At 37.6% G+C, this 217,710-nt stretch overlaps 21 protein-coding genes, 1 long non-coding RNA gene and 2 pseudogenes across 26 annotated transcripts; 14 read left to right on the forward strand and 10 right to left on the reverse strand.

The window, feature by feature from the left end:
- Positions 1 to 2,100: 2,100 nt before the first annotated feature.
- On the reverse strand, positions 2,101 to 8,035 carry LOC127973040 (olfactory receptor 52K1-like). Its single transcript, XM_052577073.1, has 4 exons — positions 7,677 to 8,035; positions 3,323 to 3,772; positions 2,996 to 3,270; positions 2,101 to 2,108 (listed from the first exon to the last, which is right to left on the reverse strand). Exons 1-4 carry the CDS (start codon positions 8,033 to 8,035, stop codon positions 2,101 to 2,103), a joined length of 1,092 nt encoding a protein of 363 aa, XP_052433033.1.
- Positions 8,036 to 9,945: 1,910 nt separating this feature from the next.
- On the reverse strand, positions 9,946 to 25,301 carry LOC127973041 (olfactory receptor 52E4-like). Its single transcript, XM_052577074.1, has 3 exons — positions 25,106 to 25,301; positions 12,558 to 12,622; positions 9,946 to 10,902 (listed from the first exon to the last, which is right to left on the reverse strand). The coding sequence occupies exons 1-3, from the start codon at positions 25,299 to 25,301 to the stop codon at positions 9,946 to 9,948; spliced, it is 1,218 nt and encodes a 405-aa protein (XP_052433034.1).
- A 1,399-nt stretch (positions 25,302 to 26,700) lies between these two features.
- Positions 26,701 to 27,678, forward strand: LOC127972785 (olfactory receptor 52E4-like). Its single transcript, XM_052576561.1, has one exon. It carries the CDS (start codon positions 26,701 to 26,703, stop codon positions 27,676 to 27,678), a length of 978 nt encoding a protein of 325 aa, XP_052432521.1.
- A 20,469-nt stretch (positions 27,679 to 48,147) lies between these two features.
- On the forward strand, positions 48,148 to 49,155 carry LOC127972879 (olfactory receptor 52E8-like). Its single transcript, XM_052576790.1, has one exon. The coding sequence runs from the start codon at positions 48,178 to 48,180 to the stop codon at positions 49,153 to 49,155; it is 978 nt and encodes a 325-aa protein (XP_052432750.1). The 5' UTR covers positions 48,148 to 48,177.
- A 4,951-nt stretch (positions 49,156 to 54,106) lies between these two features.
- LOC127972864 (olfactory receptor 1500-like) lies at positions 54,107 to 55,140 on the forward strand. The gene has a single exon (XM_052576694.1). It carries the CDS (start codon positions 54,107 to 54,109, stop codon positions 55,082 to 55,084), a length of 978 nt encoding a protein of 325 aa, XP_052432654.1. The 3' UTR covers positions 55,085 to 55,140.
- A 1,416-nt stretch (positions 55,141 to 56,556) lies between these two features.
- LOC127972865 (olfactory receptor 1M1-like) lies at positions 56,557 to 57,564 on the forward strand. The gene has a single exon (XM_052576695.1). It carries the CDS (start codon positions 56,584 to 56,586, stop codon positions 57,562 to 57,564), a length of 981 nt encoding a protein of 326 aa, XP_052432655.1. The 5' UTR covers positions 56,557 to 56,583.
- An 8,041-nt stretch (positions 57,565 to 65,605) lies between these two features.
- On the forward strand, positions 65,606 to 66,592 carry LOC127972855 (olfactory receptor 1M1-like). Its single transcript, XM_052576683.1, has one exon. It carries the CDS (start codon positions 65,612 to 65,614, stop codon positions 66,590 to 66,592), a length of 981 nt encoding a protein of 326 aa, XP_052432643.1. The 5' UTR covers positions 65,606 to 65,611.
- A 9,569-nt stretch (positions 66,593 to 76,161) lies between these two features.
- LOC127972862 (olfactory receptor 1N1-like) lies at positions 76,162 to 77,294 on the forward strand. The gene is made up of 2 exons (XM_052576692.1): positions 76,162 to 76,179; positions 76,282 to 77,294. Exons 1-2 carry the CDS (start codon positions 76,162 to 76,164, stop codon positions 77,290 to 77,292), a joined length of 1,029 nt encoding a protein of 342 aa, XP_052432652.1. The 3' UTR covers positions 77,293 to 77,294.
- Positions 77,295 to 84,791: 7,497 nt separating this feature from the next.
- On the reverse strand, positions 84,792 to 85,436 carry LOC127973046 (olfactory receptor-like protein COR9; annotated as a pseudogene).
- A 4,242-nt stretch (positions 85,437 to 89,678) lies between these two features.
- On the forward strand, positions 89,679 to 90,261 carry LOC127973047 (olfactory receptor 4K15-like; annotated as a pseudogene).
- A 2,535-nt stretch (positions 90,262 to 92,796) lies between these two features.
- On the forward strand, positions 92,797 to 93,880 carry LOC127973048 (olfactory receptor 52J3-like). Its single transcript, XM_052577082.1, has 2 exons — positions 92,797 to 93,695; positions 93,805 to 93,880. The coding sequence occupies exons 1-2, from the start codon at positions 92,797 to 92,799 to the stop codon at positions 93,878 to 93,880; spliced, it is 975 nt and encodes a 324-aa protein (XP_052433042.1).
- Positions 93,881 to 97,838: 3,958 nt separating this feature from the next.
- Positions 97,839 to 98,780, forward strand: LOC127973049 (olfactory receptor 52J3-like). The gene has a single exon (XM_052577083.1). It carries the CDS (start codon positions 97,839 to 97,841, stop codon positions 98,778 to 98,780), a length of 942 nt encoding a protein of 313 aa, XP_052433043.1.
- A 5,053-nt stretch (positions 98,781 to 103,833) lies between these two features.
- On the reverse strand, positions 103,834 to 104,814 carry LOC127972197 (olfactory receptor 146-like). Its single transcript, XM_052575543.1, has one exon. It carries the CDS (start codon positions 104,812 to 104,814, stop codon positions 103,834 to 103,836), a length of 981 nt encoding a protein of 326 aa, XP_052431503.1.
- A 1,320-nt stretch (positions 104,815 to 106,134) lies between these two features.
- LOC127972102 (uncharacterized) lies at positions 106,135 to 113,637 on the forward strand. Its single transcript, XR_008156996.1, has 3 exons — positions 106,135 to 106,201; positions 110,077 to 110,166; positions 112,931 to 113,637. It is a non-coding gene; the product is annotated as an uncharacterized LOC127972102 (long non-coding RNA).
- An 882-nt stretch (positions 113,638 to 114,519) lies between these two features.
- LOC127972184 (putative gustatory receptor clone PTE01) lies at positions 114,520 to 115,500 on the reverse strand. The gene has a single exon (XM_052575526.1). It carries the CDS (start codon positions 115,498 to 115,500, stop codon positions 114,520 to 114,522), a length of 981 nt encoding a protein of 326 aa, XP_052431486.1.
- Positions 115,501 to 117,777: 2,277 nt separating this feature from the next.
- Positions 117,778 to 123,266, reverse strand: LOC127972213 (olfactory receptor 52B2-like). Its single transcript, XM_052575558.1, has 2 exons — positions 123,229 to 123,266; positions 117,778 to 118,678 (listed from the first exon to the last, which is right to left on the reverse strand). Exons 1-2 carry the CDS (start codon positions 123,264 to 123,266, stop codon positions 117,778 to 117,780), a joined length of 939 nt encoding a protein of 312 aa, XP_052431518.1.
- Positions 123,267 to 129,615: 6,349 nt separating this feature from the next.
- On the reverse strand, positions 129,616 to 130,551 carry LOC127973050 (olfactory receptor 52J3-like). The gene has a single exon (XM_052577084.1). The coding sequence runs from the start codon at positions 130,549 to 130,551 to the stop codon at positions 129,616 to 129,618; it is 936 nt and encodes a 311-aa protein (XP_052433044.1).
- Positions 130,552 to 136,830: 6,279 nt separating this feature from the next.
- Positions 136,831 to 137,766, reverse strand: LOC127973051 (olfactory receptor 52J3-like). Its single transcript, XM_052577085.1, has one exon. The coding sequence runs from the start codon at positions 137,764 to 137,766 to the stop codon at positions 136,831 to 136,833; it is 936 nt and encodes a 311-aa protein (XP_052433045.1).
- Positions 137,767 to 143,961: 6,195 nt separating this feature from the next.
- Positions 143,962 to 145,693, forward strand: LOC127972219 (ras-related protein Rab-1B-like). Its single transcript, XM_052575563.1, has 5 exons — positions 143,962 to 143,975; positions 144,202 to 144,274; positions 144,452 to 144,547; positions 145,013 to 145,144; positions 145,236 to 145,693. The coding sequence occupies exons 1-5, from the start codon at positions 143,962 to 143,964 to the stop codon at positions 145,455 to 145,457; spliced, it is 537 nt and encodes a 178-aa protein (XP_052431523.1). The 3' UTR covers positions 145,458 to 145,693.
- Positions 145,694 to 147,354: 1,661 nt separating this feature from the next.
- Positions 147,355 to 148,715, reverse strand: LOC127972217 (gap junction delta-2 protein-like). Its single transcript, XM_052575562.1, has one exon. It carries the CDS (start codon positions 148,432 to 148,434, stop codon positions 147,355 to 147,357), a length of 1,080 nt encoding a protein of 359 aa, XP_052431522.1. The 5' UTR covers positions 148,435 to 148,715.
- A 2,340-nt stretch (positions 148,716 to 151,055) lies between these two features.
- On the forward strand, positions 151,056 to 163,922 carry LOC127972792 (vascular endothelial zinc finger 1). 2 transcript variants are annotated; one of them, XM_052576574.1, is made up of 5 exons: positions 151,056 to 151,219; positions 157,796 to 158,541; positions 158,995 to 159,064; positions 159,143 to 159,308; positions 160,971 to 163,922. In XM_052576574.1, exons 1-5 carry the CDS (start codon positions 151,187 to 151,189, stop codon positions 161,333 to 161,335), a joined length of 1,380 nt encoding a protein of 459 aa, XP_052432534.1. In that variant the 5' UTR covers positions 151,056 to 151,186; the 3' UTR covers positions 161,336 to 163,922. The 2 variants fall into 2 exon arrangements, with proteins under 2 accessions (XP_052432534.1, XP_052432536.1); XM_052576576.1 differs by having other exon boundaries at positions 151,069 to 151,219; positions 157,799 to 158,541.
- A 1,098-nt stretch (positions 163,923 to 165,020) lies between these two features.
- On the forward strand, positions 165,021 to 184,559 carry LOC127972702 (CUE domain-containing protein 1). 4 transcript variants are annotated; one of them, XM_052576426.1, is made up of 11 exons: positions 165,021 to 165,295; positions 172,184 to 172,265; positions 175,693 to 176,300; positions 177,560 to 177,687; positions 178,104 to 178,230; positions 179,727 to 179,940; positions 180,244 to 180,312; positions 180,820 to 180,909; positions 180,998 to 181,091; positions 181,372 to 181,430; positions 181,977 to 182,050. In XM_052576426.1, the coding sequence occupies exons 3-11, from the start codon at positions 176,013 to 176,015 to the stop codon at positions 182,048 to 182,050; spliced, it is 1,143 nt and encodes a 380-aa protein (XP_052432386.1). In that variant the 5' UTR covers positions 165,021 to 165,295; positions 172,184 to 172,265; positions 175,693 to 176,012. The 4 variants fall into 4 exon arrangements, with proteins under 4 accessions (XP_052432386.1, XP_052432385.1, XP_052432384.1 ...); XM_052576427.1 differs by lacking the exon at positions 172,184 to 172,265 and adding an exon at positions 182,244 to 184,559 and having other exon boundaries at positions 165,022 to 165,295; positions 181,977 to 182,046; XM_052576425.1 differs by lacking the exon at positions 172,184 to 172,265 and having other exon boundaries at positions 165,021 to 165,378.
- A 1,803-nt stretch (positions 184,560 to 186,362) lies between these two features.
- LOC127972285 (WD repeat and SOCS box-containing protein 1) lies at positions 186,363 to 212,189 on the forward strand. The gene is made up of 9 exons (XM_052575688.1): positions 186,363 to 186,751; positions 187,504 to 187,672; positions 189,131 to 189,402; positions 191,605 to 191,736; positions 203,744 to 203,844; positions 208,906 to 209,078; positions 209,176 to 209,289; positions 209,934 to 210,041; positions 210,422 to 212,189. Exons 1-9 carry the CDS (start codon positions 186,712 to 186,714, stop codon positions 210,582 to 210,584), a joined length of 1,272 nt encoding a protein of 423 aa, XP_052431648.1. The 5' UTR covers positions 186,363 to 186,711; the 3' UTR covers positions 210,585 to 212,189.
- On the reverse strand, positions 195,580 to 200,518 carry LOC127972284 (uncharacterized). The gene is made up of 2 exons (XM_052575687.1): positions 199,710 to 200,518; positions 195,580 to 199,402 (listed from the first exon to the last, which is right to left on the reverse strand). The coding sequence occupies exon 2, from the start codon at positions 199,114 to 199,116 to the stop codon at positions 197,455 to 197,457; it is 1,662 nt and encodes a 553-aa protein (XP_052431647.1). The 5' UTR covers positions 199,117 to 199,402; positions 199,710 to 200,518; the 3' UTR covers positions 195,580 to 197,454.
- Positions 212,190 to 217,710: the final 5,521 nt, after the last annotated feature.

Below are 217,710 nucleotides of genomic sequence, written 5' to 3' on the forward strand. Positions count from 1 at the left end.
TAATAATAATTAATAATAATAATAATTCCTTACATTTATATAGCGCTTTTCTAGACACTCAAAGCGCTTACATGGTCAGGGGGTATCTCCTCATCCACCACCAGTGTGCAGCATCCACCTGGATGATGCGACGGCAGCCATAGTGCGCCAGAACGCCCACCACACACCAGCTTTCTGGTGGAGAGGAGACAGAGTGATGAAGCCAATTAGCAGATATGGGAACTGTTAGGAGGCCATGATGGTCAGAGGCCAATGGGTGAATCTGGCCAGGATGCCGAGGTCACACCTCTACTCTTTCCGAAAGACATCCTGGGATTTTTAATGACCACAGAGAGTCAGGACCTCGGTTTAACGTCTCATCCGAAGGACGGTGCTCGTTGACAGTATAGTGTCCCCATCACTACACTGGGGCGCTAGGACCCACACAGACCACAGGGTGAGCACCCCTGCTGGCCTCACTAGCACCTCTTCCAGCAGCAACCTAGTTTTTCTCAGGAGGTCTCCCATCCAGGTACTGACCAGGCTCAGCCCTGCTTAGCTTCAGTGGGCCACCGGTCTTGGGCTCCAGGGTGGTAGAAGGATCGGAAGAAAATTGGTAAATGTGTAATTCCATATACTTCACAGACAGCAGGCCACATGACAGTGATACACTTATAACAAAATAATCTCTCCACTGGGATTATTTGTTAACACTTATCTAAATAATCTCTCCACTGGGATTATTTGGAAGTCTCTAGGCCAATTATACCACAAATTGATTTATATGTTAATAATTTAGCATCTCTTTAGGGCATATGAATTAATAGCCTATTATAATTAATTTCTGCTTAGGTGACAGTAAGCAGAGAAGGATTTTCTTGCATGGTTGCATCAGGTGGTCATAGGTCATGGATTACCTGTCAAAGCAGGCCATTAATGACATCTTGCTTTAACAGCATTACAGGCCTCAGTCTTTGTATCAGTTTTTTTTTTCCTCTTCTCTTTGTTGATTATTATTGAGATGTATATGGTGTCTCTCTAGACCTTTACTGTTTAACTTCAAGGTGACATTCAATGAAATTAATTGTTAACATCATAAAAGCAATTATTTTGTTGCTGATGAACAGTAAATAACATAGAAACAGTTGCCATAAAAAGCGTATTTTCCCCAGAGTCCTAATTTGCTTGTTCTTGGTCCCTGAAGAGGAAGGCCTCTTTCATGATCGCTGAGTGACATTTTGTTTATCAAACATTATTTTGTTTCTACATGTCTCTGTGTCTCTAAGTGGCTCATTATCAGGTAAGGTGTGACAAACAAAGAAGTTACCCTGGAGCAAAAATGCTTTCAGTCAAAGATGATGCAACTCTTGCTCAGAAGTTTGAAAACGCTCACCCAAAATTTTCTACATTGATCAAAACTAAATTATTAGTCATTAATAGAAAAGTAACTGACATGTGTTTGATTTTCATTCACTCATGCTAAACAGATAAATCGTTATTGTTGTCGCAAAATTTGCACCATAAATTTAATTCTCAGCCTTTCAGACTTAAAATAATGCATTTTTAAATTACATTTCTCAAGATATCAATTATTATAAAGTGCTACTAAAACCATGCAACATGCTGATGAATTATAATCAGACTGTTACACAGCTGTCTGGAATAACTGATTCTGATTGGCTACTGTGGCATTTAGTGGTCATATCCTGTCAACAGTAGACATGAGTGAAAGATCAGTGCCTTTCATTATGTTCAGGAAAACTTTAGTGTAATTAGATATTATACTTAATGTGGTGGTAAAGCGTGAAGTATTGTATTTTACTCGTGCAGAAATAAGTATGTGTATTGCTTAAACTGCTTATCGCTTATTTAAATTAATTAAATTGGGTCATCTCTTACATAAGTAGTGAACCAACAATAAAACGTTTATTTTAAAAGTACCGAAAATCAAGATTTATACATAAAGCTCTATAAAACTTCTTACAACACGTGGTAGGCCTCAGTGTAGCCAAATGTTCTACACATTCTCTATCTCTATCGTCATGCCTACTTGTGTCATGTAAGAAGTGTTCAAGTGCAAAAACCATGCGTATATCAGGCCCATATGGACACTTTGTTCTATTATATTCCTGCAGTAGAACAGGAACATGACAAATCAGTTAAACACACACATACACACAAACAGGCCATATTAACAACAATAATTAGAAATGCCCTTTCACTGTTGGCACTTGATCCTGGTTCTTGCAAGGCAAATTAATCGTGCATGCCTTTTCAAAATGTCAATAAGCTATACAACAGTTTATGAGATTAATATTGTTTCATAATACTGTTACTGTTTCAAAATGTTACACCAGGTATTTGTAATAACTTCCTTTTGCAACCTAATGGGGATTTTAGCCATATAAATTGTATTGTATTGTATTGTATTTTATTGTATTTCATTATGTGTCCCTTGTAAACTTGTTTAGCATTTTTAATGTAAACATCGTTTTATTCTTTTCTTTTTTTAAATAACCCCAGAGTCACTGTAGTCTACTCATATTGATTAGCTTTATGTTTTATTTGTGTAGATTTATTTATGGTAAACAGTAAGACATTATGACAGTAACATATTTTTACAATAGTGAATTACACTTACACTTACTTAAATTTAGCGTACTCCAAAGTAATCAAAATTCACATGACCACATCAAAGTCACTATAGTCTTTGACCATATACAGTTAACATGTTGTATTGTATTAATATGACATAACTATGCTGCCTCATTGTTACTTCAATTCAATAACTTCTCAGAAATGGGACAAGTCATCATTTATCACTCTAACAAGATGCTGAATTAACACAGGCTTGGACACACCTAAACATCTGATGTTTGTAAAGAAAAATTATTGTGAACAAAGCACACATAAAAAAGGTCACTATATCAAAGAACATTTTATAGATTGCCGCAGTGTATTGAATTTGAATTAAAAGGCTTGAAAACATATAATTCTTGAGTCTGTTTTTTGGTACTTTTAATTTGTGATGATATCCGTATGTCATATGGACTGCAGGTAGAGAAAGACTTCAGCCTTCCTTGAGTGCTCGATATATGCAAAACTACCACAATGATGACACAGTAAGAGAAAACTATGAAGGCCAGGGGACCGAGTAAAACAATCATAGCAAATGCAAAGGTTGGAACTTTGTACAGTGCCCTGTTAGTGCATGCAAGTGATTTGATAGAAATGTGATCACAGTAACAGTGTATAATTATGTTTCCTGAACAGTAAGGCAGAAGGTAAGCCCTTATTGCCATCATTAAATGGCACATGTGTGTAAGCACCCATGCTGCAAGACAAAGACAGAGAAATGTTCAACTTTATTACTATATTAGGATATCTTAGGGGATTACATATGGCTACGTACCTGTCAAAGGCCATTATTGCCAGGATAACAGAATTGACTGAACCAAAATAGTGCACAAAATACATCTGCATGAAGCAACCAGTGAATGAAATACTACCATCTTGGAACCAGTATCTAGCAAAAATCTTTGGTAAGGTAGTGGTGCTGAATAATAAGTCACTTACAACCAGGTTTAAGATGATATAATACATAGGTTTATGAAGGCATTTTTCTCGAGTAAAAAGTGCTATAAATATTCCGTTCCCCACTAAGATACACACATAGGCAAAAAGCAGCAGAGCAGCCACTGCACCATAGTATCCTGGCTGAAGCCCAGGAAAACCAACGATAAAAAAGTCCTTAACAAAGCTGATGTTTCCTGATGACATGATGATCTGATGGCTAAATGAAAAAGATGAAAAATTAGAACAGTGTACAACATTTTACAATATTACATTAATATTACAACATTTGGATCACAGAATCATAACAGGATTTTATCTTTTTCTCTTGCATTTCTTATAGGCTACTAACTAGTGACCAAAGGGATGAACTAACTCAACCCATTTTGTACTGCTTTTAATACACTGAAACTGAATGTTATTTTAATGACCAAAATATTAATTGTGAAGTATAACATTTCTACACAATTTATGTATAACTAAAAAGTATATATATTGTTTGTTTTTGTTTATGAGTTTGGCAACACGTTTGATTTTAACCTGTTAACTGTTACTAACGTTGTTGAAGATAGACTTGAATGTGCATGATACAAACCTACATTTTTATAATTCATGACTGAAAACATTTTGTAACATGATTTTGATGTGCCATTTACATGGTAATGCAATATCTGATTTTAAAATGGGTTTTAAAGGATGAATTTTGAGATTTTATGTTTTCAAGTGATATATAACTTCTGATGATTTCTGATTTCTTTAAACAAAGGTCAAAACTCCTTTTGGAATGTAGATTTCTGAGGGTGCACTCTGGTCATGAATTAATCTATTACTTTTCCTACATAATTTTTAACATAAAATATTGGTCAAATATATATTTGGGAGTCTTAGACCTTTCCAACGATATATAGTTTGTCAAGATTAGATTAGATTTGATTGTAATATAGTATAGTCAACGTAGGCGTCCCGTATACGGGACGGGGTGACATTTAGCAGGTTACTTCTACAAATGTATATGTTTTCTATACACCAATCACTCGAAAAGTACAGATTGTCTTGAAGTAAATGTACAGGTTTACTTGACCACATATTCTACATAAAGTATGAACAAGATTAATTAGTTTCTTTCATTATCCTGTTTTCAGATGATGATGATGATGACAAACCAGCCTCATGTTGCTCAGATACAAATTGGAATTATATTTGGTTGGTGAAATAGAGCAAAAACAGTAAATTTAGTGTCTAAAACAGTTAAATTCTTGTTTATTTAACTGCTGTGTAAAATGAATATTAAATTTGTAATCAAGCAGTTTTTTGTTGGAAAAAACTTCAGTCTTCGCGTGAGACTGATTAACTATATGAAATGATATAAATATACACATTTCTACTATTGGCTCTCATGAGTCATGGATGTTAGCAAGACAAATTAACTATAATTGCCTTTTGTCTTTTGGTTAATTAGTGGAAAGTTTGAGGCACAGGCAGGGCTGTATTAAGACAGTGTGCACTATACCTCACTATACCCCCCCCCCCCCCCATAATTAAGGTGATTTCTCAAATTTAATTTATTAACTTGTCCAACTACCGTATTTTTCGGACTATAAGTCGCAACTAAGTATAAGTCGTATCAGTCCAAAAATACGTCATGACAAGGAAAAAAACATATATAAGTCGCACTGGATTATAAATTGCATTTATTTAGAACCAAGAACCAAGAGAAAACATTACCGTCAGCCGCAGTGTAGACTACAGGACCACCGAGCAGCATAGAGCGCCCTCTCGCGGCTGTAGAGGGTAATGTTTTAACTTTAACTTAAACAGGGAGAGTGCAGTCAATCGCTTCTGTGTCATTGTCGTCCTGAGCTCATTTTTCACTCGTTTTAAAAAAACTTTAGATCCCTGGAACATTTAGAATTGTAGCTAAACGTTTAGCGTCCTTGTCTTTCTTTAACTTTCTTTTTGCAAAACCACTCAATTGATGTCTGTCCATTCTGATTCAGTTTCTGTAGCCATTAAAAAAATGACACATTTGCGTGTACTTGTTGTGGACCAAATCAACTCTGACAGATTGGGGACGGAAGGCGGGACTGATAGTGGTCATGTAATCTTTATTTATTTATAATTTATTATTATTGTTGTTGTTAAGTTAGTGTTCATAAACGAGTTATGTATATGGTCTTTCAAGAATTTCAAGTTAATAATAAAACAATTTACGGAAAATAATTTTAAAGCTTGTGTCATGTGGTGCCCTCTAAGTTGTTGTGAATGGTTGGTGCCCCTGGGCACTGGCCCAAGTGCCCTTATGGATAATCTGGCTCTGGGCACAGGTAGCTTAGTCTGTTGTTCTTCACCACTCCACACCAAGACAAACACAACTGGAAAGGGAGGGAGGGCTTCACTTCTGCGGCTCTATGCCTGTCTGTGATGTGCATGTGCCGATCAATGTGTGCTGCACTGCTGTACTGTGCTGTGCTTTGTTCAGAAGGGAGAAACGCATCGGAACTAGACAGTCTCAACAATTCCAGACTTGACCTGATGTTTTGATTTTTAGTTTAGTTTAGCCGCGTTTCCACCGAAATTACCCGGAACATTTGTACCAGGAACTTTTTTTCTCAGGAACTTTTTTCCCCCCAGACCTGTTGCTTTCTGCGTTTCCACCATGGTGTAAAGTACCGGGAAGATTAGGCAAATAGACTGGTGACGTAGGTCTACGCGCGTTTCTCAATACAAAGTACCGCTGATTTAAAAAAATAATAATAATAATAACGCTGATTTTGGACGTGCATCATCGGTAGTTAGTTCAGACTTTGTGCATTCGACTGGGGAGTGTGATGTCAGCGACGACGCGGATCCTGTATATTTCCTTTCTGTATATTTACAATAAAAAGAAATAGGATATCAGATATCACTGCCTTCTTTGTTTTTCATTTAAGCATAATAACAGCTGCAGACATGTACTTAGTTCAGGGATATGTGTATATGCAGCCATTACAATGAAACTAAATATTATATAGACTTGCCTTTTTTATTTTCATTTTAACATATAGATAAATTGAATGCAGACCAAAGAAAACCTGTTAGATTTACCCTGCAGCTGAATTATATTTTATGTTTAACCACTAAAGAGACATCAGAGCCAGCGGCACATATCAGAAGGTCTAGCCGATTTGAGGCTGCTTCTCGGCGGATAGATGATCACTGAGCTCCCGCTGATCATGTGGAGCTCACGTCTCCGAGATCGGTGTAAAACATTTTTAAATAGGCGCTGTCTTTGTAAATAAACCACAGATTTGAGTTTTAAACAACTACATTCTCGCCTGAAATACTTTTAAAATTATATTTCATGACACAATAACAGTAATATTTTGAAAATGTTGATCCGAATAAATGGTGGTTGAACTCAACCAATGCTGCGTGAACTCAACCAATCAGCATGTTTAGCGCCAAAGTCCCGCCCCCGAAAGTTCCTGAACTTTGAAAAAGTACCACCTCGCCAGCAGGGACTTTCTGAGGGGCATTTTTTTACCCGGAACTTTATTTAGTTCCTGGTTCCTGCGGTGGAAACACACCAAGTACCAGGCCAAAGTCCCTAGTTCCTGGGTAAAGTTCCTGCGGTGGAAACGCGGCATTTGACAACAAAATCTGTGTGCAAACAGAAACACACACACGCACATATATACAGGAAAATTCGTCCCTTTGCGCCACCTGGCGGTAGTTAAGCAAATTATTTGCCGCGGCGGTATGCGCAGCGGTAAAGCCCATTTAGCTTGTCCTCCTACTGTACATACGTATAATCATTTATAAACAAAATAAAAAATAAACAAAAGGCACTTTCTCTCGTGGAAGAAAAAAGGGCAGGTACTCAAGCCTCCTTTGATGTCTATGCCTGACAAAGACTATGATCAGAATTGAACATAGACTGGATCCTTTCTTTGTGTTGGTTTTCAGTAATGCTTCTGCATTGTTGTCCCTGTCGACTTTCAGTACACATACTGACAGTCAACATTTATAAGCTACTACTAAATATAGAAGAAACATAATTTTCTGTAAAGTTGCTTTGTAACGATTTGTATTGTAAAAAGCACTATACAAATAAACTTGAATTGAATGAATGAATACTGGGGGACTGTTCATGGGGACTTGGTGCAAAAAGGAGCCAAGCGGGCCCCAGGCTGCAGCCATGAAGGCGACCCATGGTGGAGCTGACGGAAGTAGGAGCAGTGGTGGAGGAAGGACTGACAACTCGAGGGGGGGGGCATCCGGTGGCAGCGGAGCAGGTAGTGGTGGAGCCCAAGGTGGAGACAGAGAGCCGTCGAGCCAAGGAGGAGCAGATGGCTCTGGTGACCGAGGTGGAGATGGGGATCTGGAAGGCCGCTGTGGAGCAGGAGAGATGAGGGAGCCCAGTGGAGCTGGTGGACTGAAGGGCCACGGTGGAGATAAGGGAGCTGGAAGTCATGGTGGTGTCGCTGGGTCGACGGACCTCCATTGTCATAACAGGACAGACTGGTAATTCAAGACAGGCTGACAGTTCAGGACAGACAGGGAGTTCAATAATTGTTTTTTATGGCCGTAACAGGACAGGCAGATGATGACGGAAGACAGAATAAAAGTCTACCAAGTCCTTTTCCAAGTCCAGCCTCAGCTCACCCTCATTGATACGACAGTGCTTCCCTCCACGCATTCAGGCTCCACTGTGATACTTTCAGCAGCAGACTTCGTTGCCAGCTCATGCACCTGATCATACGTCACGTGATCCACAGCTCTGTCACTCCTTTCAGCGATGGCTCGTCAGTCACAGCAGTGGCTGGCTGTCCGTCTGTGGTGGGTTCTGGCTGTACAGTAGCTCCACACATTGGGGTGTGGTTTAGAAGTTGGGCTGGTGTTGTCATCCGTGATGTCCACTGTCAGCGGCAATTCACAGCACAACAGCACCCACTCAATAAAGGCATAGAAGGTATAGAGGAAAAGTGTATAATCACATACAGACAGGAAACTAGGTCATAGAACACGTGGGAACAAAAACACATCTACAAGTCCATGACTTTTACAACAGCGTACCTCCCTCTAAACCTACATATTTAAAACATTATTATTAAACATTTGTTAGACAATTGATTTCCACTTTTACAATGTAATATCATATGTGATGAGAAAGGTAAGAAGAGCAAGTTCAGCCAAAAGTGGACTCGAACCCTCGTTGATCACATCATACGAGCATTACTCTCTGACCTAAGCCACTGCTGATTCTAACTACCATTTTCCAATGAGATAAATTAAGCATGACACAAGTGTGTTTATTCTCAGCATTTTGGTTTGACTTCTTTTTCTTGGAACATAATGACTTTATTCTAAACAATTTATTTAGAATTCTTTTTGCAAAATGTAATCTTTTTTTCTTGAAACAGATATTGAAGAGTTTATGAAGTGTAGTAATAGATCACACTTATATTAGGTTACTTTTAGCATTACCCTGGAGTTAGTTCACTCTCCATCCATGCAGCTATACTGTATGTGCGTAGTTTTGCTATGCCTGAATATAGTAATGCTACAGTTTCCTTTGACTTTTCCATCTTTGACTTTTCCAGCTTCTAAGCTGGCATTCTGCTATAGTGATGCCACGTGCATGTACAGTATTGATTGGATGATTGGATTATTAGTTTTCTAATCAGTAGGGGTTGAGACCAGAGACCAAGTGCAAAAGTGCATAGGGCCCAGAGGCCTAAAGGGGGCCTGATACTTTGCAGTGCTAATTTTAGAGAGGTTGCCCCTAAATAAATGAGATAATAACAAAAATTAAGAAATTAAGATTTTATATGTGTATATGTATTTATATTATGTATTTTTTATCAATAATCAGGAAATTGGTATCTTAATTCATGTTTATCTTTTATTCTTTATTGTACAGTAAATACAGAAATAACAAAAAGTTATAGCAACAGAGAGACAATAAAAAAAAAAACTTTTCAGCAGATCTCAGACATACTTGTGAAAATGGATCCTTGGTTTTAATTATATGAATGATATGAACATGATATGAACAAACATGACAGCTAACAGCATTTGGGTGGATGAAACCTTAGGGTTATATTAAATATTTCAGTGTAATACAGTCCGCTCAGAAAAAAAAAATTCAAATAGCTTGTACAATTTACAGTGCATTTTGTTGTTTTGTCTTGGGGTCCGTAATTAAGAACACAGTACAAACTGCATATTGCAGCTGATCACCAACACACATCACGTCTCAAACGCCCACATGTTCGGGTGTAGCAGAGTGAATTTAACTATTTCTACACATTTAATTTCCACATAATGATTAAAAAAACATTTATGAAAAAATATATATAATTTTTCAAATAGGTATTTTAATTCCGAACGATGGAAGAACACAAACATTTATTACCGTCGTTTTGAAAAGTAATTTCTTATTGGCGAAATTCTGTTTTTAAGCAGTTTTTGAATTAAGACTCTGATTTCAGCTGTGTTTAAAACATAAATTATGGGATTTAACATTGGTGGAAGAGACAATGAAAGAGATCCACTGATGACTCTGGCATTGGGGGTGGGAGTAGTAATTAATGAAGCAAAAAAAATGCATATGACAGGAAGAAAGAAAGAGACGACCAGCAAAAGGTGAGACACGCAGGTCTTTAGTGCTTTTAAACGTGCTTCCCAAGTTGTAATTTTACTTAAGGCAAAAACAATGCCCATATATGACAGGACTATAATGAACAATGGTGATACAAGGAACAAAAATACGATGAGGTTTGTTAAGAACATATTAATGCTGTTGTCATTGCATGCCATCACCAACAATGCTCCATTATCACAATAATAACTCTCTACCACATTAGATTTACAGAATGAAAGTCGTGTCATCAAAGACGCTGCCAGGGCCACCAGAGAAGTATTAAATGCCCATATTATTACAAACACTAAAGACATGAAAGTATTATTCACTATGGCATGATACCTTAATGGCAAACAAATTGCAATGTAGCGATCAAATGCCAGAACAACAAGAGTGGCACTTTGCAGAGTAACAAAGAGGTTCACAAAAAACATGTTAACCAAGCAAGCATTGTAGGTCATGTACTGTGAGTCAGAAAAAAAAATCTTCATTGTGTTAGGAATCCAAGCATTAGTTTCACCAAGGTCAGCCAAGGCCAAGTTAAACACACTAATGTATTTTGGACTGTGCAAACTTCGTTCCAGAGCAATAATGAGAAGGACTGCAGAGTTCCCAATTACAGCAATAAAATAATTGACACACAAAAATATATAGTAATAACTCCTGTATGGTATACCTTCAAGTCCAGTGATGAAAAAGTATTCTGGATGAACAATAGACATATTCTGGACAAAACTTGCATTTAAAAAACTCATGGCAGCTTTGTGCTTGATGATTTGAACAAGCTAAAAAAAAGGAATTACCATCAAGACAAACAACATTTAGGGAATTCACAAAATTGTCATCTTACTTTTCTATCAACTATTTTCAAATGCTGCAAGTATACATTTGTATGAAGTTTCTGCATAATATTTCAATCACAAACCTGTATACAAGTTTTAGAGCGAGAGCACACAATGACTATGAAAGTCTAAACACCTGTGAGCTGCTTTGAATATTACTCATCTGTAATTGCTCGTCCTTGTTTTCTTGTTACAAAGATCATTGGACATTTGCGTCATTGAATCCAAATATATCTTCTGAATCATCTCTTGAGAGATTTCAGACAACACAATGATGTAATACTATGCTGACGTTAATGATCTGGCCACTGCTTTAGTTTTGATATAATTTTTTTTTCACTAGTCTGCAAACAGGCCTCAGAGTTGCCCTTTGTGTTCTCAGATATAGTTATTGTTAAGTCTGTAATGTGACACCAGCAGCATTACAGCTTACTAGCTTTTAAGTGACTTATTTAAGTTTAAGTTTAGCTTGTCCATGCATTGGGCTTTACAGCAAGGTGGAAATGGCTGAGATCCACTGAGGGGACAATTCAAATATGCATACACCTATGTAACAACCAGTGTTGGGCTCATTGGTCAAAAATATTATTTAATATTCACTACTCTTTTAAAAATTATAATTACTTTAAAAAAAATTACTACTATAAGGGAGTGATCAGTACACTATTACTTTTCCATTACACCCCACACAACTGGTAGGCCTTATTGTGTCTTTCTCCCCAAAATTTTGACTTGTACGCCTCTTTGTGAATGTCAAGGTATGTTTATATGTATCATATTTAGAAGTATTTATTTTCCACTAAATTATGTCATCTGATGGCCATTAGTGGTTTTCAGAGCTCCCTCTGTGATCTCCCTTTGATTTCACATTCAAGATTGCTGTTATGAAGATGGTTGGCTGCATATACTTCACTCATATCACATTATCATTATTCCCTCCCTATCTAGAGGTTGAATATCATATGACATTCTGCGTTATGTCTGAGTAACACAATACTTGTGTCCCAATTCAGTATTTGCATCCTTTGATCCTTCCAAGGCTAAATGCATCACAGGAGTACAACCACTTCTCCAATTTCAACGTGGTAAAAGGGGAATTTAGCCCCCGGCTGATCCTTCGTCGAATATGCCAGTGTTCTGACAAAAAATGGTACCTATCAAAACTGTATCTATCCTACTGTAAGGGTAAGTACAGGGCCGGGGTAGGTGTACATGCTAATAAAGCCTCACACCTTATGTGTCGAGGAAGTCGTGGCCTAACGGTTAAGAGTGTTGGACTTGCAATCCAAGGGTTGTGATTTTGAGTCTCGGGCTGGCAGGATTTGTAGGTGGGGGGAGTGAATGTACAGTGCTCTCTCCACCTTCAATACCATGACTGAGGTGTCCTTGACCAAGGCATCGAATCCCCGACTGCTCCCTGGGGGCTGCAGCATTAATGGCTGCACACTGCTCTGAGTGTGTGTTCATGGTGTGCGTGTGTGTGTGCACTTTGGATGGGTTAAACGCAGAGCAAGAATTACGAGTATCGGTCACCATACTTGGCTGTATGTCACATCACATTCACTATTAATATCAAGCTGGAAGAAAAATCTGATCGGTAGCCCTTTTCACATTTGAATTATGCTACCATCTGTTTTAAGGGGAGGTAGCAAAATCTGACGGTAACAAATTATCAGAATACCGTCCATTCCTCACTCAAGCCTGCTGGGTGTGATTATGTGTTTTTCGTTGTGAAAGCGAAACTACTTTGTTTGGCCTTCCAAAAGAGGACACAACCATAAATCAGTGGTTAAGTTGTTTTTGCAACACTGTTCCAGAACAGTTCAACCCAAATATTCAAGGGTTAGTTCATCCAAAAATGAAAACAATGTAATTAATGACTCACCCTCATGTCTTAAGAAATGTCCAAACCTGTAAGACCTCTGTTCATCTTCAGAACACAGTTTAAGATATTTTAGATTTAGTTCGAGAGCTTTCTGTCCCTCCATTGAACATCTATGAACGGTATGCTGTCCATCTACAGAAAGGTAATAAAAACATCATCAAAGTAGTCAATGTGACATCAGAGGGTCAGTTAGAATTTGTTGAAGCTTCGAAAGTACATTTTGGTCCAAAAATAACAAAAACTACAACTTTATTTAGCATTGTCTTCTCTTCCGGGTCTGTTGTTAGCGCATTCACAAGACTGCAGTGTAGTGATAACCGGTTCACGAATTAATCACTCGAAGTAACCGGATCTTCTTGCACCAGTTCTACTGAATCGTTTGAAATGGTTTGCGTCTCCAATAAGTATTAATCCACAAATTACTTAAGCTGTTAACATTTTTAATGTGGCTGACACTCCCTCTGAGATAAAAACAAATATCCCAGAGTAATTAATATACTCAAACAGTACACTGATTGAACTGCTGTGAAGTGAGAACTGAAGATGAACACCGAGCCAAGCCAGATAATGAACAAAACATTGACTCATTTGGAACGACATGAGTCATTAATGACATCATTTTCACTTTTGGGTGAACTAACCCTTCCAGATGGGTACAGCGTATTTTATGGAGGACAGTTTTCTGAACCTGCAGAGTAGCCTACAATGTGTCTTCACACAAAGGCTATTTCTATAAAGTGGGGCAGTTCCAACTTTGCAAGAACAGGCGCTTCTGACTCACAGCCTGCAATTATGTTTTTTATATTTAAAAAATTTGCCACTGATGATTCAAAGGTGATTTTAAGAGCAGTGTAGAATAGTGCTTGTTGTTTGTCGTTTCTCTGATCATCAATGCAGACATGGTTTTATGTGTACACAGCGCGATATGCAACTCAACTTTAAAAAAAAAATATAAGTCATTATAATTAGCAATTATGTCCCCACTGAATGCAACAAATGGCTCGTTTTTAATGGGTTTTATTGTTTTTGTTTTTGCCGGGAGACAGCATGACAATTTGGTAAGGGCTGTATAACATGCTGGAGGTTATTCGGCCAATCACAACGCATTGGATAGCTGGTCAATCAGCATACACCTTGCTTTTCAGAATGATGAGCTTTGTAAAAATCATTGTTTTTCAGAAAGGTGAGGCATAGAAGAGCAGTAATAATGCACATTATGTGTAAATCCCCATAAACACATTGCATTAAACCAAATACAAAACATATTGTTATTTTTATCAACGTCATATTACCCTTTTAAGTATGGCTACTGTTGTCTCTGGAAAACTTTTACCCTGCAAGCTCCAATCCAGAAGCCAGAAACACGGAAGTGTGGAAAAAAACGCTAATTACTTGTTCAAAATAAGTCCTTTTTAAAAAGAGTATATGTGAGTTTATGTGATTTTGGATTTGGTACACAAAGAAAATTCGGAAGTTTAAAGAGGTTCGTCTTCGGAAATGGGAATTATGAGCATGCATACTGATTGATAGATCTGCAGCAAATCAGCTGTCTGTGAGTGATCAGCTCCAGAGAAAGAAATTCGAAGGACCTGTCCAAATACCCACACTTGTGGCCTTTGCATATGACCACTACTCAGATGATGAATTTCCTATATTTGGCCCATGTGTTCCAGTGGATGTGATGTCTGGAAGTGTGTGTAGAACCTTTGATTGCCTAATGGGACACATTTACAATGTTATTAAAGAGCTTTTTTTTAATTTCAGTTATTAAAAATAAAAGTTTTAAGTTCAGTTATTTTAAAATAAACTTCTAAATGTCTGTTCTCTAGTCACTATAACAGATGATACAACTTAGTAATTGTGGTGCTTCTAATTAAGTAACAAAAAGCAGTTGCAAATGTTGTACAAAATACACATACTAATCTTTGCACCAAAAAATGTGCATGTTGGGACATGACCAGATCAAAAGGCAGGAGATGCTGCTCGCAGTCAACATAAAATATTTATTGACTGCAAAATATGGCTTACATTTTATGAGCAAAAATCTACAAGACATAAAGAACATAAACAGGGGACACTCTGACCCTCCTCTCTCTTCCTGTTGTGTTCACCCTCTCTCAAGTAGCCAAGACCGCAAGTGTGGGTATTTTGAGAAGACTAAACAATGGTTGAAACCACACCATTCACTCCATACATAAAAATTGTATCTAAAGAAAGAAAAAATTATTGTGAGTTATATTTATTATTAGTAAAGTAGATTACAAAAGTGACATTTTGATGATCTCTAAAAAAATTTCAGGGTAAACTCCCATGTTTGTACGCATTAGTGTTGAGTTCCTCTAGTTTTATTATGCAATACATTATAGCAAAAGACATAAGCAGAAAATATTATGTTTCGAAAAGGTATTTTTGTAAGGTGACAAAGCCATTGCCCTTCTAAACAACTTTTTAATGATGTTTTGATCTACAGTACTCAAGGTGACTGGAGACTGGATTCTCCCAAGTGTCAGAGCGGTTTTTACATGGTCCCCTGTGCATCAACACGTAATTTGTCATCTATTATGAGTGCTGCTAATTAACAACTGAAGTTTGACGAACAGAAATTCTGAGATGTAGATTGTATTGCAACTTTTTCTGAATGTTTCACTGAAATGTCTTACTGTTGTAGAATATATCAGTCATTAATGACTGAATCATATTTAAAACTGTCACCCTGTCCCGTATACGGGACACCTACATTTACTTCATTATATTACAAATAAATCTAATCTAATCTTGACAAAATATATATCATGGTAAAGGTCCAAGACTCCAAAATATATATTTTACCAACCAACCCTTAAAATCTACATTATAACAGGAGTTTTGACGTTTGTTTAAAAAAAGACTTCTTCGTTGCCTTTTTCTCTATCACATTTTAGAAATCATCAGAAAATATATATGAACTAAAAACTTAAAATCTCAAAATTCATCCTTTAAAACCCATTTTAAAATCAGACATTGCATTACCATGTAAATGGTACATCAATATCATGTTACAAAATGTTTTCATTCATGAATTATAATAATTTAAGTTTGAAAAGTGCACTATAAAGTCTATGTTCAAAAATGTGAGTGACAGTTAAGGGGTTATTAGTCAGCATCATTATACAGTAATTTCCGTTAATCCTCAATTAGAGTTGATATAAATATGCATTCATGTATATTTTTTCCTAAAAAAGTTTTTACCTTTCCTGGCTCAATGAATTAAATACAATGAATGTTTTATTGTATTACATATCTTATGATTCTATTATTACAATATAGAGGGAATAATTAAGAACTCTTATGGTATGCTGTGTTATAGCAGAAACGATTAGATGATCACATTTATTGTTAATATTCTAAAATTAAGAAATTAACTCTGAAGTGTTTAATGACTACAGCAGAGAGAGTCCAGATTTGAAACTAAATCTGTGTGATCATTGTATTAAACAGTACTATACTGTCAGGCATAATTAGTCTTATATTGAATTGCTCAGTAAAGTTGTCAAAGATTTTACATTTCTGATCTAGCTGTAAGAGTAAACGGCTCCTTCAAATGAGGTCTTGAAATGCTGCCTTTGTTTACCAGGCCACAAAGAATACAATAAATGTGTCCTTTCCGGCCCCTACCATCATAAGATTCATTGTGCACTGATGACAACAGCATTTTTATTTATTTATTTGTTTGTTTAAAGGTGCCATATGCAGAAATTGAGGTAAAAATATCCATAACATGACCTACATGCATCAAAAGAATGAGAAGAAATAAAGGCGATGATGTCATTAAAAAAATGTCAAGTTATAGTGCTGCAGAGATATCAACCTTAATTAGCATTAGCATTACTAGCCCCGGCCCGGCAGGTGTTGTAATACCAGTTTCGGCCGTGAGAGGCGGTATGCGGGCAACATAACCACCAGCCAACCTGCAACGAATACACGAATAACTCGCAGGGCGTACCTGGACCTGATGTCAATCGTGTGGAAAGTACAGCCCACTACTTTCAGTTCAGAGAAGAGAGCGGAAGGATAGTTGAAACCCTTGGCAAAAGACCAACACCCGCTACAGGGAAACAACCGCGCTCGGAATCACAAATCAAATCCGATAAGAATAACTTACCAGAGTAAACATCGGCACTGCTTTTAATCGCTGGAGACAACTGATGGACCTGAAAGAAATGAGGTTTGACTCCGAACTTGCAAGTTAGATGCTGTTAGTATTTCGCTAGAAGTTTGTTTTATATGTTTGTGTATTTGTTTTCGGGAAGTTATAACATAGAAATGTATCGAAGGCTGTTCGATAAACGTGCTAATGTTAACGATGGCTAACCGTAGCTGCGTTTGATAATTAGCTAGCTATAACTTAACGTTACCCATTTTATTATATAGGGCTGTGCATGTCTTTACTCATGTACATCTCATCTGTTACGAATAGATTCGCATGTTGCCAGGGTAATCCGCAGCGTGTGTGTAGGTTATCTTCCTGTCTGTGTCTCCCTGTCTCTCTCTCTCTCTCTCTCCCGCTGTCTCTTTAATTGATTGTAGGTGTCGCTGATTGGGACTGAGCTGGTTGGTGACTGGAAGGATCGCGGCAGTATTTAAGCCACCCGGCGGAAGGAAACGTTGGCTCCCCGCTCTCCTGGCGTTTTTATAGTTGATCTTGCGGTGTGATCCGTGTTAGCGATAGATCGCTGTTGTAGACATTTGTTGTCAACCATTCACTCAAATAGTGGCTTGATTGTTATATTGCTTTATGTCCGGTGTTTCGCTCCCCCTCCATGTTTAAGTGGCGCTTGGTAGGGAGGTGGCTGCCTGTTTGTTATGTTCGTTTTCTCCTGTTTATGTTGGCAGGGAGGTAAGCATTTGTGTTTTATTTGTTATTTGATTTTCAGGTTAGTTTGAATATAAAATTAGTTTTGTTTATTGTAATTTACTTTGGCATATTGCCCCTCCCGAAGTTATGATGTTTCTTTTGTTTATTTAATTGAATAAATTTATTATCTACCCTTTAATTCCTGTGTGGTGGTTGAGATTAACGGGGATGAGAGCGGGGACCCCAGGGATCTTTCCTAGAGGGATCCCTGTTAATTGTTACGGGTTACTTTTATTAGGTCTTTGAGTAGACCTTTTAGTTAGTCATTCGTAACACATCAGTAAAGACGGTCCTGTAATTAGGAGTATATCTCCAGTACGTGTGTTCAGATCAGGATTGCCAGGTTTTCACAACAAATCCTGCCCAGTTGCTTCTCAAAACTAGCCCAATCTCGCTTCCAGAAGGTTCCCCGATAAAACATTGCTTCCCGGGGTTAAAATATAGTTTTTTTTAGCAGGGTTGCCTTGGTATAATTCGCATTTTAGGGGCTAAATATCATGTTATTTGTATTGGGGTCGCTGTGACCAGCGGACATGAAAAACAACCACCACAGACTTGGCAACACTGGTTGGCATTTACTACACGGAGCCGTAATTCACTGACAATCTACACAACATCGATGTTAAAATCGCAGGCGATTCTTTGTCGATTTTGAAAGCGATTTTGTGTTAGTTGTCGGTAGACTAAGGCTCTGTGCAGTTACTGCCGCTCCACCTGAAGCAGTGTTGCCAAGTCTGCGGTTGTTTTTCATGTCCGCGGTTTGAAGCAATCCCAATACCAATAACGTGATGTTTAGCCCCTAAAATGCTAATTTTACCAGGGAAACCCTTCCCAAAAATCTATATTTTAACCCCGAGAAGCAATTTTTATCGGGAAACCTCCCGGAAACGCGATTGGGCTAGTTTTGGACTAGTTTTAAGAAGCAACTGGGCAGTATTTGTTGTGAAAACCTGGCAACCCTGATCTGAATGCACATGCTGGAGATATACTTCTAATTACAGGAGCGTCTTTACTGATGAGAGGTGCATGAAAATCGCATTCGATTTTTCACACAGCCTTATGTATCATAACTAACCTGCTCTGTCTAGTCTGTTGGTCTCCGTGTCCTCTTTGCTTTGTGGTTTTTCTGTGCGTGAAAAAATTGATGTGTGGCGTGAAAGCGTGTGAAAAGAGTCAATTGCAACTCACGGTGAATGCTTGAGAGTTGGCACATTAGTTCTCATGCAGAATAAAGGACAGGTTGATTATTGCTGTTTAGGGTTTGTATTAATCTATGATGTGTCCCTGTTTGCCTACAGGGACATAAAAAAATAAATTAAAAGTGATACGTGGACCAAGGTGTCTGAGATTGTTCATTTTAAGTAAAGGATCATAATATTTCGTCCACAACAATATTTAATGAGGTTATAACTCCTTGTGGTTAGTCACGAGATCAACAAGCTTGTTTGCTTTGCGGGCGCTTTAAATACAAAAATAAGCATTCGATCTTCGTTCGAATCTTCGATCATCTGAGCGCTCACAAATCTTTCTGCAGCGTCGTGAGCAGAGCGGCAAGAGCGATTTTTGACGCTCTAGACGCCGGTGGTGTGAACGCACAGTTAGGCTTCAGCTATGGCTGTAGTGTTTTTGTGAAAATAGGGGCGGAGCATAGAGACTATGCCGTTTCTCGTTTGTTACTCTAGAGTAGACCAATTCAATTTATTGAGGCATACTGCCCCCATCTGTTATGGAATGTGGAGTATGACTTGATTTTTTTTGCCAAACATTACAGATGGCACCTTTAAGCAGATTTACACTTTTGTAGTGTAAATTTATTTTGTAATGTAACATGTAAATCTTTGTAAAAACAATATAAATTGTTTTCAGGTTATATTTTATAAATTCTCATAATTCATTCCAAATTTCTGGAACTAAAAAATTCCACCACTAATTTGGTTATTTGAAAGGCCTCTTAGTATTATCGACAAAGAGAATATGCGGAAAAAAAAACTTAGAAAAAATTACTATCTACAGCCTGTTTCCTAGCCTGACTACGTCAGACTTCCTACTTCCGCTCAATTTCATTTCGCTTCTGTACTCAGTCTGATACAGCGTCAGAGCTTTCTGTTTGCCACCGGTCTGGAAACAGCCGGGCCAATCAACAAACAGAGGGCGGGCTGAGAGCCGTGACGTAGATGCTAAACGCCGAGTTTTACATTGTAGGTTAGAGAAATCGAAAACCGAAACGACCGCGGAAATGGGAAACGAGACACGGGATGCAATTCGCTCTGTTATGGAGAACATTCAACTCTTTTTCAAACTGCAAAAGTCGTGTACAGCCATGTTCACTCCGGTATTTCGCTCGCATCATCATGTGTTTACAACAGGTTTACAGTGGAAGTTCAATCATAGATTTGAGTTCGATGCATGATGTCTGTGCTTCGATGCGGCTGTACAGACGCATAACATACGTCATAACTAAACGTATCTGATTGGCTTACGGGTAACCAATGATTTTAAACTTCAGACATGCGCCCCCTAGCGAGAGAGAAAACACTTCTCTATTATGCCATTCCAGACTCTGTCTACGAAGCAAAGTGAAGTAGCAGAGTCTGGTATTACTAGGCTACCTGTTTCCATCCGTCTGGCCTTTTACTGATAAAATGTTCTACGTGATGACGTCATCCCTAAAAATCAAATTGTCACATAATTTTGGTAAATTTCCTTTGAGCTGTTTCAATACATAATTTCACCTATTGCGTAAACTAGTCCTATTTAGTCCTATAGTCCTATAAACTAGTCCGTTGCTGTGCCGCTTGAGTCCGATGTAGACATGGTATAAGTTGTTTCCACTTTATATAAAAAAAAAAAAACAAATAAAATAAGTGATCATGCCAGCTCCTCTCTCGCGCAGTTATGAATTACCAGTCCCTCCAGAAAAACGCGATTATGCGATCGCTTGATTTAATGCATAATCCGCCAAAGGCCGCATAAATTACCGATTTCAGAAAGCAAAATATGCGGGGCTAGCATGATTTCATAATCCCTGTATTTTCATTGCAAAAAACTCACATTTATATTAGCAGAAAGTTGAAAAATGTTGCGTTTACTTCACACAAGTAAAGCGAAATTTTCCCCTAGTGCCATAGGAACCTTATGAAGTGACGTAATTACGTGACGTGAATATCATATGCAAACCCCGCGGTGAAACCAGGGTGAAACTTGAAGCGCGCAAATCATTCTTATTTGCCGAAAAAAATAAGCGCAAAAGAACGCGAGAAGCAGTTTCCCGATTTGTTGACAGTGACAGTGGAGCCAAATTATATTGCGAGAACTTGCGAAAACTGCGGTTTGATGAAATAGAGAAAAAAGGTGATTCCCCCAACACCCCCTTCTCACTACGCTACTAACACTGTTGTAGTTTCATTCAGAAGTTGATGCAACTTTACAGTTGTAAGATTGCACTTTTTTGTTACAGAACAGTACCAAAAACTTACAGTTGTAATTATATTCGTAGTATGTAAAATAATTTACGTTGCAGTAAGAGATTGCAACTTAAATATTCTGTGATTTAGTATGCTCGCTTATCATGGGAAGTAACAAGAAATTACTCTTTACATTAAGGTATTAGCCTAGTGAGAAAAAGGTGTTGGGGGAATCACCTTTTTTTTCTCTTTTTCATCAAACCGCAGTTTTTTTCAAGTTCACGCAATTTCATCGCATAAAATGGCAAAAATATCCTGCATATTCCATCACATTTTTTAAGAAAAGGATTTTTGCCTGCAACAATCACAAAAAAAATCTGTGTTTTTCTGGAGGGACTGAATTACTAACTCGACAATGCAGTCTATTCATTGTCATAATAAAGTACAATCAGCCAAACATTGAAAATCATACAATTTTAGTCCCCCTCACTCCATAACAAATACATTAAATGTAATAGTAGGACAGAACTCAGAACAAAGCAGGAACAAAAAAAAAATTAAATAGAGGAAGCTACTAACAAGCTAAAACAAATTAATTAAATTATTGTATTTCATGTTCCAATATCCACGTAAAACAAAATGTGCTTGGCAGTTGGCATAGTAATATCACGGGGGTAGGTCACGCTGAACATTTCGATCAGCTATGTCGGTAAAAATTTTGAAGCGCTAAATATTTTTTCTTAAAAGAAATCTTTGGATGTAAACCTAGCTACAGATCATCTGTTACTGTGTTGTACAGTACATACCAAATATAACCAGAAGAGGGTGACACAGACATCATTTCTTGGAAACTCTTATGAATGACCATCTCTAATCCCTATATGGGTAAACCATGAAGAAATAATTTACAGTACTAGTAAAAATTTGGATACACTTAATTTATTCTTATTACTATTTTCCAATATTCAAATTTTGTATGCCAAATTAGTTTAATAACCTTCTATAACCTTCTTACTTTTCACAATGGCTGACAAATAATAAGGAAGGGAAAATGATATCAGGTGATACATGAGATGAGTCTTTAATTCTACTAAATATTGACTTTATTTATTTTATTTTTTTTTGTGTCAAACCTGTGAAAAGTGCAACTGACACTTTTTTAAATCACTTAACTATGTGTATTTGGTTGTGTTTGTGTGAATAGCAGCACTAATTCATCCAATTAATTCCCTCTGGATTGTAACAGTGTCCTAAGAAATATTACAACAGTATTGTAATGAATATTAATTGTTTTTAAGTGCCTCCTAAAAGGCTGAGAATTCAATCTGTGATTCATGCAATTATTGCATCCAGCTGCCACTGATCACAGAGTGAGTATAATAAGGTACAATGTATATCAGGTTTTCGCTGAGGAGCCGAGCCAGTGACCCAGAAGGCTCAGCGGTGGTACAGCAACCGTGGCGACGGGACGTGTTGTCTCTGTTCCCTCTTTCAGGGAACGAGGGTTACCATACGTAACAAAGATGTTCCCTTTCAGTCGGTCACTCTAGACATCACCTGGATGACCGATGAAATTGGGTCCCTACCAAAGCCATTGGTGCTGCCCCTTCAAGTGCCCTGTGCGTGCCACATGCGCCCCTATAAGGAGTTGGCCGGAGCTCGGAACAAGTAGTTCCACTCACCATTGTCAAAGAACTACCTCACTAGGTGAGATTGGAGAACACTGGGAAAACATACCCGTTCCGCTTGGAACCGGGACACTGCGAAAGCCCCATCCTTCCCCAAGGAGTTTTCGGGAGCAAATACACATATAGCATCCATTTAATTTGAGGTGATTAAAACCCTCTTAGAAAGGCAGAAGTCTGCCAGGGAAACACAGGCTCTAAGGCTATATGGGACGTTCAGCTGCATCCAGCTGCCAAGGGTGATGGAGGATCTCAACAGGGTCTACAGTACGGACACTCTGGAGCAGTTTAAGCAAGCCGACACTAACCAGTGCCTCTCAGTGCCACTACCAGTTTGAGGTGAGAACACAGGAGGATACCGGCTCTACACGAAGATATAACCCACCGAACTTGTTAGGGGTCACCCAGCTCGCAGCTCTACAAATATCTGTCAGCTAGGCACCACGAGCCAGCGCCCAGGAGGATATAACACTTCTAGTTGAGTGAGCTCGCAACCTGAATGGCCAGGCTCACCCTGTACTTGATAAGCCAGAGTTATGGCATCTACAAAAAAGTGGGCCATCCTCTGCTAAGAGAAGGCATTCCGCTTCTGCCGGCCTCCGTAACAGACAAAGATCTGGTCTGAGGTCCTGAAGCTTTGTGTCCAGTCTATGTATCATCTCAATGTTCGGATGGGACAGAGCAAAGCCAGGGCTGGGTCTGCCTCCTCCAGTGGCAGCGCTTGTAGATTCAACACTTGGTCTTTGAAGGGTGTAATGGGAACCTTGGACACGTAACCAGGCTGGGGCCTCAGGAATACCTGGGAGTCAGCTGGCCCAAACTCTAGGCATGAATCGTCAACCGCAAATGCATGCAGGTCCCCCTACCCTCTTGATGGAGGCCAGTGCAAGCAGGAGCAGATTTTTCAATGATAGAAACTTTAGCTCAACTGAATGCAAAGGCTCAAATGGGTAGGCCCAACAGGACCCGAGCCCGACAGGTTTCGACCCAAACCCGACAAGTACATTTTGATTGACAGTTTGTTGATAGCCCAAACCCGTTTACAGCCCGACATTATTCAAATGTGCACACACACACAGCTCTTTTGCCTTTTGACAAGAATGAGTCATTAATACATGTTTTACCATAACTTATTAATAACTAACTTAGACTAGACCACTTGGAAGTTGGAATAAAGAAATAAAATAAGTCCTTTGTGACATCTTAAACTCTCAGCACTCTAAACATAGGCATAGGCTTATTTAGCCTATAAATAGACCAACGCACCAATAAAAACGAGTCTTTATTAATATATTAAATTAAGATAAATTTTACATTAAGATTATATTTGGGAATAACAAAATGAAGATAAAGGCTCCGTCGGATTTGCTTCGCCACTAACAGCTGACATTTAATAAAAGAATAATGCCAACATTAGCGTAAATACTCTGTCCACATTGTGCATTTAAGACTCAATGAATATTTAGATATCATTTGAAAAACCTTTACTCACAGAGATTAGGCTAAGCCTACATGTTTTTGTGGAGGAAAATTATTGAATCCACTGTAGATGGCTTCAGTGCGTTCCTGCGCTCACTGATGGTGCGTCATGATTCACTCATTATTCTCATTATAAATATGGTCAAAACTTTTCCACACCTCAGACTTTGCTTCGGTTGCTGGTGTAACCAAAACGTAATCACCAGAGGCAAGCCTCCATTATACCTACTCAGCATCCATTTTCACATCTTTCTCACACTAATCGAAACAAATCACATGACCGCTCGTTTACCCCACAAACCGGAGCGCAAGTCCGAGCCTGGCCCGAGCCTGCGTAAGATGATATAAATTAAGCCCGAACCCATTGGGTCCCATCGGGTCCGGTCGGGTTCGGGCAAAGATCTTACGCTCTACATAGAGGGGGGCTGGGAAGGATTTAACCTCCTGGCCCCTCTAAGGAACCTGATGATGAGGTCATGCTTACCTATAGACTTCCCATTCACAGGGTCATGGTACGCAGCAATAGCGGCAACCTGGACTTTGAGGGTGGAGGGAGACAGCCTTCGCTCCAGCTCTTGCTGTATAAAGGAAAGCACGACTGCAATCGGGCATCTTCAGGGGTCCTCTCAATGAGAAGAACACCACTTGACAAACAGGTTCCACTTCAAGGTATAAGCGTGTCTCGTAGACGGTGCTCTTGCTGAAGTGATGGCATCCACTACCTCTTGGGGTAGCTCACCTAGAACCTCTGCATCCTGCAACCCACTGGATACCGCTTGTACGCTATTTGAAGAGGGCCCAGCACGTTCCGTGGGTTGCTCCACAGGATTGGAGGTGCAAGAGGAGTGATGGTCCCCAGAGGGTTGGTTGCCTGCGAGGTTTGCTACCACTGTAATCCTCAAACCACCCGCGCTACTGCCGAAAGTGGTTTTCATCTGTCGGCTGCCAGAACGAGCCCCAGATCATGGTAGCAGCAATGGGACTCCGCCCCCCTGAAGATAGCAGAGCCTGGTTCTCAGCTCTGAGATGGTCATCTTCCCGCAGTGACACCAAAACACGTGAGGCAGCAATCGTGGCCATCACCTGTTGCCAGGTAATGACCGCACCCAGAAACAGACGAGTGAAACAGCATCCTTATAAGGACGATCCGTCGTCTTTACAAAGACGCACCCGTGAAGCTCTTTTAGCGAAATTTGCTCTTTTAGTGCCAATGCGCACAGGGGAATTTGCCGCTTGCAACACGACAGGGGGTAGTGCAGCCTGAAGTGTGCAACCAACTTGACACAGGAACGGCCATGGCTGAAGCGCCATCTCGCCAACACACAAAGCTTCCAAGAGAATGCTGAACTAATAGTTCACAGCAGACCCAGTTGAGCATAATGATACTAACGCTCTGCTCCGAAGCGAAAAGCTGGTATGCATTGCACCTGCTGCCTCATTATACTTTTATATTATACTGCCAATGTGAATTGACTCATTTAGTTAAACTCAAAGTAGATTGGTCTATCGAAGCATCAACGTGACGTTAAGAGTGACCGACTGAAAGGGGACCTGGACTAGTGGGCCTTCTATGTTCAAACCATCTAAACCTGGTGTTGCTGATGTGCTTAATATTATTCAGTCATATTAAATAATAATTTGGAATTTGAATGACTCACTTGGAAAAATGAATAAAATAACTAAGTTTAATCAACATTTCTTAAAATATCCATGATGCGGTCATATCAAATAATATTTTGGACTTGAGCAAGACTTTAGATTGTACCACACAAATCAAAAATGAATTTGACCTGACAAAACATGTTTTATGGTGGTCACTGAATGTTTTTTATTTAATGTTTCTTGTTGCTAAAGTTGATTTTAACATTTTTAACAATCAAATTTAGTAAAAAAAATATGTTGGATGTCCAAATGAAAGACACAGTTTCAACTGGCCCTCCAAACAAATTTGTTTTCCAGAAAATGTATTACAGCTTGCAAGTGTTACATCAGTGTCAGTGTTACAACTGTCAGTCAGAATAATCTCAGGAGATTTTTGAAAAAAAAAATATATATATTTGAATTCAATGACAAGGATATCCAGTGTATAGAGTAAATGTGCAGTAGGAAAGCATAATAGGTCTTTGTATTTACAGTTTAATTCAAAGTAGGTCACAGACAATGAAGTCACAGTAATTTTTTACTCTGACTTTGTAGGTTTATTTGATGTTATGAATTTATGCAATAGGTAATAGACAATGTTGTGTATTCCTTGCATTTATACAAATGTGTTGCTTATGTTTTTGTCGTCATTTCTATATTCAGCTTGGACAAAACACCAAATGCAAAGCTGCCATGAGTTCTGTAAGTCAAAGTTTTTCTGAGAATAAGTCCATTGTTTATCCTGAATACTTTTTCATCATTGGACTTTCAGGTATACCATACAGCACTTATTACTATATTTTCTTATTTATCATTTATATCTTTGCTGTAATTGAGAACTCTGTAGTCCTTTTTATTATAGCTGTTGACCGGAACCTGCACAGTCCAAAGTACATTGGTGTGTTTTACTTGGCCTTGGCTGACTTTGGTGAAACTAACGCACTGATTCCTAACATGATGAAGATTTTTGTTTTTGACTCACAGTACATCTCCTACAATGCTTGTTTGGCAAACATGTTTTTTGTTCACTTCTTTAGTACTATGCAGAGCCTCACTCTTGTTGTTCTGGCATATGATCGCTTCATTGCAATTTGTTTGCCATTAAGATATCACGCCATAGTGAATAATACTGTCATGACTGTAGTGTTTGTGGGATTATGGGGATTTAATGGTGGTGTTGTTGCCTTTGTTGTGTCTTCGATCACAAGACTTTCCTTCTGTAAATCCAACGTTGTACCTAGTTATTATTGTGATCATGGACCAATGTATAGGTTGGCATGTAACGATGTTAGCATTAATAGTTTCATGGCTAAACTCTGCACAGCTTTATATGTTGTAGCACCATTGCTCTTAATAGTGCTTTCATATGTGGGAATTTTTCTTGCATTAAGTAAAATAACAACTTGGGAAGGACGTTTAAAAGCACTGAAAACCTGTGTTTCTCACTTATTGTTAGTGGGATCATTTTTTCTTCCCATAACCTGCATATACATAACTGCAGTCATGGTTTCTCTTACTCCCAATGCAAGGGTCATTAGCACATCTCTGGCATATGCTGTTCCACCAATGCTAAATCCCATTATTTATGTTTTAAATACATCTGAAATCAAAGACTTAATTAAAAAATACCTTAAAAAGAGATCAACACGAATTGAGAGGGTTTCAAACTAACTATTTTCTTACTAATTACATTTTTGGTGTAAAATAAATTTGCATTAAAATACATTTAAAAAAATAGCAATCTATGGATTAAGAAGAAATCTGGGCACATTTTAACTATATATACTGGGTTATATACAATAAGGCTGTTCCACCGTGTAAAACTGTATAAACGCTCTTATTTATTATTGTATTTTTGTATCTATTACACCTTATTTAATGTGCCTGTATTGTACTGTATGCATTACTTTTTACTGACCCAAAGACAAAACGAACAAAAACAAGCAAAATGCACAAGCAACTTCAATCACTTTGTGTGTGCAGTCATTGCTATGCTGAAATATGTGCATATATTTCAGGTTACCCTTTTTAAGTTTCATCCACCCAAATGCTGTTAATTATTATGTTTGTTTACATAATTCAAATAATATTGTTTTAGAATGTACTCCTGTTTGAATATGCAGTCCAGTGGTAGATTTTCACATGAGCATGGTGATCTGAGATATATGCTGTTAAGGCTATTTTACTGTCTCTCTGTTGCAGTGTCTCATATGGCATTTTTGTTTTGCTATCTCTGCCTTCACTTTACACTAATGAATAAAAACTGAATGAAATATCAATTCATTTATGAAAACTTGAGGAATTTCACACAGAAGAATGTGAAAGTACTCAGTTGAATATTTCAGTGGTAATGTTGTTATCATCCATAAAATCGATTACAACAACCTAGTTTTGTTTGTCTCAACCAGTAATTATTGGGAGTAGGTACCACAATCCAATCCTAGCGTCTTCTGTGATGCAGCATCAAAATCACATCAACCAGAGCGTAATTGGGGACGCAATGTCGAAGTCACACCGATCTGAGTGCCCTTGGGGACACAGTGTCGAAGGCCCACCAAACTCCCTTAATGAAACTATAGAGTGCAGAGAGGAGCTGGAGTCAAGTCTTGGGGGGTCCAAACAGAAAAGAGATGCCAGGGCCGGAAGCAGAACCAGTCAAGTCTGACAGGATGAGAGGGAACAGTTCCAGACAAAAACAAAAATCAAAAAACACTTGGAGCCTAAGACAACATAACATGGCAGGACTAAGCAACCAAGACATGACGGTCACCAGCGAAGCATTAAACAACTTACAATGGTCTGACAAAAGACAGAGCACAATAGGAACCTAAATAGAGGAGAGCTAATGAGGAAAGAGTGGCTAGAGGTGTGACAGAAACAGAGTATTAAGGATACACGTTGGGAGGGGGAAAAAACACTGACAGCAGAACACATGAGCTGCCAAAACAAAACCCATGTGTTCAGAGACTAGGCACACAGACAACAAGACAAAAACACAGCAACTAAGACTTAAGGCATGACAGTACCCTTGGTGATGCGACATGGCCCAATAAACCTTGGTGCCAGCTTACAAGAAGGCACCCAGAGAGGCAGGTCCTTGGTGGAAAGCCATACCTTCTGACCACAAATGTACTGGGGAGCCAGAGTCCGGTGAAGGTCAACCGGCATTTTGATCCATCTGGAAGCTCGGACCAAGGCCTCCTCAGCCCTCCTCTAGGTGCGCTGACACCTACGGACAAAGACGGGACTGCAGCTTTGGGTTCCTGTGCAGGGAAAAGAGGTGGTTCATAACCGATGAAACATTGAAAAGGAGACATACCCGTAGACACCACTGGGAGGCAATTGTGGGTATAATTCAACCCATGACAACTGCTGACTCCAGAAGCTCGTACTCTGTGATACTAGACAGCGGAGAGCACGCTTGAGATCCTGGTTGGCTTGCACGGCCTGCCCATTGGTCTGGGGGTGGAAACCTGAAGACAGACTCGTAGAGGGCCCGATCTGTCTACAGAACTCTTTCCAAAACCGGGAGATGAATTGTGGTCCTCTGTCGGAGACCACATCAAACGGAAGACGTGGTCCACAATCACCTGAACGGCCTCCTTGGTGGAGGGGAGTTTGGGTAAGAGGATAAAATTGGAGAAGCGGTCCACCACCATCAGAATAACGGTGTTACCTCTTGACGGGGGAAGGCCAGTGACGAAATCAAGGGCCAGATGTGACCATGGATGAGAGGGAATGGGTAGAGGCTGTAACAGACCAACAGGAGACTGGTTAGAAGTCTTATTCTGAGTTCAAACGGAGTAAGCCAACACAAACTGCCTGATATCTTGGACCATGGATGGCCACCAAAATCGCTGATGGTTGGCAGCCAGCGATCTCCAAACCCCTGGATGACAGGCTACTCTGGACTCATGACCCCACCGAAGGACCTAAAAAACGCAGTGCAGCCGGTACAAACAACCGACCCCCCGGACACCCGCTTGGGACCTCCCCCTCCCACACATCCTCCCTCACCCATCCCTTGACATCCCAAGAAAGGGACCCCACCACGACCTCTCTGGAGAGAATGGTCCTGGGCCTCACCTCCTCCCCGGGATCCTCAAACAAACAAGAAAGGGCATCAGGTTTGACATTCTCAGAACCTGGCGATACGAGAGAGAAGTTAAACCGCCCCCAAAAAAAGCCCAGCCGGCCTTGCGAGCATTCAACCTCTTGGCAGAACAGATATAATCTAAATTCTTGCTCCCTCCAACCAGTGGCACCACTCCCCCAAGGCCAGCCTGACTGCCAGCAGCTCCCTGTTACCGATGTCATATTTGCTCGGCCGGGCTCTGACATTGAGAAAAGGCACAAGGATACACATTCCCATCCTTGGAGGACCGCTGTGACAGGACCATGCCTACCCAGACATCAGAGACATCCACCTCAACAATGAATTGCCATTCCAGATCTGGGAGACAAAGAACAGGAGCAGAGATGAAACAGGACTTGAGAACATCAAAGGCTCGTGAGCTTGTACATTCCATATGAATGGTACCTTAGGTGAGGTGAGTGCAGTTAAGGGTGCAGCAACCAGGCTAAAGTTCCTGATTAATCGCCTATAGAAACTGGCAGACCCCAAGAACCGCTGAAACACCTTCCGTGAGTTAGGGTTTGGCCATGGCCCTTATCTTAGCGGGATCGTCCTTGATCCCCTCCGTTGACATATGCCCCAAGAACGAAACAGACTTGGCATGGAACATGCACTTCTCCACCTTGACGTACAGCTGGTTCTCCTGCAGCCGTTGTAGTACCTGACGGACATGTTGAGTGTGGACCTGCAATGAGGGAGAGAAGATAAGAATATCATCAAGGTACACAAAGACAAATCTGTTCACCATGTTTCTCAACACATCGTTCACCAGGGCCTGGAAGACAGCTGGGGCATTAGTAAACCCAAAGGGTAGGACCTGGTATATGGATCAAGTGGTAGGCATTACGGAGGTCTAGCTTGGTAAAGACCTTGGCTCCCTGTAGCAACTCAAAGGCTGATGACATCAAAGGCAGAGGATACCTGTTTCTTATAGTGATGTCATTGAGGCCACGGTAGTCAATGCAGGGTCACAGGGAGTCATCCTTCTTAACAAAGAAGAATCCAGCCCCAGCAGGTGAGGAAGAGGGCCGGATGAGGCCGGCATTTAAGGATTCCTGAACATACTTGTCCATGACCTCTTTCTCAGGACCGGATAGGGAATACAAACTACCCTTGGGCGGAGAAGTGCCTTGGAAAACATCGATGGCACAGTCATATGGCCAATGAGGAGGCAGGGATGTGGCCCGGGACTTACTGAACAACTGCCAAAGATCACTGTAACCCTCCGGGACCCTGGCAAGATCACCTTCCTCAACCTGAAAAACAGAAGACACAGAGCCAGGAGACAAAGCAGAACCAAGACAAGACGCAAGACATGACTGATTTCAAGAGAACACAGTTTTGCGGACCAATCCACGTGAGGGTTGTGCTGCACCAGCCACAGGTGCCCAAGGATAATGGGAGCACCCGGGGAATCTAGGAGGTACAGCTCAATTACCTTACGGTGATTGCCAGATACAGTTAAACTTACAGAAGTAGTGGAATGGGTGATGGAAGAGATGAGGAGACCATTTAGGGAGTGGACAGAAATAGGAGAAGGAAGTGGAATGGTTGGAATACCCCACCGTACTGCAACAGAGGCATCCAGGAAGATGCCTTCGGCACCAGAGTTAACCAGTGCAGAACAGGAATGAAAGGAGTCCTTATGCGGAATATAGACCCTTAAGAGGGTACGTGAGATGGGAGAGTCGATATGAGGAGTAGGAACCAACCAGGATCCCCCAGACTACTGATGGGCTCTGGCTTTTAACCCTCTGGAGTCTAAGGGTATTTTTGGGCCCTGGAGAAGTTTTGTCATGCCCTGATATTTGTGCTTTTTTCAGTTTCTTATAAATATCTAAATGGGTAAAGTCTAATATCACTGTAATCAGCACAAACTGGGCTATAATAATATGTGAAATGCATGCATGTACATGATTGTATTTTTGAGAAAAAAAATGTTATGCATGGTTAGTGAAAAACTAAAAATGTTAAGTCACTTGAATAAGGCAATAAAACACATACATAACATTGGTTCCCGGAAAAGTTGAGAACTGGAGCTTGTAGCCTAGAATTTTTCTTTCTAAATTATGTGAAAATCATCTTGTTTACTCATTCACAGAAAACAATATATTGATTTAAATTTTCTAGGACACTTTTTGTTGGTAAAAGTCATATGCGAGTAGGCGTCAACTATCATGAATATCATTGTGATTTACACCTGAGAAGACAAAGGACCGCATAATGAGCTGCATAATGAGCCTCTCATTCAACTGTGCCACTCTGAGGGAGGACTTACAAGAAAGAATGTGAGAACAAAATAAATTTATATAATTTTATGTTTGTAGTTTATTAAGAATATGTTTAATTATCCCACAACATAATTTAATATCCACTTGGGGGAGCAGTTAAACAGTTTATTAGGGACAATCAAAGCTTACTTTCAAACACATTTTTGGCATCCTTACTCCAGTCACACAATCCTTCAGAAATCCTTTTAACAATCTTATTTTCTACCAAATAAACCCCATTTATTATTATCATCATTATTATTATTATTATTAATGTTGAAAAGAGCTGAGAATATTTTTCAGGTTTTTTTAGGGGGAATAAATCGAAAGAACTGCATTGTTTTTACATTTGTTAGAGTTATCTCTATTTGTTACATTTATATTATTTACATCAAGCTTTTGAATGGTATAGTATTGTATACTGTTATTGAAACTTCATAATGTTTCACTTGATTATACATTTAGTCAGGAATTATAGTTTGGAAAAAGTATTTGGAAAAAGTCTGACTAGTAAAATGTTTACACTTTATGTGAAAACTAGTACAAATAAATAAAAAGAGACTTACTCATGTTTATGATCCCTGTTGAATAAAGTGCTTCATTCTTTTTTCTGAGGAAATCCATTTCTCAAATCCTCAACCACATCACATCTTTTTGGGGTGAATTATGTCTTATTCCTCTCATCACGAAGCAAACAGTAAAATACAATAAAAACTTGAAGAACAGTCTCGCTGCTTTTTCTTCTGTGTGGGCGTATTCAAGCCGCGCGCTTCAGTTTGAATCTGAATAGCGCGTTCAGCGCGGGGGCGTGGTCACATTAGATATAATGAGCGGAGATATGAAAAATAGACATCGCGTTGTTTTCATATGGATTACTTTATCTCAGAATATTTGTTTTCGGCAGCACTTGTTTAGTTTAAAAGTAGACATTTCAGGCTTTCTATAGATATCTCTCTCATGTCTCTTCGTTGAGTATTCACGGAGTTACAGTTCATTTTAATGACGTGTTTGTACATGACGATCAGCGGAGACAAAGACTGCAGACAGCGCACTTTGTTTGTTATCTTTAATTTATAAGTGCACAAAAGTTCTTTGTTATTATGTCTGTATCCAGATTCGATTGATGTATTGCTCTTATCTGTACGATTAAAACTGAGAGTGTAATTTAAGTTCTTATCGGGGTTATCAGGAGAAAATGACTCAAAACGCATATATGCGTTAATCGACTCGAAAGGGTTAAAGGACACTGGATAGCCCAATGGCCTTGCTTCCCGCAATACAGACACAGGCCCGAATCAAATGATCCTGCTTCTCCTTAGGGGTAAGGCGAAGACACCCAACTTGCATTGGCTCAGGGTCTGTTGACAGTGACAAGGAGGTGGAAGCACTACTGGGGGCGCCCTCCTTCTGCATCGAGGAGCACTGAGCAGCCAACCACTGACGTTGACGCTGAAGGTGCCCCTCCACACAGAGGGCCAGATCCACAAGGGTGTCAAAACTCTGAGGCAGCTCGTGAGTAACGATCTCATCCTGGATGTCGTCATCCAAACCCTCCCGAAACCTTGCACACAAAGCTGCCTCATTCCAGTCACAGGCGGGTGCTAGAGTTCTGAACTGGATGGAGTAATCAGTAACTGAACGTCTGCCCTGGCTCAATCGAGCCAACTGGGGATGGCTAAAGGTAGTAGCTGATCTGCTGGCCAAGGTTTCAAGCTGGAGTTTCTGAATCTGGACATTGAGGTCCGCTACTTGGGCTGTGAGGCACTCAACCTCCCTTGAGGTGGTAGTCAACTGACTGGAATGCTGTCCCAGAAGAATGCCTTGTTGGCTGACTGCGACTCTGACTTGGTCTGCACCTGCTGAATCCATCTTGGTCAGATGGTTCTGTCAGGAATACACAGGATTCAATTGCAGGGTAAAATTAATGGAATCCATAGTCAATATAAAAAACTGTATGACGAGTAATTTCTTACTGCTAAATTTTGAAAAAACAGAGGTGTTAATTATAAGACCTAAAACTCTGCATGTAATAACCTAGAACACTGTCTATGACTTGATGCCTGCTTTGTCAATTCTTTGTCATCAGTTAGCAACCTAGGTGTGCTATTTGATCGAAATCTTTCCTTAGAAAGCCACACTTCTAGCATTTGTAAAACTGCATTTTTCCATATCAAAAATATATTTAAATTACGGCCTATGCTCTCAATGTCAAATGCAGAAATGTTAATCCATGCATTTATGACCTCAAGGTTAGATTATTGTAATGCTTTATTGGGTGGTTGTTCTGCACGCTTAGTAATCATACTACAGCTGGTCCAAAATGCAGCAGCAAGAGTTCTTAATAGAACCAGGAAGTTTGACCATATAAGCCCGGCCCTGTCAACACTGCACTGGCTCTCTATCAAACATTGTATAGATTTTAAATATTACTTATTACTTATAAAGCCCTGAATGATTTAGCACCTCAGTATTTGAGTGAGCTCCTTTTACATTATAATCCTCTACATCCGCTATGTTCTTAAAACTCAGGCAATTTGATAATACCTAGAATATCAAAATCAACTGCGGGCGGCAGATCCTTTTCCTATTTGGCGCCTAAACTCTGGAATAACCTACCTAACATTGTTTGGGAGGCAGACACACTCTTGCAGTTTAAATCTAGATTAAAGACCCATCTCTTTAACCTGGCTTACACATAACATACTAATATGCTTTTAATGTACAAATCCGTTAAAGGATTTTTAGGCTGCATTAATTAGGTAAACCAGAACCGAGAACACTTCCCATTACACCCAATATAATTGCTACATCAATAGAAGAATGGCATCTATGCTAATCTTAGTCTGTTTCTCTCTTTTTCCGAGGTCACCGTAGCCACCAGATCCAGTCTGTATCTAGATCAGAGGGTCACTGCAGTCACCCAGATCCAGTACGTATCCAGACCAGATGGTGGATCGGCACCTAGAAAGGACCTCTACAGCCCTGAAAGACAGCGGAGACCAGGACAACTAGACCCCCAGATACAGATCCCCTTTAAAGACCTTGTCTCAGATGACCACCAGGACAAGACCACAGGAAACAGATGATTCTTCTGCACAATCTGACTTTGCTGCAGCCTGGAATTGAACTGCTGGTTTTATCTGGTCAGAGGAGAACTGTCCCCCCAACTGAGCCTGGTTTCTCCCAAGGTTTTTTCTCCATTTCTCCGATGGAGTTTTGTTTCCTTGCCGCTGTCGCCTCTGGCTTGCTTAATTGGGGTCACTTCATCTATGGCGATGTTGTTGACTTGATTGCAAATAAATGCACAGACACTATTTAAACTGAACAGAGATGACATCACTAAATTCAATGATGAACTGCCCTTAACTACCATTTTGCATTATTGACACACTGTTTTCCTAATGAATGTTGTTCAGTTACTTTGACGCAATGTATTTTGTTTTAAGCGCTATATAAATAAAGGTGACTTTACTTGAGGTGACTTCATTCTAGTTACCATGGAATCTGATGAGGAGATCGTTGGAGCATCCAGACCAAAACGCCAAACACATTCAATAGTAAGACTCCAAGACTTTGAAGTGCAGTATGTAGATGACAGAGCTGTAACTGAACATACTATCTCAACCCCCTGGGAAGTACAGGCCCATTTGATACTACAAGCCATTCACAGAAAGAATGCATAGCTGCTGCAGACACATCAAGCTTTTCATGATGACATGATAGAGTTGAAAGCAGTTAGTACTGAGTTCAAAGAACTTGTTCAAGTTGCTGAAGCTCTGAGAGCAGAGTTCAGTATAAGTAAAAGCTATAATTGCCACCCAGTCCTTCCTGCCACGTAGACCAGACAGAGCAGGCCACACTAGCTGAAATAAAGAGTGGCCTGAGCTTCCACCCTGGTCTGAGCCCGAGTTAGAACTGAGAAGGGGTATGGAGACTTTAAAAGTTTTCAAAACCCGGCACAGCTACCTACCAACCTCCATGTCTCAATGTTCCCAAGCATATCTGCCTCCTCGTAATTATTCTCAAAGTCCAGATGTGCTACCTCCCCCATCAACTCATGAAGACCTCAGAGAGTGGTTATCCTCAACTGCACAGTCCTTATATCTGAAACCTTCCCAGCCCCAAATCCCTGTTTCCTCTCCTCAACATGGAGCCATGCGAGCTCAGTCTAGTCATCTAACACCTGTAGTTAAAGTAGAATCCAATATACCACATTTTATCCACACCTCAGGGTCAGAGTATGTCTATAGAGGGCCTACACCTACTATCCCCAAGTTCAGCCAACCAGATTCAAGTGAGTTTGCAAGACTTCGAATTGCTTTAGAGAATTTGCTTCCTCCAGATGGGACTGAACTATTTAAATATGAAATACTGGTGGACCATTTAAAGTTGGATGAAGCTAAGCTGATTGCAGATGACTTTCTGAACTTGCCTACCCCGTTTACTGACACCATGGTCGCCCCTCCATGAGAAGCTTGGTCAGCCCCACCAACTAGAATTGAGAAAAACTGCCAGAATTCTGGAAACCCCTGATGTAAGGCATGGGGATACTGTTGCATACCAGAAGTTTGCTCTTCAGGTACAGTCGTTGGTGGGTTTGTTGAAGTCTTTAGGACCTGAAGGTGACATTGAACTGAATTGTGGGTCACATGTAGCTCGCCTTGTGAGTAAACTTCCTTCTGAGCAATGAGCTGAGTTCAACGATCACTTGTTCCGGCAACCTGAAACTGTACCTACTCTGCATGACCTCTCAAACTGGCTCCCATCAGAAGGGTACTTCTCAAAAGACCAAGTCAAGTGAAATGAAACGGTTCTGCCCTTTCTGTGATAGCAAAGAGCATTATTTGAGTCAATGCAAAGCATTTGCTAAACTTACCACTGATCAGACCAAAGACTGGATTCGAGATAATAATCATTGTTGGCGCTGTGCCAGGACTCACTCATCATACTGCTCAGTGTGACCAGCACAAGCCCTGCCACCTGTGACAAGGCAAACACCTTCGACCTCTACACAATGTAAATGTCAGATCTTCCCAAGAGGATATAGTTAGTATTGAGAAGACCTGCCTTACCAATTCCTCTCCAGACAGATTTTACCTGAACAAACCAGTTGTTGGGAACCATGTCATGCTTAAGGTAGTACCTACCTATACATGTTCATTATGAAGACCGTACTTTAGATTCTTTTGGATGACGGGTCTGAGAGGACCATCGTGCTCCCAACTGCTGCCAAAGCCCTTGGTATACAGGGTACACCTGAAGATCTCTTCTTGCACACTGTTCAACAAGACATTGAAGTTAATTTATGAACTTCATGAGATCCTCTCAAGTATCCTCAACCCACAAGCCTCAAATCCTTTACAAAATGTAATATGTCTTCACTACAGATCGCCTCATTTTGTCATGACAGTCTTATCTTGTGTATCAGCAGCGGAAAAAGTATCACCACTTTTGTGTTCTTCCCATCCTGCAGATGAAAGATGTTCAGCCTCTACTTCTTATCGGATCAGATCAGCCCCATCTCATTACCCCGACTGAACCTATCAGAGTAGGTTCTCCAGGTGGACCTGCTGTTGTCCTCAGACTCCTGGGATGGACCCTTCAGGGCCCTGCATCATTCATGGGGTGGCTTTTATCCTCCCAACAATGCCTGCTGACATCGGTCCTTCCACCTCAAGATAAGCTCTTCAAAAAAGTCCAAAGACTCTAGCAGATAGAAGCTGTTCCACACAGGGATGAGAAAGAGGTGACTTGAAACGAAGACCATCCGCACAGAAGTGAATGGGATTCTTCGACTGGCAACAGCCTTGTTACGGCAGAAAGATATGCCTTAGTTGCATGCTCCTAAGGAGTCAGTCATGAGTAACCTGCGCAGTTTTGAGAAGCATTTGTTGAAGGATACGGTGAAAGCAGAGACCTAGAGAGCCGAGATGGAGAAGCTCAATCAAACAGGGTGCCCAGGAAGTAAATAAAGAGACAACAGACTCTGACAAATGTTGGTACATAACCTCACCACGTTGTCAGTCATAATGGGAAATCTTGTGTTGTTTTCAACTATTCCCACCAATATCATGGGCAAAGTCTCAACCAGTATCTGCTGCCTGGCCCTACACTTAGTGCATCATTGTTAGGTGTGCTCAATAGATTTAGGGAGCATCAAGTCGCAGGAAGTGGTGACATCAAGGCGATGTTCCATCAGGTCCACCTCCTTCCTGAAGATTGTCCCCTACTGCATTTCCTCTGATGTGATCTGAAAGTGGAGGAACCCCCTAAAGTTTTCAAAGGGCTGTTGTTACCATTTGGCACTGCATGCAGTCTGTGCTGTGCCACTTATGCTCTGCAGTGCCATGTGATCGAGCACAGCATGGCTGATTAGTCCATCAGGTTCTCAGTAGAGAAATGTTTTTATGTAGACAACTGCCTTCAGAGTCTGAGCACCCCTGAAGCAGCAAGGAACTTGGTTGACAGATTGAGATAGATGCTTTCTACAGCTGGATTTGAGATAAGACAGTGGGCCAGCAATGTTCACAGGGTTCTGAGTCACTTACCCACAGAAGCTCAAGCTGAGAGCTTAGAACTTTGGTTAGCTCAAGACAAGACTGCCATATCAGAGTCATCCTTAGGTCTACACTGGAACTGGCAGACTGATAGACTGTCATTCAAGAGCCAACCTGTAGTGTATGAGACTCCCACCCTCAGGAACATCTACAAGGTCCAAGGCACTTAATATGACCCTCTCAGACTTATTTTGCCCTACACCACTTGAGCCAAGGTCATCGTTAGGCAGCTGTGGAATAAGCAGTGGGGTTGGGATGATCCAAACTTACCACCTGAACTCTTGCAGTCATGGCACGTCTGGGAGAATGAACGTCAGCACCAACCAAGCATCACCCTCCCTAGGACATATGTCCCTCCTGAGGTGGAGAAGGATGGTGCCATACATGAAGTCCACATATTTTCATATGCTTCAAAACAGGCATATGGAGCTGTGGAATACATGAGGACCACTGACAAAAGAGGCCAAGTGTACCTGTCTTTCATGGTAGCTCGAACCCGAGTAGCCCCCAAACATTCTCATTCCATTCCTCCACTGGGACTTTGTGGAGCTCTTGTGGCTGCCCAGTTAGCCAGATTGCTTCAGAGGGAACTGACCTTGCAGATTGAGACCACAGTGTTATGGACAGACTCCTCCACTGTCCTTACCTTGCTGCACTCTGAATCCTGCCATTACAAAGTTTTTGTTGTCAATAGAATCACTGAAATCCAGGAACTAACAGAAAATTCTTATTGGCACTATGTGGATTCTGCCAAAAATCCTGCAGACGACCTCACATGAGGCAGACCACTGAATGTCCTTACAGGAATGAATAGATGGTCTCAATGGCCTCTCTTCTTACTCAAAGACCAAGACACCTGGCCAGTAATGCCAGGAACAGACCTGAGAGATGACCCCACAGAGCTACAGAAGTCTGCCTTCTGCGGCACCACTGCAGTACCACCCCCATCCAGTATACCTGATGCTTGGAACTATCACACCTGGCAAAAACTTCTGGATGCCACTGCCAAGAAAATACCTGTTAACTCTGCCTCTAATTACTTTGCAGATGCAGATCATTATCATCAGACTAAAATCCTCATTCTCAAGCGAGTGCAGCAGAAGTCTTTTCCCAGTGACTATCAACATTTGGAGAAAGGAAAGCCAGTGTCAGCTGACAGTAACCTTCTTACCTTAGCTCCTGAACTGGACAGATTTAGTGTTTAAATCCAAGTGGGAGGTCGATTGAGGAGAGCTGAGTCTATTAGAAGAATGTACCTTACACCCCACTGTACTGGACGCATATCATCCAGTCATCCATAGATCAATTAAGGATTATGATTGCAAGCTAAATCATCCAGGAGCTGAGCATGTGTATGCCGGAATCTGGTGCCATTATTGGATTATCTGTGGCCGTGAAGCCATTCATCGTCACCAGCATGGGTGTCCAGAGTGTCAGTGTTGGAAGGCACAGCCAACTATTCCTGAGATGGCAGACTTGCCTTCTGTCCATCTCCATCTCCACAAACCTGCCTTTTACTCATGTGGTGTAGACTTTTGGGCCAATGCTGATAAAAAATGGGAAATGCACAGAAAAACACTGGGGGGTATTCTTTAAGTGTCTAACTACCAGAGCAGTGCACTTGGACCTCCTCAGTACCATGAATACTGATTCCTTCCTGAAGGCCTTTAGGTGCTTTGCTGCATGAAGGGGAACAACAATGGAGCTGTGGACAGACAGAGGAACATACTTCAAAGGGGGTGAAAAAGAGTTGAAAGAAGCCTTCGCTGAAATGGCTCCTGACTTACAGAAACAGCTTGCTGGTCAGAGGATACAATTTCATTTCAATCCTCCAGCAATCCCACATTTCGGAGGAGTGTGGGAGATAGAGGTACGATCTGTAAAGTCAGCCCTTTATACTACTGTGGGAGCTCAGTCAGTTTCTGAAAAAGTCCTACTGACAGTCCTCCTATAGGTGGAAGCTATTCTTAACTCAAAGCCTTTAGGGTACTTGTCTTCGGATGTTGCAGACATTGACCCAGTGATACCAAACAGTTTGCTCATTGGGAAGCCACATGGTTCCTTGCCACAGGTAGTCTACCCGGAGTCTGAATTGTTGAGTCTCAGCTGCTGGAGGCATTCGCAAATCCCGGTGGATAACTTCTGGTCCAGGTTTATCCGGAACTACCTCCCAGGCCTCCAGACATGGCAAAAGTGGCAGTCTTCGCCCCCAGATGTAACAGAGAAAATGGTTGCTATGATTGTAGATCCACAGATGCCTAGGGCCCTCTGACCTTTTGGACATGTCATCAGGATGCACCAAAGTTCGGATGGACATGTCAGGTCCGCTGATGTGGATGTAAAGGGCCAAGTCTACACCCGACCAGTAGCACGGTTGGTGTTCCTTCCAGCTCTGGCAGATAACGGAAACCGTCCTGCCTACTCAACCTAAGTCGCTTTTTAGTAGGAGCAAAGTTGCGCAAAGGGGAGGCTGTATGAAAGGCTCCTGTAAAAATTAGGTCTTTTATTGAGGGACTCCTATTGTGATAGTTTGTAGAGCGAAGACTTTGTCGACATCCATTGTAAGCAACTCTAATTTAATGAAGCATCTCACAACGACACACGCATCTACAAAGCTAGTGGCCAAAAACACCTTTCTTACAAAGATTATACTTGAAGTGCAGGATAAAACTCTTGTTGTCTTTTGATGTGCAATAAATATCGAAAGTTATATACGAACACCTGTCTGTTCTACTCATTTCAACTGACTTGTAAAAACTGCTAAAAAATAAATAAAAACTTTGACATATAGCAATTTTTTTAAAACAGTAACACAAATAATACTTTCCCTGGTTCCCTGAGTAATTCAGTTACTAACTCAGTTACTTTTTGGAACAAGTAGTGAGTAACCATAACTAATTACTTTTATAAAGTAACGTTCCCAACAGTGATTTTGGGTGATTTATGTCCCCAGTAATCGACAGTGGTGGTTAACCTGCAACATGGGCTTTAATATTGTAGTTTACACTGGCATGTACGGACATGTAACGATTCACGTGTGACTGTTCGATAGATAAACAAGATATGATGTGTAATATCTGCTAAATACAGAGTTAGATGTTACAGTTCATGTTGTGATACTGTGGAAGTATTAACCAGTATTGCTGCCTTTTTGATGATGTTATTTGGGAATTGATGCACGGTTTGTTTATGCACCTGGATTTATTAATATATTAATACTGAAACCATTTTGTGGGACCAGACCAATATATAATATTATCTCTAATTGCATACTTTGCATATTGAAACTACAGCCGTTATTTAGATTATAATGAAAATTCTGATTTCTTGATTAAGAAGTGTCTTATTTATTTGTGAACCTGTTTTACTTTTACGGTTATGTTCTGTTATTTTTAGACAAATTTTCAATACACTTTGGAAAGAAGCTCCAGTCTCCTCATTCTTTGTGTCCTTACTGACATTGCTGCTGATAGTTAGAACCCAAGCCTAGCAGTCTCTTTCCTCTACAACAACGAGCCATTTAAACTGAGCAGAGCACAGTAAAAAATAACATAAACGTAGGCTACTAAAGAAACATCAAATTAAGATAAGTATGTCTGAGAGGTAACATCTTTTTCTTATCAAATATAAAATAATTTTTAGATTTAATAATATGAATATGATTTAATGTATTTTGAACTACAGGGAAAGGTTGATTTAACTTGAACAAATACATTAAAGTTTAAGCAACAGAATTTAAATTGATATCAGCTGATATGATGAATCTTTAATTCTGGTACATATTGACTGTCATAATTTCCTTTCTTTGTGTCAAACCTGTGAAATGTTTTTAAATCACTTAACTATGTGTGTGGTTGTGTGTTAATAGCAGCACTAATTCATCCAATTAATACCATCTGGATTGTAACAGCGTCCTGAGAAATATTACAACAGTATTGTAATGAATATTAATGTTATTAAGTGCCTCCTAAAAGGCTGAGAATTCAATTTGTGATTCAAATATCATAATTTAACGACAAAGTAGTTCTTGATCTATGCTCATTCCTTTTCTAATCTAAACATGACAAAATAAACATTTAATTGTAGAAATCAATATTATTGTTATGGAGCTTGTATTTTAGCTGAAAGCAAGGGATTAAAGTAAAAAATGTCTTGATGGATTTATTACATCAACTATTTTTCACTAAGAATGTGTTAGGCTAAATCACAATTATGCTAATGAATTTGCATTTACAAACTTATCATTCTTTACCTTGAGGATATATTATGTTAGTAATGTTTCATCTTATTAAGTATATGTCACGTTGTCTAGTCTCTGTTTCCCTGGGTGTCCACTAGTGGGCTCACTTCCCCTTAGGCACTTCACCATAGGCACTAGAATTCCTCTAGTCTGGTCCTGTCTTCACAGTAATTGCACTCCAGCTAATTGCACCAGGTGCAAGTAATCTATTGTCATTAGCCTCCTTATAAATACCAGTCTTTCCCTGTTGTTTGTATGGAGTCCTTACCATTCGTATACCAGCCTTCTCATATTCCGAGTTCCTTCCTCATCTTCTCGTCCTCCTTGTTCCCGTTCCTTCCCTTTCCTGTTCCCTTCCTTGTTTGTTTATTTTGTTTGTTTTGGACTGCTGTATTTTTTTTTGACCCTGGCTTATGTTTGACCACGATTTGGATTACCCTATACAATAAACATCTGGATCTCTCGCTCTCCTTGTGTTTTCACTGGTCGCGAATCATCACAGAAGGACTCCATCTACAGAGATCCAGCGGTATGTCTACTCCAATTTCCTCCCCAGCCACCAAGCGGGAGAGGAATGGCTTTGAGGGTACTCGCCTGGTTGTGTTCCGTGGGCAGGGCCGGCGCTAGCCATTTGTGATGCCCTAAGCACAAATGCTTGGCGGTGCCCAACCCCCCCCCCCCCCCCCCTAGTTTTTCTAAAGTTCAGACTGAGGCAGATAGACATTGTATTGAAGCGAAGAAATTACAATAGGGAACGTTCTGCACTAATAGTTATATGCACACGTGACACATCTGTAACGTACGGGGAAAATTAGCTTTATTTTTCATTCAAATATGACGATGAGGACCCCAACGATTGGCCTTCCTTTCCTTCTCAAACAAACTGCATCTTTAACAGCTCAAGTTTCACAATTTTCACAGACCCCGTTAAAATAAAAGACTCAAAATGCAGGGCTAAAAGCCCCGGACTGGGAGGTGGGGAAGGGGGGGCACCAGAGGGAGACTGGCACAGAGATTCACCCTTTTCTCGACTAATTTGTTCTAGGCCTATATTACTTTTGTATTGCTTTTGTATAATAACATGCTTTTAGAAATATTTTATTTGTTATTTATACTAGTAGCCTATTGTGATGATTTTTACACGACCCAGATTTTTTGATGCCCCCCAAGCACTTGGTGCCCTACGCGCAGTGCGTGATGTGGGTGTGCGGCCCTGTCCGTGGAACCAGGGAAGGTTGCTCAGGAGTGAGTGGTCGAGAGGAAGTCCGACATCACTATCCCATATGGCCCACCGGAGACCCTGAGTTCGGTTGGGAACCACCGTCTCACCAATGTGGACAGAGAGGGGAAAGGAGGCACAAGTCTGCCAAGCCAGCGCCACTGCACAAGATGGAGGCCAGTCCAGTGCCGCTGCACAAGATGACCGCTACCCCACAGCACAAAGTGGTCACCAGCCCAGCGCCACGGTGCAAGATGGCTGCCAGCTCAGCGCCAATGCCCAAGATGGCCGCTGAGACGATTTTGGATTATTTCTCCATGCTGTCAAAGATCCTAGAGATTCCCAAAACTGTTCACGTCACATCTAGTGAGCCAGCACCACAGTACAAGATGATCACCAACCCAGCGACACTGCACAAGATGGACGCCAGCCCGGAGCCACTGCAGAGGATGGCAGCTACAGTGGGCTTTCCTGAGTTGAGTCAGGTTCCCGTTGACCCTCCAGAGTTGAGTCAGGTTCCGATTGACCTGCCAGAGTCGAGTCAGGTGCCCGTTGACTTTCCAGAGTTTAGTCAGGTTCCGGTTGACCATCCAGAGTCGACTCATGTTCCAGTTGATCCACCTGAATCAAGTCAGATTCCTGTTGACCTTCCAGAGTCAGGGTTAGTCACCATTGACCTTCCAGAGTCAGGGCTAGTTCCTGTTGACCTTGCAGAGTCGAGTCAGGTGCCCGTTGAATTTTCAGAGTTGAGTCAGGTCCCGGTTGACCCTCCAGAGTCGAGTCAGGTGCTCATGGACCCTCCAGAGTCAGGGTTAGTCACCGTTGACCCTCCAGAGTCAGGGTTAGTCACTGTCAACCTTCCAGAGTCAGGGCTAGTCACCGTTGACCTTCCAGAGTCAGGGCTAGTTACCATGGACTTTCCAGAGTCAAGGCTGGTCACTGTTGACCTTCCTGAGTCAAATAAAGTCACTGGGGATCTTCATGAACAAAGGCAAGTCACCACTGATCTTTATGAACAAAGGCAAGTCCCCATTGATCTTCATGAACAAATACAAGTCACCAATGATCTTCATGAACAAATGCAAGTGAACTACCAGAGTCTCTCCTCGTCTCTGTGGAACTTCCAGATTCTCTTTGAGCACCCGACTGTTCCTGTTGTGGCCACGGATGCTACCCCTAACATGTTCATGTCTTATGTTGCAGACTTGCCCAACCAGACTTGTCCTCCCGTTCCGCCTTGACCACATGGTTGTGGTGGTCTTCTGCTCCACCCTGGGGGACTCTGGCCTCGACCACATGGTTGTGGTGGTCTTCTGCTCCACCCTGGGGGACTCCGGCCTCGACCATAAGGATGTGGTGGTCTTCTGTTCTGCCCTGGGGGGCATCCGTCCCGACCACACGGAGGTGGAGGTCTTCTGCTCTGCCCTGGGGGGCTTCCGCCCTGACCACATGGTTGTGGTGGTCTTCTGCTCCACCCTGGGGGGTTCCCGCCTTGACCACATGGTTGTGGTGGTCTTCTGCTCCACCCTGGGGGACTCCGGCCTCGACCACAAGGATGTGGTGGTCTTCTGTTCTGCCCTGGGGGGCATCAGTCCTGACCAAACGGAGGTGGTGGTCTTCTGCTCCGCCCTGGTGGCCATCACGTGATGTCCTTCATGTACTTACGTTTTTTTTTTTTTTTTTTTTTTTTTTTTTTTTTCGTTTCCCTCTAGGACCTGGCCCTCCATCCCTCCCCCTGATCCTCTGCCGGTCCACCACCTCCTGGACTCCTTGTTTTGTGTTGCACTTCTCTTGTCTCGGTTTCCCCATTTTACCTGGTTGTCTTGTCTCTGTTTCCCCATTTTACCTGGTTGTCTTGTCTCTGTTTCCCCATTCTACCTGGTTGTCTTGTCTCTGTTTCCCCATTCTACCTGGTCCTCTTGTCCATGTTTCCCCCATTTTACCTGGCCCTCCATCCCTCCCCCTAGTCCTTGCCACTCCACCTCCCTCCTGGTCTCTTTGTTTGTTTGGTTTTCCCTTGGGTTCGGGTGGAGCATCTGGCAGCTGCTCCGTGGAGGAGGGGGTAATGTCACACTGTCTAGTCTCTGTTTCCCTGGGTGTCCACTAGTGGGCTCACTTCCCCTTAGGCACTTCACCATAGGCACAAGAATTCCTCTAGTCTGGTCCTGTCTTCACAGTAATTGCACTCCAGCTAATTGCACCAGGTGCAGGCAATCTATTGTCATTAGCCTCCTTATAAATACCAGTCTTTCCCTGTTGTTTGTAAGGAGTCCTTACCATTCGTATACCAGCTTTCTCGTATTCCGAGTTCTTTCCTCATCTTCTCGTCCTCCGAGTTCCCATTCCTTCCCTTTCGTTTTCCCTTCCTTGTTTGTTTATTTTGTTTGTTTTGGATTGCTGTATTGGTTTTTACCCTGGCTTATGTTTGACCAAGATTTGGGTTACCCTATACAATAAACATCTGCGATTGGATCTCTCGCTCTCCTTGTGTTTTCACTGGTCGCAAATCGTCACAGTATATGCCATCCATGGTAATATTTTTGTATTTCATGACATTTTTATTGCCATTTGCAAAGTAAAGTCTGAAAAAAAAGTTCAGTGTAGAAAGTTTTTTGTATTTGTTTTGAAATGTTAAGCAATAGTTGCATCATCTTTGATCAAAAGTTAAATGTTTTATATTCTGCCAAACTTCACCTGTTAATTAGCAGCAATTAAAATAGATCACTAATTATGTGTTTGTACACAGGAGAAATGTACAAACAACTATGACACCTGAAAGACTGCATGCAAACTCAATTTGTAATATACACAACTTCTGATTTATTTATAAACGAGCAAGAAACAGTAAACTTGTTATAACTTGCACTGCTGTCTGTTTATCCAGAATACTGAATAATCCATTTGCACACTGAAATATTTTCTATGCACTTTACTGTCCATTGCACTAGTGTAAATGATGTTCATGTGTTCAAAGTGTTCTGCCTATAGTGCAAATACACTTTTACATAACCCATCTGTATATGAATGAAACAAATTTGACTAGTGGACCTAAGCCTGCTGTTGCTGATGTGCTCAATATTATTCGGTCATATCAAATAATATTTTGGACTTGAACAAGACTTTAGATTGTACCACTCAAATCAAAAATGTTTTTTCCCTTACAAAACATGTTTTATGGTGGTCCCCGAATGTTTTTTGTTTAATGTTTCTTGTTGCTAAAGTATATATATATATATATATATATATATATATATATATATATATATATATATATATATATATATATATATATATATACATATATTTATGTGTTGGATGTCCAAAGGAAGACATCGTTTTCACAGTTCAACTGACCCTACAAGCTACTGTATTGTCCAGAAAATGAATAACAGCTTGCAAGTGTTACATCAGTGTCAGTGTTACAACTGTCAGTCAGAATGATCTCAGGAGATTTTAGAAAATATATATATATTTGAATTCAATGTCAAGGATATCCAGTGTATAGAGTAAATGTGCAGTAGGACAGCATAATAGGTCTTCGTATTTACAGTTTAATTCAAAGTAGGTCACAGACAATGAAGTCACAGTCATTTTTTACTCTGACTTTGTGGGTTTATTTGATGTTATGAATTTATGCTATAGGTAATAGACAGTGTTGTGTATTCATTGTATTTATACAAATGTATTTCTTATGTTTTTGTGGTCATTTCTATTTGCAGCTTGGACAAAACACCAAACGCAAAGCTGCCATGAGTTCTGTAAGTCAAAGCTTTTCTGAAAATAACTCCATTGTTTATCCTGAATACTTTTTCATCATTGGACTTTCAGGTATACCATACAGCACTTATTACTATATTTTCTTATTTTTCATTTATATCTTTGCTGTAATTGAGAACTCTGTAGTCCTTTTTATTATAGCTGTTGACCGGAACCTGCACAGTCCAAAGTACATTGGTGTGTTTTACTTGGCCTTGGCTGACTTTGGTGAAACTAACGCACTGATTCCTAACATGATGAAGATTTTTGTTTTTGACTCACAGTACATCTCCTACAATGCTTGTTTGGCAAACATGTTTTTTGTTCACTTCTTTAGTACTATGCAGAGCCTCACTCTTGTTGTTCTGGCTTATGATCGCTTCATTGCAATTTGTTTGCCATTAAGATATCACGCCATAGTGAATAATACTGTCATGACTTTAGTGTTTGTAGGATTATGGGTAATTAATGGTGGTGTGATTGCCTTTGCGGTGTCTTCGATCACGAGACTTTCATTCTGTAAATCCAACGCTGTAGCTAGTTATTATTGTGATCATGGACCAGTGTATAGGTTGGCATGTAATGATGTTAGCATTAATAATTTCATGGCTAAACTCTGCACAGCTTTATATGTTGTAGCACCATTGCTCGTTATAGTGCTTTCATATCTGGGAATTTTTCTTGCATTAAGTAAAATAACAACTTGGGAAAGACGTTTAAAAGCACTGAAGACCTGTGTTTCTCACTTGTTGTTAGTGGGATCATTTTTTCTCCCCATAATCTGCATATACATAACTGCATTCATCGTTTCTCTTACTCCCAATGCAAGGGTCATTAGCACATCTCTGGCATATGCTGTTCCACCAATGCTAAATCCCATTATTTATGTTTTAAATACATCTGAAATCAAAGACTTAATTAAAAAATACCTTAAAAAGAGATCAGCACAAATTGAGAGTGTTTCAAACTAACTATTTTCTTTATTAATTAAATTTTGGTGTAAAATAAATTTTAAAATACATAAAAAATAGCAAATCTGGGTTGCATTTTAACTATATATACTGGGTTATATACAATAAGGCTGTTCCACCGTGTATAACCATATAAATGCTCTTATTTATTATTGTATTTTTCTATCTATTACATCTTATTTCATGTGCCTGTATTGTACTGTATGCATTCTTAATTACTAACCCAAAGACAAAACAAACAAGAACAAGCAAATTGCACGAGCAACTTGAATTACTTTGTGTGAGCAGTCATTACTACGATGAAATATGTGCATATTTCATGTTACCATTTCAAGTTTCATCCACCGAAATGCTGTTAATTGTTATGTTTGTTACATAATTCAAATAAGATTGTTTTAGAATGTACTCCTGTTTGAATATGCAGTCCAGTGGTACATTTTCACATGAGCATGGTGATCTGAGATATACGCTGGTAAGGCTCTTTTACTGTCTCTCTGTTGCAGTGTCGCACATGGCATTTTTGTTTTGCTATCTCTGTCTTCACTTTACAATATAGAATAAAAACTGAACATGATCCAAGATATCAATTCATTTATGAAAACTTGAGGAATTTCACACAGAAGAATGTGAAATTACTCTTTTTCTTTGCTTACAATCCACAAATACTCAAAAATAGTCTATAATGTACAAATAAATATTTAGCCTGTTTCCAGTAAAGCATAACTATAGAATAAGGTACAGTATAGTGAAGTCGTTATCAGTGTTGGGCAAACACGTCACAATAATAATATTAGCCTACCATCTCGAGTAGTGTAACCAACTACTAATAATATTTCAGTGGTAATGTCTTTATCATCCATAAAATAGATTATTACAACCGTTTTGTTGTTTTTGCAGCAAACTAGCTTAGAAGATGGAAGAGCTGATATTAAGTGGCTTGAAATACTTCCATTTCCATACTTCCAATACTTTTGGTTGTAGAAAAGATAAGAACATCATTGTCAAATGTAAATTGTTGCATGACCATATACTGGCATTACATGGCATGCTCACCCACACTGCTTTGATTTCAATGTAGATTTACAATTAACATTTGTGTAAATCAGTGGATCCCAGCCATTTCCACCACTCACTGTTAGAACAGATTAGATTAGATTCAACTTCATTGTCATTGCACATGTAAGGTGCAAGGCAACGAAATGCAGTTAGCATCTGACCAGAGCATCTGTGCAATAAGCAGTAAGGATATACAGTGTCTAAAATGCATGGACACACTAAAAATGCTGTACTGCAGTTGTAACTGTCACTTAACATAAGGCTTAACATTAAATATGCTCCTGAGTCACTGTATTATATTGATAACATAAAAAAATGAATTGTGTGGCCTGATTTTAGACTAATGAACAAGATGTCTATCAAAACACACAAAAACTAAAATGGTGGTCAGAACATTTACTTCAACATACAAGTATTACAACATTTTGTTTTCTGCAATCTCTCAAGAGACGAAAAGGATATATTTGTATTACAAAACACAGATGTCAATGATCTATATGACATTAAAGAATAAAGGTGAGCATTTGCAGTCAAGTAATTTCACTCAAAGCAGCTCACAAGTGTTTAGACAGTCACTGTTATTGTCTAAAACTGTATACAGGTCTGGGATTCAAATATTTGCTGAAAGTTTAAATAAAGGTATATTTTCAACTTTTGAAAATGGTTGTTAAATGTTGACAATTTCAGGAGATGTCATTGTTCATTGCACATTCTAAAGTATATTGGTGTATTATTTGGCATTATCCCAAATCTTCTCTCATTACCGGCACACCTGGTTTTAAAAAAGAACTGTTACACTGATTATTACTTGCAGTACTGTATTTACATCCAGGATACTGAAATGATCCATTTGCATTCTGTAATATTTTTTGTGCACTTTTTTTAAAATCTCCATTGCACTAGTGTTTTGTACAGCTTAATCTATCACTTATATACAGTATATTCTACATCATATACCTATATTTGTAAATGATGTTCATCATAAGTTCATAGTTTCGGCTTATAGTGTACATACACTTATTATATAATCCATCTGTATAGTATGTTCATAGAACATCTATCTGTATTTCATGCTGATAGTATTTAAAAATCTGTAAATTATATCCATAGCACTTAGATCCTAAATGGATTTCATTGCCTTGTACCTTAAATGTGCTATGACAATAAAGTTTAGTCTAATCTAATCTAATCATCTAGACATGCCAAGTATCCAAAAATATGCACAATAGATACATGTGCACAAATCGACATACAATCAAAATGCACTTTTTAACTTACAATCCACCATTACAAAGTAGCCTATACTATACAGTAAATAATAATATCATGTGTTCAGTGTTTTTAGTAGTATGGACCTTCAGTGCTTCCAACAAAACAGTTATTATTGTGTTCAATGGCCAGTGTACAAATTGGCATGCAATGGCAATCCAATGGCAATGGAAAATCTCAGCGTAGTCCCATACATTTTTGAACCATTGATCTTTAAAGTCCAGTCATATATTGACATTTTTCTCACTTTAATCAAAATTACAATTTAGGAAGCACATTTAAAACTGCTGAAGAAATGTTTCGTCTTTCTCTTTCACTGTCATTAAGTGTGTACATTCAAGTAAATGTATTTGATGAAACTCTGTCCTTGGTGTGAACCAGCCTTACATGAGGTTGTCACATTGAGTTCGTCATTACTGTAAGGTTAAGGTTTAGAGTATCTTGTTAATTATCTGGTCTAATTAAGTTCCTGTCTGTTTTGTATTAGTTCGTCAGGTATCGTCAATGTATATGCGTGTTTCATGCCCTCCTTGTGTGGATTATATTAAAGAATATTAAACTTTTACCTTTATCTTTGTGCATGTTCATCTACATCTGCAAAGTGTGATGATGTCTGCTTGATGGAGGGGCTCTGGTGTGTTTGAATGACAATATTTGCTTCGTTATGCCCTGAGGAGATCCATGCTGGACCCTGAAGGATTACAATGGATTTGCGCTGTGGGTCAGTGGATCCACACTCACAGTGGACAAAGTGGGTGTTGACTGCAATATTAATGTCCAGCCACACCTTGCAGACATCTCGCAGCCAGACCCAGAGCCCAGCCAAACATCACCCCTCTGTGCGGCGCATCAGCCAAAGCCAGAGCATGTGAGCGGAGCGGGAGCAGAGTGGTAATATTTCCTTAAGAGCAAAGAGTGCCTTTCTGAAGATTCTGCTCGCTCAATACACTCAGTGCCGCTCGCTCAACCCAGTTCATAATCCAAGCGTTCTTTAAGTGCATGAGTGTTTGATTGTACAACAACGGCAGGTATTTTCACGGAAATAAAGTGAACGAAAATCAAATACTGTACATTTTTCAGTTTTTTAATTTTTGGTATTTTTGCAGGGATTAGATTAATACATTTAATCATTTTAATTAATGCAAAATAATATAAGAAAAGTATGTAAGAATTGCTATTTATCAGTTTTCCAAGCATTTTCCAAAAATTTCGGTACAAACAGTAAACAATTAGGACTACTAGAAAAATTTATGTCGGAGCTGAAACTGAGCGGGAATTAGTTTACCACTCCGCTTCGCTCACATGCTCTGGCCAGAGCACACCGCAGATGGAGAGCCAAAGCCTGCCATGACTGAGGAGCCATCGCCAAATAGAGTAGTGACAGAGCTGAAGATCGCCCTGGAGCCGGAGCCTCACGTTATGTCTGACCAGGTGTAAGAGCCGGAAATGGAGCCTGCCGCTGAGGATGTCGCAGTGGAGTGTGGGTGCATGGAGGAAAGCACCTCCCCACTACACAACCACTGAAGGTGAGCAAAGGCTAAATTCAGAGGGAATTATGGATACATTTGTGGACATATCCGTTCTTCTCCCATCTCATTCTAAACTCTCTGCCTCTCCTGTTACAGGAGGTCATTTTTTTAACTGTCTGTCTGCAATGAATCATCCAGCTGTCATGTAATGACCATGGAGGTTGTTCCCCTGTCAGTGCCATGCTAGGGGATCACTTATCCTCGTATCCAGCCTCAAGCCTTTGAGTCCCAGACTCCGCCAAGTCCCTGTGACCAAGTGGATCCACCATGGCTCCTAACTCCCTCCTCTCTGTTGTGGCACGTTAGTCCACCTACTCCAGTGGGCTCCCTTGTCCTGTCTTTGACCTGTCCTCGCCTCTGGGACTACACTTCTTTGGCCTCTGGATTCAAACTTGGGGTGAGTGAAGCGCAACCGTGTTCATATTGGTGTGCAGTAGCCTATTACTTTTTAAACCAGCTCCACTTTGGATTGCTTTTGTAAAGATTTCAGATGATGTTAACACTTGAGAAAACCTCAGATAACAGCAACTTTGGATCATGTAAAAATAATATCCTTATATTAACATCATCATTATGCTCATTCTCAACTTATAAATGTTGCCACATTCATTATGTCTGCTTACCTGACGTTAACTAATTATATAATGTATTATATTACAGTACTGACATTACTGTGATATACTCTGTCTGTTTACGGAAAGCATTATGAATTAAACATAAACTAACAAAGTAGATATTTTACAGACATCCATACGAACTACTGGCCAAAACATGTACTGCAGAATTACATCACTGTTTTCTGACAGCTCTCAAGAGATGAATCAGAAGATATATTTGGATCAGTAATGCAGATACACAGTGATCTTTGCTGCATGAGAGAACAGAGACAGTTGTTGACTGCTGAGTAATTGAAGGTAGTTACTGAGTTACTAAAGCTTTATCTTTCTATATACAGGTGACTCAGATGTTATGCAACAAATGTATTTAGGTATATTTTGAGCATTTGAAAATACTTTTTAAAAGTGTGAAATGACAATTCTGTGATTTCCCTAAATTTATTATATCTTTGTGGAAATTTGTATTTTGTGCAAAACACCATGAGTTCTTTAAATGCAAGTTTTTCTCAGAATATTTCCATTGTTCATCCTGAATACTTTTTCATCCTTGGACTTTCAGGTATACCTTACAGCAATTATTATTATGTATTCTTATTTATGATTTATGTTATTACTGTAATTGGGAACTCTATAGTCCTTTTCATTATTGCTCTTGACCGGAATCTGCACAGTCCGAAGTACATTGGTGTGTTTAACTTGGCCTTGGCTGATATTGGTGAAACTAATGCACTGATTCCTAACATGATGAAGACTTTGCTGTTTGACTCACGGTACATCTCCTACAATGCTTGTTTGGCAAACATGTTTTTTGTGTTCCTCTTCAGTTCTATGCAAAGTCTCACTCTTGTTGTTCTGGCATATGATCGTTTAATTGCAATTTGTTTGCCATTAAGATACCATGTTATTGTGAACAATAGCAATATGTGTTTTGTTTTCTCAGCAATATGGGTGTTTAATTCTGTTATTGTCGCCTCAATGGTGTCTTTGATCACCCACATTTCTTTCTGTAAGTCCAATGTGATACTGAGTTATTTTTGTGATCATGGACCAGTGTATAGATTGGCATGTAGTGATAATTACATTAATAAGATTATGGGATATCTGTATACAACTTTATACCTTATAGCACCAATGCTCGTAATAGGCCTATCATATTTGGGCATTTTTTTTGTTGTGAGGAAAATAAGAACTTGGGAAGGACGCATAAAAGCTGTAAAAACCTGTGTTTCTCACCTGTTGTTGGTAGCAATATATTTCCTCCCAATATTCTTTACATACCTTACTTCATTATTGCTTTATAGCACACCCAATTCAAGGGTCATCAGTACATCTCTGGCTTATGCTGTCCCAGCTATGTTAAATCCTATAATTTATGTTTTAAACACAGCTGAAATCAAAGACATAATTCGAAAAGCCATTAGAAACAGATCTGTGCCAATGGATAGAACCTCAAAATAATGTATTTTTATTATTATTTTTCTTTAATCATTGGGAATTAAATTACCCATGTGAAGATTGAGCGTTTTCAGGTCTCACAGAGATCTATATGAATGTACAGAAATTATGTCAATGAACAAAATCTTTTCAGACAACCTTTTGAAAGTACATTCCCATAACTAATTTTCTTTGTATTTCCTTCAATTCTGATTGAAATATGGGCATAAAATATATGCAACTGTACAGCAGTGCTATGCGATTTTGTTTTTTTATTTATTAATTAAATTGGTTTCAAATGACTCTGTTGTAATGCTTGTATTCTCATTTGAGCAATCATTACTGTTGACATATTTCATGTTACTCCAAATTTGTACTGTCATGTTAAATGTTTTTTGCTTATCTTTACAAAACCGTTTGATAAAATTCTGGACTATATACAGAAAATAAGTTTTCCAAATATATTTCTTTTTTGAATGTGAAATTTAGGTGTCTTTTTGGATGTGGGAATTTTTGTCTCAGGTTTGCTTATATGGCTCATTTTATTATGTATGAAGCTGTTTTCCTGTTTCTATACATAAATCCACCAACCAACCAACAAATCAATCAATCAACATGGAGTAAAACAGATTCTTTGTTGTTTACTTTTCAGGCTCAGGCAATTTCAGTAAGGGCCTAGACTGGTCAAATTACATAGGCTAATTATAAATAAAGGCCTGCAGCTTGAAGTCAAACGTAATAATGATAATGTACCTTCATATTTGCATTGAAAACAATATTAGAAAACAATGACTATTTTATGTTAATTATATTTAATGACAAAAATGTCACAATGATGGGTTTTAACCTCATAATCTCAGCTGCATAAATGCTATTCACTCTAGTCTTTCACTTCCATCTAGTGGCTACATTTTAGTAAGGGTATCCTATTTTGTTTAATTTTGTGTAAAACTGAATATCATGGTAAGCTTTCTAGTATTGCCTTACAGTTATCAGCATCACATAATATACTAACATTAATCCCATTAATCATTGAATTGCTGTAATATGATGATCCACAAATGAGAAAAAATAAGCAGCTGTATTACAGATAGTTTACGTTCTGGTAAAATAAGTCTGTCCAAACTTCTATAGTGGCCCCAACATTTACTACAACATACAAGTATTACATCACTGTGTTTGTCTGAAGGCTCTCAAGAGACGAATCAGAAGATATATTGAAATTCATTGACACAGACAATCAGACAATGCTCAGCGAGAGAGAAGGACACACAGTTGAGTAATTCAATTCAAAGCAGCTCAGAAAAAAATCAGATTCATTGTTTTCTCTGACTCTAAACCTTTAAAAACTTTTAAAACATTCATTAATCTGTGACTATGTGAAAATTGTATAAAGGTATTTTTCCAGTATCTGAAAATATCTGTTAAAAGTGTGTAATGACAATGTCAGTTTCATATTTTGCCTATGTCTTTGTGGTAATTTCTATTTCCAGCTCGTTCAAAACATCAAAAACAAAGCTGCAATGAATTCTTTAAATGCAAGTTTTTCTCAGAATATCACCATTGTTCACCCCAATTACTTTTTCATCATTGGACTTTCAGGTGTACCATATAGTAGTTATTACTATATTTTCTTATTTATTACATATTTTATTACTATAATTGGGAACTCTATAGTGCTTCTCATTATTGCTCTTGAACGAAGTCTGCATAGTCCAAAGTACATTGGTGTGTTTAACTTGGCTTTGGCTGATATTGGTGAAACTAATGCACTGATTCCTAACATGATGAAGACTTTTCTCTTTGACTCACAATACATCTCCTACAATGCTTGTTTGGCTAACATGTTTTTTGTGTTCCTCTTCAGTACTATGCAAAGTTTCACTCTTGTGGTTCTGGCATATGATCGTTTCATTGCAATTTGTTTGCCATTAAGATACCATGCTCTTGTAAACAATACCAATATGACTTTAGTTCTCTCAGCAAAATGGGCATTTAATTCTTCTGTTGTGGCCTTGATGGTGTCTTTGATCACCCGACTTTCATTCTGTGAATCCACTGTGATACAGAGTTATTTTTGTGATCACGGACCAGTGTATAGGTTGGCATGTAATGACAATAGCGTTAATAGGTTTATGGGAACCTTCATCACAACATTATACCTTGTAATACCATTGACCATTATAATCCTGTCCTATCTAGGCATTTTTCTTGCTTTAAACAAAATTACAACTTGGGAAAGCCGTTTAAAAGCACTGAAGACCTGTGTTTCTCATCTGTTGGTAGTAGGGATATATTTCCTTCCCATATCCTGTGCATACATTGCTGCATTCATGCTTTCTCTTGCTCCCAATGCAAGGGTCATCAGTACGTCTCTGGCATATGCTGTTCCACCAATGTTAAATCCTATTATTTATGTCTTAAACACAGCTGAAATCAAAGATATAATGCGAAAAATGCTTAAAAACAGATCCACACCATCTGGAGACAACATTTCAAAATGATTGTAATTATTGTTTTTATTAACAGATAGCAGTTTAATTCAATTAGTAAAAGCAATTAACGATTAAGTAAAATCTTATTGTATTATTATTTGATAATATATATTTGAATTTGTAATCCAGGAGTCCATTTTAATGCATGTTGGTCTTACATCTGCTGATATGGCTCTTTGTGTTCTAATGCCTCTGCTGACGTTTGTTGTTTTATTCATCTGAACCGAGTTTCTGTATACAACTTCATAGGCCTATATTTGGGCTTTTTGTTTAATTGTAAGTTAAATAATAACTTCAGAAGGACACAATAAAAGCTGTAAAGACCTGTGTTTCTAACCTGTTGTTGGTAGCAATATATTTCCCTCCTATATTCTTTACATACCTTACCTTATTATTGCTTTATAGCATACCCAATTCAAGGGTCATCAGACATATTTCACAGGCTTGCTCAAGGGGAAAGCTAGGAGGGTGATCACTTTTTACTTCTGAATAACGTTGAAAGCACTTTGGGCACGTACTTGGTATAGCTCAAGTAGGATTCACTGACTGAGAGCATGTGTATCCCCAACACAAGCCAGCACAAGTAACATATCAAATGTTGAAAGTGAGACATTTTGAAATGTCATGGCAAATATTGGCTCATTTTGGATTTCATGAGGGCTACACATTCCAAAAATGTTGGGACAGGTAGCAATAAAAGGCCGGAAAAGTTAAATGTACATACAAGGAACAGCTGGAGGACCAATTTGCAACTTATTAGGACAATCACCTTTATTTATACAGTATAGTGCTTTAAACAAAATACATTGCGTCAAAGCAACTGAACAACATTCATTAGGAAAATAGTGTGTCAATAATTCAAAATGATAGTTAAAGGCAGGGCATCATTGAATTCAGTGATGTCATCTCTGTTCAGTTAAAGGTGCCATGTGTAAAAATTGAGGTAAAAATAATAAAAAAAATTACCTACACGCATCAAAAGAATGAGAAGAAATAAGGGCGATGATGTCATTAAAAAATGTCAAGTTATAGTGCTGCAGAGATATCAACCTTAATTAGCATTAGCATTACTAGCCACTGCCCGACAGGTGTCGTAATACCAGTTTTGGCCATGGGAGGCGGTATGTGGGCAACATAACCACCAGCCAACCTGCAATACACAAATAACTTGCACGGCTTGTGGGCGTACTTGAACCTGATGTCAATCGTGTGGAAAGTACAGCCCACTACTTAATTTCAGTTCAGGGAAGAGAGCGGAAGGATGGCTGAAGCCCTTGGCAAGAGTCCCCTACCACCACCACCCGCTACAGGGAAACAACTGCGCTCGGAATCCCAAATCAAATCCGATAAGAAAAGGAGCCGAACCAGAGTAAACATCTGCACTGCTTTCCATCACAGGAGACAACTGATGGACTTGAAAGAAATGAGGCTCAGCTCCGAACTTGCAACATTTCTTTTGGATTGGTAAGTAAGATGCTGTTAGTATTTCGCTATAAGTTTGTTTTATATGTTTGCGTATTTTTTTCAGGAAGTTATGACATAGAAATGTATCGAAGGCTGTTCGATAAATGTGCTAATGTTAGCGATGGCTAACTGTAGCTGTGTTTGATAATTAGCTAGCTATAATTTACCCATTTTTTATATCATAACTAACCTGCTCTGTCTAGTCTGTTGGTCTCTGTGTCCTCTTTGCTTCGTGGGTGAGAAAATTGATGTGTGGCGTGAAAGCGTGTGAAAAGAGTAAATTGCGTGTGTCTCATGGTGAATGCTTGAGAGTTGGCAGCTCTGGTTACGTTGGTTGGCGCTAGCTTGGTCAACATCAGCTGTCTGATGTTGACCAATGATGTTGACAGAATGCTGTCTGTCAAATTAATTTAATTCAAATAATGTGTATATACAACTCAAAATGTACTATGAACAAAATTAATATGAACATATTCACTGGTAAAGGTGAAGGCGAGTAGCTTGAAGATGTCATGTTTCAAAATTTGACTTTTTTCAATCAAGTCAACGATATCACTGTAGATGAAGTGACCCCAACTAAGCAAGCCAGAGGCGACAACGGCAAGGAATCGAAACTCCATCGGTGACAGAATGGAGAAAAAAACCTTGGGAGAAACCAGGCTCAGTTGGGGGGCCAGTTCTCCTCTGACCAGATGAAACCAGTAGTTCAATTCCATGCTGCAGCAAAGTCAGATTGTGAAGAAGAATCATCTGTTTCCTGTGGTCTTGTCCTGGTGGTCCTCTGAGACAAGGTCTTTACAGGGGATCTGTATCTGGGGCTCTAGTTGTCCTGGTCTCCGCTGTCTTTCAGGGCAGTAGAGGTCCTTTCTAGTCCTTTCTGGTCTTTAATCTAGATTTAAACTACAAGAGTTTGTCTGCCTCCCGAACAATGTTAGGTAGGTAATTCCAGAGTTTAGGCGACAAATAGGAAAAGGAACTGCCGCCCGCAGTTGATTTTGATATTCTAGGTATTAACAAATTGCCTGAGTTTTGAGAACGTAGCGGACGTAGAGGATTATAATGTAAAAAGAGCTCATTCAAATACTGAGGTGCTAAACCATTCAGGGCTTTATAAGTAATAAAAAGCAATATTTTAAAATCTATAAGATGTTTGATTGGGAGACAGTGCAGTGTTGACAGGACCGGGCTAATATGGTCATACTTCCTTGTTCTAGTAAGAACTCTTGCTGCTGCATTTTGGACTAGCTGTAGTTTGTTTACTAAGCGTACAGAACAACCACCCAATTAATCATTACAATAATCTAACCTTGAGGTCATAAATGCATGGATTAACATTTCTGCATTTGACATTGTTTATTTTTTAGATGGAAAAATGCAGTTTTACAAATGCTAGAAACGTGGCTTTCTAAGGAAAGATTGCGATCAAATAGCACACCTAGGTTCCTAACAGATGACGAAGAATTGACAGAGCAACCATCAAGTCTTAGACAGTGTTCTAGGTCATTACAAGCAGAGTTTTTAGGTCCTATAATTAACACCTTTGTTTTTTCAGAATTTAGCAGTAAGAACAATTAAGTACGATTTAAACCATTCTAATGCACTTCCATTAATGCCAACAAAGTGTTCAAGTCCATACTGGATGCCTGTGATCTTTGGGCCCTTAGATGGCACTGCATCACATACAGGAATGCTACTGTAATGGAAATCACAACATGGGCTCAGGAATACTTACAGAAAACATTGTCGGTGAACACAATCCATTGTGCCATCTGCCATTGCCGGCTAAAACTCTATTCACGAGTTCACATCTACGTATATTAATACCGTAAGTTTATGCGTATTTGGCGTGCTGTCCGGGTGGAGGGCTCCGAGCTCGGGATGTGGCCCGAACCCAGAGTACTCCCCCCGGTTGTGGTAAGAGTAGATGGATCTATAAGTGAGGAGAAATGGGGTGGAGGAGGGATGCTGAAAACTGTCAATGAACAGAGATAGGTTCTGCTGTTATTTATACCTTGTCATGAGTTGATTACTGATTGGTCTCCACTTGTGTTAATCAGGTTAATGAACTGCGACTGTTCCTCCCGAACTTTGTTATAAAACAGCATTAGGTAAAAAAAGAAGCCATATCTAAACATGATCCAGAAACGCAGGTGTTTTCTCTGGGCCAAGGCTCATTTAAAATGGACATGTGGCAAAGTGGAAAACGGTTTCTCAGGTCAGACTAATCAAAATTTGAAGTTCTTTTTGGAAAACTGGGACGCCATGTCATCCGGACTAAAGAGGACAAGGACAATCCAAGTTGTTATCAGCGCTCAGTTCAGAAACCTGCATCTCTGATGGTATGGGGTTGCATGAGTGCATGTGGCATGGGCAGCTTACACATCTTTCCAACATGACAATGCCAGACCACATACTGGCTGCATAGAAGAAGGATCCGGGCACTGATATGGCCAGCCTGCAGTCCAGATCATTCACCCATAGAAAACATTTGGCGCATCATAAACAGGAAGATGCAATAAAGACCTAAGACAGTTGAGCAAATAGAAGCCTGTATTAAACAAGAATGGGACAACATTCCTATTCCTAAACTTGAGCAACTTGAGTCTCCTCAGTCCCCAGATGTTTGCAGACTGTTATAAAAAGAAGAGGGGATGCCACTCAGTGGTAAACATGGCCTTGTCCCAACTTTGGGAAGTCATGGCCTAATGGTTAGATAGTCAGACTTGCAATCGAAAGGTTGTGAGTTCGAGTCTTGGGCTGGCAGGAATTGTAGGTTGGGGGAGTGAATGTACGGTTCTCTCTCCACCTTCAATACCACAACTTAGGTGCCCTTGAGCAAGGCACGGAATCCCCAACTGCTCCCCGGGTACCGCATCATAAATGGCTGCCCACTGCTCTGGGTTAATGTTCACAGTGTGTGTGTGCACTTTGGATGGGTTAAATCCAGAGCACAAATTCTGAATATGGGTTACCATACTTGGCTGAATGTCACGTCACTTTCACTTTTTTGACTTTTTTGAGATGTGTTAATGCCATGAAATTTAAAATCAACTTATTTTTCCCTTAAAATGATACATTTTCTCGGTTTAAACATTTGATATGTCATCTATGTTGTATTCTGAATACAAAATTGAAATTTCAAAAGTCCACATCATTGCATTAATATTTTATTCACAATTTGTACAGTGTCCCAATTTTTTTGGAATCTGGTTTGGAGATGGAGGGTTAAGCTGCTTCGTGCCATGGAGAAATTTAATCACTGATTTGGTTTTTGCTGACTGACTCCCTTTCAATACCATTTTGGAAGGCTGAAACTGCAGCTACTTTGCAGCTATAAGTGTGGAGTGAGTGCGGTCATAATCTTGTAAAAAGGGCAGAATGAATGAGATCAAGCAGGGTGCTAGATTGAACTGTTTGCCTAGGAGAGGAGATCCATCCTCAAAGGAATACGCCAGGGAGTGCTCAAAAACATTCCAGGAACCAGGCTGAGTAGGCCATTTCATCACAACCAGCAAAACTGGTTCTTCTGTCTGATTCTGCACAGTACCTGATGTAGGATGTTCATTGGAGAAAAAAGCATACTTGTGTACTCTCTGCCAAGAGTGGGCTGGGACAACAAGTGTTCTCCACTGATGCAAAAAGGTCCTCCGTTCATCCAAATACATTTCTAGATCATTTCCATGCTCCTCCGCTCATCCAAATACATTTCTAGATCATTTCCACAGTCTGGGGGTGGAGTCTCCACTCCCACTGAACCACTCTTTGCATTGATTACAGGTCTACCCTGCAGTTCAGGTGGCCAGTGACATGGACAGCGCTAAACGACAATAGATGTTAATCCACAAATAACAACAGGCTAGTTGAGAGTGAGAGAAGTGAGGAAGAGTGGATGCCTCACTGGTGATTTATATACGCTACCACTGACACATTGTATAAATCTTGGGCATAAAACTCTCTTGTGCCAGTTGAACTGCCTTGAGCTTTAGGCAGTGCATGTGCCATTTTTTTTCTTTGTTCAAAAATTCAAAAATGTCAAACTTTAGCGGAGTCGGAGCGTTAACGGTTTTTATTTACGTTACCAAACGTTTGTTATAACTGTAGTAAATATAAGTAAGTTTAACGTTTAAATGCCAGTACAAATTACTACCATATTGATATTGTAAATTATACAAGTACAAATGGCTAGCTGAACCGGACCTGTCATTTAACAATTGTTAGCTTGTTTGTGTCAGCGGTATTTATAAATAACTAGTTAAGTTGACCAAGGTAATTTAACGATACCATTCACAGCATTATTCAAATGGACCTTTTCACTGACGTAATGACGCAATTACGTACACTTGATAGCCTGTTCCATTTACGTTTTCTCCGAATGCTAAAGAGGAGCCTCGCCTAGCCTCTGAAGGAAGTGACTGGAAGGACCAGTCCTGCCAAGGAAGTATCCTTTACACTGAGAAACGCCTCATGTCTCTACTTGATTATTGATTAGTTCTCATGTGTGTCTCCTTAGCTCCCTCGTTTTGCCTGTCTTTATAAGCAATGTCCTTTTAGTTCAGTTTGGTCTAGTCTACCAGTTCCATACGTGTGTGTTACTTTAACTTTAAGTTTTTTAACTTTAATAATCCCTCAAATCATACACAGTGGATGCACAGAAATTGCCTCCTAAAGAAACACCAGCTTTGGTGTGAATTTTGTCTCTATTGTGATCATTTGCATTAGTATAAAGTTTAGATTTATTTTAATAAGACAATTTAACTGCCTTCAAATAGGATAAATGTTTTTTTAGAGATTAAACCCCACTTTTTTTTTTCTTTTTTTTTTTACAGCTACCATTTATCGCTAGTATTTAAAATTAGTTTAATATGGTTTGTTCAGTAAAAAAATTTGGGGCTTTTTAATTAATTGCAATCTAATACTTTATACTTAAGTAGTCCAAAATAATCCCACCTTTTCGTATCCATTGCTGTAACACTACAGACATAAAGTTGGGGAACACAACTTTTATTAAAATAATATAAAATATTTATTTTAGCAATTTAATTAAACTGTTAAATGATGCTGTACATGCACTGATGCTGAACTGTACATGGTAATCTGCTCTTAATTTTCATTTGTTGACTGCAGTGTTAACATTTCAATTATAGGCCTAAAACCAATTGTAGGTTATAATGGACTGGTTTTAAAAGACACTTCATTTAAAAAAATAAATAAGAATAAGCTATAGCCTAAACTTAAATTATCCTCACTGTGCATCATTTATGCAGTGATGTGTTATGACATTATTGTGGAGCTTACCTCAGTGTTCGGTTTTCTAATAAGTTTTCTTTTGGGTTAGTTATATGATGCTATAAAAATGGTGTGTGGTGTCATGATTGTGAGCTTGCGATTGGGTCTGTGGGAGTCTGGGAGGAACTTTGATATCGTGGCCCCACATCATAATCACTACTTCGTAGACTCAGGCTCCAAATTAATCACTACTAGCAGACATTGGCTCCAAATGATCTCATTTTCATAAGATGACAGCACCCATATTATGATGCTAGGCTTTACTTTCCGATAAAGGAAGAAAGTGGACACACATTGTTCATAATTTTTTTTTTCACAGTCTATAATTCTAATCAAAATGACTGCTTCATGACCAATTTAAAAGTTTAATGTGACCACCACTAGGAGTGAAACGTGGCAATCATCCTCAAATGTAGGAAATTTTAACTTGAGGCTAGGATGGATCTGGATCTGGAACAACATATTTTAATCTATCACAAATAATTACACACACAATAAGGTTTTTCCATATTTATTTCCATATTTTTTTCAACATAGAATCTTGAGGCCACAACATAAGGATGTTAATTAATTACATAAGGACAAAATTAATTCATGCCAATGATTATCATGTCAATATTTAACATGTTGTTGTCCCCACAAGTTAATGCTGTGGACACAACAAAAATAAATGACGCAATCATGTCCCATTCCCCAGTCACCGTAAGGTTCTTAAGCCTATAGAACCTTTTGCTCTGTAGTCTATATTTGCTACTAATGGCTTAATTTTTGTATGTGCATGTTGAATAGTTTTGTGTAAAGCATTAAGATCAAAAACTTGACAATGTTGCACTGTAGCTATCAGGGCACATAATTAACTAGCATAAAGTTTATCTTTGAAGACTGTAGCAGCAACTATACTATAACATACATACAAGGATTACATCATGTTTTCTGAAAGCCCTCAAGAGATGAATCAGAAGATATATTTGGATTGAGTGACAGCCAGACAATTATCTTTGTAGCATGAGAGAATAAGGATGAGCATTGGATTTTAAAAGCAGTAATTCAAAGCAGTGCACAAGTGTTTGGGCTGTCACAGTCAGTTTGCTTTATAGTGCTGAAGCTTTATGTATGTTTGTACAGGTCTGTATGTTTAATGTTATCTAGTAAGCAAATGCATACAACTGTAGATTTCTTGCATTTAAATATTGCTGTTAAAAGTGTGGAATAACTGTTTTGAATATTCTCTACATTTTTCTTGTGTCTTTTTTACATGGTAATTTCTATTTTCAGCTTGTGAAAAACAACTAATACAAAAGCTGCCATGAATTCTGTAAATGCAAGTTTATCCCAGAATATTTCCATTGTCCGTCCTCAATACTTTTTCATCATTGGACTTTCAGGTATACCAAACAGCAGTTATTTCTATATATTCTTATTTCTTATTTATTTTATTACTATGATTGCAAACTCTATAGTCATTCTCCTTATAACTCTTGAACGAAGTCTGCACAGTCCGAAGTACATTGGTGTGTTTAACTTGGCCTTGGCTGATATTGGTGAAACTAATGCACTGATTCCTAACATGATGAAGACTTTTCTCTTTGACTCACAGTACATCTCCTACAATGCTTGTTTGGCTAACATGTTTTTTGTGTTCTTCTTTAGTAGTTTGCAAAGTGTCACTCTTGTTGTTCTGGCATATGATCGCTTCATTGCAATCTGTTTGCCATTAAGATATCATGTCATAGTGAACAATACTACTATGTTTTTAGTTTTCCCTGCAATATGGGCATTTAATTCTTCTTTGGTGGCCTTGATGGTGTCTTTGATCACTCGAATTTCATTCTGTGAATCCACTGTGATACAGAGTTATTTTTGTGATCATGGACCAGTGTATAGATTGGCATGTAATGACTATAACATAAATAAGTCAGTGGGATTTGTCATCACATCTTCATTCCTTATTGCACCAATGATCATTATTTTCCTGTCATATCTGAGCATTTTTCTTGCTTTAAGCAAAATTACAACTTGGGAAAGACGTTTGAAAGCTCTGAAGACCTGTGTTTCTCACCTGTTATTAGTAGGAATATATTTCTTCCCCATATGCTTCACATACCTTGCCCAGCTCTTGCTTTCTCTCACACCCAATGCAAGAGTCATCAGTACATCTCTGGCATATGTTGTTCCACCAATGCTAAATCCTATTATTTATGTTTTAAACACAGCTGAAATCAAAAACTTATTAAGGAAAATGCTTAGCAACAAATCTGCATCAATTAGAGAAAACATTTCAAAATGACTGCAGTTATTGTATGTGCTTTTTCATTTGTAATATATATCATAGATGAAGTGTCATCATCACCACTGGGACTTAATGTTTGAATTGATGAACAGCAGTGATATGCTACTTATTTACAGTACTTTATTTATGAATGCATCTGATGTCGCAAGTAAATGTACAGCTTGTGTTCTTACTCACCTTAAGACAAAACAACCGAAAAGGCAGAATATTTTTAAAAGTAATTTGTGAAAAAATTATGACTACTATGTTCATTTGTTTCATTATATTACATTTTAATCTTTTACTGTTAGTAGTGGACAAATTCTGAAAAAACAGTTGACTTTCTAAATAAATTAACATTATTTTATTATTTTCAGATTTTAACTTAAACTCAAGTGGTGTTTTAGTTACCACTAAACTGATTGTCTATGTGTGAAAGCATATACATAGTAAATTTGCACAAAATTATGTCTTGTATTCTTTATTGTATTAAATACATTTATGCGAGTACAGTTATGATGACACAGATAGAACTTCAATTCCAAAGTCCTACAATGTTAATTTGAGCATAACAATGGAAATGTAGGTAAATATTCAGAATGAAAACAAAGTGAGAAAATAAAGATTATTCCAAAATCATTTAAATTATATTTAGTGAGGAAAAAGGTCACAATGGGTTTCATCTCACACTCTCAGTTGCATAGATGCTGTTCACTCCATCTTTCACCTTCCGAATTAGAATCCGGTCAGAATCAGAAAGCGCTGTATTACCAGGTATGCTTGTGCATAGAAGTTATTTGTTTTAGAGACATAAGCTTCCAGTACACAGAGACGACAACAACACAGAAAAAAAAAAATCAATTTTATAAAATATAAACATTGTAAACATAAATACACAAATATTGAAAAATAGATAGAAAAATAAATAAACTATATGAACAGTTGTGCTATAGATGATAAAATGGAACAGAATAGAGTGAGATGCAGGGATGTAATATGATGGAGGTAGTAAAAATAAATAATTGCACATTTTTATTGCATGAACTGGAGAACATTTAACTGTTCATGAGGTAGATTGCCTGAGGGAAGAAAATGTTTTTGTGCCTGGCTGTCCGCATACTTGCAGCTCTGAAGCGCCGGCCAGATGGCAAAAGTTCAAAAAGGGGATAACTTGGATGTGAGGGATCCAGAGTGATTTTCTGAGCCATTTTCCTTACTCTGGATGTATACAGTTATTGAAGGGTGGGCAAGAGAGCACCAATAATCCTTTCAGCAGTCCGAACCATTCTCTGTAGTCTTCTGATGTCTGATTTTGTAGCTGAACCAAACCAGATAGACAGAGGGGTCTTTAGAGGTCCAGTCATTGGTGTACACGAAGAAGAACAGTGGGTAGAGGAGCTCTGGTGTTGGTGGAGCAGCTGTTTGACATGAGTTTCCCCAGTCTCACTAGCTGTTGCCTATCTGTCAGAAACAGGGGGATTGGAGGAGGTATTATCAGTTGTGTAGAGAGATGGTCAAAATGGGTGTGGGGGTTTCAAATTTACAATAAAACTCATTCAGGTCTTTAGCAAGTTGTTGAATCACCTCAGTGGCGGGGGAATGCTGTCTTGTAGTTTGTGATGGTTTTCAGACCTTTCCACACTGAAGTGGATTTATTGGAAGTGAACTGATGTTCCAACTTTTTACTGTAGTTCCTTTTAGCTAGTTCAATCTCTTTATTCAGTCTGTTACTGGCCTGATTGACTCTCTCCCCATTACTGTGGGTATCCTCTTTGGCCTGACGAAGATGCCTGAGTTCTTCTGTAAACCATGGCTTATCGTTGTTACATGTAAATGTTAAATAAATCCTGGTAGGAATGCATATATCCTCACTGAAACTAATATAGGATGTTACAGTCTCTGTGAGTTTGTCCAGGTTAGTGGTAGCAGTTTCAAAAACACATCTTTTAAAGCCCAGTCTGTTTCGTGTGTCCATCTCTTTACAGTCTTTACTACAAGTTTAGAAGATTTACGTTTTTGCCTCTAGGTTGGTATAAGAATCTTTTATTGCTGTGTAACAGTGAACTAGTAGAGACTTTGTGGTGTGTTCTGCCAAATGTTCAGCAGTACATCCCTAGTGAAACTGATTGAGTATGAAAAACAAAAAACAGGAAAAACTAACAAAAACACTAAAGCAACAGGAGAGCAAAGAACCTTCGGCTACCATGTGCTGCGCCATCAGCACGATATACCAGATCAAATTTTATTAAAAGTATGTTGTTTAGAAAGGTGCAGTAGGCTATATAAATGTTACAATATATACTGCATACAGCTGGTTTGTCCACATTTGTAAAGTAAAAACAAAATCTAAGCATCAGCAGGTCCGAGGTTGAATGTTCTGGATGGAAGCGTACTAGCAATATTCAATTTGAAATGTAATATGCAATATGTACTATACTATATAATATGTAATAATGACAATGTATTTCTGTATTTAAATGTAAAATTTTCCCACACATATGTGCAATGTTAGGTGCAAAATGAAAACGTAAGCCTTTACTAGATCCTTCTATCCTGAATAATTTCCATCCCATTTCTGTTTTGTCATGTGTTTGACCTACTGCATTTCTTTCTATATGGACCGTGGTAATGGACCAACTACCGCCGGTGACGCGGTGTTGATATATATATATATATATATATATATATATATATATATATATATATATATATATATATGTGTGTGTGTGTGTGTGTGTGTGTGTGTGTGTGTGTGTGTGTGTGTGTAATTTATGTATTTTAAAAAAGTGTGTGTATCATATTTTAAACACGACTAATAATAAATGAGGCTCAATCATCTATTGACAAACGTGCATGTTTATTTTACCACTTCCGTCAGTGAATACACAGCCTGCAAAACACGAAAATAAATAACAAAGAAATAATAGAATCAAACAAGAAAGTACCCTAAATAAGAAACTTAACTACACCCTGTCTGCAGGACATGAGTGGCGTGGCGAAACTATGGGCGCGACACGACACAATACTATAGAATTCATTATAATAAATCAGTGATGCTACACTGGATGCAGCACTACACAAGGTACTGACACAGAGTTCAAATGTCTTGGGTAGACACTGCGATGCGGTGTCGTGTCCAGTGTAGATACGGTTCACTCAAAAAAGCCTTTTCCATTTGGGAAGGTGCATGCGCAGTCAGCAGAGGATCGTGAAGCAGAGACAGGCAAAAGTATAAATCTTGCGGGCGCATTATTTCTTTGAAATAAGAATCGTTGCCACTTTTATTGTTAACATCTTTCATTTATCACCATCTCAGTTGTATTTGGCCAGTTTGGAGAAACTAAGCCTCACCAAACCTGACAAACCAGGTGTTTGTGATCACGGGCAGGGCCAGATTAACACTTTGTTGTACCCTGGGCAACAATATTCAAGGGCCCCATCAATCACGACCCCAGGATCACCATAATATGGTCAAAAACAGAATATATTACTGTAATATACAGTAAATATACTCAGTACTTCAAATTCTAACTGTCATCAGGTGTATTTTGATTTACAAATTTTTAAATGCTTATAGAACTACAAATGCACTACTATGTCCCCTATCAAAGACATTCACTCAGATATGATGCTATGAAAACAAAACACATCAGCATCTGTATAATCTGGGAAAATTGACACTACATTGAGAGGGAGGTAAATATCCTCCATTTTCACAAAAATGAATAAATAAGCAACCACTTTCAAACCATTGTTTATTTAACAACATTTATTCCCAATAGAAACGTATTGAATTGATAGTGCTATAACAGAAGACCACAGACAACACATCAAGAAACATTTTGCTCCTCATTTTAAGCAGAAATCACTTTGACAGGGTGACCCTGTTTCCTCAGAATTCAACAAGGCAATCAAGTTATTAGTCCAACACAAACAATTTGAAATCTGCCAGTTATCCCTCCACAACAATTTACAGCTTTTTAATGAAGCTGGCACCTCAAGGAAAAAATAAATAAATATAATGCAGTATCGCTATTATCTGCTCATAAACATTATTATCCTAAGCTCATTTTAACTTGTTTTAAAATAGAACAACAACATATCACAGCACAAATAACCAGTTAAACATTTTTGTGCTACATAAACATTTAGAAATCTGTCAATTTCTCTGAAGAGGACAAGACAGAAATAAATGCTACATAATTTGGCAAAACACAATTTTTGTCCTAAATAATGACGAAGTGCATGTTTGAATTTGAAATGCCTTCATTTGGCAAACACATCTTTCAAACAATGGCTTTTTTTTGGACTTTGACTGTGCAAAACTGGTGTAAACGTTAGCTGGCGGTGTAGAAAAGTCCTGGCTAGCTGAGTTGTCCTCGTCGTTGACGGAAGCTGACTTAACAGAACTGTTGGCAACATTAACAGGAGTGAATAAATTACCTATTTAGTTATATACTTTAAACTTTCTGCGTTTCTGATGTCCTTTTCCTTTTTTAATTTCCACTTCGCGCTCCCACTTAGCTTCTCCATGTCAGATTTTTTTCTGTTGTAGCAACGCCTGACGTAACCCGCTCGGCGTAACATTTGACCCGCCTCATGCGGACTGACCAATGAGGAGAGGGTCTTAACTTGAGGCCCTCTCTTCATTGGTCAGTCCGCATGAGACTGACTCTCAACCGCTCACAACTCACGTTAAAAGTCATAGGCAGCACAGCGTCTCTCTGTGCAGCGCAAAAGCCCGTGTTGACAGTTTGTTTAATATAAAGCGGGAGATTACCAGATACAGTATTTTGCTCGTGTCCTTGCTGCCCTGGGCCCTTTAGAGGTCTTGGGCCCCTGGGCAATTGCCCAGTTGCCCGTATGGTTAATCCGGCCCCGATCACGGGAACTTGAAGACACTTGTACAAATGTGGATGGTGACATGAATGGAGATGGCACCAGATTGGCAATGTAGTTATTGGTTTCCCAACAAGGTCCATCACCCAACACAAAATGAATTTGCTCAATGCATAAACTATATTTTCCTGTGCATGGGTTCATGTTCTAAGGGCACCCCATAGAAAAGCAAGGTCCGACCAGGGGCTGAATAGGCGTGACACATCTGTGTAATGATGACACAATGTATATCACAGCGCCATGCCCATTTTGGGATTCAGGAATGAACCAGTGCTGAAGTGGTCTCATATGAAGCAATCCGAGTGGCGTGACTGTGGCTGCAGATGCCATATGCCCCAGGACTTCTGAAAATGTGGGATGTGCTGTCATACTCACCGCGTCTAACTCCATACCGAGATAAGAGGTTCTCTGCACAGCGGAGAGCTTACTCTTCTCTTAGTTGACCTGAAGCCCCAACTGACTGAGGTGCCGAAGCACAAAGTCCCTGTGATCGCACAACTCCTCTCGCAGCCGAGCCATAATGAGCCAGTCGTCGAGATAGTTGTGGATCCTGATGCACACTTCCCATTGTAGGGCAAAGTCACCCAACGCAACCTTCGTGAAGACATGGGGGGACAAAGACACCCCAAAGAGGAGGACCTTGTACTGCCATGCCCAACCCTCAAATGCGAACTGCAGGAACTATCTGCGATGAGGAATGATCGAGACATGAAAGTATGCGTCCTTCAGGTCAATCACTGCAAACAAATCCTGTGCTTGAACACACTTGATAATACGTTTCTGCATCAACATATTGAACGGGAGCTAGTGAAGTGCCCGATTCAAGACTTGCAGATCCAGGATAGGTCAAAGGCCACCATATTTCTTGGGTACAATGAAGTAAGGGCTGTAAAACCCCTTCCTTTGTTATGTGGAGGGGTAGGGAGGAACTCACTTGCAGACAGGAATGCACAAACACAGGTTTTATTCTAAACAAAAGGGGAAAACAAAACCCACGAGGGGGAAAACACTGACTAGAGTAGACACTAAATAACTTAACAAGACACGATAAACAAAGATTCGAAACACAAGAACACTAACTACAAAAAACAATAACAGGTCTCACAACGTCTTCTTCCAATGGCAACACCGAATAACAATATATCACAGGAACATGTAGTAACACATATCACAATGTGGAACAATCACAATGAGGAACAATGAACCGACAAAAGACAGAGCACACTAGGGGATCTAAATAGGAGAACTAATTAAGACACAACAGGTGGCACAGATAAGGCAATCTCGACAAGACTAGGATAACAAGGGGGCGGGGCAAGGGGACGAGACAACACAAAGACAAGGCCACGTGCTTGTACACAAAACACGGGTCTGTCATGATCCTACCTCAAGACTAGAGAAAAGTCCGGACATCAGAATCAGAATCAGAATCAGAATGAGCTTTATTGCCAGGTATGTTTACACATACGAGGAATTTGTTTTCATGACAGAAGCTCCGCAGTACAACAGAATGACAGTGACAGAACATAAAACACATAATAAAAGAATAAAAAATACAAATAAGTAGATAGTGAATGACAATATACAAATGACAATTGTAGGCAGGTATATTACAAAATGCAGTTATGTATGTACATATATATTATGTGCAAAATTTAAGTGTATACTAAGTATGTGTGTTAGATAAATAAAGTGTATGTTGTCACGGGAGGAGCACAAGACAGACACAGTGGGCGTGGCGTCAGGCCTCGGAGAGGCTTTTATTAACAGAAATCATAAAATAACACAGGGAATAAAAGTGGCCAAAGGGGGAAAGTGTCCAAAATAACAGGGAATCTGGTGTCCTCGTCGTGCTGCGGGGTTTGTGTAGGTCGGGCAGTGTTCATCGAGGAAGGGTCCAGGCAAGGGGCGGAGTCCGGCGGCCGCACGCGCTCCCCTCCTCGCGAGAAGCGCGAGGGGCGGCGGCTTCTCCTAGCGGCCGCGTCTCTCTTGTTGGCCGCGGCGCTGGTAGGGGATGGACGGCCCGGCATCCTGGCCCGTCGGCCGTGTATACGGGTGCGGTACCCATCCGGATCGCGGGTCCGGCAGCTGTGAATGGCCCACTTCAGGTCCTGAGAGATGGTGGTTCCCAGGAACCTGAATGACTCCACTGCAGTCACAGTGCTGTTCATGATGGTGAGTGGGGGGAGTGCAGGGGGGTTTTTCCTGAAGTCCACGATCATCTCCACTGTTTTGAGGGTGTTAAGCTCCAGGTTGTTGAGAGTGCACCAGACAGCCAGCACTTTTACCTCCTGTCTGTAAGCAGACTCGTCACCGTCCTGAATGAGGCCGATGAGTGTGGTGTCGTCTGCAAACTTCAGGAGCTCGACAGAGGGGTCCTTAGATGTGCAATCATTAGTGTACAGGGAGAAGAGCAGTGGGGAGAGAACGCAGCCCTGGGGAGCCCCGGTGCTGATTGTACGGGTGCTGGATGTGTATTTTCCCAGCCTCACTAGCAGCTGCCTGTCTGTCAGGAAGCTGTTGATCCACTGACAGATGGAGGTGGGCACGGAGAGCTGATTTAGTTTGGGCAGGAGGAAGTTTGGGATGATCGTGTTGAAGGCCGAGCTGAAGTCCATAACAGGATCCTCACATAAGTCCCCGGTCTGTCTAGGTGTTGCAGAACATAATGCAGTCCAATGTTTACTGCATCGTCCACAGACCTGTTTGCTCTGTAGGCAAACTGAAGAGGATCCAGCAAGGGCCCAGTGATGTCCTTCAGGTGGCCCAGCACCAGTTTTTCAAATGACTTCATGACTACAGACGTTGGAGCCACAGGCCTGTAGTCATTTAGTCCTGTAATTTTGGGTTTCTTAGGGATGGGGATGATGGTGGAACGTTTGAAGCATGAAGGGACTTCGCACAGCTCCAGCGATCTGTTGAAGATCTGTGTGAAGATGGGGGCCAGATGGTCAGCACAGGATTTCAGACAGGCTGGTGTAACACAATCTGGGCCTGGTGCTTTTTTCCTTTTCTGCTTCCGGAAGACCTGGCGCACCGCATCCTCGCTGATCTGAATTGCAGGTGCCCCACCTGAGAGGGGGGATGCAGGAGGTGTGAATGGTGAGAGTGCTTGATTGGAGAGGTGTTCAGGATGGGTTGCAGGAGCTGTTAATGGTGTGAACGGTTGTTTGGAGAGGCATTTGGGGCTGGTTGCAGGAGTTGTGAAGGGTGTGAATGGTTGTGTGGGGAGGCGTTCAGGGCAGGTGATGGGTGTTCTTTCAAACCTGCAGTAAAACTCGTTCAGATCGTCTGCCAGTCGTTGATTCTCTACAGTGCTGGGGGGTGGTGTCTTGTAATTGGACATGAAGGCAGAATCATGACAGAACCCCTCCCTTAAGGAGCGGCTTCCAGACGCGTCCATTTTCAATGGAGAAAGTTGCATTCTATCACAAAAACAGAGACCACTGTTATCAAAACCGACATGGTGTACCACGGCAGCACAACTGCGATGCGCGAGCACCTCAGAGGAAAACATCTTGGCGCTCTCCGGTGTCATGGTTTAACTGGTTAAACTGTGACACCGGAGAGCGCCAAGATGTTTTCCATGTCGGTTTTGCAAAGGGAACAAAAGGCCATTTTATTTGGCCTATGTTTAAAGTATTCCCATACTTTTGATAGCAGTGGTCTCTGTTTTTGTGATAGAATGCAACTTTCTCCATTCCCTGTGTGCCATTACGCGAGATGTAAACAAACAGTGTGACACGTCGACGCATTTCATACACGTCGAAGTATTTTTGTAGTCAACGTAATCGATGACGTCGACGAGTCGTTGCAGCACTAATATAAACTTTAAAACGTCTGTTCAGTTATCCCCATAACAGATTACACAATGTAGTAATTGTGGTGTATCTAATTAAGTGATAAAAAGTAGTTGCAAATTTTATACAAAATACACACACATCTTTGCGACAATAAAATTTGCAACACGTTATGTTTTACTACCAAATTAAATGTAATATGTAATTATTTATTAATATTTAGTTTACACTGGAAAGGTTTCCATGACATCTCACAAGATCGCTGAAAAAAGTTATGCGATTTATTTCCAGAATATGTTGCATGATAGGATATGCTTTGCCTTTGATAACACTTCAGAGTGTGGATTTAGTGTGTGTTTAGGGCAATGTGCTTTGGCATTTTTAAGACCTGGCAAGAGTGTGTATTTGAACAGACCCATTGTCTACTGTAGCTCTAGCCAAAGGATTCCAAAAATGAAAAAAAAAGTATGCTGAATTAATAATTTTTTATTTTTTTAATTACGTTAAACACAATAACAATTTCCGTGCTGTATTATATATAATAATATATAATTATTTATATTCACTTGGTGCTTGAAATGAAAGTACACAGACATTTTGTCACATAATAGACAAACAATAGACAAATAGACAAATAATTGTTCTGAAATACCATATCATGGTATGCACAAATGAGAACAAAAAGAGCAGTGGTTGTGAGGAATAAAAAAAATCGATCCAAACTAGTGATAAAAACACTTACTACAACATAAATAAGTATTTCATCACTGTGTTGTCTGAAGGTTCTCAAGAGATAAATCAGAAGATATATTTGGATGCAGTGACACAGATAGCCAGATCTCTGCAGCATGAGAGAATACTGTGGGTGAGGTTTGTGACTCAAATAAAATGCAAAGTTACATGAAGGTATATTTTCAGAATTTATAATTGTATTTACAGGTTTGAAATGACAAATTATGCACTTTTCCTAGATTTTGCTTATGTTTTTGTGGAAATTTCTGTTTACAGATTGCTCAAAACATCAAACACAAAACTACAATGAGTTCTTTAAATGTAAGTTTTTACCAGAATATCTCCGTTGTTCGTCCTGGATACTTTTTCATCACTGGACTTTCAGGCATACCAAGCAGCAATTATTACTATATATTCTTATTTATTACATATTTCATTACTATAATTGGGAACTCTATAGTGCTTCTCATTATTGCTCTTGAACGAAGTCTGCACAGTCCGAAGTACATTGGTGTGTTTAACTTGGCCTTGGCTGATATTGGGGAAACGAATGCACTGATTCCTAACATGATGAAGACTTTTCTCTTTGACTCACAGTACATCTCATACAATGCTTGTTTGGTGAACATGTTTTTTGTGTTTCTTTTCAGTTCTATTCAAAGTGTCACTCTTGTAGTTCTGGCATATGATCGCTTCATTGCAATCTGTTTGCCATTAAGATATCATGTTCTTGTAAACAATACAAGTATGGTTTTAGTTTTCTCAGCAGTTTGGGCATTTAATTCTTCTATTGTGGCCTTGATGGTGTCTTTGATCACCCGACTTTCATTCTGTGACTCTAATGTGATACAGAGTTATTTTTGTGATCATGGACCAGTGTATAGGTTGGCATGTAATGACAATAACATTAATAAGTTCATGGCATTTCTTATCACAGGTTTATACCTTGTAGCACCATTGGTCACAATAGTCCTGTCATATCTAGGCATTTTTTTCGCTTTAATCAAAATTACAACTTGGCAAGGACGTTTAAAAGCTCTAAAGACCTGTGTCTCTCATCTGTTGGTAGTAGGGATATATTTCCTTCCCTTATTCTGTACGTACTTTGCGCAGCTCTTGCTTTCTCTAGCCCCCAATGCAAGGGTCATCAGTACATCTCTGGCATATGCTATTCCGCCAATGCTAAATCCCATCATTTATGTTTTAAACACAGCTGAAATCAAATACATAGTTAAAAAATGTTTTAAAAACAGATCTGCACCAAGTAGAGAGAACCTTTCTAAATGACTGAAATGTCTTATTTAATGATTTCTAATTAAATTACCTATATGAAGACTACATTCACAGGCCTCACAGAGTTAATAATAATGTCAGTGAACAATGTCTTTTTTTTTAGAAATGCATACTTTATAAAATGATCTTTTGACAGAGTAACAAATCTTTGTATTTCTTTGATGCCTTTTAAAATTCTGAAAGAATTTTTTTTTTCATATACATCAAGTGAAAAAAAAGTGTTTCTGTTGGATTTGTAATACCGTTACATTTTTTAATGATCTGAGATCAGCTGATGTTGCTCTTTTTTCTCTACATTTGTTGGTTTCTTGTTTTTCCTTCTTTGCTATGTAATAATGAATTAAAAAATAAAATAAATAAAAAAATGACGAACCCATATACACATAAATGTGTATATTTCAGTTTATTGTGTCACTCTTTTTAAAGGTGATCAGTGAAAATGTAACATAATATTTAGTATTAAAGGTAAACTTTAATTCAAAATATTGAATTAAAGGTAAACTCTTTCCAAAGTCTTTTAAGGTTTTTTTTTATTTATTTTTTATTACATATAAAAATACATGAAATCAGTCACGGAGCAATCCAGAATGTAAACAATAACTGTCCCTGAAAAAATGAGACTTAAACAAAAGAAATTACCATCCATATTACAATGTTATTGTTACGTTGGACTAAAACTGCTCTATGGGATGTTGTTTAGTGGACCCATACCTTTCTAACTAAACCTGGATGTACAGCTGTGGATTTGTTTATTACTCATATTACGATGAATCTGGTATGTAACCATGTGCTGAATCGCATGACATAATGACCAGGAGGCTATAAAAGCACTTGGCGTGGAACCAACGTCAGCTTCTAGGAATGATGCAAGCACTAGAGAACAAAAGAGCCCGGAGTGGCTTGCATATCTAGGCCAATGAACCTGATTAATGTGAGGGCTGTGGACCAACCCACTGTGTTGCAGATGTCCTGCATAGACACACCTGCTAGAAAGGCCTTAGAGGTCGCCACACTCCTAGTTAAGTGAGCCTTGACCACACAACCCTCCCCCCCCCCCCTGAGGTGAGGAGATATTAGAGGACTCATAGGGATTGAAAATGGCATACACTATCCACCAACAGAGAGTCTGTTTTGAGGACCATAGCAAGCAAGCAGTTGGTCCACACTTCTCCACAGGGCAGCTCTATGGACATATGCGTCCTGTGCTTGTCACGGGGCGGCAAAGAATGAACAGGGTCTGGGTCCAAATGCATGGAAAATATATTTTAATGAAACAAAAGGCCAACACGGCAAAAACAAAACAGAAACAGATAACCAGTGAAAGGGCAGAAGCAGTAGAAATGTAAGATACGAGTAACAAGTAACAACTAATATTAATCCTCACACAGAGTGGTGTGAGAGAGGAGAATATATAGCCAAAGGCAATGGGCACCAGGTGTGTGTGTAAGTGGGTGAAACAGGTGTGTAGAGTGAAGGCAATGAGTCCGGGAGCAAGGGAGAAACACAGGTGGAGCAACTAAACAATAATGAGGTAACAAGGTCAGAAAAAGACAGGAGAGAGCACATGGCACCAAACAAACATGACACAAAGACAGAAGACTGTGACAGTGCTCACAATGGACACAAACAAATAATCTTCTGTTAGTCAGCCTCCCGGAAAGGAAGCGGAAAAAAGGCCTGGAGTATGATAGACCATGGTGCAGAGGAGGAAACTTTAGGAACATAACCCGCTTGAGGGTAGAGAAAAGCTTTGGCTAGATCTGGCGCTCTGGCGAAAAAATCTTGAGACTAGCATATCTCAGAGCCACACAAGCTGCGCATACATACTACGGCATTGTTCGGAATGGGTTCCGCCTATATAACTAGGAAGTGTCTGCCGACTAACTGTTCACCAATAGGGGTATGGTAGGCTGCATTGGCCACCACATAGACTTTTAGGGTGGATTGGGTCAACCCTGCAGAAAATCAGGCCTGCAGGATCTCCAGAACTGTACCAACCAGGCAGTTAGCTTTGTCAAGCTGGCGGTCTCTGCACCAAGAAGTGAAAAGCTTCCACTGCAAAGCATACAGTTTCCTCATAGAGGGAACTCTGAATTGGAGGATGGTCTCAACAACCTCAGTTGAGAGACCAGAAGGTACGAGTTGTGCCCCCTCACGGGCCACACCCATAACTTCCACAGGTCTGGGCGGGGGTGAAAGATCATGCCTTCTGCATGGACAGGGAAATCAGGTCCGAGAACTATACTCTAACCGGACAAAATGGGGCTACTAACAACAGACAGCCCCCGTCCCTGCACACTGTCTCCAGAACTCCCGGGAGCAGAGTGATCGGGGGAAAAGCGTATAGACGAAGCCTCTGCCAAGACTGCACCATAGCGTCTAGTCCGAGAGGAGCTGGATGAGTCAGAGAGAACACGAGGGGATAGTGCAATGTCATGTGAGTCACAAACATGTCCACCTGAGCCTGGTCAAAAAATCTCCGTATCTGATTCACCACATCGGGGTGAAGCCTCCACTCCCTGGGCCCCAGCCCCTGCCTCACCAGGATGTCTGCTCCTATATTGAGATGCCCAGGGACTTAAACCGCTCTTAGAGAAACAAGCTTCCCATAGGCCCATTCAAGGATCTGGTGCACCAGCTTATAAAAGAGGCTTGAATGCAGACCTCCTTTGTGGTTGATATAAGAGACCACTGCTGTGTTGTCGGTGTGCACCAACACATGATGATCTCTTAGGTCTGGGAGAAAGTGTTTCAGTGTTCGAAACATGGCCAGCATCTCCAGGCGGTTGATGTGCCAAGTGAGAAGGCGACCACTCCACAGACCGGGGGCAGGGTGGCCACTCTTGACTGCACCCCAACTGGTGAGGAACACATCCATCACTAGCATTACATGTTGACAAGGAGCTCCCAGCACTGGGCCCTGAGACAGGAACCAAGGTTTCTTCCACATGTCTAAGGCACGTAGACACCTCCCAAGTGACTGGCCTTCTCTCACTCTCTTGACTGCCATGAGGATCGACTCCATCTGAGCAAAGGACAGAACTGCCTGCATCATGGTTGAATCTCACACCATGCCCAGATAAGTAGTCCTCTGTGCTGAAGCTTTTCTTGCCGTTCAGACTTAACCCCAATTCTTCCATGTGTGCAAAAACAACATATTGATGTCGAACCACCATAAGCTCAGCATCACAAGGGAGCCAGAGCCTCATCCACACATTTCGTGAAAGTGTGGGGTGAGAGTGCACTGGCAGGGGTGATAAATTAGGGCTGGGCGATATAGAGACATATAAAGACATTACTAGGCCTCACAGAGGTCTGTATGACTAACAGTACAAAAATAATGCCAGTGAACAAAATCTTTTCAAAATGCAAGTTTAAAAAAATAAAAATAAACACTTTTAATAGAGTAATTTTTGTATGTTTAAAAATTTAAAAATTGCCTCTTATCTGACCTTTATTCAGACTTGCTTGTGCAGTTGTTACTATGTTGACCTTAAACACATTTTCATCTATAAATGTATTTTGATAGATTTTCTGCTATAACAACTAAGACACCTGACTAAATAACATAATATTTTATAATTTATTCCTGTGAGCAATTTGTATAGGGGTCTGTTTTGAAATGAGCATGTTGGTCTGTGGTCTGCAGATGTTGCTCTTGTTTCTGTACATTGTTATTTTCCTGTTTTTAGTAATGAAAAATGAAAATTAACATTAACCCATATGCACACAAATAAATGTTTCAGTATATTGTGTCACAATAGAAGCTTGTAGATTTAAAGATAACAATGACAATGTAACATTATTTATAATTAAATTGATGTAGAGACAAACTTTTTTTGAAGTCTAAGTAACCCTTCATAAGAAAATCAGTGCCGCACGTTTAAAATCTCAGCTTCATAGATGGTATTTTATTGCTATCTAGTGGTAAATTCAAGTAAATATATGTTGTTTAACTGTGTATGAAAACCTGAAGTTTGACTTTAGATTAAACTAAAGATTAGACTAAATTTTAGATTGTGTTTCAATGCATAGCTTTTATTGTGGGGTCAAAACTCAAATACAATGCAATGCAATGATGATTTAGTGATATAATTATGCCTGATGTATCATACTTGCCATATTACCATAATTGCTCTAAAAGTAAATGTATAGACAATTAAGTGGATTTAACAGCAAATAGAAACATGCTCCACAACCTGAAGTGGCATATTTTAGATCTATACAAAAAGGCCTTATAAATACAGTAGGCTCTGGGTTAAGATACTGAGAGGCAGAAAATAATTAACTAACTTGTCAATAATTAACCAGCAAAGTGTGCACAAACCTTTAATTGATAGTGTAGGAATAGACGGTGTCATAGAATAGATGATGTCATACATTTATTCCACAAAATGTTAATCTCTATGGCATGATGAAATACACCCAGTGGAACAAAAGATTAAATGAAAGTGGACCTGAGGTCTGGAGATTATTTTAACAAATTCTCCATAGAGATTATTTAGAGGTCTCCATGTCAAATCCCTAAGCATAATTAAAGCTAATAATTTAATACAATTAGGCACATGTACCATACTTGTTTTTAAGACTGCTTTGTTTTTTACCATGCTATGCTTCTAGACAGTATTAATGAGAATGTTAACTATCAAATATTTTGGAAGGTCAGTGCTTGCATGGGTTTTATATGGTAGTTTAATAATGTAACAAATTTTATTTATCAATAAAGTAAATAATGTATTCCCCTCTCTTTGTTCATTGTTATTGTGAACGTCACTATATCAGGCTGATGTACTGTAAATAGCAGGGAAGAGTGCATGGTACGATCTGCCAGTTAAGCTCCTATTTTACCAAAATACCACACACTTAATTTACATGTTTGTTTGTTTTTCTCTCGATGAGTTGACTCTGTCCAAGGACAGGGCACAACATTGAACTTTGAACTTTTTGACAGGGTTCTCACACAAGCACACATTCTCATTATTTTTTTTGTTCTACATATGAATAGTGATAACTGTTTTTAGAATGAACTCAAAGGGAGACAAGAATAAAATGTTTCATACGTGCTTAACTGACTTGTTAGTAATAATTGGTTTTTATGCTCCAATGTTCATACAAATAGTCTTGACCCGGATTGGTGTATTTAAAACATAAAATGCTTATTAACAATTATAAATGCCAATTTAATACATGAAAAATTTTATCAATTGAATGCCTCCTTGCTGAATAAAACTATTAATCTCTTTAAAAATACATAAATAAATAAAAACCTGACTGACCCCAAACTTTTGAATGATAGTAAATATTCACAGTTCTTGAATAAATCAAAGATTATAAAGTAAAAAGATCTTAAACATCAACACAAAAACCATTACCAGTGATGACAAAACAAAAACAACAAAAAGTCTGCAATTGATACTCTCATAAAAGTAGCCACATAATTTATTCCAACTGCAATGCATGCTGGGAGCTTTGCAGACTCTTAACAATTCAAAACATTCAGTAATATTAAAGTGCTTGATTAAACAACTCATTTTATGCTAGTTAGGACAACATTTGGGAAAATGTTGATATAACAGTTTTTTTTTCTTTCTTTTTTTTCTTCCTATTGTACATTTAATGTAATTCGGTGCTTGTGTAACTAGTTTTATAAGAAACTTCCTATCTTAATTCTTGACTTAAGATTTGAAACAGTATTGTATATTTCCTATGTAAAACTGCCATGGTTATATAACAAAAATAGAAATAGAATAAACAGAATAGAATAGAATAGAATAGAATAGCATTCTGAGTTAATATGCGTCTGTAATAAAGCCCAGAACTCTGTTTAGATCCCTTATTGTTGTTGAGTAGAGTATGCTTTTCTATGAGTAAATACAAAAAGGAGGAAACACTAGTCAAATGCTAATAAATTGTATTTGTAGTTATGTAAATAGTGCAAATAGTCAACTGCAGTGCATTGTTTCCTTTCTCTGCCATCTAGTGGACAAATGAGAGATTGAATCTTCATGAAATACCCAGTGACTTCCACAGGAAAATATTCTTGACTATGTACCATATTTTTAATTAAGATTAATTATTTTGACTTCTGGTGTTTTTAAGGATGAAACAGCTCCGAAGATACTTTCTCTTGTTCCCCTGTAAATGGCAACATGTGATAAGATATATTAGATATTAAATCTTATATTTTATATTAGAAAGAGATAAGATATATTACTATTTTTATAATGCATTATTCACTAAAGGTATATTTGATGACTGTATGAGATGTCTGTTTAGTGTGCTTTTGTTTTATTCTATCTTTTTGTTCGTTTTATAGTCATTCAGTCTCCAAAATGTACAGTTTTTTTATGGACACTTGCACTTATTTCATTATGAAACATATAATAAACAATAATTGTGCTTCTATGTAACAGTTTGTGAATGATTTGAAAAAACATCTAAAAATATGTTATTTACATAAACTACAGTACTAGAAATAAGTGAATAAAAATGCTGGACTAGAGTCATATTAGCAAATTACATTATGTCAACCAACTAATATTTCCATCATTTATTTTATTTTTTGCACTGAAAAATGAAACATGAATAAAATGCAATAATAATACATAATGCACTGGGTCAAAACTTTGGGTCGTTGAACAAACCATACATCGATGGAAAGCTTATTTATTCAGCTTTCAGATTATTTATAAATCTCAATTTTAAAAAATTGACACTTAAAGTTTTGTGGTCCAGTATCACGTATGTGCTTTAATGTTGGAAATCTATCAACTGCATTGTAGGAGTTTCTCTTGTCTTTCCCTGCCATCTAGTGGGAAAGTATTGCATCTTCACATTGCTTCAGTGAAATATGCAATAAATTGCTTTGCATTCTGAGGTATCTTATTTATTTTTAGTGTATCTTGTTTATTGTTGTTTTTTTGGTTAAAAAAAAAACAACAACATAAATTTTTCATATTTTAAAAATATATATTATAAAATAAAAATCATATTTGGTTACTGTATAGATGTACTTTTAATGTGCTTGTTATTAGTGTGTATCTTATTATAGCACAGCCTCATAACAATTTTTCTAAGGACAGTGGGTCTTACAGTGACCTGAGTTTTGTGAAATTATAAAACACTAATTATTTTGATACTTTTTCATCATTTGTGAATAAATTAATAAAAAAAAAACTTGATATGTGATATTTAAAAATGCAAGTGTGCTTGAATCAAGTGAATATGAAAAGATGCTTTATGCTTGAGAAACATTGCCATCCTCATCTGCTGGACTGCTGAACATGCATTAATTCTGAGTAACGTATGGCTTAATTACAAGTATCATACCATGAATACAAAGCAAGAAAAAAAGGGTCTTGCACTAGCTCAGAGCATTTAAAGATATATTTTTAATAATCATATAGGTTATAAGTGCATTCTGCTTAACATGGATTATAATGTAAAATATGAAAAAGTATATTTCCCCTACTATGGGAAAAACAAGACATTTGTTAACCACTGGCCTCATTTTTAATGATCTGTTGTGCCACTTTTGGCTTTCTCAGAAGCTTGACTATCTTGTCTCGGAGTTCATCGGTCTTTAAGCTGTAGATGATGGGGTTCAGCATTGGTGGGATGGTAACAGAAATAGTCAGAATTGATGTTAAAAGATCCACATTCTGAACTAGTCGGAGGTTTCCTAAAACATATGCCACCATGACAGGTATATAATAGAGAAGCACTAACAGCAGGTGAGTGAGACAGGTGTGGAAGGCCTTCCAGCGCTGTGATACAGATGCAATCTTTGTCACAGCAACCACTACAATCACATAGGTGAAGATAATAAAAAACAAAGGGCCTAGTAAAGCAGTCATAGTCTTAGCTGTAGCCAGTTGTCGGTTGAATGAAATGTCTGTACAAGCCAACCTATAGACTGGACTGTGTTCACAACAGCAGCTGTTTACATCTCTTGAGCCACAGTAGGGGAGTCTGGCTGCAAGACCGACTGGGAAAATCTCAAGCAAAACAACCAGAGACCAAGTCCCTACTATTATGAGCAGCATCCTTAGGTTGGTGTTTATGGTAGAGTAACGCAGAGGCCAGCAGATCGCAATCAGACGATCATACGCCAAAAGAGCAAGAGAGAAAGATTCCATGTCACCAAAAAAATGCATGAAGAACATTTGGGAAAAACATGCTCCAAATGAAACATAGTTCTTATTGAACACAAAAACAGGCACCATTTGAGGAATAATAACACTGTTCATTGAAATGTCAACGATGGCTAGATTACAAACAGCAAGATACTTGGGGTTCTGTAAGCTGGAGTTCATTAGCACGACAGTCAGAAGAACAAGGTTACCCAGCAAAGTGATGATGTAAATGATCGCCAAGGCCAAAATAAGGTAGTTTTTGTTTGCTAGACTGCGAAAGGCAGTTAGATAAAATCCTTCATTGAAAGAATTTGTTCCATTGCTGAAAGCAAGTGAAAAATTCATTTGAACTCCAAATCTGAAAAGAGGAAACAAAACAGTATGATTATTACACAAGTCAAATATTTGAAGCCATAAAAGTCTCTGATAAACTGATAGGAAAAACCACTTTGAAAAGCCAATGTCTTTCATTAACAAAGTATGAGGGGATTTATATTTGAAGTCTTACATTTTCCATTTCAGTGGTATAAAATCAGCCTCACATTCCACATATTTGTAATCATAAAAAGGTGCATCGTATTTGTACTGTACAGAAAATAATGACAAAACTAAAAATGTTCGTTGCAAATGGAAATTAAGTGAACAAACAAATAAAATACCTACTGATTTCTTTTAAAATCTTGCTTTGTGTTGAAATCGGGCAGTGTGAAAGGAAAACCGATTTTTAAAGGGCTTCTAAACTGATGACCAGGGTCTAATGGGTCTAATTAACCACTGTTGTACAAACAAAAATATAATTACCTTGATTGAAGTCTTGTTATTTAACAAAAAAGTTTCTCATGAGCATTTAATTAGTTTAATTATGTCCAAATAAAGCTTTTGTTGGTCTATACACTTTGACTCATAGAGGTATACAAATTCAAAACAAAAATATGTGCGTGTGTGTGTGTATAGTAAGAGAGATAATGAAACATCCATAGAAAGAAATGAGATTCATTCTTCTTAAACATTTTTGTTCTTTTCTTGTGAAGAATTAGCAAATCTAATTGCCAAATTAAATTAAATGTCATATACTGTTTGCCAAAGTTACTGTTATGTTATAATATGAGGTCTCATGTCAAATTAAAACTAGAAAACATCAAATTCATAAAAAACAGCTTTATACGTCAAAACTTCATCAGAGACCAATAGTTTATAAAAAGATCAGCTAAAATAAAAATTTCCATAGCCATATCAGATTTAATATCGATTAGTAATAAAAGTATTCTATTCTCATAGTGTAACTTGCCTGCTTTAATATTTTTTTCATTCTCTCACTGATACTGTCTTTTCTCAATACCATTTATGTAAATATTTAAAATACCTCAAATCTCATTTTGATGTCAACCTGATAAGTTCCATATGGTTCAAATGTCAACATATGTTGAATTTGCTGACATATGATTCATCTAATTAAAACCTGATTTGGTTAAAAAAAAAAATTTTGACTAGCATTTAAAGATTTAATATCTAATAGTAATAAAAGTATTCTATTCTCATAGTGTAACTTTGTTATGAAACTTTTGATTGGTCATGCATATCCCTAAGAGACTCATTATCCTGTTTTGACAAATCTACTGTGATTCCCTGTCGAGACACTAGAAACAAACATGACTAATTTAAACTAAGTACATTCATGTAACTAATGACTAATTACGGTTTCTACAGTATACAAAATGTTGACATGCAAGCCTAACAACTAATGGGTCTCCAGGTAATAAATGAGGTCATGATGACACAGTATTTTGGCAGCCAATGAGAGACGAGTCTGCTGTGCCATGACACTGTTTGATACAATATATTATGACACATTAGACAAGCTCACACCAGCATCTTAATACATTAAATGCCAATGTCCCTAACATCTATTTAACCCATGTGTACACTGTGAACTCCTTTATTAAAAGTCAAAATAACAATAATTAAATGAACAAAATTCATTTAAAAATTTTTTTTTTCATTGCATTAATATCCATAATGTCCATATATGCCTGTATTTGTACAGTGGGTAAGTATTATTGTCAATGTAATGACAATGCTTTGGTCCACTTACATCCAGAATCCTGTTTATGATAAAAACAGATGAAATGAAACTCAGTTCTTCATGTAACAAATGTCCATCATCTATATTACTTAAAATGCTAGTCAAAAACAATTTTTTAACCAAATCAGGTTTTAATTAGATGAATCATATATGTCAGCAAATTCAACATGTGTTGACATTTGAATCATATAATGGAACTGATCAGGTTGACATCAAAATGAGATTTGAGGTGTTTTAAATATTTACAGACATGGTATTGAGAAAAGACAGCGAGAGAATAAAAAACGTTAAAACAGGCATATAATATTACACTGTAAGAAATAAATATGTAAAATAACAGAAAAAGTAGGCCTACTAGCAGCTCATTGCCAGGACATTATCCATTCATTTTACAGACATTTTCTTCAACTCTAAAACATAACGCAATGTGAAATTCAAAATAAAGGTAAACACAAAATAATAAAAATGTTAATAATAATAATAATAATGATGATGATACAAATGGAAAATTCCTCAAACAGACTCAAACAAAACCAATTCAGATAACTAAAATATGACTAAAACTAAATGGCATTCTAGTCAAAAGACTATGACTAAGACTGAATCAAATCTGCTGTCAAAATAAGCACAAGATGGCAATAGTTTGGTTTGTTTGTTTATCTTCTTCTTAACACCATTCAACATATACAGCTATACCAGTTAATCCATACACAAGTCAATCTATACACGAGTCAGGGGGGACAAATTAGAATCTTCAATTCACTTAACCTGCATGTATTTGGGCTGTGGGAGGAAACCGGATCACCCAGCGTAAACCCACACTGACACAGGGAGAACATGCAAACTCCAAACAGAAAGGCCTCTTGTCCCTACCAGGGACCTTTTTGCTGTGAGACACTGTGCTGCCCCTGGATGGCAAGCGAGCACAAGATTTCTTGGATGGAGGTCTACCATTTCTGGATTTAGCCATTTCCTCATCTCTCCTGTGGCTCAGGGAAAGTCATGGCCTAGTGGTTAGAGAGTTTGCCATGACACTGGTTTTGTTTTAGGCTGAGGCTGAGCTGCCAAAGGTGTAGGCATTGATTGTCTAGCCATGATGTAGGCCCTACTAGGGCTGCTGTGGTCCTGCAGGGCTTAGAGTTGTGAGCAGCACTGGATTTCCAATGGATTTGGAAAAAAAATATGCATGAAATCTAATAATATATTATTGCATTCAAATAGCTATTAATTTGGAATAAATGTAATAATGCCTTAAAAATTTAACGTTAATTACATTGTAATTGTAAAAATACAAATTTATTTTCCTTGGTGGAAATGTTTATTTATTAAACCTGGAAATGTGAGGAACATTCATTTACATTTGAGTTTTTTAATTAAAAAAAATCAGCATGAACTTTACCTCATTTCAGCCTCATTTAATTACTACAAAATAAAAACATAGTATTTGTACACAATGTAATGCTGAGATTTTACAAAAAAAAAAAAAAAACACTGTATTTCTCCTGCAAAATTCATGCATTCAGCATTGCAAATTGTGCATATAAACAAGCCAAATCAAGAGAGTAAGAAATAAAAGCATGTATTTATGAATCTATATATATATATATATATATATATATATATATATATATATATATATATATATATGTGTGTGTGTGTGTGTGTGTGTGTGTGTGTGTGTGTTTCAAGGGTTGCATTTGAAATATTTAAAACATAATTTGGATAAATAACTGCACTTTCAGTGGACAGCAGAGGGCAGTATATTCAGTGAATTATGTCTCATGTCAAATATTGATTTGTAGAGCATGTCACTTGATTAGAAATTAATGTTCATATGCTAAATGGCATCATATATTCCTAAACAGAGCACAAGTATAAATCAGATGACTTTAGATGACAAAGTGCCAACAAAGTGCTTTCCAACAGCACTGAAAAGATGCCGCCTTTGAATGGCTTCTGATAGGTGAATGTTATGTAATCATTTTATCTGATTATGTTTTGAAGAACCAAATCTTCTGTAGTTAAAAGTACTGTGGTAAAAAGATTTTAAGGATGTATGGGATTAATATAAATAGGCAAAATGAAAAAATGACAGCTCTAATTTTGGACAGCATCATAGATTCAAATGGTTTGCTAAGATTAGAATTTCACCAACTTTCACCATGTGTATGAATAGATCTGTCCTATCACATGTCCTCACTTTGCACTCTTTGGAACTGATTGAGACAAGCATGTAACTTGCATTCATATTTGGATTAACACCATACATGTTCATCTTACTTTGCAATGTAGCAGTTGCTGTCACCATTTGCTTGAACATAAATCTTCATAAACCAATGTACGTGCTTTTGCTTAACATGACTATCAGTGACACAATGGGTGCTACAAGCCTTTTTCCTCAGGACAGTTTAATATCCTATCCTGCATGTTTACTGCAGGCATCTATGGTACACTTGTATGGTGGAGCATCGTTTGTTATTCTTACCGCTATGGCCTATGACAGGTATATCACTATGTGCTCCCCGTTGAGATATGAAGTACTATAATGAGACTAGTTTGTGAAGACACAAGAGTGAATAATATCTATGGACTGTTTACTCTGGTTTTTGTACCACATCCTTGTGTTTTCCATAACAGTTTTTGTATTTCCTCCTCTTGTCAATAAATTTGTGGATGGATTTAAAAACTAAAGAGATCAGACAAAAAATTCTCACCTGTTTCAAGAGTAAGATGAATAGTGTCTGAAAATGATTGTGTAAATTTTGCATAATAAAATAAGGTGCCCGGGAGATGACACTGTCGGTTCACTTTGTTTTGTCATGGCCACGATTTAATAACTTGTGGGAACATGATAATATGTCGTGGCCACAATATCATTTTGTCAAGGTAACAACATCCATTTCCCTTGGCCAAGACTTCTTATGTTGAGGTAACGACATATTTTTCTCGTGGCCATGAGTTTAATGCGTAAACAAACCTGCGTCACCATAGCAACCCAGGATTATCAGAGATTTATTCATAAATATTTTATTTTGAATTAAGAAATAATAAATTAATTGTTATAGAAAATATTTCATTATTAAATTTTTATTTTAACCATGTTCCTTGGCTACCGGACTATAAATACTATATTGTTTCGTTGACTAATTAATCATTCACGTAGTTTAATTTGTCATTTATCTGACAATTATCCCAATAAAGTTTCGACGTGATGTGATGATAAATGAGCGTGTTGTGCTTTCATTTACAAATGAAACTACGTGAATGATTAATTCCTCAATGAAACACTATAGTATTTATAAGTCTAGTTAGCCAAAATAACTGAAATATTTGTTTAATTTAAACTGTATTCCAGCAAAAATTCCAGTCCGCATAATAAAAAACCTTGATCTGCATGTTGAGCATTTACAGCAGGAGATTATTTACAAAGGTATTCAGAATTTCAATTTATTTCATTACAGTTCATTGAGAATCTAACCTATTGTTAATAAAAAATTGTAAAAAAATATTAAATAATTTTGCTGTATATGTCAGAATAAAATGATTATATAGGTCCATTTGGAAAAGAAACAAAACTTCTAATGAGATTTAAATAATTTATGTTAGAATAATGTGAATTAGGTGTTTTTATAAAAAAAAAATTTATGCAAGTTCTACTAGAAAGATTAAGTGCCATGTCACATATTACAATTACATCTAGCTAATCGTCACTCAACAATATAGAAGCCCTCTACTCACCCATTGTGTTTGCAGATACTGAAGCTGTTGTTTCCCTCCATCCTCCCCACGACCACCAGGTTGGCCCCATCCATGCAGAAGTATGCTCCACCCCTTCATCTTTTGCAGGAATAGCTGGAACCTACAGTACTTCAGATTCAAGCTATGGATTCTAGCTATGGCCTACAGCAACTAATTTTTTTTTTTTTTTTTTTTGGCTTCTTTATTAAATACTTTTGAGTCTTATTTTCCCCTCCTGAGTATTAATATATGTAATATATGTAATATAACAAAATTCTTAATAAAATTCTATAGATCTCTGGGGATGACTTAATTGATTTAAAATAATATGCATTTGGAAAAGAAGGTCAGTTCCAAAGGCTTAGCAATTTATTGCAGTTTGACGAAAACTAACAAACACAAAAAAAAATTTGTTCACAAACATAATAACAATAATTGAGATTAACATTAATTCTCATACTGATCTTCATTCACTAACAATTTCAAACTATTTGGGATTTATGTATGGAGAAATGTGAGCCCTGGCTAGACATTGTCATAAACACAGCCAAACTGTGTCCATACATGAGAGTTCTATCATGCCCTTACCTAAGAGCTAGAGCATGATCAATAGTTTGGAGCTTGAATTGCAGTTATTAGTAACTTATGGGAGTCTGTCTACACATGTACACACATTTTTCTTCATATGTGGATTTATGTGAGAGACATCTATTTGATGTGCATATTCATCTGGAAGATATATACTGTATACTTGAAGTTACCATGTTATCGAGTTTATTAAGTCTTTTTTTTTCAGGTGAACGACAGCAAGAAAAAAATTAAAATAAATAAATCCATTCAAATCGGAAAGTTGTTACTGCATATAAAGTTATTAAATTGGTATAAATATAAAAATGCTTAATCATTATAGGTGCAAATAATGCATCTAGTAAATGTAAAAGTAAGTTTAAAAAAGTGTTAAGTATTAAGTAAGTTTAAGTGTTAAGTAAAAAAAGTGCATTTATGAAAATAAAACTGATTTAATTATTTAAATTATGCATTGGAAAATATTGAATACATAATTTGGACATATAACTGTACTATATTTCAAGGGGCAAAATAGAGGGCAGTATATTTAGACTTCTGTCTCATGTGAAAAATTGCTCTGTAGAGAATGTCAGTTGATCAGAATCCAATGTGCGCATGCTATAAATAGCATAATCCATTCCTTTAGTAAACAGCACAAGTATAAATCAGATGACAACAGCAAAGTGCTTTCCAACACCACTAAAGTAAGATAAGTCATGATTTTATTGAATATGTTGTGGATAATCAGATGTACTGCTGAGTTTTCCAGGTTGTATGAGATGCAACAAGGCCAAATTAACAAATGACAGCTCAAGTTTGGACCGCAACATAGATTAAACAGTTTGGTGAGATTTCGATTTAATCTAAATTATTCATTTTTCTTTATTTATACTTAAATTGTAAATTATTCTATATTAAACTTTTATACACCTGTTTAATTTTCTTTAAACAGGCCATTAACAGTTAACATTAACCATGTATCCAAATGAATCTCTCTTCTCACTGGTCCTGACATTACACTCTCTGGAACTGCCTGAGACCAGCATTTATCCTGCATTCATATTTGGATTAACAATTTACTTGTTCATCTTACTCTGCAATGTAACAATTGTTGTCACCATTTGCTTGAACAGGAATCTTCACAAACCAATGTACATACTGTTGCTTAACATGCCTATCAATGATGCAATGGGTGCTACAAACCTTTTTTGTCAGCTTCTGTATAGTATATTGTCTCAGGACACATCCATATCCTACCCTGCATGTTTGCTTCAAGGCTTTATTGTACACCTGTATGGTAGTGCATCCTATGTTATTCTTACCGCTATGGCCTATGACAGGTATATCGCTATCTGCTCTCCACTGAGATATGAAGCCATTATGAATACCAGTAACTTGGTGAAAATCATATCTGGGATGTGGCTTTTTAATTTTGCTGTAATAATTGTTATTTTCTTTCTTTTTCTGAATTACAAGATTTGCCAGACACACATGACAGATCTTATCTGTTATAATCCATCTATAATGAAACTCATGTGTGAAGACACAAAAGTGAATAATATCTATGGATTGTTTACCCTGGTTTTGTACCACATCCTTGCATTTTCTGTTGTGGCATTTACATACATTCATATATTAATCACCTGTGTTACTAATAAGCAGTCTGATGCAAAGAAAAAGGCACTTCAGACATGTGGCACTCATTTAGTTGTCTTCCTGTTCTTGGAGTTCAACACTCTTTTTCCCCTTGTTGCACATCGGTCGGAAAGTGTTCCCGCTTACATACGCAGGATGTTTTCTATAACAGTTTTTGTGTTGCCTCCTCTTGTCAATCCACTTGTGTATGGTTTTAAAACTAAAGAGATCAGACAGAAATTTCTAGCCTGTTTCAAGGGTAAGATACATAGTATTTGAAGATGGTAATTTAAAGCAAAATTACAATAAACCATTTAATATTCATGATTATGATTATGATTATTATACTTTACAGTTTCTTCCTCACAGAAAGCTATTGGGGTTTTTTCACTATATTATGCACTTTTATCCAGAGTCTGTATAAATTAAACATTTTTAAAATGTCTTAAAATTTCAGTTGATAAAAGTTACTAGCATTAACTGTTAAAATATAATTATTCATTCATCATTAATCTGCTGATCAGCTATGTCTTATCTTAATTAAAAAAATATATATTTATAATAAAGTAAACAAACATTATTAGCTAGTCTATAGTGTTTTATGTATATGAAAACAGATTCAGTTCAAAACAGAAAGTCCAAACAGATCATGAAAACAACAATAATCCAAATGATAACAATTAATGTCCTGTGAAGTGTAAAACTGTATGTAAAAATAATCATCCATAAAGATTTTTTTTCTTTACTTCAAATTGTGTCTTTTTGCTAAAACAAGTCTTTAGTCCAAATAAAAAAAGAAAGTAGGCCTATATCCCGTTTTACTCTTCGATGGCATATCTGCAACTATTTTTGCATTTTTTTTTTTCTGTGCATATTTAGCGCAGTCTTCTGATTCAGACAAGATGACCTTTTCAGTGAGAAATCAGTATGTTTGAAATTTGAAATGAAAAGTTTCTTGATGTGTTTATTGACAGTGACAGTTGAGTTATAATAATCACGTGCTCCAACATGCAGAAGAGGTTTCTGAGTCTTTTCAATGAACCTTTTAAATCAAATTGCAAATCGCAACAAACGATTCGTTCCCGAGTCAACAACTCACTGATTCAAATGAACCATTGAGTCTCCCATAGACAGTAAAAGAAATGGACACAGCGACCCCATTGGAACTCAACTGAGACAAGTGAAGTCAATTTCTACCTATTTTTAGCACTTCCGTTTCTGACGCGCAGACTCAAACGAAGCTTGACGACGTCAGCAACCTGTCTGACAGATGTAAATCTTCTAGTAGCTGTGCGTGAAAACTGCCATCGTTAATCTTGCAGAGACGGCCAGCTTGAGCGGGGAGTTCTTTGGCGTGAGTGAGCAGGAGTAACTATTCTGATTAATTATTTTGTATAGTGTTTTAAAATGTAACGCCAGCATTCCATATTAAGTTAATTGCCTGCGAGCTTCTCCTCCTGTCTGTACGGTAATTTCTCTACTGTGCGACAGAGAGTCAAGAGGTTATAACGCAATCGTTAGCCTATTTTTACGTTTCTACGGGGCTGTAATGTAACATTGAAGGTAATGGAGCCCTTTATGCATTGCCGTGTATCTTTAGAAATAAATAATGGACAAATGGAGTCTTTAAACGCCTCAGATGTAAAGTTATTCGCTGTCAAAGTGATGCCAAAATGAATGGGAGGTCAATGGGATGCTAACGCAAGTGAAGTTCTACTACAAGATGGCGGCACGCGGCCGACTTCAACTTCCGGTCGACTTCCTTGCTGCCTGGGAGTCTCCAGGGAACTGAATTCACAAGTAAGAAGATCTTGTGAACGTGTGTCTGATGCAGTTAGAAGTAAGTTATTAATGTAGAAATTTAGGAGTAATTATTGTAACTGAAAATCATATTTAGGTCAGCTGTTTGTGAACTAAATCTGCTGTTAAGAGTGATCTATTTAAGCCCACTGAAATGCTTGAATGCAGATGATGCAGACACATCAATCTCACAAAAATCTCAACCTCTGGGTTTTAGATAAAAAAAAAAAACAAAAAAAAAACAGAAACATAAAATAACAGATTAAATAAAATAACTCAATCATGCTCAAATTCCCAGCTGCCGTAATGTTAACAGTTATATTAAAATGCTACGTATGCCCTATGTGATGTCTGTTTTTGTATTGTTTATCAACAGTATACATTTTTATATTGTTTGGATTAACTAGTCGAGTAGACAGATATAAATGTTTATTCATAACCATACTGGAAATCAGTTAATATTGTTAGCGGATGCTAACTGTCTAGCTAACAAGCTTGCTGGTACTAAGTCCAAATATTTTTATTCAACCACCTATACAGATAATATTTGGGGGAAAAAGAAAGAATGTGATGTTCAGAACATGGTAACTACAGTAATTATCAAAGTGGGAAGTGATGCCCTCTGGGGGCATTTGGCTAGGGGTGTATGAGAAGGAAAAAATCATTCTGAATATATACAGTAGTTATATTTTCCTTAAAATGTTCTTCCTAAATTCAGGCCTTATTCTCATGTCATATATAACTGTGATGTTCTGCAAAACAAGTAACTTTACATAAAATTGCAAAATGTATCTTTTTTACTTAAGTACATAAAAAATCGAGTACTTGTTACTTGAGTAAAATTTAAAATGGAGTATGTTTACTTTTACTGAAAATTTTGACCTATTTCAAAAACAAGAAGATAAGCAGTTTCTGATGTAATTAGATCTGTGTGTGAAATGATCATGGACTGATATCATATGTAACTTATTTTCTGCTAAGTGCGTGGGGATGCCATTTCACCATTTTAAAGCTTGGCCTGTTTATCATATTGTAATCTAGACTGAAGCAGTCTAAGCATTCCCTTTGCACATATAAATTTTCTGAAAAGGACGAATTATACAGGATTTCCACAAGACGTATGCGTCGCGTATATTAACGTTCCGCCTGGAAACAAAGATGCCGTGACGCCAAACCCCCTCACGAAAAAAGATAGCCATTGTCTTTACAACTATAACGACGAGTGCTTATCAGGATCAACTAAACGCTTGATTTTCAAAAGTATGTTGTGAGCATTTGCAGCACGCGTGTTGTCATAATGATTAATTTGTTTCTTAATAAAGAAAATATATCAGCATCATTAACTTTTTGGAAGAATCATGGGCACGATAGAGTAGATTCTGGTACGAAACATCATAAGAAAAGTAACAAATCATGAGATATAAATGAGAAAACTATAAATATAACATAATTTAGTCATGCTATAATATTAGATTTTTGCTGCATCATGAAATAAATCATCTGGTTTTGAGTGAAATCAGTATTAATAAATATACTTATTATACATTTCTAACATGTGAGTTAAAAATGGCTCATTGTTTGGCAGATATTGCACTAAAATCACCCTTTTTATTCATGCATTAATGACTGCTTATCAATGATTTATAATGCATTTGTAAATTAGTTTTAGTCCTTTATAACCCCTTATAAAGGGGAACCTTAATGTAAACGTTACCGAAAAACTTTCTAAATGTGGCTAATGATCACAAGAATGAAATGAGCCACTTGATTGCAGGGTTGATCTGGGCCACACACCTCCTTCCAGTAGTCGGCCTTATGTTGTTAGCTGTCACACATAGTGCATTTGCCATGTGTGGCCATCCTTGGGCTGACGAGGGGCATTTCAGAAACCATATTTACACTAAGATTGTCTTCAGTATGGAATACTTCTGTGTGGGAAGTAAAATATATTTATTAATGTAAATAAAATATTTTTATCAACCAAAAGGGTTAACTGACATTTTATTTGTCAAAAACCCAGGTACAATGTGATATTTTAGTATTCTTAGCAACTTTTGAAGGACAAAGCAGAAAGAAGCTTTTTAAATTAGATTGTGTAGGTTGTAGTTACAATATCTACCAGCAGGGCTGTGCACATGCTACAAAACAACACCTATTCCCATGACTAAGACAACACTATAACATTAACATGGCAACTCCATGAGTATAAATCTTTTGCCCACAGGTGGCATTCAACAGTGCTGAAGGATGATCACTTAAGGTGACATTATGCATGACCATTTTTGCAAATAGATTACTTTAAACATTATTTTAAAACTGACGAGATTAATAAGGAAAAAAATCTCATATTGTGGCAAATTTAGCATGCTGTTGTTTAATGTTTATTCCTTTTTCAGGTTGTAGTCTAAGTAAGATGATCCTGGATATAGCGAAATGAAAGGATGAAATGGATAAATGTTGGACACCAGTCATGATCTGGCATGATTTTTGCTGGCAGGATTATTGTTGATAATTACTCTTTATTTATATTGATAGCATTAACAGCAGGATTGTGAAGGCTGTTAATAGTAGGAACATTCATCATGTATCCAAATGAATCTCTCTTCTCACTGGTCCTGACTTTTCACTCTCTGGAACTGCCTGAGACAAGCATTTATCCTGCATTCATATTTGGATTAACAACATACTTGTTTATCTTACTCTGCAATCTCACGATTATTAATACAATTTGCATGAACAGAAATCTTCACAAACCAATGTACATACTGTTGCTTAACCTGCCCATCAATGATGCAATGAATGCTACAAGCCTTTTTCCTCAGCTGCTGTATAGTATATGGTCTCAGGACAGATCAATATCCTATCCTGCATGTTTTCTTCAAGGCTTTTTAGCACACCTGAATGGTGGAGCATCTTATCTTATTCTTACCGCTATGGCCTATGACAGGTATATCGCTATCTGCTGCCCGCTGAGATATGGAGCCATTATGACTACCAATAACTTGGTGAAAATCATAACTGGTATGTGGCTTTTAAATTTTTTTCTTATAACTGTAGTTTTCACTATTCTATTACCTTACAGGATTTGCCAGACACACATGACAGATCTAGTCTGCTATAAGACAGCATTAATGAAACTCTTATGTGATGGCACAGAGGTAAACAATATAGTTGGGTTGAGTTGCATCATTTTTTATCACGGCCTTTCACTTTCTGTTGTGGCATTTACATACATTCATATATTAATCACATGTGTTACTAATAAACAGTCTGATGCAAAGATTAAGGCACTTCAGACATGTGGTACACATTTGGTTGTCTTCCTGTTGTTAGAGCTTAACACTCTTTTTCCTCTTATTTCACATCGATTTGAGTTTGTTCCCGCTTTCCTACGCAGAGTGTTTTCCATTTCCAATTTTATTTTTCCACCTCTTGTGAATCCACTTGTATATGGTTTTAAAACTAAAGAGATCAGACAGAAAATTTTCACCTGTTTTAAAAACAAGAAGATAAGTAGTTTCTGATGTAATTAGATCTGTGTGTTAAATGATCATGAACTGATGATATATTTAACTTTTATTTGTTACACAAGTGCCTTGGATGCAAATTCATAATTTTGCTTGACCTGTTTATCATAAATCAGTCAGTTTGTTTGACAGACGACCTTATAAATTCCCTTTGCACATTTTCTGAAACTGTCAAAAAATAGGCAGATTATTGAAATTAAATGAATAGTATTCAGCTGGTCATTTGATCTCAACATGACAGCCACCATGAAGGGAAGACCCTCCTTATGGAATCAATTTTTCTAAGCCACTGATGATGACACAAGTCTTCATGTAAGTGTAGCCTACTTAATTGTAAACATATTTGTACTATTTATTTCTGTAGGTGTACATTTTTTTCCATCTTAATAATATAGAAGATGCAATTGTTTGATACTTAGCAAAATAGCTACAGGACATTATTGGTTTACAATGTTCAACACAACAGATTAAATAAAATAAACTGTATATAATCATAATAGTTATTTTATTGCAACGCAACAAATCTCCATGAATAGGAGAGTCAAGGGGAAAGAAACATGACATCCAAATTGTAAAACACTAACACAATAGCATACACACATGTACACTAAGTAACAAAATATGGAAATTATTTGTTAATTGGTGAAAGAATAAACCTCTTTTTAACAGTTTAGAAATGTATTGCAGTTCACTATCAATTACACATAATCAAACCTAGTAATTCTTAAAAATCTATTTAGAAAAACTTTCAAATGTGGCTCATGATCACAGGATTGATCATGGGCCACAGACCTGCCAAGAGCCAGTCTTATGATGTTTGTTGTAATGCCATCATTGCCATGCATGACCCTCCTTTGGCTGATGAGGTGCATTCCAGAAACAATATTCACACCAAGATCATCTGCTGTGTGGGAAGTCAAAGCATAGAATATATTTATTCATTTAAATAAAAGGTTTTCATCAACCAAAAGGATTACTTCACATTTTATTTGTCAACATTGGTACAATGTGATATTTTAGTATTTTCAGCAAGTTTTGAATGAAAAAGTCGAAAGATGCATTTTAAATCAGATAATGCAGTTACGCTTTCTACCAGCAGGCCTGTGCCTACTGTGCTTACAAGCTACTGTACAAAACACAACACCTGATCCCATGACTAATTCAACAGAAAAAAAAATTCCAACCAACTCCACAAATATAAATAATTAGCCTACAGGTGACATTCAACCTTGCTGAAGGATGATCACTTAAGGTCATAGGCGGAGGGTGAACCAACTCCAGGTTAAGGTTAAAAGCTGTCAAATGTATTAAATACAAACATCATGTCTTTTTAGGCATCAAGAACAAGACATTTGCATCACGTAGGCTAATAAAAGATGTAGATTTCTGACCCTCCATAGACAGCAATGCAACTGAAATGTTCCCAGGTCCAGAAATACATTTTGGTCCAAAAATAGCAAAAACTACGACTTTATTCATCATTGTCTTCTCTTCCGTGTCTGTTGTGAGAGAGAGTTCAAAACATAGCAGTTATCCGATATCTAGTTCGCGAACGAATTATTTGATGTAACCAGATCTTTTTTAACCAGTTCACCAAATCGAACTGAATCATTTTAAACGGTTCGCGTCTCCAATACGCATTAATCCACAAATGACTTAAGCTGTTAACTTTTTTTATGTGGCTGACACTCCCTCTGAGTTCAAACAAACCAATATCCTAGAGTAATTAATTTACTCAAACAGTACACTGACTGAACTGCTGTGAAGATAGAACTGAAGATGAACACCTAGCCGAGCCAGATAACGAACAATAGACAGACTCGTTCACGAGTCAAGAAATGGTTGCATCGGTTTTCGGATCAACAGTACTTCTTTCGGACAATTCGATTCAATAAACCGGTTGAAGAAAATGGTTCACCAGTTTTTTTGCGCTGGACGTGATGGCGTCATTGGCAATGATTGCCCTTGATTCAAGCCTTCGGTTTACCAGCGCTCATAACACTCGCACAGAATCAGTTCAGAGTTAATCACCAAAAGAATCAGTTTGGTTCAGACGCTCTGTGTGTCAGTCTGCTTCATGCTGAATCACACATGCGCAGTATCATCAGCTCCTCGGTTCTCGAATCGGACACGTCTGACAGAAACGGTTCTTGACTCGAGAACGAGTTTTGAACATTTCTAGGTGCTGATCGACCACTTGGTCTGGATACATACTGGATCCGGGTGACTGCAGTGACCCTCTGATCTGGAATAGAGACTGGATCTGGCGGCTAAGGTGACCTCGGAATAAGAGAGAAACAGACTAATATTAGCGTAGATGCCATTCTTCTAATGATGTAGCAAGTATATCGGGTGTTATGGGAAGTGTTCCCGGTTCCGGTTACCTAATTAATGCAGCCTAATAATCCTTTAACAGATTTGGATATTAAAAGCATATTAGTATGTTATGTGTAAGCCAGGTTAAAGAGATGAGTCTTTAATCTAGATTTAAACTGCAAAAGTGTGTCTGCCTCCCAAACAATGTTAGGTAGGGTATTCCAGAGTTTAGGTGCCAAATAGGAAAAGGATCTGCCGCCCGCAGTTGATTTTGATACTCTAGGTATTATCGAATTGCCTGAGTTTTGAGAACGTAGCGGACGTAGAGGATTTTAATGTAAAAGGAGCTCATTCAAATACTGAGGTGCTAAACCATTCACGGCTTTATAAGTAATAAGAAATATTTTAAAATCTAAACAACGTTTGATAGGGAGCCAGTGCAGTGTTGACAGGACCGGGCTAATATGGTCATACTTCCTCGTTCTAGTAAGAACTCTTGCTGCTGCATTTTGGACTAGCTGTAGTCTATTTACTAAGCATGCATAACAAACACCCAATAAAGCATTAAAATAATCTAACCTTGAGGTCATAAATGCATGGATTAACATTTCTGCATTTGACATTGAGATCATAGGCCGTAATTTAGATTTTTGAGATGGAAAAATGCAGTTTAACAAATGCTAGAAACATGGCTTTTTAAGGAAAGATTGTGATCAAATAGCACACCTATGTTCATAAATGATGACAAAGAATTGACAGAGCAGCCATCAAGTCTTAGACAGTGTTCTAGGTGTTCTAGGCGAAGAAATATAAAGCTAAGTATCATCAGCATAACAGTGAAAGCTAACACCATGTTTCCAGATGATATCTCCCAAGGGTAACATATAAAGCGTGAAGTGTAGCGGTCCTAGTACTGAGCCTTGAGGTACTCTATACTTCACTTGTGATCAATACGATACCTCTTCATTTACTGCTACAAATTGATGGCAGTCATATAAGTATGATTTAAACCATGCTAATGCACTTCCATTAATGCCAACAAAGTTTTCAAGTCTATGCAAAAGAATGTTGTGGTCAATTGTGTCAAAAGCAGCACCAAGATCCAATAGAACTAATAAAGAGATACAGCCACAATCAGATGATAAGAGCAGGTCATTTGTAACTCTAAGGAGAGCAGTCTCAGTACTATGATGCTGGAAATCCTCACATATACCATTTTTCTCTAAGAAGGAATATGAAAGGCTTAATAACAGCCAGTTTGAAGGTTTTGAGGACATATCTTACTGACAATGAGGAATTAATAATAGTCAGAAGAGGATCTATAACTTCTGGAAGCACCTCTTTTAGAAGCTTAGATGGTATAGGGTCTAACATATTTTATAGTTTCGATTTTAGAAGTAAAGTAATTCATAAAGTCATTACTGCTGTGATGTTGGGAAATGTCAACACTTGTTGAGGCTTTATTATTCATTAATTTAGCCACTGTATTGAATAAATGCCTGGGGTTATGTTTGTTTTCTTCTAAAAGAGAAGAAAAGTAATCAGATCTAGCAGCAGTTTTTAATGCTTTTCTGTAGGATAGGTTACTTTCCCGCCAAGCAATATGAAATACCTCTAGTTTTGTTTTCCTCCAGCTGCACTCCATTTAGGGTGCGAGTATGCTCATTATACCATGGTGTCAGACTGGTTTCCTTAACCTTCCTTAAGCGTAAAGGAACAACTGTATTTAAAATGCGGTAAAATGAGGTTTTGGATATGCTAAGGAATTCAGATACATCAGGAAGATAACTTAATAAGCAGTCTTTTGTGGTAGAAGTGATGGTTCTACCATACTTGCAACAAGAAGTAGAATTTACCATTTTGGCTATATGAAGTTTGCACAAAACTAAATAATGATCTGAGATATCATCACTTGGCTGCATAATTTCAACACTATCAGCATCAATTCCATGTGACAGTATTAAATCTAGAGTATGATTTCGACAATGAGTAGGTCCTGAAACATGTTGTCTAACCCCAATAGAGTTCAGAATGTCTATAAATACTTCTTTTTCATTATCAACATGGATATTAAAATCACCTACTATTAAAACTTTATCTGCAGCCAGAACTAACTCTAAACTAAACCCCTTTAATAAAGTCTGTATGCAACATCAAAAGTCTTTGTTGGGAAATAATATTTTTGTTCACAGTTGTTATAGGTTTAGGGTTAATATTCAATATTTGTTAGTGTCCTTTTGTTTATTTCATGAAATAAAAAAGGGTTTCTTTCATTCTCTCACCATGCCTATTAACTGTAATATAATATAAATGCAAATCTGATGACTGTTAGATGAGGCTATAGAATCAGAAGCACTTTGTTCATTCATTGAAAATATACAAATCCTCAGATCTGGTAAATATCCCACAATTATTAATTTCCTTTTATTTTTTGCTCGTTTATACAGACATGAAAAGCCTAGTACAAAGTAACAAGTCCATTATACACAGATAATACAGCATTTTAAAAATAATTTAATACCTTCACAAAAATTACAAAGGAATTACACCCAAATATCATGTAATAAAATCTTATTTTTAAATTCTCTTATGATACAGTTGTTTAGTAAATGTTAATTCACTTTTTTACATGATTACTATAGGTTTAACGAGAATGAAAAATACAGGTAAACCTGTGTCAATTTCCATCCAAAATACAACATCAAGAAACTTTTTTTTTTACATTCCATAATTTTTATTTTCTGTTTTTAACAACAAATGTATTTTTTCTTGGGCTAACTTTGTACTTTTTTAAAACCAAGAGTAATGCTATTCTAATATCTTTAGTTTTCATTCCATATATGACTGGATTGACAGTCGGAAGGACTGTGTAAATCATTAAACCACAAATCTTCTGTGCATTGGAAGAGATGCTGGGGATCCGATATGATAATGGAGCAACAGTTGATACTATTTCAAAGAGGGAAAAAGTAGCGATCTGGGCTATACATGTATTTAGAGCCTTAACTTTTGAATCAGCGTGTGTTTGTTTTATACATGTGATGAGAATCTGTGTATAAGAAAATAGCTGGATTAAGATACTGCTAATCTGTATAAATGCTGTTATAAATAAACCATAAATGTTGTTCACAGTCAAATCCCCTCCACATGAAAGCAAAAGCAAAGATGCATTGTCACAGTACACGTTGGTAATGAAAGACTTGCATTTTACCATTCTAGACTGAAGTGAAAACAACACTAGTATTAAGACGAAGTCAAGACCCCATGCCAGAGCTATGATTCCACATATTTTGCAAGGAGTCATGATAGAATTATATCTGAGCGGCTTGCATATTGCTATGTACCGGTCTACTGACATGGCTGCCAGTAGAAAAGGTATTGAACATGCATAAATATGTAGCAAAAAAGCCTGAAAAACACACGTAGGGTAATACACATCATTTGTTTCTGTTAAAATGTCCACAAGCACCCTGGGCAGACCGACTGTGATTCCAATTAAATCAGTTAGAGGAAGGCTGAACAGGATGTAGAACATCGGCTTGTGAAGGCTTCTCTGAGTGATTATCAGTCCAAGAATGATTCCATTACAGACCAGAGAGAACACGTAGATCAGAGCTCCAGCCATGAACACAGGATATATTGCTTTAGGATGGATATCAAATTTTGCTATTTTAAGATTAAATGTGAAAGTGGGATTTGAAAGGTTTCCAGCCATTAAAAACCTTGATGGAAAACAAAAACGAAAATATTTTCAACAAAGATAATTTTAGTGGTCATGTAACAAGGTTTGTAAATCTGACTGCCTACATTAAGTCACAATAAGTCTTACCTTAGTTCACTAACTGTTGTAAGTTGTATGACCTGAATACAATAGGCTATGGTACATCATCACCTTTTATGCAGAATAAAAAGTTGTGGGACTTGTAATCATGGTTTAGTTTGTGGTCCTTTGACACCAGATGATGTAATATTTGTGTCTAAAATAGACCTGAGATTTAAGACATGAGATTTTGACTTTTTAACACTATGTCTCCTGAATCTGTCATTTTAGAATATTGTAGCCTATATGAAAATACTCTTAAAAAATCCTTTAACAGTTATGAAACACATTTTTTTAGATCATTTATGAGAACAGATGTGTTTCACATTATTGAAAACAAACACAGAACCTGGCCCACAACCCACATTGCAAACAGACTTGGCCTACATGTGGGTGCAAGCTGACACTGCTGGCCTAATGTCGGCAATGGCATGTACCCTCCAGCCAGAGCTGGGCCATGTGTGGCAATGACGGCACGGCGGGGATCCGGCAAACAACATGAGGGCCGATTGTTGATGGGAGGATTGTAGCCCAGATCAGTCAGGTCAGGGCCTGACTGACCCAGGGCGTGCACAGACCTTTTGAGGGGCATGTGCTGAAACTGAAAAAGGGCACCCCCTCCTTTTTTTATATCAATTATATATATTCTCTTTTTTAGCTATTCAGTTTGGTTTTATAAGCTAATTTATTGGTATTATTTGGTTAACATGATTATGAATGACATTGAGAAGGTCTCTTATTCACTAAACTTTCCCTAAAATAAGCCAGCAATGAAAAAATAAATAAAAATAGTGTGAAAAAGTACAGTTGCAGTGAAAAGCATTTCTGGAGGATCACGTGACACTGAAGAGTACTGAACTGGAGTAATGATGCTGAAAATTCAGCTTTGATCACAAAAATAAATTACATTTTAAAATATATTCAAATAGAAAACAGTTATTTAAAATTCTAAAAATATTACACAATATTACTGCTTTTGTCATGATTCTGCCTTCATGTCCTGACTTTTCTCTAGTCTTGAGGCAGGATCATGACAGACCCATGTTTTGTGTACAAGCACATGGCCTTGTCCTTGGGCCATGTGCTTGTGTTGTCTCGTTCCCTTGCCCCGCCCCCCTTGTTATCCTAGTCTTGTCATGATTGCTGTATCTGTGCCACCTGTTGTGTCTTGATTTAGATCCCCTAGTGTGCTCTGTCTTTTGTCGGTTCATTGTTCCTACTTGTTATTGTGATTGTTCCACACTGAGATTGTTCCACACTGAGATTGAGATTGTTCCTACATGTGAGTGTTTACCATATCGTGAGTGCCTCTATATGTTTCTGAATCCCTGAAGAAGTCTTTGTATTACCGTGAGTGTGTACAGCCCTACCTGTGCACGTGCCTGATTTTAACAATACTACACTTCATTAAAATGTCTCTGATCATTTAACCATTATCATGCAATGTTGTATTTATCTTGTTTATCATGAGTCACATAATATGCTGCCAGATCTTAGCCTCATTTGTGCCACATATCACAGGCACGTGCACAGGTAGGGCTCAACCTGTGCAGAGCACATGCCCTTTTTGCCCTTACACTCCGAAGTGCCCTTTTTTTGGTGGTGTTTTTTTTTTTTTTCTTTTTTTTAAATCAATGCTATTGGTATATTTAGCAATATGAAAGTTCTTAAAACGAGCTTGTGTAAATTTTATTCGATCCTCAAGCTGTCAGTAAGCTAATACCTCCGCCCCCTCTATATTCACTGAATTAACTGAAGTTCCACAGCAGCCGCACAGTAGACAACAGCGGAGCTGAACAAAGTTTTGCGAAGGGTAAAAAAATTTCCGTGTTTGAATAAGTACTACTAAACACTATGTTTATAAAGGCTCATATTTTATTTATTTGATGTCTGACTGACTGAGACATGTGGGACGTCGCCTGAGAGAGAGGGCTAGCATTTGCCATCTAGTCATAGCCAATACATAGCCAACACTTAAATAGCCTGTGCATACAGTAGCATTAAATCTATAATAAAATGCGATTTTGGCCAAATGCATTTTACCACAGGAAAAACTGAGAGCTCCGTCTATATAGATACAAAAACTAGTTTGTAACCTGTAGATGAAAATGTAATGTGATGCCGGTGTAGCAGTCGATTCTGTTCCCCTCGGAATGTCTGTTTCCCCTCGGGTTGCCAGGTCCGTGTGATAAACCCAACCAAATAGTTAATCAAACATTTTCACAAAGTAGCCTAAATTCCACGGATGCAAATACACCAAACACACCTGGATGTAAGGAAAGCAAAAAGGGACAAATTTATTGCTACACTGCAGCATAGTAAAATGATTATCACACTCCCGTTTATGTTCTTTTTTTATTATTATTCATCTTGCAGTTGTTCCGTTATTTTTGTCTTATGTTCTTACATTTCAAGTTGAAAAAACTCTCGTCTTAAATTTATTTTCAAGTTTAAGATATAGGACTGTATTTTGAATTATTTGACTTGCCGTACATCCAGTCACGCTTCTTGCGCACGCTAGTTCTGATCGTACGTATAGTAACTCGGCAATTGTAGTATGTTTGCGTAAAGGGGAACAGACATTCCGAGGGGAACAGATTGACTAATACACCGGCAACAGCAGTCGCTGTCGCCGTTTTAATGACGGACAAAAAAATTTTCACATTCGCTGGTCAAAAACTATATATTGATAAGTAATACAACAACATATAATTTGTTTTTACCATCGGAAAATCATAACAGGTGCGCCCCCGCGCTGTTTCGTACTGGAACTTACACAAAGCGACGCGTGATCCTCGTCACCTAGATAACATATTTCTGAGAAATTTCTTCTTTGATTTATGATTGCTGATACACTTAATTTATTAACATTTAGGCTAATCATGTTATGGTATACTCTCCGCTCGTCCTCACATTTATAAAATGTAGTAAAACATTGTTTTACTACAGTAATGTAGTAGTAACTCAAAAAAATGACAGAAGATCACTGTGAAATCTTTATATTTTATCATGCAGAATGTAATTCGTGATTCATTCCAAGGCTTCATTTATTTGATCCAAAATACAGCAAAAGCAGTTATATTGTGTAATATTTTTAGAATTTTAAATAACTGTTTTCTATTTGAATATATTTTAAAATGTAATTTATTTTTGTGATCAAAGCTGAATTTTCAGCATCATTACTCCAGTTCAGTACTCTTCAGTGTCACGTGATCCTTCAGAAATGCTTTTCACTGCAACTGTACTTTTCACACTATTTTTATTTATTTTTTTCATTGCTGGCTTATTTTAGGGAAAGTGTAGTGAATAAGAGACCTTCTCAATGTCATTCATAATCATGTTAACCAAATAATACAAATTAGCTTATAAAACCAAACTGAATAGCTAAAAAAGAGAATATATATAATTGATATAAAAAAGGGAGGGGGTGCCCTTTTTCAGTTTCAGCACATGCCCCTCAAAAGGTCTGTGCACGGCCCTGGTTAAAATTAAGTCTTTGAAATTGCAAGTCAAAACAGAATAAAACATCTTTTCAAAATTAAGCAAATCAGTCAAGTGCATTAAACTGCACTTAATTATAATTTCATTTCATTTTATATTATTATTCTTTTTACAAATAATCTTAGAATCCTTACATGAAAAAAAACAGAGAGAGAGAGAGATCATTTAACCACTATCATGTAATATTTATTTGGTTTACCATTAATTAATTTGTATTAGTATGCTGTCATGCACAAGCATTAAATAAAATTATCATGAAAGTATTTTATTTTTATTTAAATCCTCTGTGTGATGTTTTGTGTGAGGAATAGATCCAAATTCAAACCGCATTCATCAGCGATATGTATCTCCTTCCTCTGTAGGTATAGTAACAATTTAAAAATGTGCCATTAAGAAGTTTTACGGCAGCGATTTCAAACGCTCATTGGCTCTTGCCAGTTTCGTCATAAATTGTGACATGCCGTATTTCCGGTGATACGTGTTTTGAATGCGAAATGCACACCTTGACGGAGCACACCTTTAAGCACACCTTTAAGTCTGATTTTCTATTCAGTTTAATGTACTTTATTGGTATAGTTTGAATGTACTTTCCCAGACAGCAAGCAGTGTCGTCCCAGATCTGGCCCACATGTGGCCCGCATGGATTTCAAGCAGGCCAGATATGGGACGGATTTGGGTCAACACTATGTTGCTGTCTGGTTTACCAAAATACATAAAATAATTAATTGCGATTATAGTAATATACAAGGCAATAATATGAAATATTACGATTCTGTATTCCCAGACAGCAGTATAGTATTGGCTCAGATACGGCCCACATCTGGCCTGTGTGAAATCGATATGGGCCAGATGTGGGCTGGATCTGGGCTGAAACTGCTTGCTGTCTGGGTTGGGTCTGGGCTATATAAAGCTCAGGTGTGGCACAGTTTGGGGGATTCTGGTTTACTTAAGGCTGAGAATTGATACCAATAATAAAAACCTCTTTTGGCCCAGTTCAGGGCCAGTTAAGGGTGAATAACTGGCTGAGATTCGGGCCGGATATGGCCCATGTGTGGCCCTAGTCTTTAATCCAGTTCTGGGCCACTTCAGGGCCATCATTCTTTGCGGTACTTGGGCCGAGAGAAAAGTCATTGTGTGGCCTGGATCTGGGCTAGAAGACATTTGCTATTTGGAAAGTTGCTGGGGTATATTTTTAGCAATAGCCAAAAATACATTGTATGGGTCAAAATAGATTTTTCTTTTATGCCGAAAATCATTAGGATTGTCATGATCCATTTCCTGCTCACCATCAGAGGTTACCATACCCCACTCAGACATTCACCCTGGACTCCATTTCCCAAGATCCCCTCTGATTACACACTTGTTGTTTCCAATAACCCGGACACTATAAAGGTTGCACTCACTCACATACAGGTGCTCAGTATTGTTTAGCCTTGTATTGTTTCCTTGTCTTTTTGTTCTGACCCTAGCCTGTTTATCTCGCCTCTTAACTTTTGCTGCTTGCCTTTATCAATTGCCTGTATTGGATTATTCTCTTGCTTTGACCTCTGGATACTGTTTGCTGGTGTATGACCTTTGCCTGTCTGACTATGCTCTTTGTTTGAATCAAATCTGAAATTGGATCTGACCTTGCCTACACGACCCTGACTGTAACAGAGTACTGAGCCATCAAGGGTTCGGCGGCTCTCCAGCTCAACAATGGACCCAGTCAACCAGCTTCTACATATTCGGAAAGGAGACTTACCAGTTGAGTACTATGTTCAGCAGTTTTGTGAGTTGTCTAGGCACGTTTCTTTTGATGAAGTCGCTTTAAAAGAAATTTTTCATTTTGGACTGAACAAGCCTGTAAAATCATGGTTTCCTGGAGGGGAGTTTAAATGCAGTTTAAGAAATTTCATGGACTATTCTTTGATTTTGTGTGGTTCTCCGTTCACTGTGGGAGAGGCAGAGGACAGCGTTGAAACTACAGATGTTCCCTTTTTCCCTTCCCGATACCGATTCCGATACCTGGGCTCAGGGTATCGGCAAATACCGAGTACTGATCCGATACCTGGGTGTGTATCTGTATATACAGCTGTGTATATACTACTAGCCCTGTGTAAATTGCTAGAATTATTTTATGGTGGGCTTCAGACTGATCCCGTAATAAAACATGAACAAATACATGATGAACTACTGTATTCATTACAGTATTTTTATTATCTGACATGAATTTGACAGTATTATTTATTTTCTTAAGCGAAAAAGAACTTCAAATGCAGCCAAAAATCTAACATCGCAAACTAAAAAAGATATTTTAGTTTTACAATATAACTGTATAAAAACTGCAACAAATAATTCTATTAATATAAAAAAGTATATATTAATCAGATAAACTCTTTACAACAAAAGTAGTAAAAAACAAGCAACCGTCTAGGCATAATTATTATTATTAATAGAGATGTTTTATTATTACTACATAGACATAGTTAAATCTACTGTAGGCTACAACAGTAGCTTAATATATTGTCAATTTACTCATGTTAAACCAAACATTTATTTTAATGGGCTGCCATGAAGATCTTTGAGTGTCTGTGTTTATGATATGACAGTTTTCTCAAATGAAATGGTAAATTCTCATGAAGTGACAGTTAATGCGTTCGAGTCCTCATATAGTGACACACAGCAGAGACTGCAAAACAGCCAGCTCCCGTGCATCTGCGCCCGTCACCCACAGAGATGTAGAATTTGCAGGAGTAATATTTAAATAGTATTTTGCAGTTTAATATTCACAGACACTAGTATATATTCGGCTACTGTCTGGAGCCCTGCTTTAACTAACACGTAAGCGACTGACTGAAATCAGATGCGGGTACCGAATATACTCGGGAGTCTGTAACTTACTACCAATACTACAGAGACATACTGCTAACCACTGATCTATAATATAGAAGTGGCTTCACTGTCTTTTGGCAGTTTAGAACGTGATGAGCGATCCAGTCATATATAGATCAGAGCTGCTAACGCGTTTTCATTTCTTCTTCGCTGCTCTAAACAGGGATTGCTTGTGGCAACACAGCACAACTTTCTGAGCAGTGAAAAAGAACCATGCAGCGGTTAGGCAAAGCTAGCGGTCATAACTAGTTTAAGAAATTGGTATCAGATCGGTGGGTTCATGTACTTGCCGATGCCAGAATTTGTTGTGGTATCGGAGATATTTCCGATACTAGTATCGGAATCGGAACAACTCTAGTTGAAACTCTGCTCTTTCTGAGGCGAGTCACCTGTCAAAACTCCATTGCAGCTGCTATCGCGCTGCCGCCATTTTGGACTGAACCAACGGCTTTACCGTTGGCAGAAGCCGCAGAACTACCGTATACACTGCAGCATTAACAATTATGTCTGTAAGGCAAGGCAAGGCAAGTTTATTTATATAGCACATTTCGTACACAATGGTAATTCAAAGTGCTTTACATAAAAAAATAAAATAAAATAAACAGTGAAAATATAGTGCAATCAATTCGGACATTGCACAGTGCTCATTCAATAAATGCACCGCTAAACAGATGAGTTTTGGGTCTAGATTTAAATGTGACTATAGTGTTTTAACACATCTGATCTCTTCTGGAAGCTGATTGCAACTGCGGGCAGCATAGTACAGGTGCTGTAACGTTAGCTATCCCATGACCGCAGTAACAGTTTGCTAACGTTATGTATTTGGTCAAAATTGGGTCAAGACTCGAAATGGTCTTTAAGTTTGGATAGTGATTTTCATGTTTATGCGAAAAAAGGGTGACAGTTAAAGGGTTAATTTAGTGATAACAATGAATTAATAAAGCGGTCATTTGTCAGGTCAGGTGTTCATATATCTCTGAAAATATGCGATTTAAATGGTTGTAATTCAAGAATGCTTTGGAATATAGACTTACTGTATGTCTTGTTTTAAAGAAGACATTTGCTAGGTTATTGTTGAAGTGAAATAAATTATGAAAGTGAAACAGAAAAAAAGTTATATAAGTTTAAGTTTATTAAAATGTACAAATAAAAAAATATAATTATTTATATTCTATATTCTATATATATATATATATATATATAAGTATATGTATTACAAAATATATTTTACTCTATAACTGCAAGAAAATGCAAGCAAAAAATCTGAACAAGTTGTTTCACATTTTAGAGACATGGGATGTCTGCTATAGAGATATTAAAAACAATAAACTACTATTTAATTCCCTCAACCGCTTTTGAAATGGGACCGGTATCATTCAATTCTATGACAGCTGTGTTGCGTTCAGTCCAAGATGGCGGAGCTGCAGCTCTGCGCATGGGTGCGTTTGTTGCTATGGAACGTTCTATTGAGTTTCGCCTCTTGTTACTTCTATACTCTTTGCTCCCGTCCTGTCACTGCTATGGGGGCCGTCTGTGAACTCTCGTCCTGTCATGGCTATGGAGGCCGTTTGGGAACTTTCTTCCCACCTTATCATGGCCACAAGGCTGCCATTTACCTGTTTGTTCTCTGTTTCAGTCCTACCTGATCAGGCTTGCTCTCCTGTGCCATTGATACCACTGCGGTGGTCCTCTGCTCTGCCCTGGTGGGCTTCTGTCCCATCTGCTCAGCTGTGGTGCTCCTCTGCTCCACCCTGGTGGGCTTCTGTCCTGTCTGCTCTGCTTTGTTGGTCCTCTGCTCCACCCTGGTGGGCTTCAGTCCTGTCTGCTAGGCTGTGGTGATCCACTGCTCTGCCCTCGTAGGTTTCTGTCCCATCTGTTTGCTGTTGTACGACCTTTTGCCTGTCTGACTATGCACTTTGTTTGAATAAAAGCAAAGTAGCAATCATGTTACATAAAGATATTTTGTAAGTTACCTACTGTAAATATAAAGTTTATTTTTTATTAATATGCATTTCTATGGACAAATGTAAAGGTGATTTTTCTCAAAGGGTTTATTTTTTTTTATTTTTTTTATTTATTTATTTATTGTACCCTTAGATTTCAGATATACAAATAGTTGTATCTCATCCAAATATTGTCCTTCTAACAAACCATACATCAATGGAAAGTGTATTTATTGTTTCAGATGATGTACAAATCTCAAATCAAAGATTTACCCTTATGACTGATTTTGTGGTCCAGGGTCATAAATGTTGATTTTGTAGGTCTGTTGTGTTTGCACACTGCAGAAAACAGCATGCCTTTCTCTTACACAAAAAAAAGCCCTGTAGCATTGAGTATACATGTTTAATAAAAGACATTATGCATATATGCCTTGAGATTACAGTTACATTAACATTTGACATTTGTGCTCACAGAATACAGATATCATACATAAGAGTGATCAATATTTATTGTACATTTAGGCACAAAGCATGAAACGGCACCCTTTCTTCCAACAATTAATAAGAATCCACAAAAAGGTTAAATAACAGCAATTTCTATATAATAAAACATATCTAAGCACAGTCACTTTTGGACTGTTTTAGACAAAGTCAAAATCTTTCCTTTGTTTTTTTATTCTCTTCAGTTGGTTTCTTCAGTTTAGTGGAAACAAAAGATGCTTGTACAGCAACATCAAAAGTCTTTGTTGGGAAATACTATTTTTGTTCACAGTTGTTAGGTTTAGGGTTAATTTTCACTATTTGTTAATGTCATTCTGTTTATTTTATGACACAAATATAACCGTAATATAACTGCAAATCTTTTGACTGTTAGATGAGGCTATATAATCAGAAGCACTTTGTTCATTCAGTGAAAATATACAAATCCTCAGATCTGGTAAATATCCCACAATTATTAATTTCCTTTATTTTTTGCTCATTTATACAGACATGAAAAGCCTAGTACAAAGTAACAAGTCCATTATACACCGATAATACAGCTGTTTTTTAAAATAATGTAATACCTTCACAACAATTACAAAGAAATTACACTCACATATCATGTAATAAAATCTTTTTTTTTTTTAACTCCGTAATGATACAGTTGTTTAGTAAATGTTCATTCACTTTTTTTTCATGATTGATATAGGTTTAACGAGAATGAAACATACAGGTAAACCTGTGTCAATTTCCATCCAGAATACAACATCAAGAAACTTTTTTTTTTTACATTCCATAATTATTACTTTCTGTTTTTAACAGCAAATCTTTTTTTTTCTGGGCTAACTTTGTACTTTTTTAAAACCAAGAGTAATGCTATTCTAATATCTTTAGTTTTCATTCCATATATGACTGGATTGACAGTTGGAAGGACTGTGTAAATCATTAAACCACAAATCCTCTGTGCATTGGAAGAGATGCTGGGGATCCGATATGATAATGTAGCAACAGTTGATACTATTTCAAAGAGGGAAAAAGTAGCGATCTGGGCTATACATGTATTTAGAGCCTTAACTTTTGAATCAGCGTGTGTTTGTTTTATACATGTGATGAGAATCTGTGTATAAGAGAATAGCTGGATTAAGATACTGCTAATCTGTATAAATGCTGTTATAAATAAGCCATAAACGTTGTTCACAGCCAAATCCCCTCCACATGAAAGCAAAAGCAAAGATGCATTGTCACAGTACACGTTGGTAATGAAAGACTTGCATTTTACCATTCTAGACTGAAGTGAAAACAACACTAGTATTAAGACGAAGTCAAGACCCCATGCCAGAGCTATGATTCCACATATTTTGCAAGGAGTCATGATAGAATTATATCTGAGCGGCTTGCATATTGCTATGTACCGGTCTACTGACATGGCTGCCAGTAGAAAAGGTATTGAACATGCATACATATGTAGTAAAAAAGCCTGAAGAACACACGTAGGGTAATACACATCATTTGTTTCTGTTAAAATGTCCACAAGCACCCTGGGCAGACCGACTGTGATTCCAATTAAATCAGTTAGAGGAAGGCTGAACAGGATGTAGAACATCGGCTTGTGAAGGCTTCTCTGAGTGATTATCAGTCCAAGAATGATTCCATTACAGACCAGAGAGAACACGTAGATCAGAGCTCCAGCCAAAAACACAGGATATATTGCTTTAGGATGGATATCAAGTTTTGCAATTTTAAGATTAAATGTGAAAGTGGGATTTGAAAGGTTTCCAGCCATTAAGAACCTTGATGGAAAACAAAACGAATATATTTTCACCATAAATAATTTTACATAGTGGTCATGTAACAAGGTTTGTAAATCTGACTGCCTACATTAAGTCACAATAAGTCTTACCTTAGTTTACTAACTGTTTCAAGTTGTATGACCTGAATACACTAGCTATGCACCACTATAGGCGATGGTATATCATCACCTTTTATGCAGAAAAAAAAAACAGTCGTGGGACTTGTAATCATGGTTTAGTTCGTGGTCCTTTGACACCAGATGATGTAATGTGTGTGTCTAAAATAGACCTGAGATTTAAGACATGAGAATCTGCCACTTTAGAATATTGGAGCCTATATGAAAATACTCCTTAAAAATCCTTTAACAGTCATGAAACACATTTTTTAGATCATTTTTGAGAACAGATGTGTTTCACATTATTGAAAACAATGACACATCACACATTATTTTAAACACTAAAGGCTGGAATACACTACATAATTTTTACCCAGATTTTTGGAGTCAATTCTAGTTGCTAAATTTCTGCAGATTTTGGGCAATATGGGTTGAAGAGTACTTCACATACTGCATAATGTAAGATGAGCATAGATTTTATTATTATAATTTTTTTTCAGACTTTTATTCAACCCAGTCATTGGAGATCAAACAAATTGGATATTTATAGCAAATTTTTGAGCACATTTTCATTTGTCAAACATCTAACAATGAGATGCATGTTTGTACATGTTTTTTCTCTCTGTGACTGGTTACAAAAGGTGTACAGTGTTTTTTAAATATGTTCGTTCATGTTGCACATCCCATATTTAAGGGGGAAAGTGGGTTTTTTTTTTAACTTTCTTTCTTTCTTTCTTTTTAGCCATTTCTTTTTTCCAGTTTAAAAAAAAAACTGAAACAGGCAACAATGAAAATAAAAAATTCAAAGATAAATAGAAAAAAAAGCTGCATTCTTCCTATAGGGTTATAGGGTTAGCAAAGTTAATATGTGACCCTGGACCTAAAAACCAGTCTTAAGTCGCTGGGGTATATTTTTAGCAATAGCCAAGAATACTTTGTCCGGGTCAAAATTATAGATTTTTCTTTTATGCCAAAAATCATTAGGATATTAAGTAAAGATCATGTTACATAAAGATATTCTGTAAATTACCTACTGTAAATATATCAAATCTTAATTTTTGATTAGTAATATGGATTGCCATGGAAAACTTTAAATGCGATTTTCTCAATATTTAGATTTTTTTTGTACCCTCAGATTTCAAATACTTGTATCTCAGCCAAATATTGTCCTTCTAACAAACCATACATCAATGAAAAGTTTATTTATTGTTTCGGTTGATGTAAAAATCTCAGTCTTAAAAGATTTATCCTTATGTCTGATTTTTTGGTCACAAATGTTATAAAAACTATTTGAGTGTGTAGTACGGTAGGTCTGTTGTATTTGCACACTGCAGAAAACAGCATGCCTTTCTCTTACAAAAAAAAAACCTGTAGCATTGGGTATACATATTTAATAAAAGACATTATGCATATATGCCTTGAGATTAATTGCAATTACATTAACATTTCACATTTGTGCTTACAGTATACAGATATCATACCTAAAAGTGATTAAGAATATATTTATAGTAGATTTAGGCCCAAAGCATGAAACGGCACCCTTTCTTCCAACAATTAACTAATGAGAATCCACTAAAAGGTTGAATAATAGCCATTTCTTTATAATAAAACATATCTAAACACAGTCTCTTTTGGACTTTTTAGACTAAGATTGTCCCAGAGAAACCAGTGATGCAGGCCTACATATAAAAATAACAATAACCATCATTCATATTGTTTTAACATTTTGACCTAATCAAAACCCACTGGATTTAAAGCTTTAATATTATGTTTTACCATGCATGTTAACATATGCACTTTTCAGAAATGTGAAAATGTTATAGTAACTGTGCACACAAAACACATGCAAATATATCAACAAATAAATACAGTGTACAGGAACATATCTTCAATGATATGTTTCATACCTTATGTCTCTGAGACTCTCCAAAAGAGTAATACATTGTTCATGGATATATCAGTGTGAAAATGAACTGTATGCTAAGCGATGTAAATTTATTTTAAGTGCAGTTTCTTGTTCTTAAAAATGCCTAAATGGCTATAGTCATTTTATCCTGCTACACTTTTATAATTAATCATAACACTACTATGTAAAGGGTTTTGTGGAAACGCTTGGCATAAACAGTAAAAAAAAAAACATATTTTACAAATATTTTACATTTTAGTGATTTTCCTGCGTATAATTTTTAGCAGATTATTTCGTAATTCATGACTGTTCAATCCATAAACTATTGGATTCAAAAGTGGAGGCACTACAAAAATGAGCATTCCTATAATCTTTTGCAGATTGGTGTTTACATTTGAGAACCTGTGTGACAGAATGGTGAAACTTCCAGCAACCTCATACATGATGAAAATTACCAGTTGAGCAATGCAGGTGTTGATGGCCTTACTCTTAGCATCAGACCTACTCGTGACCAAGCAGGTAATCAGAATCTTCACGTAGGAAAACACTTGAATGGAAACACTAATAATCTGCATAATGGCTGTTGTAAATAAGCCATAGATGTTGTTAACTATAGTATTACCACAGGTCAGCTTAACAAGAGAAGGGTTATCACAAAACACATTCAAAATGTTAGATCTGCATCTATAATTCCTTCCTTGCAAAGAAAAAAGCAAAACAATTAAAAAAAAGTCAAGGCCCCATACGAAAGCTACAATTCCCATCACAAATTTTGGTGTCATGAGAGCATTATATCGCAGAGGCATGCAAATGGCAATATAGCGATCAAAAGCCATGGCTGCCAGGATGAACAAAACACCACCTCCATACATGTGGAGCAGAAAACCCTGGAGAACACAGAGGGGATAGTATGTATTATTGGTTTCTGTCACAATGTCAGAGAGAACCTTGGGAAGCATGGAAGTAATTCCCACAAAATCATTCAGAGGGAGGCTGAACAAAATAACGTAAATTGGCTTGTGGAGACTTTGTGTCAGAATAATGAGGAGCAACAGGGTCAGATTACAAAAAGCACCAAACATGTAGATGAAGATGCCAAAGATAAATATGGGATATTTTGCTCCTGGAGGGATGGAAAATGGATCCAGGCAGGCCCGGCGCCACGAGGGGGCAAAAGGGGGCAATGCCCCCTCAGATCTGACTTGTGCCCCCTCTGTTTCATTTTTGTATTCGTGGTTAAAAATAAATGGTAAACCTTTTGAGTTAAATAATAATTTAACCTTATCCCCATGGGATTTAGAATGTTCAGTGTGACTCGTGACATTACTGCCAGATTCAAACGTCTTTCGCGTTGGTTGGCGCTGAGCCAGAGACGGACGAGCTCAGCGCTGTCATATCACAACTATGCAGTGTTTTCAACCTCATAATGTTTATTTTAGATTTCATACATTTAAATAGGCTACACGTAAGCACTGGTAAAACAATAGGCTACATTTGGAGTCTGTGAAAGCAGCAAAAACAATCTATTCAAATGTAATTTGCCGACGTGTGTTTTTAAAATCAGATAAACACAGTGGAAGTAGGCTATCTATAAAGTTTACTCTATTGTTATAAAGATTTTAAAACGACCAAACACACTCACTTACACATATTTGAGAATCGGCATATAGGATAGTTGATGACATGGTAAGTAAGTTTGCAGGGCTCTCAAGTTTTGAACTGAGTTCAGAGTGAGATTTTGCCCGCGGTCGCGATGGCGGCAGGGGTTTGATGGGGACGGGTGTCTGATCTCATAAATGACACATATTCTTACAAATAAAATAATATTTATTTAATTCAGCATTTATTTGTGTGTGTGTGTGTGTGTGTGTGTGTGTGTGTGTGTGTGTGTGTGTGTAGAGAGAGAGAGAGAGAGAAAATGGTCAGTGTTGTTTATTGTAGGTGTTGGTAGCTGGTTTTGAGGCCAGGGGTTGGTGGCTCCCATTTGAAGCACTGTGGTTCCAGGCCAGCCATTTTTCACAGTTCCATCAAGTGCTAAGCTGTTCCTGGTTTTGGTCTTGTTTAATCCCACCATGGAGAAAACCCTCTCAGCATAGGTATTTGAATGAGCGAGCACTAACACTAATGCAGCTATTTTAGAAAGCCTCCCTGCTTATGTCCCTCACACCTTGATGGACACAGGAGTTCTCTTGTCTGCAGACTAAGCACCAGTAAAAAGAGCTGGTGGTTCCCATTGTGATGAATGGCCATCGTGTTGACCACTCCTTCTTAAAGGAACACCTACAGGTGGCTGCTCTACATAACCCTCTCTTTTTCCCTGTTTCCAGTGGCTTCTCCACTGTTTCCTCTATGGTCCTCCACAGTCTCTTCCATGCACCCATCCTCTACTGGCACTCCCTCCCCTACTGTATTCTCCACAGCCTCCTCCTCTGACCTAGCCACCTTTTTAGGGAGCTGGGCCCGCATTCATAATGATTTTAAGAAAGTCCTCTCAGAAAACTCTTAATTTAGCTTAAAAACTTTTACATAGGAGTCTTAGCTTTAAAGCAATTCGGGACCGATCTGAGAGCAACTCTGACTAAGGAAAAGACAAAAACGTTCATCTTAGTGAGGAGGCGGGGTTGACCCCGTTGCTATGTATGACACAATCTTTTGAAGACTGTGATTGGTTGGTAGTCCAAGAAGGAAAAAAAGAGTGATTTTAAGTATAGGGTCTATTCTAATTCTCACTTTGAATTTACATGCGTAATTTTTCCTATTTGACCGTTCTCTCTCTCTCTCTCTCTCACACACACACACACACACACACACACACACACACACACACACACACATTATATGTGTGTATATGAATTCTATTTTTTTATTTATCATGCTTTTAATTTCCTATAAGATATTTGATTGGTTAGAATGATAAAAATTGCTCGACTCTTTCTAATTACAGTGATTGCTGTCCTATTTAAGTGGCGGTTTGAATGTTGGTTCTAATGTATCAAACATGGAATCAAAGCCAAGAAGGGCGAGAAAGCCAAACTGGACAGAGGAACAGTGTTTACTGTTACCCCAGTTAGTGGATGAACACCAGGACATTCTTAAAGGAAAATTCAGACACAGCAAGGGCAAGAAGCAGACATGGGAGCGTATAGCACAAACTATTAACGGTTCATTCCCTGCTTGTGCGCACCTATAAGCCTGCTATATTCATAAATGCAGTTTTTTGAGCCTGTAAGGTGGGAATGTCCAGTGGAAACGAAATGAACTGCGAACACAATAAGATGTTCTGAAAGTGCTGTAATTGTTTGTGTGATCACTCTGCTTACAGAAGGTTGTGACAGACTCAAATCATCACTATTGCATTGTTGCATGTTCCCAGTTGCCAAATATCGTAATGTAGTGATTACTTTAATTTATATATTAAATTATATTATATTAAATTATATATAATCTATACCGTCTTATTAACTCATTGTCATCCATTGTCTGCAACACATTTCTTCTGCCTCTTCATCTTTCTGCCATTTTCTCCTCTGCTAAAGAAACTCTTAAGCCTCTTAAAAGTCCTCGTCTGTGCTCATAACAAATTTTACCTTAAGACCTCTTTTAAGGGATAAGATGCTTTCTGAATTACTTTTTTCTTAACTAGGATTTTTTTCTTTAATTTTAAAAGTAAACGCCCATATTTCTAAGAATTTTCTTAGAATTTTGTCACTAGGAACTACTTTTTGCATTAAGATTCTTTATGAATATGGGCCCAGATCTTTTAGAACAAAGCATGAAAGATTGATCCTTTGCCTCTTCCCTGACATCTTTGAAATAGACGAATGCAATAATCAATATTATACATTGGATAAAATATAATGAAATAGCCTAGGCAAAACGTTTTCAAAATGGGGACCAGGATGAGGTGCAGTAAAAATAAAAGGAAAGAAAAAACAAAAAATAATTCAAACTATTATGGATACTGCCATACAAGTATTTTGAATAGGCCTATTATAGAAGTCTCTTATATAAAACTATCAGAGTAGCCCCGCATCCTCTTCAACGTGTTAATTTGGCAATAAAAAAATAATAGTGGGCTAATAATAGGCACAAAAGCTACGGCCGACCACGTATAATGGCCAAAATTGCGTGCGTGTCGGGGTCATAATAACCATCAGACCAAAACATATCTTAGACTGTTTTTAAAAAATGTTAAATTAATATATTGATAAAAAAAAACATATAGTGAAAATCTGTGTCATTGTCTTGACAAGTCTGTAACCGTAACGTTACCTACTTCAGCGAGCGTCTGGATCTGTGTTGCACACGAGCCTGTAAAAATCTTACCCGGATACAGCAATGCTATTTTCTGATTGGTTGATCGGTAGCTATATTTTTTTATTCGTTTAGCTGGTGCGTGTCAGGGCCTTCGGGGAACTCACTTGATTCCTCTACGTTACCTGTTTCACTGTTTACAAAAATAGCGCCGCAACTTGGTGGGCGTTATCCTCGTAATGTCTCTGTGCGTGAGAAATACAAGGTGTGGCGTGTGAGCGTGTGAACGGGTTGAAATGCGTGAGTCTCACGCCCAATGCGTGAGACTTGAGAGCCCTGAGTTTGTGAATATTTCGAATAAAAAAGGAAAAACGAAATGAAGGATAGCCTACATCTGTTATACAGTTATTGTGGCTGCTGTGTTTCACGTGACAAATATGACGCGTTGCCATGGAAACATTAAGGTGGAACGTTCTAAAATAACTGTAGCCTTGAAAAATCTTACTTTCGGGAGTCAGTTAGAATATTTTAAACTTTAGTGTGAAAGGGTTAATTATTCATAATAAATGACGCTGGCTTGGCTGTGTGATTTCCTGATGTGGGTATTAAAGGTGCTGTAGGGAACTTTTGTAAAACAATTTTTTACATATTTATTAAACCTGTCATTATGTCCTGACAGTAGAATATGAGACAGATAATCTGAAAAAAAATCAAGCTCCTCTGGATCCTCCCAGTGTCCTATTGCCATTTGCAGAAACTCCATCGCTCCCGGTAAAAAATAACCAATCAGAGCTGCGGTCCGTAACTTTGTGTTCAAAATGTAGAAAAATGTTTATAATAAGCGAGTACACCATGAATCCATTTTCCAAACCGTGTTTTTGGCTTATCCTGACTCACTAGGGTGCACCTATAATAAGTGTTTATATTCGGACTATTTTAGATTGCTTCGGGGATACCGCGGCGGAGTAACCCAGTACCTTTGTGATTCTTCATAGACATAAACAGAGAGAAGTAGTTCCGGCTACGATGTTCCTCCGCAAGACGCAAGCAGTTCTGTTTATTAACCGCTAGAGCGTCCAAAGTTCCCTACCGCAGCTTTAAATCACATGGAAAATACAGTTGTTTAAATTTAAAGCAAGGGGCATGGTTTTATCCAACCCCGCGCCATTCGGTGTCCATCGAGCAAATATCTGAACATGTGATATTATCAGCAATTCAGTTTCAGCTAAAATGTGAATTATCAATAATATCATTAAAAATGGACATAAGAAAGTATATGCAGCGTATTTCAGACCACAAAAAGAACACTGAAAGTGTGATTGAGAGTACAGCTGATGAACATGACAGCCATCAAAGCATTTTGATGGTGTAATAAAGTTAAGCCCCCTTAACAATTTCACATGCCCCCTCAGTCATTTCATCCTGCAGCCGGGCCTGGATCCAGGGTCAGCTCAAAACTGACTATGATGGAAAAGTTCTCCATTATGACTCTGGATTCTTTGGAATACAAGAAAAATAATATGTTTACATTCATATCAATAAAACACCAAATTTCCCCTTAATTAATCGAAGAATAAAACATTTGTCAGCATATTACTCACTTCATCCACACTTCAAACCTCTACCAGCACTTCAGTTAGAAAAGACTGCAGTATGCTGATGTTGTCTTCAACAAATTCAAGCTGAAAGTGTCTTATATAGACAGTCATCATACTGACATCATCCACATTATAACCCCTGAAGACGAATAATGCATAATACTTGTCACAAATAGGACACAGATTCTCAAACAGACTTGACATACTTACATACCACCTAGGGAGGCCATCTCCAACATATTTGCAGTATTGAGCAGTGTAGCCAATCACAGACATATCTGATGGTTTCTTGAACGCAATGACAAGAAATGTTTAAGTTAGAATCCACTGACCACTCAAAATGCTAAGTTTTTGTAAAGTGCTGAGTTCTCTAAGCTCGGGAATCCTCTCATTATAACAAATTGTAGATATGATGTAAATAAGAGATTCATTGTGCTGTGTAGAGAGCTTATTAATGGAATGTCGCAGGGGCGATTCTAAGATTTTCATTTTAGGGGGGCTCAGCCCCAATAAGGGTATGATTAAAAAATATTTTTTGACTATTAGTGTATTGTATACTACTAACCTTAATGCAATCCACTATTCCATTGTATTCTCTGTATTTCATGTATGGGAGTAGGAGTATTCACCGAGCCATATACAACACTGTAAAAAACAAACTGAAAATTTAGATGTGACCAGTCACTAGAAAATTGAGAATGTTTTTTTTTTTTTTTTTTACAATAAAGACTTCCTGATTCATTATTAGGACATTCATGTTTATCCTTTGATGATACCACTCATTTTTCTTATGAAATGTACGTGGAAATTGGCAGACAATTAAAACAAGCAATGACTGCAATGAATCTTGGGAACTAGTGGTATTGTGTGTGAGAGGCTGTCTACGTTCTATTCTCACCTGACTGTTGCTCATTTGCAGACCTACTCTGCTCAACAAGAAAAAAAAATGTATATTCATCTACAATGAAATATAATTTTCTTTTTGCCTTTATAATCAGCAATAAGGTTGGTTATACATCAAGTCACCCCCTGAAAATTTATTTCATTTCAAATCATTTAACTAACCAGCTAATATTCATTAAGAATTTAGACAAAACATGTATTAATGTTATAGTTAATTGTCTATTGGCAATATGTTTAATCTGTCATTTTTCTATTTATTAAAAATAACAACATTTATTATCAATTTGCCACTTCAGTAAATCAATTACTTTAAAAAAAATCACAGATTCCTTTACTCTTACTCTCATGATACACTAATGATTCATTATTACTTAATACAAAATTATATTTAACAATACAAAACAAAATAACTCCACATGATGTTTATCTCTCTGTGACATTTAGTGCTTTCAGACAATGATGTGCGTCTTTAATAATATCTGTGTATGGCTGCTTAATGGTTGTTATTTAAAGTATGTTTTAATGGGTGTTAGTCGCTTCATTTTTGTTAGAAGAAAAAAGAACTGTCGCACTGTGATAAGGGCTGAAGGTGAATGCAGCGAAGACATATTGGTATTGGATGCGCACAAACACACACACACACACACACACACCTTGTAATCTCCATAGACAGTAAAAGAAATGGACACAGTGACCCCATTGGATTCAATGGAGAAAAATGGAGTCAATTAGAAGCATGCAGTTCCTAGGGGTCGAGCATACTGCACAGACTCAAACTGAGCTTGATGACGTAGATTTCACGTGAGCAACCTGTCTGACAATTGTAAGTCTTCTAATCGCTGTGCCAAGAGAAATCTGAATAATCCACCGAATCTTGCAGAGAAGGCGAGCGTGAACAGGAGCAAATTTTGGTAAGTATTCTGATTAATTATATCCCTTGACTTAATGCCTCCACATCCCCACGATAGCCTCATAGACAGTACAAGATTGCCTGCGAGCTTCTCCTCTTGTTCATACGGTAATTTCTCTAACTTGCAACAGAGAGTCGCAGGTTATGATGCAATGTTTAGCCTATTTTTTCAAAAACTGCTTCTACGGGACCATCACGTAAGATACAAGGTCTTTAATACATTTCCGTGTTTCTTTAGAAATTATGAAAGGACAAATGGTGTCTTTAAACGCCTCAGATGTAAAGTTATTCGCTGTCAAAGTGATGCCAAAATGAATGGGAGTCAATGGAACGCTAACAGCAGGTGGGGGTCCGCTAGCCAATGGCGGCTCCCAGGGCTGCTTCAATAAATTATGAAACCCTGACACCTTTATTGTGTTAGGGCCCAAAACCTGGAATTTGCTTAGGCCCCCCAAATCGCTAAGTCCGCCCCTTTTTTTTTTTTCTTGAAATTAAAAGAGTGGGATCTGTCCTTGTAATGAAATGAAAAGAGTGGGATCTTTAGTATACTGCATTTATTATAAAATGGACAAGCTGGCAGCTATGAAAGCAAGGCTGTAGGGCAATATAGGCCCTCCAGTAAAAGAAATATGGGTTTGTATGCCATTACTGACATGCAGTGAAAAAAAAAACCTAAAACCTAAAAATGGTAACTAAGGGTAAATTACACTACAGCAATGTAATCAAAACAGAAAAGTTTTGGCATTTTTAAAAAGTTTCACATACAGACAACAATGTTGTCAAAAAATAATCCTCATTCACACGGATCTGTTAAAATGATTAAAAACGCTGTCACTTTGTCACTTTCTAAAGAAACACTATGCACCTGTGCACATACCTATTCTTAAAGTATTCATCATGCCTATAGACTGAACGTGTGATACACATAGCATGAAATAACTGTTTACACAAATTCACATTTCTGAAGTTTACAGAGATGATCATGGTATAATTTTCAACTTTTGAAACCCATTTTCATGCCCCCAAAAGTGCTGTTGTTTTGTAAATGAACAGCCAAAATTAATAAAACATCTTCCATTTTTATTTAATAACTGTGTTGTGTAAACCTAAAAACCTAAATTAACTGGTTTTATCGAAGTTAAAAAAAAATATTATTTAATATCACCAAATTGATAGCAATACATTTATTTATACCAATAAAATTAATTTTATGGGTTAAATCAGAAGTGTGGATGTTTCCAGAGCACAAAGCGCTGTAGAATTCGCTGTATTTAAAGTATGTAAAACTCTTTAGTCTAAAAAATGTCTACATACGCTTTTGATTGTCTTCACTTGGAGGTCTAACCATGTAATTTTAAGAGATCAGATTTTGGATGGTAACATTTGAACTAAATTTACACATTGTAATTCAATGCTTCACATTCACTGGTACTCTAAGTTCATTGCATTAATAATAACAGTTGCACATTCATGTCATTATTGGTCCATTGGGACCTTTAGTAGGCCTATGTCAGTCTGATTGATGAGATCTGGAGGGATTTCATTAATGGCGTCCATTTGGTTTTGTCACATACAATAAACAACTTGATAATTAACTAATTGTGTCACTAATTGTGTTGATGTTAAGAGGTCAATATGAACAATGCCACTAACAATACCTTTGGGATGCCGAGCTTGACTGTAAGTTGTTTTTGAATTTAAAAAGGTTTGAATCAGAATAACTTTAAAAAGAAAAGAAGGTGCACATGATAAACATGCCCTTAGTAGGTCCACTGTTTAAATCTTTTTTGTTTTCTAATAGTAAGTCATCTATATATATTAGGGCTGTCAGTTTAATGTGTTAACTTAATTAATTAGTTATAAAAATAATAATTATAATAACGTGATTAAGATATTTTAACTCAGTTAACACATGGCCCCACCCCCAGACATGTATGTCATCTTACATTTCAGACAGTTGCCAAATATGATGCAGGACAATAATGCCATAAATGCAGTTATGCACTAAAATTCAAGATATTGGTGCAAAAATTCCCCTGTATGTGTTTTTTGTCTCATATTTATATCATACCATATCACACGAGCAAGAAGAGCAGCAGACTATTACACACATGTATAGATGTCCTATTCAACAGCCCCAAGCACATAGATGCGTCCGCCATCTTGCAATGGTCAACTTGACATCATTCACCATACTGAAGTTTCTCAGAGAGCCATTGACCCTTTCTGTGCAGGATTGTGGCATTTTTTTTAATATTCAGTGAATATTATGGTGAATGACATCCAGTTGACCATTACAATATGGCGGACGGCTTACATACAGCGACCCATAGAAACAGTCGCTAATATACTACGTATATACTGTATAAGATTACACAAGTGCTGATTTTGTCCTGAATATCACGAGTTTAAATGTGATGTTATACAACAGTTCAGTAAATAAAAAGTTTATATTGTGTTATATTTTAAGAACAATATTATGTATTTTTGCTCAATCTTGCAAATAATATTTTACCTTTAAAGTACACATTAAATCAAAATTGACCTTATTTACTTTACCAGCGCAACTAGATAGTCTTGATGTGAACAATTATTCAGTGCAAGTTAATCCACTGAAAAAAATGGCATTCATTTTCTGATGACGTCAGTTTGACAGCTTGAGATGAATATCCTTAACCACGCCCCTAAAACCGTTAGTTTGTATGAGGGAGAGACAGAGAGGAGGGGCGCAAAAATAAGACCATGCCATCTATTCAATATTCCGTTTCAGCTGGAAATATGTCTCTACACTGAAATAAAGTCGGCAGCAACTTCTGATTCACTCTTTCCTGAATTTCCTGAATCAGCCGTTTGAACGAATAACAAAATACATTTACTGGCACCTGCCAGCAGATTTAGTTTATTATTTAGAGTATAATTGATAATAATATTATTAATAATAATAATAAAAACATTAAAGGTATAGTTTTAATGTATAGTATATTATAGTATACCCCAATTTTTTTTTATTATGTCATCATTTACTCGTTTAAGTCCCTCATGTCGTTTCAGACCTTTCTTTAGTGGAACATAAAGGAAGGTATTTTGAAGACTTTTTGTAAAAAAAGCTGTTGTGGTTTCCAAAGCCTTTCATTGTATGAACAAACAACACTCAGGTACTTCTCAAATTATCTCCTTTTATATTCAATAGTTTATGTTAGGCCTAAATTGTAGCCTAAATATTTATCTGTAATAATTTTATATTGTTGTTGAATCAGATAAAATATTTCTAAAGCTACAATTTGCAATGTCTACTTGATACTTTCATTTAAGAAAAAAGAAAAAATTATAAATAATCTTTTGTGGGTATTTTCATAGTCAAAGTTATTTTGCAATGGATTGTAATTAATTAAATTAATAAACTGAAACATGTAAATAATTGCATGAAAAATGTTCATCATCTGACAGCACTTCTATATATATATAGAATATGTGTGTGTGTGTGTGTGTGTGTGTGTGTGTGCGTGCATGCGTGTGTGTGTGTGTGTGTGTGTGTGTGTGTTTATCTTTTTCCATGCACTCAGCAGACAAACTTGTATCATTTTAAATATCCAGTCTGAATCAAATAATGTCTGTATAAACAGAACAGAGCATGAGACTGCTATTTTACTTACAGAAATTATGTGTCTGACCTTTTTTGTTTGCATGTCAAATGACAGAAGCAGGCAGAACAAAGATTATCTACACCTTCTATTTTATTTATTTATTTTTTTGTCACACACAAAAAAAACTGATTGTTTCACACTGAAGTGACAGGAAAAAAATCTCAATGTTTTATAGTCTTCATGAATACACAGACCCTGAAAACTGTATATTACCATAAAATGACAGGGCCTGGCTTTTGCCTAATGATGTTTGTCATAAAATGCCATTCATGATAGCAGATATCAGTTAACACTGAAAATGACATTATGCACTTCTGCATTCTCTATTATAATTATGCAAGTAAGCAAGACATTTGGAACAAAGCAAATAAAAATATTCTTTGCTTTTAATCTTCTGTTAATTTTCTCAAAAGTTGTAAAGGTTTTTTTTCTGATGTGGTATTGTTCCCTTTAATTGGTTTCAGATGTAGAACTGGAGTTTGTGGATTGATTATGATCAACTAATATTTGTAATTTTCTATATAATAACTGAGAAATAAAGAATTGTTACACTGGTGAAGGCAAAATTAGTTGTTGTTGTTGTTCTTTTTATATAGCTTAACAATAATTTTATTAATATAGGTCTTGGCATTATTGTGATGTATTAATTTTCCCTAAAGTGAAAATAGTTGTGCAATTGCCCTCTACATATTAGAAATAGTTTATTGGAATTGTCTTTGAACATCAGCAGAAGGCTTTATAAGACATCTTGGCACAAACTTATATAATAAAACACATTTAAAAAGAGATTTTTCTGTGAAAGATTTTAAGGAAATGTTTTCGGATTTCGTGGCTGTTCAGTCCATAAACAATTGGGTTCATAACAGGAGGCACCAAAAAAATAAGCATTCCCACAATTTTCTGCAGATTTGCATTAACATTTGAGAACCTGTGGGACAGGATGTAGAAAGTCACAAAAATTTCAAACATGACGAAAATGACCAGTTGAGCAACGCAGGTGTTGATGGCCTTGCTCTTTGTGTCAGACCTACTTGTAACCAAGCAGGTAATCAGAATCTTCACATAAGAAAATACTTGAATGGAAACACTAATAATCTGCATAATGGCTGTTGTAAATAAGCCAAAAATGTTGTTAACTATAGTATTACCACAGGTCAGCTTAAAAAGAGAAGGGTTATCACAAAACACACTCACAATATGGGATCTACATCTTGACTGCATTCCCTGCAAGGAAAACAGTGTACAAATTAATAAAAAGTCAAACCCCCATACAAGAGCCACAATCCCCATAACAACTCTGGGTGTCATTAGACTATTGTATCGCAATGGCATACAAATGGCAATATAGCGATCAAAAGCCATGGCTGCCAGGATGAACAAAACACCACCTCCATACATGTGGAGCAGAAAACCCTGGAGAACACAGAGGGGATAGTATGTATTATTGGTTTCTGTCACAATGTCAGAGAGAACCTTGGGAAGCATGGAAGTAATTCCCACAAAATCATTCAGAGGGAGGCTGAACAAAATCACATAAATTGGCTTGTGGAGACTTTGTGTCAGAATAATGAGGAGCAACAGGGTCAGATTACAAAAAGCACCAAACATGTAGATGAAGATGCCAAAGATAAATATGGGATATTTTGCTCCTGGAGGGATGGAAAATGGATCCAGGGTCAGCTCAAAACTGACTATGATGGAAAAGTTCTCCATTATGACTCTGGAATCTGTGGAATACAAGAAAAATAATATGTTTACATTCATATCAATAAAACACCAAATTTCCCCTTAATTAATTGAAGAATAAAACATTTGTCAGTATATTACTCACTTCATTCACACTTCAAACCTCTACCAGCACTTCAGTTAGAAAAGACTGCAGTATGCTGATGTTGTCTTCAACAAATTCAAGCTGAAACTTTCTTATATAGACAGTCATCATACTGACATCATCCACATTATAACCCCTGAAGACGAATAATGCATAATACTTGTCACAAATAGGACACAGATTCTCAAACAGACTTGACATACTTACATACCACCTAGGGAGGCCATCTCCAACATATTTGCAGTATTGAGCAGTGTAGCCAATCACAGACATATCTGATGGTTTCTTGAACGCAATGACAAGAAAAGTTAAAGTTAGAATCCACTGACCACTCAAAATGCTAAGTTTTTGTAAAGTGCTGAGTTCTCTAAGCTCGGGAATCCTCTCATTATAACAAATTGTAGATATGATGTAAATAAGAGATTCATTGTGCTGTGTAGAGAGCTTATTAATGGAATGTCGCAGGGGCGATTCTAAGATTTTCATTTTAGGGGGGCTCAGCCCCAATAAGGGTATGATTAAAAAATATTTTTTGACTATTAGTGTATTGTATACTACTAACCTTAATGCAATCCACTATTCCATTGTATTCTCTGTATTTCATGTATGGGAGTAGGAGTATTCACCGAGCCGTATACAACACTGTAAAAAACAAACTGAAAATTTAGATGTGACCAGTCACTAGAAAATTGAGAATGTAGATTTTTTTTTTTACAATAAAGACTTCCTGATTCATTATTAGGACATTCATGTTTATCCTTTGATGATACCACTGCTTTTTCTTATGAAATGTACGTGGAAATTGGCAGACAATTAAAACAAGCAATGACTGCAATGAATCTTGGGAACTAGTGGTATTGTGTGTGAGAGGCTGTCTACGTTCTATTCTCACCTGACTGTTGCTCATTTCAGACCTACTCTGCTCAACAAGAAAAAAAAATGTATATTCATCTACAATGAAATATAATTTTCTTTTTGCCTTTATAATCAACAATACGGTTGGTTATACATCAAGTCACCCCCTGAAAATTTATTTCATTTCAAATCATTTAACTAACCAGCTAATATTCATTAAGAATTTAGACAAAACATGTATTAATGTTATAATTAATTGTCTATTGGCAATATGTTTAATCTTTTATTTGTTTCTGTTTATTAAAAATAACAACATTTATTATCAATTTGCCACTTCAGTAAATCAATTACTTTAGATTCCTTTACTCTTACTCTCATGATACACTAATGATTCATTATTACTTAATACAAAATTATATTTAACAATACAAAACAAAATAACTCCACATGATGTTTATCTCTCTGTGACATTTAGTGCTTTCAGACAATGATGTGCGTCTTTATTAATTTCTGTGCATGGCTGCATAATGATCGTTATCTAAAGTACGTTTTAATGGGTGTTAGTCGCTTTATTTTTGTTGGAAGAAAAAAGAACTGTCACACTGTGATAAGGGCTGAAGGTGAACGCAGCGAAGAAGTATTGGTATTGGATGCACACGAACACACACACACACACACTTTGTACTCTCCATAGACAGTAAAAGAAATGGACACAGCGACCCCATTGGATTCAACCATAGACAGTAAAAGAAATGGACACAGCGACCCCATTGGATTCAATGGAGAAAAATGGAGTCAATTAGAAGCATGCAGTTCCTAGGGGTCGAGCATACTGCACAGACTCAAACTGAGCTTGATGACGTAGATGTCACGTGAGCAACCTGTCTGACAATTGTAAGTCTTCTAATCGCTGTGCCAAGAGAAATCTGAATGACCCACTGAAACTTGCAGGGAAGGCGAGCGTGAACAGGAGCAAATTTTGGTAAGTATTCTGATTAATTATCTCCCTTGACTTTATGCCTCCACATTCCCCCGATTGCTTCATAGACAATAGAAGATTGCCTGCGAGCTTCTCCTCCTGTTCATACGGTAATTTCTCTAACGTGCGACAGAGATTCGCAGGTTATGTTGCAATCGTTAGCCTATTTTTACAAAAACTGCTTCTACGGGACTATAACGTAAGATACTAGATAATGGAGCCTTTTATACATTTCCGTGTTTCTTTAGAAATAGTGAATGAACAAATGGAGTCTTTAAACGCCTCAGATGTAAAGTTATTCGCTGTCAAAGTGACGCCAAAATGAATGGGAGTCAATGGAATGCTAATAGCAGGTAGGGGTCCGCTAGCCAATGACGGCACCCAGGGCTGCTTCAATAAATTATGAAACCCTGACACCCTTATTGTGTTAGGGCCCAACACCTGGAATTTGCTTAGGCCCCCAAATCACTGAGTCCACCACCTTTTTTTTTCTTGAAATGAAAAGAGTGGGATCTTTAGTATACTGCATTTATTATAAAATGGACAAGCTGGCAGCTATGAAAGCAAGGCTGTAGGGCAATATAGGCCCTCCAGTAAAAGAAATATGGGTTTGTATGCCATTACTGACATAAACCTAAAAAACCTAAAACCTAAAAATGGTAACTAAGGGTAAATTACACTACAGCAATGTAATCAAAACAAAAGTTTTGGCATTTTTAAAAAGTTTCACACACAGACAACAATGTTGTCAAAAAATAATCCTCATTCACACGGATCTGTTAAAATGATTAAAAACGCTGTCACTTTGTCACTTTCTAAAGAAACATTACGCACCTGTGCACATACCTATTCTTAAAGTATTCATCATGCCTATAGACTGAACGTGTGATACACATAGCATGAAATAACTGTTTACACAAATTCACATTTTTGAAGTTTACAGAGAGGATTATGGTATAATTTTCAACTTTTGAAACCCATTTTTAAAAATTGGCATTTTCATGCCCCCAAAAGTGCTGTTGTTTTGTAAATGAACAGCCAAAATTAATAAAACATCTTCCATTTTTATTTAATAACTGTGTTGTGTAAACCTAAAAACCTAAATTAACTGGTTTTATCAAAGTAAAAATTGATAGCAATACATTTATCTATACCAATAAAATTAATTTTATGGGTTAAATCAGAAGTGTGGATGTTTCCAGAGCACAAAGCGCTGTAGAATTCGCTGTATTTAAAGTATGTAAAACTCTTTAGTCTAAAAAATGTCTACATAAGCTTTTGATTGTCTTCACTTGGAGGTCTAACCATGTAATTTTAAGAGATCAGATTTTGGATGGTAACATTTGAACTAAATTTACACATTGTAATTCAATGCTTAACATTCACTGGTACTCTAAGTTCATTGCAATAATAATAACAGTTGCACATTCATGTCATTATTGGTCCATTGGGACCTTTAGTAGGCCTATGTCAGTCTGATTGATGAGATCTGGAGGGATTTCATTAATGGCGTCCATTTGGTTTTGTCACATACAATAAACAACTTGATAATTAACTAATTGTGTCACTAATTGTGTTGATGTTAAGAGGTCAATATGAACAATGCCACTAACAATACCTTTGGGATGACGAGCTTGACTGTAAGTTGTTTTTGAATTTAAAAAGGTTTGAATCAGAATAACTTTAAAAAGAAAAGAAGGTGCACATGATAAACATGCCCTTAGTAGGTCCACTGTTTAAATTTGCTTTTGTTTCTAATAGTAAGTCATTTATATATATATTAGGGCTGTCAGTTTAATGTGTTAACTTAATTAATTAGTTATAAAAATAATAATTATAATAACGTGATTAAGATATTTTAACTCAGTTAACACATGGCCCCACCCCCAGACATGTATGTCATCTTACATTTCAGACAGTTGCCAAATATGATGCAGGACAATAATGCCATAAATGCAGTTATGCACTAAAATTCAAGATATTGGTGCAAAAATTCCCCTGTATGTGTTTTTTGTCTCATATTTATATCATACCATATCACACGAGCAAGAAGAGCAGCAGACTATTACACACATGTATAGATGTCCTATTCAACAGCCCCAAGCACATAGATGCGTCTGCCATCTTGCAATGGTCAACTTGACATCATTCACCATACTGAAGTTTCTCAGAGAGCCATTGAGCCTTTCTGTGCAGGATTGTGGCATTTTTTGAATATTCAGTGAATATTATGGTGAATGACATCCAGTTGACCATTACAATATGGCGGACGGCTTACATACAGCAACCCATAGAAACAGTTGCTAATATACTATATACTGTATATGATTACACAAGTGCTGATTTTGTCCTGAATATCACGAGTTTAAATGTGATTTTATACAACAGTTCAGTAAATAAAACGTTTATTTTGTGTTATATTTTAAGAACAATATTATGTATTTTTGCTCAATCTTGCAAATAATATTTTACCTTTAAAGTACACATTAAATCAAAATTGACCTTATTTACTTTACCAGCGCAACTAGATAGTCTTGATGTGAACAATTATTCAGTGCAAGTTAATCCACTGAAAAAAATGGCATTCATTTTCTGATGACGTCAGTTTGACAGCTTGAGATGAATATCCTTAACCACGCCCCTAAAACCGTTAGTTTGTATGAGGGAGAGACAGAGAGGAGGGGCGCAAAAATAAGACCATGCCATCTATTCAATATTCCGTTTCAGCTGGAAATATGTCTCTACACTGAAATAAAGTCGGCAGCAACTTCTGATTCACTCTTTCCTGAATTAATCAGCCGTTTGAATGAATTACAAAATACATTTACTGGCACCTGCCAGCAGATTTAGTTTATTATTTAGAGTATAATTGACTTAATAATAATAATAAAAACATTAAAGGTATAGTTTTAATGTATAGTATATTTATAGCCTATTCCCCAATTTTTTTTTATTATGTCATCATTTACTCGTTTACGTCCCTCATGTCAATTCAAACCTTTCTTTGGTATTTTGAAGACTTTTTGTAAAAAAAAAAGCTGTTGTGGTTTCCAAAGCCTTTCATTGTATGAACAAACAACACTCAGGTACTTCTCAAATTATTTCCTTTTATGTTCCATAGTTTATGTTAGGCCTAAATTGTAGCCTAAATATTTATCTGTAATAATTTTATGTTGTTGTTGAATCAGATAAAATATTTCAAAAGCTACAATTTGCAATGTCTACTTGATACTTTGATTTAACAAAAAAAAATTTTTTTAATAATCTTTTGTGGGTATTTTCATAGTCAAGGTTATTTTGCAATGAATTGTGATTAATTAAATTAATAAACTGAAACATGTAAATAACTGCATGAAAAATGTTCATCAACTGACAGCACTTCTATATATATATATATATATATATATATATAGAATATGTGTGTGTGTGTGTGTGTGTGTGTGTGTGTTTATCTTTTTCCATGCACTCAGCAGACAAACTTGTATCATTTTAAATATCCAGTCTGAATCAAATAATGTCTGTATAAACAGAACAGAGCATGAGACTGCTATTTTACTTACAGAAATTATGTGTCTGAACTTTTTGGTTTGCATGTCTAATGACAAAAGCAGGCAGAACAAAGATTATCTACACCTTCTATTTTATTTTTTTATTTTTTTTTTCACATAAAAAAACTGATTGTTTCACACTGAAGTGACAGGAAAAAAATCAGAATGTTTTATAGTCTTCATGAATACACAAACCCTGAAAACTGTATTTTACCATAAAATGACAGGGCCTGGCTTTTGCCTAATGATGTTTGTCATAAAATGCCATTCATGATAGCAGATATCAGTTAACACTGAAAATGACATTATGCACTTCTGCATTCTCTATTATAATTATGCAAGTAAGCAAGACATTTGGAACAAAGCAAATAAAAATATTCTTTGCTTTTAATCTTCTGCTAATTTTCTCAAAAGTTGTAAAGGTTTTTTTTCTGATGTGGTATTGTTCCCTTTAATTGGTTTCAGATGTAGAACTGGAGTTTGTGGATTGATTATGATCAACTAATATTTGTAATTTTCTATATAATAAGTGAGAAATAAAGAATTGTTACACTGGTGAAGGCAAAATTAGTTGTTGTTGTTGTTCTTTTTATATAGCTTAACAATAATTTTATTAATATAGGTCTTGGCATTATTGTGAATGCATAAATTTTCCCTAAAGTGAAAATAGTTGTGCAATTGCCCTCTACATATTAGAAATAGTTTATTGGAATTGTCTTTGAACATCAGCAGAAGGCTTTATGAGACATCTTGGCACAAACTTATATAATAAAACACATTTAAAAATATATTTTTCTGTGAAAGATTTTAAGGAAATGTTTTCGGATTTCGTGGCTGTTCAGTCCATAAACAATTGGGTTCATAACAGGAGGCACCAAAAAAATAAGCATTCCCACAATTTTCTGCAGATTTGCATTAACATTTGAGAACCTGTGGGACAGGATGTAGAAAGTCACAAAAATTTCAAACATGACGAAAATGACCAGTTGAGCAACGCAGGTGTTGATGGCCTTGCTCTTTGTGTCAGACCTACTTGTAACCAAGCAGGTAATCAGAATCTTCACATAAGAAAATACTTGAATGGAAACACTAATAATCTGCATAATGGCTGTTGTAAATAAGCCAAAAATGTTGTTAACTATAGTATTACCACAGGTCAGCTTAAAAAGAGAAGGGTTATCACAAAACACACTCACAATATGGGATCTACATCTTGACTGCATTCCCTGCAAGGAAAACAGTGTACAAATTAATAAAAAGTCAAACCCCCATACAAGAGCCACAATCCCCATAACAACTCTGGGTGTCATTAGACTATTGTATCGCAATGGCATACAAATGGCAATATAGCGATCAAAAGCCATGGCTGCCAGGATGAAAAAAACACCACCTCCATACATGTGGAGCAGAAAACCCTGGAGAACACATAGGGGATAGTATGTATTATTGGTTTCTGTCACAATGTCAGAGAGAACCTTGGGAAGCATGGAAGTAATTCCCACAAAATCATTCAGAGGGAGGCTGAACAAAATCACATAAATTGGCTTGTGAAGACTTTGTGTCAGAATAATGAGGAGCAACAGGGTCAGATTACAAAAAGCACCAAACATGTAGATGAAGATGCCAAAGATAAATACGGGATATTTTGCTCCTGGAGGGATGGAAAATTGATCCAGGGTCAGCTCAAAACTGACTATGATGGATAAATTCTCCATTATGACTCTGGAATCTGTGGAATACAAGAAAAATAATAGTATGTTTACATTCATATCAATAAAACACCAAATTTCCCTTTATTCAATTAAAAAAATAAAACAATTGATCCAGGTTCAGTTTAAAACTGACTATGATGGATATGTTCTCCATTATGACCCTGTGAAATCTTTGGAAAAGTAATTAATGATATCAAATTACCCCAAAATATCTTTATATAATATAACTTGACAGGCAACACAATTAATGTTTCTTACCTCATGCAGTAGAAGAGACTACATTCAAGTGAAGTCAGTTATGAAGGACAGTGAAACACATTTGTCTTATATAGACAAACATATTTCTGACATCACCTACATCTGAACCCCTCAAGACAGGAAAATTTGTGGGGAAAAAGCATGAAACTAAAAGATGAAGAGTAGCGGGAGACTTGGGACTACCACAACAATCCTGAATACCTCAAATTAAATTGGAAAAGTAAGATATCAGCTATGTTTGTATGTTTTCAGGGCAGCGTTTTGCAGAAGAATCATAGGCATGTAAGTAGATCATAGAAACTATTGATATAACCAGATCGAGTCAATTAATTATCACTTTCAGTGAATGTCAAACATGGTTTGATGTCCTGTATAAGGTGCATGTCAAAAAGAATGTCATATTATTTTAATCTACTCATACTTTACTTTAATCTATTGATACTTATGGCTATGTTGATTAGATTTCAATCAGGCCTAGCAGACATGAGGAACAGCTCCATTAGCAGAATATCGTCCTTTATTGGCTTCTGTTTTTCAATGAAGAACCATTAACATCCATGGAACCTTTTCATTATAGGTAGGGTGGCCTTATGCACTGTTCATATGGGACACATTCTGGCCAGGATTTTAATATTGCCTAAAACATCCAAAGCAGTTTCAACAATAACATACAGGTATTGTACATAATCGAGAGGCTGCATGTGAGAAGGTGAGATCTACAGGGAACGATATATGTGCACGTGATTGTTCGTGCGAGAGCGATTTGAAACGAAAGGAGCCGTCTGTTCTATTCTCTATAGCTTTAAAGAATGTCACACACCAAATCTTTTCGTGTGTACCCTGCATTAATGGTAGCAAAGCCCAGGTTGCCCCTGCTGGTAGAGTATGGAACTACACTCTAAAAAAAGAAGGTTCTTTAAATGTTCTTTACATTTACAGTAGTAACGGTTCTATTAAGAACCATAGAATACTGAAGAACCCTTTTATGCTGAAATTGTTCTTTGTGTTAGAGTGGACTGCAACTGCAAAGCATCATCATTTGGACTACTGTGGTACTGCTCTTTGTCACATCTGTAATAAATTATTATGATTAAGTTACATGTTTCTATCTGTTACATTTCTCTTATAGACTTTATACACTCACTCTTTATTGGTTGATTTGTTCTTTATAAAAATGAATAGAAAAACCAATGCAATACGTTTTTTTTATTGCACAGTTACATGATGTGTGGGTTTTAAGTCTGATTTTCTATTCAGTTTAATGTACTTTATTGGCATAGATTGTGTGTACGTTAAAGAATGACACAAAATGAATAATTGCGATCATAATAATATACAAGGTAATGATATGAAACATAAAAATTCCCAGACAGCAATATAGTGTTGGCCCAGAAACGGCCCACATCTGGCCCGTGTGAAATCCATTCGGGCCGGATCTGGGCCGACACTGCTTGCTGTCTGGGTTGGATCTGGGCTATATAAGGCTCAGGTTTGGCTCAGATTTGGGGATTCTGGTTTACTTAAGGGTGAGAATTGGCACCAATAATAAAACCTGTTTTGGCCCAGATCAGGGCCAGCTAAGGCTGATTAACTGGCTGAGATTCGGGCTTGTTATGGCCCATGTGTGGCCCGAGTCGTTAATCCAGTTCTGGGCCACTTCCGGGCCGTCATTCCTTGAGGTACTTGGGCAGAGGGAAAAGTTAGATTTCTCTAACATAAACTACAATCTTAAATGTGGCGCTTACACTTAGTTTAGTGTCTATGTCACGGCTCTCAGCCCGCCCTCTGTTTGTTGATAAGACGGCTGTTGCGGAGCCGGAAAACTGGGAGATGGTATGCTGTCTCAGACTGAGTACAGGAGCGAACTAAAATTGAGCAGAAGTACGAAGTCTGACATAGTCAGGCTAAAACCATCCTGGGAGACCAGCCAAAGAAGCCAATCAGCTTAGGCTGGTTTTAGCAGTTTTTCAGTAAGGAGTTTTTAAGCTAAGCTATGGCAGTAGACAGCTTAAAAACTCCACATATCTTATTGTATAAAAGTTTTCACACCCTCAATGAAAGTCTATGAGATTTTAGGTGATTTTGATAGTCTGGTTTACAAAAACCATAAGTTGGATCAGTAAGAAAAGATATACCACACCAGGTCAGACCGGTCTGAAGGTTTTAAAGGAGAACATAATGTTTACATTTTGGCTCAGAAGAATATTAATACATTTACATAGTAGATCAGTAATTTGTCTTTCTCAATCCAATTTAATAATATGAAAAACTTACCCAGGCATATATTTGCTAAGCCAATGAGTCTCTTTTTCTTTTTATTTCTTTCTTTCTTTTTTTTTTTTTTTTTTTTTTTTTTACAAACGCCAGACCATTTCATCACCTTAAAATGTCTGAATTATGAGACCTGTGGGAGAGTCTATTAATGGCCTGTAGTTTTGTTTTGTCACTTACAAAAAACCCTTTGATAATAAACCTCTAGTGCTTCAAGACAATTCACCAGTTATCCAACACCCTAACTAAAAACACTGTTGCTAATAAAACCTTGGGGATTTATGTCAAACATCCTGTACTTGCAAGTGATCTCAATAATTTTTTAATCATAACCAAAACTTCTTAAACAACAAAGACTTTCTTAACATAAAACATAAAAGAACAATTTTTTTACAGTTTTGATTTTATTAAATATTTCTATCATGAACTAATACATATCATTGTCAGACAATAGTTTACAAATTTGGCTGTAAAGAGAATGCAGAGCATGAAAAATTTAGTGAGAGTCACTGATCTAGCTCGGTTCCATATATAATTATGTATCAATAACCCAATTTTACTGCACATTGTGGACACATCTCCTTTCTAACAGTCTGATTCAATTAATATATTTCTTAATACATTAGCATAGAGCTTCCTGGCCTTGATTTGGGAGTGTCAAGTTAGTTAGATGTATTAAATGTGCCTTAATGTGAAACACAGATCTATCGGAATCCAGAATTCTCTAGACTTATGTCAATGTACCATGAAAACACTGACCCTACTGGGACTAAAGACCAGAGAGGAAACATATTAATTAAGTTTGTGAAACATTGGTCAAGGGAAAGCTGATGTGAGTTGATTAAGACTGTAGGGAACAAGGGCCTGAATTTAATAAGCGAATTAAGCCTCAGGTCACTTTAAATGTTGTAGAGTTACTGGTAGCATAGCACAGATTGCCCCTGCTGGTAGAGTATGGAACTACACTCTAAAAAAAGATGGTTCTTTAATGGTTTTTACATGTACAGTAGTAACGGTTCTATTAAGAACCATAGAATACTGAAGAACCCTTTTATGCTGAAATTGTTCTTTGTTTAAGAGTTTAGGATTCTTTATTCCAGCCCTTTTTGTTTTTTTTTAAATCTGTAACTGTCAAAGCTCCTCATTACTGATTTTCTGGAGCTCAGCCATCCAAATACACAGACTGTCAACACACTCACAACAGTTAAATGATTTCATTCTTACTTACTTGGGTTTATGCATAAACATACCTAGGCACAAAAAGAAATATATTGAAGTTATCCCATGACTTTATATCATCTTTTTCTTTTAATATACTCAAGGGCTTACATTCTGTCCATTTTTGCTTTTGGCCTTCATAGACATTATTGTTTTTACATAATCATATAGACAACTCTAAACTCAATTATTTATTTGAGATGCATCATGCCACAACCTCATCCTCTCAGAAAGAAACTAACACTCAGTCACTTCAAAATTATGGACTTAGCAATCATAGAGAATTGTGAAGATTTTTCACTGGAACTGTCTTCATCACATATTTTTTTTGTTTTACTTCTTTATTTATTTATTCATGTTCAATGTCATCTGTCAACTGTTGTTAAGAGCACTGACATTTTTGCTACAATTTCACTACACTCAAAGAAAAAAGAAAAGGCTCATTACTAATTTTTTGGACCTTAGCCAAAAACACATAAACACACTCTGATTTATTTCTTAAAATGTTTATTATTTTAAACTTTCAAACTGTGTAACGGGTTTCCTACCAATCATGTATTTTTCTCTTTTTAGTTTAAGAGAACATGTAAGTGCGTCCAGCTTTGTAAGTAAGTAACAATGATATAGAATTTATGGTTTATGTTGTTAGAATTTTTTTATTTATTTATTACTTGGGTTTATGCATAAACATAACATTGTGAAGTGCTCACATACTACTTTCGGCCTTCATAAACAAAAGAGTTTTTACATAAACAAATGGAAGGAGGTACATTGTAACTCTAAACTCAATTGTGTATTTCAGATGATGTCACATCCTAAAACCTTGTCATCTGCAGAGAGAAAGTGCTACTCAATCACACTAAAATACACATAATGATGGCCTCTCAAAGTATTCATAGAGGATTGTGAAAATACAGTATTTCACTGGAACTTGGTCTTTATTACAATATTTTCTGTTTCTTTTTTGTTTTACTTCTTCAAGTATTTCTGTTAAGTGTCAATTGTAATTTATTCATGTATTCTGCTAATAACGGTTGTTAGATCACTGTCATTTTTGTTACAATTTCACGTCATTTAATATAATAAAAATACCTAATTGACACAACATGCTGTTTTTGTTGTTTTTTATAAAAACCTTGATAGACGATATATGATTTTTGGAGTGGCTTCTTAGTAACTGTGTAAAACAACTTGTTTTTTCTGTCCGCTACAAGGAGTAATAGAGTCACATGATTGACTCAAAATATGATAGTGATCATGAAGGAAAGCATTCAAGACATTTACCAGGCAATTTCTGCAACTGTGTCGAATAGGAATGTAAAAAAATTGCAGTACATTAGACCTTTGTGAGTGAAACTAATTGTTTTTAAATGTGATGTGAATTGTTTCTAAAAGTGCTGCATGTTGGCATGTAAAGAGTTAATTTCAAGTATTGAATGGAGGATCATTTTACAAGGAAAAGCAATACATGTCATGAAGTAATTTTCTGTTGCAGTATCTTCAGTAAGCCTCTTGAGTTTATTAGAGTCTAGGGAACACAATAATTGGCCCTCTTGGATCTCTTGGCCTGTATTGTTTTGTTGTTACAGTATCTGTTTGCAGCAAGATTATTGCCATAACTGTTCTGTATGACTGTATGGCATTTCTAAAAACAAAAGTATGAAAATAAAATAATTTAATAATAAAATTAGCAACAACATTGTGCAACATCATCAGACTTGAAAATGTGTGCCTCAAAATATTGGGTTTGTACATAAATCCATCATTAGTGGTGAATCTTCAGCCAGCTTTTCCAAACGAAAAAAAAATATTTTAAGAAGATCTTTTGCTTATTAAAAAGATTATTTTTAAAAATACAACATTATACCATTTTAATGCCCTCTTGTTATGTAATATCGTGTATTGGAATATCTTGCATTGACAAAACATTCAACAATAATGAGATGAGTGGATTATTTCGTTCTTCAGCGTCCTCTAGCGGAAGTAGTTTGCTATTACAAATTAGTTTTTGGCAAAGTTATCTGGTGATTGCCTTGGGTTCACTCTTTTTTCTTGCCTGTTAATATGAATTTCATGAGTTTCATAACTTTTTTGTTTGTTTGTTTGTACTTTTTTTAGTGATTAACTTGTTCTGAGACTACAATAACATCATGCCGGGTGGTTGGTACAGTTACGTAATACACGGACAGCTTTGTGTCTTCAGAATTTAGCAGAAATCAATATGTGCTCCTGTATCACCCTCGTTGTCACTTCTACAGGCCTGCAACTTTAAAAAACAGGCAATGGCCACTTTGTAACCTGATCAAGCCTTGAATAAATGATGGAGCAGTATCTGGGTTCACTATTGCCACGGTTGTTGCTGTTTGCATTTCTAAGGACAGAAACCAGCTGAACAAAGATAATCAGGCTGAAAGACATTTAAACAACATCTTGCTATTACTAACCCTAAGGATGAATCCTGAGTAGTAAGTAGTTTTGGCTCTCAAGATTGCTTGTCTACATTATTGCGGTGCTAGTTTGTCCTTTTGTTTACAGTATATTGTTTTGCTAACAGTGCAATGAATAGTGGAGGCCTCTAATTTGTGCCATTAATCTTAGTATTATAAATTTTGCCCCCAAATAATAGGTGAATAAAAATGCATGAATGCCCAGTACAGTAACATGTCAGTAATATCATAATGTTTTTCTCAGTGACTACCTGTTCAAGTTGTTGCTGATTGGGGACTCTGGTGTAGGAAAGTCGTGTTTACTTCTACGGTTTGCTGTAAGCTAAATATTTTACCCTTAATATTCTGTTTAAAAGTTCTTTCACTGTACTGATGTTTCAAATCTATGTGCCGGTTGTTTTTATCAATGTAAAACAAAATATATGTATTTTTTAAGAATCTGTCATGGAAGAAACGAGCTGATAATTCTGTTGATGACATAATTATTCTAACAGGATGACACCTATACAGAGAGCTACATTAGCACTATTGGAGTGGATTTTAAAATCAGAACTATTGAAATGGAGGGGAAGACTGTTAAACTGCAGATTGTGAGTAAAGACGTTATAGACATTTATATACATTCATATTCAGACTAAGTTAGTTGGTTTGTGACAGGCATGTGTTGCTTTTTTTTTTTTTTTTTTTTGATCTGTTAGATCTGTTTTAAACAAATGCTTGTGGAACAAGACATTTAAAAGAGAATTATTTTTGTACAAAATATTTTTGTATTAAAATTGTAAAAAGTGACAAAAACTAATAATATGCTGATTAACCACCAGTCACATGGCATTTTTTGCAAATAAATTCTGTTCATTTTTTCATGTTTCTTTGTCCTAAAGTGGGATACAGCAGGGCAAGAGCGATTTCGAACAATAACATCCAGTTATTATCGAGGGGCACATGGGATTATAATTGTCTATGATGTCACAGAGCAGGTAATACTATTGAATATTACAAAATGTTATGCAGTTTTGGGAATAGAGAATGTTTAATGGAGTACTTTGCTTTTACAGGAGTCTTTCAACAATGTGAAGCAATGGTTAGAAGAAATTGACCGCTATGCCTGTGAAAATGTCTCCAAGTTGTTAGTCGGTAATAAGAGTGACCTTGCCTCAAAAAAGGTGGTAGACTTTACCACAGCAAAGGTAAGCACACTCTGCTAATGCAAATTTATGGTCAAGTCTGCTCTACAGAAATGGCAGATCCAAGCAATTATTTAATTTGCACTGTTTACAGGAATTTGCGGAGTCACTCAAAATCCCATTCCTGGAGACGAGTGCCAAGAACGCAAACAACGTAGAGAAGGCATTTTTAACAATGGCCTCTGAAATCCAGAAGAGGGTTGGGACGGACAGTGTTCAGAATGAAGCTATTAAAATGGGATCCAAAATAAACAGTGCCCCCTTATGGCCTGGTGGAGAGAAGTCAGTAGCTGAGGAGGTCAGCTCTTGTTGTTAGTGCTCAGCATCTTTTAAATTCAAGTTAATATTTTTGTTTATCATTTTATGTGTTTCTCTTTTTCCTTCTTTTTCATTCTGAATATGAAATAATTCATTGATTTTATGTTTCCATGAGCTAATGAAAGTTGTACATGCCTTTTCTGTAAATGCTCTTTTCTCGTTTTTGGTAATGAACCAAACCTGTTAGCCTCAACCTCTTATCCTATTATAATCTCTTATGCTGCATTTATTTAATGAAAAATACAACAAAACATTAGTATTGTGAAATATTATTACAATTTAAAATAATTTATTTTCTGTTTTAATATATTTTAGAAATGTAATTTGTTTCTGTGATGGAAAACTGAATTTTCAGTAGCCTTCTTAAAAGAAGCAACACAAAGAAATCTAAGAAAAGTTCAGCTTAAAATATGTTTACTTTTCAATTTCTCAAAAAATAAAAAATGTATATACATTAAAAAGCTTTTTATGAGTGTCAAGCAATCTCTCACTGTGCATTGCATATACAGAAGCATTTGCACTGCATTTGAATCTAAATAAACACTCAGATCAACCTAATGTGCAAGTAAGTATTACATGCGCAGATAAAGCACTGGCCCAAGAGTTGCTGTGCATGACACTGCATTATATGTGTCTCAGTGTCATGAAGAAATAAATAGTCATTACCTCATCTCATTACTGAAAAAAATTCAAGTAATAATACAATTAAGGAGATGTAATATACATTATGTGATGGTCATATCTGGACATTTAGCTGAATATATGATATTCATTTTTATGATATTTCAAAATATTTGAAAGTTGTGCATCTTGATTTATAATAAAAGCTCTGAAAGGGTTAAACTTTTTTAAGTCAAGCATTGCAAGCATTTGAATCAAACACAAAATGCACTGAACATTACTACACGACAAAACAACTCAGTGCTAACAAGCTCAGCTGACAAGATCACAACATAGTATTCAATCACTAAAAGTTTTAGGCCTGTTTCACATATCCTATGGGCTCATTTTGAGCTGCTACAATAGTAGAAAGACTTATACAGACACCTCTAAAACACAATGCAATGCACAATTCAAAATACAGAATTTCATATATTAAAGGTGCTGTAGGGAACTTTTGTAAAAAAATATTTTTACATATTTATTAAACCTGTCATTATGTCCTGACAGTAGAATATGAGACAGATAATCTGTGAAAAAAATCAAGCTCCTCTGGCTCCTCCCAGTGGTCCTATTGCCATTTGCAGTTACAGACCGCTCCCGGTAAGAAATCAACCAATCAGAGCTGCGGTCCGTAACTTTGTTTGTGTTCAAAATGTAGAAAAATGTATATAATAAGCGAGTACACCATGAATCCATTTTCCAAACCGTGTTTTTAGCGTGTCCTGAATCACTAAGGTGCACCTATATTAAGTGTTTATATTCGGACTATTTTAGATTGCTTCGGGGGTACCGTGGCGGAGTAACCCAGTACCTTTTTGATTCTTCATAGACATAAACAGAGAGAAGTAGTTCCGGCTACGATGTTCTTCCGCAAGATGCAAGCAGTTCTGTTTATTAACCGCTAGAGCATCAAAAGTTCCCTAACGCAGCTTTAAGTAAGTTTAAATAAAGTATTTCCTTTAAAAACACGTGTCTTTTTTCAAACAAATAGGTTGCTCCATCATTTTATGTTGCTCTAATTCAAAAGTTTCTATTTCAAAAGATTTTTTCTGCTGATTTCAGCATGAAGTGCTCCAAATGTTCTTTCAGTGCTTCTTCTTGACCGCAAAACTGCCTGTATGCATTGTGAAAGCTGTTACTTGTTAATATGGTCAGGGTGTGTGAAACAGGCCTTAAACTGAAATTTACAATGAGCTTATGTAACAAGAGAAAATAAAAACCGTCAATACACATTACAACCAGGACTTTTTGCCAGTAAATCTAGCCATGTTGGCCAATTTCAGCCTCATGCATTCGCTCTCCTCTGGGGTCCTCTTTGAGGTGCATTCAAGAGTGGAGTCAGTCTCAAAGGAAATGGCTGGGCCGTGTGAAAGCAAAGCCGTTGCCGTCTTTTCCTCAGACAAGGTGGTTGTGGGGGACTGTAGGACCAGCCTGCTACGCATTGAATGTCTCAGGCGTAGCAGCAAAGGCCTGCGTTGAGAATACAGCTCCCTCTCTGGCCTGATGCACAGGAAGCAGGCGGCACACAAAATGCGAAAAATGTAGATCCATCCGAGGTAGTGAAGCTCCACAATGTTCAGGAGAAAACAACCCAGGCTAATGCTAAACATAAAATTAAGGAAAATGGTCTTTTCAGTGGCTCGCGACACAAAACAATCAGTCCGTGTTGGACAAGGGTACGTTTGGCATCTAAACAAATGAGGCACCTCAAATCCAAACAGGTAGTACTGACCAACAAGAAATGTGATCTCTAGGACGGAGCGGATCAAGACGTGAACAATATAGATGAGGAGAACCTGACTGGAGAGTGTGGTTGGATCCTTGCCCTCCTTTCCGAAATCATCCTGCAGGAGACTTTGCTCTATGCTTTCTTCATCCCGACCACTCCATTCTTCTCCCTGGTGTCCATATCCCAGTCTGACACCGTCCCCTTCCAGCTGCCCAGAATAGTCTCCCACGGAGTCCTCAGTCTCTGCCTGGACCCTCTCTGTCTCTATTTTCTCGTCTTTGGTGACTTTGTGCAGCACGTAGATTATGTAGAAGATGGAAGGTGTTGAGACCAGCACAATCTGGAAGACCCAGAAGCGCAAATGTGAGACAGGGGCGAAAGTGTCATAGCAGACATTGTTGCAGCCCGGCTGCAGCGTATTGCAAGTGAACTTTGACTGCTCATCGCTGTACACGGCATCTCCAACAAGGGTCACCAGCAGGATGCGAAAGATCAGAAGCACCGTCAGCCAGATCTTACCGATGACCGTCGAATGATTCTGAACCTCTGTTAGAAAGCGGCCCAGAATTGACCAGTCAGCCATTTTTTTTATCTGGAAAAATAAGGAAATAGTGGAAAGGCAAAGAATTTATGTTATGTTGTTATCTAGTATATTATATAAATTTTATTTCTTGAAAGAATAGTTTACCAAAAAATGTGGTTTTATTAACAAAGTTCGGGAGAAGCACGGTCAGATAATCATTCAATTTGGCACAGGTGCATCTCGTTTAGCTAATCATCCTAAATAGCACACAAGCGTATATATATCCAGTCTTCCTACCTCCTGTCCCACGACAGTTTTTTCGGCATCCCCCCTCCACCCCAACTCCTCACTTCTAATCTATTTATCCCAAATTGGGGATAGGGGGAGTTATTTGGGTTCGGGCTGTGCTCCGGGCCCGGACCCCTCCCCCAGGACAGCATGCCAAAATATGCCTACTATTCGCCTTCAGATTAGATGTAAGGGTGAACTCGTGAAATGTAAATTTGCTGAAATTTGCGCACCCTCAGGTCATCAAAGATGTAGATGAGTGTATTTCTTCATCTCAACAGATTTGGAGAAATTTTACATCAATACATCATCATTACATCACTTACTAACTAACAGATCCTCTGCAGCGAATGGGTGCCGTCAGAGTAAGAGTTAAAATAGTTGATAAAAACAATATAATCTACAACACGACTTAGTTCATCAATCAATATTTTGTAAAGATAAAAATATATATATATATATATATATATATATATATATATATATATATATATATATATATATATATATATCTGTTCCGATGAAGACACTCAACTGCATCATGAATGTCCTAAGGCTATAATTTTCCGCAAATTTTCATTTTTGTGTAAACTTTTCCTATAAGAAAGTTAAATAATCTACTCTTTAGGCAAATTAAAAACAATATTCCAGAAAATGTTCATTTGTGTTGCCAACATGTTGATATATGTTGATTTAAGTTCTTCCTCATGAATGTTTCATGTTTAATCTAATTGCTTGATTGTGTCATCTACATTGAGGTGAATCTAGATAAATTTGTAAAATCTCTCAATTATCCTGAATTATCCTTATATCCTCTTTACAGTCATTATTTAATTTGGTAGGACAATAAAATGCCTCAATCTTTTAATTAAATTGTACGACATCATGACCATTACATTGATTAATCTAATAAAAAGACAAGAAAAAAGACACTTACCTATGGATAATTTGTATACAAAAATGGCATTGCCAAAATTTGCATTGCTACATTTGAAAAACGGTCTGCTTGTCACCAGGAAAAGACCTCAGTGTGTGAGCTGGGGGAAACGGGCTGACCACAGGCATCTATCCAAACCCTCATTGTACTGTTTTCAGACAAAGAGTCCCAATGTACAATGTCACAAAGATTTAAAAATACAATGGGATGCAGCATCTCTGAATGTCCGTGAACAGTCAAACAAATTGTTCAAAAGAACCTGCTGGAATGGAGAAACAATGCTAATTCATGAGAGATTTTGTCCTATACCTGCTCTGGGAGTGTGAAAACTAAATAATTTTCTCCATGATAAATATTTAAACACAATATGAAAATAAACAACATTTAATCTGTACTGACCCATTCACTCATCTTTTTCTTATTTTATTATTGAAAAAATAAAATTTATTATAAACACAACATAATATTTCCTCCTTTGGGTAAAAACAAGCAAAACAACAGTCTTTTAATATAATAATAATTCAGTCATGAAAATTCTAATTAGAATTTAGTTTTCAAGTGCAATACAACATTTCAAAATCATAGTAGGCTACTAAAAGGTTTATAACCTTAAAGTTACAGTTGCATCTGCTGTACTATAAAATAAAAAATAAAAAAACTGCAAGCAAACAAAAGACACACACATTTGCACACACATTGTGCAAAGGCTAGGCAACCTTACCATCTGCCCCTGACACATAATATCCAGAGTAAAACATAATTTGTACCGCCTCGACATCTGTCTTGGTACTCCATATACATAATATTAATATTTTGCATTTGGTCATCTCACTTAATTCACACCAAAACTGGATGTCAGTTTACTTTAAAATTTGTTGTACATGTGTATGTCTATGTTTGTATGTTTATTATTTCTTGTATATTTCACACACACACATATTTATATATAGAGGGAGAACATACATACATACATATATATACATATATATATATATTTAGGTATGTATGTATTATATGTATGTATAGATATGTGTGTGTGTGTGTGTGTGTGTGTGTGTTTGATATTTATAGTATTTTAGATATATTGGCAGATTATAAATATATTTTTTCAGTTAATGCAACAGCTTTTACTTTTTAAAACTATACATAAATAAATACATACATACATGCATGAATAAATAAGACGTTTTTAAAATAAATTTGATATGTTTTTAAAATGTTCAATAATTTTAGTTTAAGTCAATTGCTTATGTAGTAGCCTACCTAAAAATATGCATATTCATTAAACGATTTCCTGTTTATTTCTTTCGACATCGTTGAAATTCAGTTTCGATTTGTCGTGATAAAAGTCGGTTAATGATGATAAATGTTTGATTCAAAATAAAAAGGATCGTTGCTCTAAACTAGTGTTTGTGAGTGCGGCTCTGTGATGGAGTGAGCTGGCAGAATCTCAGCAGCAGCAGCAGCGCGGATATCAGATGAAATGGTTTGGCCCTCGGGGTTACAGGAAGTTGTAGCAGCTGCCATGTTTAGCTGCTTTGTTGTAGATTTCTTGTAGGTTTCCTGCAGATTTTTTTAAGTGTTGCAATGGAGACGAGCTGGAGTTCATTTTTATTTCAGGTAAGCCAGCCGTTCGAAATAAATCCCAACCGCGCGGGAAAAATTGAAAATCGTTCGGGACTCTTAAAAACAGCGCGAAGCGCGGAGATTTGAGCTTTAAAAGCGGGATTTTAAGGCAGTAAAAACAATGGCAGCTAAGCTAGCTCACATTAGCCGCTAATGCTGCATCTCTCCCAGACTTCCAGCTGTGAACTGTGAGGGAGACGTACAAGGGATTTCTTTCACTCTTTCCCCCCTTCTCTTTATCATTCACACTCTTTTTACGTGCTTTATGCCTTTTTTGGTTTTAAGTTAAACACTTTTAGAGGACAGCTAATTCCTTTTGTGTACTCATTGATTTTGTTATGACACAATTTGGATGTTTTGACCAGACGCAACGTCCATGTCTGCGTATGTAATAATAGAATACGATGTTTATGTTCTTTTTGGCACGTTTTTTAATACTTAACTTTTCTTTCCCAATCGATCTCCACAATTCTCCTTAATTTCCTGTGTTTGTTTTTATTTGTTGTTAACGCAGCTCCCTACTTTTATTGGAGGGAACATGAGGTTCATTGGTGTTTCAAGATATTCTCAGCTGCCTACGTTACCTAGACATAATTGAACAGAACGTGCATATGATGAAAGCAAAAATACTGTAGAGGTTCTACTGTAGAAAACTTATTATGATACCCCAAAATTCACTATTATGATAACGTTAAACCCTAAGTCTCACAGAACGTTTGTTGCTCTTATTATCTTACTCCAACTTTAAAAAGGTGTTTTGCAGTTGAAGTTTGCTGTATGGTCAGTCCATGTTCATGCCTCTGACGTCCATTGAGCTTATGCATGTAATGATTGATGTTATTAAAGCAGGCATTCCATTGGTATGTGAGATGCAAATGTGACTTTTGCACTGATGCATGAGGAATCTGTGCATGTTTGCACTGACATGTGAATGCTTAGGTTATGGCATGTTATTGACAGCATGCAACTCTTTTTACCATTGATCTGATATGAGTTCATACTTTAAACTTAACATAAAGGTACAAATATTGCTTACTCCCATTTAGAATAAGTACATGATAGGTGCTATTCTTTAGGTATCCACCGAATTATGTAATTTACCAGTGGTACCATTGGTGTAACATTTATGCATTTGGCAGATGCTTTTATACATATCCACTTACATTGCATTCAAAGTACACATTTTTATCAGTTCTTCCCTTCCTTGGGAATCAAATTTTATTAACTTTTCTCTTGGGAGAGAAAACATTTGTATCGCTCTACAGCTCTAGGCTTTGTCCCAGAAAAGTTTCCAAAATTGTATTTCTTGAGAAGAAATAGAAGCAGACAATGTCCAAAATGTTGTTGGCAGTTAATGGTAGGAAGGCCTGTAACAATTTCAGTGTGTGCTTCATCATCATCAACATCATCTTAACACTTATTTTTAATTGAACACATACTGAAACAATTTTGCAGTCAACTCCAACATCAGATGTAGCCTTTCCTGTGAGCATAGATTCTTTGTTAGACACTGTCTGGAACTTTCTTGACCACATTATGAAGATTTTCTTCACGCTGCTTATCTTGCATGCACCATTCATAATCCATGTTTGATTTCGTGCATTCTTTACCTCAAATGCTGATCTAGATATTGTCAGTACATACTAAATACATAAGTTCTTTAGCTATGAAATCTTTACACTTTATTAACTTACAGTAGTTTGAAACCACAAGATCAGTGATTTATTAAATCTTGTGTGAAAAAAAAAAACAGCTTAATTGTTCTGCTTGATTCCACCCATGTGATGAAGCATCTAATGAGATGACGGTCTAGCGCGTCACTCCTCATTGTTCTGCAGGCGTCTGAGGTTATTCATGAGCGGGGCATTGTCCGGCTCCCAACAGGCATCTCCTAATCCGTCTGCAGCAAACAAAAATCTGATTAACTGGCTTCTGTCTTTGGCGTAAAAGAGATGTGCTTGCTCTTGTTCTTGCCTTTAGATTTTTGATAGATTACATGAGCAGATATGTTGGTTTTGATGTCACATGTTTAATTTTGGCATTGTTATTAAGCTTTTTCTTCTCTATTTTACGAGCAGAAATGGCTGTAATGGGCTTAAAAAGAGTTTAACTGTGCATCTGCTGTTTTCACCAATCACTGTTAAAGTTTTATGAGGTTTGCACAGCAGATCAGAGTCTGTCAGTTTTTATATCATATTATGAATTCCAAGTGCATTTTCCACATTATGGCTGTGCACACAATGCAGATTATCATATGTACCAATACGGTGTTCCAATATATATGCTCACAATAGCAGCGTATTTTAAACGCATTGAGTTTGCTTAAGATTTCATTTTGCGTTTAGTCATGCTTGTCAGATTTAGATCTGCGTTTTGAAGTACCTACAGTTCTTGCATTTTTATTTCTGTTGGAGTGACCTCAGCCTTCAATGCAGATTTGTATCAAAATCATCCAAGCGGCATGAAGAGCAGGCCACTGTCACTGTTTGAATGCTTAATGTGTGGCAAACTTTAATGCATCCAAATACAAATATACTCATAGAATGACTGCTAACCCATATCAGCAAATAGTGCTGGGTTAACAATGTTCAGAGCTCCCAAAGCAGCTGTGTCCTCTCTAATTGCACATTTTGTATGGCGAGGTCACTTAATTAAGCTCACAAAGACCTCCTACGTGGTTTTTAGGTGAAAATGCAAACTGAACATGTCTGTTCTTACATTCTTTTAGGATATATAAGCCTGTAAGGTTTAATGTGGCGTAGCGTTTCCCCGGCTGTCGTCAGAGGTAGGTCCAGCCTGCAGGTCTCTCGTTACTGTAGGCTTTACTATATTTCCTCAGCGGTTCAATTGTGTGGGTGAATATCCACCCCCCATCCCACCAACTGGATGCCGTGACCAATGGGACAATGCAGGCAGCTGCAGAACGGGGAGCCTAATAGTCGTGTAGTCTTTCAGCTACTCTTGTTTTAGGCCCTGCACTAAGGGTTGTACCACACCCCCCTTAACCAACGACCCCACCCTTTATGAGCAAGTTATGCTCTACCAACCTCCACTTAATTTTCCCCACCACTGCCTGAAGAGATGCTTTTTTGGATTAGACAAAATCTTGCTTATATAAATTTTTTTTTTTTTCAATTAAGAGTATTATTTTGTATTGCAAGACTTGCTATGTTGTGATTTATAAAACCTTGTTTAACTCATACTGTTTTTTCTGTTCATAATTGCATGTAATCTAATTTGTTGTTCCTTCGTTAATTTATAATCATGTTTTTTTTTGTGTAGTTTTTATGTCTTAACCTGTAACAGATTTTGTCCTTGCTCTTTCAAGCCTTTCAATGGGGGTAAGTGGGTGTTTGTTGTCAACAGTTCAGAAGACATGAAATAAAGTGCATGAATCTGTAATAAAACATCCATCACATGGCTCTAGGGGATGAATAAAGGCCCCCTGTAGCGAATCCATTTGTTTTTGTAGGATTAATTTCTAGATTTTAAACGTAATGAACTCCTTTTTTTCTTACGTCTGCTGACTCTGGGACATGGAAGACGTATGCGTTGTGTGCGCACAAATGCACTAATTTTGTGCTTCTAATTCATGACTAGCATTTTGTTTTGTTCTCTCTCCGCACTCGTCACTAACCGCGCAACGCTTATTTTACCCCCATTGAAAGGCTTGGAAAGAGCAAGGACAATTTTTTAATACAACTTTGATTGGATTATTCTGAAAGAAGAAAGTCACATACTCCTAGAATGCTTCGAGGGTGGGTAGAAGATGGACGGATTTTCATTCTCTTTTTACAATGAAATTAAATGGAAACCGATGCTTTCATACTCCAAAAATGAATTACTGTAATAGCTGTATTGCACTATATTCCACTTTTTTTTATTTATTTAAAGATATGAAGTTGCCAGTGCTGATAGCCTTTTAGGCAGCACACCAACCTGAGTTCGAATCCCGAAATCAAAGACCTTTCCCGATACCGTCCCCCTATTACTTTCTCACTTTGCTTCCTGCCAGCTCTGATCTGGTTTCTGATCCTATCATAATAATGGCAAAAAATGCCAAAAATAAATCTTGGGGGGAAAAAGACGAACAGATCGTTTTCCCCTCCACAGTAGCTATCAAATTTAATTTGCTCTTCCACATAGACTATTCAAACATGCAAGAACCAGCAATGTTTGTTTAGTGGCATTAACAACATGGACATCTTGATATGCAAATGAATTTAAGAACTGCAAGAATTTACAAAATGTGTTGAATATTTTTATGGCAGTTTTGGTCACCACGTCCCTCCTACACTTATAGAAAAGAGCTATGTAAACGTCTTGCTCCTTTGACCATGTAGTCTCACCAAGTGTTTTTTGCAGTTGTTGTTGTGTATGACATGATGTAAGTTTAGCAGAATGTCCTGAGCCTGTGATGCCAGTCACATGTGGAAGCACTTTCATTACAAGCTCAGATCATTTTACATGCAGTAGATTTATGTTTGCAGGCTGCAGGAAGCTGCTAATTTCTTGTGCGAAAACACTGAAGTCTCTGATATAAAGCACACGTTTGCACATTTTCATCTAAAGATTCCAGTTAGTCACACAGGAATTATGTTGGCCAAGAATTATGTCTTTTTCTCTTAATGCATCTGCTTTTTCTCATCTTGAAGTATGTTGCTCTTTTCTTAAAGAGTTGCTTTTTATGGACAGTTTTTGGCAAGTTTTTTCTACATCTAAATGTATTACAGTACACATTCCTTCTCATACTCTCTCTCCCTCACTTTCTGTTCAGCTTTCTCAATCGCTCCAGTATCTCATTAGTCATCCTGCACTTTGCTGAACAGCTGACTGTGCCCCTGCTAGGTCCCAGTCAGGGCTTCTCTTGTTTTCCAAGTTGTACAGATGCCCTGGAAATGAGTCAGTTTCTATTTTTGCTAAACATTTGACACCGTCTCTCAGCTGAGGTCGTGCCTAACTCATACTGGCCAATAGCAGCGCTGGCCCATAGTATCACAGCTAGGCTTTTCACACAGCTCGGGCTATGAGTTTGCATCATGTGTTCAAAGTGAATGATTGGCATACACAGTCAGGTTTTATTACAGAAGATTTTGTTATTTATAGTTATTTAATATAGAATATGTTGGCTGACATTTAGTATTTAAATTAAACCTTTATCATCACTTAATGCTTGCTTAATTTTTAAATGTACTAATAATTTATTAATCCTGTTACATGTAATATTTAGAAGTCTTAAAATTCATGTTTTTTTTATACTGTGATGTTGTGATGCCTAAATTCCCTTGTAGCATGACTGAGTTTTGGTTTTCATTTTTAATATATTTTTTAGTAGGACTGATATGCGATTACAGTTTTTAATCTAATTAATTACATGATGTGGTGATTTAATCAAATTTAGAGAAATTACTCACAAAATATAATTTAAAGTCATTGTTGTGTAAAGCATCAGGCATTACAAAAAGTAGGTTCAGCAATAAATATTTTGTTTGATAATTTATTACATAGCCTACTCTTTTGGACTATGTGAGAATTGTCATTTTTGGTTGGGTGAACTATAACTTTAAGAATTTATTTTCTTAATTTTATTATTATTACTATGAAAATATGAAATAATTTCTTTAATGAAATTATAATAACTCTAAACTAAAACTGCCAGCAGGTGGAGGTAAATGTCTTAATGTTTAAGTCATTGAGGCATTTATTCATTAATTTGATTTGTTCAAATGGCTGATTCATTCAGGAGTGAAGTAAAGGGTTCTTTATGAATGGTTGAATCATTAGGCTTGTTCGACCTCGGATCATCGGATCATCACCATCAGACCGATCAGTGTGTGACATCAAAGAACTGCAAGAGCTTAGAGAGCAGACGACTCCTTGTGCTTTTGAATCACTCTCGCAGTACTTTGATGTCATACACCAATCGGTCTGTCCAGCGACACTTCAAAGCCAACGCATAGGCCAATGGTTCAACATGCCAAATGGTTCAACAAATTCCTTCAAAACGTTGATTAAGAAATGAAATGCCGCTGTGGGTTGCTCGGAGATGAACATTTCTGCTTATCATGTGTCCTTGCTTTATCTTTTTCTTTTATCACCTCTCATGGTGCCTCTCACTTTATTGTATACCTTTTTAAAGGAATTAAAAGGTATACAATAAAGTATTATAATGCTTGTATTATAATTGATTAGTATTAGTTATAGAAAGTCAAACATAATTATTTCTCATTTACCTTCAGCATATACACATTTATTTAAAAAAAATTGTTTTTGTTTAATAAACATTTAATTTCACAAACTTTGCAGACCTATTTGTATCCAGCTGTGAGATCTTGTAAAGTATGCATTTGTATATTGCATGATTATATATGTGATATGTAATATGATTATGATATATATATAATTTTATAATTTTATTTGTGAAAAATACTGCAAAAAACTACATCGGCTGTCAAAAAAACTATATCAGTCAACCACTCAAATACACTTTGTCAGTTTTGATTTTGTATCAGGACTAAAACCTTCAAAGAATTGTTCGACATGCTAAGATGTCTTCTCTTTCTATCTCAGCAGGCCAATGAAGCCCTCCACCACCAGCACCAGAACAGCCTGCTTCCGCTGCTCAACTCCGAGCCGCAGGATCAAAAGCCTGTTCTTCCCATCCTGCTCGACCAGAAACCCCCAGTCAGTTCGGCTGACCTTCTCAAAGACAACATGGGCGGTGGGACGGGCGGAGGGGGAGGAGGTGGTGGTGGCGGTGGTGGTCAGGTAGTAATAAAGAAGGAACCCAAGTCAAAGACTCCCTTCATTTGTGGCTACTGTAGCAAGGCCTTTCGGGACAGTTACCACCTCCGGCGGCATGAGTCCTGTCACACAGGCATTAAGATGGTGTCACGGCCCAAGAAGACAACCACAGCGCCCACCATGGTGCCTCTCATTTCCACTGTGCCACGCGACAACAACGGCAACCCCTCCTATGTCTCCACAGTGGCGGGCATCCTCACCACTGTCACCACCTCTGCATCTACAGCCGCGGGCGTGATGTCGGTCCTGCCTCAGCAGCAGCCGGCCGTACCCAAGAAACCCCCCAAACCGGTGAAGAAGAACCATGGCTGCGAGATGTGCGGCAAGGCCTTCCGTGACGTCTATCACCTCAACCGCCACAAGCTCTCGCACTCGGATGAGAAGCCCTTCGAGTGCCCCATATGTCACCAGCGTTTTAAGAGGAAGGACCGCATGACCTACCACGTGCGCTCGCACGACGGTGGCGTGCACAAGCCATATATCTGCTCCGTTTGTGGGAAAGGCTTCTCTCGGTATGTGCAGCAAATCTTATGTTTTTTATTTATTTATTTTTTAATAGAAGAAACCAATTTGTCTCACTTATTTATGTAGCGCTTTAAACAATATATAATGTTTCAAAGTAATAATCAGGAAAATAACAGAAGCAATGATGAAAACCTCTTTAAAGAAAAGACAAATCCAAATTCTACTGTAAAGCATCTGTAAATAAGACAATAGTGTCATTATACGTGATATTTGTCCGCAGGTTATTTATCCTGAAATCATTTAATTTTCTTTTTGCAAGCATCCACAAGCTTTCATGACTGCGGTTGCCAGGTGTCAAAAGTTTGAATCCCCCAATCACAGCTTTAATCTTAAATGAATACATTTTCTGCATAGTGCCATCATGCAGTGCAGTTCAAGTTTTGCTGTCATCCATGTAAAGCAACGTCATTTTTTATTGTTTTTGATTTCCTCTCCAACAGTCCAGATCATCTTAGCTGTCATGTCAAGCACGTACACTCCACAGAACGACCCTTTAAATGCCAAGTTACGGTAAGACTGCGCATGATCGTCGCTCTCCTGGTCTGTCGCTCTCTGTCCACACACTGATTTGTTTCTGCGTCACTGCAGGCCTGCACATCCGCCTTCGCCACCAAAGACCGTCTACGTTCACACATGATACGGCATGAAGGCAAAGTCACCTGCAACATTTGCGGGAAGATGCTGAGTGCCGCCTACATCACCAGCCACCTGAAGACCCACGGCCAGGCCGGCTTCACCTCCCCCTGTAACAAAGGTATGTCAGTTCTCCAACTTTCACACTTGAATCAAATAAATTAGTGCTTTCTGACTGTTTGCCACCTGTGTGATTTGATGTGGCCATTACAAAATGGAATTGTCCTTTTTTTTCACTTTTCATTATATTAGGTGCTAAAGGGCATTTTCCCCAACCTGGCCTTTCAAAGCCCACAAATGTAAGCTGTGTACTATTACGGCTGCACGATTAATTGAAATGGAATTGAAATCGTAATTCAACGGAAGTTGCGATTTTCATGTGTATCTTTCAGAGAAACACTGTTCTGTGATCAGCACTAAATCTTCCTCCAAAGGCCAGATGGCGCTCTTGTGCTGAATGCAACAAAAAAAAAGAAATCACTGCAGAAAATCCCTGCAGCTGAATAAAGAGAAGATTTAACATTTCATTGATTCAATGTAACTAATAAACACATGACTATGACAATATATGGTTTATCTGAGTCGGAAAGAACACAAACAAAGCCTTATTTTGTTTATATAAAGTGCTATATTAGTATATTATTATAGTTATATTTCAATTTCACAAAGAAATGCGCAGCATTTTGTAAGAGCAATAATAAAAGGACATATTGAATTTATAATTTATCTTGAAACATTTTGTTTAAAATAAAATCTTTAAATCAATCTTTTAATAAAAATAAAATTGTTAAATCAAATTGAATGGAATCATGAGTTGAGTGAATCGTTACATCCCTATTATTTTATATTAAAATAAAGCATATTTACAATGCAGTGCCGTTATCACTGCTTAGAATACTATGTAATATGTTATGTGCCTTATTTTGTGTAATAAGTCACATCATCTCACAGAAGGATTTATTTTAAACACTCGACTCGACACTTCAAACACTCGTGAATTTGGAGTAAAAACATGTTATTAAATGTGGTATTTTCACATGCTCTCAGATGAAACATTTACTACACAGAGCCATAGTTCACTGAGAAGCTACACAGACAGCTGTCATTATCACAAACGATATCTTTGATTTCATAAACGTGCAATCACATATATTATTTTTTTTTGCATAACTTGTCAGTGTCGATTAATCATGCAGCCCTACTGTCTACTGAAAATATTGGATATTCAATTATTTCACTAGTCCCTCCACATTATGTATTTCAAAACTACTACAATTAATTTACTAGAAATATTTATATTTTTCATAAAATGTTAAATTAAATAGCAACAAAAAAAAGTTTACAATGAAAATTTTAACTTTTCCTTTAGGAACGTTTTTCATTTAACACTGTATATTTATAATTCTTAAGAAACATTGGTCTTTGGCAATGTATTATATTTACTGTATTATTATTTACAAAGATTTTACTTCTTATCAACAAGCTAATTAAAAAATAGATGTCATGTAATGTTCTTTTTTTTTTTTTAGGTTTTACTGATATTTTCAAGACAATCACAAGTAATGTTTGACAATTTAGCCAATAAATTTAGCTAAAAATAAATGTTTAAGATCAGTTGGTTTAAAATAATCAGTGGCAATACAGCTACTCACCTGAAACTCTCACACTAGCCATTGGTCATCTTTATTAATGAACCAGGCTTTTTCTGTCTTGCCCACAGTGTAACCCTAGAAATCACCCCAGTGTTTTATTCATTCTTTATTCTTTTACTTTTTCCGGTCAGACTCTAACAACGTGTGCAACTCTGCCTCAGTCACATCAGTCACTGCTTCAACTGCATCCAACACTACATCCATGAACCGCGGCATCGGCAGCAACCCTGTTACCATCGCCGCCCAGATGAACATCACCACCAACACGGTCAACATAACCTCCCCCATCAGCCTTCAGCATCCAGTCACCATCACTGCTCCCGTCAACATCGCCTCGGTCAACATCCCAGCTACGGCGCCCATGAACATCGCCCATCCTGTCGCCATAACCTCGCCCATGTCAATGAACATCACCGGTCCACTCAACATCGCCATGAGGCCAATGGAAAGCATGTCTTTCCTCTCGCAGGTCCTGCCTTCCTCTCCTCCCTGGTAGAACCCAACGCCCCACCCGCCTTCTCCTAGTAAACCTCATGTCTCCCGTTTGAGTCTTCCTCTCCAGCTGTGAGGGGAAAAAAAGAGCCTGGAGGAATGGCGAGTATAGGAAAATGACAGTCCGCAGCGGCAAGGAATCATGCGGATGTTAGCTGGCACTTTGCATCTCCTCCGCTCGGCTGAGAGATTGACTAGAGTTTAGTGATGGACAGAAAAAATAGCTATTGCATGGAGCGGAAGACTGACATGCTGTATGTTTGGTGATTTCACTTTTCTAGTGCCAGAAAATCCTTGCCAGTCGGCTGTTTGAAGCGGAGCGCTTCATTGTTAGTGTTAACGGTTTAAGGACTTTGGCAAATATTAACTGTGAGGATTTTATTTTTGTTACGTTAGCTTGCTTATCAGTATTTCATAGTTTTATGCATATTAATGAGTCACGTACAACAAAAGGGACAGTGGCTTCCATTAATGGAAGATGAGAGTGTTTTATTTTTTTTGAGACAATACTCTACAAATGAGGAAAATGTAGAACAAGTTTATAAAAGGCCTCCTTTCATTGTAAGCCTTTTAATCTGTAGCTGTATTATTATTATTATTATTATTATTATTATTCTTTATAGGTAATCTTTGGAGTTGGTCATTCCTGATTTTAGAATAATTACGTTATGTTTCAATAGCTGGGATATTCTTCTGCTTAGTGAGGTTTAACATTAACAGTTACAGTCTTGCACTGAACACATATCTCTTTGGTGTTTATTCTGACGGCAGTATTATCTTAGATCAAATATTTTTAGTGTTCGCATAGATGCCTGGTCACCAAGTGGCCGACTTCAACACAGAAAGGTCCATTTGTATTCTTAAGAGCATTTAGTTTTGTAACCGTGTAGTTTTTGCTCTTCCTTTCCAAAGGACGAGGGCTGTTTTTCCTTAGGACCTTTTGCTCAGGAAATTTGCTGAGGGTGTCCCAACTTACTCTGCTCCTGTTATGGACAGAATCGCGCATAGCGCTTTCTTCCAGACCTAATTTTTTAGGCAATTAACACACTAAACAAAGTTCCCTTTATTGGTGAAAACTGAGAAGCACCTCAGAAGTCGAGTTGCCGTATATTCTTCAGCCGTTGATGTCATCGTCCATCACAGGAGCATAAAAATAACCTCTGTTGCTTGTTCGTTTACCCAAGTCACAGTAAAAACCAAAACTGCCTTCAAATTTTCAGGGTTTGTCATATTGTTTGGAGTAACCCTGTTTAAAAATAACAGAGAACACCGGCTTGCGCAGATATCCCCAAACTAGTTATTCTCTTTGATTTTCCTTTCCCTGTTAGATATAATAAGCAATACTCCTTTCTCGGTCCTCCTTTTGACCGAGCCAGACTGCTGTCGTACCTGTTTTGTGCTGTGATATGGAAAAACCAATGCAAGGTATTTAGTCACACGTGGCCCTCTAAACCAGGGTTGTGTGCGCTTGTCTGATGTGAATGAGTCTCAAACAGAGAGTAAAACCAGCAGAATGTGATCGTACTTTAAATTATGATGTCATAGCTACCACCGCGCTTTGGCGTAAATCGCCAGAAGAGGGTTTAGTTTTGTGTTAACTCGCACCCCCAGTGTTTCCCAACCAGCGTTGACCTGGTGACAAAGCATTTGCAGTCTTAAGTTAGTATTACATGGACTTCCATGTAGGGATGTTAAAGCAAAAATCATTTTAATGGCCTGTTTTAAGTTTTCATTTTGTTTTTTGTTTTTTAACGTTGCCTTCGGTAGAGGCGGATTATTCCAACTGAGAACTGGAATTCGAGGAATGTGGGTGAAAAAAACACTACAACAAAAAACAAAAACAAACGAAAGGGTTTTTAATTGTGCTTGTGATTTTAAATGTTTGTCCTTCCACAATGGCGTCACTTCCGTGCCTGAACTGCATGTCTGAAAATGCCACCGTGAAACACATCAGTCTTCTCTCAGATAAGACGAGCAGTGCTCAGCGATGGAAACTGCCTGGGCGGCCAACTGCAGTTTAACTGTTTACCAAATGTGTGTGGAGATTTAGAATCTATTTTGCATATGAAATATCAAGTTGCCATTTTTGAGGAATTTGTTGTTGGTGTTTTTTTTTTTTTTTTATATCCTATAAAGTGTTGCTCATGAAGTTACTCCTTATGCATCAGTATCTTTTAAAGAATATTAATGGAGCAAAAACAAGAAAAGACTTGGTGTTCATTTTGGATAGGACCGTTTAAATGAGTCATGTCCTTCTTGATTAAATTGGCAAACCCATGTGAAGGCCAATGAATGTATATCTTTGTACAAAAACATTTAGCTCAGAGAACGTGGTAGTTACGATAGACACATGCAAGGAAAAACACAAGTAAAATAACCTTTTATAAGACTTTTTTGTATTAGAACATTAACATTGGTAATTTTGTATATATATGAAGACTAGGCTTTTTTTGGTTAGCAGAAAGGTAAAAACATTCCTACATATTTTTTTTTTTTAATGTACGTCAAGAATAATTATGTAAACACATTGCGCAATGTTTTATGTGCCTTTTATTTGGGTTGTCTAAATAAAAGAAAACGGTCAAGTATGATTTGCCTCATTCTCTCAATGCTTTGCAGGGAATTTTGCTTCAGTCAAATGATAGTTTTGACATAATGCTTTTGACATTTCACATAAATGCTGCATCTTTAGACTTCCTATTCATCAAATAACTGTTTCCAGCATTGATAGTAGGAAGAAATGTTTCTTGGGTACTGAAATAGCATATTAGTTTGATTTCTGAAGGATCATGCGACACTGAAGACTGGACTTCTTTCCAGTCTTAAAAGTTCCTGAAAATGAATACATAAGGGCATACATTTGTCCTCTGTTCGTATAAGCAATGGCTGATGCATATATGACCTTTCATGTGTCTTGTATATCTTGAGTGAATGTCATACAGATTTAAATCTAAAATGCTGATCAGAATTTTGATACATTTGCAAGTGTTTTTAGAATTAATCTTAGATATTATTCTTGATGGATATCCATTTTAAACTATTTTACTTAAGGTAAATTATACTAAGATCATGTTGGGGGAAATTCAGGAAAAGGGCCAGTTATAATCTACAATTAAATGCTCTATATCTTTGTCTTTTTAAAGAATTATAATGCAGATAATCTCTTATCTGTAAATAGAGTATTACATATATTACATTTTAAGTATACTTATTGTTTGGAAATTATATACTTTTGAAGACTGAACACCTAAGCATAATAAAATTGCATATAAATATTTATCAGTCTTAATGTAATAATTTGATTTTTTTTCTAATTTGGCATTTACCAAATATATTCATTTTCAAACAGATATGTTGGCAAGACATACACATTGACTTCACTGAGTGCAAGCAACTGTTCAGCAGAAGGGTAAAATTTATCCAGGTTTTAAACAACATGAGGGTGAGTAAATCATGACAGAATTTTATTTTGGGATGAAATATCCTTTTAATTGAATTACACGTAAACTGTTACACAAATTTATTCATTCTTATTTTATTCCTAAATTTTATTTTAGAAATAATAAAGTACATTCCTATTCGTTTTCTCAAACATTTCCCGGCCACCTGGACGTCTTTGATTTGGACTCAGCGGGTGTACTTCCGCTCTCTGTCCACTAGGCGGCTGTGTGGCTCTTTGTTCCCTCACACACAGATTCTGGTTGTGGCAGATTTGTTCCCGTCTCTTTGATTCATCCCAGTACACAACAACGCACTCCTAGTTCCCTTTCTGTGGGATTTCAGGAGCTGCGGCATGAACGCATCGATCGGGACCCAATCTGTTTCAATAGAGATCATGCATGCCGTGTATAGGTTTTTAAAGCCCAAGTAAATGCGCAAATAGTGTCTCTTTAAAAATAAAAGAGGAAGACGGCGGGACGGATTGGGAACGCGCGCTGTGGCGTTCTCCTTCTGTTCACCTAGAGTAAGTAGCTTTGTTTATTTTAAAACTGAAACATTGAACACTGAACTCCACGGATTGCACGATGTGTTCGCTATATAAGACAGGTAGGTAGTTAATACACTGATAAAATCGCCATGTCGATGTTTTATGGTTGTTTTCCACGTCCTTGTTTAGAGTATGGCTGTTTGGTTGCTGTTTTTGAGGAGTGTGTGTGTGCGGCCTCTCGTCTTATTTACACGTAAATTGTATGAGTTTATATATGTGATGGAGGGTAATTATGCTGTAGTCGTGTTAAAATGAAAGCTGTGAAAACGCTGTCCTTCTGCCATTAATCTGGTTGGCTGTGTTTTAAAAGCTAGCTAACGTTAGCAGTTATCGGTCTAATTAGGCAGCATTTTGGGGCATCATAGACGCGAGCGAATTTAATTTCTGGTCTTCGTTGGCATGTTCGACATCGATATCCGATTCGTGAATGAATCGTTAATTTAAGTCGGATCTTTTCAGTGAATCGATTGAACCTGTCCGCTAAACTGGTCTGAACAATTCGTTCAACAAATCGGTTCGAGTGGATCTTGAGTAATCTCAGGATCACTGCGAATCGGACAACATTCCGAGTCATTGGACCGAACACCATTTTTGCGGACTTATTGATTTCGAAATGACTCGCAAGAATCCCCTCTTTCGGAGACTGAAATGCAATCGGTTCTATTAAAACAAGCAAAATTTTTCATTAGAGATCTGTAAATACATTTCATTCAAAGGCACCTTATAAATAATTTAAACAGAACATGAACACGCATTTACAGTAAACGTCCTTATTTATCATATGGAATTATCATTATTTATAATATGAAATAATAATTATTAATAATATATTGAATGATGCCACATGATAATGAACCGCTGATTCATTTTTTGAGCCACGAGTTGTTCAAAAGAACCGATTCACGGAAATCAGGCGGTCTGAGCACAACTTGTCCATTCAAATGACATTTGTATGGGCTTCATAGGCCTGTTTGAATATTTCTATTTCTTCTCAGTGTGTAAACCAGACATATCTCAGTGAGTGCAACAGGAGATTTTAATTGCTAATTTTTTACTCATTACACTCCTGACAGCTTCCTTACACTAAGGAGTGGGGTTTAGCCCATTTAATAAAATCCCATGATAGTGTTCAGTTAAAAAAAGAGAGATTACATGTGCTTTCTTGGCTGAGGCTGACATGCTGTTCCAACCACCAAAATATCCATTTTGTTTGAGGCCCTTAGTTTTTCCCCATAGATTTCAGATCTGACAAACCAGAGGCCCATTCCAGTCCGCAATCACTGCACAGCTTCATGTAGCACAAGACATACTGTTCCAAGAAGATAAAGTCTTGTTTTTATTTTTATAAATATTATTAAATATTTCTTGTTTTTTATTGCTTTCTCACATCCTGTAATTAGATTTTTAATCAACCAATATAGCATACTGTTTCTTGTTATTTTCTGAAATATAGCTTGTGCATATGTACCTCTCAAGAAACCCTGGCGTAACACATTTTAAGACTCAAATTGAGTTTCTGAGTTCAAAGATGTAGTGTCAGGCTGCCATAGTCTCACAATGCTATATATGATGATGATGAAGGAGGTGGTGAAGGTCTGTCTGTCGGACAGCTGGTGCCACTCCTCTCCTCTTAACAGAGCCTTGATTTGCATATGGCCACTGACCGTTTTTGCCCTTCTCGAAGCTGCTGAAGTGGGTGATGGACTCATTGTATCAACTTACACAGCTCCCATTTTGTATGGCATTATCCCATTGAAAGCTTATAAGATGTCTCATGATCTACCCCAGGACCTCAGGGGTGATGAGCTGGATGTAGATTTACCCTTCCTTATAAGTGAGGTCATCGCTCAGGTTACATGTGTTAAATGGCGTGGTTGTATTTTAGTGTTGGGCGATATGGTCATTTTTCAAATCGCCATATCGTCAGCCCGTGAGATCGACAATACACAATATTATCGTACATGGGTGGAGCAAGAGAGAAACTCTTTGTTCATGTCACAGCATAACTATTTGGTGTAGGGCCATAAAATATACAGTTTGTACAGTATAAAAACTATTAAGCCTATGGGATGTTCCCACTTTTCACAAAAACAAACATTTGTATGTGTGTGTGTGATGCAGTGCTGAAGTGAAATAGCTGTGCAGTTTGATAGCCGAATTATAATAGGCCGCCTGATAAAAATAATAATAATTATTATTATTATTTAATACATTAATAGGATAATGAGCATCATCTTGACTATCGACAGAGACATCTGCTATCATTGATATCTCTGACTTTCGTCGATACACAATACTATCGTCTCTCAGCACATATGAATGACTTTTTTTTACAGAACATTTATGTGAAAAAGAAATCCATTTGAAAACAGAAAAGCCTTTACTGTCACTTTAAATCAGTCTAATCCATCCTTGCAGACTATTTAGATGGACTTAACTATTATAGACCTATTGCATCACCACATTAACAATACGTTTATGTTTTTGAGTGGATAATGGTAGTGTAGCTTAAAAGTGCTACTGTACTTTTAAAGGCTGTTCCTAGCAAATGTTTTGTGTGTTGGGCTCCCAGGGGAGAGTGGTGGACTTTTGTTCCTTTTATGACAGATGGTCCTGAAAAGGTCTGTTTAGATCATCACTATCGTTACTGGGTTTATGGCGTCGAACCTCAACAGATGCACTAGGGGTGCGACACTGAAGACCATCCAGCAGCGGGACAGTGGACATGCTGGGGGTGTCATAGTCAAGTCAGCCTTTTTCTTTCCACCTTCCTGTTTCAGAAACCCCAGTTCCATCATGTTGACTATGGCTTTGGAACCAGGTCAGAGGAAGAAAGAGGAGGAGGAGGGAGATTGTCAAGGGTTTGTTACTGTTTGTGTACTGTTTGGTTCAGTGCCTGCCTGACTGATTCCTGCTCATTCATCTAACCTGGAGTCACAAATGACAGTGCTTTCCCACAGAAATACTGCGGGTGTTAACTCCACATACAAGTCTTTTTGAATTGTGCTTCCAGAACAAATGCAGAAACAGCCATGAATCAAACCCGAACCGTTTTGTGTCCCTATTCAAGAGATTTCGCCAATGAGTGGCTCTGTGGCGTCCATCCAGTCAGTGATGCATTCAGATAGACTTACTTCCCATTACAGATAGCAGTGAGCTACTCCCTTCCAACCACGAATTATTCTACTTTGCAGACTTCACACTTCCTTCATTCATAGCCAGACGTCACAGACGGCATAATTGATTGTGCCTCTGTCTAAGGTCTGTTTTGCAATTAGTTTTGCTCTTGTCCGTCTGCCAAGGTGTTAAAGCTGACTGGCTCACTTGAGAACGCGTGGAGGCTTTCCAGGTTCTCCCCCCGTGGGTCCGTTCTGTTCATCTGCTTGCAGAACAGCCATATTTTGGCTTTTGACTGCTCCATTTGCCTTTTTTGATTTGGAATATAATCACAAGACCTAATATTGTTGTTGTCTATTTGTTAACTTCATTTTTGTCTGTTTATGCTGGATTGATTTTGTACCCAGCAGAGCAAGCGTTGTCTTTAATCTGTGTTTGCCAGTTTGAAGCCGGGCGGCGTTAAAGAAACGAAACAGCCTGGTATTTGAGCATCTAGATTTAGCATTCTTTTGATCATGGCACACGCTGCTTGGAAAGATCTGCTGTCAACAAACCCATGTTTTTTTTTTCCCTTCCTCTTTTCAGTCTTCGTGAAAGAGCGTTTCTCTCACTTCTTTATTTGTTTTCCTGATTTGCTAGCCCGTTTGTTATCTTTTTTAACTTGTGCTGATTTCACCCGATAGTTTCCCATCTGAAAAGTGTCTTGGTCTCTTTGACGTCTTCTGCATTTTCTGAGTTGTTTAAAACTGTACTCTCCTGCTTTGACGTTGTTGGAGCTTTGTTAAATATTGATCTCAGCGCACACTTGAGGAATCATTACATCAAAGCCAATAATGCATTTCATTCTCCTTTGAAGTCCTTCAGCCTTACAGCGTTTGGTCTGTCAGATTTATCGTTATTAATGCAAAGTGAAACCTATTTCGGAAAAAATAGCTTCTTGATAATGACCTGGATAAGGCCTGTGAAAATACAACCTGCAGGCTTTAATTAGCCTTTATCGGCTGTTAAAACAAGTTTAGTGCAACCAGTTTAGTGCTCTCAATCAGGATGGCTGGAGTCACTGCGACGGGGCCATGGTGCACTAATGTGGGTCAACACCCAAAATGTCTCATTGTTTCCTTGACCTATCATTGACTAAGAATGTGGTTGTTTTGTATTTGGGTAATTTCTACTTTGTAAAAAGTGATACAGTCGTTGGGAGATTTACATTTTAGGACTGTCACTTTTTATTCGATATTAGAATATGCATTCGAACATGACATGAAATATCCGTAATTATAAATAAAATATCAGTTTTTTTAAATGCCATGTGTAGCGCATTTTTTACAGTCTATGATTAGACCGTTTTTTTTTTTATTTGATTCTTTGCCATCTGATCCAGTAGAGGGCACTCTAGACGTATTGTAGCGTAGGCCCATGACCCAATCAAGCGAATAGTAGCCAGGCACGTCTGTGTGCTCCGAATGTGTGTTCTCCACCACGGGGAACATTGTAAATAAAAAGAGGAGCCGAATATATTCGAATACATTGCATGATATTCGATATTTGTTCGAATGAGATTCTTCACAAAAGTGACAGCCCTATTAGATTTACAAATAATAACTCCGTATTCATTTAGCAGATGCTTTTAACAAGACATTGTTGTTTTTTATTTGTTTGTTTTTTTTACATTTATTTATTTGCATTTCTTTTTTGTAAACTGAATGGTTAATTAGTTACCCGTCTATATCCCTGCTTCGAAGTTTATTTACAGCATTTACTGACCCACACGGCATTTGCAGAAAGCTCCAGATTTGCACTGAATTGGAATGACTGTTGTTCACAAATCTCTACAAATCTCCTGCCTCATGCTCTTTTATCTAACATTTTGGCTAATTTGTTGATTTTCAGCTGCCACAAAACCATTAGTAATTCATTTTTTTTATTCATCTTTATTTTGAAACTGTCCGTTATATATGGCTAAATAATTTTATAAAAATAGCAGTAAGGTTTTATAGAAACCATAGTTATATTTAAACATGGTATTAAGCTATGCATGATTATACTTCCCAACTAAATATCAGTGCTTTGTCATCGAATTAGCATTGAAATAAGTAATATTAGTAAATCAAATTATTTGTTCATTTTTTTTTTTCTGCTCTTCAATTTTTCTTTTTTATTCTCTCATATATTATTCTAGGTGCCATTACTATGTGTAAATCCATTCCACTGTGAAAAAAATGTGCACTGGAAAATTCTCTTAAACTCAAGATGCTTCAACTACATCAAGCATGTAAACAGCATGCTTGATGTAGTTGGACATCTCGCATCCGTGCATCCTTCGAGCAGGTGATGGTGTTCAGGCTTTTTTAAAGCACCGCAGCATCTGGATGTCCGCTGGCCTGCAGCCAGCTTGCAGGCAGGACATGATGCATTTCTTTTCCCATAATTCACATCATGTGTTGGATCTGGAAAGCTTCTCTGCACCATGTGACTTATTGACTAACCTGGATGAGTTTGCTAAATCCTTGGTTCAAGAGTTCACGACTGCGGAGGTTGGCAGTTGTTTTCTTATTCACTGTCACGGACATCTGTACTAGCTTTCTGGTCAGATCCACTTCCATTAATCTGTCAGTTTCTAACTAGGACTGGGTTGTTGTATAGAATTTTTGTGATGAATGTGCAGAAACAAAATTAAGTGACATTGTATATTGTGTACATTTTTGGGAGGGGCTTGTTTCTGTTTTCAGGGAACATGGTAGTGTTATGATTATGAGATTTTAACAGCATAAATGACATCTTTAATTTAAACTTCAGTTTGAAAAATTTCAGTGTATTTTTGAAGTTTAACTAATTTCTTTGAATTCAGTTTGAACTCTTTCTTTAAATCATAAACTGTTTTCATAATTTGCATAATCGCTGAAAAGTTTAGAGCAATTTACATGCTTTAAATGTTTTAGTTCCAAAAGATATTGCTGTGTTTTAATGTATTGTTATATTGGTTCAGATAAATGATATATTCAATATTATTCATATGTTCTGTGATTTCTGTTGTTTGTTTGAACATAAAATGTACCCGTTTACCGTTTACTTGTTTGTTTAAAATGACCATTTTTATAAATACAATATATATACATTCAAAAGTTTTATAGCATGGTTGGCATAAATTGATCTAAAGTGACAGTAAATATATTTATAAAGTTGCAAAATATTAGTATTTTAAATTAATGCTGTTCTTTTCATCAAAAAAAAGCGACACTTCCGTTTTCAAATATTAATAATAAAAACCTTTAAACCTGTAGTGTTATAGTAAAATTCTGAAATTCTTTTTTTCTTTTCTTTTTTTTATCACTGTTCCGTTCAGCTGTAAATCATGAAGTAGATTGGATTGAGGTCAAAGTACTTTCCTAGCTGTTTTTAGTTTTTATATTACTTAAGAACAAGCAGCCAAACTGCCCCTTGCTTGTAAAACATCCCACTAGTCATAATTCCTAGGCAGGTTACAGAACAGATGTATGAAGCACATTTAACACACACAGTTTACATCTTGTCTGACTTTTTTTGTCATTACATTGGCTGTGAAGACAGCGAGTTGGTTTTCTGGATGAGTAAGAATCGAGATCTGGCATCCATTAGTAAAGGTTCTCGGAATACAGATCATGTGAAAAATAGCTCTGGAATGTATGGCCTTGGCTTTGTACAGTCCCTGCCAGCTCTGAGCGCACACATACATGCACTGCAACTCATCTCTGCTGTGTTCGTCTTCAGTTCAAAGCTCTTTGATGTGGAGTGTTAGTGATGGGTCAGACGGGAGCTTCACAACAGGAAGTGAGAGTCTCGAGCAGGAAGGGTGAGTGGAAAGTAGGATGTTCAGAAATTCAGCTGATAATAAGCTCATCTATATATAATTGACTACAGCTCTTTGTACCTTGTATGCCTCAATCTCCAGGTGTTGACATCCCTGCATTTACTGTGAACAAGATAGTTTATTAGATTATCTTTTACTGCTGAGTTGGTGACATTCATATTACATTATTGAATGTAGTCTTTGCACTAATTGTGCTACAAACGTGTTTCTGGGACTTCTAAAGGCTTTGTAATGGAGCATCCTGTTCCCTATTTCCTGTCTCCAGGGATCCCTGATCGGAGATGAATTAATTCAGAAAGAATTCCTGAAATCCTTTTCCAGACAACAAGCAGCTTTGCACTAAATATAGGCATAGTATTGCTTTTGAGGAGGAACTATTTTCAGCCCGAGTTATTTTATAGACCATAAAATTCATTTAAAAGGGAATGTTTTATTATTATTATTATTGTTATTAATATTATTTAATTATCGTAATCACAGTGTAAGGAGAGTTTGTTTATTTATTTATTGTAATAGTTAAATAGACTACATTGCAAAAGTTTGTGGCTGGTAAGATTTTTTTTGTTAATTTTGAAAGAAGTCTATTATGCTCTCCAAGGCTGCACTTGTTTGATAACGAATACAGTAAAAACAGTAATATTGTGAAATATTAATTCAATTTATTTCAATTACTTATTTATTTTACTTATTTTTTCCCCAGTATTCTTTGATTAGTAAAAAGTTCAAAAGAACAGCATTTAAAACATAATTTTTGTAGAAATGTCTTAACTGTCACTTTTGATTAATTTAATGCACCCTTACTGATGATGCAATGAATGTACTAAAAAAAATAATAATTGTTCATTTATTTAAATAGTATGATGACATCATCACTGTTGGTTACATTTTAAAAGCTGTTGGTAGACATTTTAAAACTGAAAGTCAAAGGGAGATTTTCAGACTTTGCTCTTTATATCATTTATAAACCAATAAAAAATATGTTCAGACCGATTTTATTTTCAGAGGTTTAATTGTAAGGAAACAGAATTAGCATGTTTAAAGGAATAACAACACAGCTTTGCCTTGAAAGCACTATAATAAACTCTTAAACTTATCCTAGACCAAGGATTTTCCAGAATTCACAGTTCTCCTCTGTTTATTTTTCAGAGTTGCCATTACTTCCAGCCAAATAGGTCATACTCTTAGAAAACCACTCTTGTTTCGGTGACCTTTCTTGTTGTGCGTCGTCAAGGCATCGCAGCGTCTAAGCCGAATGACTAAGTAGATGCAAAATAGGCGCTTGGTTCAGTAGGGAACTAAAACAATACCTTTTCACTCCGAACCCAAACCTCAAGCCACTGAAATTGGCCACAAGAGGAATTTTTCCTCGAGCATTAAACAGTGCTCCCTGCTCTCTTGCCGGCATCCCTGCAGGCGTGCATACACTTTCATATCAGTGCATGGAGAAGTATCCTGTTTACATCACAAAATGTCTCCATGCCAACGAGAGGCTGGTGAGGGGTGCTGGGTCCTGGCAGTGCCATGTGGTCTTGGCTCGGGCTCGGCTATGTGCATTGTTTCCCCGAAGCAGGGATTTCTCTGCCCTGTACTGAGAGGAGAGAGAAAGGGTGGGTTGAAATGGGGCAAGTAAGGAGGGAGGCATATGAGAACATCACCGCAAAGTTGCACCCATGCTCTGCGGACTCGCACATTTTTAGCATTCCTGTTTCGCATCATAACCCAAAGCAGATATATGGAAAACTTTGGAGCACTAGATGTGGAGAGGACCGAGGTCTGAGGGTCGGTCAGGATTTACATTAAGTAGCCAAAAAAAAAGGTACATTATTATTATTGTCAATAATAGATTTTACGGTTTAGACATAATTTTCTTTAAACCTGGAAGATTTTAAATGATAATTTTTTTTTAATGTGCAATATTACTAAATTACATTATTTTATACATTATTTAAATTACACGTCTATCTCTGTGTGTAAAATAAGAATTGTCACTGCAGTATATATTGTAAAGGCCATTTACATACACAGCATCTTAAAATGTTATAAAGCACTGTTTTTGTTAAATTTTGGTTGAAATGAGAGCTTACTCTGTTAAATAAAATCCTTTATGGTCAAAGACATCCTACAGTTATTTTCTCGGGTCTTACCATCTAATTTATTGAGTTGAGATCATTCTAGTAGTTGCGGCTACTTGATTTCAGCCACTATATGGTCTCACTGAGCGGTTTCATAGACACAATGAAACTAATGCTAATCCTGCCTGGACTTACTTTGTTTTGGGTTGAGCTTTTTCTTAAGCCTATGTGTCTGTGCAAACTATCTCTTACTGGTGATGATGATAATTTAGCTAAACTTTCCTCACTGCAGTTCCTCCAAGCTAGTGCTGTTACTGATGCTGAGCTGATGTTGTGTGATAACATGTGCCCTATGGGGCCAGTGTGGAAGAGTTCGGGCCAGATGATGGAATGGTCACATGACCCACTGGACCAGGGCTGCATTGTCATTGAATACTACATTTATTGATCGTGTATTTTTATACCTTGCTGTTGTAAATGTTTGTTAAATATGTAAGTCCGCAAATAAGGTCACAGTATGTTGCTGGCTAACAGAGATGAGGGTTTTGTTGAAACTGCAAGAATGTTTTAGTATACACTGTTATTAAAAAATGTAGGGTTAGTATTTTTATTTTTTTTAAAGAAATGAAAGTTTTATTGCAAATAAATTATGATCCTTTGATCTTTCTGAAGAAAAAAAATCCATAAAGGAAAAGGTCTCACTGTTTCCACAAATGTTAGGCGGCACAGCTGTTTTCAAAATTGTTAATAATTAGAATAATGTTTCTTCAGCACCAAATTAGCATATTAGAATGATTTAGAAGTATTATGTGTGACTATAAAAGTAGAGTAATGGCTGGTGAAAATTCAGCTTTGCATTTAAACAAAATAAAGCATTTTTATAAAATAAATTAATTTTGTGGTTGGGCCCATTAGCCCGACACAAAAATTCTCCTTAATGTTGAATTTAGTGTGATGCTTTTATATATGTAGTATATGGATACATTTTCTGTCACCCAACTCCAGGATTTCTCACCCTTGTATTTACTTCCCAACCTAGAATTCGACTCCACTCACTTACTAGCCTTGTTTTTTCTTCCCCCTCTGTCGTCTACTTATTTCAGCCTGTGTCATTATATCTGTGGATGTCATTATATCCATCTCTTAGGGATAAATGGCTTTGCAGCGAAGTGTGTGGACTAAATACAAGCTGGTTAGTCTTAGAGCCAATAAGAAGCTTGAGTTCAGACTATTAAATGGTTGATGTTTGGCCGTCAAAGATTTTTATAATGAACTGTACGGTTTCAAACCCTGTCCTTTTAACAGCTTGTCTGTGTATTTGTTTTCACTGTGAACAGAGCTAATGGGGAGATCGCACAGTTGGACACAAAGCTAGTGCGCTCAAGACCAGACAGTCGTCTTCCCTCGTGTTGGTGACTCTGTACTGTCGTGTTGGATGCAGCTTAACAAGCAGAAGAAGAGGAAGAAAGGATTTCTCTCGCTCCAGTGGACTAGATTGTGTCCGGAATGATGAAAAAGTGAACTTGAATAGTTCCAGAAACCAAAGAAAGACGTGAGACGGAGAGATACATTTTGTGGGAGACTTTAGGTGGAAGTAGGCGCCAGCGTTGACCACGTGGCATCGTTGGTCAGGTAAAAAAGCCGGTCTCCCTGTAGGATGACCAGCCTTTTCCGACGTAGCAGCAGTAATGGAGGGTCTCGGGGCTCGGATACAGGAGAGCTCAACAACTCCAGGCCCAATCGGCAAGTTCGACGGCTGGAGTTCAACCAGGCCATGGAGGACTTTAAAACCATGTTCCCTAGCATGGACTATGAGGTGATTGAGTGCGTACTGCGCTCCAACAATGGGGCTGTGGATGCCACCATCGACCAACTCCTGCAGATGAGCATTGACGGACAAGACTCAGATGATAGTTCGGATTCAGATGACAGCATCCCACCAGAGGTCAGTGTCTTTAAAAGCATCTATTGTAACCCATATTGCCTATATTATCACATTTCTTCAGTGGAAGATGAGATGTGGTCTATACGGCTTAAAAAAGTGGTCTATACGGCTTAAGCTCTATATAACTGTTTGTTTATAAGTCTCCTGAAGTCATACAATAGTTTCTGCATCAGAAACCGACTGAAATTGAGACTAGGTTTTATTGCACTTTTTGGGGTGTGATAATCAATAGGTTTCTTACCCACAGTCCTCCTACACCTGACTGCTCCGATAAGAAAGTGTGTCAGTATTGGGCCCCGAGATGGATCTGAGACACATTACAGTTTCATCTGTCTGTGTCTCTGTAACCGTCTGCTTCATGGCCCAGTGGAGATGCTCGGCCATTAGACTTCGATGCGATCCTAAGTGAAGCATAAACTGCAGTGCATTTTGTTTATATGTTTTTAAGGACATTCCCCACTGGTGTATTTTTTTATCTCTTGCATTATTTATCATCTAATGTTTAGATGGGAATGTGTTGAAACAGTATGTACTAGACTGCATATGCTGTTGGTATAAAAATCACTGCCATTGATCTAAGGTATAATACAAATAACCAGTCTAATATATAGCCTACATTTAATGGCAGTGATTTAATTTTAACAGAATTGTTTAATCGAATATTTAATTGAATTCAAATGTTGACCAGTTAATTAAAACAATGGTTTTTAATTAAATACATTACGTTTTCATTTTGATATAAATTTGAATATTTTAAAACAATATGTATACATGCTGTACTGCATATGCAGTTCATATGAAAATCGAAATAAATAATAACCAATAAAAAAATATTTTAATATCAGCTTGGATGTGTTGGCTGTGCTGTATATGCCATTTTTATGAAAATCACAGCAATCATTGATCTGAGATGCAATACAAATAATAATAGAGTTATGGATACAGGAGATCCATAATTATAATTTAGATTTGTTATGATACAAGCTAATGCTTATAGCAGTAATTTAATCAGATTTAATAGGATTATGATCAAATTAAATTAAAGCAATGTCTCGTAGCTTTCAAGCAAAGATTAGTCAAGTATTATGTAATTATAAACTTCCCACGAAACCAATATTTTTGACATCCTTCTGAATTAATGGTTTTAGTACCTGGCCACTACTAAATAAATGAATGGATCTGTGCAGTGTAATTTGGTATTTATTTTCGTGATAAAAGTTTCAAGTTGCTGCTAATTGTATTTTGTTTTCTTTTATCAGATTCTTGAGCGGACCCTCGAGCCAGACAGCTCAGATGAAGAGCCGCCCCCTGTCTACTCACCACCAACATATGCCATGCACATATATGACAGGAAATACCCAGATGCTCCTCCAGTTCCTCCACCCAGGTTATAAATAGCGCTTTGATGTTCTCTACTGATCATTCTTTCCAATTTCCACAAAGAAGTGAGTTTGAGAGCTGTTTTAAACAAATTACTGAAACGTCAGTCTTGGAAACATGTAATGGGGTCATCGTGGATCTCGGGCTCCTTGTTCATTTGTTAACAGTTCTCTAAATCGCCCCCTGGTGTTCATTAACCAAACTGCAGTTCTTGTTGATCCTTGTGTGTATGGTTTCATAAACTATATGCATGTGATTCCATTTATCCACGGATCGTAATACCCATGAATTCACAAACATTACAAAGGTTAGACACATCTGTAATTGAATTATGTGTCATCTGAAAACTGATCTGTAATTAAATTATAACTCATGTTGTCATTGAAATGAGTGTCAGTGACACTGGTCTCTGTTATCTTTCAGATTTGAGGCCCAACCTCCCCTTGGACACAGACAAGTGCAAGGTTACAAAAACTGGAACCCACCGTTACTTGGCAATCTGCCTGACGACTTCCTGCGAATCCTGCCCCAACAGCTGGACAGTATACAGGTCAGCATTTATCATGTGATTCAATAAGAGTTCAAATAAGTAAGATTATCCTTTCATTTATTTATTTTTGTTTTAAATATCAAGTCGTTTTTTGATAAACTATTTATAAATTGATATTTTTAATCAGCAAGGATTTTCAACATTATTACTGTTTTTACTGTATTTCGATCAAAGAAATTAAGCCTTGGTGAGCATAAGAGACTTTTTTTCAAAAATGTTTTTAAGAAATCTAACTGATCTCAAACTTTTTAAGTGGTGTATCTCATAGACTTATCTAGAGTGTCACATTGCCTTTACCACCTTTACACTTAAGGGTTAAAAAGTGTCTGTATTTTCAGTTATCTATCTCAAACTCTGAGACCATGTGACCACTGAACTTGATGTCAAAACTAGTACATACTTGAATTTTGGCCTTGATTTTGCTCCAGCTCTTTTTTTTCTTTATCAATGATATTAAAGATCCATTAATAGTTCAGTGAGTTCCAGGAGTTTGATCACTAAAACATGCTAATGCAATACTGGAGTGCAGCTAGCAGGCCAGTGTACGGTTGTGCTGAAGCTCTTAAACCAAGCTTTTTTTTAACTTTCAGAAAGCCAGATCATGCTTTCTGAATGGCTAAATGAAATATAATGGCATCTTTGTTCTATACACAGCATTTATCATGTTAATAAGGTTCTCACTTCAGTGTTTTTTTCAGTAGAACGAATCCTCTCTCAACATTTATAGATTATATTTCATCTAAAATTTAAATGGAAATATAAAAATAATAAAAACAAAGCGTGTTTTAAGCATATTTCCATCCCATTAACATAGTTTGAACAGTTCTCTTCTACATTACCATAATGGGAAAATATAGTAAATTATTATAGTATAGGATAATATAGACCAGTGGGTCCCAACCCTGGTCCTTGAGGCACCCCAAAACTGGACATTTTACAGGTCTCCTTACTCTGACGCACCAACCTCAGGTCTTTGGAGTCTCTACCAATGAGCTGATGACCTGAATCAGGTGTGTTTGATTAAGGAGGGATGCAAAATGTGCAATGCTGGGGTGCCTCCGGGACCACGTTTGGGAAACGCTGCTATAGATAGTATTCCATAGTATGTAGTGTTTTATAGTATTCATTAAACAAAATTATATAAGAATGTTTTTTATGGTGGTAATAAAACTGAGAATCAGAAATATAGTAATGCACAATTTGTTGGAAAACATAATTTATGATGGTAATTGAAACAAACAAACAAAAATCTGAAGAGTTCAAAAATAGGCTTCATCTACTATATGCAAAATCATTTTTATTTGAATTTGGAGGTGAAATATTATTTAGATATTCAGATATTTATATAAACTAAATCATTTTAATGTATATATTAAAATATTTTGTGTAAGAGTGGATGAAACTGTTAGTTGGTTATATATATATATATATATATATATATATTCATGAGAATGTCTAATTTTTATTGTATATCCCTCTAACCTAATATTCTGCAGGGCTCTCAGAGTAGCATCTCCAAGCCCTCCTCCTCCTCAGTACCCCAGAAGGTCCCCACTGTGGCGTCCGTCACAGGAACAGGCGGCACTTCAGAGCAGGAACGCAAACTGAAGCAATATTTAGAGGATGAGCGTATTGCACTTTTCCTGCAGAATGAAGAGTTCATGAAGGAGCTGCAAAGGAACCGAGAGTTCCTCATTGCGCTGGAAAGAGGTAGGAAGACACTCGCCCACACATTATTCGGGACAATGAGAAGTTTCTGGCATACTCCGCTTCCCCACTTTTCACAGTTCCACCTACACAAATCCTGAAGAGTTAATTTTTATGATAATTTACTCCACCCGGCTGTGAACATTGCCGCTGACTTTTGCGGCTTCTCTCCAAGACCATTAACAGTGTCTGTTTCTCACAACGAGATTTTATGTTACTTGAATGCTTCTCGTTGGACGAACTCATATCCTCGTTGAATGTCAAGGCCTAGTTTTCCTTACATAACACCTGCCTTCTATGTTGTAGATCGATTGAAATACGAGTCAAAGAAATCCAAATCCAGTCATTCATCAGCTAGCATGGAGAACTCCACAGGTAGATATCATCCACCTGAACGGTGGCAGTTTATGTTTGTACGTATGTGAGCATGTATGTCACACTCTGTCTCTGTGCATATGCATAATTTTCTCTTATCCCAATCTTCACTTTTTAACCCTTTAAAGCCTGACATATAATGTTTTTTGTTAAGTATAATATTTGTTACATCAGGCTTATATAGTATGAGATAGGAGAATATAGAGCTCATAACTGAAGGGGAATAAAACATCACTTTTCTGTGCAAAAATATAAAACTTGGTGCAAATTCTGATATTTGTATAGCCAGAAAGTCCTGAAAATTCAGATAGCTTGTGATGTCAATATTGTGTGCAACAGGTTGATAATTGGATCCTGTTGATAATTCAGAGGCTTGTGATACATTAGGCATTCTAATAGTAGAAAGTTATGATAAACCTGTTAAAAATATAAAATTAACATGTAACCCATTTTGCAACCTTCGTACTGTAGTCATCACGATGCTGTACTTTTTTCCCTGAAACATAGGTGACCATTATGCTTCGGGATCTGTAGAGGCCTGCACAGCAGTCTCAGATGACGCTCTGTTTAGAGACAAGCTAAAGCACATGGGGAAGTGTAAGGATCTTGCCTAAAACACCCCAGTCCACTGAAAGATATTTGCGTATTCAGGGCATTAACATTTCTGCTGCGTTCTCATCTGCAGCAACCAGGAAGAAGCTGTTTGAAATTGCCCGAGGGTTCTCAGAGAAGACGAAGCGGAGGAAGTCTAAAAGAAGAACGCTGCTACGGCATCACTCGTATCTTTCAAAACGTGTCAGATAAACATTAGCCTTATTCAGTGCAATATAAGTAACAAGTAATCAGAATATTTTTAGGGCAAGTATGAAATAAAAATTAAGATACGGATGAGGAAATATTTAGAGAGGTTTAGTTACGATGCTGTGTTTTTACTGTTAAACTCCCCGGTTCTGTGTTCAGAAGGCTGTGAATTCCTTAGCAAATGTTATTTATGATGCTTGGCACAGTAACTTAGATTCAGTTCAGTGTCGATTGTTTACTTTGACTGCCTTTTCTCAGATTGGGCACAGCCAACTCCACTGCCAACCTCCTAGATGATGTGGAAGGAAACCCATGTGGTATGACTTTCTTTCCAATTTTCCAAGCCATTATTTCTTTACATCTCTGGGTAATTGAATGCATATTTGCTTGGGTAGAGTTCATTGCCCTGAATGCTGAAATGTTCATATTTTCAGCGATAAACTCTATGAACGTAATCAATTAATATTTTATTTTATAATATTATTATTGTAATATATTAAAATTGACCGTCTAACATTAGTGTTCTATATTCTTTTTCTATTCTATGTAGTTGCTTTAGTATTTCTTTTTATTAAACAATAAATAAAGAAACCTTGCTAAGTGTACTGCTTAAGACTAACAGGGCTTGTCACAGCACTTACATATTGTTTCTTACATATTGCTTCTATTGTTCTCATTTGTAAATTGCTTTGGATAAAAAAATCTGCTAAATGTTTAAATGTAAATATATACAAACATCCGTTCAAAGTGTCAGCAATATAACTTTAATAATTGAAATAAAGCCATATTATGAATTCAGTTAACTGTGCAGCACTACTTTGGAGTAAATACCTTTTTATTTTGAATGTTGTGTGTCTTTCTAGATGAAGAAAGTCAGCTTAGACGATTGGCTGCACAGGAAGAGGAGGAGCCACATAAGGAAACACTATCATGGTGAGGGTCTCACTATCAGTGAGATAAACCCATTAGAGGGGCTTTTAATTTAACTTATATACAAATATAAGTTATGTTCGTGTGTGTGGGTGTATACACGTTATATAAAAAAGCAAATATAGTGGTGTCATCACATTCTGTAAAAAGTATAACTGACATGATATCTAGTAACAGACCTTTTGCTAATTTCTTACCAGATCCCTCCGTGCTCTTGGGAAATTAGGGTTTCCATGGCGACCTCAGAATGACCCATGGCTGATAGCTCCTTATCTCAGTGGCTCCAGTGCTTAGCTCAGTGCCAGGCAATCGCAGACTCCAGAGGACCAGCCGAGGCTGGACTGCGTGATCATTTTGTAGCAGCCTTTTGCGAGCCTAAGATCATTGTTACCTACATTTGATTACTATTATAATTATTGTACTGTAACTGTTTGTTAATATTTGGTTTCATATGTAATACTCAACAGCTATAGTACTGATCTTCAACTATGTATTTTTTTTTCATCCTAAACCATCAAAAACAAAATTCCCTTTGTTTTTTTGTTGTTTTTGTTGTTTTTTATCTATATAATTAACCTGAGGAATTTAAATACACAGATATTTGATTTGTTTATTACTGTCCACAGTTAACGGTCAGTCATTTCAGCATATTAGTATAGAACACTTTTATTTTTAATAGACTTTTGGAGTCTAATCTGCATATAATCATCAACGGTATTTCCTCAAAGAATGTACCCAGATCATGACGTCCATTATTTACTCATAAACCTTTCTTTATCATTGCAAAATAAAAAAAATTTGGGCCATTTAGTCTGTTGTGATTTTAGGGTGCTGAATAGTCCATTTCCATACAACTTTTTCATAGTTAAATTCAGACGAGATGTCCCTCTTTAAGACTGAAGCAATGCACATCTTCTATGTAATACATCTTTGATTTCCAAAATTCGATTTCAGGCTTTTGTCTTTTTTTTACACAAAAAAGAAAGGCAATCTTATTGACCCACTGAAGAGTTTGCCTCCTCCTCATGTTTGCACTGCCATATCTGTTTTATAAAATATGTAAATACTTTTTTCAACCGTAACAGTGATTAGATTGATTGATTGTTTTTTCAGAACAAGCATAGAACAGTTTGAATGATGCTGTCATTGAACCAACCAAAACGCTGCTGTGTGCTTTGCTTTCTTTTTTCTTGTTTTTTTTTGCAAATCACACTGAATGATTTACCCTAACGCTGTGCTTCCAGTGACTGGTTGGAGGTCTAATTGTGATCAACCAATAAGAATGTGCTATTATGTTCCTTTTAGTGTTGTGCATCCGAGTATTGATTCAGTGTAAAGTGGCCCGTTGGAAAACACTGTGTGACAGTGATGTTTATGTACATCAGATAGTCCAACAGTTAAATCTGTCTGTTTGAAACCATCTCGTATCAGTATTATATGCAAGATTCAGATGTTACTGATACACTTTGTGCTTCTGAAATGTACCAATGTGGCTGTAGGAGCTTGCTTGTTTTAAGGGGATTTGTTATATATATTGATGTTCATGTCACATCAATATGTGATTGATTTTTGCCATTATTACAAATTATATAGGTTTTCTTAGGCATCATGAATGACATGTATACCACATAAAATCATGTTCTGTAAACTGTAATCACCATTATGAAATATGTGCTCATGCCGTGCATATTTGCATGATTACTTTTTTTCATATGGCACAAAAAAGAAGTCTGTAATCTGATTTGAAAATGATGTGAATTGAAAGAACAAAGGTTTTGTAAGAGGCAAACCTTGTTGAGAGAAATAACGCATACAGCGTTGTCATCTGTGATTCACAGACACGCACGACTGTGAGGTTTTCCCTTCAATCCTGCTTGTTAACATATTTTATCCTCTCAGGGAACTTGCTCTCATTTCACTTTCTGCTAAAAGCACAACTCAAACTGAAAACTTGTTAGCACAAAGGCTTTAATAGGTGAGGCAGAACCGTCTGTTTACCGGGCATAAGGTTGATATGAAGAATTCAAGGACCGTGTGGCTGATCTGCTTCAGTTTGTAGCCAAGTTCCTTTTCTTGATCACATGTCCTTGTGTGTTTACCTGAAATCTCTTCAAGATCCCCTTTTCCACTTTCTGTATTTGTATGGGGCAGATAGAGCCGAATTAACTGGCAGATGTGTTCAGAAAGTTTTGTGTGTGAGCCACATGACTTCAAGTGGCTCTTTACAATTAGTGGTATGTACTGTTTGTACTGTATTAGAAGAAAGCAACTGTACATGCAAATTGGCAATTTTTTATATGAAATATTTGTTGTACCCATTATTTCTGTCCCCATAGTTTCTTCTGAAAAATATGACTCTGACTCTCACTCAAATTAAGTTGACTCTTTGTCTACTTGTCCAAAGTCTGTGTGATTGTTCCACATCACACCATTCACTTAATACTATTTCAAGTTCTGGACTTTTCTTACAATTCAGATGTTTATTAGTTATTGGAATAAATAATAAAATTGTTGTACTCTTGTCTGACCATGTTTTCACCCCCAATAAAGTCTATAGAATTGAGTTACAGATAGCTTGTATGTACCAATAGATATAGTAACGGAGGACAAGATCTACATATTAGAATATTTTCTAAAGGATCGTTGCTGCTGGAAATTTAGTCTTGCCATCACAGTAATAATATATATTTTTTTAATATATATATATATATAAACAATGATATACATTATATTTTTATGATTCTTCATTTTTGTGGTTTCTTGGCTATAAAAAGTTAGAAAACCACTGTAAATGTAGCCACTAGATGGCAGCACAAGTCTTTATAATGGATGTCTTTTTCCTAATTGATGCTTTTTTGGGGGTTTACATACATTTAAATGTGTATATTAAACGATTTGCCTTTTTAATTACACCGTTGAATGAACTTCCCTTCACCAACTGTCTGTGAACTGGAATTACTAGGAAACCGGGAACAAAGCTATAACTCAGCGCTTATCAGCCAATAGCAAAATAAAAACATTTCACTATCAGGCATCAAGTGTGCCGCCGTGGCAAAAATCATAGATAAAAACCCTTGTATCTAACACACTTAATCTATATGACACACTAAGTTAACCCTAAAAAGTTTTCCTCCTTCACCCCCTAATGACCTCGCAATAATAAACAAGCATTTATCTTGACCAAGAAACATTATTTCAAAATTATTTTTCGATCATAGTTTTCCTTTCTACCTTTTTAGGGGAACAAAAACAAATGACTGAAACCACATTTAAAGATAAACACGATGAGCAGACAAACTAAGACTGCATTATCAGTCTTTATCAGAACTGCCAACAGAATGTTCTGGCAAATGTATGTCAAATAAATGAAACCATAGCATCTACAAGCAGAAGATAAAAAATATGCTAACATACTATTTTATAAAAGCAGTAAGTCACTTAAGGATTGCACAAATGTAAGTTTGTGTCATCTTATACGACCACTTTTTATTTAAAAATGTTTTAGGTTGTCAAATGTTTTTAGCAAACGACAGGAATGGGGCTGGACTTGGCTATGCTAGGATGTAGCTATTTTCAGCCCACTCTTCTAAAGAGGTCTAAACTGTGATATGCCAAAGAGACTAATATCTGGCCAAGTACTTTGTAAAACTATCTCGTCTCTTGGTAGCTTTTCTGACAGATGACCTTCTTGCTTGGTTGCTCATTGCAGTAGAACAGCTTGAGTTGTTCGAATATTTTTATACCCATTTTTATGTGACAATAAAATAATATACATGTATGGATGTATTATAGGCTAATAAAAATGTGCAACCCTGTCAATAAAAAGTAACAGATATATTTTATGTATTCTTTAATGAAATGCTTAAGGTTACCAAGTTAAACAATTGGTAGCTTAAATAAATCAGTGATTTAAGAATTTTCAACCGGAGCTTTTGAACTACAAATCTTTTATATTAAGCATTGGGAATAAACTTTCTTTGTTCTCTCACTGCAATGAAACATTACACGACATGAATCATTAATAGGCACAACACACCAAAAATAAAACGAAATAAATTGTACATTAAATTCCCGACACCTTTCAAGCAATTTCATCACTGAATTCGATATTTTGTTGCTTTTAGGGATATGGATTTAAACTGCGGCACTGGCTGAGCGCTTCATCGTCACACTCCTTATCAGCACGTATTCCACGAATCCATTCCATTCATTTTCTCGAGCGAACAGCCAATCAGAGGCCACGCGTAAACGGATTTCCGCGAATCAGAAATCGACGTTCCTCCGTCGCTCCGGCAACTATTATGACGTCGCTAGAGTATCCCGCCCATTGGTGTGTGTTCGAATCGATAGGAGGCACGCAGCCATTACAATACATTGAATTCGAACCGTTTGCAACGTGATTAAAGGAACTAGACTATTACTGCATCGCTTTCTTTGTTTAAATTTCATTTTTTTAAACTAAATTTGTACTTTAAAGACGGTCCTTTTGTCTGTTTTTCAAACAGTCGTAACGTAAATATAGTCAGCGTTGCGTCGACGTGAGACGACGCTCCGCATTCCCAAGCGTTTGACCCATACAGCCATTTCCGTTTGTTCAGCGCATTCATCTGAACGCCTGCATTTCGTTTACCAATAATATTCAGACTTAAGAGACTCGTTTCGATTTAGATGGCAAGCTTCCCAGATTTTGTCAACGAAAATGAAATAGGTGAGTTTCTCCATTTCTCGTCACTGCTTTGCAGTACACACGTTTAAAAAGTTCATTTTAAACGTGTGTATTTTCCTTTATAATTAGTGTTCACATTTGTGTAGATATGGATTTAACGTTATGTGGTTTAAGTTAACGTACTCAAAATTTCCGTGTCGTGTTTATTTCTGGCATATTAGGACACAATTTTCGCTCCGTACGCCGTGTATTGTCCGTTTAAATATTGACAGTTAATATAATTATTGTGTCCCACGTTCAAAATAAGACACACATCCAGAGCACATCCACACCCTCCCCAGACCACTGTGACTCACCATCTCAGCTACACGCTATGCTGTTATGACTTGTGTTAATTATATAAACTTAACATTTTTTAATGATTTTTTTAATGTGATTTGTTTTTACATTTTAATATCCAGGGCGGTTTTTTTTGTCCATAAAATAGAAAATAATTGTAACCAAAACTGTTTAGTAACCAACATTCTTCAAAATATAATCTTTTGTGTTCTACAAGGAAAAGTATGTCAAATAAGTTTGAAATGCCATGATGGTGAGTAAATGATAACAGAATTGAAAAAAAAAAATTGTGTGAACAATTTACTTTTTTTTTTTGCAAAAGTAGATGGAAATATAGTTATAATGTAACTCACAAAAGTTGACAAAATGCATGTTTTTTATAAAATAGTAACAAAGGGTAGTTTGGTTTTATAAAATGTTTTAAAGGCTTAAAAATTTGCTTTTTGTTGTTACAGGTAAAGCTAAGTTCATCGGGGAACTCATACCTCCTGTTGCCCCCTTTGACCAGAAGTCTGGCCGGGAGACTTGGACTGTAGCTTTTGCACCTGATGGTTCCTACTTCGCTTGGTCTCAAGGACATCGAATTGTGAGACTTGTACCATGGAAAAAATGCTTAGCCAGCTTGTGAGTATACACACTTATCTCTTTGTTTCTCACTGTGGTGAATTGTTACAATACAGCTTGTGTGTTGATGGACTGACAAAGGCAGTCTGCCCGTGTGCTGGTTGTCTTGTTTGGCCCTCTGGGCTTTCACATGGTGGCTATGCTACAGTGGTGCCCAGTGTTTGGGCTTGTTTAGCCTTCAGCGGCAGTCATCATCTCACCTTACATTATAGATAGAGAGAGCGCCGTTGAGCACACAGCCCTGCCAACCAGCTATTGTCCAGTACTGAATGCAGAGTCCTCATTACGAGGTTCACATCATTGCCCTTTGGCTTCATGTCTCCAACTGAGCAACTTTTTGGGCTCTTTGCCAGTGTTAAATGCAGAATGTCTTGTACTTTTCTAGCTGGGCACAAAATCAACAACCTACCAACAATTTTGTTAGTCATTAAATAAAATGTTAAGTAATTATCTTGTGGTTTTGGTGCAGGTGTTCGTCATAAAAAAAAGAAAACTAGAAATAATATTGCAACATAAACCATGCAGACAACTGTAACATTTAAAATAAAACTTTAACAGAATTTATGATAGTTGGAAGTAAACAAACCATTTCTACATGTCCATAAAAGAGAACCATGGTATTGTAAAACAGTTTTCAGTCATTCTGCATTGAAGTGTAGTAGCTTTATTAGTAGTTGTACACACAAAGGATATCATTTGGTAGTTAAATTTAAGTTTAGGTTCACAATTGAACATACAGCAACATTACTAAAACTTTAAAAGTTTAATAAACACAAAAAAAAAAAAGAACTGTGATAATATTTCAGTGGCACTAAAATCAAAGGCAAAATTTTATACAGGTTATTTGAGTCTTTATTCTTTTTTAAATTAATAAAAAAAATTGTCATCACTTCATCAACCTCATGCTGTTCTAGAACTTATTCATCTTTAAAACTCAAAGTTTGACTTGGATTTAAATGCTCTATTCATATTTTGAACTTTTTGAAGTATCAGAGTTTTGGTTAAAATTATTTTCATTTGTGTTTTGAAGACTGATAAAAGACTTGTGGGTTTTTGGGTGTACTATTCCTTTAATGCAAAAGCAGAAGCCACTGTGCCATAAAAAGCTTCAGCTGACACGTGGCAGGCTGTTTCAGTTCTGCAGCGCCTGCTCTGTATTCATGCAATTTAACCTTGTAATGATTCAGGAACTGGGCAAGTGACATCAAATGGGTCCAAGTTGATGCAACACTTAAGTAACCTCTAAAGCTGGGAGTTTACTTGGTGTTCAAATATTCCTAAGAGTTACAATGTGCAGCTTATTTCAACACAAATGCTAGATAATTATTATTTTTTTTTAATTGCTGTTGACAGTTTATCAACTTTAAGATTTTTTACCTGTTTTCCATATGAAGCACAGACATGATTTTCATACCAACACAACACAAAAAAAAAATTTCTCTCTCTTCCTCGCCCTAGTTCTGCACGAAAGGAAGATCGGTCGAGCAGTGTGGGTCCTCGACGACTGTCCCGGCAGAACAGTGAGGGCAGTCTGCTGCCAGGCGAGCCCAGAGAGCACACCATCGACTGTGGTGACATTGTCTGGGGCCTGGCCTTCGGCTCTTCTGTTCCTGAAAAACAGAGTCGCTGTGTTAATATCGAATGGCACAGGTTCAAGTTCGGCCAGGACCAGCTTCTGCTGGCCACGGGCCTCAACAATGGCCGCATCAAAATCTGGGACGTCTATACAGGTGAGGGTCCTCTCACTGAATCAAGTAATCAGTTTTTTTCCTGATATTTCTGCACTAGAGCAAATGTGTTTAAAAACCCATGCCATCTTCCCTCAACACTTCTGCATGCCAGCTTCCTGTTTTTCTGTATCCCGACAGATGTGTGTGCGCTCGTGTGTGTGTGTAAGAGAGAGGGGAGGTGGTGGTTATGTAAGATGTTGACATGATCTTTTAAGCCATACCTTTTTGTAATTTTGAACCATTTCTATCACTTAATCATACTTCATATTTTAGAAATGTATGTCTTGCATACACCTATTGAATTTTAGCTTTTTTGCAGTCATCAGTCAGTGCTAAGTATAATTTTTTTACATATTTACTCAACCTTATAAGTAGGCTGTCCCTTACACAATACATTTCTCCACTTTATGAACCTTTGTACTGCTTTACCATTGGTTTCTTGGCCACTTAAGTTCTGCTTCTGTGCTTCTGTTCAAGTTTCACATTTAAATGGTCATAACAGCATGTGTAAATCTGCTATCAGAGAACGAATCGCTGTTTTTGTGAAACAGAGAGGCGATTGTTGACTGCAGAAAAAGTAACGACTTTTCCGAGATATATAATTATTTTTTTGCCCAGCTGTAAAATATATTAATAGATGGGCAGGTCCTGTAAAGACACTGCCATTGGCTGTTCTGAGGGGTAAGAGATGTTTTCTTCAGTGCATGACTCCACCTCCTTTCAAACTACAACCACAATGCCATAAATTTACCCAGCAGACTTGCTCTTTTCAGGGTGTGAGAATCTTCCTCCAGCTCCCTTTTTTTTTTCTCCCTTCTGAAAACATTCTGGAAATCTGATAGCAGCGTATTGTACAGTATCTCGACAGGATTTGTGCCATGCACCCGTCATTCTATATGTTAAGTGAATGTATGTTTTCACGCTTGACAAGATACAAATCGGTCCTGTTACTAAGCCTCAATTACATTTTAGAAACCCATGTTAAAGATTTTTGTTTTGTCACTGTAGATGCAGCTAATTATAGGGCTTTAAAGTAAATTAGGCTGACAGGTGTCAGTGATTGTGCTTCTGTATGCCTCTAGGCAATTCAGCACCTTACATAAAGAAAGGGCTTAGATGTATAACTGCTCAGTGTTTTCCAGAATACCTTGGAAAGTCCCTTTTTGACATCTGCTTTTATAAGCATAAAAGCCAAGCCACGAATGAAATCTTCCTCTCTTTGATTCCTAAGTAGTCAAAGAAGTTTCTAAAGTCAACTATGTGTTAAAGGTTACATCATGAAAATCTGAATTTTCAGATAGCTGAACTAGGTTAACCCAGTTGTTTTGGTAAGCCTTTTTCTGTAAGCGTCTGAGCAAACAAGCGTGTCTGATTTAGCTCCCTTGGGATCTCATTATAATATTACTGCCCTCTTAGTTTATACGCATGACGCCGTCATTTTGAGTTTGCAAGAGACAACGGTGTACCAGCTCTAATGCCATAGTGAAAGTTTGAGCAAAAAATACTAACTGTTCTGCCTTTGGCTACACAGACGAGCACAGGACACTATTTCGAGTTCCAGCGTCAGAGGAACTTATTTATTTGCTTTACATTGCTGCTGCCACACAGATCTAAAACCTTCAATGACATAACCAACTGATTTTGTAAATCGTGTGTTTTTAACGTAAACTTGAGTGTGAATAAGAACTTAGTTTAGTACTCACGTGCTGTGATAGCCACTTTGTTAATGTGCTTCACATGTGTACAGTCAGAAAACCGCATATCAGAAGTTTAAACTAACATGGTTTAAAACGCATGGTTTCAGCTCAATAATCATGATAATCTGAACTAAAACATTTTAATATATATTTTTTTAGCAGGTCCGAGCTTGTAATGACACAGCTCCATTCTGGAAAACGGGGCGGGTAGCAGTAGCTCATATGCATTTAAAGAGACAGGCACCAAAAACGGCGTGTTTCAAAAATTATATAATAAATGATTTGTGGGGTATTTTGAGCTGAAACTTTATAGACAAACTTATTTTACATAATGTAAAAAGGGATATAATGTCACCTTTAAATGCAGCTTCCAAGGTACAGTGACAAGATGTTGATACTGATGCAACATCAATTAATGTGGACTTTGTGCTGTAAACAGTGGTTGATCTGGAATGATTTGGCTTTTTTTGTCTTTATTTATCCTCAATTTTATTTTCTTCTGCAGGAAAACTTTTGCTGAACCTGATGGACCACACAGACATTGTGCGAGACCTTACGTTTGCCCCAGATGGGAGTTTAGTGCTGGTTTCTGCTTCAAGAGACAAGACTCTACGCGTGTGGGACCTCAAAGATGACGGTGAGGACCAAATGTTGATTTTTGTATTTGGTGCCACTACTGTTAGCTTTACATATTACATTAACATGCTAGAGCTAGATATTGTGTAACCGTAAGCTGAAAAGTCTCTGGAATAGACGTTTCCTTCACAGCACACACACTCACTCAAGCATGTACATGCTCATCCACTCTGAGATTTGGGCATTTGGCATGTGGGAAATGGTTCAATACTCCAAAAGAATGTTTGCTGATATTTTTTCCTTTACTTGCAAGATCCTAGGATAGGATTGCTGTTTTAATAAGATCACATGAATCTTATTTATATGCTGGGAACTTGAAGATAAAATGGAGTTCACTGTATTTGCAAACAGGTTTTTTTTTTTGTTACACTAATCATGAAGGAATGTTGGCCAGAGTTCAGCTGTTTTCCCCAGTCTCAAAGTGGGGAAACATTGGGAATTCAACATTGCTTTCAAAGGATAAATACTGTATTGGTCATTTATTATTGGAAACTGTTTGCATAATGTATGTCTTAATTGTAACAATTTTACTTAGAATTTTAGGAAACGTTATAACCAACTATAAGTGTTATAACAGAAAACAATAAAGTATTACTATACATTATGTAACAACAATGAGTTTTACATAGTAATTAACTCAAATGATATATAGGGAATTTGAATAATTAATCAAAAATTTGATTAATATATATCTCAGATGACAGTTACATTTAATTTTATTGATTATGAAAAATAGCTCAATTGCCAATACCAATACTAATCACAGGGCACTGTAATTTACTCATTAATATGTCAATATTACATTCTTCATATCAATTATTGTGATATCTCTTAACTGTAAATTACTGCAGATCAAACCGTGGTATGTCCAGCAAACCACTGTAGACCTATCAATTTTCAATAAAGTTATCACACCTTATAATTCAAGGAAAAGTATTCTCTGGCCATGAAAATATTATCCTATCCTTATGATAAATTTAGTTTCTAAATTTAGAGCTTGTAGCTAAAGACCAAAACATTTCAGTGACTCGTAATGTGAGTGGGGTGGAGTCCAGGCCAATCGTCAGTATATGGTTTTTTAATAATTAAACTAGGAATACATCAAACTACAAATCACACAGAGTAAATATGCGTACGACAATACAAACAGTAAGCTTTATACAATACATAACGAATCCAAATAAAAGAGAGAGAGAGAGAGAGAGAGAGAGAGAGAAAATAGAATGGGATCACGTAAGGAGCTCAGGTATGAAAATCATAGTCAGTAACTTTTAGAAGCCAACAACAAATCAGATCATAACAACACTTTAAAGCAGCATTTAAATCTCCATAGAGAAAGTGATACTTGCAAAAGGTGTCCCATGTGAGTGGCGTGAGATCGGCGTCGAGCTTGTGAGCTTACGCACTGTTCCCGTTGGAACAGCCATGTGCCATGAAACGGAGGCCATGTGACGCGCATGCACGCTGCGCTTGGCGTGAGCGTGGAGCACGTGGTCCTTTGTTCTGTCCTCGCGCGGTATTTGAAAGGTTCAACAAACATTGTTCCAGAATTCGTCTTCCTTGCGTGGAGAGGCGAATAGTTGAATAAACTTAGTAAAGAAAAGAAAACAAAACAACGAAAATGAAAGTTTCCAAATGAGCCATGAAAATGGCTTTCCTCTCCTCAGTCCGTGTGCTGAGGGGGGAGGAGAACTAAGCGCGGCCCGAGGCCGCGCGGAGCGACGTGTCCGAGAACGGAGAACGGGAAGAAGAGCAAGAAGAGCGACGAAGAACCAAGAGAGAGGCGGACCTTGTTCGGTCGACTCTTATAGCTTGAGATGTTCACGCCTCTTTTCGCGTGAACCACCCAATGAACATCCGCGATCTGAAGCGGCGGGAAAGTTCCTTTGTCTCTGTTGAGACAACCCCCTGATGATTTAGGGCCTGTCCGATTTCATCAGGAATATTAAAGCAAGTTCATTATTCCAGATTAAATACATTTTTCATTACTTTGCTCTAGATAAATGGGTCTGTCAAAGCATGACGATTAGAACAAGACTAGACATAATATATATATATGACCAAAGATCTAATTTTTAGATCGAATTACACATTTAAAGATTTGTTTAACACATGATAACACTGCAGATATTCCCAATTTATATGGGAAACCTCTAATGTACCGCAAAAACAATACTATACACATTAAGACTACATTTGAGTACATTCTATCATTCTTTTGTAAGGATTAGGTTTCCTGTCCTGTGGTCCTGTGAGCTCGTAAAATTTTACGAGCTACCAAGGAGTGTGGGGGTTGCAGAACATTTCTTTTTGAGAAAGTATAAGATTGAAATCAAGCATTTCCACTTATAAGTCAGCACTTTAACCATTTACCCAGGATTAACCATTTTATGCAATACACAAACATATAAAATACATATTTAATAAAGGACTTACAAAAGTAAGGAACAAAAAGAAAGGTTTCTTTTTGTGTGTGTGTGTGTGTGTGTGTATGTTAAGGAATTTGGTTTCAGGTATCCTTTGAGGCTCGCATGGGTATCGTAAAGTAATTTAAGTCCAGCCAGGCTGGTATTTAGTACCAACAGTCTGAATTTACAAAACAGAATTTAACCCATGAATCGCTGACCTGCATATCTGTTACATCTCCCCCTTTACGTCAGATGAAGTCCCTGTGTGGACATCATCGGACGGCAATCATCCGGATGGGCAGATGACAGGTGAATCGTGATGGTCATGCAGCAGGTGGGTCATGATGACAGGTGGTTCCTGAAGCTGAGGATTCAGCTTGGTGAGGTTCGGTATTGTCTTTCACTTTGCGTCCCTTTTCCGGGGATTCCATCGGAGACCTCCAGCCACAGTTGTCGTGAGTTTGGCTGTAGAGGTTTGCATCTCGTTGAGTATCCTGTATAGGATGAAGGTCACGCCAAGAGTCAGGGTGGGACCAATGACGGTGGAGATGCACCGTGCAGTGTCGGCAGCAGTCCAGGCTAGGACCGCAGATGACTGGTTCAGAATGGGCTGTCGAGACAGTGCTTGGAGGGCTGTATCGACAGGAGTAATGTCAATGTGTTGGGTGGTACCTTTCAGTACTTGGTCCAGCAGGTTGGCACGGGTGGCGGTGTCATGCTGGTCGTAGGTCAGCATAGCTGAGCGCACAGGAGTGTTGACGAGCCATCTGTTACCCACAATCTCTGCTTGCGTTTCTGTGACTTGTGTACGAGGCTTGGCTTCGGCAGGGCAGCGCGTATCGCTGACCCAGGGTTGCAGCTCGCAGATTCCTTCAGAGTTGTGTCTGAGGAAGGGTTTGCTAAGGCAGAGATAATGAATGTCTTTGGTTAAAGTACACATGTGCATGTTTGGGGCCAGGTACAGCTGTGTGTTGCTGTCGTGGTAGGCCACCACATTTGGAATGTGTGTTTTGGTGTGGGTGTTGCTCTTCCACATCCTGACACTGACAATGTCTTTAGGTCTGTAGACTTGGTTTGACTCGCTGATGAGTTGGTTCAGGAGCACGTTCACTTCTCCCTGTTTGGGGTTTGCGTGCCGTAGGAAGGCGCTATCCAGAGAGTTGGCCAGGTGCATTCGTAGCAGGTCAGCTGGCATGGTGATGGTGTAAGACAGCACAGTTAACACAAGGCTTAAGGGTATCATGTATGGTGGGGTTTTACTCGTGGTTAGGCTGTCATTGGAGGAGCTAACCTCCCACAGCATGTCTGTTGTTAACGCTGTAAGCAGCTGAGTCTGGGTAAAGTTCTTCTGGAAGACAGTAAACAGTGGTTTCAAGGAGTTTACAGTCTGGTTCGCTGCATTGACACTGGACATAACAATGTTAAACATTCTGGCGGCTCTAAGCAAAGCTCCCGGGAACTGTTTGGAGCGGTGGTGGTGTCCACCTAACTCCATTTGTGTAACCGTCACTTTCTCATGTTGGCTGAACAGGTGTTTGACATCGGCCTCAGTGTGAGTGAGGGAGTCCTCTCTCCATCGGAACCTTGTACAGCTGTATTCGGTTACAGTGCTGGGGTAGTGTGCCCTGTCATCGGTAGTCAGGAGTCTCAGCGGTTTTCTCGGTGGCAGCTGTCCTCTCTTTGGCTGACAGCACGGCACGGCAAACCACAGCAGCATCCTGGTACAGATAATAGGGAGAGAGAGAGAGAAAGGGGAGAAAGAAACAAACAAGGCCTGTCTTTGGTTGGACAGGACAGTCTCTTTGCTTCGTGGGCGGTGACTGGGTTTAGCTCGCCCTCGCCCATGTTTTGCCACATCTTGCTGCTGGCATGACGCTTGCTTCAGTGTTTTGTCAGTGGCTCTGGTGCTGCGTGGTGCAGCACATGCTGCGTCATGGAAATATATTGGCCTTATCCCCCTTTTGCTCCGTGGCATTACACGCCCTGGCATTGTGATGTCAGACGGTGCACAACCCACAATATTGTTCTGTGCACGCAGCATGGTTTGTGTATCATGCAGTGGTCTGGGGCTTTGGTTGTCAGTGACTGTAGACTGGTTGCCAGGGTGGATGGAGGGGTCTGAGAGGTGGTAAAACAAAGTCATTATCAAGGTTTCAGAAGCCCGCATGTCCGCTATGTTGGTCTGTGTAGACAACGGAGCCTGCGTAAGCGATTCTGAGGTAGGCAGTTTAGCTAGTAAAGTTCTTGTGCTGTGTGTAATCACTTCAACCTTGAATGTGGGTGGGTGGGTTGGGAGTGACCACAGAATGTTGTTTAGTGTGCCAGTTTTGGCAAGGGTGTCAGTGTGATCTTTAAAGTCCTCGTCTAGACTTGGTAACTTTGAGTGTCCCTTTTCCTTCTTCCAGTACACGATCACATTGTGTGTTTTTGTGATGTTATCACATTGCTAGAACAGGTGTTGGTGTTTGACATGCTTGTTGTTTGCAAGTGTGAGTCCGAGTTCCACACATTCAGGTGAGGATTGGAAGAAACCCAGCGTGTGGTGTAAGGTTTGACCACCTTGCAGGTTGAGCCGAACAGCGACCCCTTTGGTGTAAGCTGGTACCACCGTACCCTGTTTGTTGACTAAGGTACAGAGGCTTGAACTTGGGCCTGTTGTTAGGGCGTTGTACTCATGGCTGGCTGCTGGGGTTCCCGTGACCTCTGTGACCTGACCGTCTGGCTCTGTGGGAGTTCCCGTGACCTCTGCGACCTGACAGTCTGGCTCTAGCAACCTGTGTGGCTGGAGAGAAAGAGGTTCTCGCACTTGAGCAAAGTCTTTTAGCTGTTTGAAGTTCAGAAAAGGGTCAAAGTGTTCTAGCAGGTCTTTGTCGATGAGCAATGTATGAGTGTTCATTGGTGGGACATACATGGGATGTATTAGACTCATCGGAACGAATGTCAGGTGAATGGAAACAACCTGTTCAAACTGGATGTCATCCTGTCTGTACACCTGTACATTCAGTTCATAAGTTTGAGGTGTAAGAGTTCGATCTTGTCTCTTAGCTTCAAATTGGAGTCTTTTGAAAAGGTAAGATGAGATCACCGTCAGGTTTAATCCTGTGTCGATCAGGTCTTCCCTGTTGACTCCTTTTTGACCCACCCCCTTTTTGACAGGGCTGCCCAGGAATGTTGGCATTAGGGCAGGTGGGACGATCGGTGGGTGATGAGGACCGGTCTTGTGTAGCTCGCTGCGAAGGCAGGTAGTCAAAACAGCATTTTCTGGTACCTTGTGTTTGTGGTACCTGGTGTGAGGACCTGTGCTGTCTCGTTCAGTTAGCTGTAGCTGTTGACTGTGGAGCTCGGGCAGTGTTCTGGGTGCTTGGCTCATCTTCCTTGCGAGTATTCATGTGAAGAAGATCTTTCAGCACCCTCAGGATCTCTGCTGTCTCAGACGTGGCTGCACTGTGTTGCCCTCTGCTGGCTTGGAATGGTATTGACTCTCTGTAAAAATGTCTGTGACTGTGGTGTTGTAGGGCGCCATCTAGGGTTAACTCCAAGCAGTGCTCAGAGACAGAGACGTTGGGGTTTTTCACAGTCTTTTCACAAATAGTCCTTTGCTTGGTGCAAGCTTTGTGGGCTAAGTTCCGTAACTCTTGTGTAGTTCTGTTACGGGGACACGCTGGGACTCTGAGATGAAAACTCCAACTGGCATGTAGGTTTGGGAGGAACAGAGTTTTTAAGTTGAAATCCTGTTCCATACCTGGTTCGTTGCATGCTCCGAAGTAGGTGTTTCGTAGCTGACTACAGAAAGTCTGTGGGTTTTCAAATCGGCCCTGTTTGAGGTCCATAGCAATAAGGAGCCCATGATCTGAGTTTGGATCAGAGAATTCAAGAATCAAAGTCTGTAGCAGTTGCTGGTAGTACGCTTTGACAGTCTCTGGTTGACGATCCAGAAAGCAATGCACATCACGGCTGGCCGTGATTTTTAACAGGTACAATGTGTTCACATCTGTCACGTTGGCGACAGTTTGCAAATGAAAGTCAATGGCTTGTAAAGAAGCATGAACATCATGTCCTCCTGCAGGATCTGGAATGAATGTAGAGATGCTTCTGGCTAGCTTGTGAAGTTCTCTGTGAGCAGTGCAGGGTTTGGTGACATGCGTTCTCTGGAAGGGTTCTCTTCCCTCCGTTATTGACAGATGTTCTTGTAAGCTGGCTGGTGATTTCCTTAGAAGGGAGACTACACCCCCTTTTCCAGCTCTGGGTTCTTGGCTGAAAGGGTTGGAGTGGCGGCCCGGGAGAAATTTTGTGGGGTGCGTTTCTCCGATCCAGCCACTCTGTAATCTGTGAGATTGTCTCAGTTCTGTGTGAACAGTGTCAAGTTCATCTTGGAGCTCGTCTCTCTGCAGAGTAAGCTTGTTGAATTTAGCTTGGGCCGCTTGCAAGTGTGTTTTGCAGGCCCAGGTTTTATAGTCTTTTTCTTTCAGTTCAGTCTCTGCTCTTTTTAGGAGAGCGTCGCCTTGCTGGAGTTTTTTGTTGAGTTCTTTTCTGGCTTCTCTCTCCAGCTGTTCTCTTTGATCTGTGTCGAGGCGAAGATCTTGCAGGGCATTGTGAAGTCTTTCAACTCCTTTCTGTAGCTCTGGATCTGTGTCGTCCTCTTTCTCGCGCTGGTTCTGGGTCTCGAGGAGAAGCTGATCAAGATGACTCTGGGTTGGGGCCTGGTCCTTCCAGGCCTCCTCCGCGATGTTGCTCCGTTCACTGAGCGGTGCCTGGGCGACGAGAATGGGAACTAGGCTTCCGAAGATCCTGGCGAGTTCTCTGTAGTAGTCGCTTTGGTTTGGATCGCGTGCCATCAGTTCATCTAGCTCGGTGTCTAGTTGCTCTGGGTGCTGCAGGTTAATGGCATCCTTGGGCAGGAAGGGGGTCGTCACTGCTTTCAACCATGTCGAGAGGTGGCCCCCGTGGACTGCTGGACTGGATGCCTGGAACATCCTGATTCTCTGTCGGTGAGAGAAGCACAGCACACACACACAAAAAGACCAATGCAAGTTCGTTCTACGTTTAACGAGCTATATTCATACGGGCTGTGCCGTTTATGAGAATTTTGGGGCTGACTGATGCAAACAGTCAGACAGTTAAGTAGCCAATTAACTTGGGTCAACGAAGGACCTGAAATGGAGATTTGACAGGCAGTAGCCTAGCGGGTCGTGTGATGACACCGGCTGCTGGTGGTCGCTCTACTATTTAACTTCGTTGGTGGCTCCCAGGTTACTGTCTCTATGTGAAATGAAAGAAACAAATCACAACAGAACAGGTGGTAGAAAAAGATCAAAGTGAAACACAACACTTGAAATGAGATGAAAACAATAGAAACACAACGTGTTAGTGAGAATAAGGAGGCCTAAGCCTACTGCTAGGTTTTAAGATAGGGCCAACAGGTGAGTGGGCTATCTGGGTAGGAAACCTAGAAATATGGTGTGGCTTAAAGAAGCAAAAGGGTCAGAACACTTAAAATATATCCGGGGGAATATCTAATATTCTGTGGCTTATAATAAGTGGATAGGTTTTATCACTTTTGGTTCACCTGGTTGAATTGAAGTCATTCAGGTGGGAACCAGTGGCTTGGTCAACCTCCCCGGTGCTCCCCAAACACTGAACCGCAGTGTCCCCGGTCCTCCGTTACTCTGGCGTGTCGCAGGACAGCACGGCTTGTGACTTTTAGCACAACCTTTGGAGTGCCAAAATTGCTGATGTCTCTTGAGACAAGAGGGACCGAGTTTCACTCGCAGCCAGTATCGGTAACACCGGTCGGGCAGCCTTGCTCACTGGAAACCTGAGATGACTGTCCAATCACCGAGGGGGTTCTACAATCAAATACACAAAGGATGAACAAAGGAAACTTAAAGTTAATTAAGGTTTGGTTTGTTTAACATCAATTGAGTAACTATATGTAGAGAGGAAAGGTAACAGCTTTACCTAATCATGATAAAACAAAACAAATGAATTATGATAATAATGGTAATTATCAAAATAACCTAAGTCAAAAGAGAGAAGAAAAATAATAAACATCAAATTAAAAGACAGTAATGAAACAAGGGAGAAGGAGTAGCTGGTTTTCACCACAAGGGGGGGGAAAGTGCTGCTTCTCTGTCTTTAACCTGCTGAGCAGAAAACTTAATTCAAATTAAAAATTCAAAACTGGTTTAAATCAAAATTTAAAATAAGCATGTAAGAATTAAAAGGAAAATCTGAATAATATCCTATAATAACCATTGATAGCTTGTAAGTTATCATTAATGATCATGAAATTAATCAAACAGTGTGAGATTAATCAAAGAGGGTAAAAGTGGACATGCAATTCAAAACAGAATGGAAAAGACATAGGTCTGTTAGTCGATTTAACAGGAGACTGCCACTAGATGGCTTACCTTCTAAGGGGGTCAACCAGTGGTTGACCTGAAAACATCTAGATTTCCACTATTAACAATTACATTTTAATTCAAGTCATGTTTGAACTAAACTCAAAGTAAATGTAAACAGTCAAAGGCAGGGAACATTCTTTTGTTTCCCTGTAATACTATTCGCACGAGCAAAGCTGTAAATGCAAATAATTATCGAGAATTTAGACATCCAATTCAAATATACATCACAGGGGATTATAAATTAGCAATCAGAGTGCATTATCTGAAATGGCCACAGGTTGGCAGCTTTGCACTCATGCAAGCTGGAATCAGAAAGCAGGGTGTACCCTGAAATTTCTAACCCACACGTTCCCTCTAGTGTTTAGATAGAGGAATTACAATTTCAATATGACTTAGAATTTATCTGATCGTTTGTCAGGCTGATTTTCTGCATCAAAAATCACAAGTAACAAACAGAAAGTTTTAATCTCTGAGGTGCTATATTAACATAGGTTGAAGGAAGGATCCGTTCACTTCCAAAACACAACTGTAATAAAAACAGGAATTTTCCAACTGTTGACTCCAATAAACATTTATCAAAATAGCACTTATGATTTAAATGTTTTAGGTTTAAAAATCGGGTAGCTAAGCCAATTTTAGACCAGGAGTTTTTATCGTTTTAATCTTGAATATCACTGTGGTTCGCCACGAATTCAATAACGATATTTAATAACAAGGCCTTTTTACTGAATCAGAGGAACATCGCTCATGTTCAGATTTACATGTTGCAACTAATAAAAGATTTCTTCATCTTTTAATTATTCATATTAAAATGTTCTCATTGTAAAAAGATTTTGGTCTTTCTTAACAGGATACTTTTAACATTATACTGCAGATTACTTTCATTAAAATTAACAGTGACTATACTGTTAAGTTTCTATAAATACCTAGGTGCTTACTGACCAGCTTTTTGCCTCAGTCAGTTAGGAGTGAGTTCGCGTCTTGCGACTCATCTCACAAGTAACGTTACATAATTTCATAGCGCACGTGCAGAAATTATTAAAAACCATATACACAGATTGATTGCTCACAAAACGAAGTTTGAAATGCCCGCATTCTCCACCAAAATGTAACAACAATGAGTTTTACATAGTAATTAACTCAAATGATATATAGGGAATTTGAATAATTAATCAAAAATTTGATTAATATATATCTCAGATGACAGTTACATTTAATTTTATTGATTATGAAAAATAGCTCAATTGCCAATACCAATACTAATCACAGGGCACTGTAATTTACTCATTAATATGTCAATATTACATTCTTCATATCAATTATTGTGATATCTCTTAACTGTAAATTACTGCAGATCAAACCGTGGTATGTCCAGCAAACCACTGTAGACCTATCAATTTTCAATAAAGTTATCACACCTTATAATTCAAGGAAAAGTATTCTCTGGCCATGAAAATATTATCCTATCCTTATGATAAATTTAGTTTCTAAATTTAGAGCTTGTAGCTAAAGACCAAAACATTTCAGTGACTCGTAATGTGAGTGGGGTGGAGTCCAGGCCAATCGTCAGTATATGGTTTTTTAATAATTAAACTAGTAATACATCAAACTACAAATCACACAGAGTAAATATGCGTACGACAATACAAACAGTAAGCTTTATACAATACATAACGAATCCAAATAAAAGAGAGAGAGAGAGAGAGAGAGAGAGAGAGAGAGAGAGAGAGAGAGAGAGAGAAAATAGAATGGGATCACGTAAGGAGCTCAGGTATGAAAATCATAGTCAGTAACTTTTAGAAGCCAACAACAAATCAGATCATAACAACACTTTAAAGCAGCATTTAAATCTCCATAGAGAAAGTGATACTTGCAAAAGGTGTCCCATGTGAGTGGCGTGAGATCGGCGTCGAGCTTGTGAGCTTACGCACTGTTCCCGTTGGAACAGCCATGTGCCATGAAACGGAGGCCATGTGACGCGCATGCACGCTGCGCTTGGCGTGAGCGTGGAGCACGTGGTCCTTTGTTCTGTCCTCGCGCGGTATTTGAAAGGTTCAACAAACATTGTTCCAGAATTCGTCTTCCTTGCGTGGAGAGGCGAATAGTTGAATAAACTTAGTAAAGAAAAGAAAACAAAACAACGAAAATGAAAGTTTCCAAATGAGCCATGAAAATGGCTTTCCTCTCCTCAGTCCGTGTGCTGAGGGGGGAGGAGAACTAAGCGCGGCCCGAGGCCGCGCGGAGCGACGTGTCCGAGAACGGAGAACGGGAAGAAGAGCAAGAAGAGCGACGAAGAACCAAGAGAGAGGCGGACCTTGTTCGGTCGACTCTTATAGCTTGAGATGTTCACGCCTCTTTTCGCGTGAACCACCCAATGAACATCCGCGATCTGAAGCGGCGGGAAAGTTCCTTTGTCTCTGTTGAGACAACCCCCTGATGATTTAGGGCCTGTCCGATTTCATCAGGAATATTAAAGCAAGTTCATTATTCCAGATTAAATACATTTTTCATTACTTTGCTCTAGATAAATGGGTCTGTCAAAGCATGACGATTAGAACAAGACTAGACATAATATATATATGACCAAAGATCTAATTTTTAGATCGAATTACACATTTAAAGATTTGTTTAACACATGATAACACTGCAGATATTCCCAATTTATATGGGAAACCTCTAATGTACCGCAAAAACAATACTATACACATTAAGACTACATTTGAGTACATTCTATCATTCTTTTGTAAGGATTAGGTTTCCTGTCCTGTGGTCCTGTGAGCTCGTAAAATTTTACGAGCTACCAAGGAGTGTGGGGGTTGCAGAACATTTCTTTTTGAGAAAGTATAAGATTGAAATCAAGCATTTCCACTTATAAGTCAGCACTTTAACCATTTACCCAGGATTAACCATTTTATGCAATACACAAACATATAAAATACATATTTAATAAAGGACTTACAAAAGTAAGGAACAAAAAGAAAGGTTTCTTTTTGTGTGTGTGTGTGTGTGTGTGTATGTTAAGGAATTTGGTTTCAGGTATCCTTTGAGGCTCGCATGGGTATCGTAAAGTAATTTAAGTCCAGCCAGGCTGGTATTTAGTACCAACAGTCTGAATTTACAAAACAGAATTTAACCCATGAATCGCTGACCTGCATATCTGTTACAATTAAGCAATCTTAATTCTTTGTCTTAATAGGTAACATGGTGAAGGTACTCCGTGGCCATCAAAACTGGGTCTACTGCAGTGCTTTCTCACCGGATTCATCTGTCCTTTGTTCCGTAGGCGCAGGCAAAGCGGTACGTTTTGCAGTTCTTTCTTCCTCTTTATTACTTGTTTGGTGTTTCTCACTGTTCGTAGTTTTGCTATGACCAATCAATGAGTGCTAAATGAATATTTATATATCATCATAATGCTGAGTGCCATAATCTACTTTTAGAAACCCTGCCTGTAGTTTTGGTTTGTTTTTGTTTGTACAAATGAGTTTCTGGTTATGCGCATGTATATAGAAATGTAAATTGCTTATGAATCTTTTTCAACCATGAAGCTTTTCTTGATGTTACTATTAATAAAATTTAATAATAGACTATTTATTTTCATAAATACAATTTGAAAATGTGAAATCCCTAGGATCTTTCCCACACACATAGTGGTATTAAACCTGATATCCAAACTGATATCAAGAACATATGGGGTCATTAAGATGTTAAATAGAAGTAGCCTATACTTTACTTAAAAAAAAAATATATAATAAAAAAAAAAAAAGGACACATTGGATTAAAAAGTGACTGGTAAGACATTTCTTACAAAATATTTCAGTTTCAAAAGGTGTTTGTTCTATTTGTTAAATAATTGTATTTCAACATTCATAATAAATGTTTCATGAGCACCAAAAAGCAGATTAGAATGATTTCTGAATGATCATGTGACATTGAAATCTGGAGTTATAGCTGATGGAATTTCAGCTTTGCCATCACAGGATTAAAGTACATTTCAAAATATATTCAAAAGGAAAATGGTAATTTTTAAATTGTTCAAATTAACTTACTGGCTTCTAACTTTTGAACAGCAGTGTATTGTATGTAGCTGTCATGCTGGCTGCGTGTGAAAGCCCTTATGGCACAACAAAGAAAGCATTCCAGTCAGTAAATCATCCCTGAAACCAGCTCTTGAGTCTTTCCGACTCTTAGCCAACTCTCCTCCCATGAACAGGCTGCAGCGGTTGAACTGTACAGTTGTGTGTGTCCATAAGTGTCTTGCTTTCCCTGTCCCAGGTGGTGGCAGAGCTCTGTGTTTGAGTGATTTTGAGGGAAGCGCCGTGCTGACATATAGAGCAGCTGGTGCGGACCACGCGGGGCACGGCTGCCATCGCGGCCCCCATTGGACGCTCATGTGCCCGTGCCCACGCCCCAGGGGCTTCCATGCTCCTGCCCACAAGGGCTTCCTGTACGTAGGTTTTGCTCCATGTCTGTCTACCTCCTGCTGTCGCAGTTCTCTTTTACCTTATTTCTCAGAAGAGTTGACAGTGAGATCCCCTTCACTTCCTACCCCTACTTCCCTTCCTTAACACCTTTCCATCTCTATATTTAGTAGCATTCCCATCATCCACACATTTACCATAAGAGAGGAGCTCTAGACATTGTGTCTGCTGTACGTGTACATGAGTCAGCCAGTAGAGCCAACCCCACTCAATAGTGTCTTAGTTAAAACAAACTCACAACACCTCTGATATGAAGCACTTGGCCGATTTTTCTGTACTTAATGCCCTAGTTAGACTCTTTTGTAATAGGGTTAGTAGTAGGTCTGTGCAATTAATCGAATGCGATTGTCACGTGCATCTCATCAGTAAACCACAACCCGGATTAATTGCACAGCCCTAGTTCGTAGTTAAGGGGGGATTGGGAGCATTGTTGGCATGTGTGAGCAATGAAAGGGCTACAATACTTAAAAGACTGTCCTAAAAGACTTCTTGCAGGCCGATAATGTCAGTCTAAAGGGCTTTTCACATGGAAAGCGAAGGTTCGGTGCGATGATGCTTTTGAATAAAAACGATAGATCCCTATGGGTCAATTCACACAAGGCGTGATCATTCGCGGTTATGAAAAAGTAAGGATTTTTTTTCGCGTCCCGTGTCGATTTTATTTTATTTTTTTCATCCCTCCAACATGAAACGGGCCGTCCAATCAGATTTAAGCTTAAATCACGTGTCCAGAGCAGCAGCTGTTGCACAAAAGGGTGACAGTGGTGGCACTGTTTCAAAAATCAATGTAAACAAACGAAGAAGAGTATCCTGGTAGAGAGAATAGAGTGAATGCTGAGTTCCTGATATCTTTGGTATCTGAGAACAGATTTATTCTCACATGATCTTAATATAATTTCTAAATTCTCCGTTGAATTATGTGATCTGGAGTATCCGTTTTCTTCCACATGCGTGACTTAGTGTTAGCTAACAAACGTTAACTAGATCTTCTGTATTTAAATACGAGTGTAACTTCTACACATGAAATATGAAAGTAAATAAGACATATGATTATGATTTTATATTTTCTGTTTGTGTTTTGTATGCAGCTCATTGTAATTTTATAACAAAGTATGTTTATGAGAATAAAGCAGTGTGGCTTTATTAAACGTAGCCTACAAAGAGTGCATGTTTGCCTATTATAGAATCAGAATCAACTATAGATCACAATCGGAAGTTATTACAAACACTCGATGATGGTTTGTAGTGGGTTTTAAGAAAAAACGTTAATAATCACTTGTAAGCATTATAGATAGTTTGTGTTTCTGGTATAGAACCACACGTTAGTTATATTTAATACTTTGTTAAATCCGTGAGATGCATATCTGAGAAAAAATGCATTGCTGGTCAGCATCACCTAGCATGCAGCCGTGAATTAGCAGAAGGCGATCATTCGTTTCATGCTCAGTGTGAAAGCAACGTTTGTCTGCGATTCGCCCTCGCTTTTTTGCATGGAGCTCAGTATGAAGCAGCCTTAATCTGGAATTGTGCAAATATATCATTCCATGTTCCATCATACATGAAGTCACCAGAAGCAGGACCAGTTTGTACTTTCCAAGCTAGTTGCATTTACTAAGTGAAAGCGCATTTTGTTTTCCATTTGTAAATAATCTAATTTGTTGTGTTCTGAAAGCAGAGTCTGTTTTAGCGACAGCCCGAGAACTTCAGCAAACACCAGCTTGTTTTTCCTAATTTGTAAGGAACCACCATTTAATAGTAGCACTTGTTTCTCCTAAAGGTTGATAAAATCACACTATTTCAACTTCCAAAAATGGTTGTTTCTTCCACGTGCAAGATATCTGGCTTAGGTTAACACTGAATGCTGGCAGTAGTTCTGCACCCTGAAGCCCTTTCAACTCACATTGCCAAGTTAGAAAAAATTGTAAATTAGCCTTGTATAATGCACCGTGGTAGTTTCTCCAACAACCCCAGAATGTTTAAAGCGCAAGTAACTATTGAATAAATAAATATATATACTTTTGTTCAAGTGCAGTGTCTGTAGCTTATAAGGAATAAACAAGAAAGTTTTCTTAAAGGGGTCCTATTATGCTCTTTTACAAAGTCTTGATTTTGTTTCGGGGGATTACTAGAACATGCTCTCATGCTTTGTGGTTCAAAAAAAGCATTATTTTTCACATAATTTAGATTATTACAATACCTTTCTCCCCAGCCTGGTACAAATGGCTCGATTAGTTCTGGCTTTGATGAAGGCCCTGCTTACGAAAAAAGGAATGTGATGTGATTGGTTAGCTGTCCCAGTGCGTTGTGATTGGCGAACAGCTTAGACAGTGTTTCAGTACTGCCACGCTCCTTGCCAAAGCAGCAAGTTCATTCTGCTCCGGTATAGTTAAGGATGGGACTCTGGCAGCATATATATATGCAAATTCATCTTTGCCAGCAGGAGGCGCTGTTGCGGCTGTGGATATCGAGGTTTTCCCGGTAACAGCTGTACACAAAGCAGCGCTTACGGAGATGATTATTTTGGTTCATGTGTAATAACTTGCGAAAACTTAACGCTACAGCAGCACTTCTTCATCGTCATCTTGTCTGATGCACTCAACCAAGAGTTTTAACCATAGGTATGTATAGATGCCCCATTCAACTGCTCCAGGTATATAGATGTTGTCGCCATATTGGAACGGACAGCTTGACATCATCCACCATACTGTAGGTTCTCACAGAGCCGTTGAGCCGTTCTGTGCAGGATTGTGGCATCTTTCGAATATTCAGTGATTACTATGGTGAATGACGTCAAGTTGACCATTACAATATGGCAGATGGCTTAAGTATAGCATATAGAAACAGTTGCTAATGAGGCATCTACATCATATGTGTGTGTGTGTGTGTGTAGTTCATAAATATAGTTCTAACCACGACCTCACCTCACCCCTCCCCATCCCCCAGCCATTCGAATTTTCATAGGCGGGAATTATTTTAATGATATTCTTATGGGGCACTTTGTGACATCACAAAACCTGGAAAAACAGCGATGTAGTCCAAACTAACCATTTGTATTTGTTCTTATAAAGGGATTTTTTCCCCAGAAAAAATCTCCTTTGGAGTGGACTTTGAGATTTGTAACTTTGTAGTTCTTTTTATGCCCAAACATACACACTTCACAATGACTAAAATTCCAAAAGTTAAAAATCATAATAGGACCCCTTTAATAAAAAGACCATGCAGGGACCATGTTTTCTTGGCACTCAAAAATTTTTGCTAACTTAAATCTAAAAAATGTGCTGGAGTAAATAAAGCACTAGAAAGTCTCATGATTGATTCATCAGCAGAGTTTGCAGTTGTGACATGTCTGTATTGTGTTTGCCAAAGGCGTCAAACTTTTGGCCATCGAATGTTCTCTTCTCTTGCAGTATCTGTCTCTTCGTAGGCCTCCACCGGCGCGGTGCAAGCCTATTGTTAACTCAAGTGAACTAAAACTGTAAGGGGGTACCAGTGGAGTAACATAATGTTACCTTAAGTTACTATTTGTTTGTATTTTTATTTTTTACACGTAGTAATTCTTGGAATAATGTGATTTTATGTGTACACCTGTAGTATTTCTGTATCACTTTTTATTTTAATTTAAAAAATGTGAGTATTGATGTAATTTAAAGACTTTCAACTGCTAGCTGCTCTGTAGAGTTTGACATTGTGCAGTTATGTGCAACTAAGCCTTGCTGTTTCATTGGCATGTGCTACTTTTTCTGGGTTTGATTGTAGTGCTTAAGATTTTACCATAAAAATGACACTGAGCACATTTTGATCTTGCTGTTTAATAAGAAATAATTGAATTCTTTGTCTCTGAATTGTGTGTAAGCTATAACATCTGTCTTTTGCATTGCAGGTCTTCCTTTGGGACATGGATAAGTACACTCTGATCCGTAAGCTGGAGGGCCATCATAACGACGTGGTGTCCTGCGAGTTCTCTCCTGACGGGGCCTTGCTGGCCACAGCTTCCTACGACACCCGTGTCATCATATGGGACCCTCATACAGCCACCGTTCTGTTCGAGTTGGGGTACGTGACTAGTTTTTCCACCCCCTTTTCCTCTTCTAGTTCTGTGTGATTTTTCTCTGAAGTTTGTTATTTAACTGATCTCTTATCTTCCCTTCAGGCATCTCTTCCCTCCTCCCTCACCCATATTTGCAGGAGGAGCAAATGATCGATGGGTTCGCTCTGTTGCCTTTTGTCATGACGGTCGGCACATTGCTAGCGTCACTGATGACATGTAAGATAATGCAATCACTCGGTTATTTGCTTTTGAGAACTCAACATTGATCGTTTGTGTTGCAGTTTATAGCCTGCATTAGGGCGGTAGGAGCTCTGGAAGGAGTGTGTGATTTGTTGCAGGGCCCCTTTCTGGGAAAGATCACATGCCTCTCATATGACATCCATTAATCACTATTAGCAGCCAGTTTGCCTTCGCCGCGCCGCCTCCTGATTCTGGGTGGAGGCGCCTCTCTCTCGTGCTGAGAGAATGAAACCGTTTGTGCTCGACAAAATGGCGGATGATAATGTCTCACTTACTGTGCATATTTGTTTTGCGGTTCGGCGCAAATGATAGGACCATTCTCTTGTTTGCCAAGGCTGTTTACTTGATCAAAAATAGTCATTTAAAAGACCTATTTTAAATGAATACAATATAATTTAATCATTTTTATTTTTTTATCAGTTTAGTGTGTCCTTGCCGGGAAAAAAAAGTATTAAAATCTTACTAACCTCAAATTTTGAACAGTGCCATATAAAATCATTATTTAAACTAGTTATTTTAGGCAAATTTCATACTTTTAGTTTCATGTTTTATCTGCCTTAAATGTTATGCAAGACACTGGAAACCGCAGTAGACAATCAACTTGTATTTTCATTTTTCAGGCTGGTGCGTTTCTGGAGCATCGATGAGAAGAGTCCTCAGGCCATCGCCCCTCTCACCAATGGCCTCTGTTGTGCCTTTTCTACTGACGGAAGTGTCTTAGCTGCGGGGTACGAATCTGTTATTCCATTGTTTGCTGGGTAGTGTTACTACATAAAGGATTGAATTTGTATCTTGGCCTCTAACTGTTCTTCTGTTTTGAATTGAAGCCAACAATAAGTTTCATCACTTTTCCAAAAGTATCCTGAACGATGTATTATTAAAGAAATGCACCAAGCCAGCTCTCCAGCCTGCTTTGTATATGGAATTATTTAGATATAAGTTGGCTGTCCCCCATACACTTATACTTTTCTGTATGATAGCAGTCTGACAAAGATGAACTGGCAAGTTGTATTGTATAAACACAGCCAGACCTTGTTCAGGATGATATTTGATCATGTGTCAGTGCCAAGTTAAATAAACGAAATGGCATGCGATTGTGTTTTCACAGGTCTCGTGATGGCAGCGTGCATTTCTGGGCTTCTCCACGCAGCATTAGTAGCCTCCAGCACTTGTGCCGCTTGACCCTGCGGCGAGTCATGCCCACGCAGCAGGTTTATACGCTGCCCATTCCTTTCTCCATGCACGACTACCTGGCATACAAAACGCTTTAATTTAACATGGCGCTCTGTGAAACCAATGAAATCTGTATGTGGGCCTTTTTTTATATGGAATTTTTTTTAAATGTAACAAAAATATTTTTCTGCGCAAACCGACTCTCTAATGAAGGCAAGATTGATTGAAAGATTCTTTTTGTATTTATTTATTTTTCTTTCTTTCTTTTTTTAAGTTTAGTTTTCCTAGTTGCAAGTGTATTTCAATGTTTTGTTCAAATTTGTTTTGTTGTTTTTTTTTCTTTTTTTCCCATAATAAGGTAGTGGCCTTCAAACAGCCTTAATAAATCAGCAAACCACAGTTTTTATGGCACAATTTGTACAGCACCTTAGAGTTGGTAAATGATAGGTGAAAGTGGTGCTTTCTCTGGCTCCGTTTAAGGTATTCCTAAACTGAGTTTAAGTGATGTGACGGGGGATTGTCTCCCGAATGTTCTGCAGTGTTTTCCTCTTCCTTGCTGGTTGTGAGAGGGATTGAAGGGAAGTGACAATGTGAAAGTGTGTATGTGCTTGTAATGAGCGAAATATAGTTGAGTAGTTCAGGGACACAGGCAGTGCCTCCCCTTGACGTGCCTCTTTAGAGAAAATAAACATCCACACGCTTATGCTGCTTCGTTAATGGCTTTCATCATTACAAACCTAACACTTCAGTAACACATGGGCTAATTTGTTTCCTCCACAAATTTTTTTTCATTTTTATATCTGTACAGAGATTTGTAAAGGCACGTGTATATACGTAAGTGTGTGTGTGTGTGTGTATATATTTAGCTTCAGTTTTTTTTGTTTTTTCTTCATGCTTTCCATTCATCACTTTACGCCCAACACCTTCTTTCCACTTAACTCTCAATCGAACCTCATTCTGTTAACATTTTGACATTTGCCTTGTGTGTTGAAACAGAGAGCCAAAGTGAGGTTTTGTGGAGGTGGTTTTGTTTGGGCATGTCTCATCTACCTCTATTTTGAGGAACCGGTTTATTGCATGTCCTGAAACAAAAAGGCATGATTCTGTTTATTGATTGTATAACGCATGTGACCCTGCCTGTCATCTAAAGCAATTGAATCAATTAAGAATGTGGCAAATTCATCTGATCATGGTCTTGACAGGAAAAATTTGTTGAAAAAGCTGATGCCAGAGATCCTTTTGGGTTCTTGATATGATTGGCACAGTCAGTTTTCTCTGACCATCATTTATGGCTAAAACTTGAAAGTGTTTCAATGCATGTCTGTTTTTCTGCTTGGGTGTATGAAGAATGCTGATGATGTTCAACAGATTGGGTTTTCTATAGACTTGATTCCTATAAAGTAGATGTAGAAAGGATACATAGATGCACTTCAGTGTTAAAACCAAAATTCTAGCAGTTGCAGTTTTTAAGAATACGGTGGTAGTAGTTTTCAATCATTAATGAATATTCTAGAGATGCTTGGAAACTAGTTAATTTTTCCTACTGTTTCAGACAAAATACCTAATGCTGTGCTCAACGGGAGCAAGTGAATTTATCAACAAATACTCATTTTACTAGAATGGACTTTATTTTTCTTCTGCAGTCAGTAGGGGTTTTGTTTGTTGTTTTTATGATTGATGTTGAAATAAAGTATTTTAAATAATTTTCTTGTCTTGAAGGTTTTTATATATATTTAATATAAATATATTCAATATTTATTATATTTGTATGATGAAAAACTGAATTTCTAATATGCTACTTTTCTGCTTTAAAAACATTTATCAATGTTAAAAATAGTTGTGCTGCTTATTTTTTTAAGATAATATATAGCTATAACATGTATTTTTTGCTTATTCGACCAATTGAATGCATCCTTGCTATAGATAGATTAGATTTTACAAATTGTTTACTTGTATCTAAATATTTCTAGATTGGTTTTATAATGAAATTAGCAAAAATAGGAATATAAATATAAAACCTTTTCATTTTCTGTATCTATGGGCAAAAAGCAGCAAGGGCTTGGTAGCTCTCGGTTCAGTGGGGTATTGACCCGTTGATCTGTACAAACAAGAATCACAGTGAGATTTCACAGCTGTGAACTTCCCAGGCTCCGCATAACAAAGTCACTCTTCAGGAACCCTTACGGAAAACAGCATTCCAACCTTCAGCACTATCGCAATATAAAACTGCTAGAGATAGATATGTAATGATCACTTAGATTTCATATTTTTTCAAATAATTTCTTTCAAAAATAATTTGAGTCAATGTTTTCTTGAGCTTACATTCCACAGATTGTGGAAACTTGCTGAACATCCTGAGTGTTGACTCATGAAAGGTCATTATTGGGTTTATTATTTACTAGCAGCGGTAATGATATCGAGGTTAACCCTTTCACACATCAGTTTAACCCTTTGACGCGTACGATCACACTGATGTGATCAGTATAGGCTGGTCCCTGATAGGGATGGGCACATTGGGCACTGTTGTATCCAAAGGATCGATCCTCACATAAAAATATCGATTCTAAAGTAAATTTATCAAGAAATTCAGTGTTTAAATATGCTTCTAAGTAGAAAAAAAAGGCTATATTAGCGAATAGTTGTGTTGGATAGAAGCATTTCTCCTGCTCATCGGAACACACGCAAATGCTGAAATACATTAATCGCAGACAGCCATCGCTTCTGACGCACTATAATAGGACTGCGTTTCCCAAAAGCATCAAAAGCAGACATAGTTCTTAAGAAACCATTGCCCACATTATTCCACATAATTCAGTTAGTCATTCTGTATCTACATTTTTTTTTAAGGGGATCACATGATGGCCGTCCTTTAGCTATTTTTTGTGGTCAAGATATTCAATTTAATATTATTTTTCACTCATCAAGCAAGTGTGTATATATATATATATATATATATATATATATACATACATATATATAAATATAGCACTTTAATTACTTGATTTAATTAGTATAGGCCTAGATACATGAATTAAAATAAAATTGTATTATAGTCTCAAAGGAACTTTATTCTTTCAAAAACTTTAAAAAAAAAAATGTCACATTTAATGTAGTTGCATAACAAGGTTCGGGAGGAGCAAGTCAGATACTTAGCCTAATTAGCACAGGTGGAGCCACTTAAGATAATCAACCTTAGGGTATAAATACAGCTGAATTAGCCTACCTGTCTCCATTGACGGTTTATCAGCATCCCCCCTCCACCTCATCTTCTCCACTAGAGTTCATTTTACACTTTTACATATACAGGGGGTACTCTAGGTTAGGGCCATTTCCGAGCTCGGAGTCCCTTCCCCGGACAGCACGCCAAATATGCATTATAATACTTCAGCTAATTATATGTAAGTGTGAACTTGTGAATTTTTATTTTATTCTTTTTCAGCGAGTTCTTTTCTGCCAAGCAACCAGTATGGGAAATACATTCATCCATTCCGTATGCTGCCAAGGTCAGAGAGAGCAGCATGACCGTATCTATTTCAGGTGTTGTGCCCATTTTCGACCCCCTTGTAAATTATTACCCCTAATTTCAACCCCTCCCCCACAGCTAACCCTAAACCTACCAATTCTATGGAGGGTAATGATCCGGCGGGGGTCAGAATTGGGCACGACACACAAGTATCATAGACAAGTATAGGTCTCTGCAGGAAAATAATGGGAGTTACCAGATCAGGGTGTTTTTACACCATGATACCTGATTGGCTGACGTCATAGTGATGTTATGTTTAGGGGTGGGGTTGGGTAAGGGGCATCGTTTTGATTGCATGATTTATAAACACCCACAAGGTGATTAGTCTCCACGACACCGGCTGTGCGCGTCATTCCCAGTCTGTCCAGACTGCTTCAGCGGCTCAGACTCATGTGAGAGATCTGACAGTGAGCGAGCGCCATCTAGCTGCAGCTGTTGTAGTCATACTGTACGCCTTGAGTCAATTCATTTCTATTCAAGACAGCATGCAGCAAAAAAAAAAAAAAACTGTTTTAAGCCCAACATAATTTATGTTAACCTGTAAAAATATGAAGCATATAAATATATTACATAGGCTACATTTAGTATTTATATTTTTTTTCCTAAATTGCCTGAGGGGTGTGTGTGTGTGTGTGTGTATACAGAACTGGGTAGTAACTGATTACATGAATACACATTCAAAAAAATTAAGTACTTATCTTAATTTACATTTTAAAATACACGTGATAAGACTTAAGATATTTTTTCATGGATTACATGATTACATATTATTTACACAATAACTTAATAAACATAATCTATTGATTCTCCTTAATTCCTCTTTTTCATAATTTAAATTTCCTTTCTAAAAGATCCTTCAAGTTGCATACACTCTTCCAGTTTTGTGGACGTTCACACAAAGACCAGTCACTAGTCAGGTGGCTATACAGCATTTGAGCAATGCATTTTCAAAAATCATGTTGTGTTTTAACATTGCCACATACTGGTGAACACACATCTTTTTATTTGAATAGCACTCAGTTATGTTACCATATATTACTTTGGAGCACTTCTGACTTTCAAACACATTTTAAATTCACAAATTCACCAACTTTTTTTTCATCTGATCCTCTATCACCTATGATATTTTAAACTTGTGAACCCCCTGCTGTTCCTTTACAAACCCAGTTTGGGAAACCTTAACTTAATATCATGTTTAATGTTCTTCCCGTTGTTGATAACAACAAATGGAATATATTTTCTTACTCAATATGAATGTGTGAAAAATCATTATGAAAAACTAGATAGATCAAAAATAATCTAAAAGTAGTCTGATTATATTACATAAAAAGTGTAATGTAATAGATTGGGTTACTAACTACAATTTTTGTCATGTAATTTGGAATCATTAAGGGATTGATATATATATATAGTAACACATATAATGTCAAACTACTGATAATTATTCTGAATTCTTAGAAATAGTTAATGGAATGAAAGAACCTAATTAAGATGATTTTGCAGAAGTTATGCTGTTTGCAAGTGAGAAATAAGTGCTGTGCACTTTTCTGTCCTTTTTTTTTTTTTTTTTTTGCCTTCCTTCAATTGTCCCAACTTCCTGTGAACCAAATACTTTTCTGATTGTGCATCACTTCCTGCCCTGGTGTTGCATCTAACGCTGCAATACCACACAGGACACATTACACATCACGTAGCCTAGATCTTGTGAAACTTTCTGGAACACAGATCTGAAACCTCAACAGTGACAACAACAAAATAGCAGTTTAATGACATGACAAGTGATTTAGAGGGAGTTTTTATTTATTACAAATGTACTACTTGCCCTAGTTTCCAGCAGGAGGCACTATATGCATATTTTTATTGAAAAAAAAATGATTACCATCAAAATCGAAGTGAAAGTGATTGTAAACAACAGCATTTGTATTTTTTATTTTCTATTTTTATTTAAAATAATATGTTTAAAAGCCATTATTTGTTTAAAAGTAAGATATGATTATTTACTTTTCGCACTGCGTGTCTTGTGAACATATTTCCTTAACACACTGCAATCCGAGCAATTAACCAGATGGAAATCAATTCACAGCCTGATAACAGAATTTTCAATGTGCTATAGTTTATATAACCAGCTAATAATATAGTGTACCATGTCTCCACCTACACAGTTCATGTGTGTGAATGTGTTGACTGATACAGAGTAAAACCAATGCTTACCTGTAATGGAGGGAGTGTCTATTTAAGTCTTTCCATCTCTTCTTTCTCTATTTAGCCTAACCTGTTCTGCAGTGTCATTACTCTGAGGATACCGGGTGTGGATGGATATAGGTTTAGATCACTGACTAAGCAGCATTTCAACCGGCTGCAGAACCATCAAGCTCCTGTCATACAGCTGACGTGGACGTAAACATTTTTTCTTAGTGCTGTGAGCCAAAACAGTTTTTCATTTTAATGCAGTTGGTTAACAGTGTCTTGGCTTGACTACCTCGTGGGGAAAGACAATTAGCAGTTGCTCTTCTTTGGCTTCAGCCCACTTTACTATTCATTTTGAAATTATGTCTCCTCCTTGGCAAGCTGCAGAAGAGAGGAGATTTTTCCCATGGGAAAGTTGGTGCTGTTACATTTCTTTGTCTTTCTGTTACATTTCCTAATCTGCAGTTGAGGCACATGCATTATAATAGTGCATATGTAGCATAACGCAGCACTTCGCTACAAACACTTTGATGAACTCTGAACAGCCAAAGTGTTGTTTATTTACACAATCATTTATAATAATTGCATTACCAACATTACTTACACATCAAAGGTACTCAGCAAGTAGTAACTCAATGGAAAGTGTAAAAACAGTCTTTTTCTCATGTGAGTGGGCAGAGAGCAGAACCTGTGAACAGTCATGCATGCGCACACACATACACTTAACGTGTTTTTCCAGCTCTTATACAAAGTGTGCCTCTGATGACATAATGGGAACTGTATTACTGAACCAGCAAGAGTAGTTATATGACAAGACAAGTTCCACCAAAGGGTTGTAAAAAATTATAACATATTGACAACGAACATACATTTTGTGTTTTGGAAAAATTAAATATTTTATCTTAAAGTTGCGTCAAATTGAAAGGGTTAATTCACCACAAAATGAACATTTTGTTATTAATAACTGACCCTCATGTCATTCCAAATCCGTAAGACCTCCGTTCAGCTTCGGAACACAAATTAAGAAATCTTTGATGCATTCTGCCAGCTCTCTGACCCTCCCATAGACAGCAAGGGTACTACCACGATCAACATCCAGAAATGTAGCAAGGAGGTCGGTAAAGCAATACATGTGACATCAGGTGTTCAACAGTAATATTGCGAAGCTAAAAGAATACTTTTTGTGTCTCCTCCCCACCACCCTATTTTGGAGAGTATCCACTGAACGCAAACAGTGTATGTTGTTTTGTGCCGCACCACACAGATACGTTGTTTTCGTTCAAATCAAAGCACAAACAACAATTGAAATACACAGAACAACATGCTCTGTTTGCGTTCAGTGGATACCCTCCAAAATGTCGCTAGGAGTTGAGTTTTATTTTTATTTTTTTATTTTCGCACAGAACATATTCTCATAGCTTCGTTATATTACTGTTGAACCCCTGATGTCACATAGATTATTTTACCGATCTCCACATTTCTGGATGTTGATCATGGTAGTACCCTTGCTGTCT

Source organism: Carassius gibelio, chromosome B15 (assembly GCF_023724105.1).
Source record: "Carassius gibelio isolate Cgi1373 ecotype wild population from Czech Republic chromosome B15, carGib1.2-hapl.c, whole genome shotgun sequence".
Lineage (NCBI taxonomy): Eukaryota > Metazoa > Chordata > Actinopteri > Cypriniformes > Cyprinidae > Carassius > Carassius gibelio.

Excerpts from the sequence above, each read along its gene's own strand:
- LOC127973040 (XM_052577073.1), bottom strand. The coding sequence starts at position 8,035 with ATGGAGGTCCGTCGACCCAGCGACACCACCATGACTTCCAGCTCCCTT. Across the intron at positions 3,773-7,676 it reads GCACCAAGTCCCCATGAACA|CCATCAGATCATCATGTCAT; the intron begins GTCCCCCAGTAT and ends TTTTTCATTTAG. Across the intron at positions 3,271-3,322 it reads TTGAACATTTCTCTGTCTTT|GGCTTACCTTCTGCCTTACT; the intron begins GTCTTGCAGCAT and ends GATGGCAATAAG.
- LOC127973041 (XM_052577074.1), bottom strand. The coding sequence starts at position 25,301 with ATGAAAACCACTTTCGGCAGTAGCGCGGGTGGTTTGAGGATTACAGTG. Across the intron at positions 12,623-25,105 it reads GCAGGATGCAGAGGTTCTAG|GGCTACCGATCAGATTTTTC; the intron begins GTGAGCTACCCC and ends AAATGTGAAAAG. Across the intron at positions 10,903-12,557 it reads GTGATGTGACATACAGCCAA|AATATGTCTATTGTTCATCC; the intron begins GTATGGTGACCG and ends AGTTTTGTCCAG.
- LOC127972785 (XM_052576561.1), top strand. The coding sequence starts at position 26,701 with ATGAGTTCTGTAAGTCAAAGTTTTTCTGAGAATAAGTCCATTGTTTAT.
- LOC127972879 (XM_052576790.1), top strand. The coding sequence starts at position 48,178 with ATGAGTTCTGTAAGTCAAAGCTTTTCTGAAAATAACTCCATTGTTTAT.
- LOC127972864 (XM_052576694.1), top strand. The coding sequence starts at position 54,107 with ATGAGTTCTTTAAATGCAAGTTTTTCTCAGAATATTTCCATTGTTCAT.
- LOC127972865 (XM_052576695.1), top strand. The coding sequence starts at position 56,584 with ATGAATTCTTTAAATGCAAGTTTTTCTCAGAATATCACCATTGTTCAC.
- LOC127972855 (XM_052576683.1), top strand. The coding sequence starts at position 65,612 with ATGAATTCTGTAAATGCAAGTTTATCCCAGAATATTTCCATTGTCCGT.
- LOC127973048 (XM_052577082.1), top strand. The coding sequence starts at position 92,797 with ATGTATCCAAATGAATCTCTCTTCTCACTGGTCCTGACATTACACTCT. Across the intron at positions 93,696-93,804 it reads ACTAAAGAGATCAGACAGAA|TTTACAGTTTCTTCCTCACA; the intron begins ATTTCTAGCCTG and ends TGATTATTATAC.
- LOC127973049 (XM_052577083.1), top strand. The coding sequence starts at position 97,839 with ATGTATCCAAATGAATCTCTCTTCTCACTGGTCCTGACTTTTCACTCT.
- LOC127972197 (XM_052575543.1), bottom strand. The coding sequence starts at position 104,814 with ATGGCTGGAAACCTTTCAAATCCCACTTTCACATTTAATCTTAAAATA.
- LOC127972184 (XM_052575526.1), bottom strand. The coding sequence starts at position 115,500 with ATGGCTGGAAACCTTTCAAATCCCACTTTCACATTTAATCTTAAAATT.
- LOC127972213 (XM_052575558.1), bottom strand. The coding sequence starts at position 123,266 with ATGGAGAACTTTTCCATCATAGTCAGTTTTGAGCTGAC. Across the intron at positions 118,679-123,228 it reads ATAGTCAGTTTTGAGCTGAC|CCTGGATCCATTTTCCATCC; the intron begins CCTGGATCCAGG and ends GCGCCGGGCCTG.
- LOC127973050 (XM_052577084.1), bottom strand. The coding sequence starts at position 130,551 with ATGGAGAACTTTTCCATCATAGTCAGTTTTGAGCTGACCCTGGATCCA.
- LOC127973051 (XM_052577085.1), bottom strand. The coding sequence starts at position 137,766 with ATGGAGAATTTATCCATCATAGTCAGTTTTGAGCTGACCCTGGATCAA.
- LOC127972219 (XM_052575563.1), top strand. Across the intron at positions 144,275-144,451 it reads GTTTACTTCTACGGTTTGCT|GATGACACCTATACAGAGAG; the intron begins GTAAGCTAAATA and ends TTATTCTAACAG. Across the intron at positions 144,548-145,012 it reads AGACTGTTAAACTGCAGATT|GAGTCTTTCAACAATGTGAA; the intron begins GTGAGTAAAGAC and ends TTGCTTTTACAG.
- LOC127972217 (XM_052575562.1), bottom strand. The coding sequence starts at position 148,434 with ATGGCTGACTGGTCAATTCTGGGCCGCTTTCTAACAGAGGTTCAGAAT.
- LOC127972792 (XM_052576574.1), top strand. The coding sequence starts at position 151,187 with ATGGAGACGAGCTGGAGTTCATTTTTATTTCAG. Across the intron at positions 151,220-157,795 it reads GGAGTTCATTTTTATTTCAG|CAGGCCAATGAAGCCCTCCA; the intron begins GTAAGCCAGCCG and ends TTTCTATCTCAG. Across the intron at positions 159,309-160,970 it reads CACCTCCCCCTGTAACAAAG|ACTCTAACAACGTGTGCAAC; the intron begins GTATGTCAGTTC and ends TTTTCCGGTCAG.
- LOC127972702 (XM_052576425.1), top strand. The coding sequence starts at position 176,013 with ATGACCAGCCTTTTCCGACGTAGCAGCAGTAATGGAGGGTCTCGGGGC. Across the intron at positions 176,301-177,559 it reads ATGACAGCATCCCACCAGAG|ATTCTTGAGCGGACCCTCGA; the intron begins GTCAGTGTCTTT and ends TTCTTTTATCAG. Across the intron at positions 179,941-180,243 it reads CCTCATTGCGCTGGAAAGAG|ATCGATTGAAATACGAGTCA; the intron begins GTAGGAAGACAC and ends TCTATGTTGTAG.
- LOC127972285 (XM_052575688.1), top strand. The coding sequence starts at position 186,712 with ATGGCAAGCTTCCCAGATTTTGTCAACGAAAATGAAATAG. Across the intron at positions 191,737-203,743 it reads GTGGGACCTCAAAGATGACG|GTAACATGGTGAAGGTACTC; the intron begins GTGAGGACCAAA and ends TTGTCTTAATAG. Across the intron at positions 210,042-210,421 it reads GGAAGTGTCTTAGCTGCGGG|GTCTCGTGATGGCAGCGTGC; the intron begins GTACGAATCTGT and ends GTGTTTTCACAG.
- LOC127972284 (XM_052575687.1), bottom strand. The coding sequence starts at position 199,116 with ATGTTCCAGGCATCCAGTCCAGCAGTCCACGGGGGCCACCTCTCGACA.